At 41.2% G+C, this 285155-nt stretch overlaps 11 protein-coding genes, 3 non-coding genes and 1 pseudogene across 36 annotated transcripts; 3 read left to right on the top strand and 12 right to left on the bottom strand.

The window, feature by feature from the left end:
- Nucleotides 1-6274: 6274 nt before the first annotated feature.
- Timeless (timeless circadian regulator) lies at nt 6275-30184 on the bottom strand. 5 transcript variants are annotated; one of them, XM_027926626.2, is made up of 30 exons: nt 30100-30184; nt 18934-19095; nt 18625-18778; nt 18393-18507; nt 18237-18299; nt 17883-17984; nt 17565-17720; nt 17192-17325; nt 16897-16984; nt 16465-16641; nt 15866-16083; nt 15303-15406; nt 14992-15161; nt 13358-13492; nt 13106-13257; nt 12149-12246; nt 11946-12063; nt 11634-11835; nt 11233-11378; nt 10022-10107; nt 9814-9931; nt 9644-9726; nt 9250-9392; nt 8876-9053; nt 8723-8791; nt 8487-8605; nt 7260-7473; nt 7053-7166; nt 6841-6932; nt 6275-6414 (listed from the first exon to the last, which is right to left on the bottom strand). In XM_027926626.2, exons 2-29 carry the CDS (start codon nt 19028-19030, stop codon nt 6859-6861), a joined length of 3627 nt encoding a protein of 1208 aa, XP_027782427.2. In that variant the 5' UTR covers nt 19031-19095; nt 30100-30184; the 3' UTR covers nt 6275-6414; nt 6841-6858. The 5 variants fall into 5 exon arrangements, with proteins under 5 accessions (XP_027782427.2, XP_071465862.1, XP_071465864.1 ...); XM_071609761.1 differs by having other exon boundaries at nt 6275-6932; XM_071609763.1 differs by lacking the exon at nt 30100-30184 and adding an exon at nt 29748-29781 and having other exon boundaries at nt 6275-6932.
- Nucleotides 30185-31813: 1629 nt separating this feature from the next.
- Nucleotides 31814-35466, bottom strand: Mip (major intrinsic protein of lens fiber). The gene is made up of 4 exons (XM_027929660.2): nt 35107-35466; nt 34353-34517; nt 33834-33914; nt 31814-32046 (listed from the first exon to the last, which is right to left on the bottom strand). The coding sequence occupies exons 1-4, from the start codon at nt 35464-35466 to the stop codon at nt 31861-31863; spliced, it is 792 nt and encodes a 263-aa protein (XP_027785461.1). The 3' UTR covers nt 31814-31860.
- Nucleotides 35467-47370: 11904 nt separating this feature from the next.
- On the top strand, nt 47371-49789 carry Spryd4 (SPRY domain containing 4). The gene is made up of 2 exons (XM_027928651.2): nt 47371-47521; nt 48061-49789. The coding sequence occupies exons 1-2, from the start codon at nt 47437-47439 to the stop codon at nt 48597-48599; spliced, it is 624 nt and encodes a 207-aa protein (XP_027784452.1). The 5' UTR covers nt 47371-47436; the 3' UTR covers nt 48600-49789.
- Gls2 (glutaminase 2) lies at nt 49753-65713 on the bottom strand. 5 transcript variants are annotated; one of them, XM_027926612.2, is made up of 19 exons: nt 65441-65497; nt 65201-65297; nt 58907-59006; nt 58408-58529; nt 57687-57846; nt 57099-57178; nt 56849-57012; nt 56488-56546; nt 54628-54660; nt 54277-54335; nt 53733-53799; nt 53538-53588; nt 53165-53341; nt 52222-52353; nt 51775-51867; nt 51554-51615; nt 50993-51069; nt 50667-50730; nt 49753-50380 (listed from the first exon to the last, which is right to left on the bottom strand). In XM_027926612.2, the coding sequence occupies exons 3-19, from the start codon at nt 58985-58987 to the stop codon at nt 50224-50226; spliced, it is 1638 nt and encodes a 545-aa protein (XP_027782413.1). In that variant the 5' UTR covers nt 58988-59006; nt 65201-65297; nt 65441-65497; the 3' UTR covers nt 49753-50223. The 5 variants fall into 5 exon arrangements, with proteins under 5 accessions (XP_027782413.1, XP_027782389.1, XP_027782391.1 ...); XM_027926588.2 differs by lacking the exon at nt 65201-65297 and having other exon boundaries at nt 65441-65713; XM_027926590.2 differs by lacking the exon at nt 65201-65297 and having other exon boundaries at nt 57687-57816; nt 65441-65713.
- Nucleotides 65714-83078: 17365 nt separating this feature from the next.
- Nucleotides 83079-138951, top strand: Rbms2 (RNA binding motif single stranded interacting protein 2). Of its 6 annotated transcripts, none has more exons than XM_071609759.1 (16): nt 83124-83251; nt 83548-83614; nt 86500-86620; nt 111076-111242; nt 117987-118045; nt 118930-119021; nt 120345-120502; nt 125926-126005; nt 126137-126246; nt 127129-127175; nt 127336-127429; nt 130934-131011; nt 131340-131450; nt 132150-132230; nt 132669-132755; nt 134323-138951. In XM_071609759.1, exons 4-15 carry the CDS (start codon nt 111100-111102, stop codon nt 132747-132749), a joined length of 1134 nt encoding a protein of 377 aa, XP_071465860.1. In that variant the 5' UTR covers nt 83124-83251; nt 83548-83614; nt 86500-86620; nt 111076-111099; the 3' UTR covers nt 132750-132755; nt 134323-138951. The 6 variants fall into 6 exon arrangements, with proteins under 6 accessions (XP_071465859.1, XP_071465860.1, XP_071465857.1 ...); XM_071609756.1 differs by lacking the exon at nt 86500-86620 and adding an exon at nt 84758-84844; XM_071609758.1 differs by lacking the exons at nt 83124-83251; nt 86500-86620 and adding an exon at nt 83079-83096.
- Nucleotides 100015-101085, top strand: LOC114088365 (GTP-binding nuclear protein Ran-like; annotated as a pseudogene).
- Nucleotides 138952-139268: 317 nt separating the features above from the next.
- Nucleotides 139269-173163, bottom strand: Baz2a (bromodomain adjacent to zinc finger domain 2A). Of its 7 annotated transcripts, none has more exons than XM_027926556.2 (30): nt 172979-173163; nt 168346-168430; nt 158004-158141; nt 155879-156469; nt 154825-155010; nt 153547-153765; nt 152647-153126; nt 152444-152504; nt 151560-151668; nt 151290-151391; nt 150947-151157; nt 149497-149597; nt 149135-149200; nt 148789-149016; nt 148391-148645; nt 147578-147792; nt 147206-147280; nt 146823-147003; nt 146637-146696; nt 146294-146438; nt 145050-145702; nt 144687-144909; nt 144428-144583; nt 144174-144325; nt 143688-143977; nt 143443-143575; nt 143182-143328; nt 142372-142598; nt 142131-142274; nt 139269-142052 (listed from the first exon to the last, which is right to left on the bottom strand). In XM_027926556.2, the coding sequence occupies exons 3-30, from the start codon at nt 158137-158139 to the stop codon at nt 141887-141889; spliced, it is 5712 nt and encodes a 1903-aa protein (XP_027782357.2). In that variant the 5' UTR covers nt 158140-158141; nt 168346-168430; nt 172979-173163; the 3' UTR covers nt 139269-141886. The 7 variants fall into 7 exon arrangements, with proteins under 7 accessions (XP_027782357.2, XP_071465850.1, XP_071465849.1 ...); XM_071609749.1 differs by lacking the exon at nt 172979-173163 and adding an exon at nt 171786-171827; XM_071609748.1 differs by lacking the exon at nt 168346-168430.
- Nucleotides 173164-175503: 2340 nt separating this feature from the next.
- Nucleotides 175504-183058, bottom strand: Atp5f1b (ATP synthase F1 subunit beta). The gene is made up of 10 exons (XM_027926547.2): nt 182900-183058; nt 182250-182432; nt 181839-182013; nt 181080-181201; nt 180647-180831; nt 179342-179500; nt 179119-179241; nt 177938-178150; nt 177405-177606; nt 175504-175773 (listed from the first exon to the last, which is right to left on the bottom strand). Exons 1-10 carry the CDS (start codon nt 183024-183026, stop codon nt 175673-175675), a joined length of 1590 nt encoding a protein of 529 aa, XP_027782348.2. The 5' UTR covers nt 183027-183058; the 3' UTR covers nt 175504-175672.
- LOC114088829 (small nucleolar RNA SNORD59) lies at nt 180921-180991 on the bottom strand. The gene has a single exon (XR_003582072.1). It is a non-coding gene; the product is annotated as a small nucleolar RNA SNORD59 (small nucleolar RNA).
- On the bottom strand, nt 182110-182184 carry LOC114088835 (small nucleolar RNA SNORD59). The gene has a single exon (XR_003582073.2). It is a non-coding gene; the product is annotated as a small nucleolar RNA SNORD59 (small nucleolar RNA).
- Nucleotides 183059-192889: 9831 nt separating the features above from the next.
- Nucleotides 192890-212831, bottom strand: Ptges3 (prostaglandin E synthase 3). 3 transcript variants are annotated; one of them, XR_011707070.1, is made up of 9 exons: nt 212482-212831; nt 199983-200096; nt 199772-199841; nt 198596-198694; nt 197920-198009; nt 195350-195412; nt 194533-194645; nt 194339-194363; nt 192890-194052 (listed from the first exon to the last, which is right to left on the bottom strand). XR_011707070.1 is itself a non-coding variant. In XM_027926543.2 (8 exons), coding segments are annotated over exons 1-8 (483 nt in total). In that variant the 5' UTR covers nt 212484-212831; the 3' UTR covers nt 192890-194032. The 3 variants fall into 3 exon arrangements, 2 of the variants coding, with proteins under 2 accessions (XP_027782344.1, XP_071465847.1); XM_027926543.2 differs by lacking the exon at nt 194533-194645; XM_071609746.1 differs by lacking the exons at nt 192890-194052; nt 194339-194363 and having other exon boundaries at nt 194479-194645.
- A 5846-nt stretch (nt 212832-218677) lies between these two features.
- On the bottom strand, nt 218678-218799 carry LOC114088861 (small nucleolar RNA SNORA54). The gene has a single exon (XR_003582077.1). It is a non-coding gene; the product is annotated as a small nucleolar RNA SNORA54 (small nucleolar RNA).
- A 17807-nt stretch (nt 218800-236606) lies between these two features.
- On the bottom strand, nt 236607-249064 carry LOC114085371 (nascent polypeptide-associated complex subunit alpha). 2 transcript variants are annotated; one of them, XM_027926537.3, is made up of 8 exons: nt 248959-249064; nt 248082-248153; nt 238364-238449; nt 238142-238219; nt 237669-237815; nt 237248-237376; nt 236915-237037; nt 236607-236732 (listed from the first exon to the last, which is right to left on the bottom strand). In XM_027926537.3, exons 2-8 carry the CDS (start codon nt 248149-248151, stop codon nt 236718-236720), a joined length of 648 nt encoding a protein of 215 aa, XP_027782338.1. In that variant the 5' UTR covers nt 248152-248153; nt 248959-249064; the 3' UTR covers nt 236607-236717. The 2 variants fall into 2 exon arrangements, with proteins under 2 accessions (XP_027782338.1, XP_027782342.1); XM_027926541.2 differs by lacking the exon at nt 248959-249064 and adding an exon at nt 248349-248443.
- On the bottom strand, nt 238457-248075 carry LOC139705188 (nascent polypeptide-associated complex subunit alpha, muscle-specific form-like). Its single transcript, XM_071609747.1, has one exon. It carries the CDS (start codon nt 245273-245275, stop codon nt 239474-239476), a length of 5802 nt encoding a protein of 1933 aa, XP_071465848.1. The 5' UTR covers nt 245276-248075; the 3' UTR covers nt 238457-239473.
- A 3739-nt stretch (nt 249065-252803) lies between the features above and the next one.
- On the bottom strand, nt 252804-272602 carry Prim1 (DNA primase subunit 1). Its single transcript, XM_027926531.2, has 13 exons — nt 272415-272602; nt 271595-271752; nt 270386-270492; nt 270241-270314; nt 268307-268443; nt 267850-267908; nt 267112-267221; nt 266269-266360; nt 265961-266099; nt 261431-261500; nt 260580-260671; nt 255820-255918; nt 252804-252911 (listed from the first exon to the last, which is right to left on the bottom strand). The coding sequence occupies exons 1-13, from the start codon at nt 272515-272517 to the stop codon at nt 252892-252894; spliced, it is 1260 nt and encodes a 419-aa protein (XP_027782332.1). The 5' UTR covers nt 272518-272602; the 3' UTR covers nt 252804-252891.
- Between the last annotated feature and the right edge of the window lie 12553 nt (nt 272603-285155).

Here is a 285155-nt window from a genome sequence, read left to right as displayed (position 1 = left end):
CAGCACCACATAAAAAATAATAAATAAAATAAAGATATTGTGTCTAACAACAAATATCCAAAAACTACAAATACAGTTGGTAACCAATGTTTTTTAAAATTTTATTTATTTTTTTACCATACGATTTATTTTTATTTTTTTTAGTCATACATGACAGCAGAATGTATTTTGACATATAATACATACATGGAATGTACATACATCAAACATATTGTCTGTTCTATTCTGCTGCCCTTCCTATCCCTCCTACTCCTCCCCTCCTCTCCCATCCTTTCTCTCTATCCAATCTAATGTGACACACTTTTTTTTTCTTTTTCTCATCCCAACATCATATATGTATTCTGTATAACAATGAGGTTTTCCTTCGCTCTTCCGTGCAACTCGCCTTCTCCCTCTTTTTCCCTCCCACCTCTCTTCCCTATTTAGTGGTAGTCTTCTTCTCATGCTCTTCCTCCCTAACCCATTTTGAGTCACCCCCCTTATATCAGAGAAGACAATTGGCATTTGTTTTTTTAGGGATTGGCTAACTTCACTTAGCAAAATTTGCTCTAATGCCATCCATTTGCCTGCAAATACCATGATCTTGTTATTTTTTAGTTCTGAGTAATATTCCATAGTGTATAAATGCCACATTTTTTAATCCATTCATCTATTGAAGGGCATCTAGGTTGGTTCTACATTCTAGCTATTGTGAATTGTGGTGCTATAAACATTGATGTGGCTGTGTCCCTGTAGTATGCTCAGTAACCAATTTTTTAAAAAAATTGAAAGTGTTTATTAGCTATTGCCTCTATAGATTTATTACATTAAAGGAAAGAAACAGCCGAGCGTAGTGGCACATGCCTGTATACCCAGGGAGTTTGAGGCAGGAGGATTGAGAGTTCAAAGGCAGCCTCAGCAACTCAGTGAGACCCTGTCTCTAAATAAAACACAAAAAAGGACTGAGGATTTTGCTCAGTGTTTAAATGCCCACCCCCCAGCAAAAAAGGGGAAAGAAACATATTTTGTAATGTGCTAATAAGAAAAATATTCAGGAAACTGAGCAATGTTGAACAGAATTGTCAGTATTTTGGACATAAATAAAATTTATAACTTTATACAGACTCTGGACTATTTACTGAAAATACTTCAACAATGGGGCTTCACATTGAACAAGAAATATGAACACATAAACAAGTATAAAACAATATATTTCAAGACAATTAGATCCTTCAGAACAGAAACTCTATTCTCCATAAGTATCCCTTTCCATTCATGGAGGAAGAGTTAGACCAGTAGAAAGAATATAAGATGGGATCACAACACATAAAAATACAAGAACCATGTAACTAGGAACAGTATTCAGGAATGCTCATTAAATTTTGAAAACAAGCAAAACATAAGAAGGTAAAGCAAATGCATTTGTTACTCCTACCAAAAAATAATCTTTTTCATTTTGTTATTGTTATTTTATAAAAATGCACGTTATTTGCATTTTATATAAAATTGGCAAACATAGAAAGGCACAAAATAAAAATTACTTTTTGGGGCTAGGATTGTGGCTCAGGGGTACAGCGCTCGCCTCACTCGTCTGAGGCCCTGGGTTCGATCCTTAGCACCACATAAAAATAAATAAATAAAATAAGGGCACTGTGTCCAAATATAACTTAAAAAAATTACTTGCCATACTACAAACAAAAATGCCACTTATTTGAAAAAAGGAAAACAAAATCATACAATCAGAGAAGACCTAGGAAGGACACTCCCCAACCTCAGGTTCTGCTGATGCCAATTCACCAACCACTTCAAACTGTTTTTTAAAATTTTAAATGTCTACACTATTGCCTATCTCATAGTGCTTCTGTATTGTTTATCAGGTCAATAGTGATTAATAAACAAAGATGACAAGCATGGCTAGGACTGTAATTGAAAATTTTCTGTTTCTCAAGAAAAAAAATGTTTTGTCTTCTTTTTTGTGGCACTGGGGATTGAACATAGGGCCTCATGCATGCTAGGTAAATGCTCTACCCCTGAGGTGCCTCCCCAGCCCTTTTTAAATTTTTGAGACAGGGGTAACCAATTTATGATGGTTAAGTTTACGATTTTTTAAAATCTTTATTTATTTATTTAATGTGGTGCTGAGGATCAAACCCAGGGCCTCATGTGTGCTGGGTGAGCACTTTACTGCTGAGCCACAACCCCAGCCTGTAACATATCCTCTTAACATGTTGGCAACAGCAAATCCCAGTCAGTCAAGTAATCACAAGTGTAAAAAAATAACTAATGGTCTACAGTGTTCTATATTGTCAGTGTTTTTGGGTTATTGTTCTGCTTCCAGATCCCATCCTGCACAAAATATTAACATGTGCGTACATGAGATATTCAACACTTTATAAACAGGGTTTTTTTGTTTTTTTTTTTTTATAAACATGGTTGGTATCCTCCTAGATCTTACAGACTTTTATTTTTTATTTATTTATTTTTTTTTTTTTATAGGTTTTTTTTTTTTAAGAGAGAGTGAGAGAGAGAGAGGTAGAGAGAATTTTTTAATATTTATTTTTTAGTATTTGGCGGACACAACATCTTTGTTTGTATGTGGTGCTGAGGATCGAACCCGGGCCGCACGCATGCCAGGCGAGCGCGCTACCGCTTGAGCCACATCCCAGCCCCATAAACAGGGTTTTTTGTTATATGATTTTGCCCATCTGGAGGTTAATGTAAGTATTCTGAGCATATTTAAAGTAGGATAGGTGTTTTATTTTTTTTTAAATTTTTTTAACATTTATTAATTTATTTTTTTAGTTTCGGCGGACACAACATCTTTGTTTGTATGTGGTGCTGAGAATCGAACCCGGGCCGCACGCATGCCAGGCGAGCACGCTACCGCTTGAGCCATATCCCCAGCCCCGGGATAGGTGTTTTAATAAAGATATGGAGTTTTTCTTTCTGCATTTCTTCTTCTTCTTTTTTTTTAGTGCTGGAGATTGAAATCAGGGTCTTGCATATGCTAGGCAAGAGCTCTACCACTGAGCTGTACCCTAGCCCCCAAAAGATTGTCAGATTGGGTTAAAGAAAACCCAACTATATTCTTCCTATAAGAAATCTATTTTTTGCAGGAGTGGGAATTGACCTAGGGCTCTGGCAACTAAGCTACATCCATGGCCCTAGAAATCCATTTTAATCCATGGTGGCATATGCCTGTAATCCCAGCAACTTAGAAGTCTGAGACAGGAAGATCACAAATTTAAAGCAATTTAGTAAGACCCTGTCTCAAAAAAATAAAAATTATAAAAAGGGCTGGAGGTATAGCTGTCATAGAGCTTCCCTGATTTAAATCACCAGTACCGATCTCCCCAACAAACAAGAAACCTAGTTTGAAAGGATGGAAAAAGCTGGGCACAGTAGCACACGCCAGTAATTCCAGTGATTTGGGAGGCTACAGCAAGAGAATCACAAGTATGAAGCCATCCTCGGCAACTTAGTGAGACCCTGTCTGAAAATAGAAAATGGCTGGGGATGTAATCCAGTGGTGAAGTGCCCCTGGGTTAAATTCGCAGTACCATAAAAAAAAAAAAAAAAAAAAAAAGGGTTGAAAAAGTTTTGTCGTAATAGCATTAATCAAGAAAAAGCTGCAATGAGGGTTGGGATATAGCTCAGTGCTACAGCACTTGACTAGCATGGGTGACACCCTGGGTTCAATCTCCAGTTAAAACACACACACACACACACACACACACACATAATGTATGTGTGTGTGGAGGGAGGCGGGGGGGGGGGGGGGGCAGAATGGAGGAACTTTGATTGGGCAAAGGGGAGGGAGGGGTAGGGAGGGGACATGGGGGCAGGAAAGATGGTGGAATGAGATGGACATCATTATTCTAGGTACATGTATGACTGCACATATGGTGCCATGCTACATTATGCACAACCAGAGAAATGAAAAGTTGTGCTGCAATTGTGTACAATGAATCAAAATGCATTCTGTCATATATACCTAATTAAATAAAGTAATTAAAAATTTTTTTAAAAAACATACGTATTTTCAGTGGCTATATTTAAATCAGTAGACTTCAGAGCAAAATATATTATTGTGAAAAATAACATCATTTGACACTAAGGAAGGGGTTAAAATAATGTGAAATATTGATTTCCTCCCCTCTTTTTTTGGTACTGGGGATTGAACCCGGGGAATTCTACTACTGAGCTGCATCCCCAGCCTTTTTTTTTTTTTTCCATTTTGTGATAGGGTCTCACAAAATTGTCAAGGCTGGCCTCAAACCTGCAATCCTCCTGCCTTGTCTCCCATGTCATTGAGATTACAGGTGTGCTACACCGTGCCCAGCTGTTTTCATCCAATTTACTGATATGTACCTCTGAAAATCCTAGGTATTTCTGGAGTGATGAATGCTAATGAAGGGGCTGGTTGCCAACCCTATGAACAAAAATTTGGAAATTTCAGTCCCACCTCTACCCTTGACTTTTCAGGAGGGGAGAGAAGCTGAAAATCTAATTGATAAAATTAATGGCCAATGATTTTAGTCAGTCATGCTTACATAATAAAGCTTCCATAAATACCTAAAAGGATCGAGTTCTGAGGGCAAAACAACAAAGGGGCAGCACAGCCAAATCATGATAGGACAGTAGAACAGCTTTGCTGGAGAAAAGCAGCAGCACTCACGCTGGGAAGTGAGAAAAGTTCACAATGAAGAGACACAAAGAGTGGTCAGAGCCAGCATGCATCTCAGCCCTTAGAAACTTCAGTTACTCTGGACATAGTTTCATCCCCAGCTTTAGAGGATGTAGGAGTCCCTCATTTGTTTAGGGGAAATAAAAAACAAAAACAAAACACAAGTTCAAGAAATGATAGTTCAAACATATCCTTTGCTAGTCATGGTGGTGCACACCTGTATTCCCAGTAACTTGGGAGGCTGAGATGCTGGGAGCCATTAGCCAAGTAGGTATGACAATTTCCTTGCCAGCGTACCCCATGTTGCTGACATGTTGCAGTGACATTGAATGTAGGTGACCTTGCTCAAGGACCAAGGCAGATTAGGGTGTTCCCGGTTTTAAGATAATCGTGTTTAGGGCGTTCCCAGTTTAGGTTCCAGGTTTAAGGTTTAAGATTATTCCTGCTGGGAATAGGGCGTATCCTGCTGCCTGAGTTCCCCTTGAGTTCTCACGGGATTCAGACAGTATATTTTGGAGATAGAAGCCCAGTGGAGGTGGATTTGGGCAGAGAACGTGGATTTCCCCAGAACGTGATTGTAGACGGCTGGTGTGAGTTCGGGAATAAAGAGTTGCTGTTTGAATCTACAAGCTGTGTGGTGGCTCGTGATTGTGTGCCCAGCCAGACTGCGGCATTTGTGCCCAGCCAGACTGTGGCACTGAGACAGGATAGCTAGTTCAAGGTTAGCCTTAGCAAACCCTGTTTCAAAGTAAAAAATAAAAAGGATCAGGTGTAGTGGCTCTTGCCTGTAATCCCAGTGACTCAGAAGGCTGAGACAGAAGTATCACAAGTTCAAGGCCAGCCTCAAGCAACTTAGCAAGGCCCCAAAGAAACTTAGCAAGACTCCATCTCAAAATAAAATATAGAAAGGGTTGGGGATGTGATTCAGTGGTTAAGCATCCCTGGGTTCAATTTCTGGTATCATAAATAAAAATAAAAAATAAAAAGGGCTGGAAATGTATCTCAGTGGCAAATCATCCCTGGGCTCAATCCCCAACACTACAAGAAGAAACAAACAAAAACGTTAAAAGATACATCCTTTACCTTGAACACTCTGTGATCTGAATGGACATTTTCTGAATCTCACCTTCCCCCTAGCTCAGTTGGAAACAGACCATTTCTAAGACTAGTTAAGGACATGACATTGGCTCATCCATCTTTTTCTTGCTTAGTCACTGTCCTCTCCACTGCTTCATGCTGAAGAACTGGCTTTTTCTGTGTGGCTCCTGCTTATTTCTACTGCACACATTGTCACCCTAAAATCTACCCTAAATGAAGAATTTTTTTTTTTTTTTTAAAGACAGGGGTCAAAATTGCTTTGGTTGGCCTCAAACTCCTGGATTAAATCAATCCTCCTGTCTCAGCCTCCAGAACAGATAGGAATATAGGCACATGCTACTGAATCCAGAAGGATCATGAGGTGCAAACATTCTCTGTGTCTTATATAGAGGAAGAGGGGAAGAAGGAGAAAGGGAAGGCAGATGGTGTCTTAATTCTACCATTTTAAAGTTCTTCCAAAAACACAGAAAGTGGATGGCTGGGAAACTCAGACAGATTGACAAGTCAGACTAAGATCAACAATTTTTAATTCTACATGTTTAATTTAATACCAAACATAAATCAAGTATATTCATCATCTTCAAAGCACTGCATCCAATTCTACCTCAATGGCAGGAATTAGGCTCAATCTGGTGTTCAGGGAATAATCTCTGGAAAGAAAATGAGAACAAGGGAATCCAATGCCTTCTAAAAAGGATGTGAAACCCCCAGACACTGTCCTAAAGCTTCCTATCTGGAAGTTGTGGTCCACTTCCAGCGGAAAAGGAACAGACCAACGAGAGGGTCCAAGGTGCCTTCTATAATTCACTTACTCCTCCGATTTGCTAAGGGGCTCTAGTCACCAAAGGATATGGTTCCCAGAACAGTAAGTCTTCAGAGAGCTGTTGGGCTACACTGAATAAAGCTGACAGAAGCAAGGACTGACTACAGAATGGTCCATCCAACATTGCTGCCTAAAAATGCCTGGGCCCTAAATCTGTGGAAGGGTCCACGACCCTGCTGCTTCCATAAGAGGAGATTCTGGGACCTCCAAATTCTGCCTTGAATTCACCATATAAAACCAAATCTATCTCTACCCCTAGGCTTCTGGCTCTTCAGTCACTCTCATCTTCATCTTCAATCAGAAACCGTTTCTTCTTTTGGAGTATTGGCGCTCCCATCTCTGGTGCTATGGGAATGACAGGGAGGAGGGAGGACATATGTTAAAGGATCAGGCAGGTGTTACAGTTTGTCTTCAGGCTGAAGTTAGGTATTTGAAGAAAAAGCAGGTCCCAGTCAGACTCCCTACCTTTGCTTCTACCCTCGTCTTCCTCCTGTTCCTCATCACTGTCCAGCAGGTGTCGCTTCTTGGTTGCTATCTTTAGCTGCTCTTTCCCACCAGGAGTTCCTTCCTCTGAAGTTACTGTAAGAGGCACAAAATTAGGGAACTGGACCTTCTAGCCCAACATGGCTGGCATGAAGTAAGTGCTTAGTAGAAGAGCTGTTGTACTACTACCCTCTGAGGGCGCAAGGTCTACTTTCTTTTTGCGGGCCAACAAGAGGGCTCTCAGGGCTTCTGCTTGGTGCTCCTCACTGGAGCCTTGCTCTCCAACGTCTCTTGGTTCTAGTTCTGGCTGCAGCTTCTCCTCCTTCTCTGGTTGACCCAAAGCAGATGCCGCTCTCCGGAGCTGAGTAGGGCTCAGTTTGGCTGGGATTCGCCAGAAAGTTTCCTACAGGGCACCAGAGGTCAAACATGACTGCAAAGTAAAAAGACTAGACTCCATTCAACAGATTATTGTTATTCATTGAATAAATATGACACTACATTGGTAAAGATTCAGAAAAGTTGTGAACTCTACTTATCATATATATATAGTGTCTAGCATAGTGCCTGCTATATTATGACATTCCCAGTAAATACAGTTAACTGAATTAATGAATGGCTCCTGATGATTGAAAGGTGAACCAGGTATGGTCCTTGCTCTCAAGGAACTCACAACCTAATGGGAGAAAGAATGAATGTGCTACAATACCATTGGATTGGGCTCTATGAGGGAATGAACAAATTTCAGTGGCCAAAGTGATTATTTTTGCTTCAGGGATTGAAAGGATTGAATGACTTCACATTGTAGTCATCCTGGATTACTTTCCATCCTTAAATGGTAGGTTTTTCTATACTAAGGACTGATAAGGACTGCTTTTCTGAGGAAATGAAAATTGAGCTTTTTCCTGGGGGTGGGGGTGATACTAAGGATTGAACCCAAGTGTACTTTACTACTGAGTTATACCCCTAGTCTTTATCATTTTTTATTTTTTAGATAGGGTCTTGCTAAGTTGCAGAGCCTAGCCTTCAACTCATGATCCTCTTGCCTCAGCTCCTGCTTTGAGCTGACTCTTGAAGAAAGGGTTGAGATTCAACAGGAAGATGGGTTGTGTGTGTATGTGTGCATGTGTGTATATATCTTTGTGTGTGGTTGGACTTTCAACAGAGGGACTGGCATTGTCAACTGTTTAGAGAAGTATAGAAAAACCTACCATGTAAGGATGAAAAGTAATCCAGGATGACTACAATGTGAAGTAACTGTGTGGGTGGAATGGTCACGGGGGCCTGCAAAGGTTGGTGTGCCATTTGGAAGTTGTGGATCAACAGAAATAGCTGCTACAGGAATCTTGTTCCGAAATGACAAGGGCAATGAGAAAGACAGAGAGGATAACTGGCTGACACTGTGACTGGTGTACTTGCCTGACCAGAGACAGGTGGCCGGATCCCTAGCTTGTACAGTAACTGCCGAAACTGTTCATTTTCCATTGCTTCCTCATTTTCTTCTGTCAGTGGTACCAGTGGAGCTGCCTGGGAGCAGCCTAGAACAGAGCCAATAGTCACATGGTAAAGATGCTAGGAAAAAACTGCCTCCATCCCACATGCAGGTCCAGTGGCTTCCAGTGCTCTAGTCCTAAAATCGTCATCTGTTCACTCACCATCTTCTTCCCGATCATCTGCTGCTCGAATCAGGCAGTTGTGGAGCCATAGGAGGGGAGCAGAAAAGCCTAAGAGCGAAAGGGAAACATATTTGGTCCCTACCCCCATCCCAACCCTCCATTTGAGACATTTCTCCCAACTAAACTCCTTACCTTCTTGATGTAGGCCTTGACCAAGGTTTTCAGTTGAAAGAAATGAGCCACCTTGGTCTTGTTCTGCATCCAAGCTTTCCTCTTTCTCTTCATCCTCCTCATTCTCTTCCTCTGGCAAGGGTTCCTCATCTTGAAGATCTTCCTGACAAAAATCTTGCAGGGACCCCTCATCTTTGGGCTGAAATTCATCAAGGGGATAGGAGATTGTGAAAAAAGAAACACCACATTTCAGTGGCATTTTCTGGTTCCTGACCACCCTGTTGGAAGGACCTAGTCAAAATAGCTTGAGGCTGGAAGAATCTTGGTGGGTAACTTCCAGGGAGCACTTCAAAGGGAGTGGGCTTGGGATGGGAGAGCCAGGGTAAGACTGTTACCATGTTGGAGGGCACCAATTTCTTCCTCCGTTTCTTGTACAACTCCCGCCTCTCAGCTACCAGCCCCAGAGCCAGAAGTTTATCCACTATTCGAGCCCGTGAGCGTTTGGCTGTTATATTCTTCATGATATGACCAAGGACATCTACAGAGAGGGAATGTGTGAATACTCTAGAACAAATGGGGAAAGGGATTAGTTAAGGATATCTGAGGTCTTAGTAAAGGAAATCAGAGGTCTCTAGAAAGAGACTAAATCAATTCACCCTAAAATGACACTTAGAGGAAGTCAACATAAGGAATCTGATAAACTTCCCTTGGGATTAGGAGGCAGGGAATAAATAAGTGGACAGATTAGTTCTCATCTCATAAGGTTCCCTGAGCATCCACCTCTCTCACCATCTGAATCCTGGAACTCCTCAAAAAGCCGTTGCAGCTCCAGCTCCTGATCTTCTGTCCACAATACAATATTGGTTCCTTTTCTGTTTAGGGAGGTTGTCATTGGAAGAGGAGGCCAGGGAATGAACTGAGGAATTTCCATCCCAGTTCCCTCCAGAGCATATGCCTACCTTTGGAAATCTTTGACACTATCAGCTAGTCCCAGCCGTACCAGGTGGTGGATGACCTGCTTTCGTGTTCTTGGAACAGTATTCAGGTGTGCCAAGATGGCTTCTACCACATCCTGACCTGAAGTGAAGAAGGTATGAGGCAGTAAAGAGGGTTCCTTATGCTCAGACTTCTATCCTCATAAACACTTCAGATCTTAAGGCCTCATACCTTCCACATCCTTATGGGCAAGGTATAATTCTCGAAGCTGAGCTTCTTCCTCAGGACTCCACACAGGGCCTCTGCGACTGGAAGACCTGAATGGGGAAAGAGGAGAGAGAGCGAAATAGATTGTTGGCCCCAAAAAAGGAGACCAAAGATCCTCCCGATCAGTTCTGAAAGGGTGAGGCAGGTAGCATGAAGTGTTCCACCTAGCAGAGGACTAATATGTGCTTCCTTCTCCTCATTTTCCTTCCACTTAGGAATCCAAAGAGGCTAGGTACGGTGGTGCATGCCTGTAATTCCAACTACTCAGGAGGCTGAGGCAGGATAAAAATTTTAAGGCCAATCTTGGCCACTTAGCAAGACCCTGTCTCAAAATTTTAAAAAAGGTCAAGGTATCAAAGATCAGTGGTAAAGTACCCTTGGCTTCAATCCCCAAGTACCAAAAACAACAATAACAACAGCTGTGTGTGGTGGCATATGTCTATGATCTCAGTGACTTGGGAGGCTGAGGCAGGAGGTTTGCAAGTTTGAGGCCAGCCTCAGCAACTTAGCAAGACCCATCTCAAAGTGAAATAATTAAAAGGGATAGAGATATAGTTCAGTGGTTAAGCACCCCTGGGTTCAATCTCCAGTGCTAATACAACAACAAAAAACAAAAGTCAAACTCAGATTTTCCCTTGGAATCTGACATTACAAGTACTAATAGTAGTATGGGAAAATGAGCAGCGTGAAAGCAGAGGGGTAATATACTAAAGAAAAGGGGACAAACATTTATGTGAATTCTTATCTCAGCACTTTTCTTTCTTTTTTGGCAGTATAGGGGACTGAACTCAGAACTTCATGTATGAGAGGCAAGTGCCCTACCACTGAGCTATGTCTATAGCCTTTCCCAGCACATTTTGGGAGAGGGCTCCTGGTGGGCCACCTTACTTCCTTCAGCAACCACCTTTATAAAGTCTGATGATGGAGCAGAAAACTAGAGCAGACAGAAGTCAGGCTCCAGCCCCTGGTCCTAGGTAAAGCATTTCATCTTCTGATCTTTACCTCTGGAAGGTAAAGAAACAGACCAAATGGCCTGCAAGTTCTTTTTTTTTTTTTTTAAATTAATTAATTAATTAATTTTTTTATTATTTGCCTGCAAGTTCTTCCAGCTCTGAACTTCTGTGATTCTGCATCACCCTCCCCTACTGCCCATCCTTCCCAATCCCTAAGCTCACCTGTCATCCAGGGAACCATAGCCCTCAGTCATCTCTCGAACCACAGCTGTGTTCTTCCAGAACAGAAGCTCCACAAAGGCTTTCTGGTTGACTGCAGCCAGTGCAAAGAACTTGCCCAGAATGTACTTGGCAAAAGTTACTAGCTCCTATAGGAGAGTAAGGCTGCTATGATGCTTCAGCCCAAATGGATACATAGACCTGGCCCCCTGGGTGTTTTCTTTCCAGTTCCCAGCTGCCCCTTCTCACTCAGACTCTTCTATCCTTCCCCGTACAGCCCCCTCAATCTGCCTGCTGGCTTCTTTACTGTGTTCTCATCTCCCAGCTACTGACACCTCAGCTTCCTTATCTCCTGAAGATCATTTATATATGATCAAGAACTCCAGTTCTTGGCAGTCCCTCACTTTGTAGGCTCCAGCAGCAGGGTCACTAAGCAGACGATTAAAGAGGCAAAAGACTGAGAGCTGGAAAAGCAGGGCTTCCATCTTGAGATCATGGGCCAGCCGGTGCAGCATCTTGACCACACAGTGATTAGTGTGGGCACTATTCTGCTGGTAGCTCCGAAGCAGCAGTACATAGGCTTGCACAACAGTTGAACATGCAAAGCTGCACCAAAACAATGAGGGAAAGGAAGTCAGAATTAGAAAGACACTGCTCATTCTAACAGCTGTACAATCACACCATCCTGGGACCAACTCAGCCCTCTGGGCCCAGACCGTTTCAGGTAGTCCAGGAAGTTAAACTCTTTCTCTGACACCTGGACGACTTGCAACTCCTCCTCCTCCTCCTCTTCCTCCTCTTCCTCTATTCCTCTTTCCTCTCGCCCCTGCTGTCCTATATAGTGAGGATTACAGGTCTCTGTTATGCTAGTGCTGGAGCACAGGTAGAAAAAGAGGGTTGTGAAGGAATGGAGACTCACGGGGCAGTGGAGCAGAGAGGATTTGTTTCAGCAACTGCATCTCTTCCTCAGGGGAAATGTTTTGAGAGCCAAATACATCTCCTTCTGGCCACACTTCTCTGGAGCACAGACAGAAAAAGGCCTTAATTATAGGAAATCTGAGTTGTAATTAGAAGCAGAAAGAATTTAGTCTTACCTTATTTATAAGCCAGAAAGATAATGCAAACTGTTACCTAAGAGTAACAGACTTTATGGAAATTTTCCTTGTAAGTTGCATTGCAAGAAAATCATGTAAGAACAAATGCAAACAATCTAAATGCTGACACTTAGTTGAGCAAATGTACATATTACACGATGGTGTTTGAAAGTCATTGACAATTACAGAAACATATCTGATGAGAATTAATGTTCAAAATATATTAAGAAGTTAAAAAGGCAGGTGTAGTAGTAGTACTTGGGAGGCTGAGGCAGGAGATTGCAAATTCAAGAATATAAATCAAAAGTAAAAAAGAAATAAAAAGGGTTGGGGATGAAGTTCAGTGGTATAGAATCCCTGAGTTCAATTCCCAGTACAGGGGGAAAAAAAAGATGTAAATCAGAACATATAATATTTCATTATTTTTGTAGAAGAAGATATATATGTATATGATATAGATAATGTCTAACATAATGAACTCCAGAAAGTTGGTCATGAAAATATTGATGGCTCCAGCACCACCAAAAAAAAAAAAAAAAAAAGTTAATGACAGTTATTTTTGGATAGAATTATCTTTATTTTTTCCCCCAATTAACTATGCTTTTTGTTATTTCTCAACAACAAATAATATACTCAAATAAGCCCATCAAAGTTCCCCAGTCACTGTTCAATACAGAGACCCAGACAGAATTTCTCTTTTCTGAAGACCAAGAACCCTGTACTACAGTGAAGGCCTCCTCATGCCCCTAAAGTCCAGGAGGATGGGTGGGCAGGGCTCTTACCGGGCAGATCTCAATAGAGCCAGGGCCTGTGGGGCCCGACCAGAAAGGAGACAGTCTTGTATCCGCACCATGGCTTCTGCTCGCTGCTCTTCCACTGGCACTTCTGAGGCCGCATCAAAGGGAACCATGGATTCTACATTGAGTTCAGGATCCTATAGATAGATAAGGTGTGGGAACAAAGGGGGAAGAAAACCCAGACTGTCTACCCAGAGCACTAGTCTTTAAAAAGATAGAGCTTCTGCAACCACCTACCTGGGTACAACACTGCAGCTGCTCAGCCAGGATCAGCCACATAGTCTCCAGCTCCTCTGGGCTATGTGGAACATTCCCAGAAGCAACAGCCTGGTCTAGAACCTTCTTTTTCTTCTTTCTCTTCTTTCGTTTGTTCTATGGGGAAAGAACTGCATGAAAATAGCAGGAGCACTAAGGAAGTCTTTTTCCCATGAATGTCTTCTCTATTACAAAACTAAGTGAATGTTCAAAGTGCCTAGTGCCTATTATGTGCTGCTCATAGGCAATGGAAGCCATAGTAAACAATACGTGTCCTCCCCGAAGGAGCTCATACTCTAGAGAAAGGCAAGTAAACAAGAAATACCTTACGAAATGGATAAGAGCTATAATGTGGATGAGCATAAAATGCCTATTTCTTGGAGTAGGAGAGTTTGCCAAAAGCAGTGATATCCTAAGGAAAAATCTAAAGGATGAATAGATTTGTTATGAGGATTAAGCAAGATACATAAAAATAAAGCCCATCATTTTTTTCTCTTAGAAAGAGAGTGAGTCAACCCCCAAATTCTGTTCCCTCAGGTCACAACTGTGAACCAGTCTTTTGTGTGAGCTCTCAGAAGTCAAATAGGATGAATGGATTGGAGGGCCCTTGAGGCTCCCACTCCATTCAAGAAACTTATAATCAGCTGTGTGAGTTGGTGCATGCCTGTAATCCCAGTGGCTCAGGGGACTGAGGTAGGAGGATTGTGAGTTCAATGCCAGACTCAGCAATTTAGTGAGGCCCTAAGCAACTTAACAAGACCCTATCTCAAAATAAATAAAAAGGGCTGGGAATGTGGCTTAGTGGTTAAGTGTCTCTGGGTTCAATCCCTGGTACCAAAAAAGAAAAAAGAAAAGAAACTTATAATCAAACACACTAAAGGTAGGAACATGAGCTCTAGAGTCTAGCCATCTACATTTGGGTATCAATAACAGTCCTTTACTCACACAATCTTGGACCACTGTGTACATGTATTCTAATGCTGTTGTGGGGATTACATGAAAACCTTAGCAGTGTTTAACATACAGTAAATGCTGGATAAATTATAGCACCATTATTACTGATAATACCACAGAGCCCTAAGTGTAAAAATACCTTTTAGCAAAGTCTCATTGGTATTGCTACCCCTTTCAAGTCCAGTTCTGATAGAATTTTAAACTGTAGCAACTAGAATTATAGGAAGGTTCTGTACAAAACATGTTGTTTTGTTTTCCAATATAGTTTTTAGTTGTAGGTGGACACAATATCTTTATTTTATTTTTATGTGGCACTGAGGATTGAACCAAGTACCTCACATGTACTAGGTGAGAGCTCTACTGCTGAGTCACAACCCCAGTCCCATAATCATTAAACTCTTATAAGTTTATGTGCCTAGAACTTAGTAGGTGTTCACAAAAAGTTTCCTGAATGAACTAAGATATTTATGGTAAACCAGGAAAAAAATCTAATGGGAAAAAGAAACCATGGTAGATTCACATGGGCAACACAAGCCTCTTGCCTTCTTATTTCAGAGTAGCTCTAACAGACCAGCTTAAGCTACATAAAATGCAAGGAGAAAGCCCCCTCTGTCCTTCACCCTCCCACACAGCTCTTTACACATCCTGCCACTGCCCAGTACCTGCACCATCAGGTTCCCACGGTTCCGACAAAACCGTTCCAACATCTTGAGGAAGAGGTGGGTGGTTTCCACCAAGTCACGAAGGAAGGAGCGGGGCTGGCATCTCTCATCAAACTTTCGAAAGAGTGCCAGGAATAGTTCTCGATACTCCATCACATAGAAAATGTTGTCTAGGAGTGGGGAAGAGAAAGGAATGGAAGGACTGGTCTGGAAACTTAGAAAAGAAAAGATGGATAAAGTTGGAACAGTGAGGAATAAGATTCTAGTCAAAGATGGGAAGGCTGGGATTAGGGATTGGGCCAGGGCCTCACTCTTGATGATGCGGCTGCTCTCTTTCACAGCCTCTTCTGGAGACATGTCCATCTCATTCACTGTGGCCAGAAGTTCCTGATAGGCTTTCAGAGCCAGGTGCATCCTATGAGTTAAAGACAAAGAAAAATGGAGGACAACTTAGGGCACTGTCTCATGAAAACATCAACCTGCCTAAAGTGCCACCCAAAACATGACCTCACTAGTGCTTGCTTCCCAGCCTGACCACCTCACCCTGTATTAGGAAAAGGTGCCATCCACAATCTAGGTGTTCACTGGGCATGGTAGCACATGCCTATGATACTATAGACTTGGGAGGCTGAGGCAGGAGGATGGCAAATTCAAAGCCAGCCTGAGGAACTTAGTGAGGCCCTATTTCTAAATAAAACAAAACAAAAACAAAAACAAAAGTCTGGAGATATGGCTCAGTAGTTAATTAACCCTGGTTTCAATTCTGGATACCAAAAGAAAAAATGTGTGTGTGTGTGTGTATGTGCGTGTGTGTGTATTCAGACTCTCACCCAGACCTAGATGCTCACTGTGATCCCAATATTATCCCTCTCACCGTCGTGCCCAGGAGGAGGCTTCCTTGCGGTCAGTCAGCATCATCTCATAGTAGTTGGTGAGGTTCTGCTCAATGAAATGGAAGGTACGGACACTGAGGGTCTCTGAAACCAACCCTGGCTGAAAGGAGGCAGCTCGATTGAAGGCCATAAAGAAAGCCAAGGCCCACATATAGTAGGTCTCATCATGTTGCTGAGCTTTCTCTCGAAGCAGGTGATCCTAACATAAAAAAAAAAAAAAAAAAAAAAAAAAAAGATCACCATTATCCCAGGGCTTCCACCTTCTTCCTGGCCTGATGATGGGGTAGATCGTGGACACCACTATAATATTTCTCTAGGATCCACAAATTCCAATTCTCTCTTCTCCCCATGTCCTCCTCCCCTTCCTCTGGGTCAATTCTACAAGCCCTTCTTGTCATGCTAATAACCCACTCCCTCTGCATCGTCACCATCTCTCAGGTGCACACTATCTCCTTCCCACTATAAAATCCAGGGACAGCCTCCCACAGGTGCCTACCTGGGTTGCCCTTCTTACCCTCACTGGCCCCATCACCTCTCTATTCCATCCCTGATGGCCTCCATATCTTTCCCAGACTCTCACCTTTACCAAACCCATAAGCCGGTTATAACAGTTCTCCAGGAACTCAGAGCAGAAGTCTCTGAGGAAGAGTCTCACATTGAGGGCAGAGCGGCGCTGAACGGACAGCTCCTGGGCAGCCCGGCGACGTCTGGGCACCCTTCGGGGCTGCTTTCCCAAATCTGAACTGTAGTTTCGAAGCTGGGGGTGTGGGGCAGGGATTAGATGTATCACAGCTCTTTCCATATCCCTGGTACTGCAATTTCCTCAGAAGAAACTCTTATTAGAAAGTTTTCTGTGAAGACTTCAGTAAAGACAATGTGGCTAATGCCAGAGGCTCTACTTCTGCTGTCACCAACTTTCTAAGGCTAAGAATGGAGATGCTTTAAATCCACAGATGGTCATTCTTAGGCCCTGCAACTCCAGTGTTCCCATTCCAAATGTGCAAATACTTACATTGTGAAGGCCTTTGTGAAAGATGAGGTCCCTCTCCCCAATGGATTTCAACCCTTGGACAATGTAGGAGCCCCCAAATCGAGAATGCCTGCAGGGGAACAGCAGCAACAAAGGAGGCCAGAGAGATTTTTCAATTCTCTGGAAGCTTTGTTTCACTCTCTTTCATCAGCAGCTCAAAATGAGTTAAAGCTGTAAAATGTTATTCAGTCTCCAGTGTCTTAGATCTGGCCCCCAAGTGCTCAGCATTCCTTGCCACAGGACAGGAACACAGGTAGAGCAGCTCTCAGTCACCTACCTGTTGCCTCGTTGGAGGGCTCGAGTCTTCTTCTCTGCCATCTCTCGTTGGCGCAACACCTCCAGTTCTGCCACATCTGTGCTCCGCTCCTGAGCTAAGCGTCCCTGCCCTACTCCTGCCAGCTGCTCAGGGTTCTACATTTGGAAGAAGCAGGAAAAGAGTCAGAAGGACAGTCATTTCTTATCCTGAGTTCACTCCTGATAAGGATGGAAAGAATGATCAAAACAGGACTGGTGATGGGACTCTATACTGAAGACACAGCTACTCTACCCATTGCTAATTTCCCTAGATAATTCAGCCATTACTATAAAAGCAATGCTGACCATGTAGCAGAAAAGTGCCTGTGCAAAAGGACAATAGGCCTGGGTCTTACCTGATCACGAAACATAAGGGAGACAATCTCTAGTACATGCAGGCTCCACTGTTGCTCGGCAGGTGAGCTGGCCAAAAAGAGGAGAAGGTCATCCAGGCCACTAAGGTGAATAGCCCAGAGAAGCTGGTCATGGACACTGGCATCATCATCGATCCTCTGAGCAATGAGAGATGAGAGGAAGAAAGGGCATTCAGTTCCACAGCTCTTCCTGGAAGCTCTGCACCTGATTTCTTTGCCAAGGTTCTTCCCGTAGACTTGTCAGATGCAGAAAAGCCCAAAAAGGGCAGTTCAATCTAACTTAGACCACCTGACCCTCACCTTCTCTTGGTCAAAGTCAGCTGGAACATGGAGAATATTTCTGACCAGCAGTAGGATCCGCTCAATCAGCAAGTTGTCTTCCTCCTGTCGTTCCTCCCAGCCCTAGTCAGAAGGAGGAGAGTTAGAAGAAGAGACTCCATGTGGAAGGCAGGTGGTATCCACCAGGGCTGGGGGACCAAGGTACAGAAGAGAATCAGAATAAAAAAGAAAGAAAAGAAAGATTAAAACAGTCCTGAGGCAGTCAGAGACTATGGAGTAGACGATCATATCCCCAACAACTAGGATCACACCTCCAGTTTCAGCATCTTCACCTCTGATAATGGTCCCAGGGGCTCCTACAGAGCAAACACTCACCAGTTGCAGCAGCTCATACAAGGTTTCACTGAGGATTCCAAAAGTCTTCTCATTGGCGAAGGCCTGTGGAACAGTGAACAGATCTCACATAGTGTCTGTACCTTCTTCCCCTACTGCACCACAATCTGCCCCAGGGACTCTGAAGGACGATCTCACCTCTTTGTAGGCCTGTAGATAAGTGAGCACCTGTATAAAGTGGTGGCGCATGCTGGGCTCCTTAGGCACACTGCTAAAACAGAGCAAGGCTGGTTGTGTCAAGTTTACCATCAGTCTGGGGAGACAATGAAGGAAGAAGTCATTAGGCTTCCTTGCCAGGAACAAGCACCAAAACCTATCAGCTTAAATACAAATGCTGGCATGTGGTTAAAAAAAAAGCTAGGGAATGAACCTGATAACAGCATCAAAGAGAGGCTTATCCTTGTGGTGCTGGGTAAGAATGGGTAAGAGGTCACTCTGCATTATCTGGAATGCTCCTAGCTGCTGCCGCACATCTCTCGTCTCATCTTCATGCCTCAAGTACCGGATCAAATCCTTCACACTCTCTTCAGAGACAGAATAAACACATACCTCAAAAACTGGACAAAGTTCCACCCAGGCCCATATGCTTTTCATACTTATAGCTTGAGAAATTCAACAGACCACCTCAATTCAAGCAATTTTTTTAAAAAAAAATCTGACTCCTCAAAAAGGTACTCACCTAAACAATCTGGTTCTTTGTGATAAGTGTCTCCCTCCAAGTACCCAAGGGCACTACACGTGGCTAGAAGTTCACAGTTCATCATGTACAAGTCCATACATCAGAAGACCACCAAAGGAGAAGTAAGGATAATAGAGACAGAGGAGACAAAAATGGAGAGACCTGCAGAGACAAGAAAAAAATGAATGCAGCATCCTCTCTGTGAAGAACAGAGAGGAACAGGACAGGGCAATAATGGTCGGAATATTTGAGCAAGATCCCCAAATGCCTCATTTTGGTCAGAACCAAATGTACTTCTCCCAGTCTCAGGCTCTTTTTTTTTTTTTGGTGCCAGGGATTGAACCCAGAGCCTGGCACATGCTAAGCAAATGTGCTGCCACTGAGTTACAGAGCAACCCTTCAGGGAAAGCTTTAAATTAAGGCTATTATTTGATAAAGACAAAGAGGCTGGAGCCTATGAATTAAGCACCTGCCCCATACTCTAACCTGGATCTAAAACTGTAGAAATAGTCTGTTTAAGAGTTTAAACAACTTCATAGGAAAAAATGACTAGAGAAGGACATCGGCTCTGAAATTTTTACCCTTAGAGAGCTCAAATGGTCAGACTGGACCCCCATCTTTCTTAACTCTTCTATACATAGTCACAGCTTTGACATGTACAAGAATTAAGAAAACCCAGCTCTGACTACACAGTGAGCCTACTTGGTATATGATACATCCTAGAAGCCCTTGGCCGTCTCAGGCACTGGGAATGTGGAAATCAAAGTTCCTTCACTCTCCTCCCAAAGTTACTCACTTGGTAATCTTAGTTGAAGTCAGAGCCTAACAGAATGGGAAGGAAAAGGAGTGAATAGGAACCAGCACACTCCCTAGAATATCTCCAGAGCCTGGGACAGTGGTGCATACCTGTAACCGAAGCAATTCAGGAGGCTGAAGCAGGAGGATCAAAAGTTCAAGGCCAGCCTCAGTAACTAAGTGAGGACCTAAGCTACTTAGTGAGGACCTAAACTACTTAGTGAAATCGTCTTAAAATAAAAAATAGAAAGATCTGGGGATGCAGCTCAATGGCAAAACATCCCTGGGTTAAATCCCCAATTAAAAAAAAAAAAAAGAAAGAAAGAAAAAAGAAGAAAAATCACTTCCTTTTTCTGAAGCTTATTCCTTTTTATTCAGATTTTTAAACCCTCAGATAGTTAAATAGGCACAGATCCAGAATACTTGGCACTCGGAACTGGACATTAATAAGACAGATGCACACGAACACATAATATTCTTTACCCTGCTCCTGTGGAAAATCAGGAATACTAATCAATCCAGTCTTCTAGGGCACCTTCAGCTGCACTGCTCTCTGCCCTTAATGGCAACCTCTAGAAAGACCTTTCCTGGCTCCCATACCTACCTCTAGACACCGACTTCACTTCTGTTCCTTGGCAGGAAATGGGTAGTGAGTTTCCAAAGCACTAAGGTTTAATGTCTGATGTTATCTCTCTGCATTTATGTAACTGGTCTACTTCAGGTTGCCTACTATCCTTCCACCCCCACCCAGTGGTAACCTACTTTCTGACTGCTCAGTCTAGCAATATAAGAAACCATTAAAATACTCACTGAGTGACCAGGAGGACGGAAAGGAGACTTCTCTTTCCCATTTAGTCTCAGAGACTAAAAACTCTGAGGCCTGGGCCCTGAAGAAGAGGTTCAATATATAAGGTCCCTGACTCTATGTGCATACCCATACATGCATGCATGCACACACACATGCACCCAGATGGAAGGGCTTCCCTGTCTGCTCTCTTCAATCCATAGCCTAGGAAGCTGACAAAGAGAGAACAGAGCTGGGGGTGCAGCTCAATGGTACAGCACTTGCATAGCATGCATAAGGCCCTGGATTAGACACACACACACACACACACACACACACACACAAAAACCCAAACAAACCAGGTGCAGTGGCACATACTTGTAAGCCCAGTAGCTTGGGAGGCTGAGACAGAGGATCACAAGTTCAAGGCCAGCAAGGCCCTAAGCAACTTAGTAAGAGCCTGTCTCAAAATAAGAACAAAAAGGTATGGAATGTAGCTCAGTGGTAAAACACCTCTGGGTTAAATCTCCAGAATCCAAAAAACCAAAACCCAAAAAAACAGACATTAGAGCTATAAAGAGGCAAGTCAACATGTTCTCCTCATGAAAGGGCATCACAAAATCTGGCTCTGAAAGGTGTGAAATGATAGTCTTCTAACAATAGAGACAAAGCCATGTCTGGGCTTTGTTTTACACAGTCCTCCCAGCTACCCTCCCGCTTTTTTTTTTTTTTTTTTTTTTTGCGGTGCTGGGGATTGGACCCAAAGCTTTGTGCATGCAAGGCAAGCACTCTATCAACTGAGACCTATAGCTGCAGCCCACTACCCTCCCTCTTTATCTTGGTTCCTCCACTGTAGACCAATTCTAAATAAGGATTCAATATTTGCAAAATACAGCCCCAGCAGAGCACTCAAACCTCTGCTTCCCATATATCACTTTACCTGAAAGGCAAAAACAACAGAGGTGGTAACAACCACCATTTCTGGGAGAAAAAAAAGGACATAGGGACAAAGCAATCTTGGCAGATAGAAAGCAAGAGGGTATATAAGAAAGCTAGGACTTCTGGTTCTAATCCCCTGCAGTTCTGAGTGTAATAGGCAAAGTACAAGAAATGGGTCAGAGCAAGCCAGGGGCTCCCAATTTGGGCCATTCTTTAGAACTGGGATAAAAGAGCTTTCAACAGGAGTTTTAGTCCTCCCTGGTACAAATAGTATTTAAAAAATTAGCAACTGACAGAAAACTTAGGGGTTCATACCCTTTCTTTCCTTCCTTCCTTCCTCCCTCCCTCCCTTCCTCCCTTCCTTCTCAGAAGGAAAAGTAAGTTTGTTCTCTCTTTTGTACTGGGGATTGAAGCCAAGGGTACTTTAACACTGAGCTGTATCTCCAGCCCTTTTTAATTTTTTTACTTTGAGACAGGGTCTCACTAAGTTGCTTAGGGCCTCACTAAATTGCTGAGGCTGGTCTCTAAATTGCAATCCTTGGGCCTCTGCCTCCCGAGTCACTGGAATTATGGGTGTATGTTATTGTACCCAGCATTCTCTTGCTACTCACTCAATCTGTCTGGCTTCACCTTCCTCTCCTGAATTATGAATAATCTGACTATTGACATTATACCAATATCACACATACCCAGCCAAAACAATTCTACTCAGATCCATGGCTTCATTGTCTCCTCTAGCTATTGGGAACGCCACAAACATACATGTTCCAAGACATACAATCCTGCTCAGGGCTTATTCCCTATCCTGGAGGTCTCTTCTCCTTTCTTCCTTATCTCCAAAAGTTATGAGCCTATGTGACCCTTGAGATCCAGCTCAAATGTCACTCCTCCAATGGGTGCAGTAATGCACACCTATAATTCCAGTGGTTCAGGAGGCTGAGGCAGCAGGATCTCAGGTTCAAAGCCAGCTTCAGCAACTTAGCAAGGCCCGAATAAACTCAATGAAACCCTATCTCAAAATGAAAAGGGCTGGAAATGCCAGGCGCAGTGGCACACACCTGTAATCCCAGCAGCTCAGGAGGCTGAGGCAGGAGGATCAAGAGTTCAAAGCCACCCTCAGCAAAAGTGAGGCACTAAGCAACTCAGTAAGACCCTGTCTCTAAGTAAAATACAAAATAGGGTTGGGTATATGGCTCAGTAGTCGAATGCCCCTTGGTTCAATTCCTGGTACCAAAAAAAAAAAAAGAGTCAAACACAAAAGGTTACGTTTTTTTTTTAAGTGCAGACTTAAATCTTTTTTAAAATTTATTTTTATTTTTTAGTTGTAGATAGACACAATATCTTCATTTTATTTTTATGTGGTGCTGAGGATCAAACCCAGGGCCTCCCACTCTACCACTGAGCCACAACCCCAGCCCCCAAAAGGTTACATTTTATATGAATCCATTTATATTAATGTCCAGAATGAGAAAAACTATAAAAATAGAAATAGATTATTGGTTGCCAGGGACAAAAGGGAATGAAGAATAACTACTAATAAGCATAGGGTTTGTTTTAGGCATGATGAAAATGTTCTGATGTTAAATAGTAAAGATTGTACAACTATGAATATATTAAAAACAAGGTTAAAACAATGAATTTTAGGGCTGTGGTTGTAGCTCAGTAGTGAGCACTTGCCTAGCATGTGTGAGGAACCGAGTTTGATTTTCAGCACCACATAAGAAACTAAATAAATAAAACAAAGGTATTCTTTCCATCTACAACTAAATAAATAAATAAATTTTATAGTATGCTAATTATATTTCAATATAGCTATTATAAACAACTCTCCACACAATTATTCTGTTTTCAGTGTTTTAATACCAAAAAGCTAAGGACAAAGTCTCAGGATAAATTCAAGCCCTTTGAATTTAACTAATTTGACTTTATGAAAAACCTCATTTATATTGTCTTTACTTTCATATTTCATCATAGATGAGATGGGAACTTTATCAAACACCTTAGACCCAATGGATCTGGATATTTAAAAAAATGTTAGTTACTTTCCCCACTCAACTAAGTATCAAGCAATTCAGATAAAGCATTATTGATCTGAAATTAATAGTTATAGGCCTCAGAATGCAAAAAATAAAAGGAAAAACGGATAAATATTAAATACATTTACAATTCAAAGAGAAAATTAAATTACTTTTTTAAATATTTATTTTTTAGTTGTAGTTGCACACAATATGTTTATTTTATTTTTTATGTGATGCTAAGGATAGAACCCAGGGCCTCCCACATGCCAGGCGAGTGCTCTACCACTGAGCCACAACCCCAGCCCCAATAAAATTAACTTACTTTTTGAAAACAAAATAAAACAAAGCACTCTGTCCCAAACCAACCTTGTTCCAAGCACTCACTGAGAATTAATACGCTTGGGAAGGCAGTTAGCACTTCTGACTTAACCCAAACCTTACTTTCCTTCTCAGTAAAATGAAAAAACAATAAAAATACCCACCCTCATATATTTTAAATATGGTCATGTAAAACAGTGCAGTTCACACTACTCCCCATCCACAACTGCTGGTAGTCTTCATCAAGACACTTTAAGAACAAATCACTCGCCCGGCGCACACCTGTAATCCCAGTAGCTCAGAAGACTGAGAAGGGAGGATTCTGAATTCAGCCAGCCTCAGCAATTTAGCAAGGCCCTATCTCAAAAAGTAAAAGAGCTCAGTGGTTAAACACCTCCGGCTTCAATCCCAGGTATCAAAAAAAAAAAAAAAAAAAAGAAAAGAAAAGAAAGAAAGCACTAGCATTTAGGGTTTCTGAGAACAATTTGACTGACTTAGTTTTATGTTCAAATAAATTAATAATCTAAAAAGCCTGTATTCCACATATCTTTTTTTCCATTTTATTTTTCTAGTAATTGTATTCTATAGAAGTGTTTTTATGTATTTTTATTGGTACTAGGGATTGAGTGCCACCGAGCCACTTCTCTAGCCCCTAAAAGAACTTTAGAGTATTGATCTGCAACAGCTTGAAGGAAAAATCTGCCTAGCCCCTTACCAAGATAGTTTTGAGAAGCAGTGATATTAACCATACTACCCAGTGACAAGTATCAAGTGAGTACCCCAGCGAGTACTAGGAATTGAACCCAGGGAGGCTTTATCACTGAGCTACATCCCCAGCCCTTTTCTTTCTTTCTTTTTTTTTTAATATTTACGTTTTTGTTTTAGGTGGACAAATATCTTTATTTATTTTTATGTGGTGCTAAGGATCGAACCCAGCATCTCACGCATGCCAGGCCAGCGCACTACCACTTAAGCCACATCCCCAGCCCCTCATTTTTTGAGACAGAATCTCACTAAGTTGCTTAAGGCCTTGATAAATTACCAAAGCTGGCCTCAAACTTGCAATCCTCCTACCTTAGCCTCCCTGGCTGCTGGGATTACAGGTGTATGCCACTGCACCTGGTGTGACAACCCCAAAATATTAATTTCCTCTCCTTCTGTAAGATTCTAAATGAAGTGCCTTCTAGGCAAAAGATAATGCCATGCAGGTGGAGAGACACTGCTCAAGAAATTTATTTACAGAATGGAAAACTACACAATATAGAAGAAACAAAGTAAGAAAAAAGGTTGCTAAGGGTAGTGGCACAACCCAGCAGTCTGGCAGACTGAGGCAGGAGTATCACAAGTTCAAGGCCAGCCTTGGCAACTTAGCAAGACTTTATCTCAAAATTTAAAAATTAAAAAAAAAAAAAAAAAGGGTTAGAAGTGTAGCTCAGTGGTAAAGCATCCCTGGGTTCAATACTACTGGGGTGGGGGGAAAGTAAGAGATAAGGCAGTATAGGCTCTAAATAAGTGATACGGGGGGAAAAAAATGGAAAACTAGGACTCTTTCAAGGTAAAGTGACCACGGAGATTGTCACTGGAAGTGTGATTAAAACTGAGATTTTGAAGGTTGCAGCACAAGGATTCAGGAAGCCAAGAAGAGGAGATGGAGAACTGCCAGAGCAAAAACAAAGGAACCAGGCTAGGGCTGTGGTAGAGTGCTTGCCTGGCATGTGTGAGGCCCTGAGCTCGGGTCCTCGGCACCACATAAAAAAATATTAGACAAACAACAATAACAACAACAACAACAAAACCCAAAGGAACCACTGTGGATAGATAAGTCTCAGGAAAGCATTGGAAGGGGGTTAGAATTGGCTTTTGGGAAAATCTTGCCTTGTTCATCAATTCAAAAATTTAGAATAAATAAATAAGGGAGCCACTGAAGATTTCTTTCTTTCTTTCTTTGTACTGGGCATTGAACGCAGAAGAACTTATCACTGGGCTACATCCCTGGTTCTTTTTATTTTGAGACAGGATAGAAGTTGCGAAGTGTCTCAATAAGTTGTTGAGGTTGGCCTGGACTATGCAATCTTCCTGCCTCAACCTCCTGAATTGCTGGGATTATAGGCGTGTACCACCATAACTGGCACTGCTGAAGATTTCCGAGTTGGAAAACAAAATGATTAAAACAGAGAAACATATATCCTACAATCACTGCATGTCAAACAGTTCAGCCACTCTCCTGTGTGGCCTTAATCTCTTCCTTTCACTGCACACTCTCTGCAAAAATCACAAACTCAAAGCAACAACTGTTTTCTACTACACTCTTTTGAGTCAAATCTAGACTCAGATTTGCTGGAGAAAACCACACCACCCTGTACAATACGTGACAAATGTACAGCATCCAACCTGAGCAGGACTCAGTCCGGTCACTTTCTCACTTCTTTCCCAGGGGACAGCTATTTCTAATTTTCACCATCATTCTTAAGCACTTTACCCCACTGCTCCCCATGCCTCTCAGCTGGTGTCTCTGTCCCTTTCCTCTTAGGAACAATTAAGGTCATCAGACAAGAACTCTCAACTCCCCCTACCACGCCTAAAAACATATTTCACTTACCTACCCTAACATCTTTGCTTCTAATCTAAGCCCTTCATTTGTTATCTTGATCAATTATCTCCTGTCCCTTATTTGATTCTCATTTCTCAATTATTTCCAACTTTTCCTTTATATCAGCCCCACGCCCACATATTATGAGTTGCTCAAAATTCTTCTAATTTAAGCAAGGAGGAGGGAATCCAACATAAAACATACCTTCCCTTGGCCCCCTCCCATCCTGAAGAGTTCATGCTCCATTGGCCTACATCTTCAGTCTTCTCTTTTCTCTCTACATAGCTTCCTTGGGCAAACTTATCCATGCCCCCTGCTTCAACTACTATACAAGTCAGTAGCCAGCCAATCTGTATCCCTGGCCCTTCTAAGTTCCCAAGGCACTAATCTCAAATGTTAAACGGACTCAAAAATAGCATCCTCTACTTTTATGTCTCAAGGACATCTTAAATTCAACATGTCCAAAACTAAACTCATTTTCCCCATAAGTCATCTTCACTTCTGTTTTGGATCTAGGTATCACCTGGCTTCTCCATATAAAAGGAACCTCTTTTCTCTTTTGTGCCATATACAGAATTCCATCATGGCACTTACACCTAGGTATCACCTTGGATACTTCCATCTCTCCTTAATTTCCTTAAGCTCCTCTATATACCCTGCCTCTCCACACTGCTACTAACTCAAGTCTGTATGTCTCTTGCTTAGATTACTCAACTGCTTCCTAATCTCTTTCTGTCTGATCCTTTCCCTTAAATCTAGCCACAAGATTGTTACTTGATTTGGCCATATGACCCACCCTACTTAAAACCCTTCAAATAAAAAAAAATTAAAAAATATTTTTAAAAAAACCCTTCAAATAGGGTTAGGGGTGTAGCTCAATAGTACAGCATGTATGTGGTTAGCAAGCATGAGGTCAACCCTAGCACAAAAACAAAATAAAACCTTCAGTGGATACATAAGAAACTTCAGGTAGTTGTGGTGGTGCTCGCCTGTAATTCTAGCTATTCAAGAAGCTGAGGCAGGAGGATTTTGTGAGTCCAAGAATTTAAGGCCAGCCTGGTTAACATGGAGTGATCCCAAGAAAAGAAGAGACGATAAGTAAGTAAATAAATAAATAAGAAAAACAAAGAAAGAAAAGGATAGAAAAAACAAAAAGGATTTAAAAAAAAAAAAAAACAAAACAGAAAGAAACAAAAGAGAAGAGCTGGGTAAAGTGACTATGCCGTAATTCCAGCTCCCTGGGAAGCCAAGGCAGGGCCATAAATTCAAGGACAGTCTCTGCAATTTATCAAGAACCTATCTCAAAAAAAAAAAGACCCCACATGCCTGTAATCCCAGTGGCTCTGGAGGATGAGGCAGGAGGATCGAAAGTTCAAAGCCAGCCTCAGCAATTCAGCAAGGCCCTGGCCAACTCAGCAAGACTCTGTCTCTAAATAAAATATAAAAAAGGGCTGGGGAGCTCAGTGGCTAAGCGCCCCTGGGTTCAATCCCCAGTACCAAAAAAGAAAATTTAAAAAAGGAAAAGAAAAGGGGAAGAAACTTCATAGCAACACCTCTGGGAATAAATGGGAGATCTAGAGTTAGAAAAAAATTTCTTTCATGTTGATACTATTGGAATTGTTTACCATTAACATGCACTACTATAAAAAAACTAAAGTTTTGATGACCCTCAACACAAAGTTCTTCATGATATCCCAGCAGTTATCTTTCAAGCTTCTTGCTCAAGTTATTCGTATATCCAGAACACCCTTCCATCAACCTAGAGTCTGTCAAATTCTCTTTTTTCTAAGACCAAGTCTGGCTAAATTGCCCAGGCTGGCCTGGAACTTGTAATCCCTCCCACTTCAGCCTGCCCAGTAGTAGAGTAATCGGAGTATACTATCACACCCCCAACTTATTGAATTCTCTTTTGAAATGGCCCAAATGGCAATTCTTCCTGGCTTCTCCATATAAAAGGAACCTCTTTTCTCTTTTGTGCCATATATAGAATTCCATCATGGCACTTACACCTCTGTTAGTCTCTCATATAATAGTTTATATTCGTTTAAAATGTCTGTGTCTGTCTCCTTCCACTAGCCTCAGATTCCCTGAGGACAGGAATTGTTTCTTATTCATCTTTGAATTTTCAGAACCTGGTTATGAGATCAAAATTTCCAGGTGTGGCTTGGGCAAAAATATTTCGAAAATGCTCCTCAGGTGATTTTAATTTAATCTGCTGTTAACAACTGCACTAAATGTAAACTTTTGGGAGTTGTATCCAGAGGCTCTTTACCACTGGGCTACACATCCCTAGCCCTTTTTAAAAATTTTTTTATTTTAGGACAGAGCCTTGCTACATTGCCCAGGCTGGTTTTGAACTTGTGATCTTCACGCCTTAATGTAGGAATGCATCACCAAGCCCCACTAAAATGTTAACTTCTTGATCTCAGGAATCATCATGACTAGCACAATGTAGGTGCTCAATAAATGCTTTACTAAACTTAAGTAGACAAGTCTAAAGTTGAGGATGCAACTGGAGATTTGGAGGCATTAGGATATATAGGATAGTATTTGAGTGAGGAGTGAGAGGAGTAAGGAAATAAGGAACTCTGTCACTGTAATGCAGAAGACTCTCACTTCTATGTTTTTGCTACCAAAATGAATTCCTCAAGGGCAGGAATTCTGTCCTATGCATCTCTACATACTTGACGCTGAGTACACTGCATAGTACAGATGAGGGGCTCAGTAACATTTTATTGAGTTCAGAGCCACTGATAGTAAAGGGAGATACAATATTTCATGGACACAAGGGAGAAAGTGATCAGCTTGGTGTGGGAAGGCTGGATAAACTGAATTTCAGAGGGACAAGACAAGTTATGTGGCCGAAAAACAACAATAACTTCCAAGAAGAGGTCACAGGAGGATCATAGATACTAGGTATGAAAGTGTATAATGCAGATACACCCTTTCCCTGTGACTGTGAGTCAAGCGCAAGACATAAATGTCATGTTTTTAGAAATGAGGCTTTAAAGGTCAGAAACAGATTATGAAAGGCCCCTTATGCCACCTAAGAATTTACTCCTGTGAATGGCCAAAACGGAGCCTTAAAGTTAACGTTAAACAACAAGTTTAACTTTTTTTTTTTTTAAAGGTACTGGTGTCAGTATGAAAGGCAGAATAAACAATTGGGAGAGAGAGAGAGACTCAAGAGATGGAGCTTAATTAGTGACTAAAGGTCTGGTTGACAAACCCGAATAGAGGCCGTATCTTACTTAAACTTTCCACCCAGGATAAAAGGGAGAGGGAACGTAATTCATTCTTTTTAAAAAATTCGAGATTTAAATCAAGCGGCCTGTGAACTCCGACCCCTGATGACCATCAGGCCTCTCACGTTTCTTCGAGTCTGAACCGGATGTGGAGTTCCGAAGTGAAAACCCAAAAGAACCTTCTGCTCTACTTTCAGGGCTCCAAGCCCCTAGTCATCACAGTCCCATCCACTGGGACCCCAAGGTGTGCAAAGCAGCGTGGGAGGGGTGCAGTGAGAGTTCAACACCGCGCCTGGAACCGCGGAGGCGAGCCCGAGAAGGCGCAGGGTAGGAATGCGCGTGCGCGCTTAGAGACGCGTCCAGCCCTCGGCCTTTAAACCCGATGGCGGGAACTGGGACTCGGCGCCTCCCAAGCCTGTCCCCGCGATTTCGAGAGGACCTCAGTCCACCCAGAACCCTTTTGCCACACACACTCACCCGCTCTCGCGGGTCCTCCGGAGCCTCTCAGACCCAGCTGCCCTCAGGCGCTGGACTACAACATTTCCCGCCACCAGACACAGGAGACCGGTCCCCGCCTGCTTGGGGCGCGGGGCGGGGCGAGGCGGGCTGGTCCACTGACTCCGAGCGAATGGGGGAGAAGGGAATGGTTGGTGACGAAGTAAGGAAAAGGGAAGCGAATAAAAGGACTGTTTTATCCGAATATGTTCCCTACATTGACCTAAAAGTCACAACGCTATGAATAGTCTGCTGAATTATAATAATAACCAAGTTCAGATTAGAGATAAATTCACATTTTCCCCTTCGGTCAAGTGGACTATTCCAAAGTCATCAGGATTAGTTGGAAAAGTTACATTTTATTTGGGAGGAAGTGGAGGTACCCGCCGAAATTAAAGTTGTCTGTTATACTGATACTGTAGGCATAAGTCTAACAAGTATGCAAGAGGCTTATAAAAGGAAGAAATCAACAATAAATATTCATTATTCAGTTGAGGATCTCTTCCAGCCTCTGCTGATACAGTGTATTTTGCCAATGAATTGAAAGAAGATGGGGCTGAAAAGAAAGGTTATCTCCTGAAGTATTACTCATTTGAATACAAGGAATGAGTTTCTGGGTTATGAGGGAGGGTTAGCTATGAGATGAAAGGACAGATGAGAGAAAAGTGAAAAGATACATACAAAAAGAAAAAAAGACTATGGAGCTAGTAGTGATAAAAGCAGAAAGATTCCATTTGGAGAGTGTTTTGATTTGTTTTGAATAAGCTAAATCTCCGAAAGTCAAAGCCTCTCTCTTCTTGTCACAGACTCCTTCCCCTATGTTTCTCAAGGCAAAAAATTTCCTGTTTTGCCTTTAAGAAATAATTTTGGGGCTTAAGTTCCATCTGCCAGGGCATGTCAAATGGACTCCTTAAGCTGCCTAATTTTTCTAGATTCTAGGCTCGCCCACCTGCTATTTAGGTTGGGAGCTCCCTGGCCCAGGACCTCCAAGGAGATCCATTATGCCAGAATGAACACACAACCCAGCCAGTGGATGTAGACAGGTTTATGTGGTTTTACAGAACAGTCCAAGTCCCAGTGTTCACTTTTCTCAGAGCTACTTCCCCACCCAAGTCCCTGGGGCAGCATCCCTGAGATAAGTAAGCTACATTCTCCTATTATCTTCATTAAAACTTTTAGGTAAACTTGCATAGTGATCTGGGGCTAATACCTCCATTTCCTCTCCTACCCACCTACCTTGAGTCCTTTCTCCCAACCCTTGGAATACCCTGTCTACTTTCTCCATCTGTCTCTGGGAGGAGTAATCTCTCTGCTTACCTGTTCCCTCAGAAATCAAGAGCCATACATTTGACTGCAAGCAGGGTAAAGGCCAGAAATTAAGGTCGGTTCCCTGTACTCATCACACCAGGCTGGGGGGAAGGACATATACGTTGACACCTTTTCCCTTACCTAGCTCTCATGCCCCAAAACTCAGACACAGGCACACTCACCTACATTCATACACACAATCATGCACACACACGGCGAAGGGAAGTGGGATGGGGAGGAAGGGAAGTTTGCACCAACCAGCTCATGAATGCAACTTGAAAGATTTCACACAGCAAAAGAAAAAAAAAACACACATAAGTTAAAAAATAAAGAAGTACATGCCCCTCCCCACAGTTTTTTTCTTCAACTAGGGGCTGTCTCAGCCCCTCCACAGAAACCCAGAAGCTTTCTACTCCCTCACTCCATCTGGAGCTTTTACAGAGCCTGGGTCTTCAGTTCAACAGGTTCCCCTGTGCCCTCTGGTTGTCCATTGGAGTCACTGGGTCTGACACCCTTGAGGATAGACAGTCTCTCAGAAACACTCTTGAGCCGGGGGAAGAGAAGAAAGTCGTAGAGAAGGCTGCCCAGACCCCCTCCAATGATCGGGCCCACCCAGTATACCTGTAGGGAAACAAAAGGAAGTCTTAAGTTTGAGGAGGGGACTCAGCAGCAAGGATGCTCTTTTTCTAACCCTCTTAGTTAAAAAGAAGATATCTTGAACTTGTCACATGCAATTGGGCAGGTATTGTCTAAATAAAAATCAGTGTGGGTTTTTGTTGTTGTTGTTTGTTTGTCTGTATGCTTGCAGTGCTAGGGATTAGAAATCATGACTCCACTTTTTGTGACAGGCTGACTTCACACTGTACACTGAGCTATATTCCCATCCCTGATGTAAACTATAGACCCTACTCCCCACTGTCTCTATTTCAAAACGTATCATTTCTTTTTTTTTCTGATCATTTTAAAAATTATTTTTTATTTTTATTTTTTGTGGTACAGGGGATTGAACTCAGGGTGATCTACCACTGAGCTACGACCCCAGGCCTTTTTTAAAATTTTATTTTGAGACAGGGTCTTACTAAATTGCCCAGACTAACCTTACAATCCTACTGCCTTCTCCAAGTTGTGGGGATTACCAGCATGTGCCTCTGTGCCTTGCTATCCCATACCTTCTTAGCACATGTATATTTTATTTGTTATCAATTTTTACATTTCTTTCAAGAAAGTTTTGTAGATTGTAGTAAAATATACTTCATAACATAAATTTACCTTTATTACAAACTTTTAAACATGCAGTTCAGTAGTGTTAACTGTTTTCATTCCCAGAGTTGTTTAACCCATTTCCAGAATATTTCATTTTGTAAAATTGAAACTCTATAGCCATTGAACAACAACTACTATTCCCCTACCCTATACCCTGGCAAACAACTACCCTTCTACTTTCTGTTTCTATAAATTTGAGTTTCTACCTCATGTAAGTGGAACTACTTAGGACTAGTCTTTTTGTGACAGACTGACTTCACTTTCACATAATGTCCTCAAGGTTCATCCATGTTGTAGCATGAGTCAGAATTTCCTTTCTTTTTAAGGCTGAATAATGTTCCGTGTATGTAAGTCCACATAGGGTTGCTTCCATCTCTTGGCTATTGTGAATAATGTTGCCATGAAATGAAAAAACAACTTTGAAGTTTTTAAAAACTATTTTCATATGTTTGGCTTTCATATTGCCAAAACAACATAAACAACCAATATTTATTAGAGACTTACTCCATTTTCAGATTCTGTGCTAATGTTTCATGCATATAACTTTCACACTTATTGATCATATAATCTCATTTTACAGTTATAGAAACTAAGGTACAGATGATTATTTGCCCAGGGTCACACACAAGACTAGTAAAGTGTTAGAAATGGAAATAGGCCCACAGCCATTTGTGCTCACACACATACTGATATCTGAGAGCAGAATTTATTGTCTTCATATTTAGTTGTTTATCCTATTTTCTCTAGTTTGGGCATCTGATGGATACTAAGTAAAAAAAAAAAAAAACAAGTCTATCCAGAGAAAGAACAATGAGCAAGAGCTTTTTTTTGGCAAGAGCTTTTTATGAGATATGATCTCACTATTTTGTCCAGGCTGGTCTCAAACTTCTGGGCTCAGGATCCTCCTGTCTCAGCCTCCTGAGTGCTGGGACTATAGGTGTATGTCACCGTGTCCATTAGCCTCTCTTTCTAGCAAAATAATGCAACCTGTTCACATGTACATGCCATGCTCTCAGATAGCTCCTTAATTGAGTGTTGGTAGAGAAGCCAACACAACCAGATGGAAAGCAGAAACCAAATCTGGAATCTGCAATCCAGTCTCATCCAGGAGGGCTCTAGGATCTTGTCCTTCTCCCCTCACTCACCCAGTGGTTGGTGAAGTTCCTGGTGAGAATGGCAGGAGCAAAGGAACGGGCAGGATTCATGCCTGCACCAGTATAATACATCTGCAAAAGACACAGTTGTAACTGAGACACACCCCCTTCCACCCAGCTTTTCTCCTCATAGCCCATATTGCCCCTCAGAGCTGGTAATCTCGTGTCCAGCCAGCAGCAAGTGGGGAAGGACAAACTACATAACTCTTCAGGGGGTTCCACAGTGGGTGAGGGCACTGATACCCTATCTGGGATATACTATAGACCAATAAACAAAGCCCAAGTTGAACTATGATGCGTGCATGCATTTCTTACCAAGGGTCAAGAAGAACTAGGTATAGCAATCACAAGACAGAGGGATAGGGCAGGGTTAATTCCTGTGCGCCAAATGATATAGAGTAAGATGAATAACGTTCCTATTTGAGTGGGCAGGAAGAACACCTAAAAGTTGGGAAAGGTTTGGGGGCCCTGGTATCCTTGAATGAGAAGTTGTTCCCCTTTCCTGCTTACCCCAAAGAGGTGCCCCAGAGTGAGGGAGAAGCCAACGGCCAGGGCCACGGAGCCCAGGCGGCCATTTCGCCTCTCGTCGTATGTGGCAAAGATGCAGAGCACGAACTGGAGCGTCAGGAAGATCTCCACTGTGGTGGCCTGGCTCACACTCACCCCAGGGTGCAGCTGGGCAAAGGAAGAAGAAGGGAGGCAGCTCATTAGGGCTGCCACAGCATTACCTCCTCAAGGCTTTCAGGTAGCGATCCCCTCTGGCATCAGTTTCCTGGAGAGGAAGGATATACAACCCCCTTCACAGCAATTGTATCTGTAAATTCTCCTGACAATACACCTTTATGGTAGAAAAGATTGTACCCACTTACATGGATGAGGAAATTGAGGCCCCACAAGGTAAAATAAGTTTCCTTAAGACCTTGACAGAAGATGGAAGGAAAGATGGAATTTGAACTCAGCTTGTTCTCTTTCTTTTGTTCTTTTTTCTTTTTTGTGATTATGGGGATCAAGTCCAGGGCCTCACACCTCACACATGCTAAGTAAGCATTCTACCACTACATTGTATCCTCTGCCCTCAGGTTTTTTGATTCTCAGTCCAGGGCTCTATGCCTTTCTTACCCCTCCAAGCCACCTGTTGATCTTCCCTGCCCTGAAACACACACACATACAAACGTGCACACACCTACACATTGTACCATGCAGGGAGTCAGGGAAACAGAGTCAGGACACGAGATGCCCCCAACCCTTCCCAGTCAACCATTACCGTGTTGAGCGCTAGGTTTCCTCGGACAGCAGGTGGGGTGACACTATACAGCACAGCGGCCCCAGCCACGGCTCCCAGGAGTTGGGCTGCCATATAGCAGAAGGCGCGGAGCAGGGACATCTGGGAGCCCACAAGGAAGGCAAAAGTGACTGCAGGATTGACATGGGCTCCACTAATGTGGCCCACTGCTTGCACCAGTGTAGCCAGGGCCAGACCAAAAGCCAGGGCCACCTGCAGGACATGCAGGGGTCCAGGGGTCCAACGTAGTGAGGCCCCCAGCCCAAAGAAGACGTAGAAGAGGGTAGCAAAGAACTCGGCAAATATGGCCCTCCAGAAGGAGGCAGACCGCAGTTCCCACATGGCAGGGGGGATGGGCAAAGCACCTGGGTCCTGGACACCCCCCTGATCTTGTCTGGGTGGATAGTCCCCTTTATAGAGGACTCTTAATCCCTGGGAGGGGCAGACTGAAGCAGCTGGCCCTGCCTCTTAACCCCTTCACAGCTGTAGAGGGTTGAATCCATTCCCATACATCTGATAGAGCTGCTGGATTTTTCCTTCCCTTCTCAACTGGAGATGAGCCGAGAGAACCACAGGGATGAGGCTCATGGATGGGGGACTAGAAGAGTCTGTCCTTCTATCTGCGTCAAAGTTGGGGTTCACAGACATGATTAACATCTATATTAGAACATTCCTCCAATCCCCTTGGAAGGTCTGTCAAGCTGAGTTCACCTTGTGTGAGTTATGGGGCTGTGCTCTTGGGGACCTCAGATTCCTCTTAGACTACTGGGGGTAAGGGTGGGGGTGGGGGTAAGGAGTGGGGTTCAGCAGGGAAGTTGGATAACTGAAGAGAATTCTTTAGTTCCCTGGGATTACAGGGCCTTCTCCCATTGGCTGGTTTGGGCTGGAATCTGTGGACCCTGCAGCTCTGGGACAGAATAGTTCTGCTGTGTCTGGCTTTCTCCGAGCCCAGGTTCCCTACCCCCAACCCATGCCAGCACCTTCTTTCCCAAACCCTCAGCCTGGTCTTTTAAACCATAGAGACAGATGAGGAAAGAAGCTGTCCTTTGAGCATAGGCTGGGAGTGGGGTTGGGGGGTCTAGGATGAGGAAAGGGGTTAATAGTAAAACCTCACAATCAGCTTGTACAAGGCAGAGTAGGAAGTTGTGAAAGGAAGGAACCCAAATCATGGCTATGAAACCATGTGAGGGTCTAATGTTTTCTAATATAGCCATGATCGGGATACTGGGGTCCTAAACCTTGGTCCCCTGGGAAAGGTATAGGGATGAGGAAACAGAATCTGAGGAAAGAGGCTGGTCAAGGACAACATGGGGAAGGAAAGTTTGGGGAGACAAGTCAAACTGTGCTCAAACTTAGTGAGGGATTTGGGACCTAGGGGAGGGGCCGTGTAGTTGGAGAAGGTGAAATAAGATACTCCAATAGGCTCATCACCTTTACTTAGTGGTGAGTTATGCAGGTCACTAGCTTTTCCTGTGAAGTACCAGAGAACAGAACTTTGAAGGTGAGGCCTGCAAAGATGATACCAGGTGTAAGTCCCATGCAATGTACCTGTGGGGAGAGAAGAGGAACATATATCAGGACCTGTGCTTCTCTCCTCCAGTATCCAGCTTGTGGGTAGATAAGATAGTTACAAGAAAGTCCAAAGGTCCCTCTAACCATCCACTGGAAGGAAAAGTTGCCAAGATCAGAGGGCACCCAAAGCTGGCCCTCCTGATTTCATGGAAAAGGAGTCTATCAGCAGTCCTTAGAGTCTGTTGCATTTTAGAAGCCCCACCAATCTTCTGACTTCAAGCCCCATATTATTTGCTGCACCTTACCCAGTTTCCCAGTCACCACTGCTGTCTGCAGGGAGTGCACAGGGTTTGGAATGTCTCCAGAAAAGGTACCAAACAGAAAAGTGGGTAGCACATCATGGCCTTAAGAGTAGAGACTTCAGCTGGGTGCAGTGGCAAAGCCTGTAATCCCGGTGACTCAAGAGGCTGAGGCAGGAGGATTGTGAGTTCAAAGCTAGCCTCAGCAACTTAGCAAGGCCCTAAGTAACTTAAGGAGACCTGTCTCAAATAAAATAAAATAAAAGGCTGAGGATGTGGCTCAATTAAAATACAAATATATCCCTTGGTTCCAATGCCTAGTACCAAAATATAACAAGAATAGAGACTTGGGGCTGGGGTTGTGCCTCAGTGGTAGATCACTTGCACTGAGTTTGATCCTCAGCACCACATAAAAACAAATAAATAAACAAATATATTGTGTCTATCTACAACTAAAATTTTATTTAAAAGAAAAAAAGAGTAGAGACTTTGGTGACAGCTATTTTGGTGCAGATGTAGGTAAGAATCCAAAATGATGGAACCAGTTATGACTATTAGTGGGAGTGTAAATTGGGGTAATCACTTTGGATAGATAGCACCACTGAATAAATTCAAGCAAACACATATTTACTGACTCAGGAATGTCACTTATATACCCAGGAGAAGATTTTCTATAAATACTCCAAAAGACACATACAAAAATGTTTACAATAGCAATATTCACAATGGCAAAAAACTAAAAGCAACCCAAATCAATGGAGAATGAAGAGATAAACAATGGTATAGTCACATGAAGGGATATTACTCATCAACATGAATGAATCACCATAGTGACACTTAATAATAGTGATGAATTTTATCAATAAAATAAATTTTAAATTTTTCAGAAAATTATACTTACCATGATAACCTTTTTTTTAAATTTTGATTGTAGATGGACACAATACCTTTAATTTATTTATTTATTTTTATGTGGTGCTGAAGATCAAACTCAGTGCCTCACACTGCTAGCCAAGTGCTCTACCACTGAGTTATAACTCCAACTGCATGATAACGTTTTTTTTGGGGGGGGTTAAAAACAACTAAAATACAAATATGTTCCTCAGGATACGGATGAGATAAAACTATACAAAAATGATATAAGTATGAGGACAGGATTCAGGATGATGCTTACCTTGGTTTAGAGGAAAGATATGGGAACCCAGGGGTGCTTAATCATTGAGCCACATTGCCAGCCCTTTTAAAAAAGATTTTATTTAGAGGCAAGGTGTTGCTTGAGTTGCTGACCTTGAACTTATGATCCTCCTGCCTCAGCCTCCTGAGCCGCTGCAATTATAGGCATGCACTACTATGCCTGACCTAAACATTATTAAAAATAAATAAGGCTGCCAGGCACGTTAGCACACACACCTGTAATCCCAGCAATTTGGGTGGCTGAGACAGGAGGATCACAAGTTTCAGGTCCACCTCAGCAACTTCATGAGGCCTGCCTCAAAATAAAAAGGGATAGGGATGTAGCTCAGGGGTAAAGTACTGCTGAGTTCAATTCCCAGTATCACAAAAACAAAACAAAACTAAACCAAAAGAAATGGGGCTGGGGTAGCTCAGTGGTAGTGCGCCTGGCTGGCATGCACAAGGTTCAAACCTAAGTACTGCAAAAATAACTAACTATTACCCTAAAAAAATATATAGGTAAGTCGGGCCACATATGGGCTAATGAGAAGGGATATCATAAACAAAGAAATATTCTGTTTACCCAAAATTTATAAAGAAGAGCAGTGCTAACAACAATCCTTGCTTTATCACTTTCTAGTTAGGCAAGTTATCCCAACTTGATATAAACTTCAGGACAGCAGAGACTGTACCGGATCTCTTCACCACTGCAAACCTGGTGCTTGACATACTAGAAAGCAGAAAATAAAAATCTGTTGAATCAAGCTGGAGGACTCAGCATCTGGGGAGGCTGAGGCAGGAGGATCACAAGTTCAAGACCAGCCTCAGCAATTTAGTGAGACCCTGTCTCAAAATACAAAAATTAAAAGGACTGGGAATATAGTTCAGTGGTAAAGTTCTCCTGGGTTCAATCCCAGAACAAGAAAAAAAAATTGTTGAATCAATTTAATGTAAACTATCAGCCTCAGTTTCCTCTGGATCAAATAAGATAAAGTAGGTAAAGAGTCTAGTATTGTCCCTGGCTAAAGTACTTAGGGAATAATTTAACAAGGGTTTAATTAACAGGAAGGGGTGATCTCACCAACCTTGTAGCCTCTTTTTTTTCACCCTTGGTACTGGGGATTGAACTGAGGGGTGCTTTATCACTGAGCCATATCCCTAATCCTTTTTATTTTGAGACAGGGTCTCTCTAAGTTGCCAAGGCTAATCTCCAACTTGGGATCCTAATGCCTCAGCCTGTCAATTCCCAGCTTCCACAGGTTCTCATGAAAAGGAACAGGCTAAAAAAGAAAAAAAAAAAAAAAAAAAAGAACAGGTTGGGTGCAGTGGGAACACACCTGTAATCCCAGTGACTGAGGAGGCTGAGGCAGAAGAATTGCAAATTCAAGGCCAACCTCAGCAATTTAGTGAAACCCTGTCTCAAAATAAAAACAAAAAATAAAAGGGGTGGGAAGGGCTGGGGATGTAACTCAGTGGTAAAGCATCCCTAGGTATGATCCCCAGTACTATAAAAAAAAAAAAAGAGGACAAAGGGCAGTTAGTTCCTCACCTTGTAGACACCAACTTAAATGACTAGATTTCTTTATTTGGAGCTATGAAACTTTCTACTTTATCCTTAATACATGCTGAAAAGAAGCCCATGGAGAACTAAGCCTCAGCCCACTTCCTTTCACATTCATCTCCCCATTTAGCTGAATACAAGTCTCTTTCAAACCTAACTGAAGATGAAAATCAAAAGCTTACTTGAGGGACTGGGTCTGTAGCTCAGTGGCAGAGCACTTGCCTAGCATGTGTGAGGCACTGGGATTGATCCTCAGCACCACATTTAAAAAAATAAATAAATAAAGGCATGCTGTCCGTCTACAACTATATGTAAATAAATAAATAAAAATAAAGCTTACTTGAGTTTTGCATAGATTTACATATAATTACTGGGATCATTATTTTCTATTAACATAACCTTTCTAAAAACAGCAAAACAAAACAAACAAACAAAACAGGTTGTATATCTTTTGAGAAGTAGAATCCAGCTTTGCCCAAGCCCCTGCTTGGTATGGTTGGGGTTTTTTACCAATGCCATTGCTCCTCCAGTCACAGAGAAACCCACCATCATGCTGCCTGGCCCATCTGATTCCCATCGCTGCTGGAAGCCACAGTAAACATGATGAGTGCCAGCTGGAAAGTGGAGAAAAACTCAATGCTGGAGTCTGGTCTGAATGACTCTTTCTGCTCACCTGTGAGACCAGAGATGCTAGGGCTAGGGGTAAGAGGACACATAACCCTTTCACTGCCCATTGGGCACCGCAGTTCAGGGTGTTGCTATTGGGAGTACTTGGAGTAGTGGTGAGGCCTTGTGAGAGATCTTTATTTAGGTAATTGGGGGGTGTCCTCAGAGGGGATTATGTGGCCCAGTCTCTTCCACTTATTTTGCTCTACTTGCTCTTCTTGGTTTGTGAAGTGAGCAATTTTCTCTACCACATGTTTCTGTTATGATGTGCTGCCCTCTCCAGAGTCTCAAAGCAATGGGGTCGTTTGATCTTGAACTAGAACTTTTATAACCATAAGCCAAAATACATTTCTCTTTATAAGTGAATTTCCTCAGGCATTTTGTTATAGTGATGGCTAGCTAATACAACCTACCTAGGAAGCTTTGAGCAAAGGATCTGCAGTAAATTATCCAAATTCCTGGGTTGCTGAGTCTAATACATTATTTTCTATTTTCTTCATAATAAATGTATCTTGGGAAGAGGATTCATAGAACACAGATACTCCCTGTTTTGTTCATTCCTTAAAGTCCTATTAGTTGACTACCCTTATTACCTGCCCAAAGTTGCCCTACTCACCTAGTTGTTCACCTGGGTGACTAGCTGGGCAGCAGCCACCTAGAGTAGTATCAGGTAGAAGATGACCAAGGCCAGGATGGCTCCTGTGCTCCAGGTCAGGACAGAAGTCAGCTTGATGGAGAGAATCAAGCCAGTGGACACAGAGCAGTACTAGAGTCAGAATGGATTTGTCTGTTCCCCCACTGGATTCACTTAACACCTGTGCCAGGTTCACCACCACCAAACTTTCAACCAGGGTAGGTGGCATGAAGGGACTATGCCTGGCATAGGGTTCCCACTGGGGTATGAGGTCCCAAAGATCACCCTCCCTACAAGTTCAGAGTGAGAATGGCCAGGTCTTTAGCCAGCACCTCTCTTCTAGTTTGCTGGCTAAGCTCTACAGGAAGGGGGAGAAAGAAAGGAGTGAAGGCAAAATCAGGCTATCTGTGCAGGCAGGCAGCATCTGCCGCACTCTTCTTCCCACTGGTCTCCTGCTGCTTTCCTCCTTTTCCTGTCTCACTCCCTGTCCCATTTTAAAAGCCCAACCAGGACAGTGCAATGGTGGAGGTGCACACCTGTAATTCCAGTGACTAGGCAGGAGGATTGTAAGTTTTAGACCAAACTCAGAACTTAGTAAGACTCTCAGCAATGTAGCAAGATCCTGTCTCAAAATTTAAAAAAATAAAGGCTGAGGGGTTGGAGATGTGGCTCAGAGATAGAGTAGCATACTTGTTTAACATGCAGGAGGCCCTGGGTTCAATCTCCAGAACCGAAAGAAAAACAAACAGCATCAAGAAACAAATAACAAAAAACAAACACAACCAGGACTCAGCCTTTTGATTTTTTTTCCCCCAGAGTCTTAATTCTGCCATCTATTTGACCCTCAAGTATCTGATCTGGGAGGAAGGTAGACCTGGAGGAGAAAATAAAGGGCGGGCGGGGGGGGGGGGGTGTGTGTGTCAGAGAACAAGCCCTGGGAATTAGCAGTGGAGAAGGGGACACATCTTGGTTTTCAATATGAGAAAGATGAAGTCAGCAGAGAGACTTGGTAATTTTTCCTCTCTTCAGGAATCTTACTTCCCAGGTAACCATGTTTTTCCAGCTGATCCAGAGACTCTGGTGGATATCCTATTCAAGTCTGGAAACTGCTTTTCTAGGTCTTAGGTGAGTGAAATCGGGAGGTGTGGGACAGATATTTCAGATGCTTCCCTGCAAAAAGAGGCAGCAGAGAGAAAAGAGCTGTAGTCCTGTGATCAGGGAATACCTATTATCTCCTTTCTGCAGCCTCTTCCACTACCTCCACTCCAGCCCAAATCAGGCCCTTCCAGGGAGCCTTAAACACTTGTACTTGCCTATCCTTATACCCAGGCATTCACTCTCTCCAGCCTTGGCGCTTCTCTCTCCTATCAAGCTTTCTTCCTCTTGAGACCTTTGACTGCAGGCTCAATGAGCAAAGGACATGATCTGATGATTGCTTCTGTCAAACAGAGACACCCAGGGTCAAGGCAGAGGCCATATCTACTTAGCTGATCTTGCAGGGTTGTATGAGGATTAAATGCGATATGCCCAAGCAATCTATACGTTGATAGCAGCCTTAAATAAAGTATAGATGAATCGATTTGTGAATTAATCACATACAAACATAATTTCTCATTATCATGTACTGAACATCCTCTCTAGTGATTTCATATTTGTGAATAATGATATGGTCCTCAGGGACCAGGTGACCACTCATCTCTGCTTCCACCATGTAGAATCTCTATCCCAGCCCTATATTCAGAATGCCAGGTCAGCATGTAACCCAGCTCCATTGTGTGGACATTTTCAGTAGGACAAAGGCCCCAACATAGCACAAGCCAGCCCAGCAGCCCCTTTGGCTAGCTCCTGAGCCCCCCCCCCCTTCTCTCTCTTTCTCTGGTTATGCTTTGCTGACTGCTGACTCCTGGCAAAGTCTAGAACAATCACCAAGCTCTGAGTGCATCATCCCTCTCCCATTTAGTTAAGAGCTCTAATTAGCTCTTGAATCAGGTCAGGGTCCCCACATGTTGGAAATGGGGCAGTATGGGAAGTAGAGTAATCAAGGGGTTGTCCATTCTATTCTTCCCTCCTCCTTCCTTTCCTTTCTAGAGAGTTGGATACAGCCTCAAGCCAGGCACATCAATGCTCAGTACGGGTCAGGTCTTGCTCTAAGTACTTTATATGTGCTGTATCATGTATTGGTATTCCTAGGGTTGCACCTTCTGTTTGTCTCCTACTTGTTGTAGTCTGTAACCTTCCCTTGGATGACCTCATCTACATCTGCCCCTCTCTTGAAATTTATATCCATATAACTACAGAACATTTTCGCTTGGTTGCCCCCAAACACCTCAAATTCAGCCTATCCAAAGCTTAACTAATTATTTTTTTTTCCATTTCAACATGGTTCTCCTTCTGTAATCCACATTATGTCAGAAACCTATGAATTAACTTTGACCCATTCCTCAACCTCTCACTCTCATCCAATCAGTCACTAAAGCTCTACTAATTCTTCCTCTTAGATAACTGGGCCATAGCATATCTCATCTGAAAACTCTAGTAGCCTCATACTGTTTGTCTGTTTCTACTCTTATCTACATCAATTCATTCTTCATGTTGTTGCCAGCATTTCCTTTTTATAAGGACCTGGCATTTGTCATTTCCTTGCGTTCCCTTCACCAGCTCTTAAATGTCTGAAAGTTTAAATTCCTCATCATATCATACATAGACCTTCATAATCCAGCCTCAACTTTTCCAACTGCCTTTTCATCCCCCGACTGTGGAGACTCTGGTAATATTATGCTTCTTGTGGTTCCTCAAACACTATTCTATTCCATAACCTAGTACTATAACCTAAACTGTTCCTTCTACCTCCAGTGTTCTTCCCCTTTTGTCTGTAGTTCTATAACTTCCTAATTGGGATGGATGGAAATGTTAAGAATTAATTATTTGTTAACAAGGCAGGCAAATTATCTGAATGATGAGACTAAGTTTATTGGATAAATGGTCAGTAAAAATGAAATAATGACAGGTAAAGCAATTTCCTGAATAGAGAATAAAGTAATATGTCCTTTTTTTTTCTTTTTTTGAGGTAGGGGTACTGAGTGCTTTATCCCTAAGCTGCATCCCAGTCCTTTAAAAAAATTTTTTTAGACGTTTATGGACCTTTATTTTATTCATTTATTTATATGTGGTGCTGAGAATTGAATCCAGTGCCTCACACATACTAGGCAAGCGCTCTACCATGGAGCCACAACTCCAGCCCCTGCATTCCTTTTTATTTTTTTATTTTGAGACAGTGTCTTGCTAAATTGCTTAGAACTTGCATCCTCCTGCCTCAGCCTCTGCTGAGTTGCTGGGATTACAGGCATGAGCCACCTGGAGCTGAGTCTCAAGTGATGATGTGAGGGATGTGTAGCTATTGCTTCTGCAATAGCTCCAGGATGGCACAGAAAGAAAAAATAAAAACTACAGAAAGAATACTGTAACCTCTCTCTTGTTAGTACCCAAATGCAAAAAAAAAAAAAAAAAGACAAAGCAGAACTTTTCTGAAGGAAATTTCTCTTCCCATCGTTTTTTTTTTTTTTTTTTCTCCTAGGCTTAAAAGACAACAAATGTAACTGGGCGTGATGGTGCACGCCTGTAATCCCAGCGGCTCAGAAGGCTGAGACAGGAGGATCGCGATTCAAAGCAAGCGGCAGAGGGCGCTATACAACTCAGTGAGACCCTGTCTTTAAATAAAATACAAAATAGGGCTGGGGGTGTGGTTCAGTGATGGAGTGCCCCTGAGTTCAATCCCTGGTACATAAATAAATAAATAAGACAACAAAGCGGGGGTGAGGGGTGGAGGGTGGTTGGGTGATGGACGTGGGGTGGAGGGAGGGATGAAGGGGAAGGGCAACAAATGAACCTCTTCTCTCATTGAAGTGGTTGAAAAGGCTGGGCCAGCCTGTCCCCTGGTGGAGATAATGTGTCACTACACTCCTCAGATATGGACACAAAACCCTCTCCCTTTATACTTAGTAGTCATTTATTCATCCATAAACAATGAGCATATATTCTGTGCCAAGGGGAATGCTGAAGCCCTAAGGCTCCGAGAACAAAAGATGTAATTTCCATTCTTAAAAATTCACAGCCTAAAAGGTATGGTCACACACACCTGTAATCCCAGCTACTTGGGAGGTGCAAGTAGGATGATTCCAAGTTCTAGGCCAGTCTGGGCAATTTAGCAAGACTCTGCTTAAAATTTTCTAAAAAATTCAAAGGAATGGGGATGTAGCTTGGTGGTAGAATGCCCCTGGGATCAATTCTCAGTACTGGGGGAGTGAGGGTGGGGGAAGGCAACAGAAGAATTCATAGCCTAATGGTTGAGATAGTAGCTGCCTGTTTCTATGTTCCCTTGCAAACTGATGCAGTAGTCCAGGAAAAAATAATGTGATAGAGACTCAATGACAGTATGAGATGAGAGACACAAAGTCAAGGTCTCCCAGGTTTCCAGGCAACTAGTAATTCAGAGTCATGGCATGGAGGAGGTTGAGGTGACTGGATATCGGGTATACATGTCCAATAGGCTACTGAATGTGCAGATCTGAAACTCAGAAAATAAATATGAGGTAGATGTTTTGAGAATCTATCTCCAATACGTGACAAAAGACTACATTGGCTATACTCAACAGTATGTTTCTTGGAAAGAATATGTTAGCTGAGATTTTGAACAGGTGGAGCTTTCATTCCTTATTTCTGCCTTTCAAGCCATAGCTATGATTTTGGGAAACTCTCCCGAACAATCCCCCGTATACTCATTCAGAGGTTTCTCTTTTGTTTCCTGAGCATCTTGTCATCATTTAATTATGGCACTTTCTGCATCAAATTGCAACAATCAACATTCTCATCCATCCCCAGTTAGACTGTGGGCCTTTGAAAGAAGGAACTGTGTTTTATGAAACAGAACAAACACAAAGTGGTAGAGTGCTGCCTAACATGTGCAAGACCTGGGGTTCCACCTCCAGAACTGGGGCAAAAATAAATAAATAAATAAAAAGTGAACAAATACACAAAGAAGGCAGGACAAAGCAGTTATATCATGTAAAAAGTCTTATGACCATGAAAGGGAATTTGTTGCAGGCACATCAAAGTATTTAAATAGGGGAATTGCAGGATGGGATTTGGGATTTAGAAATAGCACTCTGAATATAGTGTGGATTTTGGAATACCAGACAGAGAGAAGCTAGTAGACTAGAAGGTACATAACTACATTATAATGAGAAAACTCTAGGCCCGGCAGGGTCCCACACGTCTATTAATCCCAGTAGCTGGGGAGGCTGAGACAGGGGATTACAAATTCCAAGCCCACCTCAGCAATTTACCCAGACCCTACCTCCAAATAAAAAATAGATCAATGGAGCAGAGCTCCTTGGCGCAGGCCTGTAATACCAGCGGCTAGGGAGGCTGAGGGGGGAGGATTTGAGTTCAAAGCCAGCCTCAGCAATTTAGCAAGGCCCTACACAACTTAGTGAGACCCTGCCTTTAAATAAAATATAAAAAATAGGTTGGGGATGTGGCTCAGTGGTTAAGCACCCCCTGGGTTCAATCCTGGGTACAAAAAAAAAGGAGGGTGGGGTGGGGAGAGAGAACTCTAATTTAAATTAAGGATACAAGTGACCTGAACTAAGATACACATGACCTGAACTAGGACTGTGTCCACTAGAATGGTGGTTAAAACTGGGGAAGGGGAGTAGTTTGGTTAGTTTTTTAGTCTTTCAAAGATCTAAAGTTATTTTTTTGAGGGGTGGGAAGAGGGAGGTGGGATGTTCATATCAGGTTGACCAACAGAACCTTGAGAAGTAGAGGGATTGAAACACTTTAGAAAGCAGCAACACAGAACCTCAAGCAGATCAAAATGTTAAATGTAGACTGTTCATAATCACCTACCTAATACCTACTCCACCCTGAACCAATATACTTCTGGTCATGCTGGGAAAACTGAATAGTTTAAAATCTTCTCAACCTTGAAAACACAAACCCACCGTACAGTATTATGTATTTAACATTTATTTGTCAAGCTGTATTCTAAATTGTTAATTTTTCCGGTGCTGGGGATGGTGCTACTTAAAGTTTATGGGTTGCATTATTTCAGCTTTGCTAAGATTCTGGGAAGCTAAGAAGTTAAAAAAATGTGCCCAAAGTGAAACTGGGGGTCGAATAAAATTAGTTTATTTCTAAAATACATGCTTCTAAGCATCTGGCTACACCTTCTCTCCAAAGGTTTTAGTCAGTTCAAACGAGCGCCGTTTTTCTCCACGAAAAAACCGATCAACTGCACCAGAACTGGAGAGAAGTCACCGAAATGGTGGTTCCGCGCAGGGCGTCGGTTCCTTTACGTCATCACGCTGCGCGGCCGCCTCGCGCATCACATGCTCTGGGAATTGGTCGGCAGATGGCGGGGTATGTAGGGTAGCAGGGATACGTGCCCTGCGTTTCTGTGGCGTAAGATGGCGCTGCACTTTGCACGTTCTTGGCGCTTGTACAGCTGGGGAGCCAAACGATGTGGGGCTGCCGCAGGGGAAGCCCGGAGAGGTAGGATTATTACTTTTTACTCACGTTTGCCTCCCAAAGTTTCTGGCTGTTATTCCCGGAAGCTGCTCAGACAACTTCAACCCTCTCTAGCCATCTCCCCTCCCCCTCTGCCTTGGTTTTTCGATTCTAACCCTCAGACCCTATCTACTGACCCAGTCCGAGTTTTTCTGCTCTCGGGACAGTCTATACTAAAATGATGACCCCCAGTCTTACCAGCTTGTTTTTCTTTTTTTTCGTGGGGCTGGGGATTAAACTCACCGGCGTCTACTGTTGGGCTATATCCCCACAACTCCTTTTATTTTATGAGACAGAGTTTCACTAAGTTGCCCAGGCTGGCTCAGAACTTGCAGACTTCCTGTCTCAGCCTTCTGATTAGCTGGTATTACAGGCGTGCTTAACTTCTCCTGGCTTCCAGCTTGCCTTTCAACTCTTCCTTGCTTCCTTGTGATCTCCTGAGTTTCCTGCTTCAGATCAGAATATAGCACCAGCCCTAAGGTTTTAACCACTGTCATCATCCAGTCTTTTTGCTCCGCCCGCAGGCATCAGTTTCAAACTGGAAGAAAAAACTGCCCACAGCAGTCTGGCACTCTTCAGAGGTGACACAGGTGTCAAATATGGCTTGGTAGGATTGGAACCCACCAAGGTGGCCCTGAATGTGGAGCGCTTCCGGGAGTGGGCAGTGGTGCTGGCAGACACAGCGGTCACCAGTGGCAGACATTACTGGGAGGTGACAGTGAAGCGCTCCCAGCAATTCCGGATAGGAGTGGCAGACATGGACATGTCCCGGGATAGCTGCATCGGTATTGATGATCGTTCCTGGGTGTTCTCCTATGCTCAGCGCAAGTGGCACACCATGTTGGCCAACGAGAAAGCCCCAATTGAGGGTATTGGGCAACCCGAGAAAGTGGGGCTGCTGTTGGACTATGAGGCCAAGAAGCTGAGCCTGGTGGATGTGAACAAGGTCTCTGTGGTCCACACGCTACAGACAGATTTCCGGGGTCCGGTGGTGCCTGCTTTTGCTCTTTGGGATGGAGAGCTGCTGACCCACTCTGGGCTTGAGGTGCCAGAGGGTCTCTAGTATGTCCATTATTAGAGTCCCTAATCATATTCTTGGCCAGTTTCCAACTGAAAGTATATGAAGACCTCTATCTCCCACAATTCATTGTTGGGTCCTCTGTGCAATATCTTAGTCATTTTCTGTTTCCTACCCCATGAAAGCTAGGCATATGGTCAAGGTTTCCTTCAAACTATCGTGGGTTTCCTGGGCACCACAGGTATAGTTTCCCATACTTTGTTCCTTTAGTCGCTGTGCCTCCCATACCTCAAAACTATTCAGTCTTAGGGTCTTTTAGCTTGGTTGAATTTATTCACTATGCTACCTCTCTCCCTTTATCTGTATGTTATTTGTTTGTTTTGGGGTTTCTATCAAATCTCTCCAGAGTAAATCCTTTCTACCTCTGGCTGGAGGAGTGGTGCAGTCAGTGACTTGGTCCTTCCTCTGCAGCACCTACAGAGTCTGGTCTCTGGTCCCTCAGTCTTTATTGACTCAGTGGGTCAGAGTGAAAACAGAACCCCCAAGTACCTCAGCGCCAAAGACCCGCAGCTCCACACAGATGGCAGCTATCCTTACCCTGAGTCCATTTAACTTCATTTGTACACCTCCTGTACCCAGCCAATCCATCATAATCATTGTGCCAGTTATAACTGTGACAAGGGGAAAAGAACTAGGGAGAAATCTAGGGGATTAGTGTCAAAAATATTATTCTTAAGAAGTTCCATCTTGGGCTGGGGATGTGGCTCAAGCGGTAGCGCGCTCGCATGGCATGCGTGCGGCCCGGGTTCGATCCTCAGCACCACATACAAACAAAGATGTTGTGTCCGCCAAGAAGTAAAAAATAAATATTGAAATTCTCTCTTTAAAAAAAAAAAAAAAAAGAAGTTCCATCTTCATTTCTGACACAGTTAAAACTCCAGAGGAAGGAAGGCACCTAAGGTTTTGCATAGTCCATTTTTGGGTCTATTGAGACTCAAACACTCATTCCCCTTAGCAACATAATACACTGATCCTAAAACCGTACTTGGGGTTGAGGGTGAAGTAAGTGAATATGTACATGAAATGTGTATTGTTTGGGCTCTGTCTGACCCTGTGTTCTATCTTATTCTACCTTCTATGATGGTGATAAAGCTGGAATATCCTGAGGGAAAAAGAGAATGACTGAGTTTAACAAAAGTAATTTGTGTAATTAAAGTTTATTTGAGCACAAAATACTTTCTCTGTCTATAAAATTGCTGTAGCAGCAGCAGGTTCTGGCCAAGGGGGACTGATCTCTCCAGACTACTAAAGCTGGGTACATAGGCTCCCTCTTTCTCTCATTCTGATTTATACATGTGCATGGTAGCTAGAGTCCTTCCGTCGAAGTATGGTTTCTTCAAGAGAGGACTTGGCTGAAGACCTGTGATGGTTTTGAGTGGACCAAGCCATTAGACCATAATGCAAACTGTCCATGGATAGCTCTACAAGTGGTATCCCTTGGGGAAAGGGGTATTTTAACTCTCATAGAAAGCACTGGCCTATGTCACAAATGGCTTTCTTGGTCCCCACTGAAGAAACTCTCCATAATACTTTTTTGGTAGTTATGGATTAAGTGTGTGGCCAGCACATGCTTTTTTCTTGAGCAGGGACTGTCCATGATCTGTTATTCTCAAACCATGCTCTCTAAGTTCTCTTTGGACAGGGCCTCAGCTGCTGCCTCAGCCTGAGTCTCAGAGAGTGTGTAGGAGTCTTGGTAATCTTGAAGCAGTTTGACCACCTCCAGGTGGTTGAATTGCACAGCATCATCCAGGGGAATGTTGCCCCACCTGAGGAACAATGAGCAAGATCAGGCAAAGGAGACATGAAGAGTGATGTAGTTGTATATCTGTGCATGGTGGGTAGTGGGCAGTGTTGGAGAAGCTGTGCCACCCTCCCTTCCATGCCCCCCCCCCGCACACTTTTTTTTTTTAAATATGTATTTAGTTGGTGATGGACCTTTATTCATTTATTTATATGTGGTACTAAGAATCAAACCCAGTGTCTCACACATGCTAGGCAAGTGCTCTATCACAGAGCCCCAACCCTCCCCCTTTTTAGCCTAATTTTTCTTACCTATCCTTAACAAAAGGGTTCACTTTGCAAGCCTCGATCAGAAATTTAACAACTTCTGTGTGTCCTAGGAATAGGGGCAGAAGGAAAATGATAGGCTACAGATCCTAAACCCATTTGTACAGACCCTTGGCAGCCAGAGACTGTTTTGAGAGGAGAAAAGGCCTCTTTCCATTTTGCTCCCTGTAAACACCCAATAATAGTTTGGCTGCCAGCTGAATTGTCAGAACTAGTTGTTGGCCCTGGAACCTTGAAGACACATAAAACAGGGTATCTTAGTAGAAAATAAGGGGCTTATGCTCTGCCACCCACTTAAATCCTTCAGATACCTTCAGCTGCAGCAACATGTAGAGCTGTGCGGGAGTCATAGTCTTTCTGTTCCATATCCATGGCTGACAAGGCAAACCTGAGGTAGTAGAAAGTGGCTAGGATTACCCAGATCAGTCTGTAATCACTAATGTCCTTTCTAATGTGGAGTCAGACTGGATGGGCTCCAGAAAAAGTGAAACAGTTAATGCTACAATCTGAAGGCTATATAATTTGTTCTAGATGAGACTATAATTCCCACTTCAGAGAAGTGAGATTGTGATGCTTCCAAAAGCATTACTGCCTACTTGTAGTACATGTTTGTTGATGTTGGTAATCCACTGAGGCAAGTTAACTATGCCCTTAACACTCAAGTTAATAACACTGTCATTTATTAAGTTCTTATGTGGTAGATACTTTGTTTAAAAAACAACAACAACAACAAAAAAAAAAAACACTTAAATCTGCATCTATTCACTCTAGGCCTCAAGCTGAAGCACTTAACTGTTTTGCTATGTGGCCCCCTAATAAGATCTCTGACCAGCAGTATTTTTACTGTGAATATCTGGTTATGGTAAAATTACCTTCGAAGAGCTGAGACATCTCCACTATAGGCAGCAAACAACAGGTTTACCACAGTCTTGTTCTGGAAGGCAAATCATAGCCATCTGAGATTAATTGTGGCTTTGACTCTGCCCTTGCCTAGTTCTGCCTTGTGATGACCTCCATGGATGCTTAGGCAATGAAACATTACATCATAGTCTGTTTTGAAATAATCTTATAAGGAACCTGGGGTTTTCCTTACCCGAACTTCTCCCCCTTCACGTCGTGGGTCTAATTTCCGAGCACAGTGCCTCAGGTTGTCATAGTTGTGGAAGTTAAAGAGAGAGACCAACTTCTAGAATTGCAAGCCAAAGATATTGTTTACTTATTCCTTGCACTTGGTAGGAGCTCAAAATTGCTTTATTTACTTAAAGTAGCTACCACTAAATAAACATATTGCTTAATTCAAAAATATTAAGTGGGCTGGGGATGTGGCTCAAGCGGTAGCGCGCTCGCCTGGCATGTGTGCGGCCCGGGTTCGATCCTCAGCACCACATACAAACAAAGATGTTGTGTCCGCCAAAAACTAAAAAAAAAAATGTTAAAAAATTCTCTCTGTCTCTCTCCCTCTCCCTCTCTCTTTTAAAAAAAAAAAAAAAATATATATATATATATATATATATTAAGTACTACGTGCAGAATAACTCACCTGGCAAAAGTTGATGCCTCTATGACTGTTCCCCAGCTTGTCCAGTGGAGGTGACAGACACATCATTCCCATGACATTGGGTACCACCAGGAGGATGGCTCCTGACACAGCTGATTTGGCTGGCAGGCCCACCTGGGGAACAAATTTGAAGCTGAGGATGAGCTTGGGGTCCCCCAAATCTAGGAAAACAAACAAGGTAGGCTATTCTAAGTGACTGCATGGGCAAAGCCACAACCACCTCAACCTTTCAGACTTTTCTTATTCCTTGCGCTTGGTAGGAGCTCAAAATTGCTTTATTTACTTAAAGTGGCTACCATTAAGTAAACTTATTGTTTAATTAAAAAATATTAATTACTATGTACTTAATATTTATTTAATTAATTCATTGATAAAGTTAGGAAATGTTAATTGAAATATTAGCACTCTGCTAGCTAGAACTAGGGTAAAGTCACATTCTGGTGGTAGATGGTAGGCAATAAACAGGCAACAATAAATAATTACTACAAACTGAGAAGAAAAGGAAAGTGCTGTGACCAGCGGTGTAGGTGGACCCATCTGAGATAGGGAAGTTAGAAAAGCCTCCTGGCTGGGGATGTAGTTCACTGGTAGAGCTTGCTTGCATGGGGGAGGTCTTGGGTTCAGTCTCTAGCACTGAAGGAAAAAAAAAAAAAGGGCCTCTCCTGAGAAGTGACACGGAAGCTGAGACCCAGAAGAGAGCCATAGGAAGGGTTGCACAAGAGTGATTCAGAAGGTGCACCTTCATGTGTTTGTATTTGAGGAACTGTGTCTGACAACCTCCTGTGAGGATTCTCAGCCTAACAGCCTAGCTGGAGATTTCTGAATAAGAAGCAGGAACAAAATCCATCTCTCTATTTTCAGAGACCAGTGTCCTGTTTTGGCACAGGGCTCACCACTGATAGATGGCAGGGCCCAAAACACTCACATGGAAGGCAAACTGGCCCGAGAAGTCATACATGCCACAGGAATGCATGAGGCTGAGGGTGTTGCGCACTGCTTCAGCACTCAGAACGCTCTCGCCTGTGATGGGACAGATCCCACCATTGGCAAGGGTGGCTGCCATGACACTGCCTGATTCACAGGTGACTTCCACGGAGCACAGCTGTGGAGACAAGGGAGAAGTGAAGATGTAATGTGGATGTGAACATGGTGCTTTTGGGAGTAGAGCAGTGTTCTTAGCATCTAGATCTTTCAACAAATTGCTTGATATTCCTGACAGAACCATGTGAGGAGTGCCCATGTGAGTAAGAGAAGGAAGGCAGTCTGTCCTGTTTCCTTGGCCCTCAGGGTTTGCTTACCTGAAAGTAGAGATCAAGGGCAGCCATCATGTCCACCCCCTTAGGAAAGCACTGCAAGGAAGAAGAGGGAAAACATTCTCTTCAGGCCATCGAAAGCCCCTTTCTCACTCCAGGGTCTCAGCCAAATTTCCCAACCCCTACTATCCTTCCACCAGCAGCAGAATTCCCAGAAACTCTACTGGCCTTCCCAGTTACCTTCTTTTCCTTGAGATAATAGCCGATGGCATAATTCCGATCCCCTGTTTCCTTCTCTGACTGGAATCTGAAGCAAACACCCAATTTAGTGCTTAATATTTGAGAGGTAGGTATGGGGAGAAGGGGAAAAATTGCCTTCCCTGAGAGACACAGAACTACATCAGTGCCTTTATAACTTTTCACAGTAATATTAGAGGACATATCTGAACCTAAGCAAATACTCAGCATAGCTTTGTTGTAAAAAAACAAAAAACAACCCCTAAAGCTGTCTGTTCATCTAGTCTTAAGAACACTGGTGAGACTCTGGCTTTGAGGTCTTGGCAAGGCCTTAGACACAAACCATCATGCTACCTCTCCATACATATTAACTAGAAATTGAACAAATTATTTCACAAAGTAAACAAATGTCAATGAAGGGGCTCAGAGGAAGCTAGGAGGCCAAAGTTCCTATGGAATTCCTCCCTAAGATCCTCTCATCCCTCCCCCAATCCCATGTGTACACACACCACCCAGTGTGTTCAGATAGTTCTGAACAAGGCCTTACGTGGCATTGCTGAAACCCATGAATTCATTTCCAGCCATTTTGTTCAGATATTGCAACACCTGGAAGAAAAGAAGGGCAAGGGAGGCTCACCTGACCGAGAACTCCTACTAAACACATCCCAGGCTGAACAGCTCTTCTGAACCACTCAGCCCTTATCCCAGCTTTGCCTGAGAGGACAGGGACTTCAAGAGGATTTCCTCCCTGAAGCAGCAGATGCCCACTCCTCTGGAAATAAGCCTTCTAGTATGGGTGCACATGATACTGGGTCTAGAGCCAAGTACTTGGGGCAGCTGGAGGGGTCAGCATGACATGGTGAAAGGCAGCTAGGAGCTGAGTAGCAAGGGAACTTACAAAATCAAACTTCTCTGCTTTGTTACAGTCCATCTACAGAAAAAGAGAGAGATGTCAGTGTCTCAAGCCAAGGAGGATGACAAAGGAAAAGTTCAAGCACTTAGTAGAGTTAAACTTGCTACTGGGGATATATTTTACAATGACCTTTTTCTTTGTGTCTCAAAGACAGGGTTTCACTGTGTTACCCAAGCTGGTCTCAAATTTATAGGCTCAAATGATCCTCCTACCTTAGCTTCCCGAATAACTGAGTCTGTGGGCACATGCCACCATGCCCTGGCAAACTTCTTTCCTTTTTAAACAACTGAGACCTTTTCTGGGGTGTGTGTGTACTGATTTTTTTTTTGTGTGTGTGTGTGTGTGGGGAGATTGAACCCTGGGCCTTGTGCATGCAAGGCACTATCAGCTGAGCTATATCCCCAACCCCTATATATTGATCTTAAAAAACAAACAATTTAGATTTTTTTTATTAAGGCACAAAGGTACAGATAGCTTCACACCCTCAGTGAGCCTGAGTCCCCCCACTTTCATTCTCTCTCTGAACCCTTATCTCTGACTCCCACTTTTATTTTCTTGCCTCCAGTCCTGTCTCCAAGTTCTACTCCTCTCATTCTCATCTTTTTTTTTTTTTTTTTTTATACCAGGGATTGAACCCAGGGGGCACTTAGCTACTGAGCCATATCCCCATCCCTTTTTGTATTTTATTTAGAGACAGGGTCACACTAACTTGCTTAGGGCCTTGTTGAATTGCTGAGGCTAGCTTTGAACTTGTAATTCTTCTGCCTCAGCCTCCTGAGCTGCTGGGGTATCAGGTGTGTGCCACTGCACCCAGCCCTGATTCCCATCCCTTAACATACCATGCTAGAACCTTAATTTAGCTCATTCTGACTCCCATGCCAATCCCAAGACTGAACGGAGTGACAGAAATCGGATGAGTATATCTGTTGCATATATTATAATATCCAACTATATTGACAGCTGACAATGAAGCTAAAGATTTTTTTTCCCCTTTTGGTGGTGCTAGGATCAAACTCAGGGTCTTTGCAAGTGCTCTGCCATGGGGCTACATCCCTAACCCTGAAGCTAAAGATTTTAGTTGAGTCAAGACCAATATGGCCAACTTAGATGGGAATGGGATGAAGCAGGTCCCAGAGACAGGGCTGTAGATAGAACCATCACAGAATAGTGATAGAGACTTGGCTTGGTTTCCTACCCCCAGACTCACTGCTTCATGCACAGGTCAGCTAGAGTCAACACCACAGGGACTCTGACACCTGAATTGCTGGGGGAAGGGTTATTAACACCACCTTCCCCAGGAGGGACTGTGATTGGCTTCAGAATGTTTCTGCCCACGCTGCTCCCAAGTTCTTGCTTAAGCCCTGGGAGACCTACAGCTGATGGGCTTGCCTGACACCCTTGCTCAAGGCCAACTCACAGTTCTAGGTGACGTGAATAACTGCCCTGGCCTGGCCATTCACCCTTCTTTGCATGTTTCCCTCACCCAGAAGTAGCCAATCGGTGCTTAATAATGCTGTCCTCCCCCTGTCTCTGGCATTTGGCCCTTTATCCTAGGCAGGGGTCAGGATTTGCTCACTCCTCCAAGGGCCTGGAAGCTCTAGATTCTACTCATGGGTGGGGGCAGGGAATAATATAGGATGAAGGTGGAGGAGGTGATGCAGCCTCTCTTACTGGCATCCTCAGCATAACACACGGATCCCTGTTATGCTCATACAAAGCCTCCTGGGAACCCTTAAAGGAATCAGTATCCCACTGGTCTCCCTAGAGACCTTAACAGATAGGAGGGATATAGGAATAAGGGGGCTTAGAGAAGAGTACCTTTCAGAAAGTTAGTGTGTCACTGACCTTGATCAGGGAGCTGACAACAATGGCACCAGCATTGACCATGGGATTATGAGGAATTCCTGGGGAAATACAAATTGTGCAGGGTATTATCTGTCACTGAACAAAGACTCCTTTACAGCCTGCCCTCTCTGTAGGTTAAATAAGAAAGATTTCTTTGCTGGGGTAAAAGGAATATCAATGCTAATCAGGAAAAGCAGTGTTTACAGCCGTACCACTCTGATCATGCTTGATCGTCTCTGATCTCAGAAGCTAAGCAGGGTTAGGCCTGGTTAGTAGTTGGATGGGAGGAAAGGCAAAGAAACAAATGAAAAAGGCTTGGGGGAGGGAGCATGAATTTGGTCTGAGCTCTGGGGGTGCTCACCTTCCTCATTGAGGGAGAGTTTGTTGTAGCGCAGGCCGCTGGGCTCCTTGCCCACAAACTTATGCACGTAGTCAGTGCCTAGGGTGCTTATGGAGATGGCATAGGTGAGGGGCTTCACACAAGACTGCAGGCAGAAGGGGATCTTTGTGTGGCCCACAGAGTGCCTGGAGGCAGACAGGTGCAATGAAAGGGGTTGGCCTTTGTTCTGTACCTGTGCCCTTCCTCCCCTTCCTCTCACCTAGCATCTCACCGTTGTCCATCCACAGTACATAGGGAGACACCCCACAGGTCTGGGTTTGACTTGGCCAGGTGAGGGATGTAGGCCGCCACCTGGGCAGGAGTGGGTAGAGAAAAAGGAGAAAGATGGATGTGGAGAAGAGTATGGAGTTCAGGATCTGGAGAGTTTTTTTGAAAAAAGCTAAATTCTGACTCCAGCATGGCAAATGGATTCCCTTCTGTTTGTTGTTCCCAGAAACTCCAAGCCTTAAGTCCTAGGGGATCTTATCTATCTGTAGCCTCTGTCCTGTAGTGATGGCAATAAAGCTCATGGAAGGTTAAAAAGGAGAATTCTGGGGTCAGCTTCCTGTTTTGATTTTTAGACTCAATTACTATAAGTCTCTGACAATTCACTTGACTATGCTACTATCTCCACAGAAACCTAGGATTCCCTCACTTGCTCTAGGAACGTGTTTAGAAACACATGGAGCTATTTCCCCATTTTTAGAGGTTCTGCTTCTCATTTCGCATCCATTGGATTCCCAACCCCGGGAAGTCTCTAAGAATTAAGGTATATCTGGCCCAGAGACCTTGCCCCTCCCTTATTCCCCCCAGCCCTCACTTTGCCTCCAGTGAGCTCTTTGGCATCCTCAAAGATGCGATCCACATGGCCCGTGAACTCCTCAAAATCAGGAATGACAAACTTCTTTCGGAATGCCTGGGTCAGGAGCACAATGTTGCTGCTCACACACCTGGATCCCAGACACGATTGCATTAGGGGGCTGCAGACATACAGCAGGGACTCACTCTGGAGCCATGGAGGTTGGGAATAAAGAAGGTTGTAAGTGGTCATGTGGTTTGAGACCAACAGCTTTGGCAAGTCACTTTATCATTTTGGTTTTGAGTTTCTTCACCCCTAAAATGAACAATAGTAATAACATGGAAAGATACCTCAAGACATAATGTCTTGGGATATAAGAAAAAAATAATTACTAGAATAAGTATAGTATATCATTTTTATATTTTAGAAATCCTAAGTCCTATATTTATGTATATTCATATATATGTGTGACTACATAGGATATTATCTAAAAGATATCCACTAATCTGTTAACAATGTTTACTTCCAGGAAAAGGGGCTAGGACTGGGAGGAGAGGGAAATGAGAACATATATTTCTATATTGTTCAGACTTCATAATGAGTATTCATATATTACTTGTGTGATAAATAATAAAACAAAATGAAGTGTTGAATTATACAATCCCCAAGATTTCTATATGCTCTGATATCTGTGTCCACAGAACAGTTTTGAAAATAATGCCCTCATTTCTGGGGCCCTCACTTTTGGAAGAGATTTCGGTCCAAGAGGCCACCACTGCTAGACTCTTGGACCATGTGGTGCATCTGACTCATGCAGTCCCGGAGCCGGGGATCTGATGTCTGCAGTCCGGTGGCCTTCAGTGCCTTTAGGGGAAAGAAGAGGCCTGGTAAATTTAGCTCAAAGAATAGTATTTTAATCCTAATAGTCTTTCCCAATAGATACTCAGTTACCTCAATCCCAATTACTACAAAAGATAGAACAAATGGATTTGGAAACTAAAAGGGAATGAAGCAGCTTTGAAGGTTAACAAGGGATTCCTGCCCCTTTTCAGCTAGTTGTGTTTAATCTGGCCGTGGGGCAGAGATGGGATTGTCTCCTTAGCCTAGGCATCTGTTATTACCCATCTGTATTCTCTGCTCATGCAGTAACCCATTAGGTGTCCTGCATCTGTCCTACCCTCCTTTTCCCACTTTCCATAGATCTAAGGATTAGGGTTCAGAACAGGTAGAGGGCAACTTACACTAGTGAACTTGTGGATGGGGATTCGTTCCTGTCCCTCAGCAATAGTGTAGAAGAGCAGATCACCGAGGCGGGACAGCATGCCACACTCTGATGCATCACTGTTTGGGGGCAGAGATAGGAGAGGAGGGCAGGAGCCTGAGAATCACTCCTTGCTCCTCCTCCTTGAACATGGGCTGATCATTAGATGAGTGTCCTCATTCTGTGTCTCCTCCCTAAACCATCTGATCTGTCCTGAGAAGTTGTACTTCTCACTTTCTAGCTTTTGCTCATAACTAAGATCTTTATTTCTACCTGCCTACTTGACACTTCTAGACCATAGGCACTGAAAACTCAGCATGTCCAAACCTAAGTCATCTTACCTTCCCATCTCTTTTCTTCTTGTGTTTCCCATCTGGGTCAAATAAAATTACTACCACCTGGCTACTAGGCTGGAAATGCAGAACGATTTTGGTAGTTCCCATACCTTAAGTCCATGTTTGGTTGGCCACTAAAACTGGATGAATCTACCTCCATAATACCTCTCAAATCTGCCCTCTTCTTTCCCCCCAAGCAATATGGTATAGTAGAAAGGATCGAAAGTTGCTCCTTAATAGCTGTGTGATGTTGGGCAGATCACGTAATATTGTTGAACCTGCTTCCTAGTCTATAAAATAAGAGTGGTAATGTCTACTTCACATGGGTAATATGAGGCTAAATTAAGATCAAATTCCATGAAAAACTGTCTTAACACAAAGAGATGCTCAGTAAATCAGACCTCAGTAGCTCCTTGTTGTCTGTTACCTAATTGCCTCTATACACTCTTGACTCCCCAACTATCTTCTGCAATGTGCTAGCTATTTTTTTAAACTCAGAATAAATAAAAAACTTTGTGATGGCTCCCTAGTGCTTACAGAAGAAGTTATTTCTTGGTTTGGCATTCAAGGCTCCTTAGAACCTGCCAACTTGCTGGGTGCAGATAGTGTATGCCTGTAATCCCAGCCACTCAGGAGGCCGAGGCAGGAGGGCTGCAAGTTGGAAGCCAGCCTAAGCAAATTAGTGAGACATGGGGCTGGGAATGTGGCTCAGGCGGTAGCGTGCTTGCTTGGCATGCGCGGAGCGCTGGGTTCGATCCTCGGCACCACATAAAAATAAAATAAAGATGTTGTGCCAACCAAAAATAAAAAAAATTCTCTCTCTCTTTTAAAAAAAAATTAGTGAGACACTGTCTTAAAATAAATAAAAAGGACTGGGGATGTAGCTCAGTGGTAAAGTACCCCTAGGTTCAATCCCCAGCACCAAAAAACCTGCCACCTTTCTTTTGCTATTCCACACCATTCTCCACACTCATTATGAGAGGTTAATAGATGGATCCCCAAATGGGCCAGGACTGTGAGGTTTCCTGGACTTTACATATGCTGTGATTTCTGCATGGAATGACCTTCTTCTCCTTCAATTAGCATAGTCCTGTTCATCCTTCAAGGTCGAGTTCAAATGCCACCAACTCTGTAATATCTCCCCAACCCTCCAGATTTTACTTATGTTGTTGCTGGGGTGGCACATAAACCATTTTACTGTCAGAGGACTCTTCCCTTGTTCAACTAGGTTTTTGTCTTCCTATCTTTGAGCAAAGTGGATCTTGGATAAGAATTATCATGTTACATTGTTAGGAAGGTCCCTGTACCCCCCAAATCTCTCTCTCAATGGCTATGGCACCAAAAATTCTTTAGGCACCAAAGACTTCTTGATCTTCAAGAGTTCCTCTATTAACAGATTTAGAGGAATGATATCAGATCAAATATGACAGTTGAGATTTAGACCCTTCAAAGCCCTTTGACCCAATAACTTGGTTTCCAGGAATATATTCACTTATCTATAAAGTTACATATTCATTGCATAATTAAAAAGATTTAAAATAACTGTGCATTCGTAGGGAAATAGGTAAATTATGAGTTTATTCATATAATGGAATGTTATGCCCTGTAAATAAAATGAAATTAGGGACTGCTTTGAGTACTGATCTCTAAGATGTAATATTAACTAAAGAAGCATGTTTCAGAACAGTGTATGCAGAATGAAACTATTGATGTTTAAAAATATTCCAGTACAAAATATTTCTGGCAGGACATATAAGAAACAGGTAAAATTCATCTCTAGGAGAAGTAGTTGGGGCTGAGCAAAAAGGGTGGGAGGGATATTTTTCACTATAATATCTTCTATACTTTTGAATTTTGAACCATATAACTATATTGTCCGTGAAACAAGACACTAAAAAACTAAAGATTCTCAAGAAGCTTGGCATAGAGTAGGCATGTGTGCTTTTCGGACCAGGAGGAACACCAGAAGGGGAAGGGTTCCAATTTTGGAGGAAACTGTCAAAATGCTAGTATCTGTAGGAAAGGGCGGGGCGGGGGGAGCCATATGAGGGATAATTAAAAGAGGAAAGTTTGTAGGGATGTTTGGTTATTTTGTTTTATGTTTTGCAGTATGGGAGATTGAACCCAAGGCCTCAGGCATGCTACAAAAGTGCTCTACCACTGAGCTACATTCCCAGCCTTTGTAGGAACACTTTGAAAGCAGGTCTCTGTGCCTGAATGCTGATAGATAGGAAATAATGCCACACCATTTCTGAATGTCTCAAAATTCTTTAAAAAACTGCATATTTTGGGGGGGGGAGTATTGGGGGTTGAACTCGGGGGCACTCAGCCACTAAGCCACATCCTCAGGCCTGTTTTTTTTTTTTTTAGTTGTAGATGGACACAATAGCTTCATTTTATTTGTTCATTTTTTTTTTTTTAATGTGGTGCCGGGGATTGAACCCAGTACCTCAGGCATGCTAGGCAAGCGCTCTATCACTGAGCCACATCCCCAGACCACTCAGGCCTGTTTTGTATTTTATTTAGAGACAGGGTCTCACTGAGTTGCTTAGCACCTCACTTTTGCTGAGGCTGGCTTTGAACTCGAGATCCTCCTGTCTCAGCCTCCTGAGCCGCTGGGATTACAGGCGTGTACCACCATACTACACTAAAAAATTGCATGCCTTTTGATTTAGATATAGACTGATCACCAATATAATGTTGAAGGGCAAAAAGGTATAGAATAATGTGTACAGTATAATATCATTTATTAAAAAGACAATATTAACATGTATTATGTGCATTAAAATATCTCTAAAAGACTATAGAAGATATTAATGTCAACAGATGTCTCGGGAACAAAATTTCCTAGGAATTTACTCTTAGGAAATAATTGTGGGCTGGGATTGTGGCTCAGCAGTACGCCTAGCACGGGTGGGACCCGGGTTTGATTCTCAGCACCACATAAAAATAAAGGCATTGTGTTGTGTCCATCTATACCTAAAAAATAAATAAATATTATTATTTTTTATTTATTTTTAAATATGTATTTTTTAATATTATTTAAATATTTATTTTTTAATATTATTTATTTATTTTTAAATATTATTATTTTTAAAAAAGAAATAATTGTGGCTCAGTGGTAGAGTGCTTGCCTCACACGTGTGAGGCACTGAGTTCAATTCTCAGCACCACATATAAATAAATGAATAAAATAAAGGTCCATCAACACTAAAAAATATTTAAAAAAAAAAGAAATAATTGTGAGGTGCTGGGGTTGTGGCTCAGTGGTAAAGCTCTTGCCTCGCATGTGTGAGGCCCTGGGTTCGATTCTCAGCATCACATATAAATAAATAAAATAAAGGTCCATCAACAATTAATAAAATATTTAAAAAAGAAATAATTGTGAACCAGGCATGGTGCATACACCTGTAATCCCAGTGACTTAGGAGGCTGAGGCAAGAAGATCATGAGTTCAAAGTAAACCTCAGCGGCTTAGCAAGACTCTGTCTCAAAATATCTTAAAAAAAGGGCTGGGGATGTGGCTCAGTGGTAGAATGCCCCTGGGTTCAACCCCTGTACCAAAAGAAGAAAAGAAAAATATAGTGAAATTATTGTTGAAAGTACACAAAAGAGTCTATAGTAACCAAACTGAAGATTGATTAAGTAAGTTGTAGTAATGGTCCTGGGAATGTGGTTCAGTGATACAGTGCATGCCTAGAATGTTTAAGGCCTTGGATTTGATTCTTAGCAATACAAAAAAAAAAAAAAGTTGTGGCAACTCATACCATGGAATCTTTTAAAATGGTAAAATGGCAGCTATTAAAATTGATGTCATATATACATATTGAAAGCCGTTCAAAAATAGAAAAGTAGGTTACCAAAGGATATGAGTATGATCTCATTTTTGTTATATATTAGATATATATGGAAATATCACAATATTTTTTTGGTGGTAGGGATTGAACCCAGGGCCTAGTCATGCTAGCAAGAGCTCTACCAACTGAGCTATATCCCCAACCACCCCTTTTTTCCTCTCTTTCTTTTTTTTTAATATTTATTTTTAGTTGTAGTTGGACACAATACCTTTATTTATAGTAAAACATTTTATTTATTTTTATGTGGTGCTGAGGATTGAACCTAGGGCCTCGCATGTGCTAGGCGAGCACTCTACCACTGAGCCACAATCCCAGCCCAAATCCACTTCTCAGCTTGCTTTTCTTTCCTTTTTGGTGGTGCTGGGGATTGAACCCAGGGCCTTGTGCATGCGAGCCTTTTTTTCTTGATACTATTTTTATCTTTCTTTTCTTTTTGAGATGGAGTCTTACTATGTTGCCCAGGCCAGCCTTGCATTTTCATTCTTTCTTCCTCAGCTTACTAAGTAAGTAGCTGGGATTACAGAAGCACATCACACACTTGGCTTCTTGTTTTTCTTTTAAAAATCAGAAATACAATAAAGCTACATGTTTTTAAAAATAAACAATAACCTGAATAACAAGACTTCCTTCACCCCCCAAGTCAAAATCCTATTCTTCATGGTGCAACACTCTCAGTGGCCATCACCCTCCAGTGCTGCCAACCCTTCTGCCCAGGGAGCAGCAGTCCAAGGCCATTACCAAGAGGTTTCCTGGAGATGGAGCAGCCACAGGCAGGAGAAACTTGTCCCCTAAAAACACTCTGTTACCCTATTCACTAGATGCTGGTGTGTGTGTAGGGGAACCAGGGATGCTTCTAGCTCCCACTCTAAAGGAGAAGGATAATAGGCTTTGCTCTATCCTACCACTCTTCTCCAATAGTTATCTGGGAGGAGGGGAGGTTGGAGATTGAACAGGAAGGAGTGGTCTTATCCTTTAAATGTTCTATGTCTCTTTGAGAAAAGTAGTGGAAAAGTAGTGCATAATAATGATTATTAATAGTAAACAATTGCCAAGCGTGGTAGCACACGCCTGTAATCCCAGCGGCTGGGGAGACTGACACGGGAGAATTGCAAGTTTGAAGCCAGCCTCAGCAATGGTGAGACACTAAGCAATTCAGTGAGACCCGTCTCTAAATAAAATGAATAAAAGGGCTGGGGATGTGGCTCAGTGGTCGAGTGCCTCGGAGTTCAATCCCCGGTACCCCTTCCCCCCAAAAAAAATTAAAAAAAAAAAAGTAAACAATAGTTATTGGTCTCCCAGTACCCTTCAAATACTTATTGATTTATTACCTCTCAGGACTGGAACTTCAGTGGTGGTGAGGCAGTGCTGTTTTTATGGCTATTTTAACTACGGTATACATATGTTTCTGAGTATCATCAGATGTCAATGATAAAACAGAGAGTCCATTTCCTGTTACAGCTATAATAGGGTAGGGGTTACTTGGACTGGGTCTAGCTCACCCTCTGAAGAGGGCAAAAATTTCTTATTCAGCATTATTTGTGTCTCAGAGAGAGGAAAAAAAGGAAAAGGTTCAGCAACCAAGTATTTCTGGGTGACCGGGAAGAGAAGTTCCACCTGGGAGTGGGAAGCAGAAGTACCCAAAGGAGAAGAATCCTTCAAATTAGGGAGCCTGAGCAGCATAAATAACAGCTCTGACTAGCTCTGATTTCTGCATCTCATGATTCCCCTCACCATTATAAATATTCTCCTCATTCAATAGTTTGGAAAGATATCCTTATTCTACAGATAGGGGACCCTGCTATGCACACACCCAATACATACGCATGTATTTGCGCACCAATAATAAGCGCCCATCACACTTTGCCTGCCGAGTACGCGCAGAAATAAGACACACCACGTAGACCCAAGTACACTTGGACCTAAAACAGGAGGCTGTTTATACCCACACATCCCCTAAAATACCTAGGAGAACCCGAGAGGAAAAGAAGGGGAGGATGGGCGGGCCTGCACACGGCCCCACACTGTGACACGTGCACCAAGCAACACTCTGCGCCCATTCTGCATTCCCATTTAAGTACGCACCTTGGACAGGCACCATCTCGAAGACCGACCTGCCCAAACGCCCTCCCGGGCGGACGGCACGTTACCGCCCGAGCTCGGCGGACCCAAATCCCCAAATCTAAAGGAAAAGGCATCGCAGGCTAGTGAGCGAGAAGAGGGGAGATGTGATGCGCTCCCTGGGGACCGGGATTCGGGCGCTAGCGAGAACGACAGTGGGAGTGGGAGCAAGCCTGTCCCCTGCCCCTGTCCCGCGAGCCTTACTGATCCTGGTGCTGTGGCTGGTGGCTGTGCGGCGTCTCCCTGCCCTGTGCCGCTGCCTCACTGAGGTGGTGTCGGACGCCCCAGCCAAGGAAGGGGCTCCGGCTCAGGTGACCCCAGCCTCCCCGCTGGCAGCGACTGCCAGCTCGGCTCAGTGCATTCTGCAGAGCTCTCATGTAGCGCATGCCCCCGGCGCGCTGCCGGCTCTGCCCGAGCGCCCAGGACGTCTGAGCGTTGGCTGGTAGGGAGGGGGTGGAGACGTTGCGAGCTAGACAAGGTGTGGGGGAGCTGAGTGAGGGAGTGCTGAGCCTGGGAGGTGAAGAGGGGCCGGGTGGGTGGGGCTGGAGCTGGAGGAGGGGCCAGTCCCTTCTTGACTCCGGTCGGCGCCAGATTAACTTTCTTCCTAGACAGGGGATGGATGGGCTAGGAATGCCAGTGACTGGGAAGAAGTGGGGCTGGGGTCTTGGGGGTGGCGAAGAGAGGGCGGTGCCCGGGAGTCGAGATAGACAGTGCACAAGTCCAATAATTGAGGGAGAAGAAGAAGAAAGAAAGAAAAAAAAAAAGATGGTGGGGCTGGTGGGCGGGGAGAGGATGAGGTTACCCAATGAAAGCAAGGAGGTGGGCTGTCCGCGAGAGCCTGCAGATTCTTCTGCTCACTGGCTACTGCAGCGAGCATTGAGTGCAGGTGTAGTGGGCGGGAAAGCTAGGCAGAACGTCTGCAAAACCCTGGGACTCCACCTGATCGAGGCGGGGTTAGGAACTATGGAATTCTCTGGTAGAGACGAGAGCGGTGCCTTGAGAGAGAAGGATGAGAGTGAGCCCTATTTAGGAATGACTTAATGACCTTCGACGTTCAGAGGTCAGAACCGACCCTCGGTAATGCGCTTCACAGTGCGGCCTGCAGGCCAAAAGAGTCGTAGTCACTGACGCGCGGTGGTGGTGGTGAGTGGAGTCGGTGGCCACAAAATACCTCATCTGGAAACAGCCGCTGGGCTGGGGATGTAGCTCAGAGCGCTTGCCTAGCATGTGTGAGGTCCTGGGTTCAGTTCCCAGCAAAACACACAGGCGCGCCCCCAACACTAACTAAGGAGACAGTGGGGCAGAGGAAAAGCCTCCTTGGTGGTGGTTAGGATGCTTGGGTTATAGTTTTACCTCTCATTTATTTTAGCTTCTCATTTATTTTGTTTTCTTATCTGTAAAGTTCAGACATTGAAATAAGGAAGTGCACATGAAAATGTTTTATAAACTCTTATGCGCATCTAGAATTTTGGCTGTTTTAATCGCTTGTCCTTGTTTTCCTCATTGAGAAGAGGTGAGGTACAAAAATAATTTTGAAAACCAAGAACGCTCAGAAATTTTAGCATCTGCAACTTTCATCTTGTACTTCAACAGCGCCTAAAAACATCTATATTTTGTAGGATTTCGGTAAAGAGCTATTAGGGGGTGCCAACCACTTAATTTATCTCTCCTTAACAGAGACCTGCTAAGCAGTTTTTAGTCTGATTTTGAAGATGAGGAAACTAAGATTTAGAAATTATGACTTCTTGCATAAGGTAACCCAGGGCATAAGAACCACAGAGCCAGAAATTAGAACAAAGCCTCTGGCTACAAGACTCTTTCTCCTTCATGCAGCCCTTCCCCCAAACTAACAATTTGAATTGAATTACTCTAGCAGAAATAACCCTGTCCTTAAAACAGGAATTTTCTGTATGATATAGTACTGAAGGCCATTTCTTGAGGTACCTCTGTCTATACCATAAAATACTATTTTTTTTTTCATTTTTGGATTGAAATGACCACCAAGACGCAACCATGGAGCCAAGCGCGGTGGCACATGCCTAATACCAGCGGCTCCGAAAGCTGAGGCAGAGGATGGAGGGTTCAAAGCCAACCTCCTCAGCGTGGTGAGGCGCTAAGACCCTGTCTCTATAAATAGGTCTGGGGATGTGGCTCAGTGGTCCAGTGTCCCTGAATTCAATCTCTAGTTCCAAAAAAAAAAAAAAAAAAAAAAAGGTGTACGTGGGAAACTGAATATCAAAACCATGCTCTTTTGTGGAGCATGTTGTGTGGAAAGGCAGTTCTCCTTTTCCTTGGATAGGGTTGGAGGGGGTTTATTTGGTTTGAAACCAGATGGAGTGACCTCTTTTTTTTTTTTTCCCCTGTTTATTTTTCCCTTTTGTAACCATTCCCTATATGCCCTATCTGTTCTCCTATCAGTAGAACTCCCTCTAATTTAGGACTCCAGCTTGCTGCCTTATGCTTGGCTTTGCGTGAGAGGCAAACTTCTGTGTCTTAATACTAAATGTAGATTCAATTTAGTATTAGTTTATATATATATATATATGGCTAATCTTATCTTTGTTTCATAGGAATATTATTTCTCTGAAGGTTTTTGATCTGTTCAAGAGAAAAATAGCATACCTTGGGGAATTTCTAAATATTACCAGAAGTTATTTGCTTCCTTTTTTCCTATCACTGCTTCTTTAAATTAACTTTAATTATAGTTAGTAATGAGTTTCTCCTTCTCTACACTTACATTGATAGAAACTGATTGGGCAGTGAAAAAATATCTGGTGGTAGATTGGTGGTTCTTTGCATAGAGAACCAGCCCCTGCTTACTTTAACCTTTGAACTGATTTTGCCTCCACTACAAAATGGCTGCCTAGGCATGAAGATGGAGCATGAACTGGTGAGTTGGAAGGCCCCATAGGGTTGAGTCAAGTATAAGATACTCAAGAACAAATTTGTGCCAGGTGTGGTGGCCCATGCCTGTAATCCCAATGATTTGGGAGTTTGAGGCTGGAGGATCACAAGTTCAAGGCCAGCCTGGGTAACTGAGCAAGACTCTCAAAAAGTAAAAAGGGCTGGGTGGTAGAGCACCCCTGGGTTCAGTCATCAGTACCATAAATAAATAAATATTTTTTTAAATGAAGTCATCTCAGGTGGTTAAAACTTGGCAGCATCATGTTCTTTTTTTGTTTCTAATTTGAAAAGGACACATCTAGTTTCTATATTAAAGAATTATCCAACTCTGACCTGGGCAACTACACATGAGGGTTTTCATAGGTAAAATAAAACTTTCCTGTGTATCTCCTTTAATAGTGGACTATTTTTTTAAAGATGGACACAATATCTTTATTTATTTTGTTTATTTTTTATGTGGTGCTAAGGATCGAACCCAGTATCTCGCAAGTGGGAGGCAAGCACACTACTGCTGAGCTATAACCCCAGCCCCTGGATTCTTTTATTTATTTATTTATTTTATTTTTTAGTTGTAGTTGGATACAATACCTTTATTTTATTTATTTATCTTTATGTGGTGCTGAGGATTGAACCCAGGACCTCGCACCTGATAGGCAAGTGCTCTACTGCTGAGCCACAATCCCAGTCCAATAGTGGATTCTTTAAGTCAGTCTTTGGCTGTGCCAGAATTTCATGGTATATGAAGGAGGATTGGTCTTAATGGTTTTGAATCCTTAAATTAAAAAGAGCTAAATTATCTGAGGTACAAAATAGGAAACTTGATGTTTGTGTTTGAAGACTTTATTTTTTATGATTTAGATGCTCTCATTTGTTCTACTCTATAGAATATAGCTGGGAAGTTAGTCCAATTGAAGGATTTCACATTTTTTTCACTATTAGTCTTTGTTAATGGTGCTATTGGGCAAACTCCTTACTGCCTTAGTTTCTCTATTTGTAAAATATAAACTTGAATTTTACTGGGTGATTGTACATTCTGAAATAATCGGCTTCCATTAACTCAATGAGTATCTATTTGTTGGACTATAGTGTGCTAGACCATGTGCTGGAAAATCCAAAAATTTAAAAATTAGGGCTGAGGCTGTGGCTCAGCAGTAGCACATTTGCCTGGCATATATTAAATGAAGGTCTAAAAAAAATGAAGGTCTATCAACAACTAAAAAATATTAAAAATTAATTAATTAAAAACCATTTTAATTAACCATAATTTTGGACTGGTCTTTCATTTCTGGTTTTGGGAGAAATGAGAAATGAGAAAGCTAATGTGTAAAATTTCTAATGAAAGATTCTGTGATGCAGATATTCAGAAGGAAGTATAAAGAAGAAACACCTAACTGGGCTAGGATGAAGGGCCATTGAGTTAAAAGGGGAGAGAACCAATTCTTGGGTATTCTAGACCAAGAGCTGTGCAAGAACAACCAGTGTGAAAGATACATTTGAGAGACTCTTAATTTCTTTGGAGTAAAAAGTGGGTATAAGAAAGTGTGAACCACCAAAGCTGAGATGTAGGTGGGAGCTACATGTTTTAACATAATGTTAGACTCTCATGGAGAAGATGAAATTTCATATCAGTTCAAATGTATTTGTGAATTATTCCACTGTGCTTTCTTAGTTCCTCTTTAGTTTAACAATTACAAAACCAAATTTTATAGGACTGAAATAATATCATAAAGAATTGCTGTTTGAATCTACAAGGCTGTGAGTGGCTCGTGATTTTGTGCCCAGCCAGACTGCGGCATTTGGTGGCCCGTACGGGGAACATCTGAAGAGAAGGTAAGTGAAATTGCTCGCCCCTGAAGAAGAGCGAAAGAATGGGTGACCATTTCAAAAAACAATATGTTCTTGTTTTGATTTATTTTGTTTTTATTTCAAGTTGCCTGTTCCTAGAACTTTCTCAGGCAAACTGGGGAAAATGGTTCACTCAAGGTTTGAAGTTGTTCACCTCCGAGGAAGAGAAATTGTTAGAGAAAGGAGGCACCCCAGTAAGACCAAATTACAAAACCAAATTTTATAGGACTGAAATAATATCATAAGCACGTTTAAAAAGAAACTGTATCACATTGGTCCACTTACAATGACTATTCATGCTGTCTTTCTTTTGCCAAATAATGCCTTTTTTTTTTTGGTACCTAGGATTGAACTCAGGGGTACTCACTAAGCCATATCCCAGCCCTATTTTGTGTTTTATTTAGAGACACTAAGTTGCTTAGTGCCTCACTAAGGCACTAACTCAGGGGTACTCACTAAGCCATATCCCAGCCCTATTTTGTATATTTTATTTAGAGACACTGAGTTGCTTAGTGCCTCACAGTTGCTGAGGCTGGCTTTGAACTTGTGATTCTCCTGTCTCAGCCTCCAAGCCTCTGGGATTACAGGTGTGTGCCACTCTGCCCGGCCAAATAATGCCTCTTGTAATCTAGTTTTTCTGATGGCCATTAAAACCAACTATAGCAAGTCTGAATCATTAAAATATGCCAAGAAAATGTGGATTTCTATAAGTATTCCTAAAATATATATTTTTAAGTAATAGGTGGATGCAATACATTTATTTTGTTTATTTTTATGTGGAGCTAAGGATTAAACCCAGTGCCCCACACGTGCTGGGCAAATGATCCACCACTAAGCTACAACCCCAGCCCCTAAAAAATATTTAAAAAAACTCTTTGTAGGCTAAATCTAATTTGAAAGCCTTTGTTGAGATTACTTTTTTTTTGCTGGGGATTGAATCCAGGGCCTTGCACATGTGAGGCAAGCACTCTACCAACTAAGCTATATACCCAGCCCTAAAAAGCCTTTGTTGAAAAGGCAAAAAGAAAACACATTTGTTGCAGTAATTCACTTGCAGGTCAGCATGGGAAAAGAAAGAAGAAGCAGAGCAAGCAAAGCAGCAGCAGAAAAAAAAGTCCTTTATTGTGTACAAGCAATCTTTTTATAGTATTGTGAACAAAGAAGGCAGCCTTCCAACATCAATAAATCAGGTCTTTCAGCTAATTAAACATAGCATATAGAAGTTTTACTTTCTAATCAGAAGTGACCCGCTTCTCATGGCTAATCTACTTTCGGCCCGGAGTATGTTGAGCTCTGCTCTTTGTTAAGAACAGATAATAAAATTTTTCTCAGTGCCCTCCTAGCCCACTTGGCAGAACATCCCGTTTGTAGGCAAGTCCTCCCAAGGACAGCAGACACCTCGTTTTCAAGCATGTCCGTTGTTACCTTATCTAAACCTTGAAGGAGCCTCTCGTTTGCGAGCAGGCCCTCCCAAGGACAGTAGACACCTTGTTTTCAAGCATGTCCGTTGTTACCTATCTATACCTTGACAGAATATCCCGTTTGCAGGCAGACTCCATCAAGGACAGTAATAGTAACACAGTCACATCTGATTCTCTACACACATTCAAGGGTTGATTGATAATATTTAAATACTTGTTTCTTTAGCCAGGAGGTGGGATGAGGCAGGCCTATAATACCAACTTCTCTGGAGTCTGTGGCAGGAGCATCTTAAGTCCAAGGCCAACCTGGACAATTTAGTGAGCATGTGTCTCAAAATAAAAAATAAAAAGGCTAGAGGTATAGCTTAGTGGTAGAACACCCCTGGATTTAAAGCCCTGAACCATACAATCAAACAAAAATCTTGTTTTTTTTTAATGTTTATTTTTTAGTTTTCCACGGACATAACATCTTTGTTTTTGTATGTGGTGCTGAGGATCGAACCTGGGCCACACACATGCCAGGCGAGCGCACTACCTCTTGAGCCACATCCCCAGCCCCCCAAATCTTGTTTTTTTAACCTAAAGAATATAGATGGGTCTGGGGTAGCTCAGTGGTAGAGCATTTGCTTAGTATGTGTGAGGCACTGGGTTTGATTTGTGAAGCACTGCATATAAATAAATGAATAAAATAAAGGTCCATCAACATCTAAAAAAATTTAGGAAGAAAAAAATAATATAAATGATGTTAGAATTCTACATTACAATATAGTGAATAAATAAAATTATTATTTAAAAGACTAGGTAGAATTTTTTTTTTAGTAGTGACCACCCTTTCTTCAGACATTCTTCTCTCTTTTTTTTTTTTTTAAGAGAGAGAGAGAGATAATTTTTTTTAATATTTATTTTTTAGTTTTCGGCAGACACAACATCTTTGTTTGTATGTGGTGCTGAGGATCGAACCCAGGCGCATGCATGCCAGGCGAGAGCACTACCGCTTGAGCCACATCCCCAGCCCCTAGGTAGAATTTTTAACCATGGTTATCTAATTGAAATAATCCCTAGGCCATAAGTTTTAATGTTCTAATCAATAATCTAATTTGAAATATTTTAGCTGGGCAAAGTTGTAATGTGGCCTGTAATCCCAGTGGTTTGGGAGGCTGAGACAGGAGGATCGTGAATTCAAAGCCAGCCTCAGTAAAAGTGAGGCACTAGCAATGCAGTGAGACCCTGTCTCTAAATAAAATATAAAAATAGGGCTGGGGATGTACCTCAGTGGTTGAGTGCCCCTGAATTCAATCCCGAAAGCAAAAAAATAAAAAAAGTGGGGGGGTGTTGGTGCTGAGAATTGGACCCAGGTCATTAGGAATGCTGAGTTCTACCTCTGAAGTACACCCTCAGCCCCTACATCATCTGTTTTGACCTGTCATTTTGCAAAAGTGTGGTGTTTATAGCTCTCTGAACTTCGAGGAAATTTTCCATAAAACAGTTCTAGATCCTTAGGTAATTTATGTAGTAACTACTACTCAGAAAAGTGATTTTTCAAGGCTAAGGATATTTGCTCAGTTGTGTGTATTTCTTACTCCAATCTATTTAATCTATTTAAATTAGTTAATTTAAATAGATTAAAAAATACAGTAAAACTGGGCATGGTGGGGCACACCTGTAATCCCAGTAGCTCTGGAGGCTGAGGCAGGAGGATCTTGAATTCAAAGCCAGCTTTAGCAATTTAGTGAGGCCCTAAGCAACTCAGTGAGACCCTGTCTCTAAATAAAATATTTAAAAAGGGTTGGGGATGTGGCTTGGTGGTTAAGCGCCCCTGGGTTCAATCCCTGGTACCAAAAAAAAAAAAAAAAAAAAAAAGAAGAAGAAGAAAGAAAGAAAAAGAAAAGAAAAAAGTACAGAAGGTGCTAAATGAAAAAAATTAATATTAAGTATCAAATTTCTTTTTGCAATGGCTATTAGCAATACTGGTGGATTTTAAGTGTCTCTGAATTATCTCAGTTTTGTTTTGGGCAATTCTCATTCCTATTTATAACAGAATTAAAGGATTCAAAAATTGTTTAAAGGGACTGGGGTTGTAGCTCAGTGGTATAGCACTTGCCTAGCCTGTGTGAGGGTTTGATTTTCAGCACCACATAATAAATAAATAAATGAAGTAAAAAAATAAATAAATCAGATAACCTTTAAAAATTATTTAAGGCATTCTGTAGGATCACAATCTCTAATAAAATAACTATTCAGCATAGACACATAAGCAGGGGAAAAATATAGTCATAAAACTTATCAGTTAGCCAAAACATTACTAAGGGCTGCTTTTTTTTTTTTTTTTTTTTTTTAAGAGACAGGATCTCACTGAGTTCTTAGCAGCTTGCCATTGCTGAGTCTGGCTTTGAACTAGTGATCCTCCTATCTCAGCCCCCTGTGCTGCTAGGATTACAGGTGTGTGCCACCACGCCTGGTTTAGGACTGTTTTCTTTTATGATTTTATTTATTCAATTCAATACTGAAAAGTTTTGAAAGGGCATATAGTGGAGTTGCCCTCCTGCTCCTGCTTCTCATTTATCCAGTTTCCTTCCCCAGATATATTTTATATATATATATATATATATATATATATATATATATATATTGCATATTTTATATTATATATTTAATATTCAATTAGATAACCATGATATATATAACTGTATATATAACCATTTTATATATATTATGTATACTTAAGTTATGTATAATATATAAGTATATATACATTTAAACTATACTTTATATATTATATATAAATATAACCATATGAAATATAAATAAAACATAGATCACTGAACTATGTTCCCAGCCTTTTATAAAATTTTATCTTCAAGATAGAGTCTTGCTAAATTGCCCATGCTGGCCTCAAACTTGAGATGCTCTTACCTCAGCCTCCTGAGTACTGGGATTACAAGCATAACTCAGCACACCTGGCCTGGCTATTTGATAATGACTTGTAAGAACTTTTTGTATATTTTAGAAATTGGCTCTTTGTGATAGAGTTGAATATATTCCCTTTCTTCCTTCTGGTTTATCATTTGACTTTTGGTTTTCCTTTTGTGGTTTTTGCTACATAGAATTTTTTTATCTTTATATGATCAGATTTCTTAATTTGTGTTTCCTTTTTCAATGAATAACATTAAAATCTGGCATTCAGTGGAACCACCATTTGACCCAGCTATTCCCCTTCTCGGACTATACCCAAAAGACCTAAAAAGAGCATACTACAGGGACACAGCCACATCAATGTTTATAGCACCACAATTCACAATAGCTAGAATGTGGAACCAACCTAGATGCCCTTCAATAGATGAATGGATTTTAAAAAGTGGCATTTATACACAATGGAATATTACTCAGCACTAAAAAATACAAGATCATGGCATTTGCAGGCAAATGGATGGCATTAGAGCAGATTATGCTAAGTGACATTAGCCAATCCCTAAAAAACAAATGCCGAATGTCTTCTCTGATATAAGGGGGGTGACTCAAAATGGGTTAGGGAGGAAGAGCATGAGAAGAAGACTACCACTAAATAGGGAAGAGAGGTGGGAGGGAAAAAGAGGGAGAAGGGGAGTTGTACGGAAAATGGAAGGAGAACCTCATTGTTATACAGAACACATATATGATGTTGTGATGAGAAAAAGAAAAAAAAAGTGTGTCACATTAGATTGGATAGAGAGAAAGGACGGAAGAGGAGGGGAGGAGTAGGGAGGATAGGAAGGGCAGCAGAATAGAATAGACAATATGATTGATGTATGTACATTCCATGTATGTATTATATGTCAAAATACATTCTGCTGTCATGTATGACAAAAAATAAAAATAAATCATATGGTTAAAAAAAGAAAAGAAAAAAAATTTAAAATAAAATAAAATCTGGCATTCAGCTAAAAGCTTACATATAATCTCATGTATCTCCTGCTTCCTCATCGTTTTACATCCTTGTAATAGGTCTCAATTCCATCTACTTTTCCCATTCTCATTGCTACTGTCCTAATTAAGCTTCTTTTCCCACCTCCATTTTTTGAGACAGGGTTTTGCTATGTTGCCTGGGCTGCCATCAAACTCCTGAACTCAAGTTATCCTCCTGCCTCAACCTCCTCAGCAGCTGGGGCTACAGGCATGCATCCTTGTTTAAGGATTTATTTTTTTTTGATGCTGTTATTAATAGAATTAATAGAATTTTTCATAATTTCATATTTTAAAAATATTTTTTAGTTGTAGATGGACACAATGCCTTTATTTTATTTTTTTTATTTTTATGTGATGCAGGGGATCGAACCTAGTGCCTCACACATGCTAGGCAAGCGCTCTACCACTGAGCTACAACCTCAGCCCCTCACATTGTTTATTGATAATTTTAGCAATGCAATGGATTTCTATGTATGGATTTTTGTATTCTGTGACCTCATTGAATATATTAATTCTAGTAGTGTTTTTTTTTTTTTTTTTTTTTCCCTTTCATTGCTGAGGATTGAACCAGGGGCACTTTATCACTGAGCTTCATCCCTGTCCTTTTTTTTTTTTTTAATTATTTTTAAAAATTTTTATTTACTTCAAAATCCTTTTTAATTTTTTATTGAGACAGAATCTTGCTAACTAGCTGAGAGTGTCCTTGAACGTGAAATTCTCCTGCGTTGGCCTCCGAAGTCACTGGGATTACAGGTGTGTGCCACCACACCTGGCTGTACCCAGGCTCTTGTGACCACTGAAGTATACCCCAGCCTGCTACTGGGTCTTTATCTAGATTTATAGCAAGGAATAAAATGGATATGTCATACTCAAACATATCATGTTTAGGTGAAAAAATACATCAAAACTTATAAAATGCTTTATAATCCACAAAGTAATTTTATAGTCATTGTCTGATTTGAATGTTCTGATAATCACTGAGAAATAAGCAGAACCAATACTACATGGATTTCGTAGAAAGAAAACTGATTGTGATTTTCTAGTTTAGCACAGCAAATGGTAAAGCTGGTTGTAAATTCCAAACTTTTGATCTGGCTACTACAAATCCTATACTTGGTTTTTCCATATTTGCCAAATATAACCTATTTTACCCAGAAGGTGGCAGTGTTCCTACCTAACCCCAGAACTGGGGATTGAATTGAGGGCCTCATGCATGCCAGGAAAGTCCCCTGCTACAAGTGTTTCTCTTAATATTCATTGAAAGTTCATTTTCCTATTTGAGGTACTTAAAAAGAGGTGAAAATTACATTATTTTGTCAGAACTTTTTTTTTTCTAACACGGTACTGGGGATTGAACCTAGGGCTCTTGCACATGCTAGGCAATCACTTTACCACTGAGCTACACTCCAGCCCTTTTCATTTTATTTTGAGATAGGGTCTTGAAAAGTTGTCCAGGCTGTCCCTGAACTTGAGAACCTCCCGCTTCAGCCTTCCCAGTAGCTGGGATTGCAGATGTGTAACACCACACCACAGCAAAACAGTTTGCCTCAGAGAACATTACTTCATCATATGTTTTGATGTTAAAGATAAAGATATTAATAAAATTGGTGCCTATATTATAGGAGTTCACAATTTGGGAGGAAGATGTGGAGGTGGGCGCTGGAGATTTAGCTCAGTGGTACACCACTTGCCTAGCATGGAAGATGCCTTCGTACAATAAAATGAAGAGCTAGTGCAGTGAAGAGGCTGAGGCAGAGATCATAAGTTTATAGCCAATCTGAGCGATGTAGGGAGATCCTGTCTCAAAATAAAAAGGGCTCGGGGTATAGGTCAATAGTAGAACATCTTTGGGTTCAATCCCAGTACTGCCAAAAAAAAAAAGGTAGATGAACTATCAAGCAAAGTTAAAATACTTCAAAAATTTCAAACAAAAAAAATTTTTTTTTCTTGTGGTACTAGAGATTAAACTGGGGTTGCTCTACCACTAAGCTACACCTCATCCCTTTTTATTTTGAGACAGGTTCTTGCTAAATTGCCCCAGGCTGGCCTCAAACTTGTGATCCTCCTGCTGCATCCTTTTGAATATCAGGGATTATATATGTTACAGGAATACAAATTTATAATGAACCTCTTGAGATGGTGCCTTTTTTTTCTTTTTCTTGTGTTGGAATATCAGGCCTATGGCTTAGTGCAAGCTAGGCAAGCACTCTGCCACTTAGCTACACCTCTAGACCCTTGAGGTAGTGTCTTGTGCACGTGCATGTGTGTGTACAGTGTGTGTGTATGTGTGTGTGTGTGTGTGTGTGTCCCTGTAGATTGAACCCAGGAGTACTCTACCCCTAATTTGTATTTTATTTAGAGACAGGTCTTGCTATTGCTGAAGCTGGCTTTGAACTCTTGATCCTCTTGTCTCAGCCTTCCGAGATGCTGGAATTGTAAGTGTGCGCCACCACACCCAGCTCTTATATTCAAATTTTACATTTAGTTTAAGATTTCAGGATAACAGTAGCACTTATCCCAGAAGGAAAACAAAATTCAAGAATATAACCTCCTAAATTTACAGTGAATCAAAACTCAGATAAAATCTTGAATACCTGGTTAGTAGCACCTTCTAGCAACCATGGTTTTCTACAAACTCTTTTGCTGTTTATGCTAGTTTATCCCAATGTACAAATTAAGAATAGGTGGCTCAAATGTGAAGGAAGCAGGTATCTACTGAATAAAAAGAATATCGCCATATGATTGATCAATGTAGACCATTTTAAAGAACGCATAGAATCTAGTTTCTACATTAGGCTAACTTTCTGTCCCAATGATTCTACATGATTTGATTTCTGTATTCATTCCTTAAGTGTTTAGAAAAGAAAAAGTTCATTTGAAAAAGTTGTTGAGATATTCTCTGTAGTAATTTTTGGCCAGAAATATTTGTTACTATAGGAGATGAGAGCATACTATTGGCACTGATATACAGGGTGTGAGATAAATTATTCTTTGGAGTCTTGCCTGTTTTCCAGTGAAATAAATTGAGGAGAATTGAGGCCAGGCTTTCCCAATTTCTAGTTTTAGACTGATTTTGTCATTCCATCCTACATCAGAAGGGGTCAGAGCTAGGTTTTGCTTTGTGTTTGATACAGCTCCTTAAGTTTCCTGCCTAAGGAAGCAAAGGTGTTAAATACCCCTCCACCTCCACTTTTCCTAAGGCTTAACTTCATCCCTTTAACAGGAAATAAATTCAACTTTTTGGATTATTTTCATTACATAATATTTGAGGAGCACTTCTGCACTTGGGGCAGGCAGCACTCCTGCACTTGAGGCAGAAAGTTAATCAGTGGAAGGAAAGATAATGAATAAGGAGTATTTATATTGGGGTGGGGTATGAGGGGTGTGTGTGTGGGGAGATATCCATGACTGTGTTATGCCTTGTTCAGATCTCTGAGCTACATTCTGAGCTTCACTAGCAAAACAGCCTGTCTTAACTTCTTTCAGCCACATGTGCCACATCAGCTTGGCTCTCGTGAAATGGCTGGCTGGAGTCCAGCACATCTGCAGGTGATGCATTCTTCTGAGTTTTCCATCCTGATGTGAAGGGGCCTATAGTGGCAAAAAAAACATTTTTTAACATACAGATCAAGGATGATCCAGCCCCAGTTCCTTTACTTGGAATACAAGTTTAAAAAGGTTGCTTTTCTGAAGAAATCACAAATCAGTCTATACTGAAAAGAGACATTAAAGAGAAGCTAAAGAATAACTTTTTTAAAAAAATTATTTATTTAGTGGTGCTTTACCACTGAATTATATTCCCAGACCTCCATTTTTTTTTTTTTTTTAAATTGAAACAGGGTTTTGCAAAGTTGCTGAGACTAGTCTTGAATTTGTGATCTTCCTGCTCACCCTCCAGAGTTGAGTTGTGGGATTATAGGTGTGTACCACCAAGCCCAGAAAACAACTCTTACTTTACTTTTTCTTCCCCTCTCAAAATACTTCTAGTGCTGGGACCACGAAAACTAAAAATTAAAGAGACATTGACCAAATCTAGAAAAAGGTGGGCAATATAATGGGCAAAACAGAAGGGAGTCAAAGTAAACACTGGAGGAAATGGGATTCTTCCTCCTTCCATACACTTCCTGAATCTAACCGTAGAACACTGTGCCTTCCTCATCTCTTCCACACACACACACCATATCCACTTACTGGCTGGATGTGGTGTAGTATGCTTGTAATCCCCACTACCCTGGAGGCTGAGGCAGAAGGATCACAAATTCAAGGCCACCAGGGGGCAAAACCTCATCTCAAAAAATGAAAATGGCTTGAGATATAGCTCAGTAATAGAGCCTCTCTGAGTCTCAATAACGCTAGGAACAGTGGTGCTTGCCTATAATCCCAGCAATTTAGGAACCCGAGGCAGGAGGATTGCAAGGTCTTCAAGGCAGTCAAGATGACATAGTGAGACCTTGTCTCAAAATAAAAAATCAAAAGGGTCAGGGATATAGCTCGTGATAAAGCACATGGCTTGAGGCCTTGGGTTTAATCTTCAGCACTACACATTTACCCGACCCCAAATTTGAAAAAACTAAACATACCAGAATAAAGGATGCTGTTCCTACTTAGTTTTGTTAGTGCTCTTTGACATAATTTACCTTTGATATCAGTTTGTGTGTATGGGTAATTTTACTTCTGTGGCTTCTATGTGAACTTATTTAAAAACTATAAAGATGTAGATTTTTATATTAGTTCATCTAAATAGTTTATTTAGTTGGATCCTTCTTTGTCTCCTTTCTATCTGGTACACCACTCTAGGGGAAAATGGAGTTAAGTTTTGTTTTTTTTCTTTAATATTTTTTATAGGGCTGGGGATGTGGCTCAAGCGGTAGCGCGCTCGCCTGGCATGCGTGCGGCCCAGGTTCGATCCTCAGCACCACATACAAAACAGAGATGTTGTGTCCGCCGATAACTAAAAGATAAATATTAAAAAAATTAAAAAAAAAATATTTTTTATAGTTTTTTAAATAGTTCCGAACCCAGTCTCTGAGGTATGGCCATGCAAGTGCTCAACCACTGAGTTACATCCCCAGCCCCTGGGGTTAAGTTTTTTTTTTTTTTTTTAGTTGTAGGTGGACACAATACCTTTATTTATTTTTATGTGGTGCTGAGGATTGAACTCAGTGCCTCACACATGCTAGGCAGGCATTCTACCACTGAGCTACAGCACAGCCCTTGGGGTTCAGTTTTAAGATGAATAAAATCCATATCTCTACCCCCAGAGATCTGCTTCGATTTCTTTGTTTAGTAGGACTCAAAGGAAAATGAGAGCTGGGGTATCTTGTACCTAGTGCTCTTTGATTCTGTGGTGTTTGTTTGTTTGTTTCTAAGAGCTTAAAGATGTTATGCCAATTTACAGGAGATAGGGAGTTACGAAAATAATTCTTTTTTAATATTTTTTTTTAGTTATAGTTGGCCACAATACCTTTATTTTATTTATTTATTTTTATGTGGTGCTGAGGATAGTACCCAGAGCCTCACACATGCCAGACGACTGCACTACCACTGAGCCACAACCCAGATCCACGAAAAGAATTTTTGAATAATCAGTTCATTTGCTAATGGGGGAAGAGAGAAAGGAAAAATTGGATTGAGTGGTCCCTGTGGAACTTCTGATCTAGTATTTTCCAGGTATGTAGTTTAACCTGCTTTGTCCTAATATAATCTTTCTTCCCCCCAGTGCTGGAGTTGAACCCAGGGCTTTGTATATGCTAGGCAAGTACTCTGTCTCTGAGCTACATCTACATTCTCCCCTTTAAAAAAAAATCTTACTTTGAGATGGAATCTTGCTGAGTTACTCAGGTTGGCCTCAAATTTTATTTTATTTATTTATTTTTGGTACTGGGAATTGAACCCAGAGGTGCTTAATCACTGGGCCACATCCCCAGCCCTTTTTCATATTTTACATTATTTTTTATTTTGGGGGGGAGGGTGCTGGGGATTAGAACTTAGGGCCTTGTGCATGCAAGACAAGCACTCTATCAACTGAGCTATGTCCCAGCCCCTTAGCCTAAATTTTCAAACCACCTGCCTCAAATCTCCTGTAGCTAAGATTATAGGTGTGCACCATTGCACCTGGCTCAGACTCCATCTCTTTGAAAAAAGGTTAAAAGTAATGATTTTTAATGTTTTCATCATAAACAAATGAAAATGTTTGAGGGGTTAGGTATGTTTGACTTGATTTAAATATTACACAATATGTGCATATATCAAAACATTGCCTGCTACACATTAATAGATATAATTTTTATGTATCAGTTAAAAACAAATTTAATTTATAAGATTTGAAATGTTTGTCAAAGAGATGTTGTCATTTTCATATTCATAGCAACACTATTCATAATAGCCAAGTTATAGAATCAACCTAAATGTCTCTCAACAGATGAATAGATAAAGAAAATATGGCATATTTTCACAATGGAAGACTATTCAGCCTTTAAAAAGAAGGAAATTCTGTCATTTTGTAACTGCAGGATGGAACTGGAGAACATTATGCTAAGTAAAAGAATCCAGACACACAAAAACAAATACTACATGTTCTCATCACATGTGGAATCTAAAATAATCAAACTCACAGAAGCAGAGGGTAGAATGGCTGTTAGAAAGGCTGAGAGGTGGGGGAGTACAAAAGGGTATAAAATCTCAGGAGAAATGAGATTCTTTTTTTTTAAAGATCTAATTGCACACCTTGGTGAATTTTATTAATAGTGTATTACAGGAGCTGGGGTTGTGGCTCAGTGGTAGAGTGCTTGCCTAGCATGTGTGAGGTACTGGGTTTGATTTTCAGCACCACATATAAATAAATAATAAAGTTCCATTGACAACTAAAAAATATTTTAAGGAAAAAAAAATAGTGTATTGTACATTTCAAAATTACTAAGTAATTTCAAATGTCCTCACCACAACGAAATGATGGGTTATCTGAGGTGATGGATATATTAGCTTGATTCAGTTATCCCATATTATATTCATAAGTCATATCTCTTTGTACTCCATATAAGAGCTATAAATTGTTAATTTACAATTAAAAAAAAACACCATGAATAGCCAGTTACAGTGAGACACATCAGTAGGATGACAACTACAAAAGAGAAACACGGGGGAGCTGGGGTTGTGGCTCAGTGGCAGAGCGCTTGCCTAGCATGTGTGAGGCACTGGGTTCGATTCTCAGCACCACATACAAATAAATGAACAAAATAAAGGTCCATCAACATCTTAAAAAATAAATAAATATATAAAAGAAACACATAGCTCACTGGTAGAGTGCTTGCCTTTACTGCAGCCTGCAGGAACCCTGGATTCAATCCCCAGCACACACACAAACAAAACAAACAAAAAAAAACAGCCTTCAAAAAGTGAATATTAGAATTTTAAAAAATTAAATTGATTGCCTTTATGGATCTGGTCCTCAAGAGTAAGCTTTCTGAACCACATTAAGCCAAAGGAGAAGGTATCTACCAAGGACTTCAATAGCAAGGATAAATTGGTATATAATTAATGAGTATCTGAGGGCAGGGAAGGTGCTTTTTTGAAAAATATGTCATTACTGAGAGATGCTGTTATTTATTTATTTGCTGTAATTGGCTCCTATTTCCAATCTCAGTTGCAATTCCCACATTGAGGCTGTTCCCACCCTTCCTGTGTCCCTTGAGCTGAGCAGGCACTTCCTGTCCTATTGGAAATGAAAGTTACAGACTGGGGGTGGATGTGTATGTGTGTATTTACTCTGCAGAATGCTAGTACTGTCTGTTCCATTATCATATCAAAAAAAGTGACAGGAAAACCAGGCTGGAGACCAGAACTTCATTTTAGGAGCTTTATGTTTGTTGTGACAAAACAGACTGGATCAATTGATGTTTGGAGGGTACTTGTGATGTCGCAGGGTGGCCTTAAGAAGGGATTTGAACACTTTCATTCCAAGTCCTGTTCCACTTAGATGGGGAGGGTTCCTGGGTATCAATGTTAAGTTTTTGGCTTACTAGAATTTTCTTGTTAAGGCTTCTCCTACAAGGGATTTCTTTGAAACTATTAGATTTAAATCTTGTTACAACTGTGTTAGGTTCTTACTCTTAAGTTATGTTTTCTCCCTAGGAAATTTTCTATTTTTCTTCTTTAAAACATGTGTTCTTTAAATAGTTATGTATATATTTATTTTTACAGCTCCAAGAGGACTTAAGCAGCCCTCCCAACTCTACAAACTTCAGCGTGGACATAAATTCCAGTTTTGGTGAGTTGCTGTACTTATTTCAGCTTCATGGATCTTAAAAGACTTGGAAATAGTGGGATAAAGAGTCAAATAAGATATATTTCAGTCTGATAATGGCTTTTTTGGTGGGGAGGGTGCCAGGGATACTTAACTACTGAGCCACATCCCCAGACCTTTTTATCTTTTTATTTTGAAACAGGGCCTCACTAAGTTCCTTAGGGTCTTGCTTACTTGCTGAGGCTGACTTTGAACTTGTGATCTATCCTCTTGCTTCATCCTCCCAAGCTGCTCGGATTACAGGCATGCACCACCCGGCCTGATAATGCCTTCTTAAATATGAACTCCTTCCTGAGAGAATGTGAAATAGGAGTCCCAGGGTATTAGCGTAATCTGGGAGAAACAGAACTATCTAAGGATCTAAAATTCATTTTTCCCCATTTTTTATTTTCTCTGCTTTTTGGTGTGTTCCTCTGTTCTTTATTAGAGCATTAAGATCACTCTAAATATACTCTATCTCAGTATATTTTCTTTTTTTGTTGGTAGGGGATTGAACCCAGGGGTACTTAATCACTGAGCCACATCCCCAGCCCTTTTTATATTTCATTTCTTTGCTAAGCTGCATAGGGACTTGCTAAATTACTAAGGCTGGCTCTGAACTATCCTCCTGCCTCAGCCTCTTGAGTTGCTGGGAATTTGTTTTCTTTATGTATTCACCAAGTCAATATCTCAGTGGTCCCTTTGGCATCAAGCTTAAAATCTTCTTATAGCTGAGATCTGAGGAAAGGGAAATTTCTGTTGTCTTTTTATAAGAATCAGAACTTGTTCACAGAGTAAAGGGGATGAATTTGAAAAGGGTTAGACCTACAGATTCTTCTTTCTAGCTTTAACTACTGAGCTTATGGAAAACAAAAAACTAATATCTTGGGCATTAGGACCCAGTGGAAGTGGCTCGTTCAGACTCTGGGCTAACTTCTCTCAGTGACGTAGAAGCAGCCCTAACTCATTCTTACCCGCAGCCCCCCCATCTCTCTCTCCTGCTCCCTTTCTCCCCTTTCTCCTCCCCCTCCCTTCTCCCTCTCCCTCCCTCTTTTTTTTTTCCCTCCCTCTCTCTCTCTTTCTCCCTCTTTACCCCCTCCCTTTCCTTCTCACTCTTCTCTTTCTCAGTTCTCTAACATTAAAGAGAAAATGCTGCTATCAGTGACTTCCAGGCCTGGGATTTCAACTTTTGGCTATAACAAGAACAACAAAAAGGTAGGGAAAAGAGCTTTTTTGGAATTCAGTTACTTCCTTTTCTGGGGATCCGGGAGTGCCCTTGGCTTTAGCATTCTCCTTTAAGAGGGGAATGAGTTCCTCCCTCGGCTCAGTGCTCTCTTTTCCACTACTTCTTTTGGTGCCATTTCTCACCTGGTTCTGGTGTTAAGAGTTTACAGTCCCTGTTTATGAGGCCTGAGAAGGCATGGAAATTAAAAACAAATCAAGCTTGCAAGTTTGTATCCTTGAGAAATGAAGTTAGACTCCCAGATGATACACCTATCTCCATGGGGATAATATGTCATCTCAGACCGTGTCCCCTAGCCCTCTCCCAACAAACTCATTTTGACTTTTGGTCAACAATGTCTATTCTCCTCCACTCTGCCTTTTGTTTGTTTGTTTGTTTATTTATTTATTTATTTATTTATTATTTTATGTATGTATTTATATTGTGCTAGGGATCAAACCCAGGGTTTCCTGCATGCCAGACAAGCACTCTACCACTAAGCTACATCCCAAGCCCCCTACCTTCCTTACTATCACCAGACTGCTGAAATCACAGGTAGTGCAATTTCACAGCTCATCAAGAACTGGGTATGTTCTTCTAGACCCTGAGACCCTATCCCACTCATTTTGTAAAGAAGGAATCTTGAGAGATGACATGCCTTGGGATTAAGGCATAAAGGTCTGTGATTCTTTGGATCTTGCTTATTATGATCTGATACTTGGAGCTCCGCAGATAACCAGGCTTAGCAGGGATCCTTAGAGTCTTTATGATTAACCATGGCTTCCAGAGAGATGTACTGTGGTTGGGCACATGGGCAGTCTGGAAAGACATGGACAATCTTGCCCACATTTGCCAGGGAATATCCTTGGGAGTTTCTTGGCATTTCAGGGCACAGTATTGATTAAGAGAAATTTTATGGGGCTGGGAATTTAGCTCAGTGGTAGAGTGCTTGTATAGCTTGCATGAGGCTCTGACTTTGATCTCTAGCACTGCCAAAAAATAAATAAATAAAAGAAAGAAAGAAACTTCATGCTGTAGCAGGAAGATTCTACTCACTGTCTGGGTATTGTAACTGTTCTTAATAAGACAGGGATTTTTGCTCATCTAATAGAATGTTGGAGGTTGCAAAGATCTCTGCTGCTTTCTCGTGTACCTATAGAGATCATTGCAGGTAGATTTAAACCTAAGTGTCTAATCAGGGCGGTGGGTGAATTTATTTATTTATTTGTTGTTGTTGATATTGGGATTTAACCCAGGGCTTCATGCATGCTAAGTAAATGCTCTAACCACTTAACTGCTTTCCCAGCCCCTAGTGGGTGAATGTTTATAGACCCAAACTTAATGTTAAGTTATAGTTGTTAGTTTGTATAGTTTTATTCTGTTTATGTCTTTAAGAATGAAAGGTTCATACATATTTGTTGAATATGCATATCCTGATAACCTCCTATTAAATATTATACAGTTTTATGTATTATACAGATATATTTGAGAGGGGAATATTTCATCTATCTTTATTCTCTTCAAATTGGTATAGTACTGTATTAAAGCTTCTTTCCAGATTTTTTTTTCTCTTCACATTTGGGGTTACTCAGAACCCACTAAAATAAAGTAAAATGAATCTCCAAAATTGACTGTTTTCCTATTTCAGGGTCTTATGTATTTGAAGATATCAACCTCTCTCATCATCAGCTCTCCACTCCCTCAACCCCCTGGGAGAATAAGAAGTGTTTAACTAGCTTCTAAATCTAGTGCAGTATAGGGAACAAAAGGTATGGTTGTAAATTTGAGTTCAAATTTCATATCTCTTCCTGATAACGTGTAAGATATAGGAAGAAATTCAGGAAACATTGGGACCAGTGGGCAGGATAGGAATAACATTGTATAACATTAGTAACATTGTTACTAATATGTTTGTCAATCTTTGGGTTCTATGGGTCACTGTTATGTATGAGACATCTAAGGATGCTGTATATTTACATCCTTTTGTGTCTGTATATATGACTCTTGTGTGTTTTTGTTAGATTGTGAATGTTGAGTGTATTTAAACTAATGCTTTACCATGTTTCTAGTCTGCTGTTGACATATAGGCTTAATATGTTTGTTTCTCTGTTTTGGGACAAGTGTTATGGATGCATGAAAATGTATTCATGTAATTTGTGCTTTTTAAAAATAATCTAACATTAATTTTTAAAATAACTTAGCTTTTTAGTGATAAATGTAAGGTATACCCTTTATTAAATTAAACATAAAGGGATTTATAAAATAGTCCTCCCTTTGTGTCCTATAGTTCTTTACTCAACCCAATTCCTCAAGGAAAGTAACTGGTAATAGTTTGGTGTATGTGTCATTTGAGACTTTTTTTTTTTTTTGTAGCAGGGATTGAACCCTGAGGCTCATTGTCACAGGCTACATCCCCAGCCCTTTTTTTATTTTGAGACAGTGTCTCACTAAGTTGCTGAGGAGGCCTTGAACTTGTAATCCTCCTGACTCAGCCACCGGGATTACAGGCATGTGTCACTGTACTCGTATCCAGACTTTTTTAAAATGCCAAAACAGAGTTTTAATCTTGACAGTAGCTAATTTGCTGTTTCTATTAAGATAACCTGTAAGATATAGGAAGATATCAGGTGGAACCAATCTATGTAATAAAGTTGTTGGACCTGCTCCAAATGTTTAAAAAATGGAAATAGGGCTGGGGGTATGTAGCTCAGTGGTAGAGCATGTGCTTGGCATACTCAGGAAGCTCTGAGTTTAGTCCCCAGCACCCATCCCTTAAAAAAGCAATCAAATTATACATATCTGCTACTTCTTTTTAAAAAGACCAGAATTTTTACACCGTAATTTGCTGTTGTCTATAGTCATCACCTGTGGTTTTTAGAATAACAGATTACCAGAGATATTACCATTTTGATTTTTAAATTTTTTTTAAGAAAGAGAGAATTTTTTAAAAATATTTATTTTTTAGTTTTCGGCAGACACAACATCTTTGTTTGTATGTGGTGCTGAGGATCGAACCTGGGCCGCACGCATGCCAGGCGAGCGGGCTACCACTTGAGCCACATCCCCAGCCCGATATTACCATTTTGAAAAGTTGTTTTTTGTGTACCACTTGTGACTTGCTTATATTAAAGTGTATTATTTACTAGATTTTAAAAAGTAGGATTACTTAATTTTTTCCCCTTCTTTTCTGGGGATTGAATCCCAGGTGTTTTACATCCCCATCACCCCCACCCCATTTATTTTTATTTTTATTTTTTTTGCAGTGCTGGGGATTGAACCCAGGGCCTTGTATAAGCCTTGTATAATTTTCTCTTCCCCAGTCCTCCCAAGCCCTTTTTATTTTCACTTTTTTATTTGGGGATAGGGTCCTGCCTAGGCTGGTCTTGAATTTATGATTCTTCTGCCTCGGGATTACAGGTGTGCGCCGCCACACCCAGCAGGATTATTTTATTTTGAAATATATACTTACTGGGGAAGTTTCTAAGAAGCTCATGATAATCATACTTTTCTTACTTTTTGGCTGGTGTTAAATATAAGAATGCAGACAACAAAAGCATAATGCCTAATAAAGGCAATCTTTATTGGGATATAGTGTTAAATTCCCATTTATTTCTTTGGAATTAAAATAGTTACAGAAAGGGGAAATGTGGACTTCAAAAAGGGATTCTGGAAGATAATTTAATGTACTTTTTAAAAACATCAGTTTTAATGGCCTTCAATTAGTCTTTGTTATAGGGCTGAAGCAAAAAAAAGTTATTTCTAGGGTCTTGCCACTGTATCTTCAGTGTTTGAGTGAGTTGTCTCAGTAGGGAGATTGGAGTATAGGTGAGGTTGAAGGAGGAAATATTTGGGACTAAAGGAATTTCATACTTGTACAGGGCCTAACCACACCTTCCCTGACATCATCTCCCTGGCATGTGTTATTATAATTTAACTCCTCATAGCATCAACAACCATTTCCTTTGGAAAAAAAGAAAAGGGACTGCATTTAATGTGGGATTATTTGCTTTCCCCATGTATTTCATACAGTTTCAATTTCTTCTTGATGTTAACACATTGAAGACCAATGTGGGGCTGGAGGCTGTGATGAAAATAGGACTGACTAGTGGGTGTTGCCAGATCTTTAGTCTTTGATAAGCTTCAGTAAACTGAGATGGTCAAGGTGTTTACTCAGAAGAGAGTGAGAAACACTGCTGGAATCATTTCTACTTATAAAGGGAGAGAGAATTTTCTGCATTTATATTTACTACATTTTTGTCTAATCAATTTGAAGAGAACTGAGAACTAAGAACTTGTAGGTCTAATATCTCTTGACTAGGACAGCTTTGTGTGTGTGTGTGTGTGAGAGAGAGAGACAAGGTCTTACTATGTTGCCTAGGCTGGCCTCAAACTCCTGGGCTCAAGCAGTCCTCTTGCCTGAACCTCCTGAGTAGCTGAGACTACAGGTACATGCTGCCATGCTTGGCTTAGGACAGCTATGAATTATGTTATTAGTATTAATTTAACTCAGTTGGTTGAAGCTTAGCGGTGATATCTTAACATTGATCCCTCCATTCCATTTTTACGTACCACTCTAATTTGTACTATCAATTTTGACTATTTTTACTACTATAGTAAGCATTCCACATGATGTCCTTGTCTACTGTTTTCCTACCTTTTATGCTTTGCCCCCAAATATAAGAAATTTATATTTTTGGTTGTCCTGGAGATTGAATCCAGGAGTGATATTCCACAGAGCCACATCCCTGGTTCTTTTTATTTTGAGATAGGTCTGGCTAAATTGCTGGGTTTATAGGCATGTGCCACTATGCCTAGCTGCCTCCAAGTAATTTTATACCTGCTTCCAGAACAATCTTCCAACACCCCAGCATTCTAGCACAGATTATTTCTTGTATAAAACACTTTCATAGCTATATATTACCTGCTGGAAAAAGCCTAATTCCCTAGCCTAATATCCACCTGTCTTGCCTTTCCTTATTTTCTCCACCTTACTGGACCCCCCATCCCACTGATTTCATTACATTCACTCTGCTTACCAGTTGTGTTAACTGCAGTTCTCTGGTTGTGTCCTTTGATTCTGGTTTGCATTTCTGAATCCATAGGAAAATGTTCAATAAAACAGAAAAGAATATGACAAACAGAACAAGGTAAAAATATAGATTAGAATAAGAGATTAATTGGAATTAAAAGTTGAACAGGCAGTCCATAAAATTATATAATGGAAAATAAGGACTTAAAAATAGCCATTGATTTTGTTAGTATGAAGGTGATTGATGATTTTGACAAGCAATTTCAGAGTAGTAGGGAGCAAAAGTGAGACTGGAGTAGGTTGATGAGTGAAAGAAGGTAAGGAAATATGGATGGTTTGTATAAACTAATCTTTATATTTTAGTTGTAGGTGGACACAATGTTTTTATTTTATTTATTTTATGTGGTGCAGATGATCTAACCCAGTGCATCACATGTGAGAGGCATGCACTCCACCACTGAGCCACAACCCCAGTCTCATGTATAGATTAATCTTTTATGAACTTCAATTAAGGTGGAAAACAGAGCTGGGTGTCTCAGTGCATTCCTGTAATCCCATTGACATAGGAGGTTGAGGCAGGAGGATTGTGAGTTCAAAGCCAGCTTCAGCAACTTAGTGAGGCACTAAGCAACTCAGTGAGACCCTGTCTCTAAATAAAATGTAAAATAGAGCTGGGGATGTGGCTCAGTAGTTGAATATCCCAGAGTTCAATTTCCAGTACCCCCCACACCGAAAAAAAAAAAAAAAAAAAAAAGGACTAGGAATGTGAGTGGTCAAGCGCCCCTAGGTTTAATTCCCAGTACCAACAAAATAAAAATTATGCTACTGAAAAAAGACGGTCATAAAAGGCTACATATCATGATTCTTTTAAAACTATTTCTGTCCAGAATAGACAGAAATCCATATAGAAAGAAAGTAGATTAGTGATTGCCCAGGGCTGGGGGGGGGACAAGGGGTGGGAGAAATAGGAAGTAAGTGTAATGAGTATTAGATTTCTTTTTGGGGTAATAAAAATCTTCTAAAATTGATTGTGGTTATGGTTGCACGACTCTTTGATTTACGCTTTACTGAATTTATGCTTTAAATGAGTGAATTGCATTGTATGACTTATATCTCAGTAAAGTTGTAATTTCTTTTTCTTTTTCTTTTTCTTCTTTGGTACTGGGTATTGAACCCAGGGTCACTAAACCACTTAGCCACATCCCCAGCCCTTATTTATATTTTATTTAAAGACAGGGTCTCACTGAGTTGCTTAGAGTCTCCCTAAGTTGCTGAGGCTTGAACTCGCGATTCTCCTGCCTCGGCCTCTGGAGTTCCTGGAGTTTCAGGTGTGTGCCACTGTGCCTGACCTAGTAAAGTTGTAATTTAAAAAAAGTAAGGGAAGGGGCTGGGGTTGTGGCTCAGCGGTAGAGCGTTAGCCTTGCATGTGCGAGACCCTCAGTTCCATCCTCAGCACCACATACAAAAAATAAACAAGTGAAATAAAGGTGTTGTATCCAACTACAACTAAAAAATAAAAAATAAATATTAAAAAAAGTAAGGGAAGAGAAAATTATATAAAACCTCAAAGAGGATGGAGGTAGTATTCTGAGATTTATTTATTTATTGATTGATTGATTGATTACTGGGGATGAAATCCAGGACCTCCCAAATGCTGGGTAAGTACTTGGCCTATGAACAATATCTCTAGCCTACACCCCTCCTTTTTTGAGGGTCAGATACTGGGGATTGGACTCAGGGGCACTGAACCACATCCCCAGACCTATTTTATATTTTATTTAGCGACAGGGTCTCTTTGAGTTGCTTAACACTTCACTTTTGCTGAGGCTGGCTTTGAACTCACGATCCTCCTTATTTAAAAAATAAGCCAGGTGCAGTGGCAAAGTCTGTAATCCCAGCAGCTCAGCTCAGGCACTGAGGCAAGAGGATTGCAAGTTCAAAGCCAGTCTCAGCAATTCAGTGAGACCTTGTCTCAAAATTTTTTAAAAATGAAAATGGCTGGGATGTGGCTCAATGGTTAAGCATCCCTGGGTTCAATCCCTGCCACAAAAATAAAATAAAGTCTAAAAAATAAAAAAGGACTGGGGATTTAGCTCATTGGCAAAGCACTCAGGGGTTTAACCCTCAGTATGACCAAAAAATTTAAAAATTTAGCCGAACTGTCTTTCAATACCTTATTTATCCCTTCAACTTCAGCTGAAATGTTCTAATACCTCTACTTCCCAGTCCCAAAGGGGACTTGCTTTCTCAACCCTAATATTTTGTCCTTCTTTGTGGTATTTTATAATTTTGCATCATATTGGAATCATTTAGGTATCTTTATTACTGAAAAGTAATTCTATAAAGGCACAGATAGTATTACTCAATTTATTACCCTCCAAAATACCTAAAATATTTTATATCTTAAGTCTGTTTAGTAGAGACTAAAAAAAAATACTTCCTAATAGATGTGATTAAGTTCACATAAGACAATAAGCAAAGGAAGTTAGCATTGTCTTCTATACAAATCCTAAAATAGGGATTAGATAGATCTCAATTTAAATGTGGCTTTTGCACTTTATTAGCTGTGTGATCTAGTGCCAAGTTTCTTAGGCTCTCTGACCTTGAATTTTTCATCTTAAAGTATTGATATACTTTTTTGGATTCTTCTAACAATTGATAGTACTTATTTGTTTATTCATTTTATGTAGTGCTAGGGATCTAATCCGGGGTCTCATGCATGATTGGCAACCACTGTACCACTGAGCAAAATCTCAGTCCTAGTATTGTTTATAATCACATATCTGCATGTAAATTGACTGTTATATCTCCAATCAAACAAAATAAAAATTCTAGGGGGAGATGGGGGTGCTGAGTATCAAATCCAGGGCTAGGCAAGAATTATCAAAACTTTTCTTTCTTTTTCTTTTTGGTACCTGGGATTTAATCCAGGGGTGTTTTACCACTAAGTCAATCCCCAGATTTTTTATTTTTTTGTTTGAGACAGGGTCTCACTAAATTGCTTAGGGCCTTGCTGAATTTCTGAAGCTGGTTTTGAACTTGTGATCCTCCTGCCTTAGCCTCCTGAGTCGCTGGGATTACAGGTGTGCACCATCATGCCTGGCCCAAAACTTTCTTTTTTTTTCCTTTTCTTTTCTTTTTTTTTTAAGAGAGAGAGAGAGAGAGAGAGAGGAGAGAATCTTTTCCAATATTCATCCCTTAGTTTTCGGCGGACACAACATCTTTGTTTGTATGTGGTGCTGAGGATCGAACCCGGGTCGCACACATGCCAGGCGAGCGCGCCACCGCTTGAGCCACATCCCCAGCCCCCCCCAAAACTTTCTTAATGTCACTTCTTCCAGCTGCTGTCCCATTTGTCTTCTTCCCTTTATAGTAAAATATCTTGAGATAGTTCTTTATTAAAAAATTATACATAATAAGTATATTTGCTATCTCCAATTTATTTCATTCTATTCTTTTATTATCCTTAATATGTTACATAGCAGTAAAAAAGAGTTTATACTTATAAAGCATGAGAGAAATACCTGTGAACTCACATTCCAACTGAAGTACTGGAATCATTCCCTATAAATTGTACAAACTTAGGAGTTTCTCATCCTCCCATCCCATCTCCCTCAAGCAGTAACCCCCATCCTAAATTTTGTATTTATCATTCTATTTGTATGCATGAGTAACACTGAACCCAGAGCTTCATATATGCTAGCTAAGTGCTTAACCTTTGAGCTACATCCCCTTTCTTTTTTTGTTTTTTTTCTTTAATTTTATTTTAAAACAAAATATTGCTAAATTTCCCAGGTTGGTCTTAAAAATTCTCTTTTCCTTTTTTTTTTGTGTGTGTGTTGGGGGGTACTGGGCATTGAACTCACGGACCTTCTTGCACTGAGCCACATCTTCAGCCCTTTTTATTTTATTTTGAGTCAAGGTCTTACTAAGTTGCTGAGGTTGGCCTCCAACTTGAGATTCTCCTGCTTCAGCTTCCCAGGCCCACACTTAGAATAACTAACCCTCTTCCTTAATAATGACATTAATGTATTAATAAGAGCCTAGCCCTCTTTGACCTGAGCACCTCTGATTAGACCCCTACCTCCCAACACTGTTACACAGAGATTAAAGTGTCCTAATGGGTGTAAGGTGCTATCACATTGTAATTTTGTTTTGTGTTTTGCTAATGAATAGTGATGTTGAACATCATTTCATGTGCTCATTGTCTGTTTACATATATAATATTTGGAAAGATATGTCTATTCAAATATTTTGTCTTTTTTTTTTTTAACCAGGGATTGATCTCAGGGGTTCTCAATCCTGAGCCACTCCCCAGCCCTATTTTGTATTTTATTTAGAGACAGGGTCTTACTGAGATGCTTAGGGCCTCGCTAAGCTGCTGAGGCTGGCTTTGAACTTGTGATCCTCCTGCTTCACCCTCATAAGCCGCTGGTATTATAGGCATGAGCCACCATGCCCAGCTTTTATTTTGTCCAGTTTTTTGAATTGTGTTATTTTGTTGAGTTCTAGGAGTTTTCTATATATTCTGGATACCAACCCCTTTTTCAGATACATGATTTGCAAATATTATCTCCTGTAGGTGGTCTTTTCACTCTGTTGATTGTGTCTTTCAATGCACATTTTTAAATTTTATGCAGTCCAATTTTTCTTATTTTTTCTTCCCTATGCTTTTGGTGTTATATTCAAGAAATTATTGCCACATCCAGTGTCATGAAGCTTTTTTCCCTATGTTTTCTTCTAAGAGTTTTATAATTTTGATTCCTACTTTTATGTCTTTGGTCCATTTTGAGTTAATTTTTATAATCATGTGGTAAGGTGCAACTACATTCCTTTGCCGTGGGTATCCAGTTCTCCCAATATCACATGTTGAAAGGATTGTCTTTTCCTCATTCAGTGGTTTTAGCACCCTTATCAAAAATCATTTAAGATGGGCATGTGGCTCATGCCTGTAATCCCAGCAGCTCAGAAGGCTAAGGCAGGAGGATTGCAAGTTCAAAACCAGCCTCAGCAATTTATCAAGGCCCTGAGCAACTTAGCTAGACCCTGTTTCAAAAAATAAAAAAAGAGCTGGTGATGTGGCTTAGTGGTAAAACATCCCAGGGTTTAATCCCCAGTGCCCCACACCAAAAAAAGTCAAGTCATTTGACCAATATTTCTAGTCTCTGTGCTCTATTCCATTGATCTCTTAAGACATTTTCTGTTGTTATAATAAAATACCTGAGTCTGGGTAATTTGTAAAGAGTAGAAGTAAGTTGGCTTATAATTCTGGAGGCTGGGAACTCCAAGAGCCTGGTGCCGCCATCTGCTTAGCTTCTTCTTGGAGCTTGTAGCTGCATTATATCACAGTGGAAGACATTGCATGATAAGAGAGATGCAAGCTTGTAGCTTGGATCTCTCTTCCTCTTTGCCTGAAGTTATTAATGTTATCATAGAGACTTTACTCTCAAGACCTCATCTAATCTTCTTTATCTCCTGAAGGTCCAACTTCCAAATATCACTAAGATATGATAAAGATTAAGATCCCAATTCTTGGAACTTTGGGGGACACATTCAAATCATAACAGTCGATCTGTATGTCTGCTTTACGCTGGGACCACACTGTTGATTACTGTAGCTTTGAAATAAATTTTGAAATCAGGAAGGGTGAGACTTCTGACTTTATTCTTCCTTTTCAATATTATTTTGGCTATTTGGAGTCCCTTGAGATTCCAAATGAATTTTTAAAAAAATTTTTAATGTTTATTTTTTAGTTTTCGGCGGACACAACATCTTTCTTTGTATGTGGTGCTGAGGATAGAACCCGGGCCGCACGCATGTCAGGCAAGCGCACTACCGCTTGAGCCACATCCCCAGCCCCCAAATGAATTTAAATTTCTTTTTTTTAGTTGTAGATGAACACAATACCTTTATTTATTTATTTTTATGTGGTGCTAAGGATCAAACCCAGTGCCTCACATGTGCTAGGCAAACTTGCTAGCTTAGATCTCTCTTCCTCTTTGCCTAAAGTTATTAATGCTATCATAGAGACTTTACTCTCAAGACCTCATCTACCTACTCTACCACTGAGCCACAACTGCAGCTCCGTAAATGGATTTTAAGATAGATTTTTCTTACTTCTATAAAAAAGTCATTGGATTTTGAAAGAGACTGCATTGAGTGTGTGGATCATTTTTGATAGTATCAATATCTAACATTAATTTGCCCAATTCAAGAGCATGAAATGCCTTTCCTTATATTTACATCTTACATTGTCTTTAATTTCTTTTAGCACTGTTTTTCAGTTCTCAGAATACAAGTCTTTTACCTTCTTGGTTAACATCATTATTATTGTTGCTGTTGTTGTTATTATTATTATTATTATTATTTTGGTTGTGGATGGACATAATACCTTTATTTTATTTATTTATTTTTATGTGATACTGAGGATCGAACCCAGTGCCTTAAACCCGCCAGGTGAGCGCTCTACCACTGAGCCACAACTGCAGCCCCAGCCTTATTCTTTAATTCATTTTGATGCTATTCCAGAGCCTTGGCTTTATTTTATTTAATAAGCAAGTAGCATTTTTACATGCCAGGTAATGTTGTAAGCCCTTTACAAAATTTAACTCATTAAAGTCTCCTAAAAACTATATGTGATAAGTATGATTTATCTCCATTTTGCACATGGGGATATTAAAGCCCAGGCAGGTAAGTGACTTTCTGAAGATCATGAAGCTATTAAGTCAAGCAGCTAGTTTGTAAACACTGCTAGAGCTTGACTCCAGAGTTGAGCTCACCACATTAGGCTGCCTTTCTGTGTAGTTTCCACTCTACTCAAAATTTCTGACAAGTGTAAATTTCTCAGTGCATCTAAACACATTAGGAAATCTGTGCTTTACTTTTTTTATAAATTGGAGAAATTTGTCCTGGAGTTTCCTGGTCATGTGCTCCAATTTGGACTGGTTGCTCTTCTGCATAGTTGTCATTGAGTATCTCCTTCACTCATCCTGAAATTTTGCTATTTCTCTGGGTTGGATCTTGTTAGTCAAACCATACTCTTTTTTACTTGACTCTCTTGTTATTGTGGAGCATCGCAAAATGCAAGGTAAATAATTTTTTCTGATAACTGGAAAGTCTGAAAATCTTCATTCTACCCAACACTTAATTGAGAGTTGACTGGATATTTAATTATTGGTTGGAAATAATTTTTTCACAGAATTTTGAAAACATTGTTTCAGTGTCCTCTAGTATTGCTGTTAAGCTGACTAATGCCATTTTGATTCCTGATCCTTTGTTAGAAACTTGCTCTTCCCTCTCTGTCTCATAATGTTGGAAAGTTTTTGTTGTTTGTTTTTCTTGTACTGGGGATTGAACTTGGGGGTACTTTACCACTGAGCTCTACCCTAAGTCCTTTTTATTGTTATTATTTTGAGATGGGTCTCATTAAATTGCTGATGGACTCCCTAAGTTGCTGGGGCTGGCCTAAAACCTGTGATCCTCCTGCTTCAGCCTCTTGAGTTGCTGGGATTATGGGCATGCACCACTGTGCTCAGCTATTGATTTCTTTTTTGGGGGGTGGCGGGTACTGGGGATTGAACTCAGGGGCATTTGACCATTGAGCCAAATTTCTAGCCCCATCTTATATTTTATTTAGAGATAGGATCTCACTGAATTGCTTAGCACCTCACTTTTGCTGAAGCTGGCTTTGAACTTGCAATCCTCCTGCCTCAGTGTTCCAAGCTGCTGGGGTTACAGGTGTGCGTCACTGCATCTGGCAGCTGTTGATATTTAAAAAAAAATTTTTTTAGTTGTAGATGGACACAATACCTTGATTTTATTGATTTACTTTTATGTGGTTCTGAAGATTGAACCCAGTCCCTCACAGGTGCTAGGCAAGCGCTCTACCACTGAGCCACAACCCCAGCCCACTTGTTGATATTTTTGATATCTGTTATTATAGTTATTTTTTTCTCCAAGAGTCCTCTTTTTTCCCCTCTGAACTTTCATTTTTCGTTGGATTTTGTTTTTGCTTCACAGATGAAATTATTTTTGTTTAGATTTCCTGAGACTATTTATTATTGTTGTTATTATGATGTTTCTTTCCCTGTGTTATTTCTTTTTCTTTTGCGTACCTTTTTTGGTTTTCTGTTTGTTTTGGTCTCTGACTTCAGAGGTTTTCTTGTTATGTTTCATGATTTGGGGCTGCTTGTTTAAGTAGAAAGCATTCAAAGACCAGAGGGAAGCCCCTGTGGGCAATAGGAAGATCTTACCAAGTAGTGGGCTTGTAGAGGAGTCAAGTTTATGTGCACATGGGGAACCCTGAATATGGTCATTTATAGGGCATTTCTGTTGGGTTGGTTAGTTTTCCAGAGAGAAATACTGCAGTCTTGCCAGGAATGATGGCCTGCACCTATAATGTCAGCAACTCTGGAAACTGAGGCTGGAGAATTACAAGTTTGAGACCAGCCTCAGCTGTTTAGCAAGGCCCTAAGCAATTTAGTGAGACCCTGTCTCAAAATAAAAAACTAAAAGGACTGTTGCTCAATGGTTAAGCTGCCCTGGGTGCAATCCCCAGTACACCCCACCCCACCCTGCAAAAAGAAGAAATTCTACAGTCTCCTAGGGATTGTAGGAGGGATTGACCTAGAGAAATGTCTGGGAATGTTACTTAATCCCTAAATCACCAGCTGTGCTTGGTGACTATGAATCCAGAGCCACTCTGGTGCAGCTTCCTGGAAAAATAAACTAGTTTCTTCTGGAGAGGATATAGAAAGGGGTAGTGGTAGCCTGACTGTATAGATAGTACCTCTGACTTTTAGCTTAATGTATGTGGTGCCTTCAATTTCTGAGCTTTTTTATTATTTTGGAAAAAGGCTCACCTTCTCTTTGTTTTGTATTAGCTTTTAGGTTTCTTTGCTCTTCTAAATCATATGTCATTTATTCATCTGATGTCTAGCTTTGAAAATGTTGGCATCTGTTATCTGTCCTCCCTGTTTTTGAAGGTTTATGTATTTTAAAAAAACTTTATAATAATTTGAATAGGATCTGGGAAGCTTTAAAGATTCCAAATTTCCAAATATTTTTTTTAAAAAATATTTATTTTTTAATTGTAGTTGGACACAATACCTTTATTTATTTATTTTTATGTGGTGCTGAGGATTGAACCCAGGGCCTCACATGTGCTAGGTGAGTGCTCTACCACTGAGCTACAATCTCAGCCCCTCCTACACATTCTTCATCCCCCTCCAATCTGGCATTTGTCCTCACTACTCCACTAAAATAGAGTACTTCTAATTTGTTCAATCCATTTTTCAGTTTTCATCTTATAAAACCTTCTGACATTGGCTAGAGTTGCCTGTGGCCTGTTTTTGAAATGGCCCCTTTTCTTGGCCCTGGTAACACTACTCCCTTGGATATTGCCCTTCAGCCCTTCTCTTCTGGTTTCCTTATCAGGTACTCTGCTTAAGCTCTGAGTATTTAGAGTTTTTTTTTTTTTTTTAAATATGTATTTTTAGCTGTAGGTAGACACAACACCTTTATTTTATTTTTATGTGGTGCCTCATGCATGCTAGGCAAGCACTCTACCACTGAGCCACAACCCAGCCCGTATTTAGAGTTCTTTAGGCCTCCTCCTCCTCCTTCTTCTTTTTTTTTGTACAGGGAATTGAACCCAGAGGTGCTTTACCACTGAGCTACATCCTCAGCTCTTTGTGTTTTTTTATTCTGAGACAGGGCTTTCCTAAATTGCTGAGGCAGGCTTTGTAGGCCTTGAATTTGTGATCCTCCTACCTCCACCTTCTGAGTCGCTGGGATTACTTTGTTTATGTAATTGACTTGGTATTCAGGTCTCACTTTGGCAACCAGTCTTAACCTCTAACCTCTGCCCCATTCTTAAACTTAGTTAAATGAATGAGTTTTGCTGGATGTGGGGGTGCCTGCCTGTAATCCCAGCAGTTTAGGACACTGAAGCAGGAGGATTGCAAGTTCAACACCAATGTCAGCAATTTAGCAAGGCCCTAAGCAAGTCAGTGAGACCCTGTCTCAAAAAAAAAAAAAAAAAAGGACTGGGGATGTAGCTCAGTGGTCAAGTGCCCCTACATTCATTCCCTGGAACCAAAAAATACGTTTTGATAGAGTTGCTTCCGGAAGATACATCTGGATGGATACTCAAGGAGAATCTCAAGTTCATTTCAAATTTGTATTGGTTTGTGATGATGGTACTGAGAAAACTACATGCTACTTCATGGAATATCATTTGACTAGTGAATTTGAGAAGTATTGAGCCACCTTGGGTGTTAGGTCCATCCCATGCATTCCATACCAGGAGAGGAACTGTTTAGTTCAATGTATGGGATACATCTGTCCAGGAGAAATTGGTGGACTGAGAGATGGCTATTGTATTGAAGCCCAATGTGCCATTAAAAAAAAAAGAAAAAATATATATATATAAACATAATACCTTTATTTTATTTTTATGTGGTGCTGAGGATCGAATCCAGTGCCTCACATGTGAGAGGCAAGTGCTCTACTACTGAGCCACAGCCTTAGTCCCCATTATAATGTTTGATGTGGCCTGGGGTTGTGGCTCAGTGGTAGAGTGCTCGCCTGACATGCGTGAGGCACTGGGTTCGATCCTCAGCACCACATAAATGGAAAATAGAGATAATGTGTCCACCTAAAACTAAAAAATAAATATTTAAAAAAATGTTTGATGTAATATGATAGAGTTGCTCACAAGAATGTACCGGACTTACATAGAAACTGAGTACATGAAAACTTCCCCATTATGTTGTGTGGCAACAAAGTAGACATAAGGACAGGAAAGTAAAGGCAAAATAAAATCTATTGTCTTCCACACAAAGAATCTTCAGGACTATAACCTTTCTGCCAAAAGTTACTAGTGCTTTGAAAATACCTCCCTCTGACTCCCTAGAAAGCTCACTGGAGACTCTGATTTGGAGTTTGTATCCTGCTTGCTTTTGTGTCACCAGGCCAGAGATTGTCAGGCTTCCAGCTTTGGCAGTAAAATATGAGCATAATTTAGAGGTTGCTCAGAAAACTGCTCTCCCAGATGCAGATGATGATTTGTGGGAAGATGAAGCTGGAGCCTGGTGTCGGAAGTCTAATTTTACAGGCAACTGTGCTGTGATGTCAGTGGAGCAGTGTGTATGCCACTTCATTATGTAACTGAACCCAACATGTGCTTCCTCTTTGGAATGCTGAAGGAGATGAATGGGCTTTGGAGTGAGTATGCCAGTTCAAAAATTAATTACCTGCATTTTTTAGACTTGCATGTTAGCTGTTTAGCAGCACAGTTATTTCCTTCTTGAGTTTCAAATGTAAGACTGCTACATAAGGCAGGTGAATTGGTGTGTGCCTTTAGTGCCAGTTACATGGGAAGCTGAGGCAGGAAGATCACTTGAGCCCAAGAGTTTGAGGCCAGCCTGAGAAACAAGAGAACCTGAAAAAAAAGCTATATATTCAATTGGGAAATCTTGTTTTCTATTGTCATTTGCATTCCTTTTTGTTTAGAATCAGAATACAGTTTTTAAATATTTTAAAAAGAAAAGAAAAAGTAATGAGTTTGATAAACTAGGTTATTATTCTCCCAAGGACTAATTCTGTTCATTTTGCTAACTTTTTTTGTTTGTTTTTTGGTACTGGGTATTGAACCCAGGAGTGCTTTACCACTGAATACACTCCTAGTTCCCCCTACTTTTTTTTTAAAGTTGTATATGGACACAATATCTTTATTTGTTCATTTATTTTTATGTGGTGCTGAGGATCAAACCCAGTGCCTCACACATGCAAGGCAAGCGCTCTACCACTGAGCTATAGCCCCAGCCCTCCTCGTCCTTTTTAATTTTTTATTTTGAGACAGGGTCTTACTAAATTGCTGAGGCTGGCTTCAAACTTGCAATCTTTTGACCTCAGCCTCCTGAGTTGCTGTAATTACAGGAGTGTGCCATCATGCTTGGCTTCAGATTGCTAATTTTTTTTTTTTGAGATTTAAGATATATATGTTAGTGGGGGCCAGGGTTCTGGCTCAGTGGTACAGTGCTTGCCTAGCACATGTGAGGCACTGGGTTTGATCCTTAGCACCACATAAAAATAAGTAAATAAAATAAAAATATTGTGTTCATCTACAATTTAAAAAAATATTTTAAAAAGATGTTAGGAGGCTGGAGTTGTAGCTCAGTGCTAGTGTGCTTGCCTAGCACATGTGAGGCCCTGGGTTTGATCCTCCACCACATTAAAATAAATAAATAAAATATTGTATTGTGTCCATCTATAACTAAAAAAGTATTTTTAAAAAAAGGTATGTTAAGAATTATTAGAAGAATATAGGTCTAAGAGTTAGGCTGTATAGACTCAAGTGTCTTACTATTCTATCCTAGTTTAAAGAAATGTTTTATCAGACTTAGAAAATAATTTGTGTGGGGGGTGATGGTGGTTCTGGGTATTGAACCCCAGGAGTACTTTACCACCAAGCTACATCCCTAACACTTTTATTTTTTATTTTGAGACAGGGTCTTGCTAAGTTTCTTAGGGCCTCACTAAGATGCTGAGGCTGGCCTCGAATTTGTAATCCTCATGCCTCAGCCTCCTGTATCACTGGAATAACAGGCATGTGCCACCACCCCAGCCCTGTTTAATTTTTTTAAGACAGGCTTTCATCAAGTTGCTGAGGCTGGTCTTGAACTTGTGTTCCTTTTGCCTCAGCCTCCCTGGTAGCTGGGACTAACAGTCCTGTGCCACCATGCCTTTGACTTTTCTTCCCAGATCATATGTCCTCCTGAACATGTGGTCCACCAGCCAGGCTGAACAATGGAGGGTTAGGTAATATATTATAATACTCAGTGGGAAGTGTCCCAGCCATATTCTCCCAAAGCAACTGGCTGTTGTGTTCATATTTCATCTATTTAATCTTTTTGGTGAGTGTATACATTTCCTAATATGTATGAGGTATTGCTATACTGACATATACCCATAATCTGGTTGCACTGTTCATTATTTCTGGGGCGTGGTTCCAAGCATGGGATTATACTGTCTAAAAACATGGTTCCTGTAAAGGCTATGCCCATGACACAGTTGCCTTAATATGTTATTTGGGGACTGCTACTCTAGGGTCTATGTAAACATTAGTTTGTTTGTTTGTTTTGTGGTGCTAGGGATCAAACCCAGGTCTTGTGCATACCAAACCCACATTCTTACCATTGACCTTTACCCTCAGCCCACTATCATTTTACGTAAAAGATTTTTCCTCTAATTTTCCATCTGATTCATAGTTCAGATGCCTTTGTTCTAAATGTTCTACTCTAAGCAGACATTACCTACAGGAACTTATAACTGTTCTCTTTCCAGAAAGGAGAGAAACAAAGGATGTAGGGTCATTTAAAGGGCTGCTGTATGTGTTTACTTAGCTGTTTGCCCTGATTTTGGTATTGCCAGTGTTTAGAATTTCTATCACTTAGTTCTGCTTAACAAAAAGCAGAGTTATACAATGGCAGGAGCATTGAACCTCACTTTCCAAATTTTAAAAGAGGAATAGCACATCTCCCATTCCACCTCATGGAATTGTTAGAAAGATAAATGAAATCACGTTTGTGATAGGGCTTAAGGCCCTATTAAAGTGTTAGAAAGAAAGATCTGGAACAGAATTCTGCATTAAGATGTGCTTTGAGGAGGTTCTTTATACAGGCGTGAAGAAAGCAGAATTTCATTGAGAGGTTCTGGCACAAATTCTCTTTCATCCAAATCTGTAGGGTAGAATGGTTGTTTCATTATTCAGGGTCTGGATAGGAAACAGCATAGCTCTCAATCCTTTCTCTCAGTCCTAAGTAATCTCTAGTTAGGGAATTACTAATCTACTCTTTGTCTCTATAGATCTGCCTGTTCTGGACATTTTGTATAAATAGAATCTTACAATTTTTTTTTTTGTTATTGGTTTCTTCCTCTTATATATGATTTTTTTTTAAGAGAGAGAGAGAGAGAGAGAATTTTTTAATATTTATTTTTTAGTTTTCGGCGGACACAACATCTTTGTAAGTGGTGCTGAGGATCGAACCCAGGCCGCACACATGCCAGGCGAGCGCGCTACTGCTTGAGCCACATCCCCAGCCCTATATATGATGTTTTTAAGCTTCATCCCTGTAGTAGCATGTATCAGTACTCTCTTCATTTTTATGGTTGAGTATTATTCCATTGTATAGATTTGCCACATTTAATTTATCCATTTATCAGTTGATGGATATTTCTAGTACCACTTTGGCTACCATGAATAATGCTGCTTTGAAATTTATGTACAGGATCAATAAGAGGCATATGTTTTCAATTATCCAAGATTATATACCTAGGAGTGGAATTCCTAAGTCCTATGGTAACTCTGTGTTTAACTTTTTTTTTTTTTTTTTTTGGTACTGGGGATTGAATTCAAGGGCCCTCTACCATTGAGCTATATCCCCAGCCCATTTTATCTTATTTATTTTTTTATTATTATTATTTTTTTATTATTTTATTATTTTTTTTATTATCTTATTTTATTTTTTGAGTCAGGGTCTTGCTAAATTGCCAAGGCTGACCTTGAATTTGTGATACTCTTGCCTCAGCCTCCCGAATCACTAGGATTGAAGGTATGCACCACTGTGCCCAGCCCTCTCTGTTTAACTTCTTGAGGAACTCCTAAACTGCTTTCAAAAGTAGCTGTAGCAGGGGCTGGGGTTTGGCTCAGCGGTAGAGTGCTCGCCTAGCATGCATGAGGCACTGGGTTCGATCCTCAGCACCACATAAATGTAAAATAAAGATATTGTGTCCACCTAAAACTTAAAAATAAATAAATATTTTTTAAAAAAGTGGCTGCAGCATTATTTTACAATCCCACAGCAGTTTATGAGTACTTCAATTTCTTCAGATTCTCACCAACACTTGTTATTATCTGTCTTTTTTATTATAACCATCCTAGGAATATGAAGTGATAATCTCTTTGGAATTTTGCTTTGCATTCCCCTGATGGCTCTCTATTAAAAGTTTACTGTGTGGACTGGGGTTGTGGCTCAGTGGTAGAGCACTTGCTTAGCATGTGTGAGACACTGGGTTCGATTCTCAGAACCGCATATAAATAAATGAATAAAATAAAGGTCCATCAACATCTAAAAAATTAGAAAAAAAAAAGTTTACTGTGCTATTGGAAAGGGTGGCACAGGCCTGTAATCCCTGTGTCTTGGAAGTCTGAAGCAAGAGGATTACAAATTTAAGACGAGCCTGTGCAATTTAGCAAAATTTAGTGAGAGCCCATCTCAAAATAATAATAATAATAGGCTGGGAATATAGCTCAGTGGTGGAGCAGCCCTGGGTTCAATTCACAGTATTTTGTAATCCTCTTGCCTCAGACTTCCAAAACACAGGGATTAGAGGCCTGTGCCACCCTTTCCAATATCACAGTAAACTTTTAATAGAGAGCCATCAGGGGACTGCAAAGCAAAATTCCAAAGAGATTATCACTTCAGATTCCAAGGATGGCTATAAGAAAAAAAAAAAGACAGAAAATAACAAGTATTGGTGAGGATCTGAAGAAATTGAAGTACTCATAAACTGCTGGTGGGATTGTAAAATAATGCAGTCACTTTTGAAAGCAGTTTATGAGTTCCTCAAGAAGTTAAACAGAGAGGGTTGGGCACAGTGATGCATGCTTATAATTCCTTTCAAGGTACAACCCAAACATTGTCTTTGAGAAACTTTTCTGTCAGAAATTAGTTGTTTCTTCTTCCATGCTCTTTTTAAAATATTGATTGATTGATGTGATACTAGGGCTTGAACCCAGAACTGCTCTACCACTGGGCTACATCCTCAGCCCTTTTTAAATTTTTTAATTTGAGATAGGATCTTGCTAAATTGCTCAAGCTAGCCTCAAACTTGAGATCCTCCTGCTTTAGCCTCCCAAGTTGCTGGGATTACAGGTGTGTGCCACCCACACCTGGCCTCTCTTTCATGCTCTTATACCATTTTGCTTGGGTCCCCATTAACACATACATTTCATTCTATTAGTTTCTTTCTTTCTTCCTTGCCTTTCCTCTTCCCTCCCTCCCTCCCTCCAGCCTGCCCATCTGCCTCCCCCCGCCCCACCACACTCTTGTTTGGTACTGAGGATTTAACCCAGTGTTGCTTTACCACTGAGATACATTCCTGGCCCTTTTTATTTTTAATTTTGAGATAGCATCTCATTAAGTTGCTTAGGGCCTTGCTAAATTGCTGAGGCTGGTCTCAAACTTGCAGTTCTCCTTTCTTAACTTCCAGAGCTGCTGGGATTACAGGTGTTCACCACCATACATGGCTGATCCTACTTGTTTTCTATATTGTAAACCCTCCTTAATGATTTGTTGGAGTGCTTTAAATTTATTATGAAATATTTCACCCATATTCTTATTCATCTGTGAGTCCTCACAATAAACAGTCCTTACATGTCATTGCAATTCAAATATTTATGGAATGACTAAAATAATGCAAAGGGTCTCATGAGCAATTAATTACTAGGAGAGTCTGTAACTCTGAGAAAGTGGACCTTCTCATATTAGGAGATATTATAACTTGGAACCAAAGCAAAGAGATTCATGTTATATGCCCTAGAGGCCACTGCTTCAGAAAAATATCTGTGGCTCACCCATATCCAGGTTGCAGCAGGAATCCTGATGTCAAGTCACTGGATTGTGTATCTGTGAGACATTTTTAGGGACTTATTAATACACAATTAGCAAATTTTCTCTAAGTTTTTTTCACTCATTTTAACAAATACCTATGCCTACTGTATGCTAGGCATTTACAGAAGCTAACTACCATATGTGGGATGGGTTTTCTCCTGCTCTGGTGGTTAATAGTAAAGTTAAAGGCCCAGGGTGGGGATGATTTTGATGACAAATAAATGGATACAGGGTTTATGAATGTTAATCCAACATAGGTCATTAAGAGATGATAATTGATCCATATTTTCCCCTCCTTCAGTAAGAATACCTCAGTACCCTGGATGGTCACACATACTACCTCTTTCTCTTTTACATGTGTAGGTAAACATGATTGGTTTACATGGTCTTTCTCTTCAAATATTTTCTTTTGGGAAATCAGACAAGCTTTACTTAGGAACTTTCTTGACCTTTCCCCCACCTCCATTTAGATTCTCTTAATCATTCCTTCAAAGTGAATTTTTTCCTACCATATTTCTTTGATGTCAAACCTATGCAAGCAATTCTGGAAGGTGCTTGGGAATAGTAAGAGATAATTTTTCCCCTTCTGAACTATATCCTAATTGCTATGAATTTTTCTTGCCTTGTAACAAGTTTATTATTGACCAAGTCATATTTTTAGATTGTAGTTAATACCATCATTAAAACAGAGTGTAACCATGGTAGCAAACCAATAGCAATCAATCTTGTTTTTCTTTTTTCTTTCTTTTGGTATTGGGGACTTAATACAGTGACACTTTACCACTGAGCTACATTCCCAGCCTTTTAAAAATTTTTATTATTGGGGCTAGGGATGTGGCTCAAGTGGTAGAGCGCTCGCCTGGCATGCGCGGGGCACTTGGTTCAATCCTCAGCACCACATAAAAATAAAATAAATAAAGATGTTGTCCGCTGAAAACTAAAAAATAAATATTTAAAAAATTCTCTCTCTCTCTCTCTAAAAAAAAAAAAATATTATGAAACAGGGTGTCACTAAATTGCTGAGGCTGACCTTGAGTTTATGATCCTCCTGCCTCAGCCTCCTGAATCACTGGGATTACAGCCATGTATAACCTGGCATCACCCTTATATTCTTGTTTGAACAGTCCTGACATCATTGACACTTCCTTTTAGAAATATTCTGTAACTTCTGTCACTGGCCATAGCTCAGAAGTAGAGTGTTTGCTAACATGGGCAAGGCCCTGGGTAAGATCACCAACAACACCACAAAAAAAAAAAAAAAAAAAAAAAGAGAGGGGGGGGAATATTCTATCACAGTGGGAAAGGGGATAGATAGACCTCGAATTGGGTGGGCTTCACATATGCTCATGCTTGGCACACAGTATGATGCTTCTAGAGTTGTTGTTTTAAATATTTTTTTAGACGTTGATGAACCTTTATTTTATTCATTTATATATATGCAGTGCTGAGAATCGAACCCAGTGCCTCATATATGCTAGGCAAGTGCTCTGCCACTGAGCCACTACCCCAGCCCTAGGGTTGATTTTGTTATCATTGCTGTTGTTAACATCTTCCCAGTCATGATCACCTTCAGGTCTAGAGTCCTTATTCAGAAGAAATAGCTTGGTTTTCTCAGTTAAGGATTAATAACAGCAACTCCTAAAAGATGAGGAAGAATATATCTGATTGAATGGTCTCCAGCTGTGATTTCCTTATTCTGAACTCAGGAACCATGATTAAAATTTAGGTCACAGGGCTGGGATTGTGGCTCAACAGTAGAGCATTTGCCTAGCATGTGTGAGGCCCTGGGTTTGATCCTCAGCACCATGTAAAAATAAATAAAATAAAGATATTGGGTCCTACTACAACTAAAAAATAAATATTTAAAAGAAAAATTTAGGTCACAGTCTTCTTGATTGTATTTTAAATGTGAGGCATACATACAATAGTAGTGAGTAGAAGGGGTACAGACCCACTAGATGTTGATTATTATTGCAAATCTAATAATTTAATGGAAATTTCAAAGTGATTTTAATTGGGAGTTGAACCCAGGGGCACTTTACTACTAAGCCACATCCCCAGCCCTTTTTGAGACAGGGTCTCACTAAGTTGCTTAGGACTTGCTAAATTGCTGAGGCTAGCCTTGAACTTGGGATCCTCCTGCCTCAGCCTGCAGAGTGTCTGGGATTACAGGCGTGTGCCATTGCACCCATTTTAAAGTGATTTTTTTTTTTTTTTTTTTTGGTATCAGGTATTGAACTCAGAAGCACTTAACCACTGAGCCACATCTGCAGCCCTTTTTATGTTTTATTTTGAGACAGGGTCTTACTAAGTTGCTTAGGGCCTTGCTAAATTCCTGAGACTGGCTTTGAATGCAATCCTCCTGTCTCAGCTTCCAGAGTCCCTATGATTACAGGCATGCGCCACTAACCTAGGAAAAGTGATTCCTAAAGTACTGCTATTTTTAGTACTGGGAATATGATGTTAAGACTTATTTGCTTTGTTTTGTCCTGTTATATTAAAGTTACTTAGGATTGAGGGTATAGTGCAATGGTAGAGCACTTGCCTAATATGAATGAGTCCTGGGTTTGGTCATCAGCACCTCAATAAATAAATAAACAAAGTTCCTTAAAAACATGCATGTGTTTTCACACTGCTCTGCCTTATTGACCACATTATGTGCCTATCATCATCATTACAGAAGAATAATATATACTCCTGGCATAGAGTGTAAACAGTGTAAATAGATGCACATTTGTGATTGTGCATAGTGGTAAAGATTGGAACTACCTGTTTCTACACATTTTAGCCTGAGCAAAGATTTTTACTTTGAAGGTTTTTAAGAATCAGAGGTATGAAATGTAAGAGGCACACTTCACATTAATTAAGATTCTATTGCAGGAAGATTCTCTCGCTTTGATATTTGTGTTTCTCTTTTTATTTTTCCTTTATTACCCCAATTCTTACCACTACCACCAGAAAAGGGAGGGAATCTGGAGATAAAATTAGTATTCATCTCCAGGATGCTAACTACTCTAAGGAAGTAATACCAGATAGGTTTGTATTACAAAGTGCTTTAAGCCAAGGGAGAACTAGAGCATGAATGTAATGTAGTAAAATGCACTATGTTATATGTAATTATACAAATTTAGGCAGAGTGTTAGCAATCAAAAATGTGAATGCTAAAAGCCTTATTAGAGCATAAGGGTATAAAATGTGCCATGACAGAAGGGACCCATGTTTCAGCTAGTAATGAATTTTTTTAAAAAAAAAAGAGAGAGAGAATTTTTTTTTATATTTATTTTTTAGTTTTCGGTGGACACACATCTTTGTTTGTATGTGGTGCTGAGGATCGAACCCGGGCCGCATGCATGCCAGGCGAGCGTGCTACCGCTTGAGCCACATCCCCAGCCCCGAGAGAGAATTTTTTAATATTTATTTTTCAGTTCTTGGCGGACACAACATCTTTGTTTGTATGTGGTGTTGAGGATCGAACCCGGGCTGCACGCATACCAGGCGAGCGGGCTACCGCCTGAGCCACATCCCCAGCCCTAGTATGGCATTTTGACTCCATCAAAAGTGCTTAGAGAATGAGCAGGTTCTGGTTGCCTGTCCTGATATCACTTGTGAAAAATTAGAGATGTTTCATCTCAAATCCCAAATTTCCTTGAACATAATATAATTGTCATTTATCTAAACTTTTAAAAAATTATAACTTTTGATTAAATCCCTATTAGTGTTACAAATTTTATTTTACCGCCTTATATGATAATGAATTTCCTCTTACTCTCCAAGTTTAAAATAATTTTCAAGTTCCTGAGAGTACTTTGCAGTTCTCATTTTTTATTCTGTGAATAATATGTTTACTTATACCCTTTGTGATTCAATAGGTGTGTATTTCTTCATCTTTTTTTCGGAGGGGGTACCAGGGATTGAATCTAGGGGTGCTTAACCAGTTTTTTATTGTTATTTTTATTTTTTTGAAACAAGGTCTTGCTAAGTTACCCTAGGACCTCACTTCTTCATCTTTTTTTTTTTAATGAAACCTAGACTTTATTAGTCTTGTCTCATTGCACAGTGTACCTAAGGTGTCAACATTACATTAATCATGTTCTGCAACGTCTGTATAATAAAAACATTCCACTATAACATAAACCTTTAACAGGTTTCTTTTAGCTCATTATTATTCCTGGAAGATAGGTAGAACAAGTATATAGTTTCTTATTTTATGGCAAAGGAATTCCTGTAGTTTAATTTTTAATTTTTAGTAGTAGCTGGACACAATACCTTTATTTTATTTATTTTTACATGGTGCTGAGAATTGAACTCGGGGCTTTTCACCTGCTAGGCGAGAGCGCTCCATTGCTGAGCCACAACACCAGCCCATCCAGTAGTTTTTAATTTTTTAATTCTCCTGTTGAGTTCATTGCAATTAATGTTTAGAATCATTTTTCCCCCCCATGGAGCCAGGGTCTTACTCGATCTCCAACATCTCAATGTACTATCTTTCTGACCTTCTATTCTTTATACCTCCCTACAGCCCTATGTGTCACTGGCTCATCAGATGGCACCACCTAGTCCAAGCAACAGCACCCCTAACAGCAGCAATGGGAGCAGTGGGAATGACCAGCTGAGCAAAACCAACCTGTACATCCGAGGATTGCAACCAGGCACTACTGACCAGGACCTTGTCAAGCTGTGTCAACCGTAAGTTGTGGTATAAGTGGGTAGGCTCCAAGGGACAGTACAGATTTGGTGATACTGGCTTTTTGCCAGATTTTCTTATCCTAAAATGCAGTATTATGTTTCTACCCAATAGTCCCATGGTGTCTCAGCATCTCCTCTTTTTTTTTTTAAATTTTTTTATTATGAGACAGGATCTCACTAAGTTGTTGAGGCTGGCCTCAAAATTGCAAACCTCTACCTTAGCCTCCCAAGTCTCTGGGAGTACAAGCTGCACCACGGTGCTTGGCTCAGCATCCCCTCTTAAAAAGTTCTCCCTGTTGGGCTGGGGTTGTGGCTCAGTGGTAGAGCACTTGCCTAGCATGTGAGGCACTAGGTTCGATTCTCAACACCACATATAAATAAAATAAAAGTACATTGATAACTAAAAAAATATTTTTAAAAAATTCTCCCTGTTGCTGGTTTATAAAATATTTATGTATTTCTCTAAGGGAAGCCAGGATGGGGCTGGCCTTTGAAGCCAACTTTGTTTCTGGTATCTTCTCTGGCTTAATGAAAATATTGCTGTCCTTATACCTTGGCCATAGAAATGCTCAGCCTCTCTATAGATACTGATTAACAGGTGACAAGAGCTGGCAGCAAGGATAGAAGAAAGTGGGACTAGCTAATTTTATATACACGTTGGAGAGTTTCAGCTTCTGGGATGTTCCTAGTGAATCAGAGCCACTTTCATATTAATGAATAAAGAAGAAGGTGGAGAAAGAGGCTGTCACTCTCATCTAACCTATGAAGAACCTTCAAATCATAGGTCAACTACCTTGGAATTGCCCAATAAGGAATGCTGAAAAAACAGAAGAGTGCGGAGATACCCAGCTCAGTTTCATTTGGCAGGAAAGCATGCATTTCAGATACTATGTCTGAAGGAGTGATTAGAGGAAGAAGTCTGGGAGTGGGATGGGGAGAGCGAAAGAACGGAATTTGGGTCAATGAACGTTGGGAAGAGGTAGAAATATGAACTATGTACATTTACTATCTTTTATAACTCCTTATTGAAATACAATAAGCATAAAGAAAAGAAAAGTAAACAAATCAAACCTATAGGTAGTGAGGTGACTTTTCACAAAGGGAACATAAACTTGGAGCAGTCTAGAAACAGATCAAAAAACAGAACAGTACCAACTCTTTAGAACTTCACCTTCCATGATATTCCTGCAAAGTGTCACTGTTGGCTTCTGCTTTGCTGGTTTGTTTGTTGTTGTTGTTTGTTTGGTTTTGGTGCTGGGAATTAAACCCAGGATCTTTCACATGCTGGGCACGCTCTCTACCATCAGTTACACCCCCAGCCATTTTTTCTTTTTTTTCCCTTAAATTTTGAAAAAAGTCCTTGCTTAACTGCACGGGCTAGTCCTCAAACCTGTGATCCTCTTGCCTCAGCCTCCCAAGTAGCTGAGATTACAGTCATGCAACACTATGCAAGGTCAAAACTTAATTTTTATTGCTTATATATTTCCATCATAGGACTATAACAGTTAGTTACTTATTCTGGACATTTGAATTGTTTCCAGTTTGTAACTATTGTCAATATAGTATGCTATGAATTTATACACATCTTTTGGTGCATGTGAATACTGCATTCATGCTGGGAGTATACACTAGGAGTAAAATTGCTGGGTTGCTGGGTGCAGTGGTGCACACCTATAATCCTAATGGCTCAGGAGGCTGAGGCAGGAGGATCACGGTGTTCACAAAGCCAGCAGCAAGACTATCTCAAAATACAAAATAGGGGTGGGGATGTGGCTTAGTGGTTAAGTGGCCTTGAGTTCAATCAACCCCTGGTACCCACCCCCCCCAAAATTGCTGGGTTACAGGACATGCATCTATGCAGATTTTATAGATAACTATTAAATAATTTTCTGAAGTAATTTAACTAATCCTTGCAGTGTGTGTAAATTCCATCTGCTCCAAATCCTGGAGAGGAGAGGTAGAATATCTCGCTGTCCAAGATGTAGCAGTATGAGACATTCGAGATGCTTTATAAATCCCTTTTTCTCCTGAAGTTGTGAGTTGGTCCAGGCAGATCATGTGGATTTTTACTAGCACCAGGCCACACAAATTCTATCTCTAAAGGCTAGGTAGGTGTGTGTGTGTGTGTGTGTGTGTGTGTGTGTGTTTGTGTGTGTGTATTCCTTCCCTTATATCAGTTTACCTTGCTAGAAAAGTTTGTAAGTGGGATGTAGAGAACATAGTCTAGGATTAGTGCATTCTGTGGGGAGGTGGGAATGGGCAGAACTGTTGGTTATGAGTATTATATCAATCTAGGTCCTTGATTTCTCCATTCTTTATTTCTTGTACTAAATATAATGCTAACAAAAATCCTATTACAGTACAAGACAGAGAAGAAACTCAATTTTATTTCTTTATACTTTTAGAATTTGATCTGAACAATGTCTGAAGGGATGAAAAGTCAGGGTCAGCATGTAGGATAGAAGGAAGGAGCCCAGAAGAAGGAGAAGGCTGAGAAGGGCAGGTGGTGGTATTCTGGTGGGTGGGTGAGCAAAAAATCCAACCTTTTTAGGAAGGGTGTTTCTCATGCACAGAAGGACTTCCTGTCTTTGTCCCAGTGGTCTCTTCCTGGGTTGTCGAGGAAGTAAATGTTGCTGGATCCTAAACTCTGGTGGGCCGGAAAGAGAGGCGTGGTCTAGGACTGGAGCTTCTGGTTCTCTTGGAGGGGCTCCTTCTGAGGAGGAAGCAGCAGTGACCCAGCTGTTGCCAGCTGCAGTGGAAATTCTGAGCTCAGAGTCTCAGGCTGTTAGACCGCAGCAAACTCCACCCTGGGGCCTTGATAGGGATAGCAGCGTGTGTGTCCTCTGGCCTGCAGTCAGACTTGTCATGGGTCTTTCCTCTTACTTGAATTTGGGAAAGAATCCAAGAATGTAGCTCTGAAGGGCTAGGATGGCCACATCCATCCCCACCCCTCCTTTTATGTGCTCTTTTCCCAGTCTCCAGGGCCCTGCTTGGCTTATTCTGTCTGATACTTTGGGTCACAGAAACTCCACTAAAAAAGTCAATGAGAGGTCTCCAAGGAGTGAAAACAGATGGATCAATCAGATATGTTCTTTAGGGATAAGAGGAGAGATGGACAATAATGGTTGTTTGGGTATTGGTCTCAAATTCAGTCCCTGCCAACTCTTGTATTTCTAACTTTGTTAGTGGCTTTTATTCTGAATCTTTAATATTTTCACCTTCTTTTTTAAAATATCTTTTTAGTTGTAGATGGACACACAATATCTTTGTTTATTTATTTTTTATGTGGTGCTGAGGCTTGAACCCAGTGCCTCACACCTGCAAGGCAAGCACTCTACCACCAAGGCACATCTCCAGCCCCTAATATTTTCACCTTCTTGGAGTACAATGTGGAGGCTTTTTTCTAGTGGAACACCTCTTGTACAATTTCTGATCTGTGTTCCTCTTACTACTTAAGTTTTTTTTTTTTCTAAAACTTCATGTGACTCTGCTGCAAAGGAAGAATTTTCAAAAAGTTGAAAAACATGACTCTTATACACATATAGAATGAAGATATGTCAAAGATTTATTTAACCCATTAGTGAGGGAACCAGCAAGATGGAAAAATGGGTTCAAAGAACATTTGAGCCAGGTACAGTGGTGCCTGCCTGTAATATCAGCTACTCAGGAGGCCAAGATAGGGGGATCCCAAGTTTGAAGCTAGCCTTGGGCAACTTAGTAAGACCCTTTGTCAAAATAAAAATTAAAATAGGTTGGGGATACAGCTCACTGGTAGAGCACCCCTTGGTTCAATCCCCAGTATGGCAAAGCATACAATCAAGAAAGAAAAAGAGCATTTGAAGAACTATTTATTAAAGGAAGAATGGGGGCTGGGATTGTGGCTCAGCGGTAGAGCGCTTGCCTAGCATGTGTGAGGCCCTGGGTTCGATCCTCAGCACCACATAAATAAACAAAATAAAGGTATTGTATACAAAGAAATAAATATTTAAAAAAAGAAAGAATGTTGTAATACAATTGGTAGGTTAGATTAAAAAATGTTTGGGCCAGGATTGTGGCTCAGCAGTAGAGCACTCACCTAGCATGTGGGAGGCCCTGGGTTCAATCCTCAGCACCACATAAAAATAAATAAATAAAGATATTGTTTAAAAAAAAAAAATCCCAGGAACCTTTAGGATTATCTTTTCTCTCTCTCTTTCTGTCTTTTCATGCTGGGGAATTGAATCTGGGGCCTTGCACATGCTAGACAAATACTTTACCACTAAGCTACACCTTCTGCCCAAATTATCTTTTCTACTGAAGATAAATAATTTGCATTTGTAGTAGACAAAAATCTATAAGTGAATGTGTGAGTGAATGTGTGTCTTTACTAGGTCTGGGCCCTGATCAGAGTAAATATTAATTTAAACAAAGAAATATTCCCCTAGATAATGAAATATTCTTTGAATGGACCATTTGGACAATGTTCTCAAATGACATTAAAAGAATATGCAGTGGTGGCGAATGCCTGTAATCTCAGTGACTCCGGAGGCTGAGGCAGGAGGATCACAAGTTCAAAGCCAGCCCTCAGCAACTCAACTCAGTAAGACCCTGTCTCTCAATAAAATATAAAATAAGGCTGGGGATGTGGTTCAGTGGGTGAGTACCCCTGAGTTCAATCCCTAGTAACCCCCCAAAGGATATGTAGTCCTCCTTTTGCCTTATCTCCAAGTTTTAGATGACTTTTTAAAAAATATATATTTATTTTTTAGTTATAGGTGGACACAATATCTTTATCATTTTTTTTTTAACGTGGTGCTGAGGGAATGAACCCAGTGCCTCACATATGCTAGGCAAGTGCTCTATCTCTGAGCCACAACCCCAACTCCCAGATGACTTTTTTTGTATGTGTGTGTTTGTGGTTGTGATACTGGGGATTGAACCCAGGGACTCCTTACCATGAACTACATTCTCAGCCCTTCTTATTCTAATTTTGAATAAGGTCTTGCGAAGGTACCAGGCTGGCCTCAAACCTGTGATCCTCCTGCCTCAGCCTCCCAAGTCACTGAGATTACAGCCGTTTCCCATTATGGCCATCTTCACACGACTTTCTTTAATATTTATTTTTTTAGTTTTAGGTGGACACAGTATCTTTATTTTACATTTATGTGGTGCTGAGAATCGAACCCAGAGCCTTACGCATGTAGGCGAGTACACTACCACTTGAACCACATCCCCAGCCCACACGATTTTCTTTCTTTTTTTTTTTTTTAAAGAGAGAGAGAGAATTTTAATATTTATTTATTTATTTTAGTTTTCGGCGGACACAACATCTTTTGTTTTTGTATGTGGTTCTGAGGATTGAACCCGGGTGCACGCATGCCAGGCGAGCGTGCTACCGCTTGAACCACATCCCCAGCCCCAACACGACTTTCTTAATACTGCTGTTACACTGGTCTTGTTCCTATTCCCTTCACTAGTATGCATAATTTTTTTCTCTTTCCCTGTTTTTTTGTTGGTGCATCATAATTATACATATTGATGGGTACACTCAAATGTTGACAATGAAAAAAGAAAGTCTTAGAATGTGGTAAGGCAGGGGAGAGAGAGAGCCATTTGTTATAGGTTAAACTTGATGTCTCTTGAATATTACAACAATAATAATAGCACTTAAGATTTTTCAAGTGCTTTCCATGTGGTAAACATTAGTGCTTTATATTCATTAATTCATTTTATATTCTCAACAATCCTATTTCCCTTTATAGATGATGAAGCCGAGCCATTTCAGAAAAGTTTAATGACTTGTCCAAGACCAAACCTAGCTAGAAAGTGGCAGAACCAGGATTTGAACCAAAGCAGTTTGACTTAGGTTGGCCTTCATTAGGGGTCAGTAAAGGGATGGAAATGGATGTCAGAGAAAAGAAATGTCTATAGTTTGTCCAAAAGGAGATAAATAATGTGAAGGATTATTTTTAGTACTCAAGGAATAACAGCCAGAGCTCTGCACTTACTCTGCCTTGTGGGTATTGCCAAGCATCTTTCCCAAAAGACAGTCATCTCTATCCAACTAGTGTTTGAGTTTTAGTTGAGGAAAAAGAGAGAAATGTATTGGTATTATAAGGACTATAGTCAGTTCATTTCTTTGTAGGCTTCTTTGAAGTGATAGGTTTCTATTAATGGTGACATTTCTATTTTTTTTTTTTTTTTTTGGTACCGGGGATTGGTCAGGGGCTTTCGACTGCTGAGCCACATGCCCAGCCCTATTTTGTATTTTATTTAAAGACAGGGTCTCACTGAGTTGCTAATCGCCTCGCTTTTTGCTGAGGTTGGCTGTGAACTTGCAATCCTCCTGCCTCAGCCTCCCTGAGTTGCTGGGATTACAGGTGTGCACCACACCAAATGATGGCTCTTTATCATTTTTATTAAGATAAATAGGAAAAGTAGTCCTACTGGGAGCACATGAAGGGCATGGATTAATCTAGTTGTCTTAATCTCTGTCCTATTGTTAGTCCCTGTCCCCAGATTATCACTTTTCTTTTATTTTTTTAGGGGGGACTAGGAATTGAACCCAGAGGTGCTTAGCCATTGGGCCACATCCCCAGCCCTTTTTATTTTTTATTTTGAGACAGGGTCTCAGTAAGTTGCTCAGGGCCTCACTAAATTGCTGAGGCTGGCTTTGAACTTGTTATCCTCCTGCCTTTCTAGTTGGTAGGATTACTGGATATGCCACTGTGCTCAGCTGTCACTTTGCATTTTTCTTTCCCTTAGATACGGCAAGATTGTCTCCACGAAGGCCATACTGGACAAGACCACAAACAAATGCAAAGGTAAGAGAATACTTGTCCTTGGGGATGGAGAATAGCAGTGAGTGAAGCCATCTTTGCCTCTGAGAGAGAGAGAGGCAAGGGATGGTCTTTGTTGCTGAGAGAGCCTGAGTACCCAGTGCCCAGGAAAAGTCTCTGAGGTTTTCAGGCTCAAAAGACAAGTAGATATTTAGATTAATTGGTGCCAGATGACTAGAGCTGTTTGAGAAGCCAAAGTCAGAATGCTGCACAGAGTTCCTTGAGTCCCTTGGGTCCACTTTGACCTCATGTTTCCCTGGATGAGGTGCTAAAGGTTGGCAGGAAATTTTTTTTTTTTTTTTTACTTTGTAAAGCAGTGTATATGCCTTTTGATTGTGGTGGAAGGATGATTCAGTAGATGTTATTTTCCAAGAATGAGTAGTTTTATTTGGGGTTTTTAGCAGTTCTGAGTGGAGCTGAAGAATGGAAGGAGGAAAAAGGGCTGTGGGTTGGGGGGGTGGGCTTCTTCCAGCAGGTGGCTGGGTGGCCATTTGTCCAGGAGAGGCTATATTCCCCACATGCCTAGCATTTCTGGGGTGTATCTAGGAAAGAAGGCAGGGTTTTCTTTTAGAAGTGTGGAGGAGGGCTGTGGGTTATTAGAAGGCCTAGATCCTAAAATCTCAGATTTTTTAAAGGGGAGGGCAGGGATACCACAAAGACCTCATTTCCTTTGGCATCCTTAACCACAAAGTAGACCCAACCTCAGAGCATGAGAAGCACATGGATAGCTACCTGAAACCTGTTAATTTGTCTTTCTCCCTGCCACTTCCCTTACATGGATCATAACTCTTCTCTGTCTCCTGAAAAGCCTGAGCATCCTACCTCCCTTACACCTCCCACCTCCCCGTGATGCTGTTTCCCTGTTCCAGGCTATGGCTTTGTGGATTTTGACAGTCCTTTAGCAGCACAGAAGGCTGTAACAGCTCTGAAAGCCAGTGGTATACAGGCACAAATGGCAAAGGTAAGGCTGCCACTCCAGTCTATTCCTCCAAGGGGTGTAGTTACCACTAAAGTTCCAGTTCTAAGGCTTCCAGAGTGAAAGCCTTGAAATGCCCCATGAAATTGATAGGCAAGCACTGTCTGTCCCTGGGTCTAGTCAGTCTGGATATGGGTCCATTGAGCATTCCTGGGTATTGGAGCAAGATTGTATTCAGTCTGCGGCAGATAGCTCTGTCCACTCTGTTCCTCTCGCCAAGTTATTATAAGCCTGCAGGAGGGTCAGGAGGCCTCTTGCAATCCTGCTGCCTATCTCCACCCTGGCCCCACTTCCCTACCAGAGGGATTGTGGTCATTTTGCAACATTCTCTGAAGAAGTCTGTTGTGCAATTCAGAGGTTCTGAACAATGCTCTCCCCCTCCCAACACTATTCCTAGTAGGGGCAGGGAGTGGAGTGGGGAGCCAGAGGGAAGCCACAGCAAGGAAGGAAACTGTTTCTCCTGCTCAGATCTGTCTGGAACTGTTTTTGGTCTAGATTACTAGAAAACTAGAAGCTTGTCTTGTATCTTCTCTTTGGTGGGGTTGTCCTCTTGCCTTTCTGAAGCCATCATGAACACTATGTCTAGAATTAATGAGGCAGGACTGCCAGATGCTTCTCTCTGTAATAAAGAAAAAGGAAACCCTGAAGGCAAAGGCCAAAGAGGGGTTAAGGTTGCTGGTGATCACTGCCCAGGGCAGAGTGACTGCTTAAGTTCTTAAAAACAGCCATCAGAAGATACTGCCATTGCTTGCCTTCTGGGGGACCCTCTGGGTCTTCCTTCTGATATAAAGGGCTCTGACTGCAGCTCCAGCCTGTAGGAGCCTTCAGAAGTTTTCAGGATTTGTGGTGACCACTGAGCTACACATCTGGTCCTTTCTCTGTCCCCTTCTCCCCTCTTCCTGCTTTTCTTTCAGTCAGGGGGTGAATAAGCATTCCTACTCCAAGATTGTACTGTGACCGGAAGAGGGGGAGGGGGGCTACTCAAAACAATCCATCCTTGGTGAGAGCAGTCCAAGAAAATCCAGCCTCTGGGGCAGGCTGCTGGGGAGAGCGGGTGCTACTCAGCCTACTTCTTAAAGAGACAGCCAGGTACTATCCATGACTTGTATAGTACTAGAAATGGTAAATCTGTTTTTTGGGTTTTTTTTTGTCTTATTGGACTGTGTAACAGATAGTTAAGATTCTCTTTGTTTATGTGGAACCCTTTCTACTATCTCTTTTCTGAAATGTCATTTTATAGATGATAGCTGAAAGTAGGAGGGGAATAAAGGATGTGAGCTTTATTTTCTCTCTTTTTTGTTTCCATAGCAACAGGAGCAAGACCCCACAAACTTATACATCTCAAACCTTCCACTGTCAATGGATGAGCAAGAACTGGAGGGGATGCTGAAGCCCTTTGGACAGGTTATCTCCACCCGAATTCTTCGAGACACCAGTGGAATCAGCAGAGGGGTTGGCTTTGCAAGGTGAGAGATGTGAAAGTGGAAAATGATGAGGTTAATAAAGTGTCACTTGGGAAGGCACCAACACCCCCCCACACACACACACCAAGGGACCAAACTATTGGTCAAAAATACTTGACTGTAGGAGCTGAGGTTGTGGCCCAATGGCAGAGCTATCCCCTAGCACGTGCGAGGCTCTGGGTTCAATTCTCAGCACCACATAAAAATAAATAAATAAATAAAAGGTATTGTGTCCAACTACAACCAAAAAATAAGTATTAAAAAAATACTTGACTGTGTGGCTCAAGCGGTAGCGTGCTCGCCTGGCATGTGTGCCACCCAGGTTCTATCCTCAGCACCACATACAAACAAAGATGTTGTGTCCGCCCATAACTAAAAAATAAATATTAAAAAATTCTCTCTCTCTCTCTCATTCTCTCTTGAAAAAAAAATACTTGACTGTAAATCAGAAGTTTATTTATTTATTTGGTTCAGGGGATTGAACCCAGAAGTGATTTACCACTGAGCTACATCCCTAGCTCTCTTTTTTTAATTTCAAGGCAGGGTCTTACTAAGTTGCTCATGACCTAACTAATTGCTGAGACTGGTCTTGAACCTGTGATCCTTCTGTCTCAGGCTCCTGAGTTGTTGGGATTATGGGCATGTACCACCACACCCAGCACTGGAGATTAATTTACATTAGTGATTTTCTTAAGCTGTTCCTTAGAGCTGCAGAACTCTCCAGGGTGCCCACTTCTGGACTCAGGTGTCATTGTTTTGAGATTTCAGTCTCTCCCAGCCTACTTAAGAAACTGTTCTGCTTTTATTTATTCTAAGATTGTGTTTGATTAGAGATTCTCTTGCCTTTTTTATTTGAAAGTTACTAGACTAAGTAATCTGAACACACTTTTTTATATAACAATGTCTTGCCTGACCTATGAACACTCCCTTGTTGAACACTCCCTGATTATTGCAGATTTGGGGACTAATGAATAGGTCCTCTTCCCTACCAGGCTCAATCTGGGCAGCTCCACCTGCTGGCAATCCCAGGTAAAACCACAGTGGTTTCTAGGCTTGTCATCACTTTTTTTTTTTTTTTCCAGCTCCCATATTTTCTTCTTTGTGGGGTGGGGGGCGGATTGAGTTCAGGGGCACTCTACTACAAAACTACATACCCAGCCTTTTAAACATTTTTTAAAATTTTGAAGACAGGATAATGCTAAATTTCCCAGGCTGGCCTTGAACTTGCTATTGAGTTGCTTGGTGTTATAGGCATGAGCCACTGCACCTGGCAGGAAAATACTTTTATTTCACTCATATTTACTCTACTTACTCTAGTGATATGTGCCTGTTAGACACTGTACAAATTCTCAAACCATGGATCCAGAATGGATAACCTCACCCTCATTTCCTGTCGCACACTGGCTTTCTTATGGTACTTGCTTTTGTCATAGCGACTATTGAAAACAATTTTGCAAAATATAATTGTAGGGGAAAGTAATGTCAAAACAGTGGCCTACTTTAAGTTAGTATTTTACACAACATCCAACAGATGTTTCTCTATTTTTCTTCAAGTGTGCCTTTTTTAGTTTCTCACAGTGGCCCAGGATGCATGAAAGTACAATCTGGGAATTGTGGCTTTGAAGACTATAAAAACTATGAAGCTGGGTTCAGTGGCTCATGCCTATAATCCCAGTGGCTAATGAGGCTGAGGCAAGAGGATTGCAAGTTCAAAGCCAGCCTTAGTAACTTAGAGAGGCCCTAAGCAACTTAATGAGACCCTGTCTCTAAATGAAATATAAAAAAGGACTGAGGATATGGCTCAATGGTTAAGTTCCCCTGGGTTCAATCCCTGGTATCACAAAAACAAAACAAAACAAAAAACAATGAAAAAAAAAAAAAGAAACAATTATGAATTTTCTTCTGTTTTTATGTTAACATCTATAATTTTTCTTCATACATTTAGATTCTTGCTAAGTGTAATTTCTGTATATCGACATTTTAAGTAAAACTCTTACACGATTTTTAAATGTATCCAAATGAGATCTAAATATAGTAATTTGTTACATAAAATTGTCCCTTTAAAAATGTATGTGCCAGGGGCTGGAGTGGTGGCTCAGTGGTAGAGCGCTTGCCTAACATGTGTGAAGCACTGAGTTCAATTCTCAGCACTACATATAAATAAATAAATAAACATCTATTGCCAACTAAAAAATATTAAAAAAGAAAAATGTATGTGCCAGCTGTATACAGTGGGGCACACATATAATCCCAGTGGCTCTAGAGGCTGAGGCAGGAGGGTTTCAAATTCAAAGCCAGCTTCAGAAATTTAGCAAGACCTTAAGCAACTTAGTGAGACCCTGTCTCAAAATAAAAATAAATAAAAGGGCTGGAGATATGTCTCCATAGTAAAGTGTCCTGGGTTCAATCCCCAGTATCAAAAATCAAACAAACAAACAATACTGTATGGACCAGGGCTAAGGATGTGGCTCAGTGGTAGAGTGCTTGCCTAGCATGCATGAGGCCCTGGTTTTGATCCCCAGCACTGCAAACAGCAACAAAAAATATACGGGCCATTTCTTTCTTAATAGTCATACACCTCATATTGTTCTTATAACATTCCTTTTATCTTCTTGATCTTGTGTTTGCATGTCATTTTCCTAGAGACTTATATTTGAGTCTTTCTGTGGATCATCCTTGTTTCCTTTCAACAAAATGTGTGTGTGTGTGTGTGTGTGTGTGTGTATAAATTAAAACTTTTTTTCCTTGTGGCCATTAGGCTGTGTATATATTAACCCATGAGAGAATTATCTTTACAATTATTAGTCAACAGGCACACCATACATCATAAATATATTAAAATGTTCATACAAAATTATTTTATATAAAATAAACTTTGTTGAAAATTAATCTCCTATGACATGGATGAGTTTTATTTTCTTTAGATTTTTCTTATTAGGTCATGTAGCCAGCAATGAATATTGTTTGTTGCTATAACAAGTGAGGGCTTAACACCAGTTTTGTTCCTCTTTTTTGTTTTTATGCTGAGAAACCTTGTTCATATAAATGAGTAGATGAGAATGGAAGGGGCTTTGTTACAGTGAGAATTCTTTGGATTACTTCTGAATTATATGCCAAGAACCAAAGTGATCTGTCATCACAATTGATTTTTTTGTGCATTGACAAGTTTCTAAAGTCTTCCAACTTTTTGGAAGCAAATAATTTCCATCTGACTTATAAAAAGGATTTGAAATTTAGTCATTAATATCTGCTGTTGAGTTTTAGGCTGGATAAGAAGTAAATTAAGACAGTGGTTATGAGAAGGGACTTTAGCCTTGACCATTAGCAGTCATGAGTCCTCCTTCAGGCAGATCCCTGGAGGAAAGAGTTTTGAGGAAGTTGAGGTTCTAAACACTCTGCCTACTCATGCTTTGGAAGGACTGTAAGTAGAAGTTACTGAACTGAAGATCACTGCTCTAGAATATCTAACTGATTTTCTCTAAAAATGGTTTTCCCTGAAAGGTTCCACCTGAGGCCTTTTATTTGTATTTTTGGTGTTGAAGATTTAATCCAGGGGTATTTTACCACTGAACTATATCCCCAGCCCTTTTTAAAATTTGCCTCTCTAATTTTCTGAGGCTGGCCTTGAGAGGCTGGCCCTCAGATTACAAGCATGTGCCACCACACCTGGCTCCTGGCCCTTTTTACTTATTATTATTATTCCTTTTTTTTCTTTACTGGGGATTGAACCCAGGGGCACTTTACCACTAAGCTAAATCCCCAGCCCTTTTTATGTTTTTATTTTGATTCACGGTCTCACTAAGTTGCTTAGGGCCTCACTAAATTGCTGAGGCTGGCCTCAAAATTGCAATCCTCCTTCCTTAGCTTCCTAAGTCATTGAGATGATAGGTGTGTGCCTTCGAGCCTGGTTTATTTGAGGCTTTCTTAAAGTTGCTTCCTGTAGAGGAATTATTAATGTTTTTAGTGGTTATTGTAATAGAAAGTATACTGACTTAATTTAAATGTGGTAGTAGATGAAGAAACAACATATAGGCCCTTATAATTTTTAGAACACATCTATATACTATATATTATCTCAATCAATCTATACATCACTGATTGAGTTTGATTGTCTCTAAAGCACAAATAAGGAATGGGTCCAGAGGGTTTTTTGGAATGTTCTAACAGAGTTCAGGGTGGTAAACTGGTGCTGATATCTAGATGTTCTGATCCCTTACTCAGTCCTCGTTGCCCAGAAAGAAACTTCAGCCTAGTAGTTCCCAGTATTCCTCTTCCTATTACTATGGACCATGAGCCCTTTATTAACAGATTCCTAAAATCTTAATAATGTCATCAGTAGCTAAGTGGGCCTCAATAGTTATAACCAGAAGCAAAAAATAAATATTGCAAAATCTTAGCTTGTACAGTTTCCTTAGTATAAAGAACAATGTTCATTAGGATTTTTTATTTGGGGGGGTACCAGGGATTGAACTCAGGGGCACTCAACCACTGAGCCACATCCCCAGCCCAATTTTGTGTTTTATTAGAGACAGGGTCTCCCTGAATTGCTTAGCGCCTCGCCTTTGCTAAGGCTGGCTTTGAACTTGCGATCCTCCTGCCTCAGCCTCCTGAGCCACAGGGATTACAGGCATGTGCCATTGTGCCCGGCTTCCATTAGGATTTTATGATAAAAAATAATAAAGTCTAGCCAGATGTGATGGCACATGCCTTGGTGGTAATCCCAAACCCTGTGACAAAATAAAAAAACACTGTGGATATGTCTCAGAGGTAGAGTGCTCCTGAATCTCAAGGAAAAAAAAAAAAAAGTTATGAACAGTGGTGCATGCCTCAGGTAGGAAGATCACAAGTTTGAGACCAGCCTGGGCAACTTAGCAAGACCCTGTCTCAAAAAGGACTGGGGCTGTAGCTCAGTGGTAAAGCACCCCTGTTTTAATCTCCAATACTGAAAAAAGGGGGGTTGGAGATATAGCTTAGTGATGGTAGAGCCCTGAGTTCAATCCCCAGTACTGCTAAAAATTAAAAATAGTAATTTAACAGCTACTATTTCTTATATTCTTATTTCAGTGCCAGACACAATGATAGGCTCATTTATCAGTGTCCTTTTTTTTTTTTTTTAGCAGTGCTTGGGATCAAACCCAGGGCCTTGTTCATGCTAGGCAAGCACTCTATCACTGACTGAACCTCATTCCAATCCCAATCAGAGTCTTTTTTGGATTATTAATAGCTTGAAGACCTCCATTATTTTAGGATTCCTTGCAGGAGATGGTTGAGGGGATCTTCTTTAGATGTTGCATAAGCTGCAGAAACTCTTATGTTTTTATAGTCATAACTTTTGAACTTTTGGGAAACTTAGGGCATTCTCTTTGAATGTGTAGAGAGCACAGATCTTGGAGAAGCTAGAGCCTAACCCCTCTTGTGCTTCTTAGGATGGAGTCCACAGAGAAGTGTGAAGCTATCATCACCCACTTTAATGGAAAATATATTAAGACTCCCCCTGGAGTACCAGGTGAGGCATCTGGGAATCAGGCTGAGAGCCACATGTTGTTCCTTCCAGTTAAGATTCTGGAGGAGTTTTGCATGAGTATGTCTGCTCATTGAGGTGAGACTCAGCTGCCTGTCTACTTTCTGTTTTGCCAGCCCCATCTGATCCCTTGCTTTGTAAATTTGCTGATGGTGGGCCAAAGAAACGACAAAACCAAGGAAAATTTGTGCAAAATGGACGGGCCTGGCCAAGGAGTGGAGACATGGTAAGAGGTCCCTGAAAACAGGTTTATTAAGGACATTAAAGTGGAATGGAAATTACTATAGTTTAATTTCTGTGAGCTTAGGTGGCCAGCTTGAGAGCTTTAGGGTGTAAATGAGAAATGCTGATGGCTTAACAAAATCTCGAGTGTGGGTCTTGAGTGAGTGGGGTTCTGCAGCCTTTACAGTTGGAACAACTCAGCAGTTGTAGTGGGACTTGTCCAGAATTTAATTAGTTGAACTTTTTTTTTTTAATTTTTTTTTATTGGTTGTTCAAAACATTATAAAGCTATTGACATATCATATTTCATACATTAGATTCAAGTTGGTTATGAACTCCCAATTTTACCCCAAATACAGATTGCAGAATCACATCGGTTACACATCCACATTTTTACATAATGCCCTATTAGTAACTGTTGTATTCTGCTACCTTTCCTATCCTCTGCTATCCCCCCTCCCTCCCCTCCCATCTTCTCTCTCTACCCCATCCACTGTAATTCATTTCTCTCCTTGTTTATTTTCCCATTCCCCTCACAACCTCTTATATGTAATTTTGTATAACAATGAGGGTCTCCCTCCATTTCCATGCAATTTCCCTTTTCTCTCCCTTTCCATCCCACCTCATGTATCTGTTTAATGTTAATCTTTTCTTCCTGCTCTTCCTCCCTGCTCTGTTCTTAGTTGCTCTCATTATATCAAAGAAGACATTTGGTATTTGTTTTTTAGGGATTGGCTAGCTTCACTAAGCATAATCTGCTCTAGTGCCATCCATTTCCCTGCAAAAGTTGAACTTTTTAAAAAACATCCCCAGCCTTGGCATTCTGGTTTTGTTCCTGTTCTTACCCAAAGGTTCACAGTATGAATTCTGTGTTCTTTCCTTATAGGGTGGAATGGCCTTGACTTATGACCCCACCACAGCTCTTCAGAATGGGTAAGTGTCTTTTACATAATTGAGTCACCTGAAAATGACCATGGCCTGTGGATATTTCATCTTGATTTTCAAATAGCAATTAGTGGAAAGTGGCTATGCTTTCATCAGAGGACCTTGGGGTTTCCTATGACTTTTTACTGAGTAAGGTTCCTTCCTACAGGTTTTACCCAGCCCCTTATAACATCACCCCCACCAGGATGCTGGCTCAGTCTGCACTCTCCCCATATCTTTCATCTCCTGTGTCGTCTTATCAGGTACGTTCACACCCAAAAAAAGGGAGTGGTGATTTTCCCTACCATGTGTTTTAGGTGAAGGAATGTAAGGTGAGAAATGAGAAACAACTTGGTTTTTGTTTTTTTCTTTCTATAAACTACATAAAAATAATGTTACATAAAAGTATAAACTGATGTATGTGTGTGTGTGCGTGTGTGTAAACAGCATTTATGTCTGTCTGTGTGAACACATGATTTAGAGGCATCCTCTTTCTCTTTTCACCACCGCCACAAGTAAACCCTTATTGATTTCCTTTTGTATAGCATTTCCCATATTTTTCTTCATGCAAACATACACATATGTGTAGGGTTTGGGGAGTTGTGTATTTTATTAAAAATCAGACCATATTAAATATATTTTTATTTTATATTCATCTCACCTAATATGTTAGGCAAATGATTCTCAAAGTGTGGTCCCTGTCCCTGCACTTTTGGCATTACCTGGGAACTTATAAGAAATATGAATTTTTAGACTCTACTCCAGATCTACAGAATTAGAAACTCTGAGAATAAGGCCCAACAAAAATCTGGATTTTAACAAGCCTTCCAGATGATTCTACTGTAGTTGACGTTGAGATCCTTTGCTCTAATTATTTCTTTTTAAATGATTGCCTTATATTTCATCCCAGAATTCTTCTACTCTGCCCCAGTGAAGGATATTAACTTACATTCAGTTTTGCTGCTACAAATAATGCTTTGGAAGCAGTCTTGTACCTGTATTCTTATGGGTGCATTCATTCCTGGGAGCTAGAGTCCCAGGAAAGCACTTGCTAGGTTGAACAGTATATGGATTTTCAGATTTATCCAAGTTGCCAGATTGCTTTCTACAAAAGCTGTGTCAATTCAGGTTTCCATCAGCAATGTTTCCATCACCATTTTTCTCTAACCATAGCTGTCTGCTTTGGAAAAGTGTTTCTTGTCTTGATGAGTGCAGAATACATTGTTACTTTAATTTTCATTTCTTTGACTGCAAGTGAATTTTTTGCTTGTCATATTTTGATTTGCCCTTCCCTGATTGCTGTTCTTCTGATTTGCCCATTTTTCTATTTAGTTATTTGTCTTTTCCCCATCAATTTATACAAACTCTTGATTTAAGTATTCTCAGAATATTACCTTAGTTAAAAATATTTTTTTCCGAGCTTATTCTTTCTCTGTTGATTTTGTGGCCCTGGGACTTTAACTGTGTTCTCTGGGTCATTTAGAGAACTCTCTAAAACCTAGGCACCATACTCAGAGTTTTCTGTTCTGTCAATCTAGTAGGGAAGGAAAGAACATGCATTTCTAACAAGTCCCCAGGTGATTCTCCTGCTGCTCCTACTGTTGGATGGTTCATGGACCATACTGTGGGAATCATTAGTTTTTGCCATATGAAAGTTTTAAGTTTGCCTATTATTAAACATCTCTGGCCGGGCATGGTGGTACACACATGGTAATCCCAGCGACTCAGAAGGCTGAGGCAGGAGGAGCACAAGTTCAAGACCACCTCAGCAATGTAGGCCCTGAGAAACTTAGCAAGACCCTGTCTCAAAATTAAAAAAGGTTAGGGATTGGGCTCAGTGATTAAGCACCCCTGGGTTCAATTCCCTGAACCAAAAAACAAACAAACAAACAAAAAACCCTCTGTGTTATTATTATTATCGTTATTTTGGCACTGTAGATTGAACCCAGGACACTTTACCACTGAGCTACATCCCCAGCCCTTTTTATTTTGAGGCAGAGTCTTCCTAAGATGCTTAGGGCCTCACTAAGTTGCTGAGGCTGGACTTAAGCTTGTAATCCTCCTGCCTCAGCCTTCTAAATTGCTGGGATTACAGGCATGTGCCATTATGCCTGCTCTCTCTCTTTTATATCTTTTAAATTTTGTGTCTTAATTTAAAAAGTATTAGCTGGGTGCAGTGGCATGCTTTTATAGTACACTATATTGTATGTGTGATCTCTAAGATTTTATTTTATTGTTTTACACTTAAATGTGTAATCATGGGGCTGGGGTTGTGGCTCAGTGGTAGAGCACTTGCCCAGCAGGAGTTAGGCACTGGGTTCAATTCTTGGCACTACATAAAAATAAAAATAAATAAAATAAAGGTATTGTGTCCATCTACATCTAACAAAAAGAAATATTTTTTAAAAAAGTTTAATAATCAGGAACTTATTTTTGTGTATGGTACAAGATAGGAGTCCTTTTATATTTTCCTCCAGAATTTTAATTTAGTCCCAGCACCAAATTATTAAATAATGCATCCTTTTCCTGTTGAATTAAAATGCCCTGGCAACCTATAATATTCATTCTTTTTGTGTATGTGTATGTGGTACTGGGGTTGAATCCAGGAGTGCTCTACCACTGAGCTACATCCCCAGTCCTTTTTATTTTATTTTAATTTTTTTTTTTTGAGACAAGGTTTTACTAAATTGCCAAGACTGGCCGTGAACTTGAGCTCCTCCTGCTTCAACCTCTCTAGTCACTGAGATCATAGGCATGCACCATGGCACCTGGCTATAAAACATTTTCTGTGTCTGTAGATTTGCCTGTGCTGAACACTTCATACAAATGAAGTCATATGTTGTCTTTGGTGTTTCTTTCACTTAGCATGTTTTCACGTTTCATCCATGTTTTATCAATATCTCATTAATTTTTTGGCTGAAAAATATTTCATTGCATGGATATACCACATCTTGTTTATCCATTTATCATTTATCAGTTGATGGCCATTTGAAGTATTTCTAGCTAGTATGAATAATATTGCTATGAACATTCTTAGATAGATTTTTTTAGGGGATACATATGTTTTCATGTCACTTGGGCATGAACCTGGGAGTAGAATTGCTGAGCTACATAGTATCCCTATGTTTAACTTTTTTAGGAACTGCTGAAGTATTTTCCTAAGTGATTGCATCATTTTATATTTCAACATCCATGTAAAACACTTATCTTTTTAATTAGAGCCATTCTCCTGGGTTTGTGTGGTGGTACACCATTGTGTTTTTTATTTGCTTTTGCACCTCTTTCATGTGCTTACTATCATTTGTGTACCTTCTATTGCATATGTTTTTCCAAATCCTTTGTCATTTTTGTTGTTTTGTTTTTTGGTACCAGGAATTGAACTCAGGGGCACTTGACCACTGAGCCACATCCCCAGCCCTATTTTTGTATTTTATTTAGAGACAGGATCTCACTGAGTTGCTTTAGCGCCTCACCCTTGCTGAGGCTGGCTTTGAACTCTCCATCCTCCTATCTCAGCTTCCTGAGCCCATGGGATTACAGGTGTGCACCACCACATCAAGCTCTTTTGCCAATTTTTAATCAGGCTATTTATTGAATAGTTATGAGTTAATATTTTTAAAATAGCTTTTAGTAATGTTTCTATGCTCTGAGGGGGACATTTTTGGGGAACTTTGCTAAACATTATCAGATCATTGATAATTATTATCAGATCATTGAACAATAGTTTCTAGGCAGTTAACATTTCTGTTTGTTTTTGCTTACATCAGAGAGTGACTCAGACATCTCCTCTACAATTACCTAACCCATCTTGGATGCACCACCAGTCATACCTCATGCAGCCTTCAGTGAGTGTTCAGAAGTGGGCAGAAGCAAAAGAGGCAATTTGATGTAAAGAAAAGCAAAGGGCTTTGATGACAGGAGATGTGGGTGTGAGTTCTGGCTCAGTACCTTGTGCAGCCCTTAAATTCTCTGAGTGTTGTTCTTAGATAAGTGTCCCTCCAGACTGATGGGCAGAGTGCCTTTTCCTGTTATATGGCTTGGTTGCTGCTCACTATGGCTTTTAATTCCCAGTATTTAAAAATATCTGTCTTCAGCAGTCCCTTCATTATTACTGCCTTGGGTAACCTCACAGGATACTGCCAACTAACTCTTTTCCTTTGTTATTGCCTCCAGGGTTCAGTTCTGACACCAGGGATGGATCACCCCATTTCTCTTCAGCCTGCCTCCATGATGGGGCCTCTTACCCAGCAACTGGGCCACCTCTCGCTCAGCACCACAGGCACGGTAAAGCCGGGTATTTCCGCTTATTAACTCCAGCAAGGAGTACCTGTGCAGTATTCTTCAGCATAGATACTTATGAATGATAGAGTCACTTCAGTGTCATTGAGGATGCACTCAGAATCGGAAATAAACTACAAAAATAATGATCCATAAGCCAGGAATGCAGTCATTTTTCTCCCCAGACTACCCCTTTTAACTGCTTCCTCGTTACAAAACTAAAATGTTTCTATGTGTGTATTAATTTAAGAGTTAAGACACATTTCCTAGAAATCCTTATCAAAATAGTAACAGAAAGAGCAGATGAAGCACCTCTGGTTTTCTGGGACTTGATCATTCTGTTGTGCACAGCAGGGCTAAAGGGCAGGGAATGCAGTGTGCTGGGGAAACAGCAGCAGGCAGTCAGGACAGAGGAGAGGAAGAAAGAAGGTCAAATTGGAAGAAGTGTGTCTAAGCCACTACCAGAGTGTCTTCAAGACCAACTGAATTGACTCTTTGGAGATAGAACACAGGCCTCAATATCTTAAAAAATCCCCCGGGTGCTTTATCTTTCATTTTAAAAATATGCAGTGCTGAGGACTGAACCCAGGGCCTCACATGTGCCAGGCAAGAGCTCTACCACTGAGCCACAACTCCAGCCCTGTCCCCAGGTGCTTTAAATGAACCAAGAGTCATTGCTCTACCTGGTTGATGTTTTTCTTCTAGTATATGCCAACGGCTGCAGCTATGCAAGGAGCTTACATCTCACAGTACACCCCTATGCCTTCTTCCAATGTTTCAGTTGAGGTAAGAGTTACTTTTTTGGAGTGAAGATAGGACAATGACAGAGGCAGATCTTCCCCTGTCAATTGTTCCTTTTACAATGATGCTGTTTCTGGTTCACAAGTAACTGGTAGCTATATGAAGAGTGCAAGAAGAAAAGACTTAGTGTGTGTTCATGAGTGAGGCCCTGGAGCCAGCTGGTAGTTAATACCAGGATGCTCCCTTGAATTGACTAGTGTGCCTTGGGAGGAAGGCAGGCTGTTTTGAACATAGAAGAACTTCTGAAGTTTTTTCCAAAGTGCCTGTGGTGTTTTACATTCCTTCCAGTGCTGAGGTGCTGTGTGTTGTGAGTGGGTGGGCTGGAGAGGCCTCTCAGCTTTGGGTGGGTTTTATCTAGGCTGCTTTGGAGGGAGCTGAGGAAAAGAACACATAAGATGACTCTCCTTCCTGGATATGGTACAGGAGAACAGCAGCCAACAGAATCAAGTGGCAGTGGATACGCCCTCAGACCATGGGGTCTATTCTTTCCAGTTCAGCAAGTAACACTGGGTAAGAACCACATGTTGGGGAAGTGGGGTGTCCTAAACTAAGAGAGAGCAGCTCAGCCCTGCCTAAAGTGAGACAGGTTCTTGTGCTTGTCTTGCTCCCTCCCTACCCTCTCCCTTGGGATTTCCCTCCCCATCTTAAATAGAAAAGAGTTCTTGGACATGCTCCCAGACTCCAGAGGGTTAGCCAGGTTATGCACCATCTGTAGCTTTGTTAAGGACTAACACTTGGCCATTGTTTTTATAGACCTGGGTCTGAGAAAAGAAATCTCTATGCTCCTGCCCTGTCCTCTTTCTCCATTGCTGATGGAACATAGGGAAATCAGCACATCTTGTGTGTGCTACATTCAAGGAGAAACACACACACACACACACACACACACACAGAGACACGCACATTTTTTTCTTTTGCAAAGAAAATTTTTTCTTTGTTTTTAATTGTAATGTACTTTTCTCCTCCCTCAAAGAGACATGTGGCTGGAGCTTTTGAAAAAAGTTTGTTGTCGTTTTGGTTTGGTTTTTTGATATTGGGAATTGAACTGAGGGGTGTTTAACCATTAAAACACATTCCCAACCCTTTTGTATTTTCCTTTTTTTTTTGCTTTGTTTTTTTTTTTTGAGTTGGGGTCTCACTGTGTCACCCAGGCTGGCCTCTAATTTTTTTTTTTTCCAGAGCCAGGGACTAAACTCAGGGCCTTGCAAGCGCTCAAGCGCTCTGTCACTGAGCTAACTCCCCAACCTTCTTCTTTCTTTTTTTCTTTTTTGAGACAGGGTATCCCTGTCTCAAAATTCTGAGACTTAGGGCTTTAGGCTTATTGCTAAGGCTGGCTTTGAACTTGGATCTTTCTGCCTCATCCTCTGGAGTTGCTGGGATTACCGGCATGCTTTACGATGTACAGAATGTTTTGTTATTCTTAAAAAAAAAAAAAAAAAAACAAGCTGGGCACAGGACACATGCCTGTAATCCCATCCCAGCTACTTGGAAGACTGAGGGAGGAGAATTATAAGTTTGAAGCCAGCCTGAAGAACTTAGCAAGACCCTATCTCAAAATTAAAAATAAAAGGGCTGGGGATTGCAGCCCAGTGGTAGAAGAGTCTCAAGGGAGGTGCTTTTACCCCCAGAGACCATTGCAGTTATCTGATGACATTTTGATCCCTGGGTTCAATCCCCAGTACACAAAAACAAAACAAATAAAATTACCATGAAGATGCAGTGCTAGGGGCTGGGGCTGGGGCTGGGGCTGGGGCTCAGCTGTAGAGTGCTCACCTAGCATGCCTGAGGCACTGGGTTCCATCCTTAGCACCACATACAAATAAAGAAATAAAAACATTGTGTCCATCTACAACTAAAAAAAAAAAAAAAAAAAAATACAGTGCTAGAACATTGATAGAGGAAATCCTAGTTGCTGGTTCCTTTATGATCTTTTTTTGATATATGTCTATATGTTTAAGAAAATATATAGATATTAAAAATTTGGTTCTTGTAAAGCTATCAGTTCACATACCCCTCTTCACATGTTTTTTGCTTTCTTTTACTCATTCAGATTGTTCTTTTTCTCTTTTCCATACAGCTAACCCTGCCTACTTTGTCTTTTTATATTTTTAAATTTTATAAATATCCTTTTTAAATGAAATTTTATATGGAATTTTGGAGGCTGAGCAAGGAATAGATGTGGCTTTCCTCCTGGCCCTACCACATCCTGGGAGAAGAGACTAGACTTTGCCTTCAGGAAGCAGAAATGTGACCTAAATTCATTTGAGAGATGAACCACAGCTTTGGGATTTACTCGTGAAGCAAATTTGGTTGAAGACTAGGTCTCGCAATCTCCGGAAGGATGGACTGACTGACTTCTGACTAGCTCTTCTCACTGCAGAGTCTGTTACCCTCTGAGGAAGGTGTCTTTTCCGGTGGCTCCAGATTTTTCAGAATGCCTGCCATCCTGCCTCCTGGTGGATCTTTTCTGCCCAGGTTGCGTGGCCTCTCTTTCTGCTGCACGTTGCTGTGCTCCAGGCCTTTGTAGCTGTGACCTTGCTGCAGAGCAGTGTGTCTCAAGGGAGGTGCTTTTACCCCCAGAGACCATTGCAGTTATCTGATGACATTTTTGATTGCTATGCCTGGGAGTGGGAGTGTGTGTATGCTATTTGCATCTAGTTGCTAGAGACCAAGGATGCCACTAAACATCCTACAATGTAAAGGAGAGCCCCACTATGCCCAGCAAAGAATTATCTAATTTCAAAATATCAATAGGGCCAAGACTGAGAAACCTGGATGTTGACAGTGTTCCCTGACTTCTCAGCTGAGGTAAATTCCCACCCAGCCCTGGACACACAGTGCCCTTTAACACTCATGCAACTGGTTTGGATGGATGGAATTGGTATCCTTGAATTCTCCCTGGACTCCAACCTTTGACACTTCTGCATGTAACAAGAGCTGTCCTTGTAAAGCTCATGGCTCTTGTGCACATGCTAAATACACACACACACACACACACACACTTTGAGGGAGGAAGGTACGGATTGTTCTGTGGATGCTATGCAGGGATGGGAAAGGAGTTTTCTGTAACCGTAGAGTGCTCTGCCCTTCCCTGCTGTGTTTAGACCCCTTCCCTAGGGAGTCAGAATATTGGGAATAATTTTCCTTCTTGTTGAAGGACCACAAAGAGCTAGGGTAGAAAAATGAAGTACATCCCATCTCATGATTTATAAGGTCAGATCTTTATAAATAAAGACTCTAGCTCTGTCAGATGCAGTGGCACAGGCCTGTTATCCCAGTGACTAGAGAGGTGGTAGCTTAGCAAGATCTTGTCTCAAAGTGAAAAATAAAAAGGACCAAAGATGTATGTAATTCAGTGGTAAAGCACCTCCAGGTTTAATCCCTGGTACCACAAAAAACAAACAAACAAACAAACAAAAACAACTTATTTTTCTCACATCAAGATAAACAGGAAAAAGCCTTTGCCCATCTTCTGGAAAATAAGATCCTACTTCTGTCTTCTTCCAGTCACTCGCTCATGTATCAAAAGGAGAACTCTATTCCCCTTTACTCAGAGACCAGGAGGCATCTGCACCAGACAAAGCAAATAATGGAGATGGATAAATAAGTGTTCATGGGCTGGTGTGGAGAAAAAGAGAGGATAAAAGCTGGAAGAGAAACTGAGGTGTCAGTGGCTGCACATAGAGCTAGGCCCAGCTTTTCCTCCTTTCCCTCTCACCCCATAATTGAGGTCTTCCCTGCCATCAGTCTTTGTACATCCTGGGGATAAAGGAGTTGGGGGCAGTGGGTAGGAATACAAAGTGTAAAGAACAAAATTGCCTCTGTTTTCTCATTGGTGCTTTCAACCCCAGAAAAGTCTTATCCAGCACAAAAGCTCCAAGTCCATTAACCCTCCAGGAGGGTTTGGCTTAGCAGACGGTGCTTGCTTTGTCTCTAACCTTCAGTAAAGTGAAATATTCCAGAGCTGCTATCTCATCAGTGACCTTTCAGAAAAAGAGAAAACAGCCGGGTGTGGTGGTGCACACCTGTAATCCCAGCATCTTGGGAAGCTGAGGCAGGATGATTCCAAGTTCAAAGCCAGCCTCAGAAATTTTTCCAGGCCCCAAGCAACTTAGTGAGACCCTGTCTCAAAACATAAAAAGGGGTGGGGATATGGCTCAGTGATTAAGCACTGGGTTCAATACCTGGTACTGGGAGAAAAAATCCAGAATTCTGTTTATTTAACTGATGGTAGATTGGGGAAGTTTTGCTGTAGGTTTAATATTTGGGGCTGCCTTTCCTGCATAGGAACTGGTGTGGCTGTCTCTGCTGACCTATCTCCCCAAATCCCTGATTCTGTCTCCTTTCTCTGTATTTTCTAAATTTTTTAAATGGCTATGATTTTTACTTTGTTTTAAAATATTGAAGTTACCTTTTTTGGTTCTCCTCATATGAACCTACCATTGAGAGAGCGCTTCTGGTTTGGGCAGGTTTGAGGACAGGAAGTAATTGAGAGCCTGCAGTTATTTTTGTAGTGGTTAATGGCACTGAGGAATTTCTTTTTGGTGCTTTTGATTTATACTCCTACTTTCCCCACTAGTTGTTAGTTCATTTCTAACAGTGGGTAGTAATTGGAGAAAGGATAGAATAGGAACTATTTCTCCCATGAATTGGTGAAGATTGGTCAGAGTGGGCAGCGGGTAGAGGAGCCAGTCTTGGACTGCGCTCTTTAGTGTTTTCTGAATCCTGTCTTCCTGGAAGCCACATCTTACACTCTGTGTACTTTCATCTCACCCCCACTCATTACAGATGCTCATAACATTCTTAAAATATTTTAGTACTTTGTGCTTTTCTGTTTTCAGTCAAATAGAACTTACGAGTTTCTTCCTCAGATGGTGTAATCCTTTACTAGGCTCTAGGCCTGCCTATCCCATTTCATGTCAGTGTTACTATTGCTCTTTTCAGGCTCTGAGTAGATATCCTGACCCTAGACTATTTGGACTCTTTGGAGGAGGGTGCAGGTAGAGGTTAGGAAGGTGTGGGAATGATGATGGATAGGTTTGTTATTTTTAGTGTTTTCAACCAAAGCAGAGGTTAAAGCCTGGTGGCTCTGAAGAGGTCATAGCCCTTGTTAGTAACAGAGGTATTATTTGCACTAAGGATGAGGACAAGACCTGCTGCACAGGCCATTCCTAGTTGAGCCACTTCAGCCCCATTCCATTCCTCTTCCTTTTCTAATTTGCTTAACAATGAGCTCATTCATCCCCCCTAATGCCTCCAGTGTCACCAGGCTCTCCTTGCTACTCCAATATGTCAACCCACTGGGGCTGCGACCTACCTATGGGATTTTACTTTGCCATAAAGATGCTGTGAGTGATCTCAGTGGAATGTTGCAGGGATCCCTGACATTGACAATTATTGGTCTTCTGGAAAAGGAACTATTGCTGCTTAGGCACATGCCCCACCTTCTGGGAAGTAGCAGCATTGCACACATTGAGGGGCTACTTTGCCTTCTTAGCCAAAAAGTTGGGGGTATGATCAGGTCCCAACCTGCCCCTATCCTCTGCTAGACCTGGATCTGTGGACTTCAAAGAGGGTGGGGGTTATAAAAGCTAGCCTATAGATCCTAGATCTTGTGCCTTGTTATACCAGTTCTTCCTGATTTCCTTTTAAACCAACCACTCCATTTCCATGTGACCCATTTTTTAGGGCTTCCCAAGCATTAGCAGATTCCTGAAGTTTGCTCAGCTTTTACCCTTTCCTTCCATTGGACAGTCTTCCTCTGTGGCTAAAACCAGCCTATAGTGCTGTCTCCCCTGATCTTTGCTGAACCTCCCTATAGGTGTTCCCCATGTTTGAAACGAGACAACTAGGTGCTCTCAACACTCCAGTTACCACTGCTTTCTCCCTGGCCTGTCCACTTGTTTTGAATAAGCATTCATTATCCAAGTAGATCCCCAAACTTCCTTGTCCTTGTTACTCATCTACCTCACAATCTCTCAATTAAACAAGGGCACAAGCACCTGACTTACATCTTTTCCTGTTGTTCTCTTCATGAGGGTTAGAAAACTGGGGACTAGAAAGGACTCATGAACAAATCCAGTCTTTGGTTTTTCTACTTCTGGAATGTCTTCTCTGGGGGTTTTAGCTCACTAACTTTTTAGGTAGGTCTCAATGTGGCACCACCTAAGGTAACAACAGATTGTTGGGAGTTACCCCAGGACCACCATTAGAACAGAGCTTAGAACTATAAAATTAATCATTGGCTGCCTCATAGCAGAGAAGGTAACCAAACACCAAAGAGTTTTATAGGACTGGAAATAGATGTTCCTTTTCCACCTTAACAGTTATCTTTCTTAGAGGGTTCAGGAGAAAAAAATGCCCAAACTAAAGGGTTACCTAGTTAAGACTTTTACAGCCCGAGTAAATAAAAGTTCCTACCCCATCACTGGTGTCCCAATTTCCCCAACACATACCCTTTTTGGATGGATGAATACTTACTACATGCACTTATCACCTTGAAATAAGTTTAATTTATACTTAAAAACACATTTTGTACTACAATTTTTCCTTTATCCAGAGACTTCTAGTTTTATATTCTTCCCATGTTGTGCCAATGCCACCCTTTTAGCTTATTCTTTTCTGACCCCTGGTCTTCCCATGTTGCTTCCTTACAGTTTGGTAGAGATTCATTTTGTCAACATTTTTAATAAAACACAAAAGTCTGTTTTGGTCTTATCCATGGGTGGGAGGGTATGCTGCTACAGGAAATAAGTGGCAGCTTAGGAAGGTAAGGCATGCATCTTAAAGTGGGAACAGAGCATGTGGAAACTCATTTACCCCAGTGCCTCAGTTAAGACTTTGAGGCAGGTCTACTGAAGCAGAAGGTATGAAACAGGATTCCTGTTGCTTAGGGGTTAGTGATAAACCTGCATCTTATATACCAAACCAGTCATGCCCATCCTAATACACATTCTATCCCCAATATATGTGTGAGAACATGATGAAGTGCCCAGACTAAAGGGAAGAGAAATACACAGAGCCTTTTGAATCTATCAAATGTGGTTTTTATTCAACTGACAAGCACTTTTCTACAGCTGCACTTGTGGAACATCACATGGCAAAAACAGATTTTTTCTCTAGACTTTTTTTTTTTTCCTTTTTAAACCTTATTAAAAATGAGATTGGTCCTAAAAATATAGAAAGAAATAAATTTAAATTCACAAAAAACTGTACATTATCAAAAAGTCACTAAAACACCACATTTGGTTATATAAAAAGTCAGTCCCTTTTGTTGTAAAAGGAACATGGAAACTTGGTGTAGATGGTGTGGTTTCTTGCTGTTACCAGACTGATAGGGGAGGGGAAACAAAGGGGCAGGGGGGTGGGTTGTCTTTTTATTTTAACCTGCCTTCCCTACCAAATACTCTTGACCATAGAGAAAATCCACCTAGCTCAAGGGGCAGTGAAGATGAGGAAAGAAAAGTAAGAAATGGCCCCTTTGATCACCCCTATCCCCATCCCTCCTTCAGCCCCTACTTTTCAAACTACTCTCGGACCCACCCCATCTTAAGAGTGCCTGGTCCCTAGGAAAAGAGATGGAACTGGGAGAGGAACACAAGCAAGAACAAATGAGACTTCACTCCCCCTATCCACCTCACCTCCAACGAAATTAATCTAGTACATTTTATGCCAGGGGAAAACTGCCATGGGAAAAAAGAGGAGCCCCCAACTATAACAGTTCCAAATGTCTAACACAAAGTTTGTTACAGCGCAGTTATTTAGATAAAATATAAATATTTATGCATAATATAAAGTCAATTCAAATATTCTTCAATCCACCTCTTATTTAAAAGCAAAAAAAAATCTCAAAATAAAATTAAGTTTTGAGGTTTATCTGACAGAAAAGGCGACTTTAGAAATAGGCTATGGGGGAGAAGGGATGTTAAAGGAATAAGAAAGGGGCTGCCCTAGGACCTACACTGCCCCCCACCCCCATCAGTGGCTCTTCAGTGCTGCCAGAAGTACAAGGAATGCTCCACCTCACCTGGCACCTTCCACCCAATGGAACATTTCTTGGATGCCTCAGCTCTCTGCTTAGGCCAGCCAGCAGCCACCTCCCCAGTGCAAGTACCCGTAATCTCTGATGGGAGGGGCTCTGCTGAGCAGGAAAGCAGGGGGCCAGAGGCCCATGGCTATAGCTTGGAGTTAGCAGCTTTCCGCTCACATGTTGGGGGCTTAACTTAGGCATAGTCACATGAAGGGCAGTGGTGGACCCAGAACCCCTCCTGTGCTCCAGGGTCTCTGCTACTGGGGAAGGAGTCCTGGGGGATGAAATAGATGAAGGAAAGCACAACTAAACCCACAGATGCTCATGGGATTAGAAAAGATCCAGTTCTACCACCCTTCCTGTAAAAGCTTAAGACCTGAAGCTACTGAGAGGAGAGGGAGTTCCTGCCGAAAGATTGCACAGTTTGAAGAGGCTGGAACAGAAATGACCAGGAGAGAGAGAGGGAGAGACAGCCATGTCCCCAGAGAAATTGTTCCTGTGGTTACCCAAGGACAAAAAGGTGATGGTATGAAACAATGGGCAAGGTGGGAATAGAAACAGATACTTGGGGAAATTGGATCCCATCAGACAAAACAGGGTCACAATCATAGCTCGCATGTAAGCGTTCACTCTCTCACGCACACATTCACACAAAACACCTCTCTCCCCCTCTCTCTGAGGCCAGCCAATTGCTACCTGGCCTCCATCTTGGAGGTGCACCCAAACTCAGCAGTAGTTGTCCCTGAGGAGTTCCCAAGAGGGAGGTTTGGGAAGCAGATGGGGAAGTTGGCTGGAAGGCCCAGGGTGCCTACCTGCCCTCTCCCCAGCCACTGAGTTTCAGAAAAGGCTGGAAACTCAGCATATGAGGAGCATCCAACATTTTAGAAGGGATAGCTATTGGCAGGAAGATGAGGACAGAGAAAGACAGGGACCTCTGAACTTTTTTTTTCCTTTGAGGGGGGGAAAAAAGATTTGGGACAAAAGGAGGGAGGAACCCGTACACGATAGTTTTACATTATTGGATGAGAAAAATCTGGAAAAATGTGAGGGGAAAGAAAAAGTTGAGAGAAAGAGAGAAGCAGGGAAGGGACTGAACATGGAAGCAGCATGTTCAGGGCCCGGTGTCCGGCTCGACACACTTGGGAGTTAAGTCCACTTTACTGGCCGTCACTGCGGGTCCGCACACAGTACAGAGTGTTTCTCAGTTTCACACATTCACTAGAACTATTGCTATTGTTAAATAACCCCAGAATGCTGGGGCATGTACAGGGAAAGAGAGGAAGCTCGGAGAAGGAAGTAAGGACTTCTTTCCTTCTCCCCATATTTAATTAGGAAATAAAACAGAAAGGGAAATTATTTTCTTCTTTCTTTTTTGGCTTTCAGTCCAGAAGAACCTCATCTCTGCACCTGTTATTAGAGGAGCAAGAGGAGGAAGGGAGAAAAGGACTAGGGATATGAGGATGTGGTTTGCTGCCAAGGGCAGGGTCAAAAATCAGGGTTATATCTGACTTGAGTCTGGACCCAGGGCAGCATCAGCAGGTGAGAATGGCAGGTTTTTTTTGTTTGGAAAGTGGGGGGAAATGCCACAAGGTGACTCCCAACCTCCCTTGCCTCACAGATTGGCCTGTTTGCCCTGATAAAATTCTTCCCAGCGGCTCTCGAAGAAGCGGCGCATGATGTGCCCAGCCTTGCCCACTTCAGAGTCATCCTCATTGAAGGTTTGGCAGTTGTCAAAGACCAAGAGGGCATCAGCTGCAAACTCCTCTGAGCTGGTATACCTGGCAGGGACAGAGGTGTAAGCTGAGTAAGAGTTGCAGAGTAAGGAAAAGCTAGGGGAGCTGCCAATATCTACTTACCCTCCTCTGAGCAGGCGCTCCCGCATGGTAGAAAAATCCATTGGGTTCTTGATGATGCGTCGGTACCCACTCACCAAACGTGGGTTCACAGGCTCCAGGAAAGGCCAGGCTGCATCATGGGACTCCATCTCCATCAGGATAATCCTATCAGTTCAGGGACAGTGATGGTTCTATATCCAGAAGTGGACATACACTGACCCCTTCCAGCCCTCTCCTCTGGCCCAGATATCCCTCAACTCACTCGCAAAATGTGAGATCACTGTGATGGTTCCGCATCGAGAGTCTCCGCCGCTTAGAGGGAGACAGCCCTTCTTCTGAGTACCGAGGCATTGCTGGGCTTTCTCGGCCCCTTGACAATACCCGGCGTCGGCGGCTATCACCTTCTGGGAAGTTAAGTGAATAACTACTTTTCCGCTTCTGACCTCGTTTTGGGAAACCAGGCTTCTGAGTGAATTCTTCCTCTACTTGCTGAGGACAGGAAAAGGTGAGATGATCAATGGATAGGGGTACACTCCACTTGTCCTCCATTTCATTAAGATCCCTACCTAAATGTGACTGAAGCTTCAAAATACATAAGCCAGGATACAAATTTACTCACATAACCCAGTAAGCAGGGGTGAAAGTTATAATTACTCCTATTTTATAGAGTAAGAGTCAATAGAATTTAATAAGGATTAGAACCCAGGTCTCCTAACACCCTGTCAGAGAGCTCATTTCAAGGAAAGCCTCAGGGCAAATAAGGGACATATGCAGAATTGGTAGTAAATGGGATAAATAAGAAAATCTCAGCTGGGCATGGTGGTGCACACCTGTAATCTCTGGCTCAGGAGGCTGTAGGCAGGAGGACTGTGAGTTCAAAGCCAGCCTCAGCAATTTAGCAAGGCCCTAAGCAACTCACTGAGACCCTGTCTCTAAATAAAATATAAAACAGGGTTTGGGATGTGGCTCATTGGTTGAGTGCCCCTGAGTTCAATCCCTGCCCTCCCGCCCCCAAAAGAAAATCTCCAATTTATGATGGATGGGAGTGGGAATCAGAGAGCAGAAGCCTCACCTGGGCCAGACAGACAGCACAGAACCAGTCTCCTTCTGGGACAGCCTCCATCTTGGGCCGATGGCAGTAAATGTGGCAGCCACGGTCACACCCATCACAAAGCAGAAGAAACTCATCGTTGTCACCCTTCCGACAGACTAGACAGGTCTGGACCAAGGTAGTGAGGAGAGAGTGTGAGCCCTCAAGCCTCTGCATACCAGTAACCCCACCCACTCTGGGCAGCTGTTTCCTCAGCCTTTCCAGACTTTTCTAGTCTCTTACCACTTTGTTGACAGACTTCTCCCAGGCAATGGACCTTTCCAGCTGGCCCACACACAAGCACACCTGTGCTGCACTCCGGCATCGCTCAAGTGTCTGGCGCCAGACACGAACTCGAGGAGTGATTTCATAAGATCTGAAGGGAGAAAGTGATGCTCTCTGAAGGAAAAGTAGGATCCACTAAAGACGGAGGTACTTATATCCCTTTTATCCCCCAAACCAAGAAAAGTGGAGTGGGAATTACTCACATCTCTGTAGTGGTGCCTTCAGGAGCACCATTGGGTGTGCTGAGCAAGGCCTTCTCTAGAACCACTTCATGAGCTGGCCAGAGAGGCTCCCGCAGGTACCGCCGCTCCACATTCTGTTCCAGGGCAGCCAGTCGCATAACAGCCAGGTCCAGAGGGTTGGTACTCTTACGTTGAGGTGCCAGTCCTTCCCTGCCCCGACCTCTCCAGGTAATATCTTCCTGGGAGTCAGGGAGATGCTCACAGTAGGCCAAGTCTTCCCGAGTAGAGTCTGGGCTAGGACATGTCCAACCCTTCAGTAGGAAAGAGGAATAAAATTCATAATGAAGGAAGAAATTTAGGCATAGAAAGCAAAAACAAAAAACATGACCCACTTAAGCTCATGGTAGGTCATTTGTGAAGTGGGACCAGAGGGTTCTTCCTAACAGGGCACAAGGGATTGATGTCCTCCCTTAAACAACTCCCAAGCCAGTACCAATCCCAGTATACCCGAATCTGCAGATCGGACAGGATAACCCGCTGTTCCAGTTCCTCTACCCACTGAAGCACAGCTAGGTCTGTTTCATATGTCTTCTCTTTGGAGGACCAGCTCATAATCCCTTCTTGAAAGGCAGGTAGCTGAGTAGGCTCAAAGATGGGATCTAAGGAGGGAGAGGCAGAGGCCCAGGCCCATCAAGCTGTTAACCACAGCAGCGCTCAACATTTACCATTTACACTGAGTTCGGGTCAAGGTGCCTACTCACCAGTTGAGGGCCGTAAGCAAACTTCCTGCAAGAAGTCCCTGTGCTTGTTAAGGTGTTTGTGAAGTGCCTTTTCCCGGATGCCTCGGGGGTGCAGGGCCTTGAGCATGGCATCCAATGTCTCAGGATTTTGGATCCACCACCAGCCTGAGCACATCTCTGTGAGCAGAGGAGATTTACTGACAAGGATAGGACGTGAGGGAGCCCACTATGAATCACACTGGTCACCACTCTTACCCCAATTCCACCTAATATCACTCACCAGGAGGGACAGGCTGGGCTGTCAACTGGGTTAGGTAACGCTGTTCGATCTGTTTGAAAAATTTGCTGGGAGGTCTCCCTCTCCGTTTTGGCTGTCCCAGCCCCATGGGACTCTGTGGCGTTTCTCCAGGGTCTCCTGTTCGTCTCTTAGGGGCCACCCCAGGCAAGGGGGTGGAAGAGAATTGCACTGGTGAAGAAGGATTGGTAGCACTGGGTCTATTCATCTGTGAATAAGTTGAGACATAAGGCAATGAGAATATTCTCACATTTACAGATTCCCTCAATTTCAGACAACAGCCCCTCAGCCAGGCAATGAAGCCTATGGCAAGATGAAGCCAAGTACATACTAATTCTGGCTACTTACTGGCTTGGAAGAGGCAGGCAACTGAGGGGAAGGAGCAGGCTGGTCCTCAGAAACTGCAGGGGGTGGTGTAGGGGCAGCATTACAGGGCATCTGGGCTGAGAAGTTAAACCAGGGTGCTTGAGGGTCAGGGCCAGATTCAGCCTCATCAGGCTCTGGCTCCTCCAGGGGTTGAGGTGGGGCTGGGTCTAGTTTTCCTGGGCTGCTGTCAGGTGTAAGGACTGAGCTGCTCAACAGGGAACAGTGGCTCTGAGTCTGGCTCAGCCAAGACAGGAAGGCTGACTGACTGAGGTCATGCTGGCTCTGACCCAGAGACAAATGGGAGCCTTCCGGCTCCAGGAACCCATTATGGGGCTGAGGATGAGACTGAAGCTGGGGTTGGGCAGGAGACTGAAGCTGAGGATGGGGCTGAGCCTCTGGATGAAGCTGGGCCTGGGGCTGTTCTAAATCCTGTTCCTTGACAGGGGATTTAAGTTGCCTAGGTTGCATTGACCCAGGCTTAGTTTTTCGAGGTCGGCCTCGGGCCCGGGCAGGAGAACTGGCGGAGCTGTTAGAACCAGCTAACTCCCTCTTCACAAAGAAGAGAGCAGGGTGGGGTGCTGGATGGGCTGCCACCTTTAAGGAGTCAGTTTCCTGCTTCATCGTATCTTCAGGAACTGTGAAGAGAAGTAAAGAGCATAAGATATAACATTGATAACATAATGGGAAAGAAGCAGGCTTCTATATCCTATCAGCATAGGATACACACTTTTTTCCCATATTGTACTAGTCCTAGTGCCCCTTTTTTGAGATTTCACTGGCAGCAGCTTACATGCCAATGAACATAGTATCTGGGGAAGACTGTATGACCTAAGTGATCATTAACAGCATAATCATAAACTTAAATTTATTAAGAACCAACTATATGTTAAGCATTTATTTTTTTGTGCTGGGGACTGAGCTATCCCTAGACCTGTTAAGCACCTTTCCAATTAGAAACATTAACTCATTTAAATCCTTTCATTGCTTTGTGAAAAAACACATACTATTATTATCTCCAGTTTACAGATGAAGGAACTGAAGCACACAGCTGATAAGTGGCCAAGCAGGTAGGTAGGTAGTCTTACTTCAGGGCCTGTGCTCTTAACCACCACTATGCTATATTGACTTTCATAAAATGAAAGCAGTCCCAGACCACAAGGTAGAAAAAAAGGAACAATTTAACTTTTGTTAAGATTCAGAACTCAGGCTTCCATAGACACTCCTACCTAAGTTCCCCTCTGTTCCTTCCACGAAGATACCGGCCAAATATGGCAACACCCAATAGCGGCGTCTGTAGCGATCTTGACCCAAGGAGACTGCTCGAAGCATCTGGGATGAGTGAAGCAGCTTTTTGCGAAAGAAGAGCTGACGCTGGGTAGACAGCAGAAAATGAGGATGAATAAAAAACACATTTCCAGAGCAACAGTGGCGAATTCATTTAGTATATGGGAGAATGGCAATGGCTCTCTGTTTTCCTATAGAATTGACACCATCTGGGCCCAGCTCAGAAGATGACCAATTCTTGCCAAGCCCATGCCTCCAATTCTTGGGAGGTTAGAAGCACAGTACCTTACTGAGTTTTTCTATCTGACGCTCTAACTCTGGGATACTAGATGCTATAGCATCAACCTGGAAAGAAATAAGTGGATATTGAGAAAAAGGAAATTAATCAGTATCAAGAAAGAAAACATCTACTTTCTATCCTCTACTTTCCTTGTCCTCTCTCTTTTTTAAAATCATTTTCTTATCCAGTACCTCTCCATCTCTTCGGCCTCTGCGGCCATGAATAGCTGCTATAGTCTCCTCCTCTTCCTCTTCTTCCATGCCACTGGTTTCCTCCATGATTCGAGAACTACGCCGCCGTCCCAGGCCTTCCTCTGGCCCTTCCATTTCTACTTCAGGTCGCCCAGTTCGCTTGGCCAGAGCAGTTTTCAGTCTTGAAACAGATGGAGAAAATGTGTGAAATTGTGACGAAGAACAATGCCACAAAAGGAACACCCAGAATCTAAATCATCCTGAGACCTGGTTAAGATCCCAAGTCCAGGGAAGGGGCTAATGTCACCATATTCTAGGCAAAAGTCCTGGCTATCCATGACCCTTTCCCACTCTCTCTGAGCTCTACCATGTCTTATCCCTACCTCCGAAGTCGGCCTTCAACAATCCATTTGTTTTTCCTGTAGCTGGACATACTCTCCAGAGTCTTGTCAATCTCACTGCAGGGAAATAGGGAATGTAATTTTGAGGTAGAAATGGCAGCACAGAAAAAGAGAAGGCAGACTTAAGGATAAAGGGGCTGCAAGGAGTTTCAGCCTAGAACCTAAAATGGATGAATGGCAAAGGAAGGCTTAAATTTTCCTAGGGAGGGCACTAAGATTCAGTTCAAAGTCAAAACATCTTCAGAGCTTGGCAGGGGATAGACATCACCCCAGAAACTTCTACATGACTAAACTCCTCCCCCATCCCACTCTATACAAGGTATAGGATAACCACCCCCACCGCCAGCCCCTCACTTGATGATGAGGGTGGAGCCATTGAGCTCATGCACGAGGAAGGCCAGGACAGCAGCCTTCTGTTGGGGTGGCTGGGCCTGAAATGGCTGGGTGCGCAGGCTGTCACAGAGGGCTGGCTCTACTCCATATGCCATGAGGAAGCAACGCAGAATCTCAGACACATTGTCTCTTGTCAGTGGGATCTCAGATACCTTCTCCCCCAAGATCTTTAGGGACTGTTTGGAGGAGAACATAATGGGAATGAGGAAGAAAAGGGTAACAACTCAAACTGGGTGTACCTAGAATTTGGGGTTAAGATTAAACAAGAAAGCTGGGCATGGTGATGCACATCTATAATCCCAGCAGCTTGGGAGAATGAGGCCTGAGGATCACAGTTCAAAGCCAGCCTCAGTAATTTAGCAGGACCTGAAGCAATTTAGCAAGACCCTGTCTCAAAAAAAGAAGGGCTGGGGATGTGGCTCAGTGGTTAAGTGCCCCAGGTTCAGTTCTTAGCAACAAAAATACACAATAAATGAGTTGGACAAGAGGAAAAGAATGTAAGTTGAGAGACCACAAAAGAAAAGTACAAAATTCAAAAACAAAACAACAACATACAAAAGAAAGGGAATAAAATAAAGAAAATGAACAAAGTAAAGCCAGAAGCATCAGGAAAGGAAAAAAACAAAAAAAAGGGAAAACAGAAAGAGGAAGAAGCTACATCCTCTTCACTTCCCATCACTTTAGGGAGGGGCTTATAAGCATTCTGAAAGAGAAAGAAAAACTGACACAAAGCCTATCTCAAGCCCTCCCAGCATGCTTAGGAAAGAAGCTCACCTGACAGTAGGAGGGCAAGCCAGGATCATAAAGTGCAGCCTTTAGGAGCCGCACCAGCAGGTCTTGCACCTTGTCCAAGCTGTCACCTTGACACAGGAGTCCCTCTTGCAGGACTCCAAGGCTAGGCACATCTTTGGTAGGGTCAAAGCCCAGCACCTTGCCGAAGCTGTGCAGGAACTCCACGATGGTCAAGCAGTCTGAGAAGGCCCTACTGGGCAGTGTCAAGCCAGGAATGCGTGTGAAGTCAGGCAGGGGCTGGAGGGGTAAAAGTGGTAGGGCGTCCTGTTAGACTAATCAGAAGGCAACAATATGGAAGCCCATGAGGTCCTTTCTTTTAGAGAAATGTCCTCACAACTGGCCCCTCCATGACCCAGGAACTGTTACTATCCCCTCACTACCTGGTGGTCAGCCAGACACATATCCTCTGTGGGCTTCTTCATTTCCTCCAAGATCTTCTGCTGCCTCTGCCGTTCCTCTAGACGCCTTTGTGTGGCCAGGGTCTTATCTGCTTTACAGGCTGGCTTGGCTTTGGCTACCTCCTCCTTTATTTTTACCTTCTCTTTTTTTTCCCTCTTCATTTTTTCCTTCATTTTTTCTTGCTTTGTCTTTATCTTTTCCTTCTCAGCCTACCCACCCAAGGGAGAGAAGAACCAACAGTGCCGTAAAAATACCAGTCAACACCCTTCTCTGATGCCATTCTGGTGGCTTCAAAATTAGACTTGGTGATTGTGTACATGCACTTACCTTGAATTTCTTCTTAGCATCCTTCTGCTTTAAGCTCTTGGTATCTTGTTTCCGTTTGTTTCTGGCCTGTAAACCATAAGGGAAGTCATTTCTCCTCAAACTCTGAAAGCATCTCTGCTTGGGCTAGGATTCAAAAACAGATAAGGGTGCTAGGGAGGAGAGATGAGAGATGGGATGATGAGGGTTTGGCAATGGATCAACCCTGGAGATGCCCACATATTCTTGAATAAGCCGAATTCCCTAAATCAAGCCAAGGAAACTCAGGGTAACAAATGTGTTTTGCTACATAGGGGGTGACAGATGTGGAAAGGGAAAAAAAAGATGAAGGGGGTTAAGAAAAGTTAGCAACTAATGCCCCTCACCTGCCCTTGTACAGGAGTCTGACATTCTCCCCGTTGTACCTTCTGCCTCATCTTCTTTTTGCTTTTATTCATCTTTACTTTATCCTCCTCATTCAGTGTTTCTATGAAGGTAAAGAGAAAAATGAAATGAGTGAGGTGAAGAGACAGGTCCCTAGTATCCAGTGCAGCACATAATTGTTTGTCACAAACAATTCTACTGAAGAAACTTTTTTTTTTTTTTTTTAAGGTATACATAATAATAAATATGGGGAGAGACACCTGCCATGGTGATGGCACAAAGAACTCAAATGGCATCCCCTGTGTAGAAAGAGCAGCCCCTGGCTCCAATTAGACTGTTGTGGCAACAGTCCAGTTAAGGGAGAAGAGGCCACCATAGCAGCATAGCCTTGCAACCTATCTCTCTCAGGCTACCCGACAAGGGCAGAGACACACAGACTGATTTTAGTGCAGAGAGAGCTAGAGAAAGAAAGAAAACAAAATGCCAAACTACCAGGAAAAGGTCATGGCAATTGGCAGCATTGATTAACCAAGAGTATACCAGAAAAAAAGGGCAGATAAGGGACTCTTCAATAGTCAGATCAGCACTGACACAGATATTGCTTATGTCCAGCAACCATGGGTTGCTCTGTTAAAAAAACAAAACTGAATTTATTTTTTTTTGGAAGACGGAATACTTAAGTATAATTCTGCAAACAGTGTATTTCATAATAGATTATTTCTGACATAATAGTACCTATCCTTTTGTTTCTTATGTAGAAACAATCATTCATCTACATGGCAACCTTCTGAGTTAAAAGAGGTATTACAGGCGGATAACTACTTAAGGTGTCTATTTGTTTTTTTTTTTTTTGCAGTGCTGGTGATTGAACCTGGGGCCTTATGCATGCCAGGCAAGTGCTCATCTACTGAGCCACATCCCTAGCCCAAGACTTCTATTTAAATATGAGAAGATGGCAGAACTCTGAATAGGAATTAAAAAACTATTTTTTCCACCTTCTTCACACTATACCAGCGTAAATGCAATATTTACTGAAAAAATTAGATATTTCCCTACTTGTGTATCTCACTAAAATAGTATCAATTATCTTTAGAATTCAGATATAAATCCTGAACCTCCATGACAGTGGAAACAAGCAAGGTAAGAGGTGTATAACCAACATAAGAAAGGAGCTGAAAGATGGGTAAAAAACAAAGTCCTCTCCTCTAGCTTATAGAGCTACATCTGGCTAGAGCCCAAGGCTTCAGTGATTAGAATTCAAGGAAGAAGTGGCTGAAATAGATGTATCCCAAGTGCTGGGACCCTATAGCTGTCTTCTAAGGAGAAGCTGAGTCAGATTTATTCTATCCAAAAGTCAGTCATGCACCTGGGGAAACTCAGATATTAGCAATTCAACAACATTCGTATACCTCAGGGAGGGAAAAGATACCAAGGTAAGACATACCACCATACCTTGGGCCTCTGGTTTCTTTAGGAAGCGGTTGTCTGTCTTATTCAATAGCTCTGGAATTTTGACCTTGGGAGGCCGACCTCGGCCCCGTTTCACCTTGGGGACTTCCTTAGTTTTGGCTTTCTCATTGTTCCGAGGTCGACCCCTTTTGCCAGTAATTGCCTGAATCCTGGATGGAATCTCCTCTGCTGAGAGTTTTACCCACTGCAATCCCTAAGGTAGCAAGGAAGACTATGTCACAATGGGAGAGAAAGGCCCCCAGAACCTCCAAAAGCCATAAGAGGAAGCCGTAGATTGTCTACTCTTTCTCAAGGACAAAACCATATTTAACCCTTGGGCCAGCACCTCTGGTGTATCTCTCTCTTCAAAGAAATCTCCAACAGGCATCCGGGGACTGAAGCTGAAGTGCTCCCGGCGGACACTGTGTACCACGTTGCGGCTCAGGTACTAAGAGGAGGAAGTAAAGAAACAGTAATGAGATTATAGCCCTACCCATGTCTTTGGCCAGCAAAGGCACAAGCAGAATAGGCCCCAAAGCAGACAATGCTCTTCTTCTGTCACAGGGCCCAAAGAAATGAGCCTCTACTTTAGAAACACTCACAAAAGCTACATTACCTTGATTACTTCCGGAAATTGTTTCATTCTCTTCCCACAGGGGCCATAATACCAGGTTTCCCCCTGCCATCGATGGCTGCCTTTCTTGATGCGCACCTCTCTCCTCCACCTGCCAGAGAAGCACATGGGCCCTGCCACCAGGTCACACCCCTACCCACTCCCATGCCACCCAGAGTCAAGCCCACTGAGCAGATGGCCCACCCGCATCTGTCTCATTAGTACTGCATGCAGATGCAAAAGCAGCATGAGACACAAGCTTAACTAGAAGACAGGCTTGAGTTCCAGGAAATACCTTAGAGCATTCAGGAAGAAAGCAATACACTAAATTGTACAAGCCCAGAAAGACCTCTATCCCTCATTTTTACAAAGTCAGTGAGATGAGCAGCCAGAAAACCCTCCCTGAAGCAATTCAGGGCAATTACTGAGTTTCCAGTAAAAGAGGACAAAGACCTAAGGAAATAAAGGCAGACTACAGAGGGTGGGGAGGCAAGCAGAAGAGTAAACTTGCAGCAGACTCCATGAAATGACTCAGTAGGCCAAGTTTTAGTTAGAACTCTCTGTTCTAAGCAAGAGTATTGTTAAGACCAAACCTTATCTTTCTCTCAAACTTTTAAGCAGTACTTATACTTAGTGACCACAAGTAGCCTTACAGGGGTTGGGTGGGGGGAGGGAGATCCAGCAAGACAGTTATTTCCACAAGGCCCTTGGTGTCAGCAGCCTTGCTCATTTGGAGATAACAATATGATAAGAGAAAAAGGTCCAATAATCCACTCCTGTCTAACTCATTCCTCCCCCACTTCAGATGAAGAGAGGAACTCCCCTCTTCCTAGAGTCATGCATTCAACTTGTCAAGGTCAATGCACATAGCAATCTAGAGCATTTACCCATGCTGGAGGGGAAGACGAACTTCTTCTGGGGTGGCAATACGTCTCCTGAGAATATCACCTTTGGAAGAAGATAGGAGATACCCGAGTTAGAGAGTTTAAGCAAAATACTGAAAACAGGCTAGAAGGGAAAGGCTGAATACATCATAGGACATAAACTTTTCTAGAAAAAGCCAGAGGTACAACAGAATCTGGACGCTCACCACTTCCAGAAGTAGTGACTCCCCCAGTAATCTCTTCCAGGTCAGCAGAAGCCTCAGGGAAGCTGCTGACATCCTTATTTGCTGGGGAAGCTGTTGGGAAGGCAGCTGCTGGGGACGTTACAGGGGAAGCTTTGGGGGAGGTCACTGAAGTTGTCAAAGAGACTTCTGAAGAGACTGCTGGGAGGGCTACTGAAGAAGTTGAAGAGACTGTTGGGAAGACTACTGGGGAGACAAGTGGAGAGGCTGGAGAAACTGCTGGAGAGACTTCTGGAGAGATATCTGGGGAGGCTGCTGGAGAAACTGCCAGGGAGATTGCTGGGGAAGCTGTTGGCAAGGCTGCTGGTGAGGCTCCTGGATGCAGCTGAATAGTGGATGACTGGTCAGGGGCTGGCTGGGAAAGGGGTGGTGGGAAGTCTGAAGCCTGAGTCTCCATTTCTTCCTGTTCAGCATCACTGCCATTATTCAGGTCAAAGCTGTTATCTAGAAACCAAAGGAAAATGGCACCAAAGCCAAAGAGGGTTACTTCAAGGGCTCTTCCCTAGGGTTGGGAAAAGAAAGTAGCTTTGGTTTTCTTCCCCAACCATTCATGAGAATTAAAGGCAAAACTGCTGCCCCTGCTGTCATTGTATGAAAAGATATCTTTTACACCTGGAGCCAGGAAGGCCTATCTAGTCTCCTTTCCCTGCAAACTCCAAGTCAAAAGTTCCTCTGAACAGAAGACACAGGTCAGAGTGTCCTGTGTCCTTTTTTAGTCCCACCACACACTATCCCATAACCTCCTCAATTCCCTAAAAATTTGTTCTTACAGAATTCCTACTCCTAAGGTTCTAATTATAGAACCTATTCCCTCACTTTTTTGCAGGCCAAGAACTTTTATTTGTCCTATCTCTCCTCACTTACCTTGCAGGACAGATTCCCCTAAAACAGGTGGAGAGTTGGGGCTGGCAAAGATTGAAGTTGATGTTTGACTATCATCTGCCAGAAGACTGAAGGCAGTAGCATTGTTGAGGGAAGGGCAATCAAGGGCAGAGATCACAGGGCTATCCTCAAGAGGTAGCTTGTCTTCTGCACCCATCAGCTCTGTGTCATCTATACCATAAAGTCCTCCACTCACTGGCTCTATTTATAGAGTAAAAAAAAAAAAAATCAGAAAGCAGGATACTGAGGAAAAATCTGCAATCAAGATTTCATTGAGAAATACTGGCCTGAAAATATCCAATTCTAGTTTACAGTGTGAAGATTTTTTAAAAATATTTTTTTTAGATGTAGTTGACACAATACTTTCTATCTATCTATCTGTCAGATAGACAGATATCTATCTATCTATCTATCTGGCTGAGGATCAAGCCCAGGACCTCACATGTGCTAGGCGAGCACTCTACTGCTGAGTCACAACCCGATCCCCAAGATTTTTTTTTAAATATTTTTTAGTTGTAGTTGGACACAATATCTTTATTTTATCTATTTATTTTTATGTGGTACTAAGGATTGAACCCAGGGCTTCACACACACGGGGCAACGCTCTACCGCTGAGCCCCGACCCCAGCTCCAGTGTGAAGATTTTAACATTAAGTCAGGGGATATTTATGGCACTCTGAAAGAGTAGTCATGAAACTATAGAGAACACAGTTTGAAGGTAAAAAATTAAGGAAGAGGTATTGATCATGTATCCACTCACAAATCCTTACAAAATTTTAGCATTTATCATAAATTATACTACAATGGGGGTAAAAAGTTATTGTTCATTGGCAAATGTTTTCTTTTTCTTTCTTTCTTTTTTTTTTTTTTTTTTTTTTTGTGGTGCTGTGGATTGAACCCAGGGCCTTTGCATGTGAGATAAGCACTCTACCAACTGAGCTATATATCCCCAGCCCAGCAAATGTTTTCTTTATAGTTACAACCAATAGCCCAAATAGCCCAAGTGTGTGGTAGTTAAGTTCCTATAATTATTAGAGCCCAGGGCTCTTGGCCAAATGGAACACTGGGAAAAAAAACATGGGAAATGAACCAAATCAGTTCAGAGTGCAATTGGTTGAGCTAGGTCAGTGTAACTGTGGTTTGCCAAAGGATTATCCAGGGGCACCACCAAACCAGATTCTCCAACACTTTCCCTGGTTTTCTATCTCTTCTAGGTAGTAGAAGCTGGCTATCCTCTGCTCAGGTGAATGCCAAGCCTACCTGATGCCAGAGAGTCAAAGGGCTCAAGAGAATCTTCACTGAGGATTGGAGTGTCTTCCAGTTGATCAGGAAGATGTGAAGGATCATCTAAACAGCTCACTGTGGGGTCAGGGACCAGGACTGAGACCTCTTGGTGTAATGACTCCACAGAAGAAACAGAGCCATTATAGCCACACATCTTTAGTTCTAGGGAATATCAGGAAAGTGCAAAAGTCAAAATCAATGCCTTCTACTGGTTCATTAAGCTACAGCAGGTAATTAGTTTTTGATAAAAGGATAGTCAATTCATTCAACATTTATTGCTGCTAGGGTGCCAGTTCTATGTTGGGAACCTATCTTATCAAGACACTCTAAATAAGCAGAGATGTGCTGGTAAAAATCAATCCTATGGCGAGCAAAGAGAGGGGAAAGGAGAGTGGGGTCTGAGATAAAAACCCCACCATGTTCTTCGATGTCTTCCCTGATGAGTGGGAACACAGAAATATTCTATGATTGTATAAGGTGGTCACCCTTGAACTGAGGATCAAAAGCAAGCTAAGCTTTTATCTATTTTGAGGGAAACAATGAAAGAGGTTGTCACATGTACCAATGCTAACAACAAAAAGGAAACTGGGTAAACAACCAATGGTATGTTCTGCCTGCTTACTTCTCTCCTTCACATGCCAATCACTACCAGTTCTCAACTCACTTTAGCAGCCAGCCTCAACTTGCCATAGTTGAAACAGCTTCAATGCCCACTGCTAATGCCCTAACCCTTCAGTGTTTTTCGGAAGAAGCCCTTCTTGATGCAGTGTCTGTTGGGGCTGTTTCAGGCTCGCCCACCTGCCCTCTCCAGGCCAGCAGCTCTGCATGAGCTTGAAATAATTTGCACTCCCACTCGCGAGCTGGTGCTGCAGCCACAAAAACACCAGCCACTTGGCTCTGCTAATCACCAACATGCAAATCAGCCTCCACTGCAGAGAGCTGGAAAGACAAGTTTTCCTCACCTCAAAAGCCACTGTCCCCCACAGCCCCATTTTCCTTCTCCCCACCCAGTTCATGGACCCAGTTATACCTGGCTGTTCCTCTTCCAGCTCCAGGCTGCCTACCAAGCCAGTGCCATTCTCTGCCACAACTGTCAGCTCCTTTTCTGCTGCCTCATCAGGATGGATCCCACTGCCTACCTCCTGGGAGGGCGCAAAGGTCTGGATGCTAGATCCCAACATAGGAGAAGTCTGTGGGGAGGTGAAAAAACCTGGGGGTCCATTGGGCATCACCTCAAAATTCTGGTCAGGAAAGGAATCATACAGTTCCTGTGAGTCGAAGTTTAGCCCCATGGGACTCTGGGTACCGTTGGCCCAGAACTCTTGGCTCCCAGCCCGAAGGTTAGTGTTGTGACTTGGGGATGAAGGTTGTCGGCTGCCCCCAAGGATGCCGTTGAGTGGGTACTGTCCCCCCGAGAACTGGGAGAGAAGGGGTGGGTCCTTGAGGTTGCTGCCAGGATTGGCAGATGGGTACTGTGAGTAGTTCCAGAGACAGTCGTAGGCCACGTTGGGGTGATGGAGGTGTGAGGTGCTGGAGGAGTGGGGAGCAGAGTTCAAAATCCCTGAAGTAGTAGTGTGAGATACAGTAGATAAGCCATTAACATTCACATCCCCATTCAAACCTGGCAGAGAAGGAGAGAAAAGGGTTAGTTATGGATATATATGTAAGTAATTCTACCAAAGAACCCCAAAGTAACAGCACTGACTAGAAAAAGGGAAGGTGAAATGGTGGGGGAGTCCCCCTGTTATATTTAGCTTTTGAGCCTCTGGGGAACACCAAACCCAGATGCTCCTGGAAGTAAGCTTAATAACTGCCGCTGAGGCTGCTGAGCTCTCCAGGTCTACCATGAGAGCCACCAGCAAAGAGCTGGCTGTTGCTGCTGCTATAGACTTTATTAAATGAAGCTGTTTGCAGACTCCCTATAGTGACTTGCATTCTTTCCCACTCTTATTCTCTAGGGGAATTCTTCCCTTGAAGGGGCATGAATAAATTCTCCAATCCCCCACTCCCATCTTTCCCTAGTGCCTATTTGGCCCCACAGTGGCACCAGAAGGGACAGCCTCCATCTCACTGGCACATGCAGATCCAGCACTTTGTGCTGGGCTAAGAATAGAATGTGCAGTCACCACAGCTACAAGATTCCAGCTCAGAAGGTTGGGCTGAGTTTTTGCCCTTCCCCATAAGCCCAGAAAGGTAGTATGCAGTGGGTAAAATTCTTTGCATGATCAATGCTGCAGAATTCAGCTCAACATCAATGACAATCTCTGGGATGATGAAGGACAATGAAATAAAAGGAACCAAGACACCTAGGAAGCTGGGGTGGGGGAACCCCAATGAAATAAAGGAACATCTTTCTATAAGCAAGCCTCTTGTAGAGGATAGGAGGGCAAGTGGCAAGTATAATCCTATTATAGGAAGGAGAGAAGCATGTGGGCTTCTCTCTGCTTCTAAGCATAAAGGACTTGAAATCCAAGCAAAATTTTAAGAGGTACTTGGTACAGACATGATACAGAGTAACTGATAAGCCAAATCTAGAGAAGATCAATCCTGGCAGCAACATTTTCATCTGGAATTATAAATTTCTCTCTGGAAAAACTAGGTAAGCACTAAACCTTCCCTTATCCCTATTTTCTATCCAAGGAAAGGAGACGACACAGGCAAATTTACATCCGCCCTCTTCTCTGCTGCACAAAAAGGCAAACATCCACAAACCCTTCACTCATCTTCCCCACCACTAGTCCTAGCCCAAAGTTTCTCCAACCTCTAAAGGCAGTGTTTCAGAGGGCCGGTCCTTTATTTCTCTCTGATGGGTCCAACCTGGTCATCAGCAGCAGTAGCCACCTCACTATTCTCTGGCAGTAGCCAGGGAACAGGGCTGACAGAAGAGCAGGCCAAGGTGAAAAAGCTTGTGTTTTCCTAATCTCCTCCAAACTCATCAAGACTAAAAAGTGTTGCTTCCATAAACCCCTAGAATTTAGTCTTAGAAGTCTATTTCTCTCTAGTAGCTGGAGTTCTTGGATTTACTTTCTCCTCATCTGGGAGGAAATAAAACTGTGGAATAGCTATCCCAAAGTGGAGCCAAATCTCCTCCCATCAAACTACTCTAAAGAAATGATGCCCATTCCCACCCCAGGCCATGTGGCCCTCACACTCACTTTTCCCTTGCTGGGGGAAGTTCATGGGAGACCCGTTAGTGTAGAGGCCCTCCCCTGAGGAAGGAGAGGGTTTCAGTCCTGAGGCAGCAGGTGCAGGGGGAAGGCCAGTAAAGTTAAAATGGTCGTTTGCCTCCATTTCTGTAGGAGGGGAAAGAAAGGGGGAAAAAATACTGGCGGTTAAACAAGGTTATGTCATCTGGAATCTTCCAGAGGGAATACCCCCCTTCCCTCCCTTTTTTCTTCTCTTGAGAAAAGGAGGAAATATACCCCTAACCTGGGCAATGACCCTATAGAAACAGTCAGCTTTATAGTGATTAAAAAAAAAAAAAAGTTCATGGAAACAAAACAAAAGAAAACAAGACACAAGTCTATAAAGGAGTCTGCCCTTTGTGTAAGCCCCACCCTCTTAACTCCCAGCCCAGGCTACTCTAACCCTCTGTTAGATATTATTGGCCCTTGATTGTAACATTTAGCATTCTCTATTGTTGCTTTATACTCAAGGTAAGACCAGAGTCCCATTCCCAGGGTCCACAAAAATGTTCTCAAAACCATCTTTTTGACAGGAAGTCACAGAAATGGGGGTGTTGGCAGGAAAAGCATGTTTAATATGCATGTTTTATTATACCTGAACTAAACAGTGTCTACGTTACCCTATCAACACTTCTAGATATCCTAAGAAGTACAGTTACATGAGTAAAGGGATTTGAAAGAGAGGCTACATTTCAGAAAAAGTGACCATATGGCAAAATTCAAATCACCCAGGGATATTCTACTACCTTTTTTTGGGGGAAGTGCTAGAGATCAAACCCAGGGTCTCAAACATGTAGGCAAGTGGTCTACCACTGAACTTCACCCGCAATCTCAATATTCTATTTCTTATTTGTGGGAAATACCATGCTCTCCAAGAATCTAGGTTAAATAAATGTCAGTGTTGAAAAATTGATTAAATGAGAGTGTTCCAAAGAATATTATTATGTCTACCATGGTTAATTCCTAATGTTTTGGTTTCATGGCCTAAACATAAGGGTCATGAAGAGAACAAAAGATGCTTATGATTGCAGGGGTTCAATGAGGGGCAATAAGGCTAAGAAGCTATTCTTTTTTTCCTGAATATGATGGGATATAGTACTATGGAATGATGAGAAGTGAAACCCTTGATCAGAATAAATTTAACTTTGAAAGAGCAAAGAGAAGAAGAAAGATAGGAGGCAGAAGCCAGAATTTTTGGCAAAGTCTGATACATCAATCAGATACTTGAGATATACTAGTACATATTAATGATATGTGAGAATCTGTCTTGATAATTATAATCCAAGGAGGTGCTTGATAAAAAGCACCTCCTTGGATTATAATATTTTTTTCTGTGTGTGTGGCACTGGAGATTGAACCCAGGGGTGTTCTACCAATGAGCTACAACTCCAGCCATTTTTTTTGAGACAGGGTCTAAGTTGAGGTTGGCCTCAAACTTGTGATCCTTCTGCTTAGCCTCCCCAGTCCTAAGATTATAGGTCTGCACCACTGTGCCTGGGGGATTATGTTACTATATTCTCAAGGGCAGAAGAATTCACACAGAAAAGTTTCTTTTCCAGTTCCCAAGATGAAGCAATAAGCAGACCTACATGATGTATGAATTAACCATTTGAAAGGGAGAATAAATTGGTTAAGAACTATATGGCCACGGGCTGGGGATGTAACTCAATTTAAAAAAAACAAAAACAACAACTATATGGCCACTAGCCAACATTTGTAAGAGTTATGCTCATGAATATGCCACAAACTGCAAATGAGATCTCATTAGGTAAATTATATATACAATATATACAATTCTGAACATGAAATATAAACCCTTTCTGTATAGTACATGGCATTATAACTAAGGTTTTCCAAATTAATATCACAATTATCTCTACCTTAATTAACTAAACCAAGAAGTAAAAATAAAAGTTTGAGTTTTGTTGACTTAAGGAGAAAAACTTTAGGACTCACTTCTTTTCCTTATAGGATTTCCTATTTCTATTCCAAAATAAGTATCAGGCCTCAAATTGCTGTGCATAGATGAATAAACCAAGTGTCTAGAGAAAAGACCTCATGGTTCTTCAGAATTCCCCTATTTTATTGTTAATACTTACTACTCCTTATCTGTAGAGGGTCTGAAAAATAACCATCATAAGATTAATAACCTTCTGAAGAAAGGTCATTCCTTAATCTACAGGTTAAGCTTGCTTAACCCACAGAGCAAAGAGGAAATTTGGTAGTTCATTTCAGATATCCTGGAAATGCTATGCCTGGAGAGTCAATTTCATTTGGTTCTCTCCCCAGCTTCACCTCTCCTTTTCTCCAGTTTTATGCACAGCCACATCTCCCCTGCTCTGTGAGGTGAGGGGACAGGGACGGACGGACGGACGGACGGATGGATACATACATACACATACACACACACACACACACCCTTTTTCCTCCTTTGTACTCTGAACTACACCTTCTCACTCAATGATGGGCCACAGTTAATTTTTCCATTCTCTATTTGAATCCATGAGGAAACTAATGACCTCTTCGTTGCTCAATGAAAGCATGGCATATCCTGTTTTATGAAATACATACGGTACTTCACACAATAAGTGGATGGCTCACAGAAATCAGAAAATTAAAAGGAATGGGAAGTTATCTGGTACCTGAGGTCTGCTTCCACACCTGTTCTAGTAAAGGGTCAGAAATACCACAATCATTCACTTACAAGCCTTCTAGACACACAAAATACTCTTAGTGATTTTCAGTGAGGTCAGCACAATGTAGAAGGCTCTAGGTTCAAATACTAGCTCTACTATTTACCAGCTTTTTGACTTGGATTTAAACTTGTTGAACCTCAGTTCATCATTGGCAAAAAATTCTGGCATGCACTTCCAGGACTTATAAGGACATCTACATAAACATCCTAGCACAGAATTTTTGTCACCCAGCAAACATTCAATAAATGTTAGCTATTATTATTAGACAAACAGAGAAGAATGATCAGTTTTCAAAATGATAATCAGCTCTATAAGGTCTAAATTTAATTTAATTTAAAATCATCACTAACACAGAAGATACAAAACCAGGGATGACCCAGTCAGATCTCCCTATATTCAACTTGACTCCTGATTTCAGTTGTCACTTAAACATGGGATCCCAATATGTGAATACAACGAAAATGTGAACAGCTCCTTCCCACAATAAATCTAGGGTTATTTCATTCTAACCTTCCTATCCAAGATGCTTTACACAATAATGCCTTAAGATAAATTCTTTCAATCCAGAGCTAGTAAGAACAGTAAAGCAAAGATGGAAGGTATCCATCTTTCCTTAACCCTCTTTCCTTTGAACTAATAGAATTTAAGCTAAAAAGAAAGAAAGAAACCAGCCAGTGCTCAATTTCCAGAAGAGCAGACAGTTCTCATGATCAGGAAGCACAATCAGACAAGCACCCAGCCCAATCCCAGATGTACATAAATGGATGTCTTAAGAGCTCTTGTGTTGGTATAGGGGTGTAGCTCAGTGGTAGAGTGTTTGCCTAGCTGGGTTCAACTCCCAACACAGTAAGAAGGAAAAAAAGCTGTGTTTCATTTGTTTTTTAATTGTTGCTGTCTTTTCCTTTTGCAGTACCAGGAATTGAACACATGGGTGCTCTACCACTAAGTTACATTTCATTTGAGAATTAAGTCATACTGCCTCTTAAATTTTAAGCAGTAAGACATGGCCAAGCTGGCTGCTTTTCTCAACTACAATCAGAGTTTCTACTCTGTGGGCCTATGACATGGTTTTAACAGAGAAAGGCTGACAATGCACAAAGTATTGAAATAAATATTAATGTATTTCAGCACTGTTGCAGGTATCCTATCTGACCAATTCTAACCTTTAGGCCTCTGAGGCTACTACCCACTGCCCCCCGCCCCTCCCCCAAAAAACCCCCACAGGATCACAAGATACATCAACACTCAACACCCTCGAGCTGCAGACTTAGGTAATTTAATTCCTGCAGCTCTTAAAAAAAAATCCTTCCTTGCGCATTACACCAAAATTTCACAAATGGGAGATTTCTATTAGGGTGTAGGGACTGAGACCTGATTGAAACCCTGCTTTAATACAAAAAACTTCCTAAACTCTGGGGAAGTTCTAAGCTTTCAAGTTCCTGACTACAATTAGCAATATCTTCCTTTTGTATCTAAAAACCTCCACTAATAGAGTTCTAAGTGCAGAGCTTCAAAACTGACATGCCCTCTTCTCAAGTCAGGACAGCCCATCTCAACACTAGCTAATGAGCTTCCTTTGGAATTCTGACTCAGACACACTATTATGCATCAACTGAGGCTCATTCTCTTTCAAAATGTCCTTTACTTAACCCTCTTTTCTAGTTAGAACTCTATGTGAGGCTAAAGGAAGATGATGAAAGGAAGATTATATTGGAGGCAGCAGGGGGACTCACAGAAAACTGCCATGTCCAGGCTGCTTAAGACAATACAAAGATAACTTGTTCTCTGTCCTTACTTCTTAACTATGTAGGTTCTACAGCATCAACTGGATATTAAGTTCCACTATTATTATTTCTAGCATCTAATTTAGTGCTAAACACAAGAATCAAGTTTTTGTTGAATCCATAAACCAAACAAATAGATGAGTAAGTCTACTCCCCTCCTCTGACTACCAGCTTACTATCAAAGAAAGGTTGTGGGCTTTATACCTATTTTTCAGAGAACCAAAAAAATTCAGTTTCATTCTATGTTCATAAATATAAAAATCTCTAGAGGAAAGAAAAGACTCAGATCTTGACGTGATTTTTAGATAGCTATCCCCTATAAGCCTGGGGAACAGAGAAGTAAGAATGTAAAAAGTCAATAAATTCAAGTTCTAAATTAAATATTCTAACAGGTTTAACTGAACACTCAAGGTACCACAGATTTTTTGAAATGAAAACATTTAACTAAATAAAGGAACCACATAACAACCTAGGTTAGGTTTTCTGCCATAGCTTTGGTCATTTCATTATCAGAAAACTAGAATTGTCCCTGAAATTGCAGGACACTAGAAGCAGAGTCCAGAGTTTTATAACAAGTATTTTCACTTTTAGGTCTGATTGTTTTTCAGAATTTCAACAATTAAGGGCTCCAACCCTTCCTCCAGCAAGATGGTCCCCTCCCAAAAACAAACTGAGCAAGCTGTTAAGAACCCCATGAGTGCTGGGTGTAGTGACCCCTACCTGTAACCCATCCCAGGCTGAGGCAGGAAGACTGAGGGTTCAAAGCCAGCCTCAGCAACTTAAAAGAGATCCTGTCTCAGAATATGTAAATAAAAAGGGCTGGGGATGCAGCTCAGTGGTTAAGTGTCCCTTGGTTCAATCCCTGGACCAAAAAAAAAAAAAACCCAAACAAACAATCCTAAACCCATTAGTGCCAGGTGTAGTGGCACTATTTCCAGCTGACAAATTAAGTCTACCAAACAAAAAACAAAAAACACATTCAAAGAAAGGTCTCTCAGGCTACACAGTAGGCATTTTTAAGAGCTGCAGGAATTATCCCATGCAATCCCAGTAATACAGGAGGTTCAAAAATTTAAGAGCAGCTTGGGCAACTTAGCAAGATGCTATCTCAAAATTTTTATAAAAGGCTGGGGATGTATCCTAATGGTAGAGCAATCTTGGGTACAAGCCCTCCTATCTCAAAAAGGGTGGGTGGGGGGAAAAGTAAGCTAGAGATAATCTAAAGTATAAAGGGGCTGGGGCCGTAGCTCAGTGGTTAAGTGCCTTCCTCGCATGTGTGAGACACTGGGTCGAATCCTCAGCACCACATAAAAATAAATAAATAAAGATATTGTGTCCATCTACAACTGAAAAAAATTAAAAAAAAATATGTGTAGGTAATATGCAAATAATATATATTATATAAGGAACTTGAGCATTCTCACATTCTAATGTTCTTAGGGATCCTGGAACCAATCCCCTACAGATATGACTGTGTTCTCTTTAGTGAAGGGAAGGGACAAAACACAAGCCAATGAATGCTACTCTTGCTGCTGGTGACAAGAATTTCCAGACCCTGTTTAAAGATAGGGTTATTTATTTTCCTGTTTTGTTTTGCGTAACTTTTTTAAACTTTAAAATTATACAATCTGACAAAGCTGGTGAAAAAGTCCTCATACATAAGAGACAACTTTTGAGAAAGTGTTTACCTTAGGCTATGAGACCTCTGAAGATACCAATATCCTAAGAAACAAATCAGGAACATTATCTGGGCCAGGAAATACCTCAAAAGTTGTACATTTCACTATTTCCTAGGACATAAAAACTGGTATTACTGCCTCACTTACCACAGTACACACAAGGTCAAATATCCCAGTTATTGACTACCTTTAATACTGTTTCAACAGTTAAAAAAAATTATATATATATATTTTATATAGGCTGGGTATGGTGGTGCACATCTATAATCCCAGTGACTCAGGAGGCTGAGGTAGGAGGATTTCAAGTTCAAGACCAGCTTTAGCAACTTAGTGAGGTCCTAAGCAACTTGACATGACCCTGTTTTAAAATACAAAATAAAAAAAAAGGGTTAGGGATGTGGCTTGGTGGTTAAGCACCACAGGGTTCAATTCTCTCACCCCCCAAAAGAGAGAGGGGCTTGACCTCTTCAGAGGTGAAAAGGTCAACAGCCAGGAGACAGCAGCAGCAGCCCTAACAGGGTTTGCTTCTCTTGGCAACACTGCTTCCAGAAACAAGACTGCAAAATGAATCACTAAGACATTTTAGACTTCTGACAGGCTGAAGTCAGCTCACGTAGTTCTCTTTCTACCTCAGATTTTTTCTTTTAGGAAGAAATTTAAAAAAAGGACCAGTCAATATTAAGAATCTACTTCTCTGGCACAGTGTGGTGGTATACTTCTGTAAACCCAGCTGTTCTGGAGGCTGAGGCAGGAGGATTGCCAGACTTGGTAACTTAGCAAGAACCTGTCTCAAAATAGAAAATAAAAAGGGCTGGAGATGTAGCTCAGTAAAAAGTGCTCCTGGTTTCAATCCCCAGTGAGGACAGGGGTAAGAAATCTATTTCTTTGATAGAAAAACGCATTCACTTTACAAAAAGGCCAAAAAAGGTTTGCTTCAATTTTGTATCAAATGAAGTCACTGTTTTCTCAAAATCTGTTTCTATTTCTTTCAAAGACTCCAAAAAATAGAGTAATCTTTTCTTCACTCCCCCCCAACCCACCCACCCAGTTCTGGGATGAAACCCAGGGTCTCAATCATGCTGAGTAAGCATTCTACCAGCATTCCAAACCCAGTCTTTTAACTCCAACAGGCAAAATCAATCTACTTCTCAGTCAGGTCCCAATTTAGGTACGAAAGGGTTGAACAAAGGGAAACTTAAAAATCAGTGTGTGAGGCTGGGATTGTGGCTCAGCGGTAGAGCACTTGCCTAGTGCTTGAGGCCCTGGGTTCAATCCTCAGCATCACATAAAAATAAATAAGATTATTGTGTCCAACTACAAAATAAATATTTTTTTAAAAATCAGTGTGAAATCAACTTTATCAGAAAGCAACTCAAAGAAACCAACCAGTCTAGAGGAAGGGGTAAGAAAAAGGACAGATGACATCAGATGAACTTCTTTTTACTGTTTCTGGAATATCAATAGTCCCAATATAAAAGAGCAATGATGTCATTTTACTAGTTATGATGCCACTTTTTCATACAATCATATACATCTCTGTTCTTATCCTGGATCTTCAATCTAGGAATCTACATCCAGGTAGTAGTTTTTTGACTGGAAAATAGTGAAAAGATTATTTAAATGCTAGGCTTACACTGTTTTTAGGCTATTCCAAATTATCTTAATATTTTGACTCTCAAAATCTGAACTCCTGTGGCCAACTCTTGTCCCTAACCAAACCCAGTGTGTAACAAAATGTCTGGGGACACAGCACACAGTACCATTACTTTATGCTACAGAAGAAATCAGGTGAAAAACAAAAAACAGAAAATCTGCGCACATGACTATGCACAAAACAGAAAAATCCTACCATTCTCCAAGAATAAGGAGATGTTCTTCTATGAACTGAAAAGTAATCAAATAACAGCAAACTCTCCTATTCTAATTAGTTCTGCACAAGGTAAAACCTCTAGCACCCTAATTCAACTAAACAGGCTTCCCACAGAGACTGTCCTTAGGCTAGAATCACCAGATTCAGAACAAGCTTGCCAATCAGCCCCTATCCAGATATACAAATCCTAATCATTGTTAAATCTTCTCCATCTCCTCTTCTCTCTCCAGTTCTCAGGATCTACCCTTCTTTAATTCACAAGCTTACTTTTTCAGGTGCCCTACAAAACAGAAACTGTCATACTTAAGACCAAACTAAGCAAGACCCCAAGTTTTGGCAGGTATGCTGAGGGAATCTGCATCACTAGTATTTAACATGTACTCTGTTGGTGGATAATGGAGTGTTTTTCTATGACCTCTAGCTCAAAGGTTAAAAAAAAAAAAAAAAAATCCAGAGACAGAGACAGAGATACTCTGGAGAAAGGGATCAGGATCAGTGAGTCAACTGTAGTTGACTACTTCCAGCTGACAAATTAAGTTTACCAAAACAAACAAACAAACAAACAAACAAACAAAAACCACATTCAAAGAAAGGTCTCTCAGGCTACACAGTAGGCAGGATCCAAGTTTGCCCAGAAGGCCTCAGAAAATGAAACCAAATCTGATTTAAATGGGCATTTCAAAACAACGAGACAGAGACGGCAGCAAACGAGACACAGAGACAGCAGCAAACGCACAGCTGCCATTTCCCGGCCACTTCCTGCAGGAGGCTGGGGGAGGGGCTGTTTGTGTACAGATGGAGGTGGAGGCTATCCCCCCTATTACCCTCCAAAGGATACAAATCCCTTACTCCAGTAAGCCTTACAAAGAATGACTGCGAATAGCATTGCCTTTCCCTGAAAATTGAGAACACAGAGAAAGAAAGGGATGATGCGAGATCACCTTTTCTGCCACGGAAACGGGGATCCCCTTACTGAGGGATTTCCTTGGAAAGGAATCCCTCTTTATTCTTCCCCCGAGCCCAGTTTAAATCCCGATGCCTAGCATCAGGCCTATCGACCCCTATCCCTGGAGAGGGGGATTCTCCCTGGGAGTGAGGGCCCCATGCCAAGCAGCACCATCCCCAGCCAGGCCCTCTCCTGCACTTCAAGCTCAAGAGATCCTGCGCCCTCCCCGAGGGAGACGCGCTCAAGCCCTTGGAAACCCCTCAACCCTTCACTCATCACAGACAAAATGCCCCATCCCCACAGAGTTTAACGCACCCAGGGAACCCCCTTACACACCCCTTGAACGCGGGCAATCCCCACCCCCAAGGAAAGAGGTGGAGCCCCTCCCGGGGATTCCACCCCGAGTCCCCCACAGGAGTCATCTCCGCCAGCCAAGAGGCTTCTCCGCCTCCTCCATCACGTCGCTGCGGCCCGGAGCCTACACAGCTCCGCCCGTCCTTGCGGCCCGGCGCCGGGGTCCTCAGCAGCCCCGCCATTCCCCAGGGCAGGGAGACCCCCGCCACGGTTTAAGTCCTAGCGGGAAATAAGCTGGAGTCAGCTTCCCGCCCCAGGGCAAGACTCCAGGCGACTTGGAAGCCTGGTTTCCCAAAGGAAAGCCTCGGGTAAAAGCGGGGCTCCCTCCCCTCAGGCCCCCGGCCAGACTCCACAAACCTGAGAAGGCGGCGTCCAGCCGGGCTCGGGGTTCGTCTCTCCCCGGGGGGTGGACGGTTCACATGGCCGCACTGCGGACGCCAGGAGGGGAGGAGACGCCCGCGGGGGAGGGGGTCTGGGGTCCCGGGCCCGGGAAGGGGGGAGGGGGACGCGGCTCAACCGCGGGGCCCGAGCGGAGCCAACATGGCCGGCGGGGGAGGAGTGAGTCGGTGCCGGAGGGGGCGGGGAAGCTGCGGCCGAGAGAGCCGCCCTCCGCGGCCTCCGCCTCTGGGTCCTAGTGCGCGGCGTCCTGGTTTCCAAACCCCGATCTGGGTCCTAGTGCCGCTCTGAGTCCTACAACCCTAATCCCTAGATCGGCTCCTTCAGCTGCATCTCTTTGCCTATAGTCTAGCTTCACAAACTGAAAGGTGAGCCATAGTCCCAAAATTAATCCAAAAGAGTAGGTTACATTTCTAGGACCAAAGGCATGAACTACTTCCCTGGGAAGGGGGGCACCTGGAAAATAACTTCGGGAGCAGTTAATTTCTCCGGGAAGGGTAGCGGAAAAGTGGAATTGGAAAGGTTAATTAGGGCAATTCCATCCTGGTAAAGGAGTGGAGAGAGGCAAGAGTCCGATGCCCACTCACCTCTGTCCTGTCGGGGAAGCCAGGTCCTGCCTGGATCACCACTTTCCTGGCGACATCTGCAGGGCCCTGGGCTTCAGAAAGATTCCTGTGAGTGGGGAAAAGGAGGCTCGATTCTGGGACCAGACATGGGAGTCTAGCCTCAATGCAGTCGGAAGGGTAGGGAATAAGTAGAAAACTAACCAACAAATAAGATGCCTCAAAGATCTACCTATAGTTCCACTTTTTCTGACGGCTGCATAGCTGTATGAAATCTTCACACAGACCTGGAAAGTAAAATCTAGCAAAGGATTAGATTTTGGCTGTCACCTTTAAAATGTCTATTGCAAGGTCCCAGGATGAGGAATAGTATCATGTTAGTACTTATATTTAATTTCTAATTTAACCTTTTGTTTGTCAGGCTAAGAAATTAAAGCCCAAAGAGGTTCACTTATTTGTTCAAGGTCAAACAGTGTATAAAGTATGCCTAGAAAGGAAACCAAGTTTCCTTTCCTTATAATTCAATACTTTGCAGGCTTCAAGATATTCCCATTCGATTCAAGTTCAGGCTGGATTATCTTGGAAGAGCAACGAAGTGGGGGTGGTGAAACTCTGGCAGGTTGGGGAATGTCAACAAATACCTTTTCCTCTGGGGGTTTGAGAAGGGCAGAGATCTGAAAACCGAGGGGGAGGGGGCCAAATCCATCAGTCTAGGTTTAATGTCCTTATACCACAGAGGAGTGGGCTCTGAGTTTTGGGGAAGACACCACCCACCACTACAAACAGCTAAGAAGAGGGTAAAAAGGAAGCTTGATTTAGCAAAGCCTCACAAAGTGTGCAAGCCAGCAGAGGCTAAGGGGAGTCTCTCCCTCTTCTGAGATAAGTAGATTACCAGGGGAAGGAGCAAACAGGTAGAAATCAAAATCCTCCCCTCTTCTCTATCAAACAGATTTTATAGGTCATCAAAGGAAGGGAGAGACACTCCCCTCCCCAATAGCCTACTGATCGAAGTGTCTTAGTAGAAGCCACAATGAAGTTAGAAGAGTCCTTCCTTCTGGAAAAGGAAGAGATCCAGCAAACTTCTGCTAAGGAATGCCTTTCTGTTCCCAAAACAAAAAATTAAGGCAGGTGGAGAGGCCAGCTCAGAGCATGGAACAGGCACCAAAAGGGCAGAAAGGAGGAGAAGACAAATGGGCAGAACTGGTATCCCCTCTTTCCGCCTCTTCCTTTTACAGGGCAGATTAGGGAGAAATCTTCCTACCTACGCCCGCAATAGAGAGCTAGTCAGTCCTGGACTGGATAGGCAGGGGAGGAGCCTGCGCCAGTCAGACGGGTGTAGCCACGCCCCTCGCTCCACCACCACACACCCACACACACCCTCAGCAGGCTCCACTCCGCTCCGGAAGAGCCGGTTACTCCTGTGCCCCACTGGCTGCCCCCACCCCTTCCGAGCCCCAGGCCTAGTCTCCAGGGCAACCCCAACTATCCCAGGCGGAGTGTTCGGGAAGATGAGCATTGGATAGAAAAGGACCACCTGGGATTAAAAAAGAAAATGGAGCAGGATCCACTTTTCTCATATGGTACAGATCACCTTCATCCCTGAATGATACGCCGCTGCATCCCGTCTAATCAGGGATCTTCCTTACTCTCTGAAGGATGAGGGTCCGCTGCCAATATGCCCTACAGCTGGGTGTTTACTTCTTGCCAGACGCCACCCCATGCAGCAGCTGTGCTTCTCCCCATCCAGACGACAGAGGGCAGACTGACCCCATAAGTCTCCAAACATTCCTCAATCCCCTCAGATGTGACCAATCACCCACTCGCTCCCTTTAAGAAGCTACTAGAAAGGGAAAGGGGCAAAATGGCTTTTTTTTTTTTTTTTTTAAAGCAACTTGTGACTTAAAAGTATCTAGGGAATAGACTGAACCTCCCTCTAGTCAGGTCGGTGGACAAGAAATGAAGAGAAAGGGGCTGAAACATTTAATACCTGCTTCCTCCTTTCTCAACCTCCCCGTGTTCCTCTACAGCACCTCCCTGACTCTGGGGTCAGCTGCCACAGTGCCTGGCTCCATTTTGGAGCCAGATGGCTGGGTCTGGGAGGGATAAGGGAGAGAAGGGGAGTCATCGCTTCCTACCTCCTTCCTTCTCCTCCTCCAGACACTCCTGGCATCCAACCCAAGCACCACTGCTGGCCACCCTCCCCTCCCGCCAGCGCCTTCCCAGCCCCCTAGAACGTGACTCAGAATAAAATGAAGCAAATCTTGACACCCCATTCCCTAATTCTAAAGGTGAGGGGTAGGAATGAGGGACAAGGATCAGAGCTGGGGCTGCAGTGAGATGGAGAGATGGGAATTCCCCATTGGAGGTAGGATAATTATAAAAGACCTTCTTTCCTTCCTTTGCTGGCATTTGAATGGATCAAACTGTTAATAGGGTCCAGTAAAGAGATGGCTTTCAGCCCCCATTAACCATTGGAATTGCTTTCCCCACACATACACCCCACCTCCGTTGGAGAAAAACATTTTCCTCACCCTCTATATTTTAGGGAGGTTAGACTCTCCCATAATACATTAAAAGGAAACCAACCCCTCAGATGCTCCCCTCCAAGTCACCCTGTGCCCCTCAGATTTACAATCTTTCCAAACTTCCCAATGGGAGTCTCCATGGTGGCCCCACTAGATTGTGAGGGCCCAAATTTCTTTTGGGTAGGGACTCTCTCAACCTCTGAATAGAGAAGGCTGGGCTTCCCTCGCTTTAACACCTCAACTCCTTCAAGACAGACCCAGCCCCGATCCTTTCTCCCCAAACAGCCGCAAGGTTTCGTCAGCGCCGGGGTCTCCCAGCTCCTAGATTCTGGGGGAAGGGCGTTCCTAGGCTGGAACAGCCAACCCCAGGCCCAAGAAGAGGGCCCTTCCCACCTGAGCTCAGTGGGCGGTGCTGAAGTCGGACCCCAAAGTCCGGAAGATATAGGGTGAAGAGGGGCTACAGAAAAGCTTTAGATGGACTTAGCTGAACTTGAAGGGCTAGCAAGGCATGACCAGATAGTGACTGTAGTCTATGCTGCGCCCCTCTCCCGCCCGACCCTCACTACAGGGAAGGAGAGGAGTTGGGGTGGCGGTTATTCCCCCTCCCACTGAGGTTAGGATGGCGTGGGAAAGCGCTTATTCCAGAGGGGAGGAGGAGAAACCTAGACCGCGGGAGATTTTTCTGGCTAGGAAGGCGCGGGGGAGGGGAGATCCTGGGCCCAGAATAGGAGGGTCACCCGGGAGAGGATGGCCGAGAGCCGTGAGAAGCCTCTGGATTCCGGTCGCAGAGGACAGGGGAGAAATGGGAGAGTAGATAGTGCGGGGGAGAGAGGAAGGGCAGTTCCCGCAGTGAAAGGGTCAGATCCTGAATCCCGGGGAAGGGAGCCGGGAGACGGCCAGCCGCGGGACGCCGGAGCCGTGGTGGGTGCCGGGCCTCACCTGGAGCAGGGCCGGGCCGCGGGCGGCGGCAGCGGCGGCGGCGCAGGTGGCCGAGCCGGGCGGCGGCGCCTCCTCCCCCAGCCTTGGGCCGGCGGCGGTGAAGGGGGGAGGTGGCGCTTAAAGGGGCAGGAGCTACTGGGGTGAGAACAAGCGCTTGGGAAGGGCTGTCGCGAAGGCTCCGCTGGGGGATGGGGAAGCGGGTGGCGTCTCCTAGGGGCCAGAACCAGGAAGGATCCCAGATGGAGGAAGACAACAGATCCCAGGAAGAAACAGAAACTTCTGTGGCGAAGTGGGGGATGGTGGTGGGTCCGAACCGAAGTACTTGGGACAGCTCTACCTGTGCTCCCAAGCCACCAAAGTACCCCTTCACAAAGGAGGCTGAGAAGGCAGAATTCCAAGAAGACCAAGGGAAGAGGGAACGGGAACTCAAGGCCGAGCATACTGGGGATCACGCACAGCTTCCTACTAGGTGAACAGGTTCCGGTGTTTCAGCTCCTCACGCGCCCATTCGCACCACCGTGGAGCCTCTGAAATCGGGAAGCCACAAGGGCAAAACTCCCAGTCCTCAACCTCTGCTCTACCTCTCGGTGTCCTCAGTGACTAGTGTGGAGGCCATCCATAACAGCCCTAGTGAGGCTGATGTGGGACTGTGAGAATGGGCTTTATTCATAGTTCAGTTTTGCCCCAACCACCAGCACTTACAGTAACCTCTGGGGCAACAGGAAGCAGCTGCTCAGTGCAGCCCCCACCTGGTAGTGGGTCAGGGTGGGGGAGGAGAGAAGACAGCGACTTAAAAGACCTGAGAGAAAGTAGGGGGAAGGAAGCACCTAAAAGACCCTCCCCAACAAGACCGAAAGCGGGCCTTTCTTTTGTGGGGGCTAGCAATAAAGTACAAAAAAAAATTACTTGAATCACCCCAGCTTAAATAATGAGCAAGGGGCAACACTCCACGGGGTTGAGGAGAAAGCCCCCGCCTAAGATATAGGCTCAGGGGCTTCCTTAAAGCTAGAGCTTGCAATGCTAGGATCCCGTGGTGGGGAGCCTCACCAGCTGAGATCTCTGACCTCTGCATAGTCCCATTTCCTCTCCTTCACCCCCCAAATGTGCAAAGGTTAGGCCCCACCCCTGCTGAGTCAGGCAGGGAGGGAGCTAGGCATCCCTCAGGCCTTCCCCAGGGCTGGCCCTGTACTTACCCATGTCAGTCTGGCTGGGCTCCAGGCTGGGACCACCGGGCTCCTCACTGTCCTTGGGCCCCCCTTCACGCAAAAGCTGGTATTGGATCCTCCCAAACTGTGAGCTGGGAACTAGCAAGAATCAAAAAGCCAATGTATGCTTCCCCCGAACCACACAGGCTGAACTGCTGTAGGGTGATGTCCCTGTGTGACAGACTGGAGTGGAGAGGGAGGAGGGAGGGGCGGGGCTTTATCTGGGTGGAGAGAGGGAGGAGGCAAGGACAGGGCAGACCAGGAGAAATATGGAGGAAGGTTAGAATTGTGTTGACACTTCAGTAGCGTGGTAAGAGGGCGGTAGGGGGAAGGAAATAAGTAGTTGCAGCGCCTAAGAAGGAGAAGGTTCTAGATAAATGCTGAAGGACATAAAGCTGTCAGGGTAAGGGGTAGAAGGATGCAAATGACCTTTAGGATTTCTTCTGCATCTGGGTGTATAGGAAAACAGAACAGAAAGGATTGACCCATACCCTGGGGCATTCTCCATCAGGTTTTTATCCATTCCAGAGTTAGGACCTAGAGGAAGTGTCCCCACCCCCATAACTCATCATTTCCCCAAATCCAGGCTTTTCTGGGAGCAAACTACCAGGCACAAGCAGCTCAGGGGCTCCACCTTCTGTCCAGATCATGACACAAGAGAGATTGGTGCCAAGAACGTCATAGGCAGATGGGAGGAAGCTTAGAGGCCCTACTCCACCCCTGGCTCCTCTCCCAGGGCCCCTCCCCAACATTCAGCCCCCAGGGGCCTCTGAATTGGGAGATCATTCCCCGCCCAGCTCCTACCAACATGAAGGCCTCGGTGGGTGGAGCTTGCAAAAGCAAGGCTCCACCTCAGGACAAAAGCCCCAGCTGGTTTGTAAACAGTCATTAGAAGAGAAACACCTCCCAGCAAATGGCCTTTATGAATTTCAAAATGGTGAGATCAGAGTTTTTGCAGTCTTCAGTGCTACCGCCAGAGGGCAGTAGGATGGGCAGGGGCCTAGAGAACACAAAATGTGACCTTGCACTTTGCACCTAAATGGGCTAAAATGATCTATTTAGTTCAAAAACCCAAGCAGCAGCGCTGAAAATTGTTATCTCCCGGTAACAGATTAATCTCTTTTCCAAGCTTTCATAAGGGTCTTACTAAGAGGTCACACTACACCTCAGTTTTTCCCCCTGCAGAGCCTCAGGCAATCACAAACTTCAGCAAGCTTGCTCAAAATGCCTCCAAGCAGTAGTTAGGAAGTTTCTGAAGAAGGCCTAGCCAAGATATAGAGGGCCATTTTAACTCAATTTTAATAAAAATAGGTATTCATCACCATTTCCTAAAAACTTAAATTCATTTAACTGCTGCCTTGTCTTAGAATATTCTAAAAGCATTTCATTTATCCCAGTGACATTCTAAAAAATATCCCTTTGCACCAAGTTGAATGGCTCATGCCAGTGATTTGGAAACCTGAGGCTCACTGCACATTCAAGGTCAACTTCAACAACTCACACCCTGCCTCAAAAAAAAACAAAACACTTTAATCCCAGCTACTTGAGAGGTCTGGAGGATTGCCAAATTCCAGGCCAGCCTGGGCAATTCAGCAAGACCATCTCAAAATTTAAAAACTTTAGCTCAGGTGTGGTAGTGTACACCTAAAATTCCAGCAATTTGAGGCTGAAGCAGGAGGATCCAAAGTCCAAAGCCAGCTTCAGAAAATTTTATGACCCTGAACAATTTACCAAGACCCTGTCTCAAAAAAGATCTGGGGATATGGATCAGTGGTAAAGACAATGGATTAAATCCCCAGTACCAGGTGATAATAAAAAAAAAAAATTAAAAAAAAGGGCTTGGGATGTAACTTTGGTATATATAGCACCCCTATGTTAACACCCTAGTACCACCAAAAATGAATATGGGGGGGGGTTATAATCCCTTTTGATTGAGACAGGGTCTTGTTAAGTTGCTCAGGGCCTCAATTAATTGCTGTGGCTGGTTTTGAACTTGCAATCCTCCTGCTTTAGTCTCTAGAGTGGCTGGGTATAGGAATGCACCAACAGACCCTGCAATCCCCTTGATTTTTAACCATAAGTAGAAATGTGCTATAAAGAATATATGACAAGGGGCTGGGGATGTGGCTCAAGCGGTAGTGCACTCGCCTGGCATGCGTGCGGCCTGGGTTCGATCCTCAGCACCACATACAAACAAAGATGTTGTGTCTGCCGAGAATTAAAAAATAAATATTGAAAAAAATTCTCTCTTTAAAAAAAAAAAAAAAAAACAATTTGCTTTGGACAAATGCCATAACAATGCCAAAGTTGAGGCTCTACCCAAATTACATTATCCATAGGAACTCCTCATAAGATTCACAGCTCAGGGACTGGGGCTGTAGTTCAGTGGCAGAAGGCTTGCTTAGCATGTGTGAGGCACTGGGTTTGATCCTCAGCACATTCAAAATAAATAAACATTCACAGTTTAAACTTCAGTTCAGGTTACATTATTAAAACCAAGAAAAACACTCAAATTCTGAGGGGTGTACATTTTATTGGAAACCTTAAATACTCTTCAAACAGAACATAATGTATTCAATCAGGCTCTTGTGTGGCCTACACAAAAAACTGTGGTTTTTAGGATTAAAGGAAAGGAAAGGGAAAATACACTGGATGAGTGCTTAAGTTTGGCAAGAGGACCTCTCACGATGCATGCTCTTCAGCCAGTTTATCAGCTTTTGCCACAGCTTCTTCAATGGGTCCCACCATATAGAAGGCCTGTTCTGGGAGATGGTCATATTCACCTACATGGGGAAAAAAAAAGTCCAATAAGTAAGAAGTGGAGGGATATCAAGTATGGTACACACCTCACCACTTGAGGTCAGCAGTCAGACTTTCCAATTTGTGCCATCTAAGAAAACTTTTTTGAGGGCAGGGGGAAAAGAGTCAAATTCAAAAGACATGAATATCCACTTATAGTGGCACACCCCTATAATCCCAGCTATTCAGGAGACGGAGGCAGAAGGATCACAAATTCAAGGCCAGCATTGGCAACTTAGCAAGAACTGTCTCAAAATAAAAAAAATTACAACGGCTGGGACTCAATGGTAAAGCACCCGAGTTCATCTCTAGTACCCCCAAAACTTATGAGGGGGCTAGGATTGTGGCTCAGTGGTAGAAAGCTTGCCTAATGTGTAAGGTACTGGATTTGATCCTCAGCATCACATAAATAAATAAGGGTATTGTTACATCTGCAACTAAAAAATTTATCAAAAAACAAAACAAGGGGCTGGGGATGTGACTCAAGCGGTAGCGCGCTCTCCTGGCATGCGTGAGGCCCAGGTTCGATCCTCAGCACCACATACAAAGATGTCGTGTCTGCCGATAACTAAATAATAAATATTAAAAAATTCTCTCTCTCTTTAAAAAAAAAAAAAAAAACATATGAGCAAGGGCTAGAGCACTTGCCTAGCATATGTGAGGGACTGGGTTCTATCCTCAAACCACATATAAACAATAAAAGCCCATCAACAACTATTTATTTATTAACAAACAAAAACACATAAGCCAGTTGAGATGGCACAAGCCTGTAACACCAGTGGATTGGGAGGCTAAGACAGAAAGATCATAAGTTCAAAGCCAGCCATAGCAATTTAGTGAGACCCTGCCCTGCTCAGCACCACATAAAAAAGGGTATTGTTTCAGCCATTCCAAAACGGGGCTGGGGATGTGGCTCAGTAGTAGAGTGCCCCTGGGTTCAATCCTTATTACCCAACAAAACAAAATCAACACCACCACAAGAGGAGGACAGGGGATGTGGCTCATAGGCAGAGCACTTGCCTAACATGGACATTAGGCCTTGAGTTTGAGCCCCAGTACTGTATAAGGAAAAAGAAAACATGGTTTGGAATCATATATCTCAAGTTCAAATTCTGGCTTTCCACTTTTCTGGCTGTATGATATTAGGATATGATTAATTTTAATTTTTCCTGTGTGCCAGTTTCCTCATTTGTAAAACAAAGTAGTAATGCTTTCCCTCTAAAATTGTAATTCACTTAGAAGAGTAGCTAGCACTGAAAAGGGGCTAGAGAGCCAAGTAATATGTCACACTCTCAGGAGGTTAACCAGGTATGAGGGTGCATGCCTGTAAGAGGTTGAGGTAGGGGGATCAGAATTTGTGGCCAGCTTGGGAAATTCAGTTAAGACCCTGTCTCAAAATAAAAATAGCTAGGGATGTACCAGTGGTAGAACACTTACCAAGGTTCTGGGTTCAATTCTTAGTACCTGTGCCCTACCCCCCCAAACATATTTTAAATAAAATTTGTGGGAAATAGCTTATTTTCTCAGTTAAAAAAAAAAAAAAAAAGTATACATTGTGGAAACAGCACACAGCTTTTAGGATTTTGGTTTTTCAACTTTGTACTCAAATTCTCACCTGCCAAAATCTGCTGGAATCCTTTGATGGTCTCCTTCAGGGGTACCAGCTTCCCCATATGACCCGTGAAGACCTCAGCAACTTGGAATGGCTGAGACAAGAAACGTTGTATCTTCCGTGCACGGGACACAGTCAACTTGTCTTCCTCGGAAAGCTCATCCATACCCAGGATGGCAATGATATCCTGGAGGGATTTGTAGTCCTAAGAGAAAAAAAGGCCTCAGCAAGTATTCATATTCCTTTAATCTAGACAAAAATCTAAGAACAGAAACAAACTAACAGAGGGGAAATTAATGCTCAGGGATAATGAGGGTTCTCAGCCTGAAGTTCAGTGTTTTATTCCCCTTATCTTATTGAGTACTATTTTTTTAAAACAAAGGATTCCAAAGCTTAAGCACCTAGAAACTCAAGAAATCTCATTAACCCTATCAACTTTCCTTACTCCAAAGGAAATCACACTAGGAAAGATCTAGTCTTAATATACTTTCAAATTCCTTCCATCACTTTAGGGTCACTGATGACAATATAATCACCTGCAGGATCTTTTGCACTCCACGGGCAACATCATAATGTTCACTGCCAACAATATTGGGATCCATGATGCGAGAGGTGGAGTCTAGAGGATCCACAGCTGGATAGATGCCCAGCTCAGCAATCGCACGTGACAGCACGGTGGTAGCATCCAAATGGGCAAAGGTAGTGGCAGGGGCAGGGTCAGTCAGGTCATCAGCAGGCACATAGATAGCCTAAATTGAGTCAAAAAACCCATATAGAGCAGCAAAAACAAAATTAATTCCATTTAAACCATTCCTTTTATGGACCTTTCTTTATCATCTCACTCCATCTTTATAGCATTAAATATCTACCTTAAGAGTTTCAATGCTAATACCTGCCAGGTGAGTTTATAGATTATCTGGTCCTTCTAAGTCAGGGTATAAGAATTTTCATTGTCATTTTTGCATTTAATCCTACATTTTAATTCTATTGTAATAATACCAACTTTTACAAATTAAAAACAATAAAAATATACTTCTGTACCACTGCAATAGTGTTTAAAATGATTCATGATGTAGCCAAGTGTGGTGGCACATGACTATAATCCCAGCAACTAGGTGGGTGAGGGAAAAGACAGGATTATCAGTTCAAAGCTAGCCCCAACAATTTAACAAGGCACTAGGCAACTTAGTGAGACCCTGTCTCAGAAGGTGGCTCAGTGATTTAGTGACCTTGGGTTCAATCCCCAGTCCCAAGGTGGGAAAAAAATTATTCAAGAGGGTTGAGATAGCTCACTGTTAGAAGGTACTAATCCCCAGCACCAAAAGGAAAAAATATATATATATATATATCATGGAATTTATTATAACTTAGCCCCATGTTTTATATAATTTTACCATACGTACCACCTATACATGTTTAAAATTTGTAGTTCATTAACTCAGTAAATATTCAGTAGTCAATTTCCATGTAGTTTAGAATTCCCTTAGGCTAGAAACCAATATTTTTGTAATCAATGTTTCATGTATACCCTCAATTACTTTAGATGTCTGTCTCCTAACCTTTCAGGATCTTTAAAATGCAAAAAAGAATTTTACACATTATCCTAGCTCATAAACCCAGACCCAACTTAAAAGCCCTTTTTGATGTAATGAAGTTTCATACCTCTCTCTACAAACCTTTACACAAATTAAACCTTCATCCACTTACTTTTTCTTACCTGTACAGAGGTGATAGATCCCTTCTTGGTAGTGGTGATTCTTTCCTGCATAGTACCCATGTCAGTGGCCAGGGTGGGCTGATAGCCTACAGCAGAAGGGATTCTGCCCAATAAGGCAGATACCTAAGGAAAAAAAAAGTGTGGTCTCGGTTGTTTAAATCTTTAGGCTGTCTATACAATCCCACAAAAAAGCTCAATGAATCTCTCAAGGATGCTCTCTCACCTCTGAACCAGCTTGGGTGAAGCGAAAGATGTTATCAATAAACAGCAGTACATCTTGACCTTCCTGGTCTCTGAAGTATTCAGCTACAGTCAGTCCAGTCAGAGCTACCCGGGCACGAGCACCAGGTGGTTCATTCATTTGACCATACACCAGCGCTACCTGCAGTAATCATGCAGTCAGAAAATGTGAGTATGGAAGTCACATACCCAAGATTTCCCAATTAGAGAGGAAACCACCAAAGATTCTCCTTCTCAGGTGTCAAACACTTTTGTTTGCAAATTTCTTTTTCCTATTAGACATTCAGTTCAAAACAGAAAAATATTTTCTTGTATTAAAAAGGCAAAAATTCTCAAAATAGGAAGAAAATACTTTGGAGACAAATCTAGCTGGGTGCAGTGGTGGGTGCCAGAAATCCAAGTAACTTAGAAAGCTGAGGGAGAAGGATTGCAAGTTTGAGGCTAGACTCAGCAACTTAGTGATAGCCTATCTCAAATTAAAATATTTATTCATTCATTCACTTGGGTACCTGGGACTCAACCCAGATAAGTTGTTCAGGGACTCGCTAAGTTGCTGAGGTTGTCTTTGAACTCGCAATCCTCCTGCCTGAGCTTCCAGAACCACTGTTTCTTTTTTTAAATTTTAGTTGCAGATGGACACAATACCTTTATTAATTTTTATGTAGTGCTGAGGATAGAACCCAATGCTTCACATGTGCTAGGCAAAGACTTTACACTGAGGTACAACCCCAGCACCCTCAAAATTTTATTAGTTAGTTTATTTTGGTAGTGGGGATTGAGCCCAGGGGTGCTTTTACACCTAAATTACATCCCCAGCCCCTTTTAAAAATTTTTATTTTGAGACACTGTCTCACTAAGTTGCTCAGGGCTTTTCAAAATTGCTGAGGCTGGCCTTGGGTTTGTTATCCTTCTGCCTCTACCTCCCAAGTCACAAGGATACAGGTGTGAGCCACTGTACCTGGCTCAAAATAAAAGTTTTAAAAACAGCTGGGGAAGGGCTGGGATGGTGGCTCAGCGACAGAGTGCTCATCCAGTACATAGGAGGCCCTGTTTTGATCCTCAGCACCACACTGAAATAAATAAATAAATAAATAGATTGATAAAGGTGTTTTTTCCAACTACTTCCAAAAAATTTAAAAAAAAAAAACAAAAAAAAAAACAGCTGGGAATGTAGCTCAATGTTTGTAAAGCACACCTGGGTTCAGTCTCCAGTACCATCTAAAACAAGGGTTTAGCTACCTAGAGTTTTCTGACACAATTACTGTGTGAACTTCAGTCAAGTGCTCACCTTGGAGGTAGCATCTTTTAAATTGATAACACCAGATTCAATCATTTCATGGTATAAGTCATTGCCTTCACGGGTCCTCTCACCAACACCAGCAAATACAGAGTAACCACCATGGGCTTTGGCAACATTGTTAATCAACTCCATGATCAGCACTGTCTTGCCAACTCCAGCACCACCAAAGAGCCCTAGAAAAGGTGTAAAAAAAAAAAAATTAAGAGTTCTACATTCCCAAATTAAGCAAACCTCAAAAAAATTTGCTTCTTTCCATCCTTTCCCTTCTCAGGAATGGCATCTGGCTTCAGCAAACTCAGAAGAACGAAAGTCAGAAGCTACTCATCAGTGAGGGAAAGATATCAATACCATCTCAGTTTGGTACTGATAAAACCCCCCTATCCCATATAGGTTTGATAATATGTACCCACCACTAACATACCAATTTTGCCACCCTTGGCATAGGGAGCTAGCAGATCCACAACCTTGATACCAGTCACCAGAATTTCCTGCTCAACACTCATCTCAATGAACTCAGGAGCCTCAGCATGAATAGGAGCAAACCTGTTAAGAGAAAAGAGAACCATCTATATTCACTTTGTTAAGAACAACTGAAGTCTTAAATATTCCTATCAATTCTCAAGTCCAATCTTTCCCAGAGGATCTAGTCTACATTATAGCTAAGTTGTCATCTAGAATCTAGTTTCACTTTCTAAAATAAAGGAGACTTCATCTCAGGAACAAATAATCCCATTCCCTGACAACTTTAACTATCAAAGTTTCTCCTACCTAATAACATTCCTCCACATATCAATAAGAAAACAAAGCTATACAAGTTTTTAAAAATCCTCAACCTAAGCCATAAACATAAGCCTTTATTTTTTGGTACTGGAGACTGAACCCAGAGGAGCTTTATCACTGAGCCACATTCTCAGTCCTTTTTATTTTGAGACAGGGTCTCACTAAGTTGCTGAGGCTGACCTTGAACTTGATACCCTTCTTCCTCAGTCTTCTTCATTGCTGGGATTACAGGCCTGTACCATGGTACTGGGTAGCATCATGTGATTTTTAACCATTGAATGCGTGAGCATTGTAAGTATTCTTTTGTAAGAAAATGTTGCTTTATTAGATGTCACCTTAATGTGTAAAACTCCAAGAAAAAGCAGTTCTTTTGTGAATAGATGCAGCAAGAGGAACTTACTGTTTGGTTTTGATAGGACCTCTCTCATCAATAGGCTCTCCAATGACATTCATGATTCTGCCCAAGGTCTCAGGACCAACAGGAATTTTAATTGGTGCACCAGAATCTAAGACTTTCTGACCTCTAACCAAACCTTCTGTCCCATCCATTGCAATGGTTCTTACTGTGCTCTCACCTGTCAGATAAAGGTATTGCAAGGTTATACAATGGGTAAGTACCATAATATTTAACAAAGTGTAGCTGGTACGAAAGACCTAAGAAAATCAAGGCTCCTTCTCAGTATCTGAATTTGGCTTCAGCAAACTCAGAAGAACGAAAGTCATTTTGGTAAAATCATCACAGAAAGGAGACAGCCTGATTTCAACGGTATCTGGATTAAACAGTCTTCTCTGTTCTAAACATTCTACTTACCCAAATGCTGGGCCACTTCCAAAACCAGCCGGGTCTCCCTGCCTTGCACTTCCAGGGCATTTAGGATAGGTGGTAATCCCTCATCAAACTGGACATCCACTACTGCACCGATGACTGCCACGATACGCCCGGTGGCTGGGCCTGCCTTTGGCGACGGAGATGTTTGTGCTGCATAGTCTCTGGCTATTAGAAAAATATATATATTGTAAGGAGAGGGACTCAGTACATCGAAAGTATTAACAACTCACAAAGAGAGGCGAATTCAACCCAGGCTGGGCCTCCTTCCGCTTGCACGGAAGGCGTGTCCAGGGACTGGGCCGCGCGGCCATTGAGAACGCGCCTGCACAGCTTTCCATGCTCATGCACAAAACCATATTATTCCTGAGTGTAGAACCATCATGCCATGGAAAGGTCAACGCATCTGCTCGCATTTTTCCATCACACAGAGCCCGTTCTCCAAAACAGGACAGTATTTAAGTTGAAGAAAGCTCCCTGGATGATCTCCTGTTTTCCCACAGTTAGAGAGCAGGACTCAACCCTTCCCATCCTTTTATCACTACAGGATTCCTTAGGCCCAAGCTACGATCGGTCTCCGGCTCAAGGTCATAAGGAGGCAGAATTGAACACGGTTCCTAGGGGAAAGCACTTACCAGGCTGGACCGCTGCCGGGGCGGCTCGCAGTAAAAGCTGGGCTTGAGGTAGCGATGCCGAAGGACTGAGTCCCCGCAAGGCCCCGGAGGCCGACGAAGCGGCCACACGACCCACAAGACTCAACATGGCGGAGTCCGCGTAGAGACTGAATGCGGCAGCTGTCCCGGCCTCCTGCAATCCTGCAGTTGGGGCGAGGCCTATTCTGCTGCAGACTCATCCATTGGGTAGATTTACTGCTCATCATTCTAAACTCTGTTTCTATAGGGTAAGAAGCTTTCACCTTCTAAACCATTGGTCAAAACTGGTGCTAATCAGAAACTGCTTCTATTATTGGAATTGGAGCCCTCCGAGCCTTGAAATCTAATTGGACCACAGAAATGTCAGTTGGAGCGAGTACTTGGCGGAACTACGTTTAGGAAAGGGGCCGAGTTCCTGTTGGAAGTGGGCGAAGCACGTGAACTGTCTTTGCCTGTCCTTGGGATCTCTCCTTAGGTAGGACTTTGAGCTGATTGATAGCCAGAGGGGTGAGATTACCTAAATCGTGCGTCGGGAAGCTTCACTTACAGGTGAACCTGGCGACGTCGAGAGCTTTTTCTATAATCAAAACACGTTTTTTCTTTCACATACTGTGATTGGAAGCTCCCAGGAGGCTCAGCAGATCAATACCCTGGACAGGATCTTTATCACTAAAATCTATACAATAAAAGAAACTAAAGTAACGAGTCATTTAATAGATGTACATTAGGCTTGAGTAGAAAACATAATTAAGATTCAGGACCTTCTTTTTATGAGACAAATGAGCAAACAATACAAAGTGTTATGATTCTTGGTTATTACTGGTAAAGTGCATACACGGGAGAGAAAGGAGAAATTTGGGTTGCCTGAATCTGTAGGGAAATTCCCCTCAGCTATGAAATGTGAGTAAATTCTTAGGGTCAAGTAGAAAGCAAGGATTTGCACGCATTTGCATGAAACGGTATGATCCTTCTGTGGAACTGCAAGTGGTTTGTTTGAAAGGAAAAAGCCAAGATAGAGCAACTCAGGGTATATAATAGCTCAGTAGCACAATGTCTTCTGCACATGTGGGAAGCCCTGGGTTTAACTCCAACAAGGAGAAAAAGAAAAAAAAAAAAAAAAGGAGGCTAGTAAAGAAATTAATTATAGAATGAGATAGGAGACAGGTCTTAAAGGGCTTTTGAATAGGAATGGGGGCTGGGCAAATATGTGTGTTCCTTCAGACTGGGAAATAACAAAATAAACAGTCTCTTTTCCTGAAGTATTGATTGTATTCAAAGATATTTTGGGGTAGAACTGGGGCTCCTCTCCCTCTTTTTATTTTTGGTACCAGGAATTGAACCCAAGAGCAATTAACACTTAGCTACATCCCCAGGCCATTTTATTTTATTTATTTTTTAAATTTGGTAGTTGTATGTGGTGCTGAGGATCGAACCCAGTGCCTCACACATGCTAGGCAAGCGCTTTGCCACTGAGCTACAGCCCCAGCCCCCATTTTATTTTTTTGAGACACAGTCTGGCTAAGTTGCTTAAGCCTCTCTAAGATGCTGAAGCTAGTTTTGAACTTGTGATCTTCCTGCCTCAGCCTCAACCTCTGTTAGTTCTCATTTTTCTTCTTCTTTTTTTTTCTTTTGTTACTTGTTACATATATTTAGATGTTGGTGAACCTTTATTTTATTCATTTATTTATATGAGGTGCTAAGAATTGAACCCAGTGCCTTTCACATGCTAGGCAAGTGCTCTACTATTGTGCCACAACTCCAATGCCAGTTCTCATATTTCTGATCACAAAAAAGTTCTACACTATTGGACTAGACAAAACAGAGAAAACAAGGAGGGAAAAAAATGTTACTTTTGAAATGCTTCTGGAATATTCATCTGGTAATCTTGCCTAGTAATAAAAAAACCAAGAGATGCCAGGTGTGGTAATGCACAACTGTAATACCAGCAGCTGGGGAAGCTGAAGCAGGAGGATTGCAAGTTCAAGCTAGTCTCAGCAATTTAGGGAGGCCCTAAGCAACTAAGCAAGAACCTGTCTCAAAAATAAAAATATTAAAAAAGGGTTGGTGAGGGCTGGGGATGTGGCTTAAGTGTTAGTGCACTTGCCTGGCATGCAGGAGGCAATGGGTTCGATCTTCAACAACATATAAAGATAAAATAAAGATATTGTGTCCACCTAAAACTTAAAAAAAAAAAAAGGGTTGGTGATGTGGCTGAGTGATAAGCGCCACTGGTTTCAATCCCTGATACAAAAGAAAGAAAAAGAAAAAGATAAAGAAAATGAAACAAACCATGACAACACAAATGTGCGAGGAGCAGGTAGAAAAAGACAAACCAGCAAAGTAAGGGGCAGAAGAATAAAATGTAGATCCAAAAACACAGGATTAAAAATCAAGAATAAGGGGTAGGGGTCTGGGGATATAGCTCAGTTGGTAGAGTGCTCGCTTAGCATGCACAAGGCCTGGGCTCAATCCACACCACCACCAAAAAAAAAAAAAAAAAAAGAATGAGGGTCAAGGTTGTAGTTCAGTGATAAAGCACTTGCCTGGCATGGGTAAGGCACTGGATTCTACCCTCAGCACCACAATATTAAAAAAAAAAAAAATCAAGAATGAATCTGGGTGTGGTAGTGCACACCTATAATCCCAGCCACCTGGGGACCTGAGGCAGGAGGAACCACAAATTTGAGGCCAGCATTACCAATTTAGCAAGATCCTGTCTCAAAATTATTTGTACTCTTTGTCAGTTGAATCCTATCCAATCCTCATGTTGTTTGTAGCTGTACTGGGGATTGAACAAAGAAGAACTCTACCATTGAGCTACATGCCCAGTTAATTAATTTTGAGATAGGGCCACACTAAGTTGCCCAGGCTGACCTTCAACTTGTGATCCTCCTTGCCTTAGCTCCTGAGTCTGTAGGATTACAGGCATGTGTCACTGTGCTCAGCCATTTATCTTATTCATTTGGTGAGCGGAGTATGTGTGTTATAATCAAAATAAAGCTTTTGGGCACAGTGACACAGACCTGTAATCTCAGTGACATTGGAGGAGGATGCTGGAGGATGGCAAGTTTAAAGGCAGCCTCAGAGATTTAGGTCCTAAGGAACTTAATCAGACAGTCTCAAAAAGTAAAAAGGCCTGGTGTTGGAGGCCTATAATCCCACTAACTTCAGAGGCAGAGACAGGAGGATCGATCACAAGTTCAAAATCAGCCTCAGCAATTTAGTGGGGCCCTGGCACAAAAAAAAAAAAAAAAAAAAGAAGAACTGGGGTTGTGGCTCAGTGGTAAAAGCACTCCTGGGTCCAATCCCCAGCACCCCCACCAAATAATAACAATATAAAAATAATTAACTAAATAAAAAGGGCTTCAGATGTTGCTCAGTGGTTAAGACCCCTGGGTTCAATCCCTCATATCAAAAAAGTAATAAAGGGAAAAATACTGTTTGGGATTATTGTGTTTTTATTTTAAACAAAACCAATTACTTTTAAAAAGGCACTGAAATCAAATTATTCCTTTGTCTTTCTGCCCAGAATGGTAATGTGTGATCCACTTATTTACTACCTATGGCCTCAACTATTTCTCATGTAAAAGATACTTCTGTATCAGAGCCAAGAAGTTTCTTACTTCTCTCTTTACAGCAAGCAGCAAGACACAATCTCACTTTTTTAAAAAAAAATTGTACAACCAGTTTTGGTTTTGGCCAAATTAAGTTTTAATAACCATCAAATACATTTACACTGACATTTGAACTAATCCAGTTTTCCAAGAGATTTCACATAAATTTCTAGGTAACTGAACTCATAAATTTTGGAAATTTATCACACATTCTTTGTCCTCTTAGCAGATTATCAAGTAATTTAACTTTTTCTTGGGCAGTCAAGTTATTCATTAAACAAATTTTGTGTCACACTGCAAGGTCATATGCTTTCAATGTTTCTGAGGTGGGTGGAAGAGATATTTCTCCATAGAGACCATTATACTCAAACTTGAGAACTATTAACTCTTTTGCTGTAGTTTACTTTCAATGGCCCCTCTCCCTTCTTTGAAATCAGATAATCTATTAAATATATAGACTAAAATAAAGAATAAATTTGATATTGCCCGTAACAGATTTTCTGAACAAATTATATCATCTACGTTACAGTTTACCTGTTTTGGTCCAACTTTTTATACTTCCTGAGACCCAGATTATCCAAGTGATATTTTATATAAAATACAAATTATTTTTCTTGGGAAAATAGGCATGAAATCTGGTGTTTTCTTTTCTTTCTTTCTTTTTTTTTTTTTTCCAAGGGAGGGGTGCGCTTACCAGGGATTGAACTCCATCACTGAGCCACATCCCCAGCCCTATTTTTCTTTTATTAGAGACAGGGTATCACCGAGTTGCTTAACACCTTGCTAAATTGTGGAGGCTGGCTTTGAACTCAAGATCCTCCTGCCTCTGCCTCCTGAGCCACTGGGAATACAGGCATTTGTTCTTATCAGATATTAATTACAGGGGCTAGGGATATGGCTCAATGGTAAAGCGCTTTCCTAGCATTTTCAAAGCCCTTGGTTCAATCTCCAGCATCACACACACGCAAGTTAATTACAAAATAATTGTGCCCTGTAGATAATAACTGGAAACCTTAAAAAATTTACATTATGGCTATATTTTCCACAAATTCCCTGTACTACTGATAATCCACAGTTGTCATATCCCCACATTATTTCAGTACTCTGGTAATACTTGACATTTTCTGATAATTGACCTCGTGAATTAAAATTCCATAAAAATGTAATAGTCCCCCGACATCCATAGAGAATATGTTCAAAGACCCGCCCCTGACCCCAGTAGATACCTAAGTCTTGGATACTACCAGATCTTATATAGACTGTTTTTCCTATACATACATTACCTATGATAAAGCTTAATTTATAAATCAGGCACTGAGATTACAAACTAATAAACTAGGACAATCATTATAATATACTATTATAAGTTACATGAATGTGGTCTCAAAATATCCTATTGTACTTGGGCTGGGGATATAGCTCAGTTGGCAGAGTGCTTGCCTTGCAAGCACAATGGCCCTGAGTTCAAAACTCAGAATCAAAAAAAAAAAAAAAAAAACATTAAACAACAACAACAAAAATCCTACTGTACTCTACTTATCCTTCTTATGATGCAAGATGATATGGAGTGGTGTGAATGATGTGACATAGTGGTAGGCTTACAAATTACCTCATGTTGGGGATTACTGTAATCCATTCAGTATTCTAGCTTTAGAGACCCTTAATCTTTTATTCCAATTAGTTTTTCACACTCACATTTCACTTAAGCAGCCTACTCCCACAGCCATTCCCCAACTTTATCCAGAAATGTTGTACCTCAGAAGCCCAATTATTCCCTTCTTGAACCACAATTTTGGGGTGTGTTTACTACTACACAAGAATACACAAATACATTTTAGGTGCACAGGATAAGTCACACTAACTCCAAATCTCATTCCTCTCCCCCTAAATAACCACCAAACAAAAAATTATTTTACATGGTTTGGGGTATGGAGATACATACAGTTCAGTGGCAGAGCACTTTCCCAGCATGTAGGAGATGATGGCTCAACACCCAGAAGCACACAAAAAAACAAACAAAAAAAAAGTTTTATATACACCCCCTGCCCTAACCCAGGGGCACTTAACCACTGGGCATTTTCCCAGCCCTTTTCATATTTTTGAGGCTGGCCTCAAACTTGCAATCCTCCTGCCTCAACTTCCCAAATTGATGGGATTAAGGCATGTACCACCACAGGTGGCTCATCCCACTTACTTTCTATGAGATTTCTCATGTTTGTATTTTGGAGAATTTTGTTAGTATGGAAGTGTCTTTTATTGACTGTGGGACACATTATGCAATAAAAGTACATGTAATAACATTTTTAATTAATGAATGATCATTTGGGTTGTCACAAATGGTGAGTACATGCAACACTTAATGAAAAAAAAGCTTGAATGTGACATCACTTTTTATACTACTTTAATACAGATTCCTAGAAATACAATGTTGGCTTAAATATATCCATTTAAACCACATTCTGATCATCTTCTAAAATCATCTTGCGAATTTACCAGTCTCCAGCATTCTTGCTGAAACTTTCTTTTTAAATGTGGCAATAAAATTGACCTTAATTTGCATTTCCCTAATTACTAATGTGGAATAGTTTACACACACACACCATTTGGCAATGCTAAGAACACCCAGTGTCTTAGCCATATCCCAGCCCCAGATGGAATATTTTCATGTTTAACCACCACTATTTCTTTTTTTTTTTTTTTTTGAGGAGAGAATTTTTTAATATTTATTTTTCAGTTTTCGGTGGACACAACATCTTTATTTTATGTGGTGCTGAGGGTGAACCCAGCGCCCCGCACATGCCAGGCGAGCACGTTAATGCTTGAAACACATCCCCAGCCCCACCACTATTTCTTCAGGAAATCACCTATTCTTTTATTTTGGCTATCCCCCCACCCTGCCCCTTGTAATTCTCCTGAGTAGCTGGGACTACAGGCACACATCATCTTAAGCTCTCATATTTAACAAGGTTAAACAGTTAATTTTTAATCATCCTTTGAAAGATTTCCCCTTATCATCCTAGGAAGCTAAGAATGGAGTCATCTAAATCTTTACAATCCCATATGGGGGATTTAAATTTAGTAAAATTAAAGCTTCTCAGTCACATCAACTTTTCACATCCTCAATGTGCTAGCTGTTACCATTATCAGACATTGGAGATTAAATATTTCCTTCCAGGTGGATAAAATGGCACACACCTGTAATCTCAGTGGCTAAGGAGGCTGAAACAGGAGGATCTCAAGTTCAAGGCCAGCCTTGGCATCATACCCATGCTCTAAGCAAGTGAGACCCCATCTCATATATAAAAATAAAAAGGGCTGTGGATGTAGCTCAGTGGTAAACTGCCCCTTGGTTAAATCCCCAGTAACCCTCCCTCCCCCCAAAAAGAATATTTCCTTTGTCACATAGTCATTTGTATACTACTTAGTATACTACTACATTGCTAACATACCTCAGTAGGAACAAATGAACCAGAATCTGTATATAAGATCTAAAACAGTGGTTGTCAAACTTAAGGCATACCTCAGAATCCTGAGGGGCTGGATAGATTAATGATGTCTGTTTGGGGGTCCAGAATTAGTATTTCTGGCAAATCTGGGATCACAGTTGAGAAATCATCAAATTTAATTATTTGCAATCCCAAATACACACAGACCTATGAAAACTTATCATGGGACTGGATATACACACCCATATAATCACAAGGTAATCCATGATTTTGATAAATTCAGAACCACCAGACTGAATATGAACCACAGGACTATAGAAAAAGGGAAGAAAGATGAAGCCACTGGATTTGAGGTTAAGAAATTTAAGCTGTAGAAACTGGGGATGTAGCTCAGTGATAGTGTACTGCCCTGGGTTCACCCCAGTGCTGTAAATAAATAAACCAATTTGGGCTATAGGAGCAAGGAACATAATCCTAGGTGCTTATGAGGATGAGGCAAGAGGATTACACATTTGAGGCCAGCCTGGGTCTTATCTCAAGACAAACTTAAAAAGGGGTAGGGATGTTGTTCAGTGGTACAGCATTTGTTTAGCAGTAATTCTTGTAGGGTCTTCAACTCAAGCTGACAATATGAGTTGTAAACAAATGAGATGATTTGCTTTTCACTTTAGAAATGATTACCTGGGTTGGGCATGGTGGCACATGCCAGTAATCCCAAAGGCTCAGTAGGCTGAACAAGAAGGATCACAAGTTCAAAGCCAGCCTCAGCAACTTAGCAGGGCCCTAAGCAACTTAGCAAGAACCTGTCTCAAAAACAAAAAGGGCTGGGGATGTGGCTCAGTGATTAAGCATCCCTGGGTTCCATCCCCAGAACTCTCCCAACCAAAAAAAAAAAAAAAAAAAGACTACCTGGTATAAAGTGCAAAGTAAACCTGCCAGTATCCTGAGTTGTCATCAAGCCCTAATGACCAACAAATCTCTACAATCTGGACACTAATACCAGTGTCTAAGTTTAACCCTTAATCTTTATCACGTCTAGAATATTTAAGTTATTTCACAAACTTGTTTCCTTACCCACAGACCCACCTGCAACACATTATCAACAGTATATTTTTGAAACATAGTCAACACGCCATTTAGATAGTCTCCACCACATCAGGCACTTTACTAAGGACCAAATATCTTGGGGGATATATAATATCCCTCAATGGTAGGAATAGATATGCAATACACAATAATCAACTGTGGGAGTTTCAGCAAGGCCCACAGATTTGAAGAACAGTTTAGTGATACCCTGTCTCAATCACAAGCACACCCACCCCCCACTCCCTCCAAAATTGGAATCACACTAAGGTATAAATATATATTTTTAGAGTTTTGCTTAGTCATAGGATGGATACAATAGCTTTCTTTTTTAATGTGGTGCTGAGGACTGAACCCAGTGCCTCACCCAGTGGCTAGTGCTCTACCAGTGAGCCACAACCCCAGGCCCAAGGTAGTTTCTTAATGCTTATAGATAAAAGGATTGGCAGTAAGCCAATGAATCCTTAACTTCTAGAACTGTCTTTCCAGGAGAATAAGTAAGAGTCTAACAGTTTCCCCATTTAAGCTAAGAACTATGGTACACTTCAGTTAAGCTGATTACTTTAGCATCCTCCAGAGAAAGTTGAAACTACAATCTAGGGCTTTCCTGGGTGTAATGGCACTAGACTGAAATCCTAATAAGGAATTCTTGATGAGGCAGGAGAACCCCAATTCCAAGGCCAGCCTTGGCAATTTAGCAAGGCCCCAAACAACTTAAGAGAAACCTGTCTCAGGGCTCACTATAGCTTTGAAGAAACAGCATTCCTTTAACAGGGTCAGAACCTAAGCAATACTATTCCCTCCACCCCCAAATACTAAGGGTACTATACCAGTGAGCCAAATAGCTACATCCCCAGATATTGCTAAAAGGAACTTATCTTTGAATTTATGATCTCCCAGTCTATTTCCCAAGCCACTGTGATTGCAGGCATGCCACAATCACATGTGCCTAAGGTATAACCTCTCTTTTTTTTAGGGTGGGATGGTGGGGATTAAAACCACTTAGCTATATCACCAGTACTTTGAGACAGGGTGTCTGTCACTTATGTTGCTTAGGGCCTCACTAATTTGCTAAGGCTGACTTTTGATCCTCCTGCTTCAGCTCCTGAGCACTGATGTGATATGTATGTGCCTCTATACCCCTAGCTAGTACTTCTTATTTTTTAAAGGGTCTTGATAAATTACTGAGACTGACATGAAACTTAAGAGCCTCCTGCCTCAACCTTGAACACAGACTGCAGGCATGTGCAAATGCTTAGTACACTACACTTTTTGGGGGGGATTAAGGACTGAATCCAAGGGAGCTTAACCATTAAGCCACATCCCCAGCCTTTATTTGAGACAAGGTCTTGCTGAGATGCTGGCTTTGAACTTGCAATCCTCTTGCCTTAGCCTCCTGAGCTGATGGGAATAAAGGCCTATGCCACCATGCCCAGTGAACTATACTTCTTTAAAGGATCAGCCTGAAATGCAAACTGTTCCTATGCCCAGGGCCCCTAGGATTTTCTAGTAGCATTCCAAAATGGTTTTGGATATCACTCAGTACAGTCATATACCAAATGGAAAGAAAAAGTCTTAGTTTTCCTTTGAAATCTCTATAATTCCTTATGTATATCAATTAAACCTTCCTATCTATTTTTTCCTCAAATATATTTGTTCCCATGGACTAGCCTATGAGCTGCCCACATATAGCATATCACCTGAGGGACTTATGTTTGTATCTCTAGCACTAACACTTTAAAGAAGTGCTGAAATACAAAGCATTTCTATGCTATGATAAATACAGAAGCTGTGAGGGAATGAAACTGCCAAAATGCAGAAGCCCACAATTTAGGAGGACAACAGATTTAGTTTTATTTCAATCAAATCACAACACTTTCTTTTCCAGCCGCTGCAAAGTTCAGCTACAATTTTCTATTACAGATTAACTTTTAAAAGGTTTCCTGTGACATTACAGCAAGCCTTCTTTTTTCCCCAAACAGAAAAACAGCCCCAAATTCTTCCTCAGAAATAAAAACTCAAATTCCAGTAAATGGTAAATACATGAATTTACAGTAAACCAGACACTTAAAAGGACAGCCAAGAAGTCTTCCAACAGTTTATTAGAAAGAATGTAGACATTTAAAAAAATCCCCACTGTCATGAACATAAATTGAGGTTTTCAGCCAGATAAGCTGAATTAAAAAAAAAAAAGAAATAAAAAAAATCCAATAGTGTATTAACATTTTTTCACTCATTTGCCATACTGACAGTGCAAATACAAATCTGGTCTAAATGTACAGACTCTCAAGCAACAATGTACAGCTTTCTTCGTCCTCCATGCTAAGAGATGTAAAAGCTTAAGGGCCAAACAATACCAAATGTATAGGCTTCAAAAACCATCTAAGTTAAGGGCATTCACTAGTTTTAGCTAAGATACATCTGGAACACTGACAAGTAATCACTTACATACAATAATATGCAGTAATTTTTTTGAAAAATAAACTTTAGTGTAACAATCCTGTAGGGTACACCAGAGGAAAGGCAGGTTATCAGTTTAAGATGTCAGCCAATTTGTTTCAGCCACTCTTGAGTCCATATCCTAAAACCTAAAATTTAGTTATCTTTCCCTAAGCTGAGAGCTTCCTATCGTGTCAGTAATTATATTATAAAGTAAAGGAACAGGTGAAATATTTTTACTTATCACAACTGCTGTTATCAATTGCCTAGGACCTCAACAGCTTCATGGAAGTCTGGGAAATGTTCATGCATAAGGATAGTGCCTTAGCTGACTTAAATTTGCCCCATACAATGGTATATTATCAACCCTTAGTGAAGCCTTTAAAAAAGGGGGGAAAAACAGGTTGAAAAATGGGTTAAAGGAGGCAAATACAGCATCTGCCTTTAGAGCTATAACTCAGGAATTTTCTCAATTATGAAATCTTGTGAAGAAGTAATTTTCTTTCTCAAAATCCAGGCGACGACAATATTCCTTACTCCAGATCTGGCATTTCTGAAAGGAGTTTTAAAACATTAGTATAAATCACAAGGGAACAATGTACTGATATTATTTTTATAGGAAAAGCAGCCAAAATCGAATTAAAAAGTTTCAGCCTAGTGAGTAACTGCTTGTCACTAGCTCAAATTATTGACATTTCTACCTTGGCTATTTATTCAATGCCATAAAAACTTCATTTTTTCTACCAAAAACCATTACCAAGCTGACATCTCTACTTTGAAAGTTTGGCCTTTGACATGAAGCATCACTGTATAAACATACTTTTCATGAAAATACTTACTTTCATCATCACTGTCTTGTGAATCCTATAGAATGAGAAATAGAAAAAGTTACCAAGCTGATCAAATAATCCTATTATCTAAGCAGTTTAGCTGAAGAAGCCAAAGCACTTTATTTAACTAAAGTAGCAAAGATATACAGTTATATTGAATAGAGGAATTTAATCAGTGAACTTATTAAGGTATACTGGCTTACTAAGGAGAATGGATGTACAGCAGAAGATCTAACTTTCTGTAAAAATTGGTGTGTGCTTCCTGGTGAGACTTTAGCACACCCTTTGAATTCTTCCGTCAACTGTCTTCTTCTCTCTTGGCATTCGATGAAAAGAAAAATGGCTCAATACAAAGGTCAATGAAAACAAATTTTAATTCTAGATACTAAAATTAAAATATTTCCAAACTATATTGAATAATTTTCTAGATATCAACAGAATGCCACAAGTTGAGAAAATGGTCTAATTAGTATATTTTCCTCTTAATAGATTTATAATGTCCGTCTGTTTACTTTTACACCTATTTAATTTGCATTCTTAATCAAAGTAATCCCTAAACTTATTTTTTTGAGGATGCATATATTGGGGATTTAACTGAGCTACATCCCCAGCCTCTTTATTTATTTATGAGACAGGGCCTCATGGAGTTGCTAAAGGGCTCACTGAATTGTGGAGGCTGACCTTGAACTTGTGATCCTCCTGCTATAGCCTCCTAAGTCTCTGGGACTTCAGGGGTGCATAATAGCACTCTACCCTAAACTTACTCTTAATTGAATAAACTATATGATGAGGCTATGCAATGATTCTCATGAAATCCAGCCCCTTTAGGAATGGTCCACAAACACCAGTTCCCATCTATCAAAAATGGGCACATTTTTAAAACCTGCTTTTTCCCTATATATTTTTTAGGAAAAACAAAAAGAAAGAAAAAAAGCAACCTTGAGTCTATATAAAACAACCTATAAATGCATTGCTTCTCACTATTAAAGTAAACAGAAAAAAAAGCATTTGTAGACTTACATCATCTGCTCCATCTACTTCTGGTAAATCTACATCCTCATCACCACCCATGTTGTTCATCATCTATTTGAAGTGTAAAAATTAGTTTTAAAAATGATGTTAAATTAAGTCCTAATTATTAGGCTGCACACTCCAGAATAAATCTTAAAGTCTTTCTCACAGGTTTTCACAAATGAAAAATGCAGAAGAATCTTAAGACCCTTGCCTTTCTGGAAAAGGTATATTTTTTAGGTAATTTCACAAAACTGTCAGAACTTGAAGAAAAATTAAGCCTAGGTTCTCCCTGAAGAAAAGTGACGTTATTAAAATTCATTCAGCAAGACACCCCATATATGAAGGAGAAATAGACCATCAAAATCTGTGTTTAGTGGTGCAGGAAAAGGATGAGATTCATTAAAATTGTAAAGCTCTGTGTATTAAGCTACTTGGCAAGTATATTCTTGTATTCTCATTACGGTGTTAACTGTTGTAAAGAACCGATAAAATGATTTAAAAATCAAGCCCTTTAAGATGGTTAATTTGTACAAAAGATGAACAGTAACTATGAAGACACCACATAACTTGAGAGGTACAAATTGTGGAATATGCTCTTGAATTACAATAAACTGGGACTAACAATTGAGCATACTTACTTGAAACTATTCAATTATATGCTTACCCAGTTTTTACAACTGGAAGGGTGATTAAGCTTAAGTCATACATACCATTTAATGTGTTCAACCTTAACAAAGATGGAAATTCTGGCAGGGGCATAGCTCAGTGAGAATGCATGCTTGTTAACATGCACAAGGTCCTGGGTTTGATTCCTACCACCACAGACACCAAAGAGGAAACCCTGCCTCATGCAACATGGATGACCATGGAGGACATTTTATTAAACAAAGTAAGCAGTCACAGGTCAAATATTGAATGATTCTGCTTATATTAGGTATCTTTAAGTCTTCAAATGCACAGGAAGAGAATAGAATAGTATTTGCTAAGAGCTGGGGGCAGGTGTGGGGAGAAAATGATTTAAGTTTCTGTTCAATAGTTATGAAGTTCCAGCTATATAAACAAAATCAACCAAATTCCAGAGATCTACTATATACCATGTGCCTACAGTTAGTACTGTTTGGCACATAAACAAACTTGAGACAGATCCCATGTTAAATTATCTTTAACATCAATAATAAAAGGGGTAAGCAAGATCCTGACTCAAAATAAAAGATGAAAATGGATGGGGATGGGGTTCAGTGGATAAGCGTCCCTGCATTCAATCTCAGGTACAAAAGGGGGCCACAAAATAGGGGTATGATTTAGTTGTGGTACTTGCCTAGTTTGCCCAAGCCCTGGGTTCAATCCCCAGTACCACAAAAATAAATAAGTAAATAGATACAAACACAGAGAACCCCTAGTTAAATCTCAGTATAAAATTTCTCTGCAACCTAGTCATTGGTGTCTGTTTTTTTTTAGATGGCATATTACTCAATCCTTACTACCCCAGCCTTCATTAGCTGGCATTACAAGCATGTACCAACCACATCTGGCACAATCTGGTCTTGAATGACATGAATAACTTGTAGTAAAAGTTTCCATACTGTTTGAGGGCTCTGTTAATGTTTCTATTATATTTTTGAGCAGGAAAAATGCTCAAAATGTGCCACGCCCAATGGTAAGTATTGAGGGTACAATGGCACAAGAGATATAGTACTTAACACATGAAACCACTATCCTCCCCTCCTGTTGAAACAAGGTGCCATTGTCATGTGAGATGTTAAATTTAAGTAGTCAAATACTCAGAATCTGGAAACAACTCTTAATTTTCATAAAAGAAATGCAAATAAAATCTTGTTGATTAAAAAATTTCAAATTGCAGATGAATTTGCAAATTGATTCTCTCTTTTATGGTGCTGGGAATTGAATGTTAGGCAAGCAGTCTACCACTGAATTATATTACTAGCCCTAATATTCTCTTTTCTAATCAGAATTGTTTTAGCATGTTTGGGAAGGTCTATTCTACCAACCAGTGATTAGATTTTTTTTTTTTAATTTTGCCACGGTAATGTGTGACACCTTAAGGACTAGCATGGATGTGGGTATATCTCAGTGGTAGAGTGCTTGTGTAGCACACAGCCCTGGGTTGGATACCCAGCATTCCCCATCCCTAGCCATAAAAACAGGTTCTTTTAAGGCCCTTCTCCCTGGTCTTGAAAAGCAACAATGACCCTACACACATCTCAGAGTGAACAAGGCACCATGATTCTTGGTTTAATTATTTATATCTGTACTATGTAGCTCTAAAATACAAGCAATGGGTACTGCATTAAAAAATCCATTTTAATGCTAGTTACTCTAACTAGCTGTGCTTGATTGACTGTATAGTATATATATTGTCTTTACACATCAACTTGAGAACCTAATCTTTAAAAAAAAATTAAATTATTATTGTTGAGATCTTATCTGGTGTTACCAAAGAATGGTCTTGAAAATGTCTATCTTGAATTCCATTAGGTGCTTAAAATCAAATTAAAATGACTATGTAAAACTTTACTGGGGGTAGGGGATTAGAGAATGCATTTAAAAGAACTTACCTCAGAGAAACGATCAAAATTAGACATGTCTTCATCTGAATCATCTTCCCAATCTTTCCAATTATTGAAGTCCACACTAAGCCAATTAAGCTATAGATCAATACAAACAACACCCTATGATTAGGTTAATTTGCACCTCAAGACATGTTTTTTGAACTTCAGGCTCATATCTACTATGGGTGCAGGCATGTGTGTGCACACATAAACCCAATCAAAAATAGAAAAATCCCCATCAAATCAATAGGGTTCAGTGGTTAAACCTAACTTTTTAAAAAAACAAAATTAACTGGTAGAACAATTCGCACATACTTGAATAATTTATTTTTGCAGTGACCAAACCAGGTTCCCACATTATAATCAAGTAATTTACAAAGGTTTCTCCTATGCAATGTCTATTTATCTATGTGCCTTCCCACCATTTATGGTACAGGGGATTAAACTAAGGATCTTGTGCATACAAAACATACTTTCTACCACTCATGTACATGCCCAGCCCCAGTCTTTTCTTGAATGCAGAAGATTCTACATCAACTAGAAAATTGATTTTCTAACGACATTTGGTGTTAGAGGAAAAAAGTAAGACTATGAGCTTTTATATTTAGCTTTGAAATAAAAATAAGTGTTATCCTTCATTATTTAAAACATTAACTTTAAAAAAAGAAAATGAAAAACCTACCTTTGCCCTTTCTTTTGTTAACCTAGGCCATGATTGGCCAGACTCTCCTTTTCGTAAACAACATAAAATTGATCTGTCCGTTCTTTTATGCTTGGAATCCTAAAAACAAAAGCACCATCAAACCATTTATTACTTCAGTATCACTAAAGGAGCCTGTTTTTATTTTTATTTATTTTTTATTTTTTTGAGACAGGCCCATAGTTACTATGTTGCCCAGGCTGGTCCTCAGTATCTAATGACCCTTCCTCAGTCTTAGGAGTAAGTGGGTTTATAGGCATTTACCATCACTTGGCTCTCACCTCTCCTTTTTTCATTTCTTATCCTAAATATTCTCCAGACTTGAAGAGGCAGGCCCTTGACAGCTAAAAATTTCAAAACTAGGGGCTAGGGCTGTAGCTCAGTCGCAGAGCACTTGCCTAGCATGTGTGAGGCACTGGTTCGACCCTCAATACATTAAAAAAAACATAAATTAATAAACAAAGATATTGGGGGGACTATGGTTCGATGGGAGCGTTTGCCTTGCATGTGTGAAGCACTGGGTTCGATCCTCAGCACCTCATAATAAATAAATAAACAAAGGCATTGTGTCCATCTACAACCATAAAAATAAATAAATAGATAAATAAAATGAACAAAGATATTGTGTATCCCTTTATACCTTAAAAAATATTTAAAAAAGAAAAATTCAAAACTATCCAATTGGGGGTTGAGAAGAAGCCCCCCACAATTCTAGTTTAATCTGGCATTATTTTTTTCCTTGCCTGCACAAGATGATATAAAACCTTTAACAATTGACTAAAGGGCTGAGGTTATAGCTCAGTGGTAGAGCACTTGCCTCAAATGCATGAGGAACTGGGTTCCATCCTCAGCAACATACTAAATAAATAAATATAGATAGATAGATGAATGAATGAATAAATGAATTTAAAAAAAGGACTTGACTAAATATGGCATTACCACAGAATTGTTTAAAGATTTTATTCTTAGATAAGCCTCAAGATTGCTGCCAAGTCAAAGTACCATAGCATGATCAAAAATAAGCAGAAAAAGGAGAAAGATATTGCTATATAAAGTTAAGACTTTGAACTGTTAAAAAATTAACATCTTAGAACACTTAAAGTATATTATCCATTTCTCTACCATTTAAATCACGATAAAAACATTAAGACTACTTACATTTGGATCAATACAGTGAAAAAGATCAATTTCATTTAAATGTTTAAAATTATCACTTCCTCCAAGACAACTGTATAAAAAAAGAGAAAAAAAGAAATAAGCCTCTTCAAAGATTAGTAATAACTTAAAAAAAAAAAAAAAGAACATACAAGCCAATTATTTATTTGTCTGAAATAAATTTTTAATCGGATGTTATAAAATAGCAATTTACCTGAAAGTAAGTTTGGATTTTTCAAAATTTACATTAACATCTTTACTGTCTTCAACACAAAATTCAATGAAGACATAGTCCCTTCGATCGTACCACTTTGCAGAAGCAGGCTGCCTACAAAGAGAAAAAAATTTAAAGTTAAGCTGGAACTCCTAACAATATTTACTTAACACCCAAAGTTTAGTACATAAGTAATACATTTCTCTATTCTTTCTGATACTGACTATTTTGAGGCAATTTACTATAATTTTAAACGCTTTTTTTTGGGTACCAGGGATTGACCCCAGGGATGCTTAACCATTTAGCCACATCTCCAGCCCTGCTCTATCTTGAGACAGGGTCTCAATAAATTACTGAAGGCCTTACTAAATTGCTGGGATTAAAGTATGTGCCATCATGCCCAGCCCTTATTTATTTTGAGACAAGATCTAAGTTCCTGAGGCTCTCAAAAATTTGCTCAGTCTAGCTTGAACTTTTGATCCTCTTGCCTCAGTGTTCCAATCACTAGAATAAGAAACATGTACCATCCAGCCTTTGTTTTAAAAATTAACAATAACAAGGGCTGGGGATGTGGCTCAAGCAGTAGCGCGCTTGCCTGGCATGCGTGCGGCCCGGGTTCGATCCTCAGCACCACATACAAACAAAGATGTTGTGTCCGCCAAAAGCTAAAAATATATATCAAAAAGAACTGTAGATGCAGCCCAGTAGTAAAGTGCCCCTGGGTTCAGTCTTCAGTTACTCCTCCCAAAAGGTAGCAGTAATATATTCAAATCTTAGTCATAAATCAAGACAGCTGATACCAAACTTTGAAATTCTTAACCCTTTAAATCAAGCACCTCCCTGCCTGTATGCAAGCCTGTAGTTCCAGCTACCCTGCTGGCTGAGGTAGCAGGATGAATAGAACCCAGAAAATTGAGACCAGCCTGGGCAATACAGCAAGATTGTGTGTGTGTGTGTGGGGGGGGGGGGGTGTGCTGGAGACTGAACCCAGGGCCTTGTGCAATGTAAGGTAAGGCAAGCTCTCTACCAACAGAGATATATCCCCAGCCCTGCAAGATGCTTTTAAAAATATAAATTTATTTATTTATTTATTTTAGTTCTAGGTAGACACAATACCTTTATTTTACTTTTATGTGGGGCCAGGGATCAAACCCAGAGCCTCACACATGCTAGGCAAGCATATTACCACTAAGCCACAACCCCAGCCCCAGGGTGCTATCTTTAAAAGATCTAACCAAACTTCTGTGGAATAGGGAATTATAACTTAGAATGTTAGTATGCTGATTCAATGATTTATTTCTTCAATAGACCACATATTATTTCTATTTTTCTTATAGACACAATGTACTTTATATATGGTAATGAGTGGTGGTTAACTGAAAATAGTTGCTACCTAGGGACTAGGGAGGAGGTGTTGGTATAGCTCAGTGGTAGAACATGCACTTAGCATGTATGAGGCCCCAAAACCACCCCCCCTCAAAAAAAATGGTAATGCCTCATAGTCCTATTTCTTTAATTTTTTTTTTATTTTATCTATTTTTATGTGGTAATGAGGATTGAACCTGGTGTTTCATAAATGCTAGACAAGCACTATACCACTGAGCCACAACCACTGTCTAACAGTCCTATTTTTTTTCAAAGAGAACAATTTTACATTGTATAAGAATTGCTATTTTACTTTTTTTTTTTTGAGAGAGAGAGAATTTTAATATTTATTTTTTAGTTTTCGGCAGACACAACATCTTTTTTTGTATGTGGTGCTGAGGATCGAACCCAGGCTGCATGCATGCCAGGTGAGCGCGCTACCTCTTGAGCCACATCCCTAGCCCTCACAGTCCTATTTTTAAGGTAGCATTAATGAACCTAGGGATGTAGCTCAGCGGTAGAATGCTTGTCAAGCATGCACAAAGCCCTGGGTTCAATCCCCTCCAAACTGGAAGAAAAACAAAACAAATAAACAACCCATGCATTAAAGATAACAACCAGAAGAAAAACTCTCCAGGTGCCAAAATAGCATTCCCAACTAAAAGGAACCAGAGTTCCTTTACATAAATGGCTGTTGCCAGATCTAAGGTGGGACATATGAACTTGGGACATTTTGCACAAATAAAACTTTTTCTTGCGGGGTGGGTGGGGTGGGTAACTCGAGATTGAACTCAGGGGCACTGACTACTGAGCCACATCCCCAGCCCTATTTTGTATTTTATTTAGAGACAGGGTCTCACTGAGTTGCTTAGTGTCTTGCAGTTGCTGAAGCTGATTTTGAACTCTTGATCCTCTGGCCTCAGCATCGGAGCCACTGGAATTACAGGTATGCACCACTGTGCCCAGCCCAAATGAAGCTTTGAAGATCATGAGGTCATTCAAAATAGGAGACAACAGCTGGATATAGTGGTGCACACCTGTAATCCCAGCAACTCAGGAGGCTGAGTAAAGCAAGAGGCAAACTGAGGCCCCTTAGTGAGATCCTGTCTCAAAACAAAAAACAAGACTGGGCATGTAGCTCAGTGGTATAGTGCCCTAGGCTCAATCCCCCTCATGCAAAATTAAAAACAAGAAGCAACATATACCAAGAGACCATTTGAGCACACAAAGGAATGACTACTGGAGCTGGGGATGCAGGTGAGCACAAACAAAAGAGCACTTGCCAACCATGTGTGAACCCTGGGTTCAATCCCCAGTACCCGAAATAAATATAAGAATCAACCAACCAACCAACCTTAACTTAATTCCAGCTTAGATGAAATATGAGGCAAAGGAACATGTTAAATGATTCCATAAACCAGTTCTTTCAGGCTAGTAACAAATCCTGACCATCATGTAATAAAAAATTGATCTTGATTACAAGACAGCTAACTAAGAGATTTGTATATTAAGAGCCTGTAGATCATGCATATCCACAAGATGAGGATCCTAATTAGAATAAAGTATACTTGTATCAAAATTGACTTTATTGACACGTGTAACTAAAAATAAAAAAAATAAAATTTTAAGGGGAGGGAGATTAAAGAGGAGTGGTAGTGCATGCCTGTAATCCTGGCAGCCTGGGGGGCTGAGGCATGAGGATATCCAACTTCAAAGCCAGGTTCAGGGCTGGGGTGGTACCTCAGTAATAGAGCTCTTGCCTAGCATGTGTGTAACACTGAGTTCAATTCTCAGCACCACATAAAAATAAACATAAAAAAAAGAAAGAAAGCAAGCAAGCAAGCTGGCTTCAGCAATTTAGTTAGATCCTAAGAAACTTAGTAAGACTCTTGTCTCAAAACAAAAAATGGGCCTGGCATGGCAATGCATGCCTATAATCCCAGCAGTTTGGGAGGCTGCAGCAAGAGGATCACAAGTTCACAGCCAGCCTCAGCAATTTGGTGAGGACTTCAGCAACTCAATTGAGATCCTGTTTCAAAATAAAAAATAAAAAAGACTGGTGACTGGTTCAGTTGTTGAACATCCCTGGGTTCAATCACTAGTGCACACACACCAAAAAAAAAAGACCTCTAGAAGGAGTAGCCTGGTTAAACTGAATTTTTCAGCTCTTCAGTTTGTTTGGATTTGTGTGTATGAATTTTTTTTTTTTAACTTTTTTTAAATATGTAGTACTGATAATCGAACCCAGTGCCTCACACATGCTAGGCAAGTGCTCTACCACTGAGCCACAACCCCAGCAACAACTTTATTATTTTTATGTAATTTTTAGTTACACTTGAAAATAGAATATATTCTGACATTTTATATACACACACACACACTGAATATAACATCCCATTCCTGCAGCTATACATATATGGAGTTATACTGGTCCTATATTCATATATGAACATAGGAAAGTTATGTCCAATTTCTGTTCATATTCTTTAATATGAACAGAAATTGGACATAACCAGAACAAGGAAAGAGTCAATCTACTTTCCTCAGATTCACACCACGTAATCTATATATTTGTATCACTATTATGTGATGAATTGCTCTTCCCCTAAATATATATGAAGTCCAGGGCTGGGGATATAGCTTAGTTGGTAGGGTGCTTACCTCCCACGCACAAGACCCTGGGTTCAATCTCCAGCACCCCCCCATATATATATATATTTACATGAAGTCCTAATCCCAAGCACCTAAGAAAGTAACTATATATTTGGAGAAAAATTTTCTTCTTTTTCTTGTAGGGGGAGGTGGTACTGGGGATTGAATTTGGGGGTACTCAACCACTGAGTCACATCCCCACCTCTATTTTGTATTTTATTTAGAGACAGGGTCTCACTGAGTTGCTTAGTGCCTTGTAGTTGCTGAAGCTGGCTTTAAACTCCTGATTCTCCCGTCTTAGCCTCCTGAGTTACTGGGATAACAGGCATGAGCCACCAGGCCTGGCTTTTTTTTTTTTTTTAAGGTAATTAGGTGAAAATAAGATCTTGGAGTAGGTTCTGATCCAAAATGAAATACCCTTATAAGAAGGGATTAAGACACATGCAATTATAGAGAAAGACAAAAGATGGCAACCAGAAAGGCAAGGAGAGAGGCCTCAGAAGAAACTATCCCTGTTGACAATCTTAATCTTGGACTACCATAATAGTGAGGAAATAAATTGTTGTTTAAGTTACACAGTCTGTGATACTTTATTATGGCAGCCATATCAAACTAATACAATAATTTCCTAGGCAATAAAGAAATTTAAATTATTTAAGCCATGGGGTAAGGCCAAGACAAAAATGGCTTCTACATTTTTCAGTGGTTGCTGAAAATAAAATTGGGACAAAGATACATACAATTCAGGGAAAGGGGACTGAATGCCCTACACCTGATCTTGAGCCTTTTTAATTAGCATTGGCAAAATTCACACCAGTGCCAATCTACAAATTCACTTTAATACAGATATAAAAATTGTTTATACCTCTCCATATACTATGTAAGTCCACTACTTAGAGAAAAACAAAAAAAAAGCAAACCCAATGGGACATTTCATGTTCTTCTGACCAGCATTTCTAAGCTCAGTATTAGGGCTATATATAATATCAAATGAAGGAACTAAATTTTTCATAGCCTGAAATTCTTTCCTATAGGTCTTAATCGGGTAGCTTTTAATCCTAATGTGTAGAAAATTACAAGCACCACAGTTTAAAAATAGATGCCCCAAGGAAGCTAAATGCCTCTAATCTCAGCAGCTTGGGAAGCTGAGGCAGGGGGACCACCAAGTTCAAAGCCAGACTCAGCAATTCAGCAAGGTCTTAAGCAACTAAGCAAGACTGTCTCAAAAAATAAAAAAGGGCTGGAGATGTGGCTCAGTAGTTAAGTGCACCTGGGTTCAACAAAACAAAACAGGGCTGAGTATGGGATGCAGCTCAGTGATAAAGCACTCAACTAGCATGTACAAAGCCCTGTGTTCCATCCTCAAGGAATACTGGATGTAACAGAATGCTACAGCATATAATTTGTCACTACCTCCAACAATAAGGACAAAACAACCCTGAGTTCAATACCCTACACAAGGCAAATATATATTTATATAATATATATATTACTTTTTTCAGAATATAAAAGGCTTATAAATCTTAGTTACTATCATAACTCAAGTAAATCTGACTCACTGAAATACATTTAGCACAACCTAATATACATATATACATGTAGATTTTTCTTCACACAGAATTCCTCATCATTTTAGTTATCCCCTCAGCTATTTTTAAAATCTTTCTTTTTACAGCAGTGTCCAGATAAGTTTCATTACAAATCAAGGGTATTTTCAGTTGTAGATGAACACAATACCTTTATTTTATTTATTTATTTTTTAAATGTGGTGCTAAGGATGGAACCCAGCACCTTGCACGTGCTGGGCAAGCACTCTACTGTTGAGTCACAGGCCCAGCCCCTTATTTATTTTTTTTTATGTGGTGCTGTGCATTGAACTCTGTACCTCATACATACTGGGCAAGCAGTCTACCACTGAGCTACAACCTCAGCCCTCAAATCAAGGCTTCTAACCACAAGAACAGGATCCTAATTAAAATAAATTTGGGCCACTGTGCCCAAATACACTCTGTGTCAAAATACACTCTAAGGGGCTGGAGGTGTGACTCAGTGGTAGAGCTCTTGCACTGCATACAAGGAAATAAAAATAAAAGTCCATTGACAAAAAAGTTTTTTGAAAAAAAAATTCTACTATTGTGTATATCTAAAATGAATTTAAGCCAGGTGTGGTGGCACACACCTGTAATCCCAGTGGCTTGACAGGCTGAGACAGGAGGATCCAGAGTTCAAAGCCAGCCTCAACAAAGGTGAGGCACTAAGCAACTCAGTGAGATCCTATTTCTAAACAAAATACAAAAAAAGGCTGGGGACATGGCTCAGTGGTTGAGTGCCCCTGAGTTCAATCCCTAGTTCCCCAACACCACCCAAAAAAAAAAAAAAAAAAAAAAAAATTCGCATTGCACCCCATCAGTATAATTACATGTCAATTAAAAACTAAAATAAAAATAAACAAATCAGGGCTGGGGTTGTGGCTCAGTGGCAGAGCACTTTGCCTAGCATGTGTGAGGCACTGTGTTCGATTCTCAGTACCACATATCAATAAATAAAATAAACGTCCACTGACAACTGAAAAAATATTTTAAAAAAGCAAAAAGGTTGAAATAAATAAACAAATCAATTTTCTACATATACAAATATGGTACATCATTACAATACCGGAAAAATTTGATTCTTACTCAAATCACTGTGGAAAAAATTAGCAGGTTATCATCTAATTACAAAACATTAACATCTTAATCGGTAGTCAGATGCACTGGAGAAAATAGCAAAAATGGTCATTTAATAAAATTGTTCAGTTGTGCATGGTGATGCACACCAGTATCTCTATAGTGACTTGGAAGGCTGAGACAGGAGGATCAAGTTTGAGGCCAGCCTGGGCAATTTAGGAAGACACAGTCTCAAAATAAAAAGGGTAGTCAGGCATGGTGGTGCAGGCTTATAATCCCAGCGGTTTGGGAGGCTGAGGCAGGAGTATCGGAGTTCAAAGCCAGCCTCAGAAACATCGCAAGGTGCTAAGCAACTTAAGAGAGATAAGAGATATGCTTGGCTTTCTCAGAGACTTTCTTTCATGGCACTGGGGACTGAATCCACCAGTGCTCTACTATTGATTTACAACCCCAACCCTTTTTAATCATTCAGTTTGAAATAGCTCTGGCTAAATTGCTGAGGCTGGCCTTAACCTTGGGATCCTCTTACATACTTTGAGAGTAGATAAGCTTGACCTCAGTAGCAAAACACCTGCCTAGCACATGTGAGGCACTCGGTTCAATCCTTAGCCCCACATAAAAATAAATAAAATAAAGGCATTCTATCCATCTACGGCAGGGGGGGGGGGTCCTTATTCCTGGCTTAGTTTAGTTTATCTTTATTGATGAAAAGTAAGTGATGTATTTTAACAATCTAATTGGTTTTAAGTACTTAGATAGTAACTTCATTTTCTTGAAGAAATGCTTTTTTGTTGCTTTTAGTTGTAGATGGACACAATACCTTTTTTTTTTTTTAAATGTGGCGCTGAGAATCAAATCCAGTGCCTCACAGGTTCTAGGCAAGTGCTCTACCACTGAACTACAATCCCAGCCCCAATAACTTTATTTAGATATTTAAACATATAAGACACTGGAGGCATAATACATTCATTCCCCACCAGTATACAACTTCATATACTTTATTTTTTGGTCGGAGGACTGAACCCAGGGGCAATTAACCACTGAGCCACATCCCCTGTCTTTTTGTTTATTTCATTTTTTAAATATTTTTTTAAAAATAGTAGATGAACACAATACCATTTTTTAAAAAAATGTGGTGCTGAGGATTGAACCCAGTGCCTCACGCATGCTAGGCGAGCACGCTACCAACTGAGCTATAACCCCAGCCTGTACCCAGCTTTTTAAAAATTTTATTTAGACAGGGTCTCACTGAATTGCTTAGGGCCTCGATAAGTTGTGGAAACTGGCTCTGAACTTAGAATCCTCCGGTCTCAGCCTCCTGAGTCACTGGATTACAGGCATGTGCCACTGTGCCCAGCTACATACTTTAGTTCTATCAAGTTTGAGGCCAGTCTCAACAAAGTGAAGCCCAAAGCAATCTGGAAAAACTGTCTCAAAAAAAAAAAAAGGTTGTGTGTGTGTGTGTAGGAATATGGCTCAGTGGTTATGCACACCTGGAATCAATTCCCAATACCAAAATATATAAATAAATCTATAAAATCTATCATAATCTATCCACACAGTAAACAAAAAGTTTAATACAACGTATTCTGTATTTTGATAGTGAAATTACTGGATGCAACAATTCTCCATTTAAGAACTCAGATGAGGCCAGATACAGTGGGTGATGCCTGTAAGTAATCCAAGGCTGAGATAGGAGGATCACAAGTTCAAAGGCAGCTTCAAAACTTAGTGAAGCCCTAAGCAATTTAGCAAGAACCTGTCTTGAAATAAAAAGGGTTGGCTAGTAATTCCAGTAGCTCCAGAGGCCAAGGAAGGAGGATTAGGAGTTCAAAGCCAGCCTCAGCAACAATAAGGTGCTAAGCAACTCAGTGAGACCCTGTCTCTAAATAAAATACAAAATAGGGCTGGGGGTGTAGCTCAGTAGTCAATCCCCCCAAGTTCAATTCCTGGTACCAAAAAGGCAGGGGGAGGGGGCTGGCCATGTGGCTCAACGGCTAAGTGCTCCTGGGTTCAGTCCAGGCACCAAAACAAAAACTATAAACTGTGAGCAATGGTGCACACCTTTAATTCCAGCTATTGTAAGGTGAGACAGGAGGATCCCCCAAGTTCAAGAACAGCCTGGGTAGTACTGGGATGTGGCTCAGTGGTCGAATGCCCCTGAGTTCAATCCCCAGTGCCAAAAACCAAACAAAAAAAACTAAGTTGACTCGAAACAATTGATATTACAAAGGTATGGTTTTCCTAAAATAGGATATCACTAACTACCTAAAACCCCTAAATGATATAGGCATCTAAATTTTTAAAGTGCAAAAATTAAAAAGGTCGATCTTAATAAAACAGTCACTTTGCACACATGTGATTTTGTCATTTTTAGTTAATGTTTTCTAGTTAAAGTCTAACTGAGCAAGAAAGAAGAAAATCCAGTTGCCAGGTTACAGCGGTTAGGAAATCAACACTGAACAAAGGCCAACATCATTTACTCTTTTCTACCTTAAAGAAATTAACCATATACAATATGCTATGACAATTTATTTTGAAGGCTAAAACTGATCATTTTATTTGGGGGGTTTAATCCTACTGAATGATATAGCAAAATAAGATTTTAAAATTACAGAGAATCAAGAGTATGTTTCCAGAAAATGTATTGAAACACACAGGCACAAAAGTGAGTAAAACTAGCTCATCACCCATTGTTAACTGCTCCTACATGGTAATAATTTATAAGGAAGTGCAAAGTAGCACTCCCTACATTAGGTTGATGCAAGGTCTTTTTGTGTGGGGGGCGAGGTGTGGCAGGGATTCAACCGAAGGCCTCCCCCATGCTAAATGGGCACTCTACCAGAGCTACACAACAACCCTATTTTTTAAATTCATTTTTTAAATCTTGAGGCAGTTTCTAAGTTGCCTGGAAGCTTGTCATTCTCATGCCTCAGCCATGTTCAATGTCTGCCAAGGTTTTTTATTTGTGTGTGCGTGTGTGTGTGTGTGTGTGTGTGTGTATGTGTCTGTGGTACTGGGGATTGAACATGTGAGGGCATTGTGCATGTGAAGCAAGCACTCTACTAATTGAGCTATATCCCCAGCCCTGCAAAATCTTAAATGAAGAGATGTATTAAAACTCCAGTTTTCAGGGCTAGAGATGTAGTACAGAGATAGTGCTTGTCCAATATGGAGACTCTAGGTTAAATCCACAGAAGAAAAAAAGGGGGGGGGGGGACAACCTTCTCAAAGGTAGATATGAAATCAGGAGACTTTCACATAAAGTACTTGAAAAAACTTGTAATCTAACAATTTCAAGTAGAAAATCAGGAAGTTTCTATATAGGGAGAAAAAAAAATCTCCAAACCCTCAAGACTTTCAGCATAAATCTCTCCACCTCTAAAAAACTTCCTAACACCCAGGCATGGTGGCACATGTCTGTAATCCCAGTTTGGGAGGCTGAGACAGGAGGATCCTGAATTCAAAGCCAACCTCAGCAACAGGGAGGTGCTAAGCAACTCAGTGAGACCCTGTCTCTAAATAAAATACAAAATAGGGCTGGGGATGTGGCTCAGTGGCTGAGTGTCCCTCAGTTCAATCCCTAGTACCCTCCACCCCCCCCACACACATGAAACCACAACTTCATAACAGACATCAACAAATTAAACTCTTATCAGATGGATTCTTTGTAGAATTTATGACCCATTACAGGTCTCTTCCAATCCAAATAACTGACTCCTAAGATTCAACTCATCTAAGCCAATAGCTGGATAAGATGGCCTTAAGAGTTTACAAGATAACACATACTGAGCACTTTTAAAGAAATACACCTGGTCTCTTCAACAGAGCAAAAATGAAGGTAAGGAGAAAATGCTTTTGGGACTATTGATTGCTACACCTTTCATATATTTACATACCTTGACATTTTACTTATTAACTGATGTCCAGAAAGTGTTTTAAATCAAGCCACTTCAAACATAATATTCTTCATGAAAAGATATCTTGACTACTATTAAATTGGTTATGCTTTATCCAAAAATTCACCTTCTCCTTACATCAATTTTCAAATTATAAAAGGCATTTTAGCCATGCACAGTGGCACCAGCCTATAATCCCAGAGGCTCAGGAGACTGAGGCAGAATGATCAAAGGCAGCTTCAGCAACTAGGAAGGACCTAAGCAACTTATGGAGTTCCTTCTCCAAAAAAAAAAAAAAAAAAAAAGAAGGGGGGTTAAGACTGAGAATCCTTGCCACATAATTTTTTTTTTTTTTGGTATGTGGTGCTGGCAATTGAACCCAGGACCACCTTGTGCATTCAAGGCAAGAACTCTACCAAATGAGCTATATCCCCAGCCCCCTCTTCTGCTTTTCCTTTCAAAATTTAATGTATCAGGGCTACATTAGCATAAGATATAAATTTATATTTTCTTAAAAAGTAAACTCTAGAGGCTGGGGATATAACTTGATTGGTAGGGTGCTTGCCTCGAATGCACAAGGCCCTGGGTTCAATCCCCAGCAGCACACACACACAAAAGTAAACTCTACTAGAAGTCACTCTGGAGGGAGTTGGGAATCCTGGAAAAGTTCTGATATTCACCCTTATTCATAGAAATAAAGGTTTTCTCCTGGCAGGCTCAGCCATCAACTGACTGCAGTGTATCTCAAACTTACTTATTTAGATTTCTAGCCTTATAAAATACATAATTAAATCCTGGAAAGTAATTTGCTTTCTATAGAAAAACATTGTTCTCCATAGTGACTTGAGTTAATCCTCCTCACTATAAAATCTCACATTTGAAAAACTAAAAGCTTTTCAGGAGAACGTAAGGCCTGGAAAACAGTGCCAAGAATTCTTAATTGGTTAAAATCACTGAGGTTTTCCTTTGTCATAATTAAGATCGCTATCTTTACCTGGAACTTGGAGTGTGGCTCAATGGTAAAGCATTTGCCTACCATGTGGGGGCCTGGGTTTGATCCCAAGCACCGCAAAGGAAAACACACTACCAACGAACCTGCAATAAACATAAACTTAAGCACTTTATAAAGGTCATTATATTACCTGTTCCATCCTTACATTGAGAAGATAATGAAACCTCACTTAAAGTTTAACGTGGAACACAGAAAACGTCCACACATATTTTTCCAACTCGACCTGGTAACTTCTCGCTCCCAGGGAAGCGGCTGAATTTGGGCAAACTTCATTATTTTCAAGAAACTGGAGTTAGGAAACGTCCTGGAAGGACCCACATTCAAGAAACCAAGACACAGGAGAGGAAGTAACTTGTGGAGACTGCATGCCTCCCTCTAGTTGCCTAGCAGTACCTGCCGCTCACGGCGGAGGGCCGCGTGGTGCAATACCAGGAACAACATCAGCTTCAGATGGCACCCACCACGGGTACCCTTGACCCAAGGCCTGGCCGCGGCATGAAGAAGCGGCAGGACCAGAGTGCCCACGCCTCCAGAGCGCCCGCTCGGCAAAAGCTCACAGGAGCTCAGGACCCAGGGCTAAGTTAGGAGTTACGAGCGACCCGTATGGCAGGAGGTAGAAAAAGTGAGCTTTCTGCCAGGGTCGGGGCCGCCAAGGGACGGTTTAGAGGTGGGGGAAGCAGACATCTGGAGGAAAAAATGTCCTCCACCAGCCAACGGTAACCGGAACAAGGATCCCAGGACCTCCCACCCCCAGGCAGGGACGATTGCCCCCCACTGAGGAGAATGAGCCTAAGGGGCCGCAAGCGGGGGGAGGGCAGAGAGCCACTTCCCGGCAGCTCAGGAGCCACCAGAGCGGCCTCGGCCTCACTCGGGGCGACCTTCCCGCGGCGGGATGTCGCACTCACATTGTGAACGGGGCAGGGGGACGGGCGAACGGGTGGGCGGGCCTCTCTGGCGGCGGCGGCTGGGGAATCGGCTCCTCTCCGATGGCGACTCCGGCGTTTTCTCCCCAATCGCGGCCTCTAGTCGCTCTCCTTAGGCGACGGCGGCAGCGGGCTCGACCTAGATCCCCAGAATGCACCGCGCGAAGAGAGCGGCTCTTCGACCGGGGAGAAGAGGAAAGTGTAGGAAAAGGGGCGCGAGGACGGAGAAAGAACGTGCGTGCGTGCGAGCGAGGGGTGGTGAGGCCGGGCGGCGGCTGGTGACGCAGCAAAATGCCCGGGCCCTGTAGCCGCGCGTGCGCAGTCTTTGTTTTCGGGCTCCTGCGCGGCTTTCTAGAGATATCTACGGAAAGGGCGGGGCCACCCTGCTCCTTCGCGATCCTTCCCGGCGCGGGCCCCGCCCTTCGCCCTCTCACCCCCTCCGGTGGCTGACTAGTTCCCGCCTCTCCTCCCGCTCTCCCGTCTCGCGTTAGAAAACCGTTGGCTGCCTAACCCCGCTGCCACGCGCCTTTGGCGATTTCCCTGACCAAGCGGCTGCGTTTGCTCTGAGAGTAAGGTTAAAGCACAGGGATGCAAAGTTGGGGGACTAGACGAGTCAAGCGGGGCATTGGTTACTCTTGAGTGGATAAATGAGGCCACTGAGGAAACAGTCCATCGCAAAAAGATGTGAAAAGACTGTGCTGGTGAAATTTGCGGAAAAGGGCTAACTTCAGAATCGAGGGCCTGGGCCCACCTCGCCGGTTTCTGAAGATTGGGGACACTGTCCAGGGCAGCGAAAGCGCGAGGACTTTGGCTGAGAAGGAGCGTTTGCCTTTGGGGGCGGGCTTTGGCCTCTATTTTGAGACCTGAGTGCTGTAGGTGAGACAGGAAGGCTGTTTGAGGGGAGTCTCATACTAAACTCGGGGTTTCCACGCACATCTTTGCGGTGCGGCTGCCCACCTGTCCGTCTGTTTTAAACTATTGGGTCTTGGGCTGTGTCTTCGTGCAACGCACTGGGATAAGGTCTGGTGTGGGATAGTAACCAAGAGAAGCAAAGCTGCCGGCTAACCGGAGTAAGGGAGTAGTCAGTACTCAAGGAGATTGGGGGAAAGCGCAATAAAACGCTGGGAAAACCGGGCGCTGTGGGGCAAGCCTGTAATCCCAGCGGGTCTGGAGCCTGAGGCAGGAGTATCATAAGTTCAAAGACAGCCTCGGCAACTTAGCGAGACAAAAACTGCAAAGGAACAGGGATGTCTAAAAAAACTATATGATGGAGCACCCCTAGGTTCACATTCCCCAGTACAAAAAAAAAAAAAGAGTTTGTAAAGGGCTAGGGATGTAGCTCAGGACTAATGTATGTTTGCCTGGCAGGCTGGAGACCCTGATTTCAGCCCCCAGCACTGCCAAAAAATTTTGAAAACAAGGTTTGGGGCGTCTTTTTAATACGGTACTTATGGTATTAGATACTGTGCAGTTTGGTTCCTAGGCTCAAATCCCACTAAAAGGGTTTTAAATATTGCAACTCTAAAGAGCCTGCTACCATTTGAGGAAGACAAAAATACAAAATCAACTGGTTGCTATAATGGAAGTACAAAAAGTAATGAGAGCATAAAGTGAAGTCTATCTTGGATGAAAGAATCAGGACAGGTCTTAAAAAAGTTATCCAGCTGGGCATGGTGGTACAGGAGGCTGAGGCCAGAGGATCCTGCTTAAAGCCAGCCTCAGCAATTTGGTTGAGATCCTATCTCTAAATCAAATATAAAAAGGGCTATGGGAGCTGGGGTTGTGGCTCAGTGGTGGAGCGCTTGCCTCGAATGCGTGAGATACTGTGTTTGATTCTGAGCACCACATATAAACAAAATAAAGGCCCATCAATGTCTAAAAAAATATTTTTAAAAAGGGCTGGGGATGTGATTCAGTGGTTACACTTCTGGGTTCAACCCCTGGTACAAAAAAAAAAAAAAAAAAAATTATCCAGCTTGGAGCAGTTAGCTCCAGCCTATTCTGGAGGCTGAGGAAGGAGGATAAATTCAAAGCCAGCCTTGACAATTTAGAAAGACCCTGTTTCAAGATAATTAAAAAAAAAAAAAAAATGGGGGGGCTGGGGATGTAACTCCATGGTTGAATGCCTGCCTATTATGTGCAAGATCCTGGGTTCATCCCCAGTACCACCTAAATAAGGGCTGAGGATGTAGCTCAATGGTAAAAATGGTCCTACCTTTAGTCAGGGATGGGGATGAGGGGTCTGTATCCAAGACGTGGATGGAAATAAGGGTGCCTAGGAAGTTGATTAATCTTCTTGACCTCAGATTAATTCTCAAGAAGGTACCTGTTTCCACTTTGCTAATTATAATGTAGATCTTAGACATGAAATTGTAGATTTCTGTCTCATACAGAAGCTGACTATGAGGCCCCACGTTGGGGTGCATGCCTGTAATCCCAGTTGTCTGGGAGGCTGAGGCAGGAGGATTGGGAGTGCAAAACCAGCCTTAGCAATTTAGTGAGGCCCTAAGCAACTCGGTGATACCCCCTCTCTAAAGTAAAAATGCAAAATAGGGTTGGGAATGTGTGGCTCAGTGGTCGAGTGGCCCAGAGTTCAATCCCTGGTTACACCCCCCCCCCCAAAAAAAAAAAAACTATGAAACTACCAATTTATTGTTTATTACTCTGTAGTCAATGAACCAGTTTTGTTTACAACCTTATTCTGGATTTTTTTTATTCCTGTAAATACCTTGTTCCTTAAATGTTCATAGAACAAACTTTACTATTTTACTGGTTTAGTCAATTGAATTAAATATTTGGCTTACTATTTGTGTTTTGGGGGGAGGCTTTTCATTTGTTTTTAAATTCTATTTTGACAGCCTTATATAAGGATCAACAGAATCCCCACCCAACCCCATCCGCCCCCTTTCAGTATCAGGAAGAGAACCTCGGGTATTCTACTGACCTACATTATGTCCCCAGCCCTTTTTTGTTCTGAGATTGTCTACCTAAAAGTTGTCCAGGCTGGCTTTGAACTTGTAATTCTCCTGCTTCAGCCTTATAAGTACAAACATTACATCTCTCCCTCAATCCTGCTGTGGGGACAGATATTTTATCCCCCACCCCTTACATCAGAAATCTTGAAAGGTGAGAAGATGAAAAAGAAACAGAAGTATGTGTTAGTCAATGGTTAGCCACATTTTTTTTTATAAGGGGAAGATTAAGGCTACAAAATAATTTACAACTCTGCTACAGTGGTACAAAACCAAGACAGTATGTAAACAAATGAGGGTAGTTGTATTTAATAAAGCTATTTAATGATGTTGAAATATGAATTATTTTTCTCATGTCACAAGATATTCTTTTTTTCCCCAACTATTTAAAAATGTAAAATAAGTTAGACAAAAACAACAGGGTGGGATAGATTCGGTCATATAGTTTGCCAACCTCTGACCTAAGCAGCCCAGAGTGTAGCAAGATCATTACCAAATTAATGGTGGCACTTAATATCAGACTGATTGTGTACAACTTAAATCTTTGGCAATGGGAAGCTACTTTTTTTTTATTTTTTTAGGGTAGAGGACTAATACTCTTGTGCTCTATAAAGATTAATCTGGCAACAAATATAAAATGGATTTAAAATGGAGGAATCTAAGATATCATTTACAAGACTGAAACCCCACTGACAAATTCCTTTCTCAGAAGTGCTGAACTAGGCATGGTGGCACATACCTGTGACTCCCAGTGGCTTGGGAGGCTAAGGCAGGAAGATCCCAAGCTCAAAACCAGCCTCAGCAAGACCCTGTTTTTTTTTTTTTTTTTTTTTAATATTTTTTAGTTGTAATTGGACACAATACCTTTATTTTATTTATTTTATGTGGTGCTGAGGATTGAACCCAGGGTTTTGCACGTGCTAGGCGAGCACTCTACCACTCAGCCACAACCCCAGCCCCAAGACCCTCTCTTTAAATAAAATATAAACAAGGGCTCAGTGACTAAGCATCCCTGGGTTTAATCCCTGGTACAAAAAAAAAAAAAAGTGCTGAAGCTGGGCACAATGGTACATATCTACCCCTGTGAAATCCCAGAGACTCAGGAGGCTGAGGCAGGAGGATCACAAGGTAAACACCAGCATGGAAAATTTAGTGAGACCTTGTCTCGAAACAAAAATGGTCTGGGGATATACCTCAGTGGTAGAGCACCCCTGAGTTCAATCCCCAGTAAAGCCAAAAATTAAAAGTGTTGTAGGGTTGAGGTTATGGCTCAGTGGTAGAGTTCTTTCCTTGCACATTGAGGCCCTGGGTTCGATCCTCAGCACCAAATAAAAATAAATAAAATAGAGGTTTTGTGTCCAACTACAACTAAAAAAGTGTTGTAGCCAGGCACCTGTAGTCCCAACTACTGGGGATACTGAGGCAAGAGTCTCCTAGTTTAAAGCTAAGTGGGCAATTTAGGGAGATCCTGCCTGTTTAAAAAAAATGCTGTGGGTAAAAACTGCTTTTTCACACAGCACTTTTAAAAATTCAGGACAACTGCATCCTAATCCATAATTTATTACTTCCCTGTCCCCTATTGGTTTATTTACCTCCCCAATTCAGGGGTACTGGCAGTTGAACTCGTGGGCACTCAACCACTGAGCCACATCCCCAGCCCTATTTTGTACCTTATTTAGAGACAGGGTCTCACTGAGTTGTTTAGTGCCTCACTAAGTTGCTGAAGCTGGCTTTGAACTCTCAACCCTCCTGCCTCAGCCTACCAAGCTGCTGAGATTACAGGCATGCACCACCATGCCTGATCCAATTCATACTTTGCTAAACATATATCAAGGGATTTCAAGTTAGAATGGTTCTGGAAATGGCTTCTCTCCCCAAGTTTATAGTTCATAAGCAGGTTTATTCATGCCTTTAGATGTTTTCTCAATCCTTAGCTGGTAGAAACCAAGTTGTGCTGGGTTTCTTTTTCAAATTACTAAAAAGCTCAGTTTCTAATAGGAGAAAGATCCAGATTAAAACCTCTTATGGTATCACTGCTTTTAGCAGAGAAATCTGCAATTTGGATTGCAGGACACTAGAAAATATTTGGCACAAACATTAGATGCCATTTCCAAATTTAATCCTGACAGTCTTCTGAAAGAAAAGAAACTACCTGGTCAAATTTAATTTTTTTTCATACCTATAGGAAGCTGAGGTAGTAGAAGTGCCTGAGTTCACAAGTTTTTGACCAGCCTGGGCAATATTTCAAGAACCCATCTCAAAGAAAAAAAAAATTAAATGTAGAAACATTCTGTCATTTACAATTGTAGTATCCAGCCATGCAGACCTGAAATCCTGGTGACTCAGAAGGCTAAGGCAGGAGGATTGCAAATATGAAGTCAGCCTCATTAATTTAGTGAGATCTTGTCTGAAAAAAAAATTTTTAAACATAGTAGTATTCATGTTTTTTCTCTGATATTTTTCTGACCTCTGAATTTATGTGTCCAAATGGATATCCTCAGCGCATACCTATAATTCTAGCTACTTGGGAGGCTGAGGCAGGGGGATCAAATTCAAGACCAGCCCAGGCGATTTACTAATACTGTCTCAAAATATGATATAAAGCGGGCAGGGGTGGGGAGGGGGTGTAGTTCCTCTAGCATATGGTATGTAGCTTGCCTAGCATATACTAGACCCTTGGTTTAATCCTCAGCATTACATTAAAATAAATAAATTATAATAAGTACTACATTACAGCTATAAACAAAGTACTAAAAGAGGGGGTAACATTTGGGCTGAGTGTCAAAGGCTGAATAAGTCTTTCCCAATGAGAAGAAAAGGGTATTTCTTTTTTTTAGAGAATTTTAATATTTTTTTTTTTTAGTTTCCAGCGGACACAACATCTTTGTTTGTATGTGGTACTGAGGATCGAACCCAGGCTGCAGGCATGGCAGGCGAGCGCGCTACCACTTGAGCCACATCCCCATCCCAGAAAGGGGTATTTCTGGCAGTGGAGAAAGCATATGTAAAACAGAATCAATGGTATTTTAAGGAATCTGCAAAGTTCAATGTGGCTGAGTTCAGGAGATGGTGTCAATAATACAAGATGTAAAATACAAGGCTGGAGAAAGAGGTTTAGGCAAGATGATAAAGGACCCTATACGCCTACATGAGGAGTCTGAACTTAATTCTATAGACAACAAAGAGCCAGAAGTTTTTTGTTTTCCTTTTGTCTCTAAGAGCTGAAACTGAAAGCCATCAGTCTGTCATGTGTCATTGGAATGTACTGTAGCACAGGAATGGAACCCATTAGCTATTTAGCCAGGTTAACAGGTTATCAGCAGTGCTCCAGAAGTTTTTTTATTAGGATACCAGAGGGTATGTTGTTTTGTTTTGATTTTGGTACTGGTAATTGAACCCAGGGCCACTTTACCATGAGCTACATCGTTAGTCCTTTTTTTTTTTTTTTTTAATGCTTATGTTTTAGAAGTAGTTGGACACAATACCTTTATTTTTATGTGGTGCTGAGGATCAAACCCAGGGCCTCGCACGTGGTAGAGGAGTGGAGCACTCTACTGCTGAGCCACAATCCCAGCCCACTGGTCCTTTTTTTAAATCTTGAGATGGGGTATAAGTTGCTGAAGTTTTTGCTAAATTGCTGAGGCTGGCCTTGAATTTGTGATATTCCTGTTTTTGCCTCCACTATCTCTGGGATTACAGATATAAGTTACCCAGCCTGTTTTCACAGGGGTTTTTGGTGGAGGTGGTAGTGGTGGTGGTGATGGTGGTGATAATTTAATTTTTTTTTTTTTTTTTTAGGAAGATACTTTTTTGTTTGGTTTGGTTTTAGTACCAGTGAATAAATCCTGGGTTGCTTTGCCACTGAGCTACATCCCCAGCTTCTTCTTCTTCTTCTTATTATTATTATTATTATCATCATCATCAACTGGGGATTGGATCCTGGGGCATTTTACCACTGAGGTCTTTTTTTATTTTTTATTCTGAGACAAGGTTTCTCTAAGTTTCCTAGGGCCTTGCTAAATTGCTGAGGCTGGCCTTGAATTTATAATCCTTCTGCCTCTGCCCCTTGAGTCAGTGGGATTATAGACAGTCATGTCCCCCCACACCCAGCCCTTATTTCTTTTTTCTTTTTCTTTTTTGGGGGGTACCGGAGATTCATCTCAGGGGCACTCAACCACTGAGTCACATTCCTGGCCCTTTTTGGGAATTTTATTTAGAGACAGGTTGTAACTGAGTTGCTTAGTGCCTCGGTTTTGCTGAGGCTGACTTTGAGCTCTTACTTCAGCCTCCTGAGCCACTGGGATTACAGGCATACGCTACCATGCCTGGCTATTTATTTATTTATTTTTATTTTTGAATTTTTTTTTAGAGCTGGAGTTATGGCTTAGCGGTAGAGTGCTCGCCTAGCGCATGCAAGGCCCTGGGTTCAATCCTCAGCACTACATAAAAACAAATAAATCCAGGTTTGTGTCCAACTTCAACTAAAAAATAAATATTAAAAATATTTTTTGTTGTAGATAAACACAATACCTTTACTTATTTATTTTTATGTTTCTCTGAGGATCGAACCCGTGCCTCATACATGAGAGGCAAGCACTGTGTCACTGAGCTACAATCCCAGCCCTGTTTTGTTTTTTTGTTTGTTTGTTTTAAATTTTGAGACAAGTTCTCACTTAGTTGCTGAAGGTCTTGATAAATTATGGAGACTAGCTTCGAACTTTTGATTCTCCTGCCTCAGTGTCCCCAGTCACTGAAATAACAGGCATACACCACTGGGCCTGGCTTTGTGTTGTTTTTGCAGTTCTGAGAATAGAATCCAGGTCCTCATGTATGTTAGGTAGTCCTGTACCCTAGCTGTTATTGTTTGGATTCCCCCCCACACACACACACTGGGGATTGAACCCAGGGCCTTGTGCACACATGCAAGCACTCTACCAAGTGAGCTATATGCCCAGCCCCAGTAAATCTTAAAAGTCCCATAAAAGCTCTTGTGTTGAAGATCCCTAGATGACAATGCCATTGAGAAGTAGCAGAATATTTAGGAGATTGGGCCTAGTTTAAGGAAGTTAGGTTATTGGGGGTATGCCCTTGAAGCAAATATTGGGACCTTCATGTCTTCCTCTCTTGCTTGATGGTCATGAAGTTTGGCCTCACAACAGACCAGTTTCAGGGCTTAGAGAAGGTGGACTGAAACCTCTAAAACTATGAACCAAAATCTTTCCTCAAGATTTATTTATTTTCTAATTTTTTTTTAGTTATAGATGGACACAATATTTTATTTATTTTCATGTGGTACTGAGGATTGAACCTAGTGCCTCATACTTGCAAGGCAAGCACTCTGCCACGGAGCCACAATCCCAGCCCAAGATTTATTTTTTTATTTACTTATTTTTGGGGGGTACTAGAGATTGAACTCTAGTACAATCAACCACTGAGCCATATCCCCAGCCCCATTTCGTATTTTATTTAGAGACAGGGTCTCACTGAGTTGCTTAGTGCCTCATTAAGTTGCTGAGGATGGCTTTGAACTTTAGATTCTCCTGCCTCAGCCTCCTGAGCTGCTGGAATTACAGGCAAGTGCCACTGTGCCTGGGTACAACTTATTTATTCATTTATTTATTTTTGTGGTGCTGGGGATTGAACCCAGGGCCTTGTGCATGTGAGGCAAGCACTCTGTCAACTGAGCTATATCCCCAGCCCTATTTATTTATTTTTTAAATATTTTTTAGTTGTTGATGGGCCTTTATTTTATTTATTTGTATGTGGTGCTGATAATCAAACCCAGTGCCTCACACATGCTAGGCAAACAGAGGCTCTGCCACTGACAAAAAGCTGACTTATACATCAGCCTAGGAAAATAGTTCTTATAAGGTTGGTGGATAAATTCCTTTAATGTGAGAACTGATGTTATGCTTTATATCATTATATTACTATGCCTAGCTCATAGTATGTTTTTAAAAAAATTGTTGATTATATTTTGTATTTGTGAAAAACTTTGGACAAACAGACCAGTTGTGATAATTTAGGCAAGAGAGTAGACCTAAAACTAAAGCAGTGGCAATAGAAGTAAAAAGAAAAGCTCACCCAGAATTTCACTATGCTTCTGACCTTGAAGACCAGTTAGAAAAGGGAAGAGATAACAAGGTTTCTAATGTGGGAAATTGGTTGAAATGTGACACCATTACCTGAGACTGAAAGGGATAGATGGAGAAGTTGAAAGAGATAATTTAATATTGTATATATTTAGTAGTTGAGGGAAGGAGTCGGGGGACTTGTTTGGAAACCAGGAAGGTTTTATGATGTTTAAAGGGTGGGAGAAGCCATTGGAAAGTGAGGGGTGAGAAGGAATGATAACAGAATCAAGAGTCTTGCATGAGGTAGGAGACAACAAAAACTAAGAAAGAGAAGGTCTAGGGAGGAGGGGAAAAGAAGGAAAGCGTAAGCCTAACATACAAGTTCTAAATGCTTTCCCACATAGAAAAACCCAAAGCTTGTAAGGAAGATCTTTGTGTACTTTATATATTTAGATCTATTTTGTACTCTAATCCTATAATGTCATAGTTTGGGATTTGCTAAAGATGATCAGGCATATACCAAAATGATGATTTGATGGCTGTGGATGTAGACCAGTGTTGGAGCACTCGCCTAGCATGAGGTCCCGGATTCAATCCCCAGTACCACAAACACACACACAAAAAAGAAAAGATAATCTGATGCAGAGCTAATCAATTTATATAAATATTAATGATAACCTGTAACAGAAATAAAGGTATTTCAGGTGTAGTCCTGATATAGACTCAAGAATACATTGTATTGACTGCGGATGTAATTCAGTGGTAGGGCATGTGCTTTGCATGTTCAAGGTCCTGAGCTTAATCCATAAATAAACAAATAGTAAGTTCCATGAAATCTGGGAATTTGTTTTGCTGTTTTGTGTATTCCTTAGGCTTTTTGTGTGTAAGGTGCATATTAGACAAATGTTCTATCACTGAGCTACATCCTCAGTCCAGAAAAACTTTTGATAAAAATTAGCATCTATGCATAATAAACAGAATATGTAATAAATAATAATAAGTAAATAAAAATTCAAGGAAACATATATAGTAAAGGCTATTATGTCGAAACAAATAACAAATAATATTCCTTTTTTTTTTTTTTTTTTGTACTAGGGATTGAACCTGGGGGGAGTTTAACCACTGAGCCATATCCCTAACCCTTTTTATTTTTTATTTTGAGACATGGTCTTTCTCAGTGGCTTAGGGTCTCACTAGGTTGCTGAGACTGGCCTCAAAATTCAGATCCTCCTGCCTTAGCCTCCCAAGTCACTGGGATTACAGGCATGGACCATTGCACCTGGTTTAAATGGTAAAACCCTTAAATATTTTAGTTAAAATTGGAAACATATTGGGATGCTTACTGTGTTGCCAGTTATTACTTTGTATTTAAACTTCATTTTTTTAATCAAAATTACAAGTATTGGGGATGTAGTGATAGAGCACTTGCTTAGCTTGCACAAGGCCCTGGATTCTTTCCCCAGCGCTGAAAAACAACAAAACAAAATTGCACATGCACATGTTTTAAAGAGTCAGCTAATTCTATAATACATATTTTTAAAAAAAGCTGGATGCAGTGACATACACACCTGTAATCCCAGTGGCTTTGGAGGCTGAGGCAGGAGGATCATGAGTTCAAAGCCAGTCTCAGCAACTTTGTGAAATCCTGTCTCTAATTTAAAAAAAGGAGGAGAAGGAGGAGGAGGGGGAGGAGGAGGAGGAGGAGGAGAATAAAGCGGTGGCTGGGGATGTGGCTCAGTGGTTAAGCACCCCTGGGTTCAATACCAATAAAAGAAAAAGAAAAAAACAATCATCCCCAGCTCCCTAATTCCCTATCCCTATTTATTCTTTATCAGAGACATCTTTTTTTTTTTTTTTTAATAAATGAAAACACAAAAATCTGTCTTTTTTCTGCTTTAACAATGGGCACCTTGGAAACCAAGTAAGAATATTCTACTCCCAGTGCCAACACGTAAAAATATTTAGACGTTAAGAAATTTTTTTTTTAAAGAGAGAGAATTTTTAAATTTATTTTTTTTTTAGTTATCGGCAGACACAACATCTTTGTTTGTATGTGGTGCTGAGGATCGAACATGGGCCGCAGGCATGGCAGACGAGCGCGCTACAGCTTGAGCCACACCCCCAGCCCCTGAAACATTTTATTTTATTTGGTGGTGCTGGGGATTGAACCCAGGGCCTTATGCATGCTGGACAAGCGCTGTACCAACTGAGCCATATCCCCAGCATGAAACTATGTTTTTGGATGAGACAATGATTGCAGTCTTGAATGAGGAGCTAAAGAATCTGAACATTCATGAATTCAGGAGCTGGAATTATGGATTCATATTCATCCATGGATGCAACCTTGGGTGATAATGGAATGTTTGGCCTCAGGAAATATTTTCCCTTCCTGGTGTTGGGCTTTTTTCAGAGGACAATGAGATGATCCTCTTTGAGAAGATGAGTGTATCATACATTCAATCTATAGATTAAAACCCAAGTTTTAACATTGGGTTCACACATTTCTTGGATTGTTGGAGTTCTGAGTAGTTTTCCAGGTAGTTCATTACTTTACTGCTAACGATACCACAGTATTGCCTCCAACAGGAAAAAATGTGAAGATAACCTAAAAAATTCAATAGGGCCTGGAGCGAGCAGACACCTGTAATCTCAGTGGCTCAGGAGGCTGAGGCAAGAGGATCTCGAGTTCAAAGCCAGCCTCAGCAACTGTGAAGTACTAAGCAACTCAGTGAGACCCTGTCTCTAAATAAAATACAAAATAAGGCTGGGGATGTGGTTCAATGGTGGAGTGCCCCTGAGTTCAATCCCTAGTATCACAATAAATAAATTCAATAGAAAATTGTTATATATTTTATAATATAGTCATGATGCCTGTTTTGAAGCTATAGTTTTCAAAAATTATTGATTTTTCTAGAACAATGCTTAATTCTTAGTGCATTCTTATCTGATCAAATTTGCCTATAGGCAGACATGATTAAAACAAAAGCAAATTTAGGAAAAGAGTAATAAATAAATTGGCACATCCAGCCATGTGTGGTGTCATATGCCTGTAATCCTAGCTACTTGATAGGCTGAAACAGGAGGATTTTAAATTTTAGTCCAGTCTCAGTAACTTAGTAAGACCTTGTTTCAAAAAATAAGAGTAGGTTGGGAATGTAGCTCAATGGTAAAGAGCCCCTGGATTCAATCCCCAGTATCACACACACGAAAAAAGAAATACATTACCATGTTCCCAGTATTATTTTGTACTTAACAACACAAGCTTATACAAATTGTTTTTAATAGATCTTATAAAACATGATTGAATAAAAAAAGTAGAAAAGTGTATTTTTTTTCCATTTTATAGATAATTTTTGTAAAGCAGTTACTCCAATCTCTATGTATGCTGGAAAAAAAATAATGAAAGACTTTTGTGGCCAGAAGTGGTGAATGCCTGTAATCCCAGCAACTGAGAAGACTGAAGTAAAAGGATCAAAAGTTCAAAGCCAACCTCAGCAACCTAGTGAGGCCTTGTCTCAAAAAATAAAATAGGGGATTCCACCTCTTGGGTCCCCTTCTTCCTCCAGGGAGAAGTCTTTTCTACTGTCCTTTAATAAAGCTTCAACTTTCCACTCTAAACTTGCCTTGGTGTGCTTCTCTGGTGTTATACTTCAGCACTGGGGAAGCAAGTACTCGTCACTGGTAAACAGCAAGAACAGTAACAGATTGGATATTCCCCACCAAGATCTACACCGAGACCACCCATCACTCAAATGGCCCTCCAGCCTGTTACTTCTCAATCAGTTCTATCATGGACCACTCGATAGACCTGATTTTTAAAAAAGGGGACTCCAAAACTGCTTGCTCAACACCACCCCCTTTCAGCTCAAAGAAGCCAGAACGGTCATTGCCCCCTTTCCTTATAGCAGTAAGGAGTTCCCAAAATTAAGAGGGGGGGGAATGAAGCCAGATTTAAAGATAGGTAGTTAGTGTAATTGGGTCTAATATCCAGTAAAATCAAGAATGAAGGCCATTACTGAGAATGGAGTCCAGGAAAAGGGGAATTGAAAATGTCCCCAAGGCCCAGAGCCCATCCCAAGGAAATGTTTATGAAGCAGCTCCCAGCCAAAGGTGGAGAAGCTAATCCAAAAAACCCTCCCTGCCCAGATTACTCCTTCCCACCTGTCCCCCACCCTTTGGGCCTTCCCACCTACATTCCATCACTGCAAGATAACAGAACCAAGGACAGGAATGTGTGAAAGCAGACCTTAGCTATAAAAGAGGGAAGATCTTGCCCTTCCATGGATTCCACCTCTTGGGTCCACTTCTTCCTCTGGGGAGAAGTCATTTCTACTGTCCTTTAATAAAGCAACTTTCCACTCTTAAAAAAAATGAATAAATAAATTAATTAATTAAATTAAACAGGTTGGGGATATGGCTCAGTAGTTAAGTGCCTGTAAGTCTAATCCCTGGTACAAAAAATAACTTTTGTGTAATGATGTTTTCACTGTTTTTTTTTTTTTTTTTTTTTGAGGAGTGGTACCAAGGCTTGAACTCAGGGGCACTCAACCACTGAGCCACATCTCCAGCCCTATTTTGTACTTTATTTAGAGACAGGGTCTCACTGAGTTGTTTAGTGCCTCACCATTGCTGAGACTGTTTGTTTGTTTTTTTAAATATTTATTTTTTAGGTGTAGATGGACACAACACAATGCCTTTATTTTTTACATGGCGCTGAGGATCAAACCGGGTCCTGCTGTGCTAGGTGAGTGTTCTACCACTGAGCCACCATCCCAGGTCGCTGAGACTGGTTTTGAGGCTGGTGATCCTCCTGTCTCAGCCTCCAAAACCACTGGGATTACAGTCATGTGCCATTGTGCCTGGCTTTTTTTTTCCCCCTATGTTTAGAATGGTCTAGAACTGTAAACACAAGTAATCCACTTGCTTCTGCTTCCCAAGTAGCTAGGACCACATGCATTCACCACTGTGCTTGGTTTATGTATGTAAATTTATATATAAGGTAAAAAAAAAACACACAAAAAAAAGTTTTAATGACCTGGATTACAAAAGGCTAACCAACTTTATTGTTTTCTGTAACTAACTGCTCAGTGGAAAATTTTCCATCATAAGGATACATCGTTTTTTCTTCTTTTTTGGTGGAGTAGTTACCAGGGATTGAACTACTCAGGACACTTAACCACTGAGGCACATGCCCAGTCCCATTTTTTATTTTATTAGAGACAGGGTCTCACTGAGTTGCTTAGTGCCTTGCCATTGCTAAGGCTGGCTTTGAATTCTTTTTTTTAATATTTATTTTTTAGTTGTAGTTGGACAAGATAACTTTATTTTCTTTATATGTGGTGCTGAGGATCGAACCCAGGGCCCCGCATGTGCTATGCAAGTGCTCTACCACTGAGCCACAACCCCAACCCCTGGCTTTGAATTATTGATCCTCCTGTCTCAGCCTTTCGAGCCACTGGGATTATAGGCATGTGCCACTGTGCCCAGCTTGTTATTGTTGTTTTAATACAACAGGATACTTGTTACTTTATTTTTAAACTATTTTTTTGGTAATTTTAGTTCTAATTTGAAGCAATGGTAAACATTTCTGCTCTTTTTTTTTTTTTTTTCTGGTACTGGGCATTGAACTCAGGGGCACTTTACCACCCTGCTATATCCCAAACCCTTTTAATCTATTATTATTGATTTATTTGTAGTGCTGGGAGTTGAACCCAGGGCCTTACATGTGCTGGATAAATGCTCTACCACGAAGGTAAACTACCAGACTCTAGTCCTTTTTATTTTTTGTTGTCAGACAGGGTCTCACTAAATTGCTCATTTTGGCCTTGAACTTGCAATTCTCCTGCTTCACCTTCCTGAGTAGCTAGGATTACAGGCATGCTCCGATATGCCTAAATTTTTCTAATTTACACATTACTGCTAGAAACTCATTGTTCCTTTGTTTTAACCCATTCTCCCTATAAAGAGCAAAGAATGAAATAATACAACAAATCCAAAGTAGCTTAAGACAGCAATTTTCAGCAAATGGTGTAGGTCTGCCAGTAATCCCACTGAGTTGGAAGACAGAGGCAGGAGAATTGTAACTCAAAGCCAGCTTGGGCGATTTTACAAGACTGTCTAAAAATAAATAAATAAATAAAAAGGCGGGGAGGGTGGATATAGTTTAGCAAAGTGCCCCTAGGTTCAATCTCCAGTAACAAAATCTCTCCTCCCTCCCTTCCTCCCTCTCTCTCTCTCTCCCCCCTCCCTCTCCCTCTCTCTCTCCCCCTCTCCCTCTCTCCCTCTCTCCCTCTCTCCTCTCTTTCTGTGGTGTGCCACTCATAAAGGAACTTGAGTGGTCTTTTACTCGGTACCGAGCCATGGGGGACTTAGGTCTAGGATCCCAGCATTCCTGTATATAGACAGCCCAAAGCGTGAGATCTCTGCTCCCACTCTACCAATGGGACAGCTCTCCTAGATCCAGAGTTGGGTTTGGACAGCCCACCTACTGCTTTATTTGGTGAAGAACATTCTGTAGAAAACCTCTGAAGTTCCCTTGTATAAGTAAACCAAAGGTAGACTTGCTCACTCTCTCTCTTCCCAGGGTGGAAGCTGGATCCCTAAGGTCATAGAGCCCTCCTGCCCTCACTTTTCAAAATTACTTCTGTGTAGTCTTCTTCTTCTTCCTTCTTCCTTCTTCCTTCTTTCTTCTTTCTTTCTTCTTCTTAGCTTAATTTTGCAGCCAGCGTGTATCATGCAGAGGAGACCCAAATTCCATCGCCCATGAAGGACGTGGGCGATTCCTCTCCCTCTCCCTCTCCCTCCCTTCCGCCTCCTTCCCTCTCTTCCTCTTTCACTCACACACACACACACACACACACAATAAATAAATAAATAAATAAATAAATAAATAAATAAATAAATAAAGACTATTCTGCTAAAGTCTCTTACCAGATATACTTGAATTGAGGTAGGACGCAGGTAGGAGCAGGACTCAGGTAGCAGCAGAGATATATCTTAGAAAAAGTTTTAGGAGCCAGATATTGTGGCACACATCTATAGTCCTAATCTGGGAGGCTGAGGCAGGAGGATCCCAAGTTTGAGGTCAGCTTTAGCAACTTAATGAGACTCCGTGTCAATATAAAAGAATAGAAAGGATTGGGGATATAGCTCTGTTGTAGAATGCCGCTGAGTTCCATCCTTAGTACCACAAAACTAAACAAATCCAATCATCTTAGTGGTCACATTAAATATGAATAGTTGCCAGGTGTGGTGGTGCACTCCTGTAATCCCCTCGGCTCAGGAGGCAGAGGCAGGAGGATCTTGAGTTCAAAGCCAGACTCAGCAATTTAGCGAGTTGCTAAGCAACTCAGTGAGACCCTGTCTCTAATAAAATACAAAATAGGGCTAGGGATGTGGCTCAGTGGTCAAGTGCCCCTGAGTTCAATCCCTGGTACCTACCGCCCCCCCAAAAAAAGAAAGAGATCAATAAAAAAGCAAGATTCAATTAATTATATGTTGTTACAAAAAATCACTTTAAGGGGCTGGGGTATGGCTGAGTGGTAGAGCGCTCCCCTCCCACATGCAAGGCCCTGGGTTCGATCCTCAGCACCACATATAAATAAATAAATAAACAAATAAATAAATAAATAAATAAAGTAAAGGTATCGTGTCCAACTACAACATATATATATATATATATATATATATATATATATATATATATATTTAAAAATCACTTTAAATTCAGAGCAAATAGTTTCAAAATAAATGGATGAACATAAAAAATGATTATACCAATTACCAAGTGAAATTTATCTCAAGATTACAATTTGGTTTAATATCCAATATTCAATTAATATCACATATTTATACCACATTAAGAGAGCAAAAGATGGGCTGGGGATGTGGCTCAAGCGGTAGCGCGCTCGCCTGGCGTGCATGCGGCCCGGGTTCGATCCTCAGCACCACATACAAACAAAGATGTGTCCGCCGAAAACTAAAAAATAAATATTAAAATTCTCTCTCTCTCTCTCTTAAAAAAAAAAAAAAAGCCTTAAAAAAAAAAAAAGAGTGCAAAAGACAAAAACACAAGATTTATCTCAATAGATACAGAAAAATAATTTGAGAAAATTCAGCACTCTGTCTGAAACACTTAAAACTAGAAATAGGAAGGAACATCCTCAGTTTGATAAGAGTGTCCAAGAGCCAGACGTGGTGGCACACCTATAATCCCAGTGATGTGGGAGGCTGAGACAGGAGGATCGCAAGTTCTAGGCCAGCCTCAGCAATTTAATGAGTCCTAAGCAATTTAGAGAGATCATGTCTCAAAATTTAAAAAAGGGCTAGAGATGTAGCTCCATGGTAAAACACCATGGGTTCAATCCCCAATACAAAAACAAAACAAAAACATTTCTATCTATGTGTTCTTATATACACCTGTAATCACAGCAACTTGGGAGGCTGAGGAAGGAGGACCAAAAGTTCAAGGGCAGTTTATTGAGACCTTGTCTTAATATGAAAAAAAAAAAAGGTGGGGGGGCTGGGATGAAACTCACTGGTAGAATCTTCTGGGTTCAATCCCCGGTTAAAAAAATAAAGGGAAAGATACCCCAAATGTATGGATTGATTGACTTAATTATTAAGGTGGAAGTATTACCAAAATTGATCTACAGATTCAATGCAATTCCTATCAAAATTCCAGATGGATTTTTGCAGAAATTTCTAATCTAATAATTAAAATCCATGCAAAATTTAAGTAATCTAGCACTGTCAATCTTTAAAAAAAAATAATGAAGTTGAAGGACTTGCCTTGTTTTCAAAACTTACTTCAAACTTAAGAGTAATGAAGACAGCGTGATACAGGCATAACTATAAACATGTAGATCAATGGACTAGAATTAAGAGTCCAGAAATTTATGGCCAAATTTTTGGGGGTTTGTTTTTGTTTTGTTACTGGGGATTGAACCCACATGGGCTCTACCAATGAACCCCATTTCCAGCCTATTTATTTATTTATTTATTTATGGAACGGAGATTGAACCCAGGAGCACTTTACCACTGAGCACCAACCCCAACTCTTTTTATTTTTTTATTTTGAGATAGGGTCTTGTTAAGTTGCTTAGGAACTCTCTAAGTTACTGAGGTTGGCCTTGAATTTGTAATCCTCCTGCCTCAGCATTCTTCCAGAGAGCTGCCGGAATTACAGGCATGAACCACCATGCTTGGCCCAGTTTCTTTTTTTCCTTTTTTCTTTTTTTTAGTGGCTAAACACAGTTTGTTTCCTACTTATTCGGCCTAATTGATTTTTGACATGATATCAAGACATTTCAGTAGAAGAGAGTAGTCTTTCCGACAAATGATGCTGGGAAAATTAATATCCATATGTAAAAAAATGAAATTGGACGTCTACTTTAAACTATGTACAAAAAGTAGCTCTAAATAGCTCAGAGATTAAATATCTTAGACTATAAAAATCTTAGGTAAATTTGTTTTGAGACTTTGGGTTAGGTGATGGTTTCTTAGGTTTAAAACCAAATGCCTAAACAATTTTCATGGTTTGAATGATTTCCACTAAAGACAATGTTGGAAATTTAATTGATGATGCAACAAACTTCCCTCTAGGGAAGTTTAAATCAGGAGTCCTCCAACAGCAAATGGATTAATGCTAATTATAATAGGGCTTGAGGCTGTGAGTTCATCCCTATCTTGGTCTCTCTCAGGCTCTCTTGCCATTCTGCTTTTTTTTTTTTTTTCCTTTTGTAGTACTTGTTAGCACAAAAAGACTGGGCCAGATGCAAACTTCATGGTTCATCTCAGCCCGTGGAGGGGATTTATCTTGTAAGAAATTAATGTTTCCCAGAGATTATCATCCTAGGTTTGATGAAACACTTTCTCCCCACCTGTGACCAGCATCTGAAAAAGATTTGTCCTGAAAGAGATGAAAGCCATGAATAGGGTGATTTTCTCTTGCACTCCCTTTTCCCAGCCTGCACTATCCTGGGATTTTTCATTTTCTAATATCTAACAGTACTGAACCCAGGATGCTCTGTCACTGAGCTACATCCCCAACACTTTTAATTTTTTATTTTTAGACAGGGTCTAAGTTGCTGAAGGTGTCCTTGAAATTGAGATTCTCCTGGCACAGCTTCTTGAGTCACTAAGATTATAGGTTTGTGCCACTTTGACCAATGCCCTCCCACTCTTTGCTTTATAGTATTAGGGATTGAACCCTGAGTCACTGGGATTACAGGAGTGCACCACCATACGTGGCCGAGACTGGGTAATTTATGATGAATGGTAGTCTATCATGGTTATGGAGGCTGGGAAATCCAAGAACAAGACATTGGTATATGCTTAGTATCTGCAAGGGCTTGCTGCTTCATCATAATATAGACATCATAGGACAAGTCAGAGCAAATGTGCTAGTTTTGGGTCTCTCTTCCTCTTCTTGTAAAGCCACCAATGCTATCATGGGCACCCTACTCTCATGACCTCATCTAATTTTTTTAAGTATTTATTTTTTTAGTTTTAGGTGGACACAATATATTTTATTTTTATGTGGTGTTGAGGATTGAATCCAGCGCCTTGCACATGTCAGGCGAGCGCAGTACTGCTTGAGCCACATCCCCAGCCCCTCATCTAATTTTTCCCCATTTTTTTTCGTGCGTTATAGTTGTACATAATGGTTGGATTTGTTGTTAGATATTCATAGGATATATAGACCTCATCTAATTACTGCCCAAAGGGCTCAGCTCTAAATACTATTAACATATGAATTTGGAGATTAAGTGTCCAACACATGAATTTGGGGGTAAATATATTCAAGACCATAGTACCTGATCTGTGGTAGTCTGCCATTGTAGCACAAACAAACTAACAGCAATGAAAGAGGAAAAAAATTGGTAAATAGACTTCATTAAAATCAAAAGTTAGTTCTTGGTTTGGTTTTGTGGTTTAGGCCTGTAATCTGAGACACTCCTGAGGCTGAGGCAGCAGGATCACAAATTTGAGGCCAGCCTTAGCAGCTTGGCAAGACCCTGTCTCAAAATAAAAAATGTAAAAAAGGGCTAGGGCGAGGCAAGAGGATAGCAAGTTCAAAGCCAGCCTCAGGAATTTAGCAAGGCCCTAGGTAATTTAGACCCTGTCTCAAAATAAAAAATAAAAAGGACTGGGGATGTGGTGCAGTGGTTAAGTGCCCCTGGGTTTATTTAATCCCTGGTACCAAAAAAATTAAATAAGTATATAAATAAGAAAAACAGCTGGGGATGTGGCTTAGTGGTTAATTAAGCACCTCTGGGTTCAATCCCTAATACCAAAATAACAAAACAAAAACAAAAACAGACTGAGGGAGGCAGGCATGGTAGCACATGCCTGTAATCCCAGCAGCTCAGGAGGCTGAGGCAGGAGGATCAAAGCCAGCCTTAGCAATTTAGTGAGGCGCCAAGCAATTCAGTGAGACCCTGTCTCTAAATAAAATACAAAAAAGGACTGGGGATGTGGCTTAGTGGTAGTGATTGAGTGCCCTTTAGTTCAATCCTCTGTACCAGGAAAATAAACAAACAAACAAACAACAACAACAACAAAACCCCCAACAGACTGAGATATAGCTCAGGATTAGAATCCTTGGTACAGAATAATAATAATAAAAATGTTCTGCTAGGTGTGGTGGCACATGCCTGTAATTCCAGCTGCTTGGGAGGCTGAGGCTGGAGGATCACCAGCCTCAAAGCCAGTCTCATCAAGTGAGGTGCTAAGCAATTCAGTAAGACTCTAAATAAAATACAAAATAGGGCTGGGAATATGGCTCAGTAGTTGAGTGTCCCCATCTCCTGAGTTCAATCCCTAGTACAAAACAAAAGTGGGAGGGGTAGGGGTTGTAGCTCAGTAGTAGACCACTTGCCTGGCATGTGTGAGGCACTGGGTTAGATTCTCAGCACCACATATAAATAAATAAATAAAGGTTCATGGGCAACTAAAAAAATAAAAATTAAAAAAAAAAGAAGACATTTTTTGGCTCAGTGGTTGAGTGTTCCTGTGTCTAATCCTTGAAACAAAAACAAAACAAAGCAGCTCAACATCATTAGTCAATAACACATTTTGGTGAGGACGTGGAAAACCTGGAACACTTGGCAGGGTGTGGGGGCTCACACCTATATTTCCAAGTGCTTGGGAGGCTGAGGCAGGAGGATCACAAGTTCAAGGCCAGCTGGGGCAATTTAGGAAGACCATCTAAAATAAAAAATAAAAGGGGCTGGGAATGTAACTCAGTGGTAGAGTGTCCTTGGGGGTTTTATATGTGAGCATGGTGGCAAATACCTGTAATCCCAGTGGCTTCGGCTCAGGAGGAGGGTAGGAGGATCCCAAGTTCAAAGCCTCAGCAATTTACTGAGGCCCTAAGCAACTCAGGGAGGCCCTGTCTCTAAATACAGAAAATGGTTGGGGATGTGGCTCAATGGTTAATTCCCCCTGGGTTTAATCCCCAGTACCAAAACCAAAACATAACAAAAAACCCCCAGCTTTAAGTTTATGAAAAACATAACCACTGAGGCTGGGGATATAGCTCAGTTGGCTGGGTGCTTGCCTAGCATGCACAAGGCCCTGGGTTCAATCCCCAGCACCACCAAAAAAAAAATAATAAATAAAGGACATTTGCTGGGTGCAGTGGTACGTGCCTTTAATCCCAGTGGCTTGGGAGACTGAGGCAGGAGGATCGTGAATTCAAAGCTAGCCTCAGCAAAAGGAAGGAGGATGTGAAGTTCAAAGCAACCTCAGCAATTTACTGAGGCCCTAAGCAACTCCATCTATAAATAAAAATACAAAATAGAGCTGGGGATGTGGCTCAGTGGTTGAATGTCCCCGAGTTCAACCCCCCATACCAAAAAAAAAAAAAAAAAAAAAATCCACTGAAATTAGCAACTATAGCCTGTTTGGTGGAGAGATTAAAGCCAGACTAGACTGGAGAGGGAAATGAATAGAGCTACATATATCATTATAGGTAAATCTTGGAAACAAAAGCCAATACTTGCAAAATACTTGAAAGTTGCAGAACCTGGGCCTGAATTTGCAATCCCCCATTCTCATTTCAGCCTCTTGAGTAGCTGGGATCACTTACTACTATGCAAATTTATTAAAAGCATCACTTCATGCCCAGGAATTATAAATACCAGTTGATAGCTGGTATTCTTGAGAAAAATAACACTAAGGGCACATAGATCTTTATAATGACCAATTTCCTCATCGCCCCCCCCCCCCCCCAAAAAAAAGCTAAGGTCAAGGTACTCAGGGTCTCAGGCATACTGAGCATGCACTTTACCCTTGAGTTCCATTCCCAGCCCTGCTTTTCAGCTGATTCAAGAAGTAATAAAGCCAGAAACCAGATGAGGTCTGTCTCCCATGGTGTCCTGTCTAACACTGGCTACCCTGACCCCTGCTTTCCCTGCTGCCCACCAAGGGCTTAATAAGGCTAGGTCAGTCCCACATGGGAGACAGGTTAGTCTTTGTCAGACTCAATCTGCTGATACATGATAGGGTTTGGACTGCTGTCCCTTGTTAAGGGCAGACTCTCTCTCGTTGCTATCCAGGCGTGTGCTGCTACCTGGACCTCCAGCTCCTCTGTCCATCTTCCCTGGAGAAGCCTGAGCCAAGTGTGACAAGCTTTTCAGCACTACCCCTGGGTTCAGCCAGTCACTTCCTCTCTCTACAGCAAACACCATCTCCACCATCTTAGCCTACAAGAACCAGCCTGAGGGGGCTGGGAGAAAAAAATTGACACAGTGAGCAAGGAACAGCTTCTAGCCAGAAACCCCTGCTCTGAGAGCCCATCTTTCCCACTGATGGCTTTCAGCTTGACCCTTCCTTCTCCCATGGGGGCAGAATTCTATGAGCCCAAATGAGGGATCTTTCCCTCCGTTTTACATTGCTAATAATGGATGTTAATCTTGAATCCTTCAGCATCTTTTCCATTGAATTAGAATGGCTTTCTCATAGTTTATTTCAGAAAGATGTCCAATATACTAAAGAAAAGTAATTGAAGAAATTAGTGAATGGTAGAAAAACTGGGCAATTAGTACCTCCAGATGGGAATAATACCATTAAACACTAGTAGCAGTTTTGGCACAAGAATGAATTGAACAAGCTATTTCTCTTAAGTCTAAATTTCTTACAATCATTCTGACAGTCCAACTCACTTTATTATTTTTGGGATTCCCATATAGGTCTACTTATAAAAACTTATGTATTTATAAGCAAATTCTTTTTACCTTCCAGTTTGCTCACAATAGTCTACTTTTGTGTGCTTAATGTTTGCTCTGTAGTCAAAATCCTCCCCTTCAGCTGGATGTTGTGGCACATGCCTATAATCTTGATATTTGGGAGGCTGAAGTAGAAGGATCTCCAGGTCAAGTCCTGCCTCAGCAATTTAGGCAGATACTCTCAAAAAGAGATTGGGATGGAGCTCAGTGATACAGCATCTCTAGGTTCAACTCTAAGTATTATCCCAGTATGATACGTGGGGTGGTGGTGGTGGATCTGCTAATGATTAACAACTGAGGAATAAATTAGAAGTGAAAAACTTTCACAGTTAATTTGTCTTCTTTGAAGATGCAGGTCCTAATGGCATATATATTTTTGTTATTACACTAGATGTGAAGCTGTTTTATACATCCACAATGCATGGGCTAGCCCTTCTAGAACTTATTTGAAATAGGGTCTTGCCAAATTAAATTGCCCAGGCTGAACTTGTGACACTCCCGCCTTAGCCTCCCAAGTTGCTGGAATTATAGATAGATGTGTACCACCATAACTTCTTACAAGAGGTAGAGAGTTTGAGATTTTAAGTAGGGAATTATGGCATGAAAAATTTTCACCTGAAGATGGTCTTAAAATTAATAAATTATGGGGATGTGGTTGTAGTTCAGTGGTAGAGCACTTGCTTAGCATGTGTGAATACTGGGTTCGATCCTCGATACCACATAAAAACAAATAAAGGTATTAAAAAATACAATAACATTACAAAATTAATAATTTACTAGAGCCTTTTTGGGCGGAGGAGATGGGGGAAAAGAGACCAAACACTCATTGATTCATCCAACAAGAAGCCATAACTTTATTAATGATAGAAACAGTACAAATTTCAAACCAAGCTGCAGTTATCCTTTTGAAAGACCAGAAAAAGGTCCTGGCTTTCAGATGGTTACATTGTTAATTCCTATAAGAGAAAAAACATAAGGTGGTTACAGGCAAAGTAGGAGAAGATGGTTATTAAAACCTAAGGCAATTAACAATAGGATTTGGAATAATGCTTTATATATAGCCGATACTAAACAGAGAAAAATTACTTTTCACTGGTTAGGGCAGAGGGAAACCAGGAAAAAAGACTTGGTCACTTACCATTATAGCATTTACAATATCATTACTGTTGTTCTTTAGGGCTCGGACCGCCTTTGCTCTTGACACATTTGCTTGTGACATGACCAATTCTATATCCTTAACTTCCACACCAGTTTCATCAACCTAAAAGAGGAGAGGGGAAAACAAAAAAACCTTAATAAATTACAGATAACAACAACTTAGTACTTCTTTGGTGCCAGAGTCCCTTGAATTTAGTTCTGGGTGTAAACAGGTATAAATAATGGGGGTTGAATGCCTAAAACAATAATTTACCAACAGCAAACATACCACTATTCAGAGAGGATTACAAATAGAAAAGATTTCCTGGCATACCTCTTCCTCTTCACTTTCTTCTTGTACAGTTGGAGTCTGTGTGTTTTCTTGAATGTTTGAGACAGCTTCACCTTGAACTTTGAATTTCTCAGCAGCTGCTAACTGTGCTTGCTGAGATAAATCTTCAATCTACAAAGAAAGACAACAGAGATGTCAATAAATTAGTTTGCCATAAATGAAAAATCACATATCCTTTTGACACCTTTTCAATACTCTCATTCTAAATCTATTTCAGGGAAGTTAGAGTAATATAACTGTAAACTGCTTGCCCTAAGACTATAACTGTAGAAAGAAAAGTAGTTTAGGTCTAGGTCTTAATTATGCCTCCCAGGGGACATCTGGAAATGTCTAGATCAAAGAATTATCTGACCTGAAATATCAACAGAGTTGATCGAGTGCAACTCAAGAAAACTTAACTCACCTTGGCTTCCCCAAAAACTATGTAGGTATCTGAAGCTGGACTCTTATAGACATCTGGTTTTGTGATGACAAAGAGGATATTCTTAGATTTTCGGATAGTGACTCTAGTAACCCCCGTAACCTGTCGAAGACCTAGCTTGGACATAGCCTGAAAAATAGAAAAGAACATTAAAATTTCAACTTTAGAATCAGCTTCATAAAGCAAGAAATGCAACAATACCACATCCAAAGCAGACTCATGGGTTAAGAAAAGGGCAGGCGCCGTGGTGTGCACCAGTAATCCTAGTGGCTCAGGAGGCTGAGGCTGAGGCTCTAAGCAACTCCGTCTCTATTAATACAAAAAAGAGCTGGGGATATGGCTCAGTGGTTAAGTGTCCCTGGGTTCCAACCCAAGTTAAAAAAAAAAAGAAAAGATGGTGTTCTAAAAAATTACACATCAGAACTTTAATCCTTGTTTATAACTGAACATCTTACCTTCCGTGCCTTCTTTTCACTCCGACTCTGTTTTGCTTTACTGACTGGTTCTTCATCGATTTCAGCTGCAGCTGCCAGCTATAAAGATAAAACAACTAAATGTGTGATTTTCCCTTTATGAAGACCCATAATTCCAGATACAATAGTCAGCCCTGATCAATTCTGGTTCTCCAGTGCTTCCTTGACTCCAGTGTTTATACCAGTCAAGAAGGGAATACTCACCTGTGCTTGTTGGGTGGTTGCTTGTGTGGAATCTTGTTCTTCAAGCTCTGGTACAGATTCATCACTGTCAGATTCTGTTCCAGAACCTAAGATGACAAACAACTTTTATTACTTTTATAGTAAAAATTTTAAGGAGGTTGTACCTCACACTAAGGCCTGCTTGGACTAGAGGTCACCACTTTAATGCTAGGCCTTACAAAGTGAAATGTTTAAAGCCAGTTTGGGAGCCAACTTACTAGTTAAACTACTGTGTACACATCTATTAAAGACCCACCCCCAGAAATGAGGGATAATTGAAAGATACAATTTATATAGTATAATTATTCTCTTTCTCTTAAGGTCTTCATTTCTTGGCACAAACAACCAAGCATCCTAAATAACTCCAAATTTTACCCTATATTCCATCTACCATCCACCCCAGAAAGGTTTTGTCTAATGGGATCTCCACACACACTTAAGTGGGGGGAAAAGAATAAAAAATAAATAAATCACATTATGCAGGGAGAAAAGGCAAGGCACTTTTCCTTTATCCTTTAAACCTATGGAGGAGGCCAGAAGCAGCTGTGTACACACATTTGGCCTATTTTCAAATCATTCACCCTAGTAATTTGGTCTAATCAATATTGCTAGAAGATTTTCAATGATGCCAAGCCACCTTCTCTACTAGATATTGCCCTGTAATGTCTCCATTTCTTCTGAACATAATTCACATATTGAAAGGCCCAGCATCGATAAAGACTACCAAGGGAAAAAAGCAATATACCTGCACCATTCTTAGGCTAGGAAACATAGTTATCTATTTTTTGAAGAAAAGCAAGTCCTTGGGCAAGTGGTCATTACTAAGAAATAAAAAGAAATACAATAGCTCCAATTTTCCCAATATTTTAGCAAATCCCAGGCCCAGGGACAGGTTAGTGATGTGATAAGGATTAGAGCAAATTAACGGTCCAGCAGGTCTTGGTTTCCAATGTCAGATCAGTTGTATTATCTGACGTGATGAAAACCAAGAAATAGTTGTGTATTCCTAGAGCTTTTGCACTTGAAAGGATCATTCTAAGTACTACATCCAAACTCAAGCAGATTTACTGGAGGAAGTGGCGCATCCTAGTGTTAGTATCGATGGGAGTTCCTAAGAGGGGTGTGGGCAACACACCATGCACACAGCAAACCAAGGCAAATACCCTTGTTGTTCTTCAGAACAGGTTGCTTGGCAGAGGGGGTTGGGGCAGGGATCCCAGCAGGTTTGGGGGTGGGCATGTCGACAAGGATGGACTGGAAAGGCACTCCCCCAGATATTGGTTCCGGGGGAATCAGAGGCGGCAGCTCATCCTCATCATCAGGGGCTGGGGGCTTAGAGGGTGATTCCAGCACGAGCCCAGGTGAGGTCGGCAGAAACTGTTGTTTAGGAAGCAGAGGGGGAACTGGGGAAGGAGCAAGAGGCAGGGAGACTGGTGGGGTGGTTGCTGGAGACACAGATGTTGATCCAGCTATAGGAAGGACCTTCTCAGAGGCAACTCCTGCTAGAGGGGTAGATATCTTAGACTCAGGGGAATGAAAAGGATCTTTGCTTTTTGCAGGAGAAACAGGGATTGTCAGTAGAGGAGCTGGTGTCACTGTAGAAAGGGGTCCTTTAGTATCATTCTTAGTTGAGGGATCTGAGCACTTAGGCAAAGCTGCAGAATTCTTCTTGGTTCCTGGGCCTTTCTGAGTGGGAACTGTGGTGACTTGTTCATTTTCTGGAGCTGAGGCCACAAGTACTTCTTTGAGAGCCTTGGGACCTTTCTTTGCTGGGACACCTTCAGATGCCTCAGGGGTAACGGCCCCCATGGTACATATTACTGACACTGGGGAAGCAGGGGAGCCTTTGGGGGAGGGAGGAACAATGCCTGGGAGAATGGGGGACTCTTTAGGGAAAACATTCACAGCTTGCAGAGTGGGACTGCCTTTGGAGGATGGGGTAGTTAGGGCCTCTTTGGGAGAGGGAGAAGTGACAGGTGGGGGAATGGAGGCCCCTTTGGGGGCTAGGGCCTCTTTGGGAGAGGGAGAAGTGACAGGTGTGGGAATAGAGGCCCCTTTGGGGGCTGGGGCCTTTTTAGGAGGGGGAATAGTGTCTGGAGGAGTGGGAGTTCCTTTGGGGGCTGTGGTTGCTGGGCCCTTTTTGGGAGAGGAGATTGCTGTAGCCTCTTTGGGGGCTGCAGTTGCTGGGGCCTTTTTGGAAGAGGGAGGAGTGTCCACTGGAGGAGTGGGGACCCCTTTAAGGGATGAGGTTGTTTGGGCATCTTTGGGGGCTGTACTTGCTGGGGGTTTTCTGGGAGAGGGAGGAGTCACAACAGGAGTAATAGAGGCCTCTTTGGGTGCTGTAGTTGCTGTGGCTTTTTTGGGAGAGGGGGCCCCCTTGGAGAATGGGGTTGCAGGGGCCTCTTTGGGTGCTGCAGTTGCTGGGGCCTTTTTGGGAGAGGGAGGAGTGTCAGCTAGAGGAGTGGGGGCCCCTTTTGGGGATGGAATTGGTGACTTTTTTGGAGGAGTCATAGCTGGGGTGGTGGGGAGCCCTTTGAGTAATGGGATTGCTGAAGCCTCTTTGGGGGAAGAAGTCACAACTGTGGGAGCCAGAATCCCTTTGGTGGATGGGGTTACTGTAGCCTCTTTGGGGGCTTTACTTGTCGGGGCCTTTTTTGGGGAGGGAAGAGTCTCAGCTGGGGACCCTTTGGGGGATGAGGTTGTTGGTAACTTTCTGGAGGGACTTGGTGCCTTTTTTGTTGTGGGAGTCACAGCTGAGGAAGTGGGGACCTCTTTGGGGACTGTATTTGCTGGGCCAATTTTGGGAGAGGGAGGAGTCTCAGCTGGGGCCCCTTTGGGGGATGGAGTTGTTGGGGAGGGTGGAGTCACAGTTGGGGGAGTAGGGACCTCTTTGGGGGCTGCAGTTGCTGGGGTCTTTTTGGGAGAGGGAGGAGTCACAGCTGGGGGAGTGGGGGCCCCTTTGGGGGACAGAGTTACTGTAGTCTCTTTGGGAGAAGGAGGAATCTCATCTGGGGTCCCTTTGGAGGCTGTATTTGCTGGGGCCTTTTTGGGAGAGGGAGGAGTCACAGCTGGGGGAGTGGGGGCCCCTTTGGGGGACAGAGTTACTGTAGTCTCTTTGGGAGAAGGAGGAATCTCATCTGGGGTCCCTTTGGAGGCTGTATTTGCTGGGGCCTTTTTGGGAGAGGGAGGCATCACAGCTGGAGGAGTGCAGATCCCTTTGGGGGATGGAGCTGCTGATGCCTTTTGTGGGGAGAGGGGAGTCACAGTTGGAGGGCTGGGAACCTCTTTTGGGGCTATATTTGCTGGGGCCTTTTTGGGAGAGGGAGGAGTCACAGCTGGTGGAATGGAGACCCCTTTGGGGGCTGTACTTGTTGGGACTTTTTTGGGAGAGGTAGGAATCACAGCTGGGGAAGTGGGGGCCCCTTTGGGGGATGGAACTGTTGGTGCCTTTTTGGGAGAGGTGGGAGTCACAGCTGTGGGACTGGGGACCTCAGTGGGAGATATATTTGCTGGGGCCTTTTTGGGAGAGGGAGGAGTCCCAGCTGGGGGAATGGGGACCACTTTGGGGGACAGAGTTGTTGGTGCTTTTTTTGAGGAGAGAGTCCCAGCTGGAGGAGTGGGGACCCCTTTGGGGGATGGGGTTACTGTGGCCTCTTTAGGGGCTGTATTTGTTGAGGCCTTTTTGGGAGAGGGAGGAGGAGTCACAGCTGGGGGAGTGAGGACCTCTTTGGGGGATGGGGTTACTGTTGCCTCTTTAGGGGATGGAACTGTTGGGGTCTTTTGGGTGGAGGAAGGAGTCTCTTCTGGGGTCCCTTTGGTGGATGAAATTGTTGGTGCCTTTTTTGGGGAGAGAGGAGTTACAGGTGGGGGAGTGGAGACTCCTTTGGGGGATAGGGTCTTTTTTTTGTGGTGAGGAGCCACAGCTGGGGCAGTGGGGGCCTCAATGGGAGAGGGAGCATCAGCTAGCAGGGCAGGGGACCCTTTGGAAGATGGAGCTGGTGTACTTTTTGGGGAAAGAGTAACAGCTGGGACAGTTGTTGCTACCTTTTTTGGGGAGGAGGGAGGAGTCTTAGCTGGGACAGTGGGGACCCCACTAGGGGCTATGGTTACTGGGTCCTTTTGGGGGGAGGTAGGAATCTCAGCTGAGGTACTGGAAGTTTCTTTGAGGGATGGGCTTGCTGTGGTGGCTTCTTTGGGGGCTGTAGCTGTTGGAGACTTTTTTGGGGAAGGAGGAATCTCAGCTGGGGGGTTGGGGGTTCCCTTGGGGTTTGTAGCTGCTGGGGCCTTTTTGGAGGAGGTAGGAGCCACAGTTGGGGCAGTGGGGGTCCCTTTGGGAGATGGGCTTGCTGGGGTCTTTTGGACTGAGGAAGGAGTGACAACTGGGGGATTGGGAACTCCTTTCGGGGCCAGAGTTGCTTGTGGCTTTTTGGGAGAGGGAGAAGTCTCTGCTGGGGGAGTAGGAGTCCTTTTGTGGGTTGGGTCTGCTGGGGACTTTTTGGGGGAGGGAAGAGGCACAGTTGTAGGAGTAGAGGCCCCTTTGGGAGTGGGAGAATGCTTCTTGGTTAGTGAACCTTTAGGGCCTTGAATAGATATATTGGCCTCTGGAAGGAAGGAAGCTTCAACTGGAGAAACAGAAGATGAGAGATTTCCAGCAGGAACATCAGGGATAGGAGAATCCTTCTTGATTAGAGTTCTTTTAGTCTGAGGAGACATACCAGTCCCTAAAGGAAATGCGGAGTCAGTTATAGAAGTCATGCTTCCTTTGGAAGATGTAGAATCACTGGGGTCCTCATTTGGGCACATAGGAGAGGAAACTAAAGGTGCCAATGATGAGGTCTGAGAAATACCATCAACTATCTCTGCCCTGGACAGAGCAATCCCAGCTGGGGGAAGGGGGGGAGAGGGCACAGACTTAGGAATTTCAGGAGTCAGCGTCAATGCTACTGTAGAAACAGAAACATTCTGAGGGGATAAAGTCATAGCTGGAGCCACAGGGCAACTTTCAGAGGCTGGAGAAACCAAAGGTAAAGTAGTTAGAGTACAAGTATCTTTGGCAGTTGTAGAAGCCACCCCCATATGGTTAGCACTTCCCAAAGGAAACGTAGCCACTGCTGGAGCAGTGATAGAACTTTTGAGAAGCAGAATATCAGGGTCTGGGCTTGTATAAGGATCTGTCTTGACTACAGAAGTCGAGGAGTTAACATCCAGAGAAGAGGCAATAGCACTGGCTGCCTTAGCTACAGGGAGAGGCTCTACACAGCTTTTCTTTGCTATAGTGGTTTCAGGAGAAATTATCTCCAAAGATGATGTACTTTGGGAGGAATTCTGGGGAGATGAGAGGGCCAAAGGTAATGAAGTGGGGCCTTCCTTGGTAGGGAGTCCTGTCTGGGTGGGAGATATAGGAGCTGGCAAAGGACAGACTGGTATGCTCACAGTAGTTGCTGTCTGAGAAGTAGGAAGCTCTTTCTGAGCCACAGGTGACATAACCAAAGCAGCAAGGGAAGCTGGTTCTTTACTACTTATGGGACCTGATGAAACTGGAGGAGGCACAGAAGTAGGTACCTCAAAGGTAGTAGGTGCTGCAGAAATCATAGAGGGGTTAGTCATCAGAAGTGGGGTGGTTCCAACAGAAGAGACAGAAGTTTCTTTAAAGTCTGTTCCTGGAGAAGCAAGAATTTGAGTCCCCAGAGGCTGATGAGTGGCATTAGGAGACTCTTTAAGACCGAGCAAGGCTGTAGGAGATAATGAAGTAGTGGTAGTTACAATTGGGGAGCCAGAAGGGTAGGAGGTTATGCCAGTCACTGTAGAGGGGCCTTTGTCAACAGACAGAGTTAGAGAAGAAGCTGGAGACCTTATTGGAAGAGCAGCCACAGTACCAGTAACCAGCTCATTTCCCAAAGGAAGGGGAGAAATCACAGATCTCTGAGATGGATAAGAGGTCCCCAAGGAAGAATGATCTACAGAAATGGTATTCACTGCAGGATTTAACAGTGTACTAGGAACTGCTTGACCTAAAGGTTGGATAGAAGAACCCTGATGTAAAGGTGTAAGATGAGAGCCCAGAGAACTAGGGAAAACTGGTGGGATGCTAGGAGCCACAGTTTGAGAAGAGGTCACTGCAGGAGTAGACTGGGTTGAAAAAGATAAGGTAGAAGGTGAACTAACAGGCCCCTTCAGGCTGAAGCTTAATGGGTTTTGTGGGATCAGAGCTGAGGAAATGGGGATACTTTTACTCTGAGAAGTAATGGCTGGGGGAGTAATGCATGGTGTCAGAGCACAGGAGGTTACTCCAGATTGAACAGAGGCCAAGGGATTTCCAACATGGGAAGGAACAGCACTGATTATACCTGGAGGAGCTGAACTTGGAGTAGTAGCTTTTGGATTAGGGAGTACCTGAGAGGGAACCTGAATAGGAGAGGGTTTTGGTTCTGAGGGAGTAATGGGAGCTGGTAGAGATGTCACTGACCCTGACTCAGCCATAGCAACTGATGGAGGTGGGGCAACAGGGTTAGGTGGAAAAGCAGAACTCTTCTGAACTGAGTGGGGAGCCAATGCAACAAGGGCCAAGGGAGCTGAAGAGGAATGGGCACCTTTCAGAGTTGGCCCTATCATGGGAGAGGCCAGAGCTAAGGCAGCTGGGGAGATGGGAGGCCCTATTAGGTGCGGTAGGAAAGTTGGGGTGTTAGGGAGAGTTTCCAAAGGCATGGCAGTTCCAGAGGATGGCTGGGGAAAAGGAGCTTCAAAAGGGGTTGAAGCAATACTAGAGGGAGAAGGAAAAGGGAAAGGCTGGTTAGCAACTGCTAGAGGGCACTGTTGGGGGGCCAGGGAGCAAGGAGGGGTAAGGGTAGGTCTAGACTGCCCTAAGGCAGCAGTGACATTCAAGGGTGAAGGCATAGGAAGCACAGCTGGAGGAGAAAAGCAAAAAAAAAAAAAAAAAAAGAGATAAAGGAGGAAAAGAAAAAAAAAGTGAGTTATGCAGCCCAATTTGGTACAACATGCCTCATAAGAAAAAATGGAATTTTAAATCTGAGAATGAAAGTCACCACACAGGATTAGACAACAGTGACAAGCAACACCCAAAGTTCCCCAAACATTTCAGTGGTAAAGTGAGAACACATTCTTCTACACATTCTAAGTTCTACCAAAATAAACCAAAAATTTCAGGATGGGGAAAATAGTTAAAAGTAGCCTATCGTTAAACACAAAGAACAGAGGCTCAGGAATGGATTGGGAACAATATACTTTCTATCCTTTCCCAGTTGTGCCTTTCCCTTTTCTCCTGAAATGAGACCTCATTTCCAAGTCTTTAAGCCAACAGAATTATCACTAGAACAGCTACCTGTCTACTCAAGGATCGTGAACTGAAACACTGAAAACTGGAATAAGGATGACAATAGGCAGACAGTTTAATGATGGGGAATCAGCTGAATGAGAAAAAGTCTTAACAAACAGACAACAACAACAACAAAAAACCCTCTAAAGTTTCCACTAGGCCATGAAAAATATCACTGTTTTCTTAGGAAGAGGGAGCTTCGCATAATTCAGTTCTATTGAAGTTGAAACTCTTCAGCCCCTTACTCCCTTATGTCTTAGTTTACTTAGCAAAACCAGAAAGAAAGCAAACAAAAACACCCAGCCACAAATAGGTTGCACTTCATATTCTACCCTTCCTCAGTAATGTTAGGCTCTTTAGACATCATTACAAGATGAACTAGACCTTCAGGGAGACAGCTTAGTCACTAGGGTAGGGACTGTATTATGAAATTCTAACCCAACTTGTTAAACCAGACTGTGGTTCTATTTTGGAAGGAGAGCTGTAGAGTGAAAATAATATAAATATAACAGACCCTAACTCTTGATCTGAGTAAGTATTTTTATTCTGTCTGGTCTATTTTGTCAAAATACACCAATATTTGACACTATGGTAAAACTAAGTGAGAGGTTTTCTAGAGGGAAAAAAATACCATATATGTAATTTAGATAATAACATCAAATTAGATCAACAAATGCTCAATGCCCAAAAGGGATTGTTAAAGGGGGCAGGGAGAGGTTGGGCGCGGTGGCGCATACCTGTAATCCCATGGCTTGGGAGGCTGAGACAGCAGGATCATGAGTTCAAAGCCAGCCTCAGCAATGGAGAGGCGCTAAGCAACTCAGTGAGACTCTGTCTCTAAATAAATACAAAATAGGGCAGGGGACATGGCTCAGTGGTTAAGTGCTCAGGAATTCAATCTCCAGTACCTGCCCCAAAGGGGGGAGGGCAGTCCATAGCATCCAAATTCACAACTCAACCAAATAATCTTCTTAGTTCTTATAGTATCTGACTATATAAAGTCAAGTGGCTCAGGAGAATTGGTAATCAAAGTCTTATGATTACAGTACATATACTTTCAAACACATTAACAAGAATTTAAAACATGGAATATATTTTCTTTTTACTGGATCTCAAAATGGGATAAGACCCAAATAACTTGCTTTGCCATCATAACCAATTTCCTGCGTTAGCTTTTTCATTTATTCTAATAGACTACTTAATTACAGTTACAGATGAAATTCTGGTAATTTATCACAGGTACTCAGTATTATACACTTTCTGTACTCAGACTAATCAGAATGTTTAGCAGCACTAAGGATTATTTCAGAAATCAAGTTCTGTAGTTTGGAATTAGATTATTCTAATTTTATCCAAATTTCAGTCTCCATATTTGAAAAATTAAGTGGTACAATGAGACTGAGATAATGTCTAAAAGTCTTGTTTAGCGCTGAAACCACAGAATCTTTAGAGACCAGTCTTTCATCATCCCATTTCATAAATTTCTTGTAGCTAAAGCATTTCCTATTGCTCATTCCCTACTGAGGGCCCCCCTCCTTATTCTTCTCTAGCAGCTGTATTAATCCCTTCAGCTGCTAAAATCAGACAGGTGGGGAGAAAGAACCACAAAGTTTTCAACTGTAAACAACTTTAACTCCAAAAAAGGTGAAAGAAATCGCCCTTGAAATTTACAAAAAACACAGGATAGAGATTATAACCTTAAGATTCCCTTCATTTAGTTCGCACAACTGACCCAGCAACACTATCATTTTACATCTTTCCATTGCCTCAGTTTTCTAGAGATGTGTTTCAACCGGAATTAAAAACTTGCCTTCACACAAGATTTTACACCTATTAATTTCAATGGTGAAGATCAAAGGGAGCATTTATTTCAATGCTGGGTTCCAGACAATGGCCCAAGCATTCAACAAATATCTCAGCATCAACCCATAAAACAAGTTAAACCAACCTAGGACTCTGGGGCTCATAGGACACATTTACCACCAGCACATACCTCATCAGACATGTGATAAAGGCACAATGCCAAGCTCTGCTATCTAAAACCTTGATGCAACTTGCTGGCTGGGACTTCACAAAAGCTCAGGTCTCCTTGGGCGGCCTGTGTGTCATCCAGTTCTAATAGTAAGAATCACTGATCCCCCTCCCCACTCAATCTTCCCAGGAGGTGGCAGTTGCCACAAATCTTGATACAATTTTTATTCCTGCTCCCTAAATAAGTCCCTCCAGAATAACAAGTTCTCCTTTCTGGTAAAGCTACAAAACCATCGTAGCAAATTAGGTAGAGATATACTCTTCTTTGTCACTTTACTCACCAAATGGTGTTAAGAGTCTATCTTAATTAACAGCAACGAAACTATAGGAACCTACCTGTCTCAGCTTGGGGCTGTGGCAACTCCTGCTCTGTAGCAGGGACGGTTTCTGTGGCTTCACCGGGCATTTCTGAAGGAAGGGAATAAAAAGGAGGCCTGAATTGACAGGGGTGCACTTGCCCAACTCAGAATCAACTATTAATAACTCAACGGAGGGTTGTTAAATGGGGGAAAAAAATCATGAAAATGTCTGAGGACCACCCTTCCCAAAGTTACTAAGAATAGGTGGGAAAAGTGACCCTCATATATCTATAAAGCGAATCACCTGAGTACGCTCCGCAGAAAGCAGACTTCCCAGTGCTCAGGGTTCGTTGTATTCCACACTCTTGATCCCACAAGACCAGGAATCACCTCTGCATTCTCAACCCGAGAGAGAGGATCCGGTCTGACTCCCAACCGTTTAAAACCTCTGACGTACTTTGAGCCCCCTCCCCTTTTAACATTTACGCTACCTGGGCTCGGGCCCCCCAGGTCTTCTGAGAGCCGGGAGACGAAAGAGGACGCCTCGGGTCCCAACACTCCCCTTCTCACAATAAGAACGGTGTTTAGGGTTCTGAGGCTGTGACCCCTTAACCTCCTCTGGATTTCTGCGAAGCCGTTCCCAAAGACACACTCAGCTTTTGCCCCCAAGACTACAGTGACTCTTATATTCCCTCCATACCCGGGTTCTGGGCCTGGCCCGTAGGACCCTTATGCCCCTTTTTTGCCAGGACACCAACTATAGACCCCCCTTTTCTCCGGAGACCCAGCGACTAGTAGGAACCCTGTAACTGTACAAAGACGTCAACTCTCCTCAACTCTGAATCCCCCGGGCGGTTCAACCCGCGAGAAACGAGGATGGCGGTGGATGGAGTAGCGGCGCAGACAGCACTTACTGTGCGGAGAACGCGATACCAAGATGGCGGCAGAAAGAGAGCGAGCAAGAGCGTGACCCACGCCTGTTGCAGAAGGAAGCCTGGCGCGGAGGGGGCGGGGCCACGATCCGATTCCGGGTCAGGAGCTGTTGGAAGCCACTTCCTTTATCCAATGACCCTGAGGGCTGTTTCTAGGGCGGGGGTGGTGATGAGTTCTAAATAAGGGTAAGAATTTAGAACCCGACACACTGGCCTGGCTGGAGCAGTCCTCGTGGAGCGAGGCAGCCCTCAAACATCCCGCCCCTTCCTTTCCAGCTAGCGTGTTTGCTTCCCGAAGGGAAACCATAGAGAAGCTCCGCCTACGGGTCCGCAAAGTAGCAACAGCTGTTTTTTAAGATTTCCCCTACTCAGAAGCAGGGAAACGCGACATTAATTAATAGCGAACTCCAGAGATTGTATTGTCACCATTGTAAAGTAGACATAACATAAGTTAAATCTCAATTATTTTATTTTTAAAATAGACGATTTGGGACGATGTTGACGTCAGATTCCTCTCCCCGGCGCAGCGGGGATTATAGGCACATACACAATTCTTTTTGCTTTTTTGGGGGGCACTTCTTAAATCGGAAACTCGTCCATTCTAAGGGCCCGGGATCCCTTGTTAAGAATCCGTGCTCTGTACAGGGATCTTGAGAAGTAGAATGTAAAATCAATGTTTTATTAATGAAAAGGTTACTTAACTCCATACTATTTTCTAAGCTCTAAAAAAGGACAAACCAAACACAAACCTGAATTATCCAAATCACCTAACCCTAATTGGTATAATGGTTGAAGACGATTATGGCTGACTTTTAAGAGAAGCAGTGAGAATTTAAAATGGGGGAAGAGGGAGCGGGCGACCACTTTTCCTTCTGAGCTGAGTTGTGCACACCTGTAATCCCAGCGAGGCAGGAGAATCAGAAAAAACTGGAGGCCAGCATGGGCAACTTGAGAGACCCTGTCTCAAAATAGGATTAGAATGTGGTTCGGTGGTAGGGCTCCCCTAGGTTCAATCTGAGATTATTGGGCACAGTGGCACAAAAACCAAGGGGGAAAACAAAAGTCGTGTATATGCTTATAATCTCCCCACTCCCAGGAACCTAATTTCAACATCGTCCTGAAAATAGTTGGGATTTAACCTAAATCATTTCTACTTTTCAATGGTGTAATCCCAGTGTTTGGGGGAGCCTAAACCAGGAAGATGGCAAATTCTAGGCTAGACTCGGCAATTTAGTGAAACCCTGTCTCAAAAAATAAAAAGGAAAAAAAAAATTAAAACAAAAAAATAAAGGAAATAAAAAAATAATAAAAAGGGCTGGGGCCGTAGCTCAGTGGTAAAGCGTCCCTGGGTCTAGTAGCCCACCCCAAACCTCTACTATAGTGAAGTGAGGATTAGGATTAGTGGACCAGAATTAACCCAGATAGCAGAATTGACCAGGAACAATTTGGAAATTCTCAGGAGAGGCTATTGTGGACTGATTAGAACAGACTCAGATTTTCAGTGTAGTCCACTTACCTTCAGAAAAAAAGTGAAAAACTGGCCAATTATCTCCTTAGACAAAACTACATATTGAAGAAAAAAAAAAAAAAAAAAAAGCATCTAGTATGTGAGTAGATGGGAATAAACTGCTATTTTTTTTTCCCCCTCTCTCCATGAAAATGCCATTATTTAGCTGGTTGTGGTGGTGCATCTTTGGGAGGCTGAGACAGGAGGATCATGAGTTCAAAGCCAGCCTCAGCAATGGTGAAGTGCTAAGCAACTCAGTGAGACCTTGTTTCTAAAAAAAAAAAGAACAAAACCCCAAACTACATATTGACCATTGCCCTGTTTTCCTTAGCAAGCCCATGGACTTAACAAAAAACTCTATGTCCTAATGAATAGCTAAGGAAGGATGTACTTTTTCTTTGGGTTTCTTTATAAACTGGAAAGTTTTAAAGATTTTAGATGCTGTTTCTGTGCCTTTGGTTTCTACACTTCTATCAGTGGATTGGCAAATCAGGGAGAAATGAAGTCAGTAGACTTTGATCATGTTTCTGTTCTCTTCATGAACCAAACATTTACTTTTTTTTTTTTTTTTAGAGAGAGAGAGAGAGAGGGAGAGAATTTTTTTTTAAAATATTTATTTTTTAGTTTTTGTTGGACACAACATCTTTGTTTGTATGTGGTGCTGAGGATTGCACCCGGGCCGCGTGCATGCCAGGTGAGCACCATACCGCTTGAGCCATATCCCCAGCCCTATAGTTAATAATTTTAATGGGCTAGTATGTCAGCTTTATCCCAGGGCTTTAATATTAAAGCATTAAAATACTTTACTGAAGATAAAACCATAATGGAAGCTTAACATGTCTCTGATTGAAAGCACAATACTGTCTTTCTACTTTTTTCTTTTCTTGTACTGGGGATTGAACCCCCAGGCACTTTACCACTGAGCCATGTACTCAGCTCCTTTTTATTTTGTGACAGGGTCTCCTGAAGTTGTTGAGGCTGGTCTTGAATTTGTCATTCTCATGCCTTATTCTCCCCATTAGCTGGGATTTTGGATATGTGCACTGTGCTCACTGTATCCAAGAATTTTGACTGGCTAGTTTTAGAATTTGAAGACTGAATGATCCATAATGCACAGCTCAAACAATGAGGAATTTTGCACAATATTCTTTTTAATATTTAAAAAAGTAAATATTAAAAAATATAAATATTAAAAATATAAAAAGAGAGGAAGAAATACAAAGCATTTTGGTTGATTCCACTATAGTCTGTTTTATATAAATCAAAAGAAAAAAAAAGATTGTATGACTGACTATACAGGAAACAATGTTAAATGAAATGTAAGGAAATTTTCATGACATCATAGAAGCACTAGCTTGACAGTTTGCTTCTCAATATTTCTCAGAAGACAGAATCCTACTGTGTAGGATTCCTTGTAAAACCAAGAGAAATCTGATACTTTAGAAGCCACCACATAATACCTGAAACAAAACTTAAAATTTAATTACCTAGATATGTAAAAAGTCCAAGTGCTTTAACAATTACAACAGGTTTTATTTATTTATTTGGTACTAAGGATTGAACCTAGGAGCGCTTACCCACTAAGCCACAATAACAGCCCACTAAACTTTTTTTAAAAAAATATTTATGTTTTAGTTGTAGTTGGATACAATACTTTATTTATTTTTTTATGTGGTGCTGAAGATTGAACCCAGGGCCTCATTCGTGCTAGGCGAGCTTTCTAACGCTGAGCCACAGCCCCAGCCCTAAACTTGTTCTTTATGGTAGACTAATTCAGTTGCTCTCTGAGGGAAAAAGTAGGAGCTACAATTCCCAATAGTTGCACAAAATACTATACTTGGCCCTAATAATTTTCATCTAATAACTCCTATCTTTGGAACTGAAGTTTTGGTAGGTTTAAATGCCCAGTTTAAAATAATTTTTAAAAAGACAGGCAATATCAATATAAATATAAATAAACAAAATTAGAAAGTGATTGAATATATACTCTAGGTATAATTAACAAGTGTCCAAGACTTAAGGACAAAGCTGTCATTTACCCCATAATATAGAGGCAATATCCAGTGAGATGAAATGGAAGTATATTACTGTTCACTTACCTCTCTATATGCCAACTGGTAGAACTATTTGTGTCAGAAGCTTTGGAATTATCTTTCTATAATATTAAATTTCACAAAAATTATCTGCATTTCACTTATTAATTGCTTTAAGTTCCTTTCACAAACTTTAACAGGAGTCTTTTTAGTGGCCTCAGGGAATCTTTTCAACATAAATTATTTCTCAAGAAAAGGAAATTCTGCTGTAAGCATTAAGACACATACATGGTTCTGCCATATTTATTAAATGACTCTTCAAGTATTTGATTCTTGCTTGCAGGTAGACCATTTGTTTGAGGGGAGATGTTATCTTCAGAAAGCTTTTTGTAAATCTAAAATAGAATAGATTTTTATCAGAGGATATAAAGGAAAATAAAACCCATTTATTTTCACATTCCGATTTTCTTCATGCTTCCATTAAATTCACATCATGGATAAAGATTTGTTTTCACATTTGCTGAAGTCCACATTACAAGCTGAACCAGTATGGAATGAGAATCTAAAGGGTTTATTAGAAGGCCAGATGGAATGGCACTTCAACAAGGCTTTTTCAAGTACGGTCATCACTGTTCATTCAACAAGCACATATTTGAATATCTACTATGAGTAAAACATTATCTTAGGCACTTCTTAATTAAACCAATACACATTTTATTAAATACTGATGTGGAGACTAACGGTGTGGCTTAGTGGTAGAGCATTAGCCTAGCCCTCAGTACCTGCACACTCCCCCCACCCCCCCAAAAAAAAATGAATTGGAGGAGTTTATATTTGTTCTCCTGAATGGTCACTCTGCTTTTCTTCCTTTTGGCTTACACACTGTGAGGTCTCTCCTGTTCAAGGAACTCCTCATTTAATACTACTATCCTCTTTGTACCTTCTTCTAGTTACTATGTCCAACAGAATTTTATCAGTACCTTAATCATTAGATAACTTGATAATTTCCTTGAAATTTTCCCCCTGACTTCTGTGACACTTCCATCTTTCATCTTTCTACTTCCAAGTCTCAAGGATGGTTAAAGTTTTTGACTTTTTTGAGAACTTTCATAAATGCCAATAGCCTACCTGGCCTCCTTAGACTCTATTTTATTCCTGATCATCTGCCCAGATTTACTCTTGTAGCTAGAACTACAAATCATGGAATTCCCTTCCTCAGAAGCCTTTGATAACTTTCCTGTTTCTATTTGTAAGCCCAAATTCCTAAGTCTGAAATTCAAAACTGTTTATGCTTTGGCTTGAGCCTGTCTTCAGATTTATATCCCTTTCCTAACACTTTTTTTTTTTTTTTTTTCCTGCCAGATTAGCTGTGCTATGCTTTGCTACCTCTGCCTGTGCTTTTGCTGCTACTTCAAGAATTAACAACCCTGGGCCAGGCATAGTGGTACATGTCTGTAAATCCAGCTATTCAGGAAGCTGAGGTAGGAGTTACAAATTTGAGGCCAGCCTGGGCAATTGGTGAGACCCTGTCTCAAAATCAAACAAAAGGGGTTGGGCACATAGCCATAGGTACTTGGCAAAGCACCCTCTGGTTCAATCCCCAGTACATTAAAAAGAAAGGGAAAAAAAACCAAAACTCTGGGCTGAGGAATGTAGTTCAGTGTTAAGAGTGCCTGCCTATACTCTGATTTCTTTTTAGATTGTATAAAATCTTTTACCTTTTTCCTAGCATTTTTGCCTGGCACATACAAGGTCCTGAGTTTGATTCCCAGCATCCCAAACAAACCAAAACCCAAAACAAACAAAAAAACCCCTTTGCCTTTTTCTAATGATGTGCCTTCATCATCAAATCTCTGCTTGTGAAATTCCTATTCATATTTCAAGAAATGGCATATTGGCATTGAGGATCAGAATATTTATTTATTTTTTTGGTACTGGAAATTGAACCCAGGGATTCATAGATGCTAAGCAAGTGCTCTACCACCGATTTACACCCTCATTCCAAGAATTAGAATTCTTATAAAAGCTCATTGAAAGGAGTTCAAATGCCATCCTTTTCATCTGAATTGTCAGACTGAATCAGGTCGATTTCTCTTAGCATCTTGCATTGCTTTCTTTTGTACCAAGACAGTACTACTTACAGGCACAAAAACATGATATGGCATTAATCTTGTATAATTCATCTTTGTGTTCATCAAAGTACTGACACATAGAAAATGTTTAATAAAACTGGGTGCAGTAGTGCATGCCCATAATCCCTCTGAGTCTCTACTCAGAGGTTTAGGCAGGAAGATCATGAGTTTGAGGCCAGCGCTAGCAACTTAGTGAGGCCCTAAGCAATTTTAGTGAGACCTTGTCTCAAAATAAAACGGGCTGGTTATGTAGCTCAAAAAAATGAAACTGTCCAGGTGGGTGGTACATATCTAAATTCCTGTGATTTAGGAGCCTGAGGTAGGAGGATCATCGAGTTCAAAGCCAACCTCAGCAACTTAGACCATGTCTCAAAATAAGAAATAAAAAGGGATGGGGAGGTGGCTCAGGTAAAGCACCTCTGGGTTCAATCCCAGTACTAGAAAAAATTGTTTAATAAATATATGTTGGGGCTGGGGATGTGGCTCAAGCAGTAGCGCGCTCGCCTGGCATGCGTGCGGCCCTGGTTCGATCCTCAGCACCACATACAAACAAAGATGTTGTGTCTGCCAAAAACTAAAAAATAAATATTAAAAAACTCTCTCTCTCTCTCTAAAAAAAAAAAAATTATATATATATAAAACCAAATTAAGGAACCTCAATTTTTTTTTTTTTAAAGAGAGAGAGAGAATTTTAATATTTATTTTTTTTAGTTATTGGCGGACACAACATCTTTGTTTGTATGTGGTGCTGAGGATCGAACCAGGGCCGCATGCATGCCAGGCGAGCGCACTACCGCTTGAGCCACATCCCCAGCCCCAGGAACCTCAATTTTTTAAAAAATAAAGATACATAAAATTTAGTAGTAAATTTCTGCAGGGTGTGGAGGCATATACCTGCAATCCCAGTGACATGGGAGGCTGAGGCAAGAGGATTTCAAGTTTGAGACCACACTTAGCAATTTAGTGAGACCCTGTCTCAAATAAAAAACATAAAGGACTGGGGATGTAGCTTAGTGGCAGGGTGCCCTGCATTTGATCTCCAGTAACAACAACAACAACAAAAAAAATTTAAAAATTAAAATTTGGGGAGAGGCAAAGATGAGACCTCAAATATTGATCATTTGCTGGATGCTTTACACTACTCATAAAAAAGGGAAAACCATTGTCTTACCACTCTTCTTGAGAAGTTCTCCTTTTCGTGATTTATCTAGGTTTTCAAGAAACTGTTCAAATACTTTCACATACGGTGCCAGACTGGTCTTCTTATAATCTAAATTATGAAGCAAACTTTAGAATTAGCATGTTGGTAGCAAGAATAACATGAAAATATAAGTTTCTTTCTTTCTTTTTTTTTTTGTACCAGGGATTGAACTCAGAGGCACTCAACCACTGAGTCACATCCCCAGTCCTATTTTTGGTATTTTATTTAGAGACAGGGTCTCACTGAGTTGCTTAACACCTCGCTTTTTGCTGAGGCTAGCTTTGAACTCGTGATCCTCCTGTCTCAGCCTCCCAAGATGCTGGGATTACAGGTGTGCAACACTGCGCCCTGCAACAAAAATTTAGGTTTCTTGTAAGAATTCTCTAAGGCTATGGGTAGAGTTCAGTGGTAGAGCTTTTGCATAGCATACATGAAGCCCAGGGTTTGATATTTTTCTTTTCTTTTCTTTTTTTTTGGGGGGGTACAGGGGATTGAACTTGGGCACTCGACCTCTCGACTCCTGAGCCACATGCCCAGCCCTATTTTGTATTTTATTTAAAGACAGGGTCTCACTGAGTTGCTCAGTGCCTCGCTATTGCCAAGGCTGGCTCTGAATTTGGGATCCTTCTGCCTCAGCCTCCCAAGCCTCTGGGATTACAGGTGTGTGCCACCATGCCCAGCTAGGGTTTGATATCTTAAAACAAAAACAAAGCAACAAAAAAACAGATAATAATCAAATTAAGAAGTGTTAAAGTAATATATGCACATTGTTAAAAGTGTAACACAATACCAACAGCATTATTATGGGAAAATTAGAAGCCTCCTATCCTAATTCTGACCTTCTGGTCCTCTCAAATGCCGAATGTTTTCTCTGATATAAGGGGGGTGACTCAAAATGGGGTAGGGAGGAAGAGCATTGGAAAAAGATTACCTCTAGATAGGGAAAAGAGGTGGGAGGGAAAGGGAGGGAGAAGGAGAATTGCATGGAAGGTGGAAGGAGACCCTCATCGTTATAAAAAAATACATGTAAGATGTGAGAGAAAAAAAAAAAAAAAAGAATAGCACCACCTTAGATTGGGTAGAGAGAAGTGATGGGAGGGGAGGGGAGGGGATGGGGGGGAAAGGAAGTATAATAGAATGAAATAGACATTACTATTACTCTGTGTATATACGTGACTGCATGACCAATGTGATTCTGTAACCTTCCACTCAGAAAAATGAGAAATTATATCCCATCTGATTCAAATGTATAAGGTCATTGTACTGTCATATGTAACTAATTAAAACAAATAAAAAATTAAAAAAATTTTTTTTTGTTTTTAGTTGTCAATAGATGTTTTTTAAATTTATATGTGATGCTGAGAATTGAACCCTGGGCTTTACACATGCCAGGAAAGTGCTCTACCATTGAGCTATATTACCCCAGTCTTTTTTTTTTTTTAAATATTTTTTTTGTTGTTCATTCATTCATTCATTGTGCTGCTTAAACCTAGTGTCTCACACATGCCAGGCAGGCATCTTCCACTGAGCTACAACTCCAGCCCTGGCAATAACTTTTTTTTTTTTTTTTAAGAGAAAGAGAGAATTTTTTTTTAATATTTATTTTTTAGTTTTCAGCGGACACACCATTTTTGTTTGTATGTGGTGCTGAGGATCGAACCCGGGCCGCACGCATGCCACGCTACCGCTTGAGCCACATCCCCAGCCCTGGCAATAACTTTTAATAAATAACTACTTCCGTTCTTATTCACCAATCTAAGGCCATTTTTCCTTGTTTTGGAAGTTGTCTTTTTTTCCCCCCCTTTGGGGGATGGAGAGTGAAGTGAGGCCCAAAAGTGCTTAGTTAATTCTCAATATTCTAAACTTTTAAAATTATATACCTCTGTATTGGTTCTGTTTTAATGACTGTGCTAAGCCTTTTCAGTAAAGGGCTCATTTTTGGAATGTTTTCCTATATAATTGGGACAACTTCTTCCTCCTTTTCTTTGTTTTCTTTCTGAAACTCCTATAGACAGTCAGTAGTTCTTAACCAAGTCCACCAATTTTATTTATCTTTTTGCTTCTTAAAATCACTACCACCATGTCTTTTTTTTGTTGCTGTTTGGTACTGGGAATGGAACCTAGGAGCACTCTATCACTGATCCACCTTCCCACTCTTTTTCATTTATTTTGAGACAAGATCTCACTAAGTTGCACACCTGGAACTTGAGAACCTCTGCCTCAGCCTCCTGAATTGAATTGATGGAATTATACAGGTGTGCATCACTGTACCTGGTTCTAGCACATCTTTTTTTGTACTACTTTCTGGGAAGTCTCCTTGACTTTTCCAAGTCCTTTATTAGCTTTTATTTTTATGATTGATTTCTTTCTTTCTTTTCTGGTACCAGGGATTTAACCTAGGGGCGCTTAACCACTGAGCCACATTTTGAGCCCCTTTTTATGTTTTATTAGAGATAGTCTTGCTGAGTTGCTCAGGGCCTTGCTAAGTTGCTGAGTTTGGCTTTGAACTCATGGTCCTCCTATCTCAACCTCCCAAGTCGCTGAGATTACAGGTGTGTACCACCCCACGAGGCTTCCTGATTGTTTTCTAAGAGCTCTTTCTTGTTCTCTGAGTATTTTTTCTTTTCAAAGCATTCTGATTTTGTTCATGGATGTACTATCATAGTGTTTTTTTTTTTTCTTACAGTATTGGGGATTGAATCTAGGGCCTTATGCATACTAGGTAAATGACCTACCACTCAGCTATACCCTCAGCCTTTTAAAAATTAAATTAAATTAATTGGTTTTAGTACCAGGGATTGAACCCAGAGGTGCTTTACCACTGAGCTATATATCCCTAACCATTTTTCCATTTTTATTTTTACTTTTGGCGCTGGGGATTGAACTCAGGGGCACTCAACCACTGAGCCACATCCCCAGCTCTTTTTTTAAATTTGAGGCAGAGTCTTGCTAAGTTGCTTAGGGCCTCACTGAGTTGCTGGTATTACAGGCATAAGCCACTGTGCCCAGCTCTTATTATTTATTTTACAGCCTTTTTTTTTTTTTTTTTTTTTTTTTTAGTCATAGATGGACTGAATACCTTCATTTTATTTGTTTATTTTTATGTGGTGCTAAGGATCAAACCCAGCACATCACACATGCTAGGCAAGTGCTCTGCCACTGAGCTACAGCCCAGCCCTTATTTTTTTATTTGAGACAGGGTCTCGCTAAGTTGCTGAGGCTGACTTTGAACTTATGATCCTCTTACTTTAGCCTCTTGAGTCACTGGGATTGTAGGTGTGAGCCATTGTGCCTGGCTCTAATTTTATTTATTTATTTAGTTAGTTTTGGGGCTGGGGACTGAACTCAGAGGCACTTGACCACTGAGCCACATCCCCAGCCCTATTCTGTATTTTATTCAGAGACAGGAGTTGTTTAGTGCTTTGCTTTTGCTGTGTTAATTTTATTTTGATACAGGGCCTCACTAGATTGCCCAGTCTGACTTCAAACTTGTGATCCTTGTGTGACTCAGCCTTTGGATAGCTGGTATTGCAGTTTCGTGCCACTGTATCATGCTTAGACCTTCCTTTATTCCTTCCATTTTCTGTTTTTCTGAGTTACTTTTCCCAGTTATTCTTGTTTTTCATGTTGGAGACTTTGTTCAAATATCTTAAATAGCATCCTTATAAATACTTTACAAATTTTAATGGTACTGTTTTGGTATTATGTCAAAACTAGAATAGATGAAACAATATTTGATCTTGGATTCTGAAAGAAGGGTAACAATATTTGACCACAAAATAAATCAGAGATCACAGATCTGGAATGTTCAGTATAGAGGTCATCAGGTACATCTGGCTATTTAAGAAAAAAATAAATAAGAAATTCAGCTTCCCAGTCACTCTAGCCACATCTTGAGTGTTCAAAAATCATACATGGCTAGTGACTACCATATTGGGTACTAAAAATATGTAACATTTCCATTATTACAGAAAGTGCCATTAGAGGGGTCGGGGGTATGGCTCAGTGGTACAGAGCTTGCCTAAGGTACACAAGGGGCTGTTTTAATCCTCCAGTACCACTGAAGAAAAAAAAAAAAAGTGCCTTTGGATTCTATTGTCAGAGAGCACCTTTGGGGTGTTAGTACAGAAGATCTGACTTCCATTAAGGAAGATTCAGAAATTCTTTATTAAAATTCTTGAATATATAATTCAATCAACAGTTTAGACACATATCTACCATAAAACCATCTGGATACAACAAAAATAAAAGAACAAGAGTATGGCACATATAGTATATGTTAAATATAAATAACTTTTTTTTTTAAAATATTTTTTAGTTTTAGGTGGACACAATATCTTTATTTTATTTTTATGTGGTGCTGAGGACTGAACCCAGTGCCTCACACTTGGTAGGCAAGTGCTCTACCACTGAGCCACAACTCCAGCCCCAAATATAAATAGCTTTTAAAGAGACAAATTCAAACAATTATCAACACTAGTTGACAATCTTGCAATATAGATCCCAGCATTTAAAAATTGCTTAGTAAATGTGTATTGAAATAAATTGGACTCAGTAACACCACTTGGGCAACTGATGAATAAACACTCCTGGAACATGTTAATGAGCTGATTTCAGGATAAACACTGACCCAGTCTGGTCTGAATATAAGGAGAATTACTTACTGTTGTACAGATAGATAATATATATAAAAAGCTGTGTTAAGTTGAAGTGTCAATATATTAACCTACCTTTGGTTCTATGTTTGACATCAGATTCAGCTTCAGTCTCCTCTTTTTCCTTTTCATTAGTAAAAATGACATCCAGTTCATGGCAGATGGAGCTACAAGTAACAAGTAACAGAATAAGATAATTTTAAGTTGGTTCCTGGTATTACCCAGCATATGCTAGCACATGAATCCCATAAGATGTTCTGTGAAAAAAATATGTGGCTGGGCCAGGGTGAAACTCAATGGCAGTACATTTACTTACCTAGCATGCACAAGGCCCTTGATTCAATTCCCAATACCACACACACACACACACACACACACACACACACACATATACTCCCCCACCCCCATATACACCCAGTGGCAATACATCATTATCTCTTCTTAGAGTTGTTCTTGTACATTTTTATACTAAAGACTGGGAAATCTTCTAGTAAAGAACCACCCCGTCCCCCGCCACCTGTTTTTTTTTTTTAGTGCTGGGGATTAAACCCATGGCTATACATAAGCTAGGCAAGTGCTCTGCCAGTGAGCTACAATTTCCAGCTCTAAAAAGATTTGAAATATGTTTAAGCACTTCCAGATTTATTTTTGGTGTTGGGGATTGAACCCTGGGCCCTAACAATGAGCTAAATTATCCCCAGGATTCCAAGACTTATTAGACCTTATGTTTTCCTTGCAAAATAGCTGGAAAAACTTATAATTGCTCTATTATACATCATCATTATATCTCAGAACCAAGTATCTCCATAACCAAATATACCATTTCCATGCAGCTACCTCTCTAAGTAGGGATCTAATATAACCCACTTCAAATTCAGAACAGTGTTCACAAACAAATAAGGAATGATCAATGATTTGGAACATACCTTATGGTTGGAACAGTAAATGGATCAAACTGATCCACTTTCTGTAAATCAATAGGCACAGAAATTCGACCTAAAAGAACCAGAAATTATAAATGATTTAATGTTGAATACAAATCACGAGCTGTTCCTTTCTTTAAGAAACACAAAATTTTATTTAGCAAAGCAGAGACATATTCAAAGGAAAATATGAGCCATCTCAAAAATGAGAAACTTTGTGGGTAAAACAAGGAATACATATTCAAAGAGAATGCAGGCTGTATCTCCTGAAGGAGATAGCCTTTGAGTTATTTTTGGTTAAAATTTTACAAATTAGACTTATCTGTTAAGAACAATATTTAGAAATATAAATTACTTTCACATTGGCTGTGCCTCTCGCTTTTCTTAAAAAATGGTTAACAGGGGGTACTGGGGATATAGCTCAGTTGGTAGAGTACTTGCCTTGCATGCACAAGGCCCTGGGTTCAATCCCCAGGACTGCCCCCCCCTCCAAAAAAAGTTAACAATGGTGGCTGGGGTGTGGCTCAGAGGTAAAGTGCTTGCCTCCCATGTGTGAGGCACTGGGTTCGATCCTCAGCACCACATTAAAGTATATAAACAAAATAAAGACACTGTGTCCATGTACAACTACTACATATATATATTTTTATTTTTATATATATATATATAAAAATATATATATATATATATTTTTTAAATATATATATATATATATTTTTAAACAATAGCTGGGTTCAGTAGCTCACATCCATAGCCCTGGCAACTCAAGAGGCTGAGGCAGAAGGATGGCAAGTTCAAGGCCAGCCCCAGCAACTTAGAAAGGCCTTGTCTCAAAAGTAGGGCCGGTTTCATGTATAACAAATTAGAATTGGAAAAAAAAAAAAAGGAGGGCTGGGGATGTTACCTAGTGGTAAAGCGTCCCTGGGTTCAATCCCAGTACAAAAATAATGTAAAACAGGGGCTGGAGATATAGCTCAGTTGGTAAAGTGCTTGCCCCAGGTTCAATCTCTAGCACCACAAAAAAACAAAACAAAAATAAAACAAAAACAAAACACCAAAACCCCACAAAAAACTGGTGAAGAATGTTCAGCTACTTCTAAGTTGTTCTTGTTTTTCCTTTTATTTCTATATTTAGATTTTCTTTTTTTTTTTTTTTTTGGGGGGGGGGTTACCAGGGATTAAACTCAGCGGCACTCAACCACTGAATCACATCCCCAGCTCAAATAAAAAAAAAAATTTTTGTAGTTGTAGATGTACAGAATTACTTTATTTTATTTGTTTTATTTTTATGTGGTGCTAAGGATCTATCCCAATATCTCAATGCATGCTAGGCAAGAACTCTGTCACTGAGCTACAGCCCTAGCCCCAATTTTGTATTTTATTGAGATAGGGTCTCACTGAGTTGCTTAGAGCCTCGCCATTGCTGAGGCTGGCTTTGAACTTGCAATCTTCCTGTATCAATCAGCCTCTTAAGTCACTGTGATTACAGGTGTATGCCACTGTGCCCGGATATATTTAGAAATGTTTAATGACTGGGTATGGTGGCACATACCTGTTAATCCCAGCTACTTGAGAGGTTGTGGCAGGAGGATTGTTAAGTTTGAAGCCAGCCTTAGCAACTTAGTAAGATGTTATTCCAAAATAAAAAATAAAAAGGGCCTGGGCTAGGATTTTAGATCCTAGAGAGCCCCAGAGTTCAATCTTTAATACTCAGGGGAGGAGGAGGGAATAAAATGATGAAAAATTCCATATTAAGTTCAGAACAATCTCAAATCTTGAGGGTCCATAAAATGGAAAATAGATGGAAATAGTGATTTGACTTTTCATTGAGATAAATAAAAATACACCTACATGTCAGACATCTTTAGAAAGCATTTTGGAAATAAAATAGTTAATTGTGCATAATGACATTCTGGTCAATCATGGGCTGTATATAAATTGGTGATCCTAGGAGATCATATTGTCTGGTGCCATCACAGCTTAGTTATGTAAATATCCACTGTAATATTTGTACAAGAACAATTTCTTAGAAGGTATCCCTGTTGTTAAATGATGCTTAACCTTTGATAGCATTATCTTCTCTATTTTTTTTTGTAGGGGGGGTATTGGGGGATTTAACCCAGGGGCAGTTTACCACTAAGCCACATCTCTAGCCATCCCCCTCTTTTTGGGGTACCAGGGATTGAACTCAGGAGCACTTAATCACTGAGCCACATCCCCAGCCCTTTTTTGTATTTTATTTAGAGACAGGGTCTCACTGAGTTGCTGAGGCTGGCTTTGAACTCATGATCCTCCTGCTCAGCCTTCTGAGCTGCTGGGATTGCAGGCATGCGCCACCACATCCAGCCCTAGTCCTTTTAATTTTTTAATTTCGAGACAAGGTCTCGCTAAGTTGCTGAGGCTAGTCTTGAACTTGAAATCCTCCTGCCTAAGCTTCCTGAGTCACTGACTGGGATTATAGGTGTGTGCTACTCATCTTACTCTTTTATGATAGCTACACCTGAGATACCACATACAATTCATCATATCTCGAAAATTATATAATGAATCTAAAGAATGTCAGATGAGTAACAAAAAAGGGAACTGGAAGTTGTTATTTGAAGATAGAGTAAAAGCGGCTACTTGATATGAAAGGGGAAAGGATATAATAAAAATATATTGTGAGCTACTTGGGATCCTGAGGTAGGAGGATTGCAAGTTCAAGGCCAATCTGGGCAAATTACTGATACCTATCTGGGTGTGTGGGGGTGGAGGGCAGTGGAGTGGGAGTTGCAGATTTAGCTCAGTGATGGAGCACTTGCTTAGCATGTGCCATGCCCAGGCACTGGGTTCAATCTCCAGTATTGAGTTAAAAGAGAAAAAGGAAAAAAAAAAAAAAAAAAAAGGTGTATGCTTATGAGTGAACATGATTAATTACCCATATGAGAATGTGGGGATACCCACTGATGTTTAAAATGCAGATTAAAATAATAATAATAAGCTTATTGCCAAAGAAGCTAAAAACACACAGTTGACAGGTTTGAAGAAAGGGGCCATATAAATGTATGAACTATATCATTATATATTATTTTTTTTTAACATTTATTTATTTTTTAGTTGTAGTTAGACACAATACCTTTATTCTGTTTACTTATTTTTATGTGGTACTAAGGATCAAACCCAGGACCTTGCACATGCTAGGCAAGTGCTATACCACTGAGCCACAACCCCAGCTCTCATTATATATTCTTAAAGGAAACTAGGCAGTTTGAAAGAACTGAATGTGTTAATGTGTGCCAATCTTCTAAGCACTTTACATTTTAGATCTTCATGATAACCCATTGAGATAGATATTTTTAATCTCCATTTTATTTTATTTTAAGATAGGGTCTCACTGTGTTGCCCAGGCTAATCTTGAACTTTTGGGTTCAAAATTGCTCAAGTAGCTAAAACTACAGATATGCGCCACCAAACCAATCTTTAATATCAATTTGAAAGATGAGAACACCAAAACCTTACAGAAAGGTTAATTTGCCTAAGGTCTCACAGCAAGTGGCAGAATTGGATTGTTGACATTAAAGAGGACAACTAGGGCTGGGGATGTGGCTCAAGCGGTAGCGCGCTCGCCTGGCATGCATGCGGCCCGGGTTCAATCCTCAGCACCACATACCAAAAAAGATGTTGTATCCGCCGAAAACTAAAAAATAAATATTAAAGAGGACAACTATATCCTTCTCTATTAACAAGTCCCTTGGTTAGATGGAACCAAGTTTTAGGCTAATATAATCACTTTTATATCAATCTAAAGTCAATTTCAGTCCATCAAATATTATATAAGAGAAATATGAAAGAATAAAGCTAAATCATAAACAAAAAAAAAAATCAAACCTGAAAAATGCAGCATAGTGGATTAAGAGCTGAATTCTGCTGGGTATGGTGGTGCACACCTGTAATCCCTGATGTGGGAGGCTGAGGCAGGAGGATGGCAAGTTTGAGACTAGCCTCTGCAACTTAGAGCCTATCTCAAAATTAAAAGTAAAAAGGGCTAGGGATATGGCTCTGTGGTAGAGTGTCCTTGGGTTCAATCCCAAGTAAGGCAAAATCAAAAACAAATAACCCCGACAAAACTATTTTGTTCCCAGCACTGACAAAATTTGTTTTATGATTTTGGATAAGTCAGTTTAACCTACTGGGCCTGAGTTTTCTCATCTGCAATGAGAGCTGTTGTCCTCCAACACTAAACCTCAGAAACTCAACTGAAAAACATTAACATAGTAGAAATTCATCTGGTAGCTACTTTAATTGATAGTGTTAAAAAAAAAAAGCTAGGGATGTAGCTTAGTGGTAGAGTACTTGCCTGGCATGAGCAAAGCTCTGGGTTTGACCCCTAACATACACCTGTGTGCATACACACAAAGTACAGAAGAAACTAGCTGATAGAGTAATACTTCAACCTTTAATGTCACAGACATGTATTCATACCTAATGATGTGCTTGCTTAAACAAAAAAAACTTATTTTTCTTTTAATTTTCCTTACTTTCTTTATATTGTACCTGTTTTTGGATGAACACTAAAAGGGCTCTTCAGTAAGTGATTGATTCCTTTACTAACGTTGATATCCAGCCGTGGAAAACAGTACTGGAGCATAATCTCCCACTCTAGCCAGGGTCCACATTTGTCATTTTTGATATTCTAAAAGCAGATACAAGGCCAGCATGGGAATTAGTAGGAACTTTTGAGTATTTCTTTAAGGAAGATTTAAAAAAAGTTATTGAATCATCTTTAACTGATGAGCAAAATAATGAGAACTTAATTAAGAATCTCATTATCATATCTGTAAATAGATTTGAATGGAATATACCTGATTCGTGCTGGCTACTCTCTTCAAATACTCCCATCTCTGAAGTGAACTGTGAGACTTTTGGAAGTTTTTTTGAAGATCTTCATGAATAGGTGATGATCATTAAAGAACACACTCATTTAGGGTACATCAGTGAACAACTTAAGTTTTTAGATGTATCATTACAAGAATATCCAAAGTTTGCACATATATAGAAATAGAAAGTAACTATTACTGTCTTCTTTTTTTAATACTTTTAGTTGCAGATGTACACAATACATTTATTTTGTTTATTTAGTTTTTATGTGGTACTAGGGATCGAATGCAGGGCCTCACACATGCTAGACAAGTGTTCTGCCACTGAGCAATACCAGCCCTCTATTATGGTCTTCTAAAACATAATGTTAAACACTTACATTGAAAAAATTGTAGATATGGTTTGGGAATATAGCTCAGTGCTAGAGTACTTGCCTAGCATGTGCAAAGTCCTGGGTTAAATCCCCAACCCTGTAAAAAACAACAAAAACTAAAGATATAACAGAAAGAATACTAATATAATTATAAGGTATAATGTAAAAGCTTGTCCTGGTTTGCACATATTTAGACAAAGTGATTCTGCATTCTTTAGCCATTAATTCTAGAACCACATTCCAAAATGAGAAAGGTGATTTACAAAATGACCCCATTTCTTATTATATTCCGGACTAAAGACACAAAAACAGAAAAACAGGAGCTATTTGGGGTAAAAAAATAAATAAATAAAAATTTAAAAACCTTATAAATATATGAGGGTATGCAAGCAGAACACATAATATCGCAGATGATATAACTAGCTCACATAAAAATGGTCTCAGGAAAGGATATCCTCAGGAACAAGGGCTAAAATCTTATCCCAACTTTCTTTATTTTCAAGAATATCTTGATCAACCAAGGCATACTCTTCAAAGTATTTTTTTATTATGTTTATAGATTTCCTGTGGGAAGAAAAGTAACAACAAAGTTCCAATACTATTAACAACACATATAACACTATTGCCATTGGATGGGAGGTTACTGCTTATTTTCCCTGAATTTCTAGAGCTTAACTAGGATAAATGGTGATAATACCTCTTTGCTGGTTTATGAGAATTAAAACAAGAAACTTGAAGGCAAAAAAACCTAGCATAGTACCTGGCACAGAATAGATATTTGAGAAATGCTTTCCACTTGTTCCTTTTTTGTGGTACTGGGGATTGAAACCAGTATGCATGTTAGGTGAGTACTTTACCACTGAACTATGTGCCCATTCCTTTTTATTTTGAGGCAGGGTCTCCCCAACAACTTAGGAGGCTAAGGCAGGAGGATTGTAAGTTCAAGGCCAGCTTGGGAAACTTAACAAGCTCTGTCTCAATATTAAGAATAAAAAGGGCTGTGAATGTAAGTCAGTAGTAAAGTGCCCCTGGGTTGTAGTCCCAGTTCTGGGGGGAGGGGGGGTGCAGGTGGGGAAGAAGAAAAAAGAAAAAAAAAACTACCCAGCAGTGAAAACTGATAGCAATATAATTTTAAAAGCACATGCAAGTAAACTAGATACACTTAAACTGCATGGGGTCTTTTCCAACAGACCTGACAAAAGGATGAATTTTTTCATTTAGGTGAACTTTCTTTCTGACATCTTGGCCACCCTGAAAAACAAACCATCAAGAAGAAATTTATATTGACACATGAAAAATTAATGTGTCCTATTATATAAATTCAAAGAGACTGGCTAAATTTCTGTCAACAAATAGAAGCCTGGATGCTATTTTATATCATCTCAGTATCTGTAGCTTTCTGAGTTAACTTTACTTGACAAATGAATAAAAAGTAAATTAATCTTTTTTGCCACAAAGGAGAATACTTACAGCAAAATAGGAAATATTGTAAAAAGGTAGCTGTTATGATTTTAAATGATCATTAGTAACATCATCTACTCTGGGATGTGAAGTCTATGAAAGATAGTTTAATTTGTTGTTATTAAACATACCAGGCTTGGTAATGGCTAGTAAACAAGAAATGTAAATTACAATTAAGAGGATCTTACCTTTACAAGACTCAAATACTCAACTATCCCAGAACGTACTGCAGAGGATAGCTTTCTAACTGATTCATCACAAACCCAACAATGAACACCTCTCCTTCCAGAATATACCCAGAGCCGATGCTTAAATCCAAAGTCCTCTGAAGAAGGGAAAAATAATAGGTTTTAAGATAAATCTATAAAACTTCTAGTTCTTGTGCACTTCTTTATGTGTGTGTGTACACACATATAAGTTGTAGGCGGACACAATACCTTTTTAAATTTTTATGTGGTGCTGAGGATCAAACTCAGCACCTCATGCATGCTATGTGAGTAATCTACCACTGAGCTACAACCCAGCCCCTCTTGTACACTTCTTTTTTTCTTTTTTTAACTATTTTTTAGTTGTCAATAAACCTTTATTTTATACATGTGGTGTTGAGAATCGAACCTAATGCCTCACACATGCTAGGCCAATGCTCTACCATTGAGCCACAACCCCAGTCCCTCTTGTGCACTTCTTTTTTTTTGGTACTGGGGATTGAACTCAGGGGCACTCAACCACTGAGCCACATCCCCAGCCCTATTCTGTATTTTAGAGATAGGGTCTCACTGATTGCTTAGTGCCTGACAATTTCTTTCTTTCTTTTTAAAAATATTTTATTTATTTAGTTAGTTAGTTTTAGGTGGACACAATATGTTTATTTTATTTTTATATGGTGTTGAGGATTGAACCCAGTGCCTCACGAATGCCAGGCAAGCACGCTACCGCTTGAGCCACATTCCCCAGCCCAGTGCCTGACAGTTTCTGAGGCTGGTTTTGAACTCGTGATCCTCTTGCCTCAGCTTCCCAAGTGCTGGGATTATAGGTATATACCACTGTGCTTGTATTGTGCACTTCTTTAAGCTTCATTTTTTAAAACCTGTTTTCCACTCGTGCTTATTTAACAGTATTAAATTACCTGTAGTTTCCTGTGCCCCCCATGTTCTTGCTTTTATGTCTGTACCCATCCTGATCTCTCTTCTAGGAATTTCTTTATGCCCCAGCACTTTTGTTTCTCCCTGACCAACTGCCATTTATCTTTAAATAAGCCTAGGAATATTAAGTGTTACTATATTTAAAGTATTTAGAATAGCACATGGTATACAGTAAGCCCTCTATGTAAGAGTGATCATTATCATCATCACCTCTTCTGGGAAGATTTTTCTGACCCAATCTCTTCCTATTCTTTTTTTTTTTTGGAGATAGGGTCTCACTGTGTTGCACAGGCTAGTCTTGAATTCACAATCCTCCCACTTTAGCTTCCCAAGTAGCTGGAATTACAGGCATACATCATGGAGGTTGGCTTCTCTTCCCATTCTTGTATGTACTCCTGATGTTTTAGATCCTCATAGCTCCCTTTGCACGTTACTTAACACAAATATAATCCTCAATTTTCTTATATGTCTCCTTCTTGTATATATTGTAACCTATTTGAGGTTAAGAATTATTGTCTTTACATTTTTATCACCTAGAACAGCACCTAGCACAGAGTTGCTCACCAGAGGACTGAAATGGAAAAAAACAAAACACACACACACAAAACACACACTACGGTTTAAGTTGCCCAGGCCGGCCTTGAATTTATGTCTTTGTCTCAGCCTCCTGAGTAGCTGGAATTGCAGGTGTATGCCACAGTGCCCAGGCGGCTTTATTTCTTTATTTATCTATCTATTTATATAAATTTATTTATTTATTTTTTAATGTGGTACTGAGGATCAAACCCAGTGCCTCACCCATGCTAGGCAACTGCTCTATGACTGAGCCACACCCCCAACTTAATTTTTATCTTTTATTTTTTTTCCCCCATGTTTCAAGGAAACATATTAGAAATATATGAAATTTGATTACAGAATACAGAATTCAGAGGGAAACAAATTCTTGCATTTGACACCACTCAGACACTCCTGATACTTACCCTTTAATGCTCGGTCAATGATATGGATGGCCATTGTCATGAGGGTCCAGCACTTAGAACATATGTCTGCAGAACTAGAGCAAAGTCATCATTACTCAGTGTCAGTGATATTACGTACCCCAACAGCAAGGTCCATGGTACTTACCTACAGCATCTCCGCACATCATCATAGTCTGTCATGTCAATGTCAAACACCAGTTCTTTTTCCTGAGCCTGGAAAGCTCCCAGCTTCACTGTATTGTGTTGACTGGGCTACAAACATAAAATATTCATTCGTTTCTTTATGAGCTGCTATGTTGTTAAGTCTGCTATTTTTTTTTTTTTACTCATAAGGGAAATAAGGGCCAAAGAAAAACTAAGAAACCATATAGTACTTACTACTGACTTACACTCCTAGCCCTTTTTATTTTGAGACAGGGTCTTGCTAAATTGCCCAGGCTAGTCATGAGGATTACAAATGTATACCACTATGTTTGGCTCAGTGCTTATATTTTTAAGGAAGGGATGAAGGGCATCTTTGTTTTATTCATTCATCCACCAAGTATTCATGTACTCTCTCTGCCAGGTACTATTCTGGATATACTCAGGATATACCAGGTAAGAGAAGTGGCAGGTTGTAGTAAGCCTTGTTGAGAAGACACTACTTGAGCAAGACTTAAAAGAGGTGAGAGAATGAACCAAGTAGATCCTGGGGAAATGGATTCTAGGCAGGAGAAACAGCAAGGGCCAGTGTGGCAGGATTGGAACAAGTGAGGAAGGGAAAAGAGCTTTTGGTGGGAATGAAGTGGGGAACCATCAGAGTAAGATTTTGAGCAGAGGGACCACATAATCTGAGTTGTTTTAAAAGGATCACTCTGCTGTGTTGAGAATTGACTCCAGAATCTGCAAAGAGAAACTCAGCACAGTAATTCTGATGAGATGATGATGATGATGACAATGATGGTGACAATGGCATTGATAATGTTGTCTGGATTTTAGCTATATATTATGGTAGAGCCAAAGGGATTTACTCCCATACTGGAAGCAGTATGGGAATGTGAGAGACAGGAACCAAGAAAAGTCTAATGTTGAAAGAGAATGTAATTCTCTTTTATTTTCCTCTCTTAAACCATGGTGACTTCCTCATTTAGCTGTTTAGCTAGATACTCAATTTTTTTTTGTCCTAATGAGAATGCAGCTTATTTTCACTCTGTAGAGTGCCAAACAAACAAAAAGATTACAATCCACTTGCAAAAACAGTTAAAAAGTGTGGATCTTCAAATACAATAAACTCTAATTTTAAAACTCTGGAGGCACCAACCCATCCTTGGTTTACAAAACAAAAGAACAATGTACATAAAAAATTTTTTCTTACTCTGTGGGAATACACCGCGCCTATATCAATCTTGTATGGATTCATTTTCTGCATCTCCTTTTCCAAATCACTCTGGTTATTGAAGGATTGGTAACGAATGTAAATGTCGTCTTTCAACGTAAATGAAAATTCACGGTGTTGAAAGTAATTCTTTACCACTGCAAAGTAAGGTGTACACTTTAAAATTAATTCAGTACTTTGTTCAGCTCAGGGCATTATGACACTAGCCAAAGGGAAGATTTTTTTTTTCATTTTTAAAATTTTAATTTGTTGTATATGACAGCAGAATGCATTACAATTGGCAAGATATTTTAAATGAGGCCTCTGTGCCCAGCACTGTTCAGATGTGACAGGGTCCCTAGTTTGAAGGGATTTACTCTCCCACATTTGCTAGGGAACAGGAAAAATATGCAGAAATATTTTAAACAGATAATGCTATCTCTCTCTCATATGTGGGCACTAACAGATTCAGATGTGAAGAAGATTCAACTTTCCACTCCCTTCCGCGAGAAGCTCCTTAGACCCTGAAGTAGATCAAACCTCCTAGGTTCATGCTAAGACTTAATAATCAACCTCACCCTTAGCGCCCGGGCTTTTTTTTTTTTTAAAACCGCATAGCTGCAGACTGGTCGTTAGAGCCACCGTTAACCCTTCTGCACCTCAGAGGTGGTAGGGTGGGATGAAGATAAAGCATAAAGAGCTCGGCACAGTGCTGGCGCACAGGAGGCACTTCATTTACTCATTCTGAGAGCAACCCACCCGGAATATCTCGGCGCCTGGATCCCGAGCCCCTATGCACCCCGCTCCCAGCCTCCATCACCTCCGCCGTAGTTGAGCCAGCGATAGTACTGGGAGTAGGGAAAGAGCCTCCGGTAATAAAGCTTAAGCAGCTCGGGCAACTCGGCCGGGTCAAACGACTCCATCTCGCACGGAACTCGACCCAAGCAGGAACGCCGCGGGAATTGGCGGGAACCGCACAGCCGGAGGTTCAGCCATCGCGCAGGCGCGTTGAGGCAACCACGGGCAATTTGCCGCGGCCGCCGGAAATAGTAGTTCCTGCTGCTTGCAAGAGTAGGCTGGCTCCTCCCATCCGGGTAAAGTTGGGAGGTCTACCCGCTGTTCTTGCGTGCCGGAGACCAATGTCCACTCTAGGAAGAAGGTCTTTTCCGGAAAAGTGACACTTATAGCCTGTTGAGTTAGTAAGATATATATTAAAAAAAAAAAAAGAAGAAGAAGAGGAAAGGAAAAGTCCCATGCAAACTTTATGAATGTTGTAGAAATAATACCAATATCTTTTAGAGTTTTGGAAATAAATTATTCATAGTATGACTAGGTCCAGTATGTAGAAATAAACCAAGACCAACCTGATGAGAAAAGCAAAGGCTATTTATTAAGAGCTTCTATAGCAAGGGAGTCGGCCACCGTCACTGGAATTTGGTAGAGACTCAAAGGCAGGCAGAGAAGAGGGAGAGCTTGCTTTATAGTGGAAAAAAAGGGAAGGCTTTCGTGTGTTCCCACTGGAAGCTGTTGGTAGGGAGAAGCTGGAGGCAGGCTAACTGCAAGTGGGCTGTTCCATATGATTGGTTAGGGAGACATATTTGGTTGGGCCAAAATTGGAAGCAGAGGGCTGGGATTGTGGCTCAGCGGTAGAGCGTCCGCCTCCCACGTGCGAGACCCTGGGTTCGATCCTCAGCACCACATAAAAATAAATAAGTGAAATAAAGGTGTTGTGTGCAACTACAACTAAAAAGTAAAATATTAAAAAAAAATTGGAAGCAGAGACAAAATTAGGGAAGCTGTCACCTATTAGTAGAATTCCCATCGTTTTAGGTCCATTGTTAAACAGGTTATTGTTTGGCCTCCTGCACCATCACCAGAGAGGGTTATCTGATTTCCTACAGTTCTTACATAGCAGGCTGGCTTCCTGGGCTGTTTATTATAGGTAAAGTATTTAGTTCTTTTTTTTTTTTTTTTTGCATCTGTATTTATTTATTTATTTGGTGCTGGGGATTAGAACCCAGGGCCTTGGGCATGCAAGGCAAGCACTCTACCAACTGAGTTATGTCCCCAGCCCTTATTTTATTTTTAAAAGTTTTTTTTTTTAGTCATAGATGGACTCAATATCTATCTATCTATCTATCTATCTATTTATTTATTTATTTATATTTGGTGCCAATGATTGAACCCAGTGCCCCTACACTGCTAGGCAAGTGCTCTACTACTGAGCTACAACTACACCACTTTATTTTTATTTTATTTTATTTACTTATATTTTTGCTGGGGATTGAACCTTGTACATGCAAGGCAAGCACTCTCCCAGCTGAGCCATATCCCCAGTCCCCCTTATTTTTATTTTTAATTGACACATAATGTTGCACATATTTGGACAATACTGGAATACAATATGATATTTTGATAAGTGTATACAATGTATAATGATCAAATCAGTATAATTAACATATCACTTCAAACATTTATTGTTTCTGTTAGGAAAACTCAAAATCCTTCTTATAGCTATTTTAAAATATATCATAAATTCTTGTTAACTGTGGTCACCCTTCTGTGTTATAGAATGCTAGAACTTAACCCTCCAACCTAACTGTATTTTTGTACCCATCAACCAACCCTTCTCCATCTCCTCCTCCTCCCTACCCTCCTGGCCTCTGGTAACCACTATTCTCTACTCCTATGAAATTAACTTCTTTTGGTGCTGAGGATTGAACCCAGGGTTTCAAGTATAGTAAGCACATGCTTTACCACTGAGCTATATCCCCAGCCAAGAATTTCATTTTTTTAAAAATGGTAGATTAGATTTCCATTTTGTGTATGTATCACATTCCCCCTCCCACCCCCCAAATTCCGGGGATTGAAATAGGACTCATACATGTTAGGTAAGCATTCTACCACTGAGCTACATCCCCACCCATTTTGATTTTTTATTTTGAGACAAGGTCTTAGTAAGTTGTCCAGGCTGGCCTTGAACTTGTGATCCTCTTGTCTTAGTCTGGCACACATTTTCTTTATCCATTTATCAGTTGATGGACATTTAGGTTGTTTCTATTTTGGGTATTGTGGATACTGCTACAATAAGCACGGGTGCCTATGTCTCTTCAATATGCTGGTTTCCTTTTCTTTGTATACATATTCAGTAGTGGAGTTGCTAATCATTGGGTAGTTCTGTTTTTATTTATTTATTTATTTATTTTGGATCCTCCACATTATTTTCAGTAATGGTTGTACTAATTTACTTTTCTACCAACAGTATATAAGTTCCCCTTTCTGTCTTCACTAGCATTTTTGTCTTTTTGCTCATAGCCATTCTATTTAGAGTGAGAAGATATCTCATTTTAGTTTTGATTTTTAATAACCATGATGATTATTAACAGAGTATTTTTTCATTGACTTATTGACTATTTTTATGTCTTTTTTTTTGGACAAACGTCTACTTTTATCAATTTATCCTTTTAAAATCAGTTTTTCTTTGAGTTGTCTGAATTCCTTATGTATTCTGGATATTAATCCCTTGTCAGAAATACAGTTTGTAATTTTCTCCCATTCTTCAAGTTGTTTCTTCCCTCTGCTGATTGTTTCTTTTGCTGTGAAAAAATTTTTTAGTTTGATATGTTCCCATTTGTCTTTTTTTGCTTTTGTTACCTATGCTTTTTAGGTTTTATTAAAAAAAACCCAAAAAACAAAAAACTCTTCTCATACCAATGTACTGAAATGTTTTCCCTATGTTTTTTTTCCTAGTAGTTTTATAGTTTTGGGTCTCGCATTTAGTCTTTGGTCCGTTTTGAATTGATTTTTGCATTTGGTGAAAAATAGGAATCTAGTTTTATTCTTCTGCACATGTATATATAGTTTTTTCAGAATCCTTTATTGAAGAGATTATCCCTTTTCCAATGTATGTTCTTGGTACCTTTGTAAAAACTCTGTTGGCTATGATACATGGATTTATTTCTGGGTTTTCCATTCGGTTGTCTTTTTGGATTTAGTCTCTCAGAACACCCAGGAATACTAAAATATGAATTAGAGCAAATTTGCAGAATCATGGAGAGCTTAAAATATGCTACTGATGTGCAGGTCTGCCAATCAGTTTTACTGTGTAAAAATATATCTCATTGCAATTATGGACTGGGGTGGGCAGTCTGTGAAAAACCAGCCTCTATCTCAGAGCAAAACCTGTCCAAGGAAGGGACATGGCCTTTGTCCTTGGAAAGACCCACAGAGCACTCCTAAGCACATTCCCACCCTGCTAAGTTGTTTATCTACAAATAACAGGAGAGATCTGCTGCGCCAGGTGTCCCTGACTCAGTCAGGCTAGGTGGGGATCCATAGCAGTCCCCTAGCAGCCACCAATCAGCATGAGACAGGGAAATACCTGGGATGCCAGATGACCCTCCCAGTAGTTTATGGTAGTTGATAACCTTTTGGGAAACCAGGTAGTTCAGCACGTACACCCCTCTTGGCTTAAACCAATCAGTTCAAATGAATACCCCTTTTGTACTGAACAATCACCCCTACCCAACTTGTTCCCACCAGTGAATGGCCAGTGAATGTGCTAATCATGTTTTAGAGTTGTTATTTGATTTTCCCACGGTGTGTGATGATTTGCTAAGGGATGCTATGATCTATGTGAAGTCCCTGCCCTCTCCAAAGAATGTATAAAACTGCTGCAAACCCTGGGCTCGGGGCCTCTCAGCGTCACCAGTTGCTGTGTGTGCACACGGAGGACCGAGCTAGCTCGCAATAAACACCTCTTTGCTGCTTACATCGATCTTGGGTCTCTGGTGGTCTTTGGGTGTCCCGAATTCGAGCATAACATCTGATAATCACATCAGTATTATGTCATTTGAAAACCATTATTTTTATGAATTTTAATCATTAAAGTAATATTAGGGAAGCAAGGAGAGATTAGATTCTGTAGAAAACTGCTGTTAGCCTAATCCTGAAAATATTCATGGTGTCCCAACTTCTGTGAGCAAAGTGGTCAAAATGAGCTCTGTGCAGAGAATGCTTATACGAACATTCCTAGAGATCTGTCTTCCTGCACAAAACTTAGTGGATTTTCCCCAACTCATATGCCTCCTATTTTGTAAGAGTAAATTTCATTGCTGGGAGGGTTTTTACTCTAAGAGCTGTAACAGGAGTGATTTGCAGAATTAGTTTTTGGAACCACATTCCCCTGGGACTTTTTCATGATTTCTCAGGTTCCTTGTGTTGGTAAAGATGGCGGCCAGAGTGCTTCTCTTCCGGGAGCTCAAGAGTGTTGGTAAAGATGGCGCCCAGACTGCTTCTCTTCCGGGAGCTTAGGTCCATGACACACTGAATGGCATGTGATCCGTCACCTGCACCTCCAATCTCTGAAGTGGCGCAAACTCTCGGCCAATGAAGAAGTAACAGCCCACTTGCCTTGCTCCTCCTCATCCTGTGTTAAGCCCATAAATAACAATACCCTGTTCGTGTTCGCTCTCTTATTCTTACTCTCTCTCCTCTCTCTCCCCTCTCCTCTCTCTCCTCTCTCTCTCTCCCCTCTCTCTCTTCCTTCTCTCTCTCCCCCCTCCCTCCTCCCTTCTCCTCTGCGACTGGCTGCTATGGTCCTGCTAATAAAATCTCGGACAGGTAAATGGTAGTTTTGGCTTGTTGAGTTTATAGAGCTTTTCCATCGTCCTTTACACCTTGTTACTGCCTTTCACAACTAATTTTGTTGAGTTTTTCAAAATTCCCCTATTTATCCAGAGGTAGCAGTATATGCCTTTAATTTCAGCAATTTGGGGGGCTGAGTCAGGAGGATCCCACATTCAAGGCCAATCTCAGCAACATACAGAGAGCCTGTCTCAAAAAATAAAGAGGACTGGGATGTAACTCAGTGATAAAGCACCCGTGAGTGAGTTCAATCCCCAGTAACAAACCAACAGAAAAACTTCATGGCTCTTTATGTTCGGAAAATGGCAATATCAATGTGCTCTGAGGGTAGAGGTTTGGGCCCTCTGACATTGAAGGCCACCCACTGGGCACTTTTTTTGGTACCAGGGACTGAACTCAGGGGCACTTACCCACAGAGCCACATCTCCAGCCCTTTTTTGTGTTTTATTTAGAGGCAGGGTCTCACTGAGTTGCTAAGCATCTTGCTGAGTTTCTGAGGCTGGCCCAGAACTTGTGATCAGTAGGATCAGCCTCCTGAGCCGATGGGATTACAGGCGTGTGCCACTATGCCCAGCCCATTGGGCATTTGTGCAGGCTCAAGTAAAGTATTGGTGCTTTCAACTGGTTTGAGACAGACAGAAGCAGACTTAAGTTTCTGAAAAACAATTTAGGCAATTGTTTTCATTATGTGACCTATATGTCAGAGGTATTATCTATAGCAAAAGGAGTGGGAGTATATTGCTTAACTATATGAATTCTTAAATTGATGATAAAAACAAATAACTAAAAGCAAGTGAAACTAGAGGGTTTATCAGGTTTTCCTCGGGTTTCATTCCTACTATGCTTACTGTGGTCTGAATATTTGTGTCTCCCCCAAATTCCCATGTTGAAACCTAATGTGATAACCTTAAGAGGTGGGACCTTTGGAATGTGATTATCTCTTGAAGTCTCTACCTTTGTGAATGGGCTTAGTGTCCTTATAGAAGAGGCCCCTGAGAGCTGCCTTTTCTTTCCATCACATGAGAACACCATCTACACCCCAGAAAGTAGGCCCATACCAGACAATGAATCTAAATACATTTTTATTGTATAAGCCACCTCATTTGTGGTATTTTGCTGTAGCAGCCTAAATAGACTAAGACAATGCTTGATTTAGTTAACATTGTTTTTCTTATTAGGAAAAGGGAATAATAATAACTAATATTTATATAGCTTTTTTTCCCTGCCATCAAATGCTGTTTTAAACATGTATTCCTTGCTGAGTACAGTGGCACATGCCTTGTAATTCCAATGGCTCAGAAGCCTAAGGCAGGAGGATTACAAGTTCAAAGCCAGTATCAGCAACTTAGTGAGGCATTAAGCAACTTAGAGAGTCCCTGTTTGAAAATTAAAAATAAAAAGGGCTGAGGATGTGGCTTAGTGGTTAAGTATCCTTGGGTTCAATTCCTGGTATAAATAAATAACTTATTATTTATAAGACACATTCTTTATGTGGTAAGTACTAATAATATTCCTATTTTACACAAGGGGAAATAATAGAGAATTTTAGTAATTTGTCCAAGGTTACTTAGCTAATAAGTGGGAGAGATGTTAAGTGGAGTTCTAGAGTCTGCATGTATATGCTATCTCTCTCTAAGGGGTTACTGTAAAGGTTAAATGAGATAAACTAAGGAGTATCTGACACACACAGTTCATAGTTCGGAGAAATAAGGCCCCAGCAAAGGCCTTTATTCAAAGGCCACTGGGGGGCAGTATTGTCATTCTATTGGTTTTTCCATTGTGACTTCATCAACAGTTACAAAACATTCTTTTCTTCAGTCCTTACACTACTTGGCAATACCATCCTCTAGCCTTTTTGGATATATCTGTCAGCCCCAAGTCTCTCTCAGACATGGACACCTATGGCCTGCATTTCCCTTCCAGTTCAATTCTTATTATTATTCTGGACATTTTTAGCATTTAAAATGGTGATCGATTCTGTACAGGCATGGTTCATTCAAGTCCTTTAATTCATTCATTGTTTCTACAAATAATTAATGAATGTATGTATGATAGTTAATTCTAGGTGGTGTCAACTTGAATAGATTAAGAAATACCTAGAAAACTGGTAAAGCATTATTTCTGAGTTTAACTATGTGGATGCTTCCAGAGGACATTGGTGTGAGTCAGTGGTTGATTCAATGGGGAAGAACCATCCTCAGTGTGGGTGGGCAACCAGCCCATCAACTAGGGGCCCTCTCTGCATTAGTCACATTTTTGTCACTGTGAACAAAATACCTAAGAACAAGTTAGAGGAGGAAAAGTATTTTGAGCTCATGGTTTCAGAGTTCAGTCAATGGTGGGTCAATTCCATTGCTCTGGGCCTAAGGTAAGGCAGAGCATCATGACAGAAGGACATGATGGAGGAAAGCTTCTTACTTCATGGTATCTAGGAAGCAGTGTGTGCCTCACTTCCTCCAGCCATGCTTCACCTGCCTACAGTTTTCACCCAGTAATACATTCAAATTATTAATCCATCAAATGGATTAATCCACTGGTTAGGTTACAGCTCTCATAATCTGCATTTACTCAGTAGCTTTTGGGGGACACCTCCTATCCAAACCATAATAGGCCCAGAGAGAACAAAAAGGGCTAAGAAAAGATGATTTCTTCATTTCTGTAGTTAGAGCATTTTTTCCTGCTCTTAGACATGATAACTACAGGGTTCTTGGGCTTTTGGATTCCAGGATTTATGCCTATGGTTCCCTAGATTCTGAGACCTTTGGGTTTAGACTCAGAGTTAATACCAGTGGCTCCTCTAGTTCTGAGGCCTGTGGACTTGGACTGAGCCACTCTACTGGCATCACAGAGTCTCCAGTGTACAGACAGCCTGTGTGGTATTCTTCAGCTTCTGTAATTGTGTGTGTGTGTATATATATATATACAAAAAAAATCTGTAGCTTCTGTCTCTGGGGAACCTGGACTAATATGATCTGTGTTGAACACTTAGGTAGGCCCTGGGGAGAAAAAAAAATTAATGACATGATTCTGCTTCCAAGAAAGTTATGGTCTAGTAGGGGCAATAGACACAAGTGAAAAAGTAAAATGAAATGTTATAGATGCATTTTTAACCCAGCTATGAATTGGCATCAGCCTGTTCCTTAAGATGTTGATAAGATTGGTATGGGAAACACAAGCTCAAAGTATAAATGGCATAGCACTTTCAGGAAGTTGCCAATAGTTCCATATAGACATTTAAAGTGAAAGCAAGAGATGGGACTAAGAGACCAGCCATGGACAGAGCATTGCATGCCAAGCTAAGGAGTGTGGAAGTTAAAATTATTCATAGTCTACTTTTATTCAGCTTAAGTCAAAATGAAAATAAAATACTGATCATATCAATAGTTGATACTAAGCCTAGGGAGTAAAAATCTTGTTGAAACAAGTTGTTTGAAAGCTTGAAGTACTCTTGTGCTACTTATTTTCCTTTTCAATAAGGGAAGGAAGGAGAGCTTTGAGAATATGCTCTATTGAAGTAGGAGCACAGTAAACAAAGGAAGACTGTCATGGTGGGGCCAAGGTTATATTTCAGTGTAAATATGATAGATTCTGTCTCTTGTTATTATAAACTACAGAAAAGTAGCAGAAAGTGCTATCATATTTGTTTAATGCCAAAATTTTAGTTTAATCTCACAGGAATGTTTCCTTTAACCACAAATCAAGCGATGACCACAAATGTAATTTAAAAAATATTATAGGAGGGCTGGAGTTGTGGCTTAGCCCTAGAGTGCTCACCTAGCACGCGTGAGGCATTGGGTTTGGTCCTCAGCCCCACATAAAAATAAATAAATAAAATAAAGATATTGTGTCTGATACAACTAAAAATATATATATTTAAAAAAGTGTTATAGGACATTGCAATTGTTCTTTGATCTATAAAATGGGTTTGGTATAAAAAATGAATTTCTAAAACCTTAACTGTAAATTAACCTACCAGACTTTGATAAGTAAACTGCATATTGCATAGGCTCTCTGGTTAGTTGTAAAACCACATACTCTTGGGGTCTATCTTTCCCCTTGCAGACTGACTGCTTAAAATAAAAAGATCACAACTCAACATCAGATCTTGTTCTTTCATAGGAATTTGGATTTGTCTGAAGACAAGGGGGAGCCATGAAAGGAGAAACATTATTAGAGTGTGTTTTAGAAATCAGTTCTGGAGCCCTATGGAGGTCAAATAGGAAGGGAGAGAGCAATCAGAGGTAGAAAAATCTTAGATACTGTTGCTGGATTCCAGGTGAAAAATATTCATGGCCTGAACTAAGGCAGTAATTGGAAAGAGAAGGGATGAAATGGACATAATGACTTAAGGAGGTAGAATTAAAATTGACTCGATATGGGGGAAGAGGAAAGGGACAATTCCTAGGTTTCAGGCATGGGCTACTGGATGGAAGGGGGTTATTTTGCACCTCATAGGCAATTAAATTAATTGAGATTTGTTGACTACATGAGCAGATAGGAAACAACATGAAAATAAGAAGGAGGACCAGATGGTGATTGTTTTAGTTTTAGACATGTGGGAGTTTAAGTTACTGCTTGATATTTGCCTAGTAACCTCTGGTTTTCTTTTATACATATGTATATATGTAATACATGCACACATATATATTTATTTGTGAGAGTATATGTTTAATAAATCTGTTTTATTTATTAAGACTATAAGTATTAAGAATTCAAGCTAGGCGTGGTGGTGCATACCTGTAATACCAGCAACTTGGGAGGCTGAGACAAGAGAATCACAATTTAGTGAGACCCTCAGTGATAAAGCGCTCCTGGGTTATATCCCTGGTATCAAAAAAAAAAAAAAAAAAAAAAAAAAAGTTCAAGCTGTCATGGAGGTACCTGCTTGTAATCCCTGCTACCCAGGAGGCTGAGGCAGGAAGATCACAATTATGAAGAGAGCTTGGGCACCTTATTGAGAACCTGTATCAAAATAAAAAATAAAAATAAAAAAGACTGAGAATGTAGCCCAGTGGTAGAGTACCCCCTCCATGTTTAATCCCCAGTACCAAAATAAAAAAAAATAAATAATTCAAATATCATGTCTACTTTATTCACTCTGTTATTTTCGGTAGCTAATACAAGGCCTAACTGATAGCAGAGGTTCTATGTCCACAGAATGAATGGATGAACCCAGGTGGAGATGTTCAGCAGACTGTAAGGGCCACATCTTAGGAGAGAGATCTGGGTTGAAGCTAGAGGTTTGGAATCATTCACGAACTTCAGGCCAGGTTGTTGACTGCAAAGTGGTCAAAATGAGCTCTGGTCAAAATGAGCTCTGTGCAGAGAATGCTTATACGAACATTCCTAGAGATCTGTCTTCCTGCACAAAACTTAGTGGATTTTCCCCAACTCATATGCCTCCTATTTTGTAAGAGTAAATTTCATTGCTGGGAGGGTTTTTACTCTAAGAGCTGTAACAGGAGTGATTTGCAGAATTAGTTTTTGGAACCACATTCCCCTGGGACTTTTTCATGATTTCTCAGGTTCCTTGTGTTGGTAAAGATGGCGGCCAGAGTGCTTCTCTTCCGGGAGCTCAAGAGTGTTGGTAAAGATGGCGCCCAGACTGCTTCTCTTCCGGGAGCTTAGGTCCATGACACACTGAATGGCATGTGATCCGTCACCTGCACCTCCAATCTCTGAAGTGGCGCAAACTCTCGGCCAATGAAGAAGTAACAGCCCACAGTGAGGCACTGGGTTTGATCCTCAGCACATAAGTAAATAAATAAATAAAATAAAATAAAGGTATTGTGTCCATTTTTTAAAAAATGTATTCTACTGTCATGTATATCTAAAAAAGAAAGAAAAAAAAGAAAAAAGAAAAAGAAGAAGAAAAAAAGAGCATCCCAGTGAAACAGCAGTGAGATCTGAACTGAAAATGTGACAAACACCATTTGCAATCTGCCAACCTCTCTCTGTAACCAGTTGAGCTGTTTGTGTACCTTCCATCTATTCCCTCTATGTAAGTGCTGCTTGATCCTGTGCCCCTACTCTGATGCTCCCTGACTGTGAATCATTCTTTTTAAAACTTGTTCAAATAAACTGATTCATTAAAGAAAAAAAAAAAGAATATTGACTTTCAAAATTGGGTAGCAAGTAAAAAACAAAGAGAATGAATAGTAAGAGAAGCAGAAGGAGAGCTAGGAGAGAGGAATTTCACAGGAGTCCAGGGAGGAGAAGAGAGGGTTATGAAAAAAGAGTATGACCAATTAAGATGAAGACTGAAAATCTCATCAGATTTGGCAGGCAGGAAGTCACTGATGATCTTGGCCAGATCTGTTGTACAAAATGGTTGGGGCAGACAACAGATTTCAGTGGGATGCTGGGTCAGCAGGCAGTTCCTCCTCCTGCTTTTCCTGATCTTGTTTACTGGCTTGTCAACCCAGTTGCCCGAAATAGGAACCTGGGAGTAAGTTCCAGTCTTCTTCCTCTGCTGTGCTTCCTCATTCATGTAGTCAATAAGCTCTGTTCATTCTAGTTCTCACGTCTCTGGAATATGTCTTCTCCTCTGCATTCCCATTGCCACTGCCAGAGTTCAAATTCTTAACTGTCTTCGTCTTCGATTGTTGCAACAGACTCCTACTTGGTCCCTCTTTTCTAGTCTAGGTCTATTTCTTTGTTGTGTTATCTCTGAAATACTGCTTAATATTCCTCGAAAGCTCCCAAAGTTCATTCCTGACAGGGTCCCTGGCAGACTACTCTCCTATTGCTTCACTTGAAGCTTGTACTTTTGTTTTTCAAAACAGTCTTATTGTTTTTTTTTACATATATTTTAGTTGTTGATGGGCCTTTATTTATTTATATGTGGCACTGAGAATCTAACCCAGTGCCTCACATGTGCCAGGCAAGTGTTCTACCACTGAGCCACAACACCAACCCAAAACAGTCTTAATTTTTAATTTATTTTGTGCAGTGCTAGAGATTGAACCCAGGGCCTTATACATAATTGGACAAGCCCTGTAGAAATGGGACTACACATCCAGCCCTAAAACAGACTTTAAATGTGGTATTATTCTGTACATGTTGTTCACAATGCCTAGAATGTCATTTTCCTGTGTCTTCTGATTCTTTCTGTTCATCTTCCTCTTTTATGAAGACTTAGCTTCAGACAGTTATGTCTTTCTGTATCTCCTGTTCAAAAACATCGGAGAATAAAATAACATCCTCGTATCCATTATCTAGATATGACAAATCTTTACATTTTCCATATTTTTTTTAGGTACAATTGAAGGCTCTTGTAAACCCCTGTTTTTCTTTCCAAAAGTAATAACTTTCCTGACTTTAGCATTTAAGATTTGAAATCACATTTATTTACTTATATATAGGTATCTTTTAATAAACAATATAGGGCTGGGGATATGGCTCAAGCGGTAACGCGCTTGCCTGGCATGCGTGCGGCCCAGGTTCGATCCTCAGCACCGCATACAAACAAAGATGTGTCCGCCGAAAACTGAAAAATAAATATTAAAAAAAAAATAAATAATATATGACACTCTTTTGCATGCTTAAAAATGTATAGTATTCAGGGTCTGGAGAATGAATTTATCATGAATAACAAGTCAATTGTATATAATCATTTTTAATTTCAAAATGCTGAATATACTATACTCTGAAACCTTGAAAAAATGTAAATGAGGCAATAAATGGGTTAAGGAACTGAACAGACTCTTCACAGAAGAATTGATCAACAAATACATGAAAAAGAGTTCAACGTCTCTAGCAATTAGAGAAATGCAAATCAAAACTACTCTAAGATTTCATCTCCTGTCAGAATGGTAATCATCAAGAATACAGGCAACAATAAATGTTGGGGAGGATGTGGTGAAAAAGATACACTCTTACAATGCTGGTGGGACTGAAAATTAGTGTAGCCACT

The sequence above is a fragment of the Marmota flaviventris genome, chromosome 3 (assembly GCF_047511675.1).
Source record: "Marmota flaviventris isolate mMarFla1 chromosome 3, mMarFla1.hap1, whole genome shotgun sequence".
Classification (NCBI taxonomy): Eukaryota; Metazoa; Chordata; class Mammalia; order Rodentia; family Sciuridae; genus Marmota; species Marmota flaviventris.
This window is presented reverse-complemented; position numbering and strand designations above follow the sequence as displayed.

Bases quoted from the DNA above. Each gene is read 5' to 3' on its own strand.
- Timeless (XM_071609761.1), bottom strand. From the start codon at position 19,030: ATGGACTTGTACATGATGAACTGTGAACTTCTAGCCACGTGTAGTGCC. The intron at 13,258-13,357 runs GTAGGTGGTTGC...ATCTATCTATAG, and splicing joins AGCTGCAGTGTTGTACCCAG to GATCCTGAACTCAATGTAGA. The intron at 10,108-11,232 runs GTGAGCTTAGGG...TTCCCCATTCAG, and splicing joins TATGGTTCCCTGGATGACAG to GTCTTCCAGTCGCAGAGGCC.
- Mip (XM_027929660.2), bottom strand. From the start codon at position 35,466: ATGTGGGAACTGCGGTCTGCCTCCTTCTGGAGGGCCATATTTGCCGAG. The intron at 33,915-34,352 runs GTAAGCAGGAAA...TGTCTTTTGCAG, and splicing joins CTCTGGGGCACCTCTTTGGG to ATGTATTATACTGGTGCAGG. The intron at 32,047-33,833 runs GTGAGTGAGGGG...GTTTCCCTACAG, and splicing joins GGAACTTCACCAACCACTGG to GTATACTGGGTGGGCCCGAT.
- Spryd4 (XM_027928651.2), top strand. From the start codon at position 47,437: ATGGCGCTGCACTTTGCACGTTCTTGGCGCTTGTACAGCTGGGGAGCC. The intron at 47,522-48,060 runs GTAGGATTATTA...CTCCGCCCGCAG, and splicing joins CGCAGGGGAAGCCCGGAGAG to GCATCAGTTTCAAACTGGAA.
- Gls2 (XM_027926588.2), bottom strand. From the start codon at position 65,622: ATGCGCTACATGAGAGCTCTGCAGAATGCACTGAGCCGAGCTGGCAGT. The intron at 59,007-65,440 runs GTAAGGCTCGCG...GCCCCCAAACAG, and splicing joins CAGCCACAGCACCAGGATCA to TGATGCATCAGAGTGTGGCA. The intron at 53,342-53,537 runs GTAAGCAAACCC...TTGTCTCCACAG, and splicing joins CCCTTGATCTCTACTTTCAG to CTGTGCTCCGTGGAAGTCAC.
- Rbms2 (XM_071609756.1), top strand. From the start codon at position 84,779: ATGCTGCTATCAGTGACTTCCAGGCCTGGGATTTCAACTTTTGGCTAT. The intron at 127,430-130,933 runs GTACGTTCACAC...TGCTTACATCAG, and splicing joins CTCCTGTGTCGTCTTATCAG to AGAGTGACTCAGACATCTCC. The intron at 132,231-132,668 runs GTAAGAGTTACT...GATATGGTACAG, and splicing joins CTTCCAATGTTTCAGTTGAG to GAGAACAGCAGCCAACAGAA.
- Baz2a (XM_071609748.1), bottom strand. The intron at 147,793-148,390 runs GTGAGCTTCTTT...TCCTCCAAACAG, and splicing joins GCTTGCCCTCCTACTGTCAG to TCCCTAAAGATCTTGGGGGA. The intron at 142,275-142,371 runs GTGAGTTGAGGG...CTGAACTGATAG, and splicing joins AGTGATCTCACATTTTGCGA to GATTATCCTGATGGAGATGG.
- Atp5f1b (XM_027926547.2), bottom strand. From the start codon at position 183,026: ATGTTGAGTCTTGTGGGTCGTGTGGCCGCTTCGTCGGCCTCCGGGGCC. The intron at 182,014-182,249 runs GTAAGTAGAATG...TTTATCTGACAG, and splicing joins GGAAGTGGCCCAGCATTTGG to GTGAGAGCACAGTAAGAACC. The intron at 179,501-180,646 runs GTGAGCACTTGA...TGATTACTGCAG, and splicing joins TAAAAGATGCTACCTCCAAG to GTAGCGCTGGTGTATGGTCA.
- Ptges3 (XM_027926543.2), bottom strand. The intron at 198,695-199,771 runs GTAAGTAGTCTT...TTTTGTTTTTAG, and splicing joins TTCACTGTATTGATCCAAAT to GATTCCAAGCATAAAAGAAC. The intron at 194,364-195,349 runs GTAAGTCTACAA...CTCATTCTATAG, and splicing joins AAGTAGATGGAGCAGATGAT to GATTCACAAGACAGTGATGA.
- LOC139705188 (XM_071609747.1), bottom strand. From the start codon at position 245,275: ATGCCTTCACCCTTGAATGTCACTGCTGCCTTAGGGCAGTCTAGACCT.
- LOC114085371 (XM_027926537.3), bottom strand. From the start codon at position 248,151: ATGCCCGGTGAAGCCACAGAAACCGTCCCTGCTACAGAGCAGGAGTTG. The intron at 238,220-238,363 runs GTGAGTATTCCC...TTATCTTTATAG, and splicing joins CAACCACCCAACAAGCACAG to CTGGCAGCTGCAGCTGAAAT. The intron at 237,038-237,247 runs GTATGCCAGGAA...CTCCTCTTTTAG, and splicing joins AAGAAAGTGAAGAGGAAGAG to GTTGATGAAACTGGTGTGGA.
- Prim1 (XM_027926531.2), bottom strand. From the start codon at position 272,517: ATGGAGTCGTTTGACCCGGCCGAGTTGCCCGAGCTGCTTAAGCTTTAT. The intron at 271,753-272,414 runs GTGATGGAGGCT...CTTACTTTGCAG, and splicing joins CTGGCTCAACTACGGCGGAG to TGGTAAAGAATTACTTTCAA. The intron at 266,100-266,268 runs GTATATTCCATT...ATCTGCTTTTAG, and splicing joins GAGTAGCCAGCACGAATCAG to AATATCAAAAATGACAAATG.